Source organism: Tenrec ecaudatus, chromosome 3 (genome assembly GCF_050624435.1).
Source record: "Tenrec ecaudatus isolate mTenEca1 chromosome 3, mTenEca1.hap1, whole genome shotgun sequence".
Lineage (NCBI taxonomy): Eukaryota > Metazoa > Chordata > Mammalia > Afrosoricida > Tenrecidae > Tenrec > Tenrec ecaudatus.
Window position 1 is genome coordinate 208,779,745 of NC_134532.1, and position 261,954 is coordinate 209,041,698.

The following is a 261,954-nucleotide window of genomic DNA, read 5'->3' on the forward strand; positions in this document are numbered from 1 at the left end:
GCCATTGCTGCCCGCGCCCTGCGGGACGCGGAGTCCGTCTCCCCGGCAACAGCAGCCTGTGCCGGCGCCCAACGAACCCCGGCCGTCGGCTTTCTCACCTCCCGCCCTGGCACCGCGAACTGGCCAGCCCAGACTCTGCCAGCTTCTCCGTCGCCTAGGGAGCGGCACCGCCCAGCCAACACCACTTCCGGCCTAACGCTCGTTCCCACGGAAACGCCACTTCCTTCCGGGGAAGAGTCAAGTAGGCCCTCTGAGCATGCGTGCGCCAGTCCCGCGGTTCGTTAAACGCGGACTCAAGACTCGTTCTCGTCGTAGTCTCGCGGTATTTGGTCCGCCCATAGGCATGAGTGCAGTATGGCGGTCACCGTGTCTGGCCACCGTGAGGCGCTCCAAGGCCGTCGTACGGAAACGGAGGCGGTCTGGCCTCAGGTAAGGAAAGCAGCGGGTCCCCGCTGATCCGCGCCAGATCTGGCGCTGCGCCAGTGAAGAACACTTAACAAGAGCCCCAGCAGTCCCTCCCACAGCGGACAATTCTGTCACGGGAGGGCGCCAAAGAGGGGCCCTGGTGGCTTAGTGCCTCCCCCTGCCTTGGGCTGCGATCTGAAGGATGGGCTGTTGAGAGCCACCTGTGGGCTCCAGCAAGAGAACAATCGTCAAGAGGGCGCAGCAAGGGACAGTATTCCGTTTTGTTGCCCAGAGTCTGAACCAACTCAATGGTTCCTAATAATAGCATGGTTTTTATTTACCAACCCACATTTCTTAATAACCACGTCAGTGCAAATATGTGTGTGCTTGTTACAGATACGAAATATTTTCCAGGCTGATAGATACAATGCTTGTTTCTTTTTTAATTTAAGGTCAAAATTTAATTTCCATTCTAAAACTTCATGCAGCCTTGTGAACATTTCTTTTCCTCTGGCGTTTGCTTGGTTGGTGTGTGAATTTACACAGACCAGCTTTTAAACTGTTTCTCTTCCACCTGGGCTTGTTCAAACTATATTTTAATTAATAATTATATCACATGATGCAGTTAAACTGTATGAAAATTTCAGTATGAACCCTCACTTTCACTCTACCCTATGGAAGCGTAGGTCAAAAGTACTATTTATAAATATAAGTTAAATTTAAGGCCGAGAAGAAAGTTCACAAGTTAATGACATCCCCTTTTTGAGGGGGTTGGTGGGGGAGAAAGGAATATTAACTTAATTACACTTGACTTATTAAAGTTAAATTTATAATTTTTAAGTACAAAGTATAGGAACCTTTATTAAACAAAATCATGAAAATATGAAGCTACTGCTTCTTAATATATCTCCATCTTGATTTGTACATTTCCGAAGGTCATGTTTCTAATTCTACAAGCCTTTCCCTAGGAGCCATGGTAGCGGAGGAGTTAGTCATTGCACTACTAATTCCACGGTCAGCAGTTCAAACCATCAGCCCCTCCAAGGGTAAGGGACAAGACTCTTTAAGTCCATGAAGAACAATAGTCTCTGAAACCCACAGGGTCAGTTCTACTTGGGTCAGAACTGACTCCAAAGCAGTGAATTTGTTTTCTGCGTTAACCCTTTGTGTTAGGGTTCTCTAGAGAGATAAAACCAGATTGCTGATAATTTTATAGATAGATAACACAAGAAATGAACTGTTAAATTATGTACAGATAAATCGATATATAATACAAGAAATGAACAGTTAAATTATAAAGCAGTACAAATGGCTCAGTGCGACTCACTCCCGTGAGAGTTGTGAGACACTAGCAGTCCTTCAAGTCTTGAGAGCCACTAGGTAGTCCTCTGTAGGGAGAGAGAGAGCTAGGCTATCCCAGCACAGGCAGCAAACAGCAAGGCAGGTCACCAACCATCAGCCAAGTCACCAACTGTCAGTCCTCAGCTCTGGAGATGCAAATTTCATTAGAGTGGTCTTAAAGGGACCTCAATGTACATCAACACAGTCCACAGGCTAGGCGTCCCACAGGGAGTGTGCCCTTTAAATTGAGGAAAAGACCAAGCAAGGCAGCTGCACACTGGTCCAATGATTAAAGAGTGGGAGACAAAGGCGAGGCTCAAGGAGCCATTTATTTCTCCGCCCTTCAATTAATACCACTTGTGTTTATCGGCTTGGCTAGCACAATAAACTATCTCACCTTTCCTCTAGGAAGCCCTGGTGGCATAGTGGGTTCTGCCTTGGGCTGCTTCCCACACGGTCAGCAATTCAAAGCTATCAGCCACTCTTTGGAATAAAAGAATTTACTCCCATTAATATTGACTGTCTCAGAAACACTCAGAGGCAGTTCTACTCTATCCTCTTGCGTTGCCCTGTGTCAGTATCAACTTGATGGCAGTGAGCTTGCTTCTTTGGATTCTTTTAACCCTTCGCCAAAGAGTTGTGTGTTGTTTGATGCCACGTGAAAACAGCAGTGTTGACAGACTTGAGGGATGCAAATACTGCTACTTTACAATGTTCCTTGACTTTTTAAGTGGGGGAAGGAAGTCTGAAGAGGCAAGGTCAGGGCTGCAGGCTAGGTGGGGGTAAAGCTGCCCAATGAATTTGTGTTGGACAGGGTTCTCTAGAGAGACAAACCAGATTGCTAGTAATTATATATCTATTTATATAGATATATAATACAAGAAATGAACCGTTTAATTATATACTGATAGATAATACAAGAAATTATCAGTTAAATTATAAAGCAGTGAGACACTAGCAGTCCTTTAAGGCTTGAGAGCCGCCAGTTGCCAGTCCCCTTCTGTAGAGAGAGCTGGGCTATATATATATACAGGCAGCAAAAAGCAAGGCAGGTCCCCAACTGTCGGTCCCCAGCTCCAGAGATGGACACTCCAATCGTGTGAGCTTAAAGGGACCTCAACTTACAGCAACACAGTCCACAGGCTAGGCATCTCACAGGTAGTGTACCCTTTAAACTGAGGCACAGAACAACCAAGGCGAGGCTCACCAAGCCATTTATCCCTCGGCCCTTCAGTTAATCCTACTTGTGTTTATCGGCCAGGCTGGCACAATAAACTATCGCAGAATTTCTCATAGGGCAGCCCTAGCTATCCTCAAAGAACATCACAATGTTGTGATTGTGGGGAGGAGGGGAATTCCTTGACATACTGCCTTGACTTTTTCCTCACTGGTGTGGTTTTCCTTGCCTGAAATGTCTGCTCTAGAACTGATGGTGATTACACAACTCATTTTAAAAGTGACTTAACCATGGCCTGGGGTGGAAAGACAATAAGGAAAACCCTTGGATTGACCCGGTGGCTATAACCGTGAACTCAGGCACGGGAACATTGTGAGGATGGCGCTGGACTGGGCAGTGTTTCTTTCTTCTGTGCATCGGGTCACGAAGGGTTGGAACTGACTCAGTGGCACCTAACAATGACAATAACAGATCCCCTCTGTGGTAGTCCAGTTTGACTAGAGAAACAAATTCATAGAGCCTTAGAGGTGTATAAGAAAGAGCTTTATCTAAAACAGCAATTGTATATTGAGAAAACATTCCAGGCCAGTCCAGATCAAGTTCATAAGTCCGATATTAGTTCATATGTCCAATACCAGTATATAAATTCCTCTTCAGATTCACGCAACACATGCAATGACACCAAGTGCAGGAAGATCACAGGTCAGTGAGTGGAAAGTCTGGTGGATCCAGTGGTGGTGGAAGTATCTCAGTGCTGGCATGGGTCTCTATGTGGCTCCTCCAGCTTCAGGGCTCTGGTTCCACCTGTATAGCTCCATGTGGTTTGTCATCAGGAAAATGAAGCAGAGTATGTGGGTGTGGCCTCCAGTGAATTGTTTATCTCTATAGCACCTCCAAATAAGGTCATCAGGCTGCAGGCTGATTGACAAGCTAAACTTGACCCCTTCACTCTTAATAGTCTCAAATTGACACCAGATTATGGAATTACCGCATCCTCCGAAGTCCCTAGGTTGATCAGGCCCTGCTATGAATATTTTAAATCCAAGATTTGTCCCAAGTTATAATTTGCTCTGTAAGATCATTCTTCATTTAGCTTCAATTTTGCTTAAAAACAGAAAGATCAGCTTGTTCAGAACCTTTTTTTTAAATCAAAAGGCACTCTAATGAGGCAAAGATGTTGCATTGAGAATTTGTCTGCAGCTACCCACTTGTCGTGGAGACGCATTTCAACCAGTTCATGGGTGAATGGGACCCTAATTTCAACACTTTTTCACTTATTCTGCCATAGCATACCCTACATCAATCTAGAACAAAATCAAAAGTAAAACCTACATGTCTATTCCAATTCATGGAAATCCCAAGTGTATCAAAGCAGAACGGTACTTACCAGGGTTTTCAATGGCTGATGTTTCAGAAATAGATCTCCTGGCTTTTTCCCCAAGAAACCACTAAGTGAACAAAAACCACCATTCTTTCACGGTCTCTTAACTGTTAGTGTCTCCAAGAGTCTTAGTCCTCTGCAGTTAACCAGTTTTACTTAGTTGTTATCCTTTCAGTTTTTATGCAATACAAACAAATGGAAATATGTGTTTCGTTCCACTGCTCATTTGGGAATGTTTTTCCTTATCCTGTGTTTGGCTCTGCATGCAAAAAAAGAAATGTTCGGTAGATTTCTCTTTCTTGGTATTCAATTAAACTTTTTTTCTTAAAGAAGGCAAGCATTCCATTCTTGAAGAACTGATTTCATGTACCTTACACTCTATAGACACTTGTTTTATTTCCAGTCATTAGGTATTAGAAACAATGTTTCCAAGAATATATGTCATTTCCAAAATATCCAGTTTAACTGTCAAGTGCTCAGGACAAAATAGCAAGATCAAATGGGAAATGTTTTTGTCCAGGGAATAAGTACTGATATCACCCAACATAGAATGGACTACTTCATGCTGCCATCAGCAGAGAATGGGAGATAATGCATTTCTGGAACACAGATTTGGAAAGAACAGGAATAGGATTTGGGAGAATGTTTTTTGATAGACAAGGGAATTTATAAATCTAGAAATGTGTGGAAATATGAATAAAAATGATAAAGGATTTATGAAAAATAAATTGCTGAGTAATAAAAACATTTGAAATGCAGTGTTGAATTGGTAAAAAAAATTTTGGTGGTTGTTAGTCAAGTTGAATAGAATCTTGTTTTGAATCATTTTGTTGGGGGCTGATACAAGTCTTATCACAATCCATACGTACATCCATTTTGTCAAGCACACGTGTACATTTGTTGCCATTGTCATTCTCAAAACATTTTCTACTTGAGCCCTTGGTATCAACTCATTTTTCCCCTCCCTCCCCCACTCTGCCTCCCGCACGAACCCTTGATAATTTAAAAATTACTATTTTTTCATGTCTTACACTGTCCAATGTCTCCCTTCACCCACTTTTCTGTTGTCCATCCTCCAGGGAGGGGGTTATATGTAGATCGTTGTGTTCGGTTCTGCCTTCCTCCCCCACCATCTGCTTAACTGCCGTATTGATCCTGAGGGATTTATTTGTCCTGGATTCCATTTCCAGCTCTTATCTGTACCAGTGTACACTAGGTTCCATCGGTGCTATACTGCACTCTGACTGGCTTGTCTCCTCCCCGAGGCCCTTCTGTAAGAGGATATCCAGTTGCCTACACATGGGATTGGGGACTGCACTCAACAGCCCCCATCATTCAGTATATCAGTTTTTGTTCTTTGATGCTTGATACCTGCTCCCATTGACACCCCATGATCACACAGGCTAGTGTGCTTCTTCAATGTGGGCTTTGTTTCTTCACAGGTAGATGGCTGCTTGTTTATCTTCAAGCCTTAAAGATGCCAGACACTTTATCATTTGATAACCGGGTACCATCAGCTTTCTTCACATTTGCTTATGCACCCACTTTGCCTTCCATGAGCATGCCAGGAAGGTAAGCATCATGGAATGCCAGTTTAATAAAACAAAGTATTGTTGCATTTAAGGAGTACTTGAGTACAGGCCCAATGTCCATCTGCTACTTTAATACTAAACCTATAAACATATGCATATATATTTATTCCCCCATTGTCATATATATTCACATACATGTCTGTATTTAGACCTCTACAAATGCCCTTTCTCTGCTTAATCTTTTCAACTGCTCTCATTTCAATGACAAAATGCCAGGAGCCCAATGTTAGTTGACAGATTCCTTGCTCATTTGGTCTCCCAATTTTCCCCTTACTACTTTTATAGGACTTATGAAGGGCCTGCTACAAGCTCATAGGAAAATTCCATTACCTTTCCATTCCACTTTTCTATAAATTTCTGGAAGACCCTTCCTAGTATCCTTAAAAGTATGACAGGTGTTGCCTCTTCTAACAAGACCATGCCCATTATGGAATGGCCTGTATTTTGTACACTTCTGTTTCCAAAATATCTAGAATTGTTCCTGGCTATTGAAGGAGAGGTATTGAGTTTTTATTTGGTTACCATAGAATGACACCCTGATTTTGTTAAGTACAGCAAAAAAAATTATCATACATGATGCTAGCTTTAGATAGAACATAGAAAATATCACAAAATTAAAAGCTAGAAATTCAAAAGCAAGACTTTGATTTTGGCTAATGCGAGGGGTGCACTGGCCTGTTTAGCAGTTCGTGCCAGTCTGGAATACAGGAGGATAAAGCTACCCGCATCTCTGCTGCCCCAACCAACCCACTGCTTTCCTTTGCTTTTAACTGAGTCAGCACTGACAACCCTAGTTCACACAAAGTCGTGGTTGTGAATGGTAACAAGAGCAGGATACTCTTACTGCTTAACAGTGGAAAGGCTTCTTTGATCTTGATCCAAAATGCTGATAAATGTACAGTCTCATAATCATTCTTCAACGTGTATGAAGAACCAAGCTGTAGTAGCTCTTGCTCTTCATCTGGCACCAAGCCCAACTCAACTATTGATTCAGGGTTTGGAAAAGCAAATGGGTCTTTCACCCAAAAGTTTGCCCTCAGTGTTTCTAACTTCTCTTCTGGGAAGAGGCGGTTCAAAGTGTGAGACAAACAAGTGAGGTGCAACAGCATCTCTACTTTGATTCCCTTTAAGCTATCTTCCTCAATGCTGTTCTCTTCAATGTGCTGCAAAAATTTGGGGAACATGTAGTACGCTGGACGACTGCTCTTCAGCCTTCCTTGCCACAACGAGAGTGTCTTGCGGAATCCTTGGATCCATTTAATGTGTTCAAATATGTCACTGTTTTTCCCTTGTAGCTTTAAACTCAGTTCATTAAGAATGTCAAAAATGTCCGCTAAATACGCCAGTTTTGTTACCCAAATATCATCGTGGAACATTGCTGCCAAAGGAGATCTTCTCTCACTGAGAAGCACGTGAATCTCATGCCTGAGTTCATAGACTCTGCTCAGAATCTTCCCTTGTGACAACCAACGAGCTCGGGTGTGGTAGAGTAAGTGGGTGTGATGAGTCCCAATCTCTGAGCAAAACGCTTCCACAAGCCGGCTATTCAGCGGGCTGCTTTTGATAAAATTGACAATGTCCACTGCATTTTTCAGGACTCCGGTGAGATTCTGCGGCATATCCTTGGACACAAACGCCTCCCAGTGTATAAAACAATGGTGCCACGGTGCACGATTGTTAGTAACTTCGAGCAAGTCCTTAATTACACTGCTGTGCCTTCCAGTGATGTAAGCTGTCCCGTCGCTTGTGATGCCTTTGCAGTGTTTCCACTTTAACTTATACCGGCCTACGATGTGGCTTTCTAATTCTGCAAAAACATCGAAACCGTTTAGGTGGGAGGCCAAATTCACACAGCACAAGAAGTCCTCCATGAAGTCATCCTGCCAGGCGTACCTGACGTACACCAGCAGTACGGGGCAGGTCGCACCGTCAGTACTCTCGTCAAGCTGAAGCGCAAAGTCTACTCCAGACTGCAAGCGAGCCATCAGCCTCGCTTCCAAATGGTCGGCAAGAGCGCAGATCCGATGGGATATGCTGCCATCGCTGGGTATTGCTTTCAAGGTCTCAGCTGACTTTTCGTCTAAAATTGTTAGCACCATGTCCAGGCATGCTGGAAGAATAATCTTTTCCGCAGATGTGTGGGCTATCCTCTCTTTTGCCACCCGATAGGCCAACAAATAGGACGACAGTAAAGCTTTCTCACTGACAGCGGGGCAGCTGAGAAACTGTGCCTGTCGACTGGCGTCTTCCTTCTCTAACGCTTTCTCACTGACAGGAGCGGGGCAGCTAAGAAACTGTGCCGGGAGCCTGGCATCTTTCTTCTTTCCCTCAAAGTACTCAAGAGGCTTATCAACCAGGTCGGGGTGCTGAGTTTCGAGGTGTCTCTTTAATTTGGAAGGCTTTAGACTTTCATTGGCAAGGACGTGATTGCAAATAACACACTGGGGTCGGTCATTTTCAAAGGGCTTTTCACATTTGATGAAACCGTATTTCAGATAGTCCTCGTTGTAACGTCTTGAGATTACTCTTCTCTTTTTGATAGGTGGGTCACACCAACTGGAAGTCTGCTGACGTGGGGCACTGTTACTCTGCGTATTGTCACTCGTTGCACTGGCGGCTCCAGCGTGGGCACTTGTACATGCTTCTGCATCCTTCATATTCCACTTTCTTTCAATGATGAAATGATTCATTGTAAGACTGTTATAAGTGATCCAAAGTGGAAAACAGGGAGCCTAGGAATACCCTTCCCCAAAGATGCCCTCAGAGTTCGGAGCTGAATCTCAGCTGATAATCCTCAGACTTCAGTCACGTAAGTCTTGGTAACAGATTACAACACAAACTAAGCTACTCTTATGAAAGCCAACAAAGCACCAGTGAGCCAAGGACTGGAAAACCACATCTCTGCCAATATGCACATCTCCATTATGTCCCTTCCACCAAATACCTTCCTCGCACACTGAAATTGGCATCAGTATTCTTGCAATGTGCACAGTGCAAGCAACGAATCCAAGGCACCCTCAGTTTTCGCTTGTAAAAAGTTCACTGAGACTCAAAGAAGCAACTTCCTGACCTAGTGATGAGCTACATTCCCAAGGTGCCGAGGGCTGAGGAAGAGTCGCGTGATGCACTCTGCTGTCGGGTGCCTTGCGTATGACTGCTTGGTGACCACGGACACTGGCTCCTCTGCTCTCCTGTGAACTGGTGCAGAACTTTCTGGAAGTGCTACGGATAGCTTGGAGGTTTACAGCGCATTCATTATGCTGTTAAGAGAACAAATTATGGCCTGATGTGCCGAGGCTTCAGTGGTGTTGTCCACGGCTACATCAACTCTCAGGATGGGCCTGATGGTTGTTTTTAAGGGACTTTCCTGACCTGGAATAAGAACAAACACATGACATGAAGACACTACAACAGAGAATAATATTCCTGTCAGCTACAGAAACCTAGAGGATATTCGAGGTTAACAGTTCTTCATATCGTATACAGGCTTAGAGCTATTCCAGTAAGGTAGTTCCCATCTAATAAGATCAGTGAATAGAAAGATGGTGTCATCAGAAGTTGTAAAACATACTAACGAAACCAAACCGGGCAGGCCATGGAGGAGTCAAACCCAGTTGCCACATACATACACTTCCTTTTCAATTTGTCCAGCTGGTGTACTGGGTTACACGATGAGCTGCCAATGCCAGGGCAGCAATTCAAAACCACCAGCAGTTCCAAGGGAGAAACATGAGTCTTTCTACCCCTGTGAAAAATTGGTCTTGGAAGCCAACAGGGCCAGTTCTTCCATGTCCTATACGCTAACTAAAGTCAGAATAGACTTCATGGCAGTGTGACCTTAAAAGTAAGAGGATCCCTGATAAGCACATAAATCCTGTGGGTGTTTTGAAATTTTAATTTGTACGAATTAAATTTATTTTATATATAACTAAGTATTTGCAAACATGAATTCTTTTAGGAAGTCAGATGGAGTGAAAGGACATTGGAAAAGGAGAAGATCCACTAAAAAAGTGGAACACCCTCACGGAAATGGACTGACAACAGGGCTGTAACAGTAGTTCAGCCACAGCAACTGTGAGGCTGGCAGTGGACCAGGCAGCTTTTTATTGTTGGTGCCCGGAGTCACAAAAGCGCAATCATCCTGAGCTAAAGTTTAAAAAAAATCCCATTTGTTTAAAAGCAAAACAAAACACTTGCATTACTTGCTTAGTGAGGGGGTCCTCCAATAACTTGAGATTATATTCTCAGTTCATATGTACAATTCTGGTGGTTTTCCACTACTACCATTGAAATTACTTTTTGAACAGTTAGCTTTTGTGATAGCTTGGTGTCAACTTGGCTGGACCTGGATACTCAGTAGTGGACAGTGACTTCCCTATAGTGTGATCTAACACACTGCAACGACTCCACGATGGGATCTAGGGAAACACAATGTGGCTAGCACTGTGGAGGAATGCAGCTCCCTGGACCAGGCCACAGCTTTGATACAACTGGAAGATGCCATGGGAGTGTGGCCTGCTCTTTTTGAACAGACTCTTGGAGGAAGATGATCACGGCTACTGGTCTAGATCCTGCATCTGGTTCACTGACCTCAAGCCAAAGTGCATGGCAATGTAGTGGCCAACTGTTGACGTTAGCACTCATTGAGTTTTGTATCCATCAGTCCGCATGGTCTTCATGTTCTTGAGGCGTTGGCCCCTGTAGTTATACATACAAGGCCGGAGAAGCCTCCAGCTTACTCTGACCCAAGGAGTTCAACCAGGCCACAACCTGCCACTTCTGGAACTGTGAGCTATTCTTGATATGAATATATATACATATCTGAATATATGTGTGTGTATATATGTATATATAAAATACATGTATGTATGCACACACACAGTGCTCTTGCTTCTCTAGAAATCGCAGCCTAACTTAATTTGTATCGAGAGTAGCTCTACAGAAACAAAATTGTAAGGATGAGTTTTTGATATTGGGTCTCAAGTCTCATTAGGTCTCAAGGCAGTCATGGAGAATCCTTTTCAAATGCTGATTTCGGCAAAAATCCTGTAGCATACGGACACTTGCTAAAATCATGGGCAGCAATTATACTTTATATATTTAGTGTTTTGGGTAATGGTGACAACTCTTGTTAAAGTAACATATTCAAGGACAGACTTCCAATAAAATCAAAGCAACTTCTGAAGGATCTCTTGAAGTCTGATGGCTCCTCGCCTTCTAGAAACTTACCCTGTTGGTCTCTTTTACATGAGTTGTCACAAGCAAGGAACCTGGAGATCTAAAATAGGGCACTGTTGGCTGGTTAGACAAGAAAGCTGAAGATAATATTGTGAGAGTGATACAGGGAACTATTGTGAAAGCAAGCTATTTACAGTTTAGCATTGGAAACCTGTTGCGTCTTACATTTAAGTATGGATGACATACTTCTTTAAGACTTAAAGTTTTAAAGGACACTGGAGAGCAATACTGGTGGAATGCGGATTCTGTGAGAGGGTACTGAGATGGCAGCAGCAGGACTTTTCTAAGAACTGCTGCAAAAGGACAAGTACAATATGAGTCCACTAAGGTAAGGTTAAAAACAAAAAAAACAAGGCATAGGTTAAAAGCTACGATACACATATATCACTGGGGTGCGGTCCAACAACTATGGCAGGGGCAAACCCGAATCCAGGGATCCTTAAGGCAGCCAACTAAGTAAGAGGGGGAAAGAAAGGCGGATGGGGGAGAGAGCAACGTGGATGAGGGCAGGGGCGGGGAGCAGGGCACTAACCCACCCAAGAGGAGGGTATTGTTTATATCTCCACAACGGAGGGAGAGACCAGTCATCAATCTGATGTGCCAAGACGTGAATACAACATACCGACATATACCAGCAAACCAATAGAGAGGTCTGCAGGACCAGCCCCAATCCCAACTATGTAGATACCACCACCCCCTCAGAAAAATGGATTTCAGAGGCCAGCACTGGGTTACAGCTTGGAGAGAGGGGCATGTTGGATTAAAGCACATGGGAGAAACGAAAAGGGATCAAGTGGGAGGAGAGGATATCCTGGCCCACTAAGCCCCAAGGATGATATTCCTGCTCAGAGCAGACATTGCACAGAGAGGACCATACAGCCAGCCCCACCACGAAACACTACGCCCCTCACTAAACCATATAGCTGCGGGGGACAACAATGGAGACACAGTGCAGGAAAATGCACAATCTGACCCATCACAGTGGGGCAAAACACTGGGGCCATGCAACATAGCAAGGGGAGAAAAGTGATGAAACCCCCGGGGAATACCAAAAATAGACTTTGGGGGCAGAGTGTGGCACCCGTCAGACTCGACTAGAAAAAACTCGTGAAGGCCAACAAACAGACCTTGAACTACGTACAGGCTTTTCCATTTCTGTCAGTGGCTTTCTTTTTGTGATTGTCACTTTCGTTTGGGTTTTTTTTTGTTTTATTTTATTGGTTTTGACTTCATTATTTCACTTGGCTTTGCTTTGTTTTTGCACTTATTAATGTGTCTGCACATCTATCTAGATAAGATAGGCAGGATAAATAATTTGGAGAAGAAAAGAATGGGACTAATGGTTCCAGAGGAATACAGGAGAAGGGTAGGTGGGAGAAAGGAAGGGGGCGGCAGGGGGAAACCAACCCAGAGACAAGGGAACAAGTAAACTAAAATCAATTGAAAGAAGGGCATAGAATCCTTAATGGGGCTTAATCAAGGGCAATTCGCAGCGAGGAATTACTAAACCCCAATGAAAGCCAAACATAATGGTGGGACAAGAGGAAAGTAAAAGGAAATAGAGGAAAGAACCAGAAGGCAAGGACATTTATAGAGGTCTAAATTGTGTGTGTGTGTGTGTGTGTATGTATGTATATATATATGTAACACTAGGGGAACAGAACTACATACTCATATCAATATGTTAAGAAGCAAGGTTTGCAAATGGACATTGGGCCTTGACTCAAGTACTCCCTCAATAGAACACTTTGTTTCTAACACTCTGGCATTCTGTGATGGACACCTTGCCGACACAATCACTGAAGACAAAATAGGTGCATAAGCAAATGGGGTGAAGAAAGCTGATGATGCCCAGCTATCAAAAGATATAGTGTCTGGGGTCTTAAAAGCTTGAAGATAAACAAGTGGCCACCTAGCTCAAAAGCAAAAAAGCCCACATGGAAGAAGCACACCAGCCTGTGTGATCATGAGGTGTCGATGGGATCAGGCATCTAAGACCCAGAACAAAATCATGCCCAATATGAATGGCACGGGGGCCATGGAGTGTACCCAACGCCCATCTGTAAATAATTGGACATCCCCTCAAAGAGAAGTCAAGGGGAAGAGATGAGCCAGTCAGAGTAAAGTCTAGCAATGATGAAACACAACTTTCCTCTAATTCTTTAATGCTTCCTTCCCCCCACTATCATGACCTCAATTCAACCTTACAAATTGGATGAGTCTAGAACATGCACACAGCTACAGATATGAGCCCGCAACACGGAATCCAGGACAGATAAACCCCAGGGCCAACAATGAGAGTAGAGATACCAGGAGGAAAGGGGGAGGGGGGAAGAAGAGATGGGGAATGCATCACAAGCTATAACCCCCCTCCCAGGTGGATGAATAACAGAAAAGTGGGTGATGGGGCAATGGAGGACACTGTAAGATATGGAAACAATAATCTAGAACTTATCAATGGTTCCTGAAGGAGGGTGGGTGGGGCAGGGAGGGACGAAACGGGGAGCTGATATAAGGGGCTCACGTGGGAAAAGAATACTTTCAAAATGATGATGGCAGCATATGTGTAAATGTGCTTGACACCCTGGAGGAATGTATGGATTGTGTTAAGAGATGTAAGAGCCCCCATAAAAGGGGGTGGGATGAACCAAGGCTGGACAACGCTGAATTGTTCCTATGCAATTAGGCACATTTTTTCATTTTCTTCTGAAATAATACATGTCATAATTATTTCAGTTCTTTTAATACATGTTATAGTATTTTAGGAGCCCAGTTGCCAACCCAAACATCAGCAGTTTGGACATACCACCCTCTCCAAAGATTATGTGTCATTCTGCACCCTTAAGAGTACAGTTTTGGAAACAATATGGGAGAGTTCTCCTCTGTCCTATAGAATTGCTATCAGAATCGACTTACTGCCAATAAGCAGTGGGGTTGATATGAGGAAGACTTACAAATAAGAGCAGAGGCTAGGGCTTGATTAACTGGATGGTGAGAAATTTCGTGCTGTCTGGCACTCCCTTTGCCTTCCTAAGCCATTTGAAACCCTATCCAGCCTTCAGTGATCTAGCTCAAATGCTACAGCAGCGAACATTTCAGTCCCTACAACTGATCAGGCTGTAAAGTAAGAGGACTACCTAGAGGCATACTCCTATCATACCCATTCAGTTGCTACAAAGCATGGACTAGGAGCACAGCGCTGGTAAGTCCTAGCAACAATGAGTACACAAGCAAGCTGCAGACAGATGATGCGTTGCCAGTTGTTAAAATCATGCAAAACAGCACTACACAAGTAACTACAGATAAAACAAAAGGGTGCGTGGGAGAGTGCTGTCCTTGAGTGAATGTGTACCAGAAGGGGGCAGGGATGAGGTAGCAGAGACAAAGAAAGGGCTTCAACTACTTATGAAATGGTTTATTTCTCCAGTTCAGAGGGGAGTACACGTGGATTCTAGTTTTGTTTCTACTTCTTACCCAAAATGGCCCTTTCTTTTAAAACAACAAGGCTCTATGTGGCATGATTGCTTCCTGGAGACCTTTAAAATCGCTCATAAAACCAAATTCACTGGCACGGAATGAAACGGGTTTCCCAAGTTATCCTACACGCAGAGGAGAACTGTCCCCATGGGGTTTCCGAATGTGTAGGGACGCACACGGCCACATCTTCCTTTGGTGAGCAGCAGGCGCCAAGCGCAAAACTCTGGGTTCCAAGCTGCGCGCTTAACCACGGCGCCACCAGGTTCCGTGTCCCCTAACCCCGAGCTCACAGCGCACTCCCCGTGGCTTCAGGCACCACCGTCACACAGTGTTCAGTAGCACACTCGGCCTTACTCGGGTGAATTCGATCGCACTCCGGTATCAGGAGAATCTCTGCGGGTCGTTCTCCGCCTGACCCCCGTGCCCACCGGAGAACCTCTCCTCCCACATCGCCATTGCTGCCCGCGCCCTGCGGGACGCGGAGTCCGTCTCCCCGGCAACAGCAGCCTGTGCCGGCGCCCAACGAACCCCGGCCGTCGGCTTTCTCACCTCCCGCCCTGGCACCGCGAACTGGCCAGCCCAGACTCTGCCAGCTTCTCCGTCGCCTAGGGAGCGGCACCGCCCAGCCAACACCACTTCCGGCCTAACGCTCGTTCCCACGGAAACGCCACTTCCTTCCGGGGAAGAGCCAAGTAGGCCCTCTGAGCATGCGTGCGCCAGTCCCGCGGTTCGTTAAACGCGGACTCAAGACTCGTTCTCGTCGTAGTCTCGCGGTATTTGGTCCGCCCATAGGCAAGAGTGCAGTATGGCGGTCACCGTGTCTGGCCACCGTGAGGCGCTCCAAGGCCGTCGTACGGAAACGGAGGCGGTCTGGCCTCAGGTAAGGAAAGCAGCGGGTCCCCGCTGATCCGCGCCAGATCTGGCGCTGCGCCAGTGAAGAACACTTAACAAGAGCCCCAGCAGTCCCTCCCACAGCGGACAATTCTGTCACGGGAGGGCGCCAAAGAGGGGCCCTGGTGGCTTAGTGCCTCCCCCTGCCTTGGGCTGCGATCTGAAGGATGGGCTGTTGAGAGCCACCTGTGGGCTCCAGCAAGAGAACAATCGTCAAGAGGGCGCAGCAAGGGACAGTATTCCGTTTTGTTGCCCAGAGTCTGAACCAACTCAATGGTTCCTAATAATAGCATGGTTTTTATTTACCAACCCACATTTCTTAATAACCACGTCAGTGCAAATATGTGTGTGCTTGTTACAGATACAAAATATTTTCCAGGCTGATATGTATTGAATATTGAATGCTTTTTTTTTTTTTAAATTTAAGGTCAAAAGTTAGTTTCCATTCTAAGACTTATACAGCCTTTTCATCAATTCTTTTCCTCTGGTGTTTGCTTGGTTGACCTGTGAGTTTACACAGACCAGCTTTTAAACTGTTTCTCTTCCACCTGGGCTTGTTCAAACTGTATTTTAATTAATAATTATATCACTTGATGCAGTTAAACTATGAAAATTTCAGTATGAACCCTCACTTTCACTCTAGCCCTACCCCATGGGAGCGTAGGTCAAAAGTACTATTTGTAAGTTAAATTTAAGGCAAGGAGGAAAGTTCAGACATTCATGACAACTGATTTTGGGGGCGGGGGACTGGGAGTGTGCCCCAAATGAGTAATATTAACTTAAGTCAACTTATTAAATAGATAATTTTAAGTACAAATTGTAGGAAACTTTATTAAACAAAATTATGAAAATATGAAGCCATTGTTTCTCAACAGATCTCCATCTTGATTTGTACATTTCTGAAGGTCATGTTTCTAATTCTCCAAGCCTTTCCCTAGGAGCCATGGTAGCGGAGGAGTTAGTCATTGCACTACTAATTCCATGGTCAGCAGTTCAAACTACCAGCCCCTTCGAGGGGAAGGGACAAGACTCTTTAAGTCTATGAAGAACTGCAGTCTCTGAAACCCACAGGGTCAGTTCTACTGGGTCAGAACTGACTCCAAGGCAGTGAATTTGTTTTTTAAGTTAACCCTTCCTCTAGGAAGCCCTGGTGGCATAGTGGGTTATGCCTTGGGCTGCTTCCCACATGGTCAGCAATTCAAAGCTATCAGCCACTCTTTGGAATAAAAGAATTTATTCCCATTAATATTGACGGTCTCAGAAACACTCAGAGGCAGTTCTACTCTATCCTCTTGCGTTGTCCTGTGTCAGAATCAACTTGATGGCAGTGAGCTTGCTTCTTTGGATTCTTTTGGTTAACCCTTCGCCAAAGAGTTGTGTGTTGTTTGATGCCACGTGAAAACAGCAGTGTTGACAGCCTTGAGGAATGCAAATACTGCTACTTTACAATGTTCCTTGACTTTTTAGGTCGGGGAGGGAAGTCTGAAGAGGCAAGGTCAGGGTTGCAGGCTAGGTGGGGGTAAAGCTGCCCAATGAAGTTCTCATAGGCCAGCCCTAGCTATCCTCAAAGAATAAGTACACATGTTGTGATGGGGTGGGGGAGAGAAACGTCTTGACATACTCCCTTGGCTTTTTCCGCACTGACATGGTTTCCTTGCCTGAAATGTCTGCTCTAGAACTGACGGTGATTACACAACTCATTTTAAAAGTGAGTTAACCATGGCCCGGGATGGAAAGACAATAAGGAAAGCCCTCAAAGCCCTTGGATTGACCCGATGGCTACAACCGTGAACTCAAGCACAGGAACATTGAGAGGATGGCGCTGGACTGGGCAGTGTTTGCTTCTTCTGTGCATAGGGTCACAAAGGGTTGGAACTGACTCAGTGGCACCTAACAACGACAATAACAGATCCCCTCTGTGGTAGTCCGGTTTGACTAGAGAAACAAATTCATAGAGGCTTAGAGGTGTATAAGAAAGAGTTTTATCTAAAAGAGCAATTGTATATTGAGAAAACATTCCAGGCCAGTCCAGATCAAGTTCCTAATCCAATATTAGACCATATGTCCAATATCAGTCTATAAATTCTTCTTCAGACTCACGCAACACATGCATTGACATCAAATGCAGGAAGATCACAGACCAGTGGGTGGAAAGTCTTGTGGATCCAGTGGTGGTAGAACACCTCAGTGCTAGCAGGGGTATCTACGTGCCTCCTACAGCTTCAGGATACTGACATCAAAGTAGCTCCATCAGGCTCATTGTCAGTAAGGTCTCCCCGGGAGTGAGTATATCTGGCATCCAGTGAGCTATTTATCTCCATGGTGCCTCCAACTGAGGTCATTAAGCTGCAACCTGATTGACAGGTGAAACTCCACCCCTTCACAAATTGATACCAGGTCATGTAACACCAGATTATTGTGCCAGGTTGGCACAATAAACCTCCTATTACAGGTTGGCTGGGGTGGAATTTGGGGTTTGATTCGTGATTTGAACTCTTGACTACAGAGCTGATATCTGAAATGTAAACAACCCCCCTTCTACACCTTATTCGGTTTTTTAAAAATGTGTTTTAATCAGGAAAGTTGTGCATCAGTGTTGTATCTTTTCACCATACTTATTCATGCTGTAGGTTGAGCAGATAATCCAAGAACCTGGACTATGTGAAGAAGAGCGTGGGACCTGGCTTGGAGGAGATTCGTTAACAATCCATGATACGCAGATGACACAGTTTTGCTTGCTGCCCATCAGAAGACTTCGAGCATTTAGCTGATCAAAGACGGCACCCTTCACTATGAATTCCGCCTCAACCTACAGAAAACCCTAGTTTTCGCAACTGGACCAGCAAGCACTATCGTAAGAGGAAAAGATTAGAGCTGTCAAGGATTTCATTTTATTTGGATCCACGAGCAATGCTCACAGAAGCAGCGCTCAAGAAATCAAGCAATGCATTATGACCTTAGGCACATGTGCTGTAAAAGACCTCTTTAGAGGGTTAAAAAGACAAGATGTCACTTTGAGACCTAAAGGGCGCTTGCCTCAAGCTGCAGCATTTTCCACTTCCTCACATACATGCATATACATTTCTGCTTATACGTGTATATCTATTTCCTCAAACCCATGGAACTAACTAGTCAACATTCCACCATTTCAGGAAGTAGCATATGACCAAGAACCAATGGTGCTGAATGCATGAGCCAAAAATGAGGTTCCAGCAATAGAGTGCCTATTGAAATATTTCAGCAAGCTGAAAAAGCACTGGAAACCCTCAGTCATTTATGCCAGGAAATTTGGAAGAGAGCTACCTGGCCAACTGACTGGAAGAGATCCATAGTCGTGCCTATTCCAAAGAAAGGTGACGCAACAGAATGCTCAAACTATAAAATGATATCATTGATATCACACACAAGTAAGATTTTGCTCAAGATCATCCTATTACAGCTGTAGCAGCACATTGACAGGGAACTGCCAGAAGTTCGGGCAGGATTCAGAAGAGGACATGGAACAAAGTGTTATCGTTGCTGATGTCACATGGATCTTGAGTCAAAGCAGAGAATACCAGAAAGATGTTTGCTTGTGTTTTATTGAGTATACAAAGGCATTTGACTCTGTAGGTCATAATAAACTGTAGCTAACCTTGAGAAATAATGGGAATTCTAGAACAGTTCATTGGGCTCATGAGTTGAGGCAGATGTAAAAACAGGAAAAGTGTGCGTCAGGGTTGAATCCTCTCACCATACTTGTTCAGTTTGTATGCTTATCATATCATCAGAGAATCTGAATTCTGCGCGAAGAAGAGTGTGGCATCAGGACTGGAGGAAGGCTTATTAACAACCTGCAGCAAAAGCATTTGTAGTGTTTCATTCTTCTGTGCATCTGGGCACTCCGGGTCAGAACTGACTTGATGGCACCTTACAACAACAACATACATGCAAAACCTGGGTGCTGAATTAAGGAATGCCAGAAAAGAATTGACGAGTTTGAATTATGATGTAGGCAAACAATATTAAACATATACTTATAGACTGCTCAAAGAGCATCTAAATATGTGTTGGAAGAAGTACAAGCGGAAGCTCCTTAGTGGTAAGGAGGCCAAGACTTTGTTTTGAATACTTTGGACATGCCATCAGGAGGGACCAGTCCCTGCAAAAGGTCAACATGCTTGGCCAGGTAAAGTGAAAAAGAAGACCATTGTTGAGATAGGTGGCTGCAGAAAATGGACTCAAACTTAGCAACCATTGGGAGTCTGGCACTGGACTGAGAGTGTTCTGGTCTATTAGACTTAGAGTCAACCACACCTAGCAATTGCTTGCATATTGTATGTTGTTTCGTATGTTGCCATAGAGGTAAAGGGTTTGTGCCAGATCATGCCACTGCTCGGTGAATAAGCTTAGAATACAACCTGAGTAGCCTGACATGTGCTCAGATTCAAGTGCTCTTTGACGCTTTACAAAATACGTTTGGAAACAAATGGCATCTCATATTGTTATGATTGGGACTCTAACAGTGGCCTGGAAAAGCCATTGCCATTGGTCGCAGTTCTGTACTGATGCGATTTGCTACATACCCATTAAGCTGTACTATTCTTTCACTTGTAGTTTCTATTTAAACGACTATGTAATACCAGTGAATGGGAAAGCTCTACCTATGCGTAAAGCCCCAATCTAGCAAGTGTGGGGGAAACCAGCCCCTCACAACTATATCACGGGTCCAAGAGGTGCAATTGTACAGTTATGATATTTAAAGATTATAGTGAAGTCATAGAGAATAAGAGAGATAGAAAAGATGGTAAAATAAAGGAGTCAGACACATTTCATGGTAGCATGCTCACCTCCTGGAAGGTCATGATCTCACCAGCCAGGTCCTCGCACAGTGTGGGCAGACGAGAGGGGAGAAGAGTGAAAGAGGGATTTGTTTCTAACCGAGACATATATCTTATGGTGGCATGCAAGCCCTCTGATTACAGGGAAAGACATACGTCACAGGAAGGGCTTTTACTATAGACCATACAGTAATGGAAGGGGAGTGCTCTAAGGGTATACATGCAATAGGAAGTGGAGGGATTGGGGGTACCCATGTGACAAAATGGGTGGATCCTAGATTCAGGACAACAGCCTAACTTTGGCTATCACTGAGCAGGTTTGACCAGTCTCTGCCTCTCCATCGAAACAATTACTGTCCTTATCAGTAGGGTGTGTGCCACCTGAGGTGGACCTGAATAGTCTGATTGCTCTGGATGGCTGATTCCCTCAGGGAGAATGGCTTGACAATCATTTACCATTTGCTGCATTAATACTACAGCGTCTAACAGAGCGCAGTTTTATTTTTAAAAGGGAGGGAGAGGATGAAAAAAAGACGGAGACAAAAACTTACTTTCAAAATCAGAAAAGTCAAATCAGCCTAGAGATCTGCATTACATGAACAAGAAAAGTACATGGCCTTGAGAATGTGCTTCATACATCTCTCTCAATAGGCCCTTGAAGCAATTAGTCCGAAATTGGACCACAAGGGCAGTGAGTCAACTTCCTCTTGCTCCAGCCTGAGGGTGAACGAAGAGTGTGTTACGCGGTCTTGTTTATTCACTCAGTCAAGATCCAGTTTCCTTTGGAGGGGCCAGAACATCCAGGCATGTAGACTGCAGCCATCGGATTACAGCGACAGTTAATCCTATCCCCGTTGAGAACCCACATTACTTCATCCATGTCAACATTTTTGTGTGGCTGTTTCAGACTGGGAGCCAGATAGATCCATCCTAAAATGTGTGTTCTTTTCCTCAGACAAACTTTAGCTCTGCTCAAGTGACTAACCATTCATTTTATACCACATGTTTAAAATCACGTCTTGCTTGGGGGTGGAGTGTCTGGATGGACGGTTCCCCCATGGCTCCTCCTCCAAGCCAGGCTTTCTTTGATTCTTCCCTCCTCTCATCAGTACCTCCCTTCATGTTCCAGGAGCTCCGTGAGCTGTAGGCCCAGATCTCGGACACATCCGTGGTGCTGTCCATGGACAACAGCCGCTCCCTGGCCATGGATGGCATCATCGCTGAGGTCAAGGCCCAGTATGCGGAGTTCACCAACCGCAGACGGGTCAAACTTGAGAGTGTGTACCAGATCAAATATGAGGAGCTGCAGGTGCAGGCTGGGAAGCATGGGGATGATCTTCATCGGGCCAAGATGGAGATCTCGGAGATGAAGAGGAGCATCAATCAGATCCAGGCTGAGATGGAGGGGCTCAAAGGCCAGAGTGTCCCTGGAGGCCGCCATCGCGGACACTGAGCAACATGGAGAGATGGCCATTAAGGACGCCAGCAACAAGCTGAGGCCGCCCGGCATTGGGCCAAGCAGGACAGGAAGCAGCAGCTATGAGAGAACAGGAGCTGATGAAGATCGAGCTGGCCCTGGACATCAAAATCACCACCTACTGCAAGCTGTGGAGGGCGAGGAGAGCCAGCTGGAGTTTGGGGTGCAGAACATGAGCATCCACACGAAGACCACCAGTGGCTTCTCCGGTGGGCTGACCTCGAGCTATGGAGGCCTCAGGAGCCCTGGCCTCAGCTATAACCTGAGCTCCATGCAGTCCAGCCTCAGCCCAAGCGGAGGCTCCAGCTCCTTCTCCCACGCCAGCTCCACCATGACCGTGGTGGTGAAGAAGATCGAGACCCAGGACGGGAAGCTGGTGTCCAAGTCTTCCAATGCCCTGTCCAAGTGAATGGCCTCTGTGACCCCTCACAGCTAGGCAGGGGCACCAAGGGAACAGGAGACCAGAGGATTGGCCCAGTCCTCAGCCCACCCTGTGGGAATCGACATCTTAGGGAGGCATACCCCCTTTGCCCATGACCTAATGAAAGCCAATGGTCTTTTGTAAAATAAAGCATGGCAACTTATGTACAAATATACCCAATACAAACAGATGTCTGGATTATTATAAGAGCTGCAAGAGCCTACAATGAAATGATCTTTAAAATAATCAAGCCTCCCCCCCCCAAAAAAAATCACGTTTTGAGGATCTAGCATCTGAGAATATAAAGCCCTAATCTATTGGGAAGGAGCCTAGATGGCACATAGATCTTAAAGTGCTCGATTTCTAACCAAAAGGTCAGCAGTTTGAATCTACCAATGACTCTATAGGAGAAAAGAGGTGACAGCCTTGGAAACCCCACAGGACAGTTCTACTCTGTCCTATAGGGTGACTGGGTCAGAATCAACTGAATGACAGTGGACAGGCTGCTAAACAATGGAATTTAGAGTATTGAGAGAGAGAAACAAGAGCTTGGATTACATACCTTGGACATTGGCTGGGGGACTCTAGGGGTTGGAGAATTTTAGCTATATCTGGTACACTTATAGGGTGGGCCCTTCAAGTTTGGCCAGATTCCTAAGAATGGGTGGAGCTGAGCCAAACTGAAGCCTTGCTGTGGGAATGATGGCAGAATTGTGAGCATCATAGTAGTGCAACTCATGGTCTTAGAAGCCTAACTGGGAGTTAGAGCACTCAAGTAAACACATTCTTTGGAGTGACATCATTCAACATGGGGCTGAAGCAGCACTTCTCTGGACCCCCTAGTACAAGATGCCCCAAAGGAGAGAGCCAGTCACAGTACAACGAACGGACAGATAAGAAGTCTGAATTCAGGAAACCAGCTGTAGGGGAAGTTCTTCTCTCTGTGTCAGCTCTAGGAGAAGATTTTTTTCATCAATTTTCCCCTGGGACCAAGAGAGTCAAAACGCAAGGACCAAAAGGCATGTTCTATGCCCAGGTTTTCTTTCTTGGTGGTCCTGAAGTCTCTCGGATCTCTGCTGGCTTGTTTAAGGCCTTTTATATCTGAAAAGAAATGGACTCGAGATAGTACCCCATCGAGCAGATTGCATCCTGCCTCATTAGCTTGTTGCGGTTAGATGCCCAGGAGTGATTCAGATCACAGCACCCATGTATTACAGCAGGAAACCCTGCCCGCTCCTGAGCCGCCCTCACGCGCATCGCTGTTTGAGCCCATCCTGGTAGCCACGGTGGCAATCCCTCTCGTTGAGGGCCTTCCTCTTTTTTTGCTGCCCCTCCACGTTACCAAGCAGGATGTCCTCCAGGCACTGGTCTCTCCCAATGGCATGTGAGACAAAGGCTCCTCCTCTTTACCTCCATGCGACACTCTGCACGTACTTTGTCCAAGACTGATCTGTTTGTCCTTTTGACAGTCCATGGTACTTTCAATATTCTTCACCGACACCATAGTTCAAATGCATTGATTGTTCTTCACTCTTCCTTATTCAGTGTCCAGCTTTCACACGCAATTGCTTCCCATCCTGCCTTACTGATGTCACAGAGGTGAGGATTTATCGTATGTAGGAAAATGACATCATATCCCCAAATTGATGAGAGTTACTTGATCCCGAAATTCGCTGCCTAGCTAAGTTGCCACACATTTTGAGGGGACACAGTTTAAGCCACAGCAAGGGGTACTATAGAAATTACTAAGTTCTGCTTCCTTCCAAAGCACCTTATTTATTAAGTGTTTGTGGAGGGGGCAGGGGGGCGGTTAGGAGAGGAATGTTCATGCCAATAGAAAGAGAATATAATAGACTCAGTATTATTAAGTGATACACGACATGAGGCGTCCCACTGAATGTCAAGAATACTTAAGCTCTATTCAGTAGGATTCACTTAAATTAAAGGAGCGTATGTTGCCAGCTCTGTGTTTCAGGGAGCTATTTCTAAGTGTGTGATTTGGCACAGGACTGGAATAAGGAGTAGCAGACATCAAGGAAATTCCCTAGGTTGTGCAAAGTTAGTGCGCTAGGCTGCTAACCTAAAGGCTGAAGTCCACCTACAAGAGCCTCAGAAGAATGGCCTGGTGATGCACTTTTGAAAATCCATGTGGACAGCAGTTCATGTTAGGCCTTTCGGGCCACCAAGAGTCAGGATCAGCTGACTTATCAGTCAGTAAAGAAGAGGGCATGGATTGGAGATGTACAGGATTACGTATCTTATTAGCTGTTAAGGCCATGGAAAGTGAAAACTTCATTAACTTCTAAATTTCTAGAGGCAACATCGTTAGTGTGTTTAAGGAATCAGGTTCTACGACTAGGACTTGCATCTTGGCTGTACTATTTATTATTGCGATAAACCAAACAACAACAAACAAACTCATTGTCATTGATTCTTCTCCAATCACAGTGACTCTGCAGGACAAAGCGGAACTACCCCCAAATGGTTTCCAAGAAATCTTTACGGAAGCAGATGACCATTTCTTTCTTCCACAGAGTGGCTGGTGGGTCCAAACCACTGATCTTTTGTTTAGCTGTGAGCTAAATCTAGCTCTAGAGTCACGATGAGTTAAAATGGACTCGATGGCAGTGAGTGAGCGAGATGTGCTTCTGATTAAGGTTGTCCCATGTCCATAGGTGGAGGAGCATTGTAAGGGGTGGGACAAGTTCAGGGCCCCTTAGCATCTCAGCTCTGTGGCTGAAGGCCTGCCTCCTGCACTCACACTATCACTAAAATGCAGTTGACCCCTCAGATATTATTTCCCACCTGTCATTTTAATCCAGTTGAGAGCAAGCACGTAGACAAGCACTTAGAAGCAGTGCGTCCTATGGGCGGCTGTGTATGCTGCCCCATCCCCTGGAGCTCTTTCAAGGATAAAGCTCCTACCAATCTCCAGGATCGGGACTGTGTGTAACAGAACCTCTGGGCACGATGCTGCGCGAGAGGAGAAAACCAGACAGACCAAGGGTTCGTCGCCTACAGCACTCTACTTGCCAACTGCTACTTTTCATCGCTATCTACATTTCAGCTGTTGTTGTTTTTAGGTTGTTGTGGTTCGAGTCGCTTCCAACTCACAGTGACCTGATGTACAACAGAATGAGACATTGCCAGGTCCTGGGCCATCCTCGTTGTTGCTATGCTTGAACCCATTGTTGCATTCAAGGTCAATCCATCGCCTTGGAGGTCGTTTTTGATGCCCCTCTACTAACCAAGCATGATATCCTTTTCCAGAGACTGGTCTATCCTGACAACATGGCCAAATAACGTGAGAAGAAGTATTTCTTCCAAGACAAATGTGCTTCTTTTGGCAGTCCATGGTACATTCAATATTCTTTACCAGCACCACAATTGAAATACTGTTCACCTAGGTCCTGGAATTCATTTCAATGACCACACAGAACTAACAGACAATGCTCAAAATTTGGAGGTTTATCATGGAAGTGAACAGATTACAATTCATATGAGAAATGTTCAGGGTATGGGTTACCACGTAATTCTATCATGAATCCAAAACAGTTAGTCCTTATAACATGGCCCTGCCCTGTACTCACCTTTATGAAGATAAGGATCACTGAAGATAAGGGTGCTACTGCAAAGTGTAGGGGGAAAGCAGATGGTGCCCGGCCATCCATTGGAATAGTGTCTGGGTTCTTTAAAGGCTTGTAATCAAAGAAGCAGCCATCTAAGTGAGGCGTTCAGTCCACACGGAAAAAGTACCCCATTCTGTGTGATACAAATATCACAATAACAAAATCCAAATGTGATGAAGGGAAAAGTATCAGAACTTCAATTGTGAGCACCCAGTTTATAGAGGGCTATGTAGGATGGTGGGGGAACCCAAACCCATTTACAAAATCCATGGTGAAACAGATTAGTGTAATATTGGTTATGGTGAATTGAACCACGGATACTTGATCAGTTGACTGCTCTCTTGACCCAGCCTGAATCTACTCGATGCTCAAATATTTCTTGATTGTTCCAAGAAAGAAATTTCTTTTCTGGCTTTTAAAATATTGTTAGTGGTTTTTTTCTTTCTTACTCTATTTTAACTTTTTTACTTTATATTATTATTGTTTTCGTCTCTCTGTTTTGTTTGTATTGTTTCTGTTAGGTCTCCCAGTTTAGGAAGCACAGAAGGAGTGGATGCACAGAGACAGTAACTGATGCAATGGTTTATGGGGAAGGAGGAGGAATGGGGAGGGGAGGGGAATCAGGGAGCAATCAGTCGATATGGGAGGGGGAGGGAGCATTAGGGTTGATTGTGATGATGTACATATAACTCTTTTTAGAAGCAGTTTAATGATGGAAGTGTATGATATGTGAATATTATATCAAGAAAACTACTAAAAAGGGGGTCAAGGGGGAAAGAAACAAACCAAACTTGACTAATGTTTACCATGTGTGAAGGAGGAAAAGTTTTTGCTTAGGGGGCATTGGTTTATGTTAATGGTGGTGGAATCATTTGGAAAGGGATAACCATAATGGATGTACACAACTGTTTACAAAAGAAAGACGTGTTCAGGATATATTTGTTTAGTCAGGACGTGTTACAAATTCTTTCAGGGCTGCTAACAAATGCCTAAATGGTGTATCACTCTGCCGTCAGCCTCAATCTGAAGGCTCTCAGCTTTACCTCTCTTTGTCAGCAAATGCAGCTCCCTAAATCCAGTGATACCGCATTCCATAAGCCAGCCTCCTGTCCAAGCCCTCCACTTCCCTTGCTCTGTGAGCTGGAAGGATCACCACTCCGTTTCATGTAACACGTCTCCGCTCAGTCAGTCCCACTGTACTGTGCGGTCTGTGCTGTCTCCCCAGTAACATGGGAGTTACTAGGGAGTTCGTCTCCTGAGAACCCAGGAGCTCCGAGAGGATTAACTCTGCTGAACAAGAACCAGATTCTCAAGCTCGGGCTTCTAACATTGCTGTTTGACCCATAGCCCTTCCCAATGAGCTACTAGGTTTGTTTTCTGAAGTAAACATATGCCGTACAGTAGGTGGTGTTGTTGTTTTGATTGTTGTTTTAAGTAAATTTTTATTTTGAGAACACTTTAGGTTAACAGAAAAACTGCAGAAAGCACAGACATCAGCTGCCTGAGACTGTTTTATAGCGTTAAAGGACAAAGGTGTCATTTTGAGGGCTAATGTGCACCTGGCCTGAGTCATGGTAGCTTCAAGCACCTCACTTGCCCTTGAACTCTGGCATTGGGCTAGCCAGAATGTTCCTTCGAACCGAGGAGGGTGAAATTTGTTTCACTAACTTAGGGACATGTGACCAGGAGGGACAGTCCCTGGAAGGGGACGCGCTGCTTGGGGAAGGAGAGAGTCAGAGAAAGAGGAAGACCTCAATGGGATGGGCGGACACAGGGCTCAAACGGAGCCAGGACTGTGAGGATGGCACAGGACCAGGTGGTGTTTTGTTCTGTTATGCTCGGGGTCGCTGCCAGTCAGAACTGAGTGGGTGGCACCTAGCACCAACATGCTTTCTGCCTTTGAATCTGAGGATGGTCAAGATTTTCTGAGAGTTGCCCTTTACACCCGGGGTTTTCTTTTGTTTTGGGACTGTGTTTTGAGCTGATGGCGATTTTGCTTGCTTGCTTGCTTGTTTTTCTGTTTTAATGCCAGGGCTAGGGAGGAAGGAAGCAGAACAAGAACTTCCCTAAACCCCTTTCCTCCCTGCAGACAGAATGAAGCCATCACCTGCCAGATTGCCTCACGATGATGAATGCCAGCCAGCCTGGTGAGTTACAGGAAACTTGTCATCCTTTACTCTTCCAGAAACTGGTGGTGCTTTGCCCTAGCAGCAGGAAGCAAACAGCTGAGTCAAGTTGTCTGTGAGCATAACCACCCTGCCCTCAGGCCCTGTACCCTGTACCTCTCTCCATCTCTGCAAGTCAACCCATAATAGAGCCTTTGATTGGTGGCTACAGACCTGGTGTTGGCTTGGCAGTGTTTCACAGTAACAAGAAAGATAGCAGCGAGACATTAGTAGGACATGGGAGACACTTCTCTGTCTCGAACTTTCACGAAGAAACACTGCAGACTATCTACATATGTTGGATCTCCAGCATTGTAAGGAAGGAAACCATGGTCTTGGCATCAGCTCAGCTCTAAGAGGGAATCAGGGCAATGGGGCAGGTGTGTTCCTTGTGACATAGCCCCCATTCTTCTCAAGGAAAAGGACTGGATATCTGGGGGTCCCGGGGGCTGACAGCTGAGTCTCCACCAAGACCCTAGTACATATTATTTTCCTTCCCCAGTTTGTATTGTGCTTCAGGTGAGAGTATGCAGAGCAAATAATGCCTGTTGGATGTCCCTGTGGTTGTTAGGTGCTATCAAGTGGGGCCCAACTCACACCATGGTATGTTCATTGGCATCCTCTGCATGTGAAAGTTGGACGTTGAGTAAGTGTGCTCGCAGGGACAAACCAGTAACACTCACCTATGTTCAAGAAAGAAAGCGATAGCAAGCAGAAACTTTATATCGAGAAGGTGCCCCAGTGGAATCTAGCTCAAGTGGACAGTCCAAGGCCAGGCAGGCCCTCTTCAGACTCGTGAAGCTGCAGGCTGCTGACGCAGACAGGTGAAGCTGGACCCGGGGAGATTCCAGGCCAGAGAGGGCAGAGTCACTCGTGCAGTGTCCCAAGGTCTGTGGAACTATGCTGGGGCCGGGCAGCTCTCAGGGTTGGGTGGCCCACACAGGAGGCAGACACAGAGTCCCAGTGAAGTCCCACAGGAGGAAGTTGAAGTGGCAGAGAGGAATTGTCCCTGTTTGATCTCTCTCCTTAAATATAAACAAACAGTTAGGACATAATCCAGACATATACAATCCAATCGTTCTGTCATATCAAGAAGTGTTGTACAATCTTTACCACATCAGTTTTAAAACATTTTCTTCCTTCTTGTACCCCTTGATATCAGGTCTCAATTTATCCACCCCACTCTGCTGTCCACCCCCTGAAACTCTTAATCTAATTATTTTTTCTAGTTATTATTTTTATAGACTCACCCACCCTGGGTTTCATATGCCTAAAAACACAGCAAAATACATACATTAGAGAGAGTCAAGAAATCTGCCAAAGAAAACAAAATACAACAGAGATAACCCCCAATTTGAAAGAAAACAAAATATTAAAAACCAGAGCAAATTCAAGATGTGTCAAAGGGGAGATCAAATGATAAGGCTTAAAATTCAAATCATATTTTCCATTTTTAATCTGCTATAAGCGTCTCTGTAGTACTCTCTGATAACCAAATTAGCCCATCCCTCGATTATAGTCAAAGGAAAATCATGGGGCCTCATTCTATGGGTTTACCCTACAAATGTATTTTGGGCATCCACTGTCACCCATTAGCTTCTGCAAACCAGAATTTCATAATTAAAGCTCTGATACCATTCCCTCCTTCTGATTTAGTTTTTTTTTTTTTTTTTTTTTTTACAGTCTTTGGGTTACGCAGGCTGGTGTGCTTCGTCCATGGAGGCTGAGCTGACGCCTCACTTAGATGGGTGGTCGTTTGAAAACAAGCCTTTAAGACCCCAGGTGCTATTCTTTTTTTAATTTAAATCATTTTATTGGAGGCTCCTACAGCTCTTATAACAATCCATACATCAGTTGTATCAAGCATATTTGTACATATATTGCCATCATTTTCTAAACATTTACTTTCTATTTGAGCCCTTGGTATCAATTCCTCTTTTTCCCTTCCCTCCATCCCCCCACCCTTGTGACCCCTTGATAAATCATTATTGCTTTCACATCTTACATGAAGCAATGTCTCCCTTCACCCATGTTTCTGTTGCTCAGTCTCCTGGGTGGGGGAGGGAGTTATGCGTCATAATCATTGCAATCGGTTCCCCCTTCCTACTCCCTTTTGACCCATTTTATTTTAATTTTTAAAATCATTTTATTGGGGGCTTGTACAACTCTAATCACAATCCATCCATACATCCCTTGTGTCAAGCACATTTGTACATTTGTTGCCCTCATCATTCTCAAAACATTTGCTTTCTGCTTGAGCCCTTGGTATCAGCTCCTCATTTTCCCCTTCCCTCTCCACTCCCCTTCCCTCATGAACCAGTCATAAATTATAAATTATTTTTATTTTGTCATATCTTACCCACTCCCTTCACCCACTTTTCTGTTGTCCGTCCCCCAGGGAGGAGGTTATATGTTCCCCCTTTCCACCCCGCCCTCCCTGCACCCTCCCAGTATGGCCACTCTCAGCACTGGTCCTGAAGGGATCATCTGCCCTGGATTCCCTGTGTTTCCAGTTCCTATCTGTACCAGTGTACAACCTCTGGTCCAGCTGGATTTGTAAGGTGGAACTGGAATCATGATAGTGGGGGAGGGGAGGAAGCATTAAAGAACTAGAAGAAAGTTGTATGTTTCATCGTTGCTACACTGCACCCAGATGCTATTCTTTGTGATACCACATCTTGCTGTAGCACCCCACCCATATCATCTGTGTTTCCTTCTGGGGGAACTTACTGTACAGGGCCAAGCATAAGAACTAGTTATTTCTAGATTGAAACTAAGATGCAGTGCAAGCCTCAAATCCACTCCTACATTTATGTTTTCCATCTGCCTCTGGTTTACCTTAGAGATACCTTTGCCATTTATGGTAGAGAATTTTATCGATCATCTCCCTGGAGCAAAAGGTCTTTCTGTTTATGGTGTCTTTTTATGGTAATGTATTTAAAACACAACTGAGAAGGGAAGGTTAAACAAGTGTAGGTTAACTACAAATCCAATACATGCATTATTGGCTTGCACAGATGAAGTTCTTAAGTGACAGACACTATACAAACAATGGGAGTTGGTGGTCAGGCAAAACTTACTGTAATATTCCAGGACAATGCCAGGCCCAGGTCTGCCGGATTAATAATATCTTAACACAGCAAGTTGGGCATTGAAGTAATTAGTGCATGTGAGTCCGCCTGCTAACAGTTCCCTACTCTTGGTACAGCTGTCTTCTGCTTCTTCTCACATCACGTCGTTTCGGCCTTAATTCTGTGAGCTACAGGTGCGTTTGAAATAGAGCCCATTTTAGCATGTGGGGTTTCCACATCACATCCCTTTTGTATGGCTGCAGGAGTAGGCTATGCACTTCAAAAAGCCAGGGTCCAATGTCCCAGTATTCTGTGGCACATGGTCTGCATCCCGAGGGGTTGTACAGGAACTTGGCCCAATGGGCCCTATTAGCAGGATAGTACCAGGCATATTCTCCCCTTGGAGTCCATCGATCTTGCTTTTTTTTTTAAAATAGTTTTATTAGGTGCTCATACACCTCTTATCACAATCCATCCATACATCAATTGTGTAAAGCACATTTGTATATTCATTGCCCTCATCATTCTCAAAACATTTGCTCTCCACTTAAGCCCCTGTCATCAGATCCTAATTTTTTCCTCTCTCTCCCTGCTCCCCCTTCCCTCATGAACCCTTGATAATTTATAAATTATTATTTTGTCATATCTTTTCCTGTCCGACGTCTCCCTTCACCCACTTTTCTATTGTCCGTCCCCCAGGGAGGAGGTCACATGTACATTCTTGTAATCTGGGCCCGCTTTCCAACCCACCCTCCTTCTACCCTCCCAGTATCACCACTCACACCTCAGGTCCTGAAGGGACCATCTGCCCTGGATTCCCTGTGTTTCCAGTTCCTATCTGTACCAGTGTACATCCTCTGGTCTAGCCAGACTTGCAAGGTAGACTTGGGATCATGATAGTGGGGGGCAGTGGGGAGGAAGCATTTAGGAACTAGAGGAAAGTTGTATGTTTCATCATTGCTACATTGCACCCTGACTGGCTCATCTCTTCCCCAAGACATCTTATGTAAGGGGATGTCCAGTGCTGCCTCCCATTTTCATCACCTCCTTGGAACCCACCCTAACTAACTCCCTCAATAAGGAAGACTGAAGAAGAATCGATGTGTTTGAATATTGATGCTGCAGAATACTGAAAGCATTATGGACTGTCAAAAGAACAAACAGATCTGTCTGAAGAAGTACAGCCCGAATGTTTCCTAGAGGCTAGGATGGTGAAACTTCATCTCATGCACTTTGGACATGTTGTCAGGAGAGACCTGGCCCCAGAGAAGGACATCATGTGCCTTCAGAAAAAGTAATGGTGCTTAAAAAAAAAATAAAGGTCCTTATCCTCTCAGCCACGTGGTCCCTTAGCCTCTGAGTTGTGGAGTGGGCTGGGTAGCCCACCTGTCTGCCTCATGGTCTCAGCACTGTGACCTCCGCTGACTCACTTCTGAGAGGGATCTCCCGCATGCTCTGCGGGTGGCTCTTCTTTCTTGATTGTCCTGGAATTCTATATTCCTGCTTCTGCTAGGGTTTGTTTTTTTAAACCCCAAACTGACCAACCCCCGCATTAGAGTCCTCTGCATCTTATTTGTCTGCTCTCACTCAGTCACTGGATGGGAGTTACAAAGACTGGACGGAACAGCCAGACCATGCGATTTCACGTCACCATAGTCAGCAGTTCAAACCCACCAACTGCTCTGTGGGAGAGAGATGAGACAATCAATGGAAAAGGACATTATAATATAATGTCAGGGAGTGAAAAGCACTGCGAGATAAATAAATCCAATGGCATACTTAATGTAACCTTTTGATTTATGTAGTTTTTTTGTTTAGTTTTTGGGGTTTTTTTTTTACCGCTAAGCACATCATGTGGTTTAAGCTGCCATCATCTGGAACAAGGACTAGAATTAACAGGAGGGTAAAGAATGACCACTTGCCTTAAGTTCCTTCTGGAAGGGGGTTGTTGCTTTCAGGTGCTTTGAGTCAGTTCTGACTCTTTGCAATTGTATTTACAATAGAAAGAAACCCTGCACCACTTTCAAAATCAAATTGTTGCTATGATTGAGCCCATTGTTGAAACCACCGTGGCCATCTGTTTCACAGAGGGCCTTCCTTTCCACTGACCCTCTGCTTTACCCAGCATGATGTCCTTCTCCACGTCTCTCCTGACACTGGTCCAAAGTAAGGGAGACAAAATCTCACCATCCCGCGTCTAAGGAAGAGTCCGGCTGTGGTAGTTACACAATTTCATGTCAACTTGATAAATAAGATTGAAGGTGTGGAGTCTGGCCTGTCAATCAGGTCACGTCTGATTGCTCCCTCTTTCTCGGGTGGGGGGGGTGTCTCTGTCTCTCTGTCTCTCTGGTTCACCTTCCTTCTGACACCACCTGAAGCCACGCTGATGGCAGCCAGAGCCCTGGAGATGGAGCCACTGCCACTGGATCCACACGACTTAGTACACATCAGCCTGTGATCTTCCTGCATTTGGCATCATTGCAAGTTCTGTGTGGGTCTGAGAGGACTGTATGGACTAGTCTCAGACTTATGGGCTTGATCTGGACTTAGCTGGGGTGTTTTCCCAATATATACTTGCTCTTTGATATAAAGGTCTTTCTTACACACATATGAATGTCTCTGGATTTGTTTCTCTAGTCAACCCTGTCTAACACATTGGCTACACTTCTTCCAAGACAGATTTGTTTATTCTTCTGGCAGTCCATGAAATATTCAATATCCTACTCTAGCACTAGCATTTAAATGCAAGAATTCTCCATCGGTCTTCCTTATTCCTGTCCAGCTTTTGCACACACATGAGGTGATTGAAAATACCAGGGCTTGGGGCAGGCTACCCTTACTCCTTAAAGTGCTATCTTTGCTTTCTAACACCTTAAAGAGAGACCGCTTGCCACAGATTTGCCCAATGCAGTAAATAATTTCAGTTCTTGACAGTTGCTTCCATGAGCCTTTTCAATTAGGAAGGACTCTTCACAGTTGCGCTTGCATGCAGGTTGCTCGCAGGCCCTCAGACCCTCTGTCCCATCATGCCTTGAGGCCTCTGCCCAGATGTGGCAAACATTACAATGCTCTTAGTTACACCAATAAGTACTTCAAGGACCCTACTCTGCCAGGAGGCCTCCTGCCTGAAGGTTCTCAACTTTCTCTCCAAGGATTAGAAAGCCTAGCATATAGGAGTGTATGCATGTACATATATAATTATATTTGCAGAGATATGTATTTGGAGGTCTGGTCACATAGTAGGTTATGCATTGAGGTGCTAACCACAAGGTCGGCTGTTCAAACCCACCAGCTGCTCCGTGGGAGAACGATGAAGTGGTCTGCGCCTGAAAAGACGGAAAGTATCAGAAACTCGACAGGCCAGTCCTCCTCCGTGCTGTGGGGTCACTGTGAGCCAGAACTGACTTAAGGGCAGTGAGTTTGGTGGTTTCTGGATTTCTGTTTTATTTATGCTCGTAGGTACTGCGTATCTACGATAAAACATGTAAGAGGGCATAGTGATGCTACTTCCTAGACATGTCCAAATACTTCATGGGCTTGCTTTACTGAAGGCTCAGAGCCATAGTCTCGTGGGACAACTAGGTCCATTGACATAACTGAATTCATCAAGCTGGTGCTCTATACCCTAGTTCAGTAAGTGTGTCTGGGTCTTAAAAGCTTGCGAGTGGCCATCTAAGACACAACTCTTTAGTCTTTTCTCATATGGAGCAAAGGAGAATGACGAAAACCACAGATTCCAGGAAGAAATTAGCGCACAAGACCAAGGGCCTACCCAAACCACAGCCTCTTCTATCCTGATACCAGGAGAATGGACTAGATGGTGCCTGGCTAGCACCACTCACTTCTTGAATAGGGACACAACAGAAGGTCCTGATCAGAACAGGAGAAAACTATAGAACAAAACTCAAATACTTTAAGCAGCAAAACCAGATTTACCAGACTGATGGAGACCAGAGGAACCCCTTGAGAAGATCAAAGATGGCCCTTTCACCTGGAACCGAAGTCCCTGCTGGAGGTCGCTTTTCAGCAAATTGGCCTATAAAACTGAACAGTACCACCAGGAAGAATGCGTGCCTCCAAGCAGTCAACTATACAAGACTACACCATCACTATTGCCGCTCTGAAGGGCAGAAAACTGGATGGGTGGACACAAGGCAGGGGTGCGGAGGAGAGGAGGAGGAGGCGGAGGAAGAGGAGGAGAAGACTGGCACACTTCAAAGGCTATATCCAATGCTATGAGCAATCTATGTATAAGTTGCTAAGTGAGAATCTAACGTTCTGTATTGACTTTCCCATAAAACAATTAAAATACGCGTTGTTGTTAGGTCGTTCGAGTTGGTTCTGATTCATAGCAACCTTGTACACAACAGAACCACACACTGTCTTACACCATCCTCATAATTGTTTCTGGGTTTGAGCCCTCTTATGCAGCTATCATGTCAGCCCATCTTCCTCTTTCCTACTGCCCCTCCACTTTACCCAGCATGACGTCCTTCTGCAAGGACTGGTCTCTCCTGACAACTTATCCAAAGTACATGGGAGTTATAGCTCTGATTTTTATTCACTAGCTCTACCATAAGTCAATTACTTCCTCGAAGGGCTATTTTTCTTCACAATCCAGGTTGTGGGGCGGGGGAATAGGGTAACTTCTCATGTGAGGATTTGAGGTGTGAGAAGATCCATCACAGAGTGGGCCTCGCCATGTGACGTCATCTCACGGGAGAATCCTGGTCCAGCCAGCCAAGTTGACCTAAACGAATTATCACGGTATCTATGTTAGGTAGCAAGATAGGGGGTTGTTCCTCTCCATGCCTAGGGGGCCCCGACAGGAAGTTGGAGGCGGATAAGGCCAAAGAGCATGTACCAATTCAGGCCTGAGTTGGGGGTGGGCGGGGTAAGGGAGGAGCGGGTAGGAGGGGAAGGGTCAACCAGTACCACTGATTACGGCTCCCAGTGGAAGGCCTTTAAAACCTGGAACCTGAGGACCACAGCCCTCTTTTCCAGCTGCTCCTCCACCTTCTGCTCTGCTGCCTGTGCTGAGGTCTCTCTCTCTCTCTCTCTCTCTCTCTCTCTCTCTCTCTCTCTCTCTCTCTCTGGCTTCAGGCCACCACTTGTGTGGGTGAGTGCAGTTCTATGTTCAGTTAACTGCTGTAAAACCAGAAACTTCTTTCCTTTATAAAAACCCACTTGGAACACTAACTTTGGTAGAGAAAAAGTTGAGTTTGCTTTTTTGACTACAAAAACTTGGGGAAAAACAAACAAATTAACCACAATCTCACCATCAACTATTGTTTGCATTTTTATATTCTTTTTACAGTCCCCCTTAAAGTCTTTATAAAATATAACTGTCATCAGATTATTTGTAATATACTGATTTCTGTTCATCACATGCACATGTTATCATAAAACTTTTCCCTTGTGAAATGGCCTGTGCACATCATTAAAAAATATTAATTGGTTGTATTCCTGATCTTAAAAGCAAAATATGATGGGCTGAAAAAAAAAAGCAGAACAAATTGCAAAAGAAACAAAAAAATGCCCATATTTACTGGTCCAAGGGAGACAGGAGGAATCCCGACTAATGACTACTGCCCTAAGAAAACCTAACAACAATGAGATAGGTCTGTAAATCCCACCAAATGAATGACTGGGGTCGGGGGAGATTATTCAGAGAGGGCATGTGTAACACTAATAGGGACCATTGTTCGGTATTGGTTACCACCTTCTCACTATGAGGATGAGTCATCTTTGAAGCAGGCGCAGAGAGAGAAAGCCCAGGACCATGGGCAGAAGAGCACATTAGAGATCTCTGTGTGCAGCGGTGGAGGCTGAGGCCAGCAGACCATGAGACAGAATGGAGAAGCAGCGCCCGGACGATGAAACTGCGAGGAAGAGCAGCGGCCTGGCTGGCTTGCATGGCCCATGGAGACAGAGAGGCTGAGGACTGGGCAGAGACTTGGCTGTATCCTTAATGATTGTATATTTAGCATTTTCTGATTCTGGTTGGTGGTAACCTGTTAGCTTCCCTAATAAATTTTCTTCCCCTTGAGTATTGTTTGGAAATTCTGTGTGGTCATTGCAACAAATTGTCGAACCTATCATGAAAGTGCCATGAGAGAACAACTGGGGTCAGGTTAGGTAATGGAGGTCAGAGGGTGGAGGCATAGCTGACCTTTGCCTTGTGGCAACAGGGAAGCCAGAGGAGGTCAGATATGGCCCCCAGGTGATTTATTGCGATATAGTTTTCAATCACTGATTTTTCAGAATTAGTTCGTCAGGCCTTTTTTGAAGACATATCTTGGTAGACTTGAACCTTTTACCTTTTGGTGAACAGCCAAGGACCTGCACAGTTCGTACCACTCAGGGATTCCTAATGGAATCCAGAGGACCGTAATCTAATAGGAGTAGGGTTGGTACATCAGAGCCACCAAGACAGAGAAAGGAGAGCCATGTGCCCAAAATTGTTTGGGACTACCAGAAGCTGGGAGACACAAGAGAAGGGTCAAACCTTGCATAGCCTTCAGAGGAGCACGGCCCTTCGGGCACCCTGGGTCTTGACCTTTAGGTTCCAGAAGCGTGAGCCAACAATGCTCTGTTGTTTTGAGCCACCCACACTCTGTGACGCTGTGTGACAGAAACCATTATCCCCGGGAATCAAGAAATCAATATACCATTATGTCCCTGAATCAAGAAAGTACCATACCATTATACCCTCGAGTCAAGCTGCCTGCCGCAGCACCTACAGACTGGCTCTTTCACCGACCGAACCAAACTCCCTGTCATCACATCAATATCGACAATTTGTGCCCCCACAGGACAGGGTAGAACTGCCCTTGTGTGTTTCTGGGAACCACTGGTGGTTTTGAACTGCTGACCTTGCAGCTCGCAGGCCAACTTGTAATCACTATGCCATCAGGCTTCTTTTTACTGACTGCCATAGGTAATACTGGTAAGTGGGTTAGGCCTGTGATTTCAAATGGGCTGCAAACCACAAGGTCCACAGTTCAAACCCATCAGAGGCTCTGAGGGAAAAAAGACAGGGCTTTCTACTCCTGAAAAAAGTTAGTCTTGGAAACTCAGAGGGGCAGTTCTGTCCTGTCCTGGAGGGCTGCTAGGAGTGAGCACCAGCTCGAAGGTGGTGAGTGTTTCATTTGTTGTTTTTGCCATTTCAGCGTTCTTTCATCTGTTTTTATAGCTGACTCCTCTTGGGAAAGCGCTGTGCCTCCGAGTTGATGTTCTCACCAGTCATGCATTCCAGGGCACTCAAAAACAAGCGTTGGCCATCCCCCAGAGAGAAAGTTATATGTAGATCCTTGTAATTGGTTCCCCCTTTCCACCCCACCTTCGTTCCACCCTCCCAGTATTGCCACTCTCAGCACATATCCTGAGGGGTTCATCTGTCCTGGACTCCCTGTGTTTCCAGTTCCTATCTGTACCAGTGTACATCCTCTGGGAGACGTCAGACAGTGTAAGCTATGACAAAATAATAATTTATAAATTATCAAGGGTTCATGAGGGAGTGGGGAGCAGGGAGGGAGTGGGGAAATGAGGAGCTGATACCTAGGGCTCAAGTAGGAAGAAAATGTTTTGAGAATGATGATGGCAACAAATGTACACATGTGCTTGACAATGGATGGATGGATGGATTGTGATACGTGCTGTATGAGCCCCCAATAAAAGATTTTTAAAAATTTGAGAAAAAGGAAGTTAAAAAAAAAAACAAGAGTTGGGAAATACTGTAAGAGAAGCTTAGTGCCACCGTTTACCTGTGCCACTAGGGAGTGATTTGGCCCCTACCGTTTTCGGTAGCTTGTAAGCTTTCAGAAAGATGAGTGCAGAACAGCGAGAAGTCTAGTCATCAGCGTCATGTCAAGATCTCTATGCTGAGTGTTCTCTGCTTGCTCCATGTGACTTGTACAGTTTCCTCTGGTGGTCGGTGTCTACAGTGGTCTGTTGGAATCAGTCAGCTCCCACCCAACAGAAGGGATGGTATAGAAAAGTCATTAACCCAAGGACCTGGGCCTCAATACCAGTTGCTAACCTGCTGGTGTTGCAGTAACTTTGAAAGATACCATAGTGATCAATGACTTCCTTCAAAGGCCAAGGTTCAATTTAAATCACTCATTTAGTCTGGCCGATCAGATGATTAATTGCTACAATACTCAGCATATGGGGCTATTGTTAACAGCTCATTTGAAGGGCAAAGTGACCCACAGGGCTTATTTTTTATTACTTTACGACGTCCATTTTGTCATCTTAAACACACGTCCTGAAGTGGCCCGAGTTCAAAGTGGCTGTTCATCTGACCATACAGCTTCAAATTCTGGGTTCCCACGAAATTCTGCATGTTGGTTTGACTGGTTTTGTAATTATTCGAAGTTAAAAACAAGCTCAATCTAGTTTTATGGTAGGGAAAGGCACAGGCAATGAAAGTGAGTGAAAATGGAGGGAATTACAGAAAGCCACACCGATGGTTCTGTCTTTATTCAGTAGGAGGAGCCCTGGTGGCACAGTGGTTACATGTGGGGCCGGGATCTGCTAGGTCAGCAGTCCGAAAGCACTAACTGCGCCTCTGGAGAGGGATGGGGCTTTCTACTCCTGTAAAGTTATCCTCTGGTAAACTCACAGGGGCAGGTTCCACCCTGCTCCTATGAGTTTGGTTTTGGTTTGATTTATTCAATATGTATGTTGAGTACTCACTGCGTACTTGTGGAAGAAAAATGAGGCCATCGGCTCTGATGAAAGTATACAATCCTAGCAAGCCAGAAAGCAGTCCTCTAGGGTCGCTGAGTGGGCATCCCCCCACCCACAGCAGTGGGCTTGGTGTAGGATTTTAACTATGCCCTGAACACTGTGCTACATGCTGGGGACAAGACAAAGCGTGTGTCCTCTCATGAGCTTATGCTTCCGCGTAACTGGTTCCTTTGCAGGTCTCGCTCTACATCCCCAGGGGGCTGGGGTGACAGGTCGACGTGAAGAAAAGGAATAGGAGGCCCACAAGGACATGCCTTCTGAAGGATATATATATATTATAACATTATACATATTTATGTCAGCCACAAAGCCATAGAGGAAGAGCAGAGAAATAGGGAGAGGACACAGAGAGCTTGCAAGGGATTGTGTCCCTGAGGAAATGGGTACAGGAACCCTAACTCCAGTATCTATAAATACCAGGCAGTTTGAAGTTAGGGACTTTCTTCTGTCTGTCAATGACGTCCTAACAATGGAGGGTGGTTTGATGGCTGTAATTCTTAATAATTTTTTCCCTTCCTTCTTTCCCTCCCTCCCTCCCTCCTTTCTTACATGTCTGTCTGTGGCACTGCGGTTTCTTTGGTGCTGTTGTGATCAGTGATGGGATTCAAATAATTTAACAACCGGCTCACTGCTCTAATGACCGTTTTAAGTATAAAAAAGATACAGCAAAAGGTAGTTTATCTTTTTAAACAGTTACTACTTAAATAAGAACAATCAAAGAAGTATACAAAGCTAGATTGTTGTTTTAAAATAGTAATGAAAAATGGTAAATACTATCTAACCCCCCCAAATGCATCATTATTTAAGATAGTTCCATATGGCTTCTTGATTGGCATCCTCACTTGCAATATTCCTGAATTTCATCCAAGTGTCATTGGCTACGTGGTTTTTCCCTAACCATGTTTCCATGGTAGGAGTAGGAGCCATTCCTTCCTTTAGCGGTAGGCCAATTAGGCAAGAGGCATTGCGTCTGATATATTAGAAACAGGTGACTTCTCTTCCCTGAACATATTACACAACATCTTAGAAAACCCCCTTCCCGCTTCTGCTGAACTCACAGCAATGGTTCTGACAGTATTTTTAGCTCTTTGAGCCCTTTCAGGAATTGCATAATTTACTCCTAAGAGCTCATGGGAACTTGGAGTCCGAACACAAAGCCAAAACGAATGGCAGCGTGTCACCCTCTGGTTGTTCGGCACTTTTTCTCTTCTACGTTTGTTTCCTGAAGTAACAAATGCAAGGGAATAAAAAAATGTAGTATTTCATCAAAAGTATGACAAGTTTTATGAAATGAATGGCACATGAAATAAATCGCATAGTTTCGTTTATTTTTTCTATACCTATGGACGGACATGCTGCTTCACAGATGAAAATTAAAAAACAGTAAGGGAAGTAAATTTTCACATTGGGGGCTGCTGAACTGGTATGAACTGGCTAATTCCCACAACTGAAGCTGTGCTGGGGTCTATCAACAGCCAGCTGTTTCTTGACTTTTTACAATGATGGTTCATGCAATATTTGTCCTATGGGAGATGGACTTATTTCACTAGGCATAATGTCCTCCAGGTTCATTCAAGCTCCGTGGTGTTTCCAAGATTCATTGTTACTCTTCCACGCTGCATAGCATTCCACTGTGTCTGTACCATAGTTTGCTTTATCCATTCTCCCATTGATGCATATTTAGGCTGTCTCCATACTTTTTCTTTTTTTAACTATTGTCAACAGTATTGCTATGAACAGTAGCTCCCTGCCATTGAGTCAATTCCTACTCTCATTGACCCTCAAGGACAGAGTAGAACTGTCCTGTGGTTTTACAAGACTGTAACTCTTTACTGGAGTAGAAAACCTATCTTTCTCCCAAGACTGAACATGGGTGTGCATGTATCTATTTTTGTGTTGTTCCGAGTTCTCTAGGACGTAGAACAAGTAGTGAGGTTGCTGGGACAGGTGGTATTTCCTTTCCCAACCTTTAAAGGAAACACCAGGCTGTTTCCTCAGTGGTTTGCACCACTGTGGAGTCCCACCTGTGGGGTCTGAAGCGTCCAGTCTCTGTACTCTCCCAGCAGTTGCTGGTCTCTGTAGTTTTCAGCTTGGCTATTAATGGGGTGAGAGGATAGCTCATGGCTGATTGGAATGTCTCGAGTGACTAATGATCTCATTGCGTTTCTTCACGCTTGTTGGTCCTCTGAATGTCTCCTTGGGTGTAATGTCTGTTCACATTCTTTGCCAATTTTCATTTGGATTAGTTGTCTTTTAGTTGTTTGAATCTTAAACTTTTTTTTTAGCCAGTTTAGAAATTAGCCCCTTATTTGATATGTCATTGCTGACAGTCTTTCTAAGTCTGTGGATTCTCCTGTTACTCTTTTAGTGATATATATTGATGTACATGAGCGTATATATAAATTGATGTACATAAAATTTTTAGAGGTTCTGGTCATGTAGTTGGAAGAAGTACAGCCACTGCTCCTCAGCAGCAAGGATGACATGACTTTAGCTCCTGAACTATGGACATATTGTCAGGAGAAACCAGTCCCTGGAGAAGGATATCCTGGTTGTTAAAGTGGAGGAGCAGTGAAAAAGAGGAAGACCCTTGACAAGATGAATTTACAGTGGCTGCAACAATGGACTCAAGATGCCAAGAGTTGTAAGAACGGCACAGTATTTCATTCTGTGGCACACAGGTGTGCTATGAGTTGGAACTGACTTGATGGCACCTAACAACAGAGCCCTGATGGCATAGTGGGTTAAGGACTGGTCTGCTAATAACAGGACTGGTGGTTCAAACCTACTAGCCACTCCATGGGAGATAGCGGTCTGCTCCCATAAAAATGTATAGCTCTGGAAATCCACAGAAGTTCTGTGCTATAGTTACTAAGAATTGGAATTGCCTCTATGGCAGTGATTTTTGGTTTTTGTTGGATAATTTTTTTTCTTAACAGCAAGTTTGTCTTCTGATATTTGTATATTTGCAATTATACTTGATAGTGAATTTATACCATGTATAAATTTTGAAGGTTCTTGATATGGCTCTCTTGTACCCCATCTCTGCAACTACCACAACCTAATTGGGTGGGAGGCAAACGGAACATGCGTCATCACACTAACAGAGGGGACTGGTGGGGCATGTGTCACATTAATGGAAGGGATTGGCCAGTTTTCATTACCAACCCCCTGGCTATAAGGACGAGAGGAATCTGCGAAGCAGTAGCAGAGAGCAGACTTTGGAAGAGTATGTCCAAGTTCTTTGTCTCAAGTTGGGGAGGCTGCCGAGACCAGCTGCATCAGTCAGACTGTGGCACAGAGACTTCTCATCTGGCCTGAGACTATGGGACTGCAGGACAGAGTGAAATGGCTGGCTTCCTGGCCCAATGGAGGGAAAGGCTGAGGGCTCGTGCGGCTGAAAGGCTAAGAACCAGAGAGAGATTTGCTGCTGGCTGAGGAGACCGATGACTGCATCTTTGCTGATCCTGACTTGTGGTAATGTATTAACTTCCCAATAACCCCCACTAACTAGAGTGTTGTCTGTGAGTCCTGTGTGGTGACTGCAATGAAGCAGTGACCCTAGAAGAGATATAGTGGTGTGGGACGAACAGCTGCTGTCAGACCAGGTCAAGGATGGGCTGTGGAGACATGTGATTCTTGTCTCGTGACAGCAGGGAAGGCATAGGTCAGATAGATCCACCTCCACTGTTCATTGCAGCTATCTCTGAGAGGCCCAAGCCGCCAACCTGTGCGTTACCAGCAGGGTGCCTTAGTGGTTTGTACCACCAAGGGATTCTGAGACAAGGAACAGGGTATCGAGGGCCTTCTGTTATCCTTTTGTTTTCGAGTTATCCGACTTCTTCAGGACAGACACCTTTCCATCTCTCATAACTATCACAGTGCCTCGGAGAGGACACTATTGCCACCACCTAGGTCATATGGCAAGATTATTCGCTAGGGGACCCGGGCAACCAGCAGAATGCCTTCTTCTAGATGTAGGTTCCACAGTGGTAAGGTGAGGACAACAAAACCACTTCACAGACCTGTTTGACTGAACAAGAATAGTTAACAGGCAGAGCTTACTGGTGCCGTCCTTATTCTGAACATTGTCTTAATCCTGCAAACCCGTCGTTATTGTCTCAATTTATACACGAGGACCCCGAGACACGGAGAAGTTATGTGGCCCTGTCATACAACTTGCTGGGTGCCCCGAGTCAGTGCTGACTCGTAGGGACTCCATGTCCAACAGAAAAGCCCGCCCCACCCTGTGCCATCCTCACCCACTGCTGCAGCTACTGTGTCCAACTCTCTACTGGGGGCCGACCTCTTTTCACTGCCCTTCTCCTTGACCAAGTGTGAAGTCCTTTTCCAGGGTCTGGTCTCTCCTGTCAACTCATCCAGAGCCAGCGAGACCAACTCTCGCCTGCCCCTCTGCCCCTTGCCTCTAGGGAGCATTCTGGCTGTATTTTCCTCTAAGCCAGATTTGTTTGTTCTTCTGGCAGTCCATGGAATGCTTAATAATTCAACGGCACAATTTCTCTTTGGGTATATCTTATTCATTGCCTTTGCACGGATAAAAGGCGATTGAAAATACTATGGGGTGGGTCAGGTGCACTTTAGTCCTCAAAGTGACATTTGAGCAAAGATAATATAAAAGTAGTAACTGACAAGAAAGACCAGGCCCGTCTCTTCCTGAGTTTGTCCTGTTCTTCCAAAACACAAGTTGACTGCCAGCAAGTCCACACCACAAGCCTAAGCTGTCCCGGGAAGTTTCCAAGACTGTAACTCCGTATAGGAAAAGCAAGCCCGACCTTCTCCGGCCCTCCGTTTACTGCGCAATAAACAGCACACAGTAAGCTGAGAAGTAAACCGCTCTACTGGCCGGACGCGCTCCCACATCCCTCGCACCAGAGCATGTGTTGAGTGTTTACTGACTGACCCTCAAGCCCTCCTGGGACTGTGCCAGAGATACACAGGGGCGAGAGGCTGGGGCACAGCATGTCTGGTTCCTGTCTTCGTTAATCAAGTAACAGTCTTCCCGGATTCTCACCTTCGATGGTTTCTTGACTTCTCTTTCAGGTCAACAGACCTCCGAACAACTAACCAGGGTTGAGCAGGCGCCCGCCGCAGCCAAGTGACCTTTCTCTCCGCAGTAACTTCATTAACCTTTCCTTAGCCCGGGCCTTAAGGAAAGGAACTTGGACTTAGGTACCTCTGGGCTGGAACCTTCCGAGATAAGCCCCTTCTCCAACCTCCAAGACCCATGTGACCTGCTCCTGACCCCGCGTTCCAGTGCTGGAGGTGCATTCCCGCGCCCAGATCCCCAGGAGACTCGGTTGCGCGGCAGGGGCTTTGGCGGTTCCCCGGGGTCCTCGGGCCCGCCGGGCGTTGCCGGGAACGTCACTGGCACCCCTGAGACCAGGCCCGCCGATGGGGTCGCCGGTGGCACCGTGCTCCGGGTGCGTGGCTAGTTCCCGGGGCTGCCTCCTGGGAGTGGAGAGCGGGGAAGCCCAGTGACACCCAGGGCACCGGCACGGCTCCCGCCGCAACGCCGCGGCCATTGTACTCAGCTCCCTGGCCCGCAAGCCCCGTGGGCAGGGCGAGCGCGGGAAGACGCGCCGCCCCCCTGACAGCACCCCCAGGGAGCGCTGGGGAACAGGCGGAGCAGAGGCAAGGGTGCGCTGCGAACCCCCGGAGGATAGGAGCGGAGCCCGCGCGCGCGGGCGGGAGGGCGGGGAGACGGCGACTTGGCCAGCGCGCCGGGTCACGTGGGCCGCGCCACCGCATGGCGGCGGCCGCGCGTCCCCGCGTTTCTGCCGGCCGGGGCGCGCGCGCCGACGGGGCGGGCGCATGCGCAGGGGCGCGCGCCGCATCTGCCCCGCGGCGAGGGTGTCTATGGAGAGGCGGAGGCCGCGGCTGCCCAGGCGGAGGCTGAGGCAGCAGCCGCGGCGATGGCGCCCTTCCCCGAAGAGGTGGACGTCTTCACCGCCCCGCACTGGCGGATGAAGCAGCTGGTGGGGCTCTACTGCGACAAGGTAACGGGGTGCTGCGCACTCGCGCCCCGGGCGGCGCGGAGGAGGAGCCGGTCCCTCGGCGGCCTGGCCTGCGCGGCGCCCGCAGCCCCCGGGGCCGCCCGCGCTGCCTGCGCCGCTGACAGCGACGAGCCTGGGCCGCCCGCCGCCGCCGCGGGCCTCCGGGAGTCGGGCCGCGCTGGAGGCCGAGCCCTCGGGACCGGCGGCGCCCCTGCCCGCCGTGTCCTCCCGCCCGCCGGCCGCGGCCCCGCGCCCTGCCCCACCAGGAGAGCCAGCCCCCTTCCCTGGGCACCCCGAGCTGCGGGGGGCACCCCGCGCCCCGCCTCCAGCCCGTTCCGGGGTGCTCGGAGGCTTTGCAGACCCCCACCCCTCCTCCTTCCGAACCCTCCGCCGATTCCGGCATCCCCAGCCCCCTAAGCCCGTCGCGATCTTCCCGCGCTCTCACGGGTCAGCCTGGGGAGAAAACCTGTGTTTTGTGGCTTCAGAGCCTGTAGGAAGCCTTCCCAAGATGAATTTATGAGCCCTGCTTTCCGGGCATCTGCGATGGCCCCGGGGCAGCCCCTGGAGAGTGTCTGTAGGGGCAGCGCCCCGGGTGAGACCCTTTATGGGCGCCCATACAAAGCTGCGGGGGCGAAAGTTGTTCGGACTTTGAGAAGCTCCTTTGGCAGCGTGGCGGGGCCCGGGCCCAGCGGCCGGAGCAGTCTCGCGCTGGGGCCCTGGCCGTTTTGCACGTAATGGGAAAACGACATTACAATGCCACACGTGTGCCCAGTTCGTGTTGGGAAGGACCCATAGACAGCCGGGGAGCTGGGCAGGCCTGTGTTCCAGGTCGGTAGGAACCCCTAAAAAGCAGTTGAACGACTGTTATGTAAGTACAAACTGGTTTTTCCGAAATTCTATGCCTTTAAGCAGAACCACTATGGACACCTCCCCACCAAAAAAAATGTAAAAGAAAAAGAGGTACCTTAGCCCCTGGAGGTGGCAGGGTGGTGCCTGCTGTTCAATGTAAACCCCCACCCCCAATGTAAAGCTGCAACTGAAGCCCCTGAGGGCGAGTTGCCAATCTCACACAGCACACACACCAACTACTCCATTTTGAAAATAAAAAAAATTACCCGATGCAGATGTGGGTGGAAACAGCAGGACTGTCTGGGACAGCAGGTCTCACCCAACCATGGCTGCCCCTTAGAATCACCCAGGAAGCTGTTAACATCCTTGGGCCCAGCGCCCTGGCACTAGGCTGCCTGAGGATGGGACCCCATGAGCAAGTGTCTTTCAAGGCTCTCTCTCCAGCTGAGCCAAGTGTCTGTGGAAGCCACACCAGAGAGAGCTACTCCCCAGCCCAGGGAGCATTGCTGAGCAGGGAGGTGCAGGCCTGGCTTGTTGGACTTAACTGTTGGGTCCTGTTTTCATGCCCTCTCCAGTCAGAGTTGAGTGCATTCTGACAGCACTCTTTAATTGCAGGGAAGAAGAAATGGGTGGGGTGTGTCTTCTCTTTATCTTAGATCAGGGAGAACTTGTTAAGGGGCTGCTTGAATGTGACCTTCATCAGATTTTCAGATGATGGTGACCTTAAGGAAGAGCTGTAAGAACCACAACTTGAGATTAATCACAATTTAAGCACTGGACTCACTGCCATCTCATCCTTTATGACCCAGAACTGCCCCTGTGGGTTCCTGAGGCCGTAAACCTTTACAGGCATAGAAAGCTTTATCTTTCACCCTGGGGCTGCTGGTGGGCTCAAACATCTGACCTTATTTTGCAGTTTTGGAGAAGCAGAGCACTATTTTGGTGGATCTTTGGGGCTTGAGAACACTTGAACAGCTTTAGAAAATGGGGTTGCTGGGAAAACTACAAGACAGAAAAACAATGTCGGAATCAAAGTTCCATTTGTTAAGTCATCTCTCGTGGCGACACATTTTAAGGAAACGCTTTCAGTTTGAAATTGCACAAGTCAAAGTGATCACCGATTTGAAGTTAATTTGTATAGTTAATGAGATCACTATTAGGAAGATAAAAAGCTCAATCTTCCTGAACTGATCACAAGGTGATTAAAATAAGGGGGGGGGCAATGCCAACCTAGGAGTTTGAACCCTGCGTTTCTTTCTGACAGCCATTGGAAATCTCTCCTAGAGCAAGAGAGAAAATTGAGTATTTATTTTATGGCCGAATGTTTTTAAGGAATAAGAGAATGACTACCTGGCCTGCTTGGTTTTTTTGTTTGTATTCAGATATCATCTTACATCTTGTAAGTGTTGGACTGTTAACTACAAGGCTGGCAGTTCAAACTCACCAGCTGCGATGAGGTAGAAAGAGGAGGCTGTCGGTTTCTGTAGATTGACAGCTTCACAAACCGTCTATAGGGTCACTGTGAGTAAGAATTGACTTGATGGCAGTAGGTTTGTTTTTGGTTTTATGCTTTTGTTTCTATGGGCCACGGGTACACACCCCAATGCAACAGTCAAACTTTACTAGACTAGAATGACCTTGTTTACACTCCAACGAGGAAGGTGCAGCCAACATGCTCCTTCGAGGCAAGGCTGGCGAGACACATGTACTTTGGATGTGTTCTTAGAGACTAGCCCCTGGAGAAGGACATGATGCTTGGTAGAGGGGCGGTGGGAAAGAGGAAGGCGCTCGACTAGATGGATTGACACAGTGGCTACAAATGATGGGCTTAATCATAGGAACAACTGTGAGGATGGCGCGGGACTGGGCATTGTTTCATTCTGTTGTGCACAGGGTCGCTGTGCATTGGAACTGACTGGCACCACCACCAACAGGAAGGTACCGAGTTTGTTATTCCACCGTCTCCTAAAATGGACCTGGGCTGCTCAGCGATTTTGAAAGTCGGTGTTAATCTCAATGTCCAGTATTTCTAAGCACGCTGTATTTTACAAGTACCCAAGTCACTTAAATATATTTAGATGAGCTTAGAGAGAGCAGCGCAGTACTATTCTGTTGCCTGAGGCCGTGTTTAAAACTGCTTTGTAATACTTAATTTAAAGCGTGGCTCCTGGACTACCTCCCAACATCTATCAGGGTTCTAACCGCTGTATCTGGACAGCAGTCTTTGAGGCAGGTAAGGGCAGTATGTTTCTGTTTTATGGCTGGGAGCTGGTGGGCCCAGGAGACATCATCAAGGCCAAGGCTGTTACAGGAGCAGGCAGTAGATAGATTGAGCTAGAAAGCCAAGTCAGGGTTATGACCCCTCACCTATGTTGGGTAGCTTGAAGCTATGAGAGGTTGTGAACGGGTTATTTGGGGGAGTGGTCTGTGACTAGATCTTTCTACCCCCTCCACCTTCCACACATGGGTGGTTTCATTGAAAACTTGTATAGTGTGTTTTTCCTATTCACCCCTGCTCCTCAGAAGATGAGGTGGTGACAGTTTTGCACACGGGCCCATCTGTGCTGGGATGGATCGGTGAGAGGGGTGTCTGGTGGTGGGCCCAGCACCACTGAATGAAACGCTACCTGATTGGTCACAGTCTGCCTCTTGGATGGTCGTTTGTGGATCGGGCCACGGTGAGGGTGAGCCAGCGGGCTTTATTGGCCCCATGTTCAGAGGTAGGCCTCCAGGCCTATCTTCCTGGTTCACCTTTACTGTGGCATTTCCTCTGAAACATGCTGAGTAAGTGTCACTCAGCAGCCTGTGTGGACACACACCGGCTGGGGGGGTGGGGGCGCGGCAGACAGGTGAGGGTCACTGGCTGGGACTCCATCCCAGCTCTCCAGCCTAGAAGGTGAGATTTCTCCCATGGGACCACTGCTGACCCCAGGTGGGGTGTGTGTGGCCCAAGCAAAAGAAGGCAGGCTGGCTGCTCTCTACAAGTGTGTCAGGAGAAGTGTGTCGGGGTGGCGTGGCTGGGCTCCCAAGCACAAAGTGGGAGGGGTAGTTTAGGATCTCCAGAGCGACAGAATTCCTGCGTGGGGGCTCGGCTCTGCTCTGCTCAGGCTCAGAGCGCCCTGCTCTTTACCTCTGCAGAAACCAAAGTGTGTTTTATGACTCAAAATCTGGGAGGGACATAGACTCAGAAAAAGAAAGGTCTAATTTTAGGGGAATTCATTTTGTTTCCAATCATTTCTTTGTACCCTCGTGGAAAGACTACTGAAGTGGGAGCCGAGAGAGGGAGGAGAACGGGGAATTGGGTTTGAACTAGCTGCTGACATTTTTTCTTGTAATCCTCCCTGGAGCCCAGGGAGGCAAGTTGGATCCCTGATTTAAGACGAGGAAGCAGGCTTAGTGGTTAAGTACCTTGCCCAACTCACTCAGCCTGTAATTAGAAGGCGAGAGCTGTGCTCTCATTTCAGGGTGGTGGCTTGTCTTCCTTCTTCAGCCCATGTTTCGCTGTTCTCCCAGGGCCGGACCTGCTGGGTACGAGGAGTAGGCGGAACAGCTAGCTTTCCAGGGGCGCTGGTGACGGCAGGCTCCCAGGTGCAGTGAAAGCATGGCCGGCCGAAGAGGCGCCAATTCAAAGCCCCTTTCCAGTCCTAATATTTGTGTTTTCGTCAGACTAGGGATCCTATCAGTCTTTGGCCAAAAGGTCAGATCGCTGTCCCTGAAGTGGCGTGCAGTTTTGGGGGCATTGGCTGGGAGTGAGGCTGAAACAATTTAGGCGGCAGGGTGTCTCAGAGACAGACACCTCCCCACCCCGTCCCCCTACCCAACCGATGGTTACTGAGCCGATTCCTACTCCTAGCTAGGGTATCCCAGCCAGTAAATCTGCATGGGAGCAGGCAGCCTCCTCTTTCTCCCAAGGAGCAGCTGGTGGGTGTGAACTGACGCACAGTGACCCTAGACCGGAGGCTGTAGAATCTAGATCTTTACAGGAGCAGCCAACCTCGTCTTTCTCATGTGGAGTGGCTGGTGGGTGTGAACTGGTGACCCTCAGGGTTAGCAGGCCCATGCTTGATCCAACGTGCCACCAGGGCACCTTCTCTGAGACAAAAGTCCATTTTGAGTTTTTCAAATCTCAGACGTTACCATTCTGCTGTTGACTGAGTCTGTATCCTGTTCCTCGTAGACGTTGCCACGGCAGCAGAGCTGATAGGTCCTTTAGGAAACTTGATGCCTTACTCTGTTCTTGGCTGTCAAGTCATGGTGACCGAAAGGGGAGAGTAGGCCCACTGCGTAGTGTGTCCTCGGCAGGAATCTTTACGCTAGGCCACCTGGTGGTGCAGTGGGTCTCAGCTGATTTACGGCAAGGTCCGAGGTTCTACTCTGCCAGCCTCTCCATGGGAGCAAGATGAAACCAGCTTCTAGGAAAACCCACATAGTTTTCGGGCCCTTGGTGCAGTGGGGTCACGGTGGGTCTGAATTGGCTCAGAGCAGTGTGCATTGTTGCTGGGAGCTCACTGCCAGGGCTTTTCTGTTCTTGCTGTGCAGTGGGTGGATCACCCAGTGCCTCACCATTGAGTCCCAGAGCAGCTTACTTACTTAGATTGTTCACACAGTGCCCTAGGACCCATGAGTGGACCATGAGATCCGTTAAGTGGGTCAGAGCAGCCTGGCACAGTACGAATGGGCGGGAACCACGGGTTAGAGGGGCAGTTTCCCAGAATGTGGCCCCAGGTGCATGTTTGCAAGGCTGGATCGCTGTGCATTTCATGCTGAAGGTCATGGTCCAGAAAGATTGAGACACCCGGTTTTGGAGCAGGGCTGCTGACCTTTGGGAGGACCTGGTGGTGCTGCTGTGGGCCTGTCCGGAGCATCCTCGGCCATGTTGCCCAATCCTTGCCCTTAACCCCCTAGATATCTTTGCCTGTGACCTCCAAAGTATCCTCTGGACCTTGCCAAATGTCTCCTGCTGTGTGTGTGTGTGTGTGTGTGTGTGTGTGTGTGTGTGTGTGTGAGAGAGAGAGAGAGAGAGACTATCTGAGAGAGGAAAAGTTGTGTGTATGAGAGCAGGAAAGTGAATGTGTTTGAGAGTGTGTGTGTGATATGAGAAAGTGTGTGTGTGTGTGTGTGTGTGTGAGAGAGAGAGAGAGAGAGAGAGAGAGAGAGAGAGAGAGAGAGAGAGAGAGAGAGAGAGAGAGAGAGAGAGAGAAAGGGCGGGGGAAAGTGAGTATGTGTAGGGGGTGTGGGGGTGGGCGGCAGGTGACATGACTCCTGGATTAGGAAAGGTAGTTTGGTGATTGGGACAGAATTGTTTGTGAAAAGAACACAAGTATTAGAGTAATAGAGATTTATTGTTTGAGGTGATTTGGTGTTATTTCATTTCTTCAAGCCTCATTTTTCTCATCTATAAAGCAGGGATAATGATAATCCCCATTTTATAGGATTTTAAAGATATAAACCATCTCTAGCCACCCCACACCCCTGGTATAGGTGCACAACGTTGGCACCTGCAAGTGCTATGCATTTGTTTTTGTTTGTTTAAAACAGCTGTTTTCAACCTGTGAGTTGCGACCCCTTTGGGGGTCGAATGAAGCTTTCATAGGGGCTGCCTATGACCATGGAAAAACATATTTCCAATGGTCTTAGGAACCAAGACACTGCTCTTCTGTCCGTCTCCAGGCAGATCCACCCACATGCAGATAATGCTGATCTGGTGAGAAAGAAGCTATCTCAACCTTCACACTGACAGTCCCTTTTTACGAATACTGTCGCAAAATGTAGCAATATAGTTTACTGTTTTATATTAAGACTGTTACCCATGCTACACCATGCTTCAAGATAAAATTTCATTTGTCATTAGAAATAAATATTTCACAATATATAATTACATATTGTTTTTGTGATTCATCACTATGCTTTAATTATGTTCAATTTGCAGCAATGAAAATAACATCCTGCATATCAGATGTTTACATTACAATTCATGACAGTAGCAAAATTGCAGTTATGAAGTAGTAACAAAAATTATTTTATGGTTAGGGGTCAGCACAACCTGAGGAACTGTATTAAAAGGTCTTGGCATTAGGAAGGTTGAGAACCACTGTTTCAGAACTATTCCTACCAGTGGTCAGATGGGTAAGGAATCTGGGGGGTTTCTCTCTGTCTTGTCAATAATCACATTTATATATCTGAAAATCTTTGCTGAGGGAAACACAGTATTTACAGACCAGAGGAAGAAACGAGTAGACAAGGAGCCCGGGTGGCACAGTGGGCTTCCCCACCAGCTGCCCCTTGGGAAAAGGATGTGGCGGCCTGCTGCCCAGAATCCTACTCTGCCTTCTGGGGTCACCTTGAGTCTGAATAGACTAGACAGCCTAGGTTTTGCTTTGCTTTTTGTTAGTTCTTTGAGAGACTTTTCAGAGTTAAATTACATGTGGTGTTTTAACCAATCCTACTGAATCGCCTGCCTTCTCCGTACCAGGGTAAAAGCCATTGTTCTCAAGTGGAGAGAGACTGAATTGGCTGGCGTCTTTCGCTGTGGGCTAAAGCCAGTAAAGGTGCCAGTGCAGTCTAAGCAGGGCTGAGGCCTGAAGGGGCCCAGGTGGCAGCCATACAGGCTCAAAGTTCTTGTCTGGGTCTGACCATGTGGGTTCTTTCTGTGCCATGAGGCATGCTGGTTGTCCTGGGCGGCAGTCATGCTTGTAGACAGTGCCTCATGGGGTGTTTCTCAGCCCAGACCAGTGTTTCTGACCCCATTCCAGAGTAACCAGGGTTTGGCCCCACCTTGCTCTGGTGGGCCCTCATTAACATACCCTCTATTAGCAAACAAGGTCATCTTTTCAGGTACAGGGCAGGACTTCATACTTACTGGGAAGGTGGTTATACTCCATCCCTTATATGTTCTTTGCATTTGATTACTCCATCTTCACAAGCAGTCTATGAGGGGGTATTCTCAATCCGCTGCCATTGAATCTGCGCAGATCATGTTGTGAGGTGTAGGCGATTGATTCAGACTCCGAGAGCACCTACGGACGACAAAACGAAACACACCCGCTCCTACGCCATCCTCACAATTGTGCGTATGTGTGGTGGGCCCATTGTCGCAGCCATGGTGTCAATCCATCTCATCCAGAGCCTTCCCATTTCTTGCTGCCCTTCCACTTTACCAAGCATGGTATTCTTCACAGACACGTCTTTCCTGATAGCATGTCCAGAGAAGGTGAGATAAAGTGCCCATCCGCACTTCCCGGAAGCATTCTGGCTATATTTCAGGTCATGGTGACTCTGTATAGAGTGTCCATGGCTGTAAATCTTTACAGGAGCAGACAGCCCCATCTTTCTCCCTAGGATCAGCTGGTGGATTTGAACCACCTACCTTGCAGTTGTTAGGTGCCATCAAGTAGGTTCTGACTCAGCGATCCTGCGTACAACTGAGCAAGCACTGCCCGGTCCTGCTCGATTCTCACAGTTGTCTTTATGGTTGAAGCGTTATTGCAGCCACTGTGTCAGTCTGTCTTGTTGAAGGTCGCCCTCTTTGTTGCTGCCCTTCTACTTTACCAAGCTTCGTGCCCTAGGGGCTGGTCTCTCCTGATAATATGTCCAGAGTACATGAAATTAGCAATCACCTTTGCTTCTCAGAAACAATCTGATGGTACATCTTCCAAGACCAGTGTTTGAGGGTCAGTTTTTGGTGGTTTCCAGTATTCTCTTACCAGCACCGTAATTCAGATGCATTGATTTTCTTAGGTCCTAACTCAGTGCCCAACTTTCATATGCATATGAGGTGATTGAAGGTACTGTGGCTTGGGTCAGGCGCACCTTAGTCCTCAAAGTAACCTCCTTGGTTTTCAACACTCTACAGAGGTGTTGTGCAGCAGATTTATTGAATGCATTGCATTATTTGATCTCTTTTTTTTTATTGCTGCTCCCTGAGCATTGACTGTGGATCCAAGCAAGATAATAGCCTTGACAACTTCAATCTTTTCAATGCTTATCCTGATGTTACCTTTATTTTGAGTTGTAATCCATACTGAAAGCTGTAGTCCTTGATCTTTATCAGCAAGCAAGACAGTATCATCTTCGTTTTGAAGGTGTTACTAAGCCTTCATTCCTGATGCCGCATTACCTTCATGCTCAGCTTTTCAGCAGTCCAGTATTTACCTGACAGTGTCCTTTGATCTTAGTTAATATTAGCCCGATTTAAAAACAAACATTCCACTGCTGATGCGCAATTGTGACTCATAGAAACTCCATGTCGGGCATTCACATAGCCTCGTCTTTCTTCCAAGAACCAGCTGGTGTTTTTGAGCTGGTGACCTTATGGTTAGCAGTCCATTGCTCACCCACAGCCAGTGCCACCAGGCCTCCGGATCCCTTGTTACAGCAGAAGAAATGGAAGTACAGACATTGCGTGACGTGCCCCAGAGATGGACTCACACTCCAGAGTCGGTGCTTACCCACAGTGGACTGACTGTGTGAGGAAGGGGTTTGTACTGTTGACCTTGTTGTTGTCAGCCCAGCGCACAACCCACCACCGCGTGGGGGCTCCTGGTGGTCAACTTGGCCTAATCTTCGGTGGGCAGGATTTCCTACTCTGTTACAAATGTCCGTGGAGCTCCCTGCCTGTCTGCTGAGATGTTTGCTTAACTTACCTGAGAGCATTATTGTTATTTTTTGCCATCTTTTGGATTATTTTACAACGTAGAGCCTTACACAGTGACGGGACCCCAGAGATTAGCCGCGGATGGGTCTTGTCCTACTCATGTGTCTGTGTCTGATTTTTCATGAAGAATGGGGTTTGGGCATGTGGATCCTGCCTGCATTTTCTGGGCGGCACAAGAGCCATCCCCTTGGCCATCAATCAGCACCACAAACCCCACTCCTCCGCCACTTCTTTATTAGGGCCCCATCTACACTGCTGCCCACTGAAGCCAAGACCACACCAAAACCACACCCATTGCAGCAAGCCTGTGATGCCCATTGGACCAGTTCCCTGGGGTTTCCGGCACACTAAATCCGTGTGGGAGTAGACAGCCTCATCATTCTCCCACAGAGCCTCTGCTGGCTTTGAACTGCTGGCCTTGTGGTTAGCAGTGTGGTTTAACCCAGAGCAACACCAGGGCTCCTTTACAATGGGAGCCTCTTCAGTTAGTCCCATGAGGTGTAACGAATGAAAGAGTCTTGCTTTAGGAGTTTATGTGTCATCCCTCCTGATGCTGTCTCCAGACTATGGGATCTTGCTGAGACCAGGCAAAAGTCTGACACCATAGACACTGCTCCAATTCAGAAACCCCAGCTCGGGCTTTATGAGGCAAGTCTGGGAAGTCTGAAGAAGCCTTGGTGGCGTGGTGGGTTACAAGCTGGGCTGATAACTTAAGGTCAGCAGGTCGAGCCCTCCTGCTGAAAGATAAGGCTTTCTACTCCTGTCAAGAATTAGTCTCAGAAACCCACAGTGGCAGTTCTGCCCTGTCCTATAATCTCTGAGTTGAAATCAGCGCGATGGCAGTGAGTTTGAGATGGGATCTAGTGCTTGTGTCCCACCTTGCATCTTTTATAGATCAATTGCATTTAGCCTAACCGGTTCTTTTCTCTCTAAATGAAATTTTAAATGGCCTTAATCCATGGTCCAGGCCTTTCTCCAGCGTGCCTCTGGACTGCCCCTGACCTAACCAGGTTCTCCAGGAGAAGCATGAGGTGGACGTGCATGGGGAGCCCCCCCCCCCCACCCTGGTGCCTGGCATGCACCATGATCAGCATCCTCAGCTAGGTCTCTGCCCAACTATGTGGTCTGGTCCTTCTTCAACACTGTGTTTCTGAACATATTTTGCCTGGGTTTCATGGTGTTCGCCTACTCGGTGAAGTCTAGGGACCCAAAAATGGGGGGTTGACGTTATGGGGGCCCAGAGCTATGCGTCCACTGCCAAGTGCCCGAGCATCTGTGCTCTGGTGTTCAGCTTCCTCATCTTTCTGGGGCTAATCATGGTCATGGTCATACCAGTCAGCATGTCAGGGTTACCATACCCTCCTCCAGGCTACTGACTGAGACCCTTTCCTGTGGCCAGGCCTTCTGTTCTGGGTCCCCAGCCAGCCCTGTGTCTGGCCTGTTTTCGGTTGTTTGCTCACGTGGACCTGACAATAAACCATCTCCGTAAAGTGTCCAAAAAAAAAGGTGCTGATAAAATAGTCTATCGAATAGGTGTCATGTAGAGTGTTTGACTCTTGCTTGTTGGTCAGAAATACAATCTTGGACTTTAATTTGAATCAGGTTTCTTGATCCCATGCATACTTTAAATATGTGTTTTATTTGCCACTGAGGATAGAAGCCAAAAATGACATTAGAGATCATTTTTCCTTTTGAAGAAAATGACAGCGATGCTAGTAGTTTTTTTTTAAATTTTGTCCTGGGGGTGTGCCGTCCAGGAGCCACTGGCGTCCCCACCTCACCTAGTGTACGTCCACACTCAGCCTTTCACCCTCCAGCTCAGAGCGACCTGCCATCAGTGAGTCGGTGCAACTGGGCTCCCGGGCATCTCGTGGCCATAGGCATACTGGGAAGCAGGTCCCCAGACTTGCTCTGAGGTGCCCTCCGACAGGCCTCAGAATCCCCACTTTCTGATGAGCAGCCATGTGTACCATCCACGGGTTCGAGGGGTGGGGGAACATTTCCTTAAATTTACCCCACCACTGTTTCTGAACAGCTCAGACTCACCTTGGTGCGTACTAGAAGTTTTAACCATCCACAGGAGACTATATTTTAAATTTCTTTTACATGTTAAAAACAGTGCTGTAACAATTTGGACCAAAGGGAAAAGATTTTGTCCCACTATCCTATACAGCTATTTGGCTGCTATTTTGTCGCACTGTCCTTAGACAATTATTTTGGTGTTCAGTGCCATCGAGTCGGGTAGGACCCGTAACAGAGTGAAGCACTACAAGTTCTGGGCTGTCCTCAAAAGTACTCCTTTGTCTGAGCCCAGTTTTGGGGAATTCACTCTGTCAATTAATCTCACTGAAGGCCTTTTTCTTTTTCTCTGCCTTTCTACCAAGCATGATGTTCTCCAGGGACTGGTCTCTCCTGACAATAAGTCCAAAGTCTGTGAGACGAATTCTTGCTATCCGTGTCTCTAAAGAGCACTCTGGCTGTACTTTTTCCAAAACAGACTTGCTTATTCTTTTTTTTTTTCCAATGAACAATTTCCACTTTATTTCCTTTCAGGGTTTTCTTCAGCTTCTAATCTTTACATAGGCTTTGGAGGAGGTCGTGGGGCAGCACCTGCAGGTCTAAATCGAGGTGGCGGGGTTCGGTCCTTCCGGGCTTCGCGTGACCGGTTCCGGACCACCTTGCTGTGGATGGCACAACTCACACAGTAATGCAGCTTCACGTACAGCTTGGGAAGCACGTGTGCGTCGAAGACACTCGCTTCGGAGATGTCTCTGACGGCCGCGGCCTCCACTATGTTTCTTATGACGAACTTCTTAGTGGCCTTGTCTTTGGGCCGCAGCGGGCGCAGTTCGTGCAGCGGATGGGCTGCACATGGCCGCGGCCCTTCTTGGCACAGCCGTTGTTATGCCTTTTCTTTGTCATCTCGGAAGCGAGGACGCGAGAGAGAAAAAAGCCAGACTTGCTTATTCTTTAGCAGTTCATGGCACTTTCAATATTCTGCTCCAGCACCACAATTCAGATTTACTGATTCTTCTTTGGTCTTTATCCAGATTTCACGTGCATACGAAGCAAAGGGAAAATACCATGGTTTGGGTCAGGTACACCACAGTCCTCAAGGTAGCACCCTTGCTTTTCTCTACTCGAAAGAGGTCTTGTGCAGCAGATTTGTGGGAAAGCAGCTCGTCGTCTTATCTTTTGATTGCTGCTTCCACGAGCATTGGTTGTGGGGAAAAAGCCAGGCAAAATCCTTGACAACTTCAAACTTTTCTCCATTTATTGTCATGTTGCCTTTTGGTCCATATTTAATCTTCATCAGCAAGGGCTTCAAGATCCTTCAGCAAGCAAGGTGATGTCGTCTGCACATTTCGGGTTCCTAAGCCTTCTCCAAGCCTGATGGCAGTCTTCTTCATATAAGCCAGCTTCTCAGTATTTGCTCAGCATGCGGACTGAATAAGTGTGGTGAGAGGATAATACAACCCTGAGGCACACCTTTCCTGATCTTATACATGCAGTGTTCCCTTGTTCTGTTGGCACAGCTACCCCTGGATCCACGTACACGTTCCTCAGGGACAGTGTTCTGGAATTCCCCTTCTTCCCAAGGTGATCCACAGTTTATTGTGGTCCACACAGCTGAATGCCTTGACATAGTCAATGAACCATGAGTAAATCTCTCTGCTTTGAATCAAGATCCATCTGACATCAGCAATGGTGTCCCTTGCACCATGTCCGCTTCTGAATCCGGCCTGAACTCTTGCAGTTCCCTTGGCAATTGAGTGTACTGCTGCAACCATTGTTGGCTGATTGTGAGCAAAACTATTTTAGATGTCTCTCTTCCTCCATGGTGTGTTTGTCCATTGAGTGTGTGTGTGTGTGTGTGTGTGTGTGTGTGTGTTTGCAGTCGTCACGTGCTCTCACGTTAATTTCAACCCCACGTGATAGAGTAGGACTGTCCCACAGAGCTTTCCTGCCCTGTCTGTGGCTAGGAGGCAGGAGTGATGCCGTGACTGTGAATTTGGTTTGGTTTTGGACTCTTCGGGGAAGGAGATTGATTGCCAGGTGTTTTCTCTGGTGGAGAATCCGAGTGGGGGTGGGGTGCTGTTAGTGGGCCTGGCGCCCCCACCCCCATGCACTCCTTTAGTATTCATCCAGAGGACTGGAGAGTTGACTTTTGGGCTGGCTAGGTCTCAACCCCAGTGGTTTGCTCTTCATCCATTTCTGTCTCAAGCGTCCGTGTTTCCGAATGCAAAGGAACAAGCTTCTTGGTTCGGGGAGTTCCTACTGAAGCCCATGGTTGAGGTTTCCACCCCAGTTAGAGTGACTGTCTTGGAAACCCACCAGGGCAGCTCTGCCCTACCCTGCCCTGCCCTGCCCTGCCCTGTACAGTGTTCTGAGTCAGACGGAGCCCGCTCCTTTGAGTGCTTCCCTTCGCTGCCTGCAGGGCAGAGCCAGAGGGGTTTCGCTGTCCCGAGACAGCTGGAGGAATCCTACGAGCTATTCCTTCATGGTGCTCTCCTGTCTTTTACCATCCTCCCGCAGCTTTCCAAAACCAACTTCTCCAACAACAACGACTTCCGCGCCCTCCTGCAGTCCCTGTCGGCGACTTTCAAGGAATTCAAGATGCACGAGCAGATCGAGAACGAGTACATCATCGGGCTGCTGCAGCAGCGCAGCCAGACCGTGTACAACGTGCACTCCGACAACAAGCTCTCGGAGATGCTGAGCCTCTTCGAGAAGGGGCTGAAGAACGTTAAGGTGGGTTGGGGAAACGCTGAGGCAACATCCCAGTGTCTGCCCTCTTCAAGAACTGTCAGCCCTGCACAGTACCCCGTGTCCCCTCTCCATTCCTGCGTCATGAAAGCCCCTCCCTGAATTGTGGCCTTGCTTTTAATGAGTTGCCGTTTTAATGATCACAAGTCAGTAAGTGATTCTGAAAACACGTGCGCAAAGGAAAGCTGTCTGTGGGTGCAGTGATTAGTGACTGAGTCAAATGTTGCCCAGAATGAGTGGATGTCTTCATTAATTTATTTAGAACCGAGTGCCAGCTCTCATGTGGAGTTTGTTTTCCTCTATCGTTGGGAGTAAACGGGTTGTTCAGCAGGATTGTTTTAAGTTGTGTTGTATAAAATTGAAGGTTTCTTTCCCTCTTTAAGTGTAGTTTGGGATGTAGAGAAAAAGGAGAGTTACTCATTGTGCTGCTAACTACAAGGTCAGCAGTTCAACCCCCCCGGTGGCTTCTCAGGAGGAAGATGAGACTTGCTGCTGCCATCAAGATGTACAGCCTTCGACACCCACAGGGGAAGGTTCTACTCTGTCGCGTAGGGTTTCTGTGAGTTGGAAGGAACTCAAGAGCAGTGAGTTTTTCATTGGTTACACATTAAAACCAAGAAACACCATCGCTAGCAAGCCGGTTCTGACTCACTGACCCCTCGGGCAGAGTGGAAGTGTCCCACACCCTGCAACCTGCATGGAGTCAAACCGTCGTCTTCTCGCCGTGGCACCTCTGGGGTTTGCACTGTCAGCCTTGCACTTAGCAGCCAGCACCTGGTTGTGGCACCACCAGGCTCCTTGGAGGATTCCCTTGATGTTCTTGCAGGGCCTCTGATGATGTCGCCCAGCTAAGATGGATAGGTTAGAGTGACGTAAAGATTAGAGTTCAGTAGACAGTTACAACACGTCCATGCTAGTTTTAGACTGTTGTGGAAAGTTGAAAAATCTTTGCGTCTCTTGTTAAGGAATTTCAGTGTTTCCAGTTTTAAGAGTGAGCCCTGGTGGTGGAGTGGCTGCTCGTTGGGCTGCTAAGGGCAGTAGTTCGGACTGCCAGCCGCTCCACGGGAGAAAGAGGCTTGCTGCTCCCTTAAAGAGTCTCCGTCTCGGAAACAAACGGGCGGTGCTACCCTGTCCCGTAGGGTCCCGAGAGGCAGAGAGGACTGGACAGCAGTGGGTGTGTTTCTTCTTTATTCCTGGGCACTAATGGAGCCCTCTGGCCTGTTTGCCAACCTGTTTTATTCCAGAGATCCTTAGGCTGTGTTTTAAGCTGACTAATGGAGAAATAGGTACAGTCTAGATAATGGAGCCTAACTTTTGTTAAAAGTACAAACCTTGTTTTGTGTGTGTTTTGTTTCCAGAATGAATACGAGCAGTTAAATTATGCAAAGCAGCTGAAAGAGAGACTGGAGGCCTTTACCCGAGATTTCCTTCCTCACATGAAAGAGGAAGAGGAGGTGAGCCTCATGCCTCTCTCCCTGGTGATGTTGAGCAGCGCAAGCGATGGTGCCGGCCTGGCCTTCATTGTTGCTGCCAGCAGCCGAATGCAGCCCCTTCTGTCTGGCAGCAGCCAGATGTCTCAGAAGATGGGCAGTCCCCAGGGCCTGCACCCACTTGCAGACCAGTGGCGTTTTGCTTTAGCTACATCTGCCTGGATGATGGAGATAAGTTCCTTGTTCATTTTGGGGAGGAGAAAAAGCTACATTTTATTCTCACAACATTTTTCATTGAATGAATGATTTAATTTATTTGCTCAACAAATACTATATATACTCGTGTATCAGCTGAGCTTTTCAGCGCGTTTTTAATGCAGTTTTTGTGGTAAAACTAGGTGCCTTGGCTGATATTCGGGTCAGCTTATATATACGGTACTTGTATTTTTATTATGTAGCTGGCACCATGTCATGCTCATAACTTTTTATGTCCCCCTAAGGTCTTTCCATGGAGCCCTGGTGGCATAGTTGGTTATACATTGGGTTGCTAATCACAAGGTTAGCAGTTTGGATCCACCGGCTGCTCCACAAGAGAGAGAGAAGGCTTTCTGTTCTGTGAAGACAGACAACAGTGGAGGTCCACAGGGGCAGCTCTGCTCTATCCTGCAGTGTCACTAGGAGTCAGAATCGATTCAGTGCAGTAAGAGTGCCTTCACAGGAGCTCTGGTGGCACTGTTGGGCAGCATTGAATTGTTCACTAGGTTGGCAGTTCAAGCCCAGCAGCTACTGTGAAGGAGAAAGATGAGGCTGCCCTCTCCTGTAAAGATGTACAGCCTCTGAACCCTCATACAGGGGTCTGTGAATCGGAATGACTCACAGTGATTCACTGTGAATCAGAATCAACTTGGTGGCAGGGGGCTTGGGACTGTCTTCAGAATTTTTAGAAGACACAGCTGTTTAATATTTTCAAGGTAAATATACAGAATTTTTCGTATTGTTTTCTGTGTAGTGGATTTTCATAAAATTCTCAGGCCGTGCTTGTGGTTCAGAAGGCCGGCAGTTCAGACCCACCAGCTGCCCCTCGGGAGAAAGAGGCCACTGCCTGCTTCTGCTTCCACAGATTGCAGTCATTGTCCTCGAGCAGATGTTGACTCATCATGACCGTATGGCACAGGATAGAAGGCCCTGCAGATTTCTGATTGTAACGCTCTTTTTTTTCTTACACAGAAATTCATGTTTTAATAGAACTCTAAATTTTCAATACCAAACAGGTCTAGAAAAGGCAGATATAAAAACTGAATTTGGTGTTAGCTCTGCAATCTTCCAGATACATTTGTAAAATGCAGGTTGTATTTCATTTTTTTAAAAATCATTTTATTGGGGACTCGTACAACTCATCACAATCCATCCATCCATCCATTGTGTGTCAGGCACATTTGTACATTTGTTACCCTCATCATTCTCAAAACATTTGCTTTTAACTTGAGCCCTTGGTATCAGCTCCTCATTTTCTCCCCTTCCTCCCCGCTCACCCCTCTCTCATGAATCCTTGATAATTTATAAATTATTATTATTTTGAATGCTGTAACTCTTTAGAGAAGTAGAAAGCTCCATCTTTCTCCCGAGGAGAAAGTGGCTGGTGGTTTTGAACTGCTGACCTGGCAGTTAACAGCCCAATGCTGAAGTACTCGGCTGTCAGGGCTCCTCTGTACAGATTTACAGCCTGGAAATTGGTGGTGCAGTTCCACTCCGTTCTGCAGGATCATGGTCAGTCGGCAGTGACTGGGGTTTTTCGCTTGGGTTTAGAGTTGCCAGCCTGTTCCCTGGCATTCAATTCACAAGCAAAACCCTCCCAGATTCTGCTTTCTCCTCAGTGGGGTGAATAGCAGAGTTAAGGGGGTCGGGAGTGTTCTCTGGGAAACCAGGTACTTTTGTCCAGCCCTAAGTCAGTTCCTAGTGTTTAAAAAAATCAGCCTAGTATTTACAAAACCAAACCCCAACTAAAAAAGCAGCAGCCTGCTTCTGAGCCCTTTCTAGACCAGTTAAGGCACAATTGAATCAGCTGGGAGACGTTTGCCTGGTATTTTTTTAAGGCTCCTCAAGCCATTACAATATGCAGCCAGGGCTGGGGAACACTCCCTCCCCCTGCTCCCCTCAGTTACCGGAGCAGTGTTTTCCTAACCTGTCATGAATGGGAAAGTTAAAAGATTACTTGGCACTCCCTGATAAAAGTCTGATCCTGTAAATTGGCATTTATTTCACAGAAAAGCATCTCTAAAGAGGGATCTTAGCACTCCGTAGAATAATGGTTTGTGGCAACATCTCCAAAATCCAGAAACAACATCGGATAGTTCAGGGTCTGGGTAGAATGCTGGCGTGCTGTGGTGGTGGTTAGGCACGGGACTGCCAACCACATGGTCAGTGGTTCAAACCCATTGGCCACTCAGAGGGAAAAAGATGAAACTTTCTGCTCCTATAGATTTATAGCCTTACAAACCCCATGTAACCTCAAACTAAAAGCCTACTCCCATTGAGTCCATTCTGACTCATAGCAACCCTGTAGGACGGAGTAGAACTGCCCCTCTGGGTTTCCAAGGCCCTAAATCTGTATAGTCATAGATAGCCTCCTTTTTCCTGTGGAGCTTCAGGTGGGTTCCAACTAGTGACCTTGTGGCTATGAACTCAATGTAGCCCGCTATGCCACTAGCTAGCCCTATATGTTAGGGTGGCTAACAGTTGGAATTGACTTGGTGGTAATGGATTTTGGTTTGTTGCATTTGCTTGCTTCCATTCTTAATTAACATAGAGATCCTGTGTGGGTAGAGTTAATTATTGTAATTCCCTAAGACTCTTAATGGCTCTAAATGTTCAGCAATCAGAACATGGCTCAGAGTGCCTGATGGATGATGTGCAGGAACACTCATCCATTCCTGCTGCTTCTGCTCTGTGTCCTACTTGACTTCATACCTGGAGAAGCCCTGGAAAGGTATAATTTTGGTGGTAGTCTTCACTACAGATTTCCTTTTTCTTTTTGCTGTAATCAACAGAAATTTATTCTCTGAGAATTTAGGAGGCCAGAAGTCCACGTTGAGGGTGCCAGCGGAGGGGAAGGCCTCCTATCTCAGTCAACCTTGGGAGAAGGTCCTTGCCATTAGTCCTTCCCCGGGTTTAGGAGTTTCTCAGCACTGGGGTCCTGGCACCAAGAACGTGCTGAGATTCTGGCTCTTTTATTCTGGGTGGAAGCAGGTCCATCCACTCATGGCCCCAAATTTTTAAGGGCAGTTAACTCAGCGACAATAGCAGTCATTTTCGCTCCTTTGGAATACTCATTTCTCGGGTGACGACTGGGCATTTGAGTAAGAGACCTTGTGGAGCAAGTACAGACACCTCCTGAGGCTCTTGCGATGTCGTGTGTCCTGTAGGTCTTCCAGCCCATGTTAATGGAATATTTTACGTATGAAGAGCTGAAGGACATCAAGAAGAAGGTGATCGCCCAGCACTGTTCTCACAAGGACACGGCTGAGCTCCTGAGAGGCCTCAGTCTGTGGAACCATGCTGAGGAACGCCAGAAGGTTTTCAAGTATTCTGTGGAGGAGAAGGCGGACAAAGGTGAGACTCACGGAGTTCAGTCACGAGCAGTTTGTTTCTCCAAGGCCTGCCTTTCTGCTCTTGGAAAGACCCGCAGCGGCAGCTCTTCTCCGTCCTATCCTGCAGGGTGCCTGTCGTCGGAGTGCCCCTGAGGGCAGCAGGCTTGGCTTGGCTTGGCAGGGTTCGGTTGCATTTTGGTGATTGATGGTGCCTGGAAGTTTTGTATGGAGAGAGAATGTACGTCAGCCTGGTACTGTGACCAGTGAAAGCCACTTCTTCTCAAGAATGAATTTGATCGAGGCGTTGGCTTCTGTGTTAGAGTGTAGTAGGGATGATGGCCTCAGTTTAGGAGCCCCGGTGGTGCAGTAGGCAATGCTTTGAACTGGTAACCACAGGGCGGGAGTTCAAATCTACCACACTCTGCCTTGGAGATGGATGAGGCTGTCTGCTCCCATAAAGATTTCCAGCCTCAGCAATCAGCAGTAGCAGTTCTGCGCTTTCCTGTTTGGGTTGCTGTGAGGTGTGAGCTGGAATCGACTTCATGGTAGAGTGCAGGTTGATGATCATTTAAAGGAGAATTATGGGGCTGTGGTTAAAGTGCTCGCTTACTAAAAAAAAAAAGCAGGCAGTTTCATGCCCCCCGCCTCTGCAGTGGAGAAGTATGTGGAAGACTGTTTCCGCTGTGCCTTTCAGGGTTGCTGACAGTCGGAATCGAGATGGCGCTCTGGTTGAGGAGCCATCTCTCGTGTGTGGGCCAAGGAGCCCTGGTGGCAGGGTGGTTCCATGCTTCGCTGCTACTCAGCCGCTGAGAACCACCAGCCTCTCTGTGGGGGAAGCAACTCAGCGATCTGATCCCTTACAGATTTCCCTTTCCGAGAAACTCCTGTGATCTGATCCCTTACAGATTCCCCTTTCCGAGAAACTCCTGTGATCTGATCCCTTACAGATTCCTCTTTCGGGGAAACTCCTGTGATCTGATCCCTTACAGATTCCCCTTTCTAGGAAACTCCTGTGTGGGGTCTTTCTGGTCTGTCCCACAGGGTTGCTGAGAGTCAGCGTCTGCTGTGGGCGGAAAACTGCAATAACGTACTTGGGTCCCATGCAGTGTAATGTTGGCCAGTCTGAGTCCCCACAGGAAGAGGCCTCAGAGTCTGTGGAAGGATCCTGGTATCTGGATCCCAATATTTCACGGGCTTTTTTGAAGCTCTTTGTAAGTAGCATTTTTCTAGTTTCTTCCAGTGGTTTGAGCTTAACTGGCTTTTTTTTCCTTTCCTTTGGTGTCCCAATTTGCTGCTGCTCATGCTTTTAAAATTTTTACTATGGCGACATATATGCAAATCAACCCAGGACCATCAAGTAGATTCCAACCCATAGGGGCCTTCAATAAGGTGTCCCAGATTATAGAGCTTTACGGAAAGCCTCGTTCTCCTGCTGAGTGACTAGTGGGTTTGAACTCCCGACCTTATAGTTAGCAGCACAAGACTTTCCACAACGGCACTAGGAGCCCTAGTGTAACAGCAGTAATGCTCATAGTCCCGCCTCCATCCTCTCCCGCTTAGGTCCACTCGGACCAGGGAAGAGATTGAAGGAGGTGGAGCTCTTCTGGGTCTAGTTACGTTGAGAGCATGAAGGGGAAGTGAAGTAATGTCTGCTCGCTCTTTTTTCTCAATCGATAGCTTCCGCATTAATTCTCTTGCTTATCTTTCACAACCTGGCCTGTCTTTTAACACTTACCCAAAGAAACAGGGCTTTCCTTGGGCTAGGAAAACCCTCTTCTCCTTCCAGCTGGACCTCAGCACTGGCCTTTCTGTTAACGAAGTACCCTAGATTTTTCCTTTTCTTTCCCAACTGCTTCGTTTTTCTCATTTTCTTTACCTACGAATTTAGGTGAGATGCATGTTGAAACATAAATGGGTTTGCACATGAAGCTGTAATTAAACCCATAACGCTGGCGTGCCTCCCTCTGAAAGCAGCCTGTCCTGAAAACACCCAGCTCAGGCTTGTTGTATCTGGTCTACTTGTTAATTATGGCATGTGGCTTGAAAGCAGCATTCCCCTCAGTACATGCAGTTTTCCCACTCCTTCAAAGCTAGATTATGTGTAAAACACAGGCCACTTGACAGGGAGTGGGCTCCGGGCACGCGGTTGTCACATTTTGGCATTTCGGCTGTGCTGAGGGCTGCCCACGCCCTCATGTTTTACCTTCACTCCTGTAGCACCTTTTTCGCATTTTTCTTGCTGCTAAGTTGCCACCCTAATGATACGTTTTAGGAAATGGTGCATTCAACAGGCTGCTTCCTCTAGAAGTGGACACAAGATCACTTATGAATGTGTGGTGCAGGTGATGGCGGTGGTTGGCCTTTGAGTTGACTCTGACGGCCAGTGGCCCCTCGGACAGAGTCGCTCTGCCCTATGGTACATCATACGCTGTCACGCTTCAGGGACAGACTACCAGGCCTTAGCCCCCATGGGTTCAAACTGCGACCACCTCACTGTGAGCACTCAGGGCCCCATGGTGACTGTGCCAGCCACTGGGCAGCTTAAATGATGTCGTCGTCTCAGCTGGCACAGAAATGGTGTGTGTCGGGTTGGGGTTCAGATACATGGCTCCTGTGTGCGTGTGACAATCCACATGTGCCCACTGGCTCCGGGCAGCAGTCAGCTGGGCGAGTGGGTGAGGTCTGAGGGTCATTAGGATGCCCGGGACCCTGGGAGCCTGGCTGACTCCCCACATGCTGACTGAGAGCTGTACAACCTGTTTGGTTCCTCTGTCCAGTGATGCTACTCACCTACAAAGTAAGTATTGTTTGAGTCCCTCTGGGGGCTCCGTAAGCGGAAGTCATTCCTTGTTCATGACTAGCTCCCCTGCTCAAGTCCAGTCTGGGTCAGGATGGTTTAACGCGGTGCGGTCCTCTCCACGCTCCCACCCCCATGGGACCGCTCCTCTGCGCTGCTGCCGGGCCACGTCCTGTCGGCAGGGAGTCGTCGGCTCCAGGCACGGGGCTTTCTCTGTAGAAATAACAATTGCCCTGTCTTAGCATGCCTTCCGCTCAGCACTTTTGTCCTCTTTCCTTCCAGAAGCGGAAGTCTTGGGGCGCGCCACGAGCATAAGCCATCTTCCCCCCGAGGTGATGCTGGCCGTCTTCAGCTTCCTCAGTCCTCGGGAGCTGTGCCGCTGCAGCCAGGTCAGCACCAAGTGGGCCCAGCTGGCTAAGACAGGCTCGCTGTGGAGACATCTCTACCCTGTCCACTGGGCCAGAGGTGGGTACGAGTGCTGGAAGCGTGTTTCCAAAAAGACATCCCTCGGCGCATGCTGTTGAGTCTTCACGGGTTTTGACAGGTCGGGTCAGAGTAGGGAAGGCAGATTTTATAGTTAGTATGTACTTGGGATGGGTTTTTGAAAAAGTGAGCAGTAGGAGGTATTTGTGGGTGAGTCCCACGATATCTTGATCTCATTTGGAGTAATGAGGGAAAACTGTTTGGGGTGGGAATGCAAAGGAAACTGGCCCAGTCATGGTAGTTGCTGGGGACCCGCATGGGGCATGGGGCGTGGGTGCTCCTCCTGTGGAAACTCCTGCTTCTGAATGTGTTTGGCGTTTCCCACAGAGAGGAATGAAAACCCCAGCCCATGGCCGGGGGGGCAGCCATAAAGGACGAGCTCCTCGAGTGCGGGAAGAACACAGTGGGTCGTGTTGATACCATTAGAAAGCTTGGCACTGCTGTGCCCCTGCTTGGCCATAGTTAACCATCAGTGTGAGTCGAGCTCTTGTCTGTGCTGTTGGGGACACCTTACTGAGTCGCGGGGGCGGGAGTGGGGGGAGGAGTGCATCGTTTTGCTTGCGAGCCCTTGAGACTTTGCTTTTCCTGAGGATGCCGTGTGTGTGTGCGTGCGAGCAGCCGTGGGCTCCATGCAGCGGCACAGCGAACGTCAGTGTTTGCAGGTGACCGGGAGCCCCCGCGGCAAAGTGTTAGGAGCTGGGCTACACTCTGCAGGGTCGACATTTCGAAACACACCCGTTCCTGAGAAAGATAGGAAAAGACTTAGACCCTTTCAGAAACCCACAGGGGCAGGCAGTTCTCCTCCGACCTGTTCGGTTTGTTAGGAGCTGGCACCGACTCGCTGGCAGTGAGGCTTTTGTTTTTGATCAACCTCTAGACTGCATTGGACCTTTCTGATGGGTTTCTATTTGTGATTTTGACGTGGAATTAGAGATCTCGTATGAAGATGTAGAGGTAGATATGGATGTTAGTTAGACACGATATTTTTTTCACTATAATTGACAGCATTTTCAAACTAAGTTTCAGTTACATATTTTCTACTTTTCGGGGTGGGTGTGTACACTTAAAGATCAGATCCAGATGATTGCAATAGTTATGTCTGTGAGGACAATCCAGACTCTTAGGGTAGGATAAACAAATATTAAATGAAAAGTCAAATAAGGGAAATAGGAAAGACCAGCTACTTCTCGCGCATCTGTATGCTTTTCATTAAGAACCAGTGCGTAATTAGATGCTCTTTCATGTAACACCAGTTTGGTAATGCTGGGCTACACTTTGGTGACATTAACCAGGTCTTACCCATGCCCTTGAACCTTCAACCTTGAGCCACCTTGGGGATTAGAGGTGTGAATTCATCTCATGTGGAACAGCTGGTGATTTCAAACTGCTCATCTTAAAATTAGCCCAGTGCGTAACCACCACACACATCACCAGCGCTTATAATGGTTCTTCTTAATTTCTGTGAATGTTGGTCCTTGTTTTCAGTGGTTCTCAGCCAGGATCAATTTGTACTTCCCAGGGAATATTTGGAACTATCTGGGAGTACTTTGGGGTTGTCACAACTCAGGGAGGAGCGAGGTGTTCCTTGTGGGTTGTTCTGCTGTCTAGTGAGAAGAGGCCGAGGTTGCGGCTGAACACACAGGACAGCCAGACCACAGAGGTGTCTAAGTCACAGTGGGGAAACTGACTGTAGGTGGCCTGTAGGCATTCCCGTTGTTTGGACTTTGTGATGATGTCACTGAATTGTTTGTTTGCCAGGACCTCTCCGTGTCGGATTTACTTTACCTACTCTTTCCCTTTAATGTGTGTGGGGTGTCCCCCTCACACACACCCCCACCCCCCTGTCCGCAACAAACCGCTGAACTGGTTGCTTTGTCGCAGCGAGGACAGCCCTGCTGCCTTTGTTTACTAGCCGTTGTCCTAGTGGGGGCGCTGCGGGGGCGTTGTGGAGCCATGGTAGCAGAAATACAGGTTAGGGCATTTCCAGTTCTTTTGCTTCTCAGGCTACTGAGTCATCAAGCTGTATCAGTCAGAGGTCAATTAAAAACCGTTTTGAATGAAGGGTGGAAGCACAGGTGCGTAGCAGACTGTAATATTTGCACCTTTTCTGGCATAACTTTGAGGAGGAGGACTTACCTGGGATAAAGTGGGCGGTTGCTGAATTAATTAGTGTCTTACCTTGAACCCACATCGTTGCAGTTCCTTCCAGTGTGGGTGAAGTTGAGCCCTATGCCGTTCACGTGTGATTTTTTTTCCCGTCACCACAATTGAGGATTTCTAGAAAGAGCTGGCCCATTGCCAGGGCCTAAGTATTTTCCTTGTATTGGGTTTTTGCAAAGGTCAGCTTTGGTCGTGGCGGTCAGTCTCACTTTGTTCCCCTCGTCTGTGCTTGCTGCGCAGGGGACTGGTACAGCGGTCCGGCCACGGAGCTGGACACGGAGCCGGATGAGGAGTGGGTGCGGAGCAGGCAGGACGAAAGCCGTGCGTTCCAGGAGTGGGATGAAGACGCCGATGTGGACGAGTCTGGTGAGCCAGGCCTGGGCTAACGGGGCTCCCCGGTGTTTCCACAGCTGACCACTCATAATTGTCCATTGTTCAGACTGCTTATGTATTTTAGGTTTTCTAAAGAAGCTGGTGTTTTCAAGCCTACTTCTTTTATAAGTTTAAAGGGATCATGTAGATTGGAAGTTAACCATGCATAGGGCTTCCCATTGGCTTGTACATTAACATACTTTTAAAAATCAGAAATTGGCATTATACAAATGTAGTGCCTTCCCGTTGAGCACCGCTGTGGTGTCTGACCTGTGACCGCCATTGAGTCAGGTGTCTTACCACTCACCGCCATTATGGTGTTTAGCGGTTGGTCACTGCCTCTGATCAGCTGAAGAATTTTTGCTTTGCAGATTTTGCTTCTTTTTCCATATCAGCTTTTCTTTCCTTTTTAAAGACAGTTTTACCGGCTTGTTTCACGTATCATCCACTTCAGCAGTTCCGTCCTTTAGCGAGCTGTGCAGTCATGGCAGTCGTTTCAGAACATCTCCCCGTGCTTGCTGTTAGCTCCCACTGCCGCGCCGCGCCGTGCCCCCAGGCAGTAGTTCATCTAGTTCCTGGCTCCACAGACTGACCTACCCTGGATGTCGTATACCGAAAATCATACAAACAAAATAACCCCTACAACAGCGACAAAACAGAGAAAAGCCTCGATTGAAAAGAAATAAAATATTAAAAACAAACTACTTCTAAGTGGGTCAAAAAGGAGGTCAGATACTACGGAGTTACATTTTAACCTAGCTATATACGCCATGATAGACTTGTCATTGCTCTGGGTATGGTAGCAAGGTGAGTCACGTTCCTGGTCTGTGGTCAGTAGGAATTTTCTAGACTTAATCCATGGGGGGCCCTGCAAATGGAATTTGGGCTTTCACTGTCATCCGTTACCATTTGCCAATCGGGTGTTCAGTATGAAAGTTCTGGTCCTGTCGCCTCCTTCAGATTTGGATTTTATTATTTGCAACCCTTGGATGACCACAGGACGGTGTTGTTTTAAGACCCCGGATTGCTGGGCACCGTCCGATTTCTTTACCACACCTTGCTATGGCACCTTTATCTTCAGTGATCTCTTCCATACTAGCCCTTTGAAAAGTGAGGCAGGTTTTTAAAAATCTTCACATCAGTTCAACATCATTCAGATGTGCCCCTCAGGAGGCAGCTTGAAACCATGGAAGAGATCTGGTTCTTCATTTGTACACTGTCCTGTTCTTTGCCTCACAAGGATTTTTTTAGTTTTTAAGAGTTAAGAGAAAGGGATTTTAACTGAGGAAAGCCATAGATGGAGAACTGTGGGAGAATTCAGGGTGAGCAAGACTATACTCCTGGCCGTAGGGAACCTCAGGCTCAAGCAGCAAAGAATCTTGAACACATGCTTTTTAATTCAAGGTGGTTTGATACTGCTGAGTTGGTTCCCACTTAGAGTGACCCTCTGTCCAGCAGAAGAAACACTGCCCTGTCCTGCACCCTGTCCTCACCGTCATTGCTGTTTGAGCCCCGTGGCCACAGCCACAGTCAGTCCAGCTCCTTGAGAGCCTTCCTCTTTGTCGCCGGCCTTTTACTAGCCGTCATGTCCTTCCTGAGAGTCTGGTCTCTCCTGGTAATGTGTGTAGAGCACACGAGACAAGTTCTTGTTTCTAAGGAGCATCCTGGCTGTACTTTTTCTAAGACAAATTTGTTCCTTCTTCTGTCACCTCATCATATGAATCGTATTTTTCACCAACATCCTATTTCAAATACATCACTTCTTCTGTGGTCTTCCGTATTCGTTGGACAGCTTTCCCACGCATGTGAGGCTATGAGAAATGCAGGCTTAGAGGAGCTGCAGGGAACTTGGGTGAAGGAGGAAGGCATGTGCACATTCCATTGTAGAGCAGAATTCCTAGAAGGTGATGCAGTAGTGATAACTTTGCAGATGAAACAGTGCTCTCTCGGAAACCCAACTAGAGAGCTTTATCTGGAAAGCTGCCCACTTTAAGAAAAACTGATAGGACAAAAGAAGTAAACATTTGGAAAGTAAGGACTGTGAGTGCAAAGGTAATTATTCAGCAGGTGGTGCAGTTCATTTTTCTGAAATGCAGATGTCGTCTCTTGGCACCGTGTGGCAAGTTTGGAAGTGATGATAACATCAGGAACAAGTCCGTTCTGGCTGGATGTGTTGATGGGTGTGGTCATCCTCACCGTGTGCCTTTCGAGCTCTTAGCTTGTGTCAGCTCCTGTGCCCGGCCTGAAGGCTGTGGCGGCAAACAAAGAAGTCAGAGATCCCTGCGCTGCCCTCTGGGTCACCAGGAGTCAAGAGTTGACACTGATCGGCAGGGTTTGGCTTTTGATCTTGGTATGAAATTATTTTTATCATTTTATCACAGTTAGGTTTGGTGTGCTAAAGTGTCAGCTGAGGATTTTTGCTTCTTGACTCATGAGAAACCCTGGTTCCTTTTCTGTACCATCTTTGTCTGGTGTTGGTCTCAGAAATAGTCGTGTCCTCAAAGAAGTGGTGGGGGGGGCGTCTCCCCTTTTATTTTCTGGATGTGCCCAGAAGACTCCTTGTACAAGGAAATCTTAAGAGTATTAAAAAAGGATTGTTGGCAACTACTTTGAATGATTTTTAAAATCCACTGTGGGCCAAACAAGAAAGAAATTAAAGCTTGGTGAGGGGAGGCAAATGGTAGGCATAAGTAAAGTATATTCTGTATTTGATGGCAACGTGGAATGGGTGGGGGCCGGGGCGTGGTGCTGTGCTAAGAAAGGGCCCCGAGAGAGGGAGGGGGTGGAAGTGGTAAGTGGAGTCACCAGAAAAGCTCTCCCTTCTGCATGTGAGATTTCCGCAGAGTCCTGAAGGCGGGTGCTCGCCTTAGGGGAGATCTGATTTTTCTCTTTTAGGAAAAGGATTCGTGATAACCCATGTTGAGAGTTGGCAAATGGCAGGAAAAGATGGTGGAACTTTTCGATGCCCCCTCCCAATATTTGGCTCCACACTCGAAGATAGGCCGTTGTGTCTTCATGCTGGGACGGAGAAGTTAGGCTGTGGCAGTGTAGCCTTTGTGCGGAGTTGGTTCAGTTGCTCCTGGTGTCAGACTCAGGCCTTTTCGGTTCAGCCCCCTTTCCTAATTTTGTGGAGAAGCCATTGTTGCACATTCCTCACTGCTGGCGAGCCCATGCCAGCTCATCAAACTCAGTGCCATCGATCGAGACGATTCCAGCTCAGAGCGACCCTGTAGGACAGGGTAGAGCTGTCCTGTGGCCCCATCTGTCTGCCTGCTGCTGTGCCCTGTGAGGAGGTTCCGAGGCTCTCGGTCTCACCCCATCTTGCTTCACGGAGCAGCTGCCTGGTGCAGTGCTTAACCCACAGTGCCCCGGGGCTCTGCTCGCTACATCTGTATTTCACAGACTGTACACTAACCCGTGCACTTGAAGTAGAGAGGCCACAGAAACAGTTGTGACTCTCAGTAACCCCAGAGAGTTTTCCCAGGCTGGGACAGTCTTCAGATTAAGGAACCTTGGGGACCTAGTGGTTACACACTGGGCTGTGATCCACAGTGTCAACAGTTCAAAACCAGCAGCCGCTCCACTTGAGAAAGACAGGGCTTTCTACTCCTTTAAAGAGTGACAGTCCCGGAAACTCACGGGGGCATTTCTGCCCTGTCCCACAGGGTAGCTTTGAGTCGTTACTGACTCGATGGCATTCAGTTTTGGTTTTGGTGATGGTCTTTGGATAAAGTTGCCTGGCCTGCTTCCCAGGCTACTGTGGGTGGGTTTGAACTACCAACCTCACAATTAGGAGTCAAGAACTTAAGAATTTTGTTCCGCCTAAGACTTCTCGGAGATTAAATTTTTATTTCTCTACATTATTCATAAGTGTATGTGTCTGAGGGAACGAGCAACTAAGGCAGTCTCTGTAACCATGGAACCGGTAGTGACAGGCTTCGTCTTGAGTCCCTGACTTCCATTCCTGTGTCATTTATACTCCGTCTTGTTTTAAAGGAGATGTCCCTAGTCCCTTCTGTTAGATAAGTCAACCAATTTCCTATGTAGAGCCAGTGAAAGTCGGGCTTCTGCTAAGTGGAACAGCCATGGGCCCCCAAGGAAAACCACGCCATTCGTACGCTAGCTGAGTCTTTGTAGGGTCTTCAGTGTGGTGCTTGGATTTTTGTTCCCAGTGGTGGTTACGGTACAGTAACGGGTTGAGAGGTGAACGTCCACACTTTGTAGAAGTGTAAAGTGAAATTGAAAGCCAGGCTCATTGCCAGATTCTTAACAAGTCTTTGCTTGATTCACTAGGCTTAAGACCCCATTTAGTTCCATGTCCGATCCTTTCTAGCTCCGTGCCCCTTTGAGTCAGGTACAACAACTGCTGGGATTTATTTTGCTGTGGCTCCTCTTCTGATGTCATACATTCTCCCGAGGAAATTCTGCCTGTTATTTCAGTATTCAGAGTTTATTTATTCTTTAACCAGAGTGATCTTAGCTGCCTGGACGTAGACTCCTTTTACTTTGTGTCCCTCCCTCCACTTACTTTGACGTGAAAATCACCTTCCACACGGACCACCCACCCCTCATGTTCATTGCAAACCTGCCTTTCGGTGTTCCGACTTCATTTTGCAGAGGAGTCCGCAGAGGAACCGACCGCCATCAGCATCGCCCAAATGGAAAAACGCTTGCTCCATGGCTTAATCCATAATGTTCTACCATATGTCGGCTCTTCGGTAAAAACCCTCGTATTAGCGTACAGCTCGGCAGTGTCCAGCAAAATGGTACGTACCAACCAGCACCAGTGCTGCTGCTTGGGTTTGGAAGAACATTCTATAGCAGCTATTTACTGTAGGCCCTCCTGTGGGGAGGCGCTTACTGCTAACTCCGGTGCTCTGAGTTTTGGTCCTCGCGGCCTTCGTGGCACTGTGGAGCCCTTGCCCCTGTTCAGAGAGACCCACAGGAAGACTAGGCAAGGGCTAGCGCTTTACCCCGTGCGGCAGGTGTTTGGCCAGGAAGTGAAGTGCAGCGCGCAGAGTGCATGGTGAGAGACAGTCGCGTATAAGAGTAATGTGTGTGCGTGCCTCCCTGTCCTGGAGTCTCGCTGGCGATCCCTTAGACAGGGAAATGTCCAGATCCACCTCACAAAGACTGAGTGTGACTCCCAGGTGTGTGCACCCAGCGCCGAGGTTGGAGGAGTGCGGGATGGTCCCCTGCCCTACCAGGCACCGTTTCCCCGACCCGCGCTGCGGGTCCTCACCGTGGCTCTCTCTCTTCTAGGTCAGACAGATCTTAGAGCTCTGCCCCAACCTGGAGCACCTGGACCTCACCCAGACTGGCATCTCCGATTCTGCCTTTGACAGGTGCGTGACCCCGGGCACCGGCGGGGTGCCATGCAGTTCCTTTCCAACCAATGGCACGGGAACCTCCCTGCTCTGTTGTACTTAGCAAACTCAGCCCACTGCCTTCGAGTTGATTCCAAGTGAGAGCAACCCTCCACTGGGGTTCCAAAACTGTCCATCTCCTTAGGAGCCGAGCGTCTCCCTGCCAGTGGCTGGTGGATTTGAACTGCTGACCTTGCAGTTACCCAGAAGCCCCTCAGGTGTTTTTGTCTCTTGTTCTTTGGCACCAGCTGATCTAAAATTCCCCTCTTGTGCCCCCCTCGTGTCTTTGGGCCAGATCTAGGCTGTTGAGCCTTGCAGAGCAGCCTTGCAAACTGGCCCTGAGCATGGATGAGACTTCCGGGGCCAGCAGGTCTCTGAGAGCTGCGTGGCCCAGCTCCCTCCGATTTCCTCACAGACACTCTGGAAACGCGCTGCATTCGTCAAGCTACGCTCTCCTCGGTGTTTTCTTGCATGCTCTCAGCGCCCTCTTGGCCAACCCAGCCCCTCTTCCGCTCCATCAGCACCTGCACCAGCACCTTCTCCCTGGCACAGAGGCAGAGTGGCATGCCATCCTCTGGCTCAGGCGCCCACTCCTCTGCTCATTCCTGCCCAAAGCTGTCTCTTCTCCTCTGTGGTGGACGCTTCTCCTTTCCTGGTGACTTCTCTGGGTAATAACACTTAAAACAATAACTCACTCTCCCTTCTTAGCCTTCTCTCGACTCCTCCTCCCCTCTGCTGGGTTAGCACTTTCTTACTACTCTCTCTCTGGCACACGACCGCAGTCACCCGGGAAATACTGGAGTGGTTCCCTTAGATGTGAACGTTTTCTTTGTGCTCTCTGACTACATAGATAGAGCCTTGGAAGACTCCCCACAGTCAGTGACTACCTTGTCACCTCTCTCTTACAGCTGGTCTTGGCTGGGCTGCTGCCAGAGCCTGCGGCACCTGGATCTGTCTGGCTGTGAGAAGATCACAGATGTGGCTTTGGAGAAGATCTCGCGAGCACTTGGGATTCTGACATCTCATCAGAGTGGCCTTTTGAAAACATCTAAAAACAAGACGGCTTCAACTACGTGGAAGAACAGAGACATTGCCTCACAGTCCACAATTACTAACAAAGGCATCGAAGAAGAAATCAATAACGAGCAGCCCTGGAAGGAGCCGGTGTCTTCTGACCGCTTAAGCTCGCCTTACGTGTGGATGCTAGATGCCGAAGACTTGGCTGATATTGAAGATGCGGTGGAATGGAGGCACAGAAACATCGAGAGCCTTTGCGTCATGGAGACGGCCCCTAACTTTAGCTGCCCCACCTCTGGGTGTTACAGTAAGGACATCATCGGACTAAGGACTAGTGTCTGCTGGCAGCAGCATTGCGCTTCTCCCACCTTTGCCTACTGTGGCCATTCCTTCTGCTGTACGGGCACCGCCCTAAGAACTATGCCCCCACTCCCAGAGCCCTCTGCGCTCTGCAGGAAAGCCCCCAGGACTAGACTGCCCACAGCACAAGACTTCATTTACTCTGGGAGTGAAAAGCCAGAGCCAGAGACTGCACGTGTCCTTCTGTTTCTCAGTCTGTCTGGATGTTACCAGATTACAGACCATGGTCTCAGGTAAGCAGTCACTGGCAGAGAGTGAGGAGATGACTTTGCTCTTGTCTTCAGACGGGAAGTTACTGTTTTACTGCTGAGAGCGGTTCCTTTTGGTTGATATGTTTCACCATATAACGTCTAACACAAGGAGCTTCCATTTCAGCCCTTCTGATCCTGTGTGGAACGTGAAAGCGTGTACATTCAGGTGTCCCGTGAATATTCCGCAGAAGCCTGCCCCACACTTTCTGAGTTGTTCTAGTGGGTGGAACGATGGAGAAGACATCGGCCAAGCTGAGCAGAAAGTACACTGCGTATTATTTGCGTAGCAGTCTCATATTAAGTACCATTTTTGATCATGGTAGAAAGGTGGAAGTTTTATGTTGGGTGAACTCTCTGTTCTAACCTGTCTGACATGAGTTGCGAGGTGTCTGAGAGACTCTGGCATCTAACAGCAGTAACTCCTCAGCCTATCACAGAACAGAAGAGGAAGCCCACCATTGATGCTCCGTGGCTCTCAGAGGTCATAACTACTGCATGTGGTTAATGTTGAGAACAAACAAAGACAAAAATGACGTAAAACATGCCAACCACTGCCACTTAATGAAACCTACCAAGGTTTTACTGTCATTTTGGCAGATTTTTCATTTTATTTTGAGCTAGATGTCTATGTGTGTTCATATGAAGCATGTCTTGCAAGTAAGACATGGTGAAATATTTATACAAAGCCAGTTACGTGAGAGGAGAACCAGTCTTAAGCCACACCAAGTCGGCCTGGCTCAGTGTCAGTTTTATAGTTTGCCACTCTCCTGTCATTTGAGACTCGCAGTGTGACCTTACATAGGAGAGGACGTAGCAGGTCAATACTTCACAATTACAGGTGGCACTACAGAACAGGGAGCGAGACTGCCATTGGGATACACACACTGTTAGATATAAGGGCCTACAAGATTGGCCAAAGGCCTTCTGACCAAGACAGGGCCAAATGACTATGAGACTCCTTGTGCCATCTCCAGGAGCCCTGGTTGTGTAGTGGTTATGCATTTTGCTGAGCTCCCCATGGTCAGCAGTTCAACACCACCGGTTGCACCAAGGGAAAAAGACTGGATTATGTACTCCCGTAAACAGTTACAACCGCAGAACCCATCCCCAGCGTGTCTCTATGAATCAGCATTGACTGGATGGCAGTGAGTTTGTTTTTTGCTTCAGTGCAGTGACCTCCACCTAGGACACGCCTAGGCAAGCCCACAGGAGAGACTGTCCTTCCCTGGACTGCCTAGAGAGGGATCAAGGCATTCATTCTCCCTGAGGGCACGCTATCTGCTTCCTTGATCAGAAAGCATTCAATACAGGCTGAGCCTGGGGGGGGGGGGGCTCTGCAGATGGCCTTTGGGCTGTCACTGCCGTCCACATCCTTCTGCAGACTGAGGTGTGTGGGATTCAAGCTCTAATACAGTCTAGAGTTGCTGTGAGTCTGACCACAGGCCAATTTCATCATGTTTTTTCAACCAACCCTGAACTGATTCGAATTCTGCACAATTAATGAGATCCTCCAGGCCTCACGTTACCAGTGAGTTGGTTCTGATCCTTTGCACATGACCCTATAAGACTGAGCAGAACAGCCCGATAAGGTTTCCAAGCAGACTTCCTCATCTTCCTCTGACCCGACAGATTGCAGATTTGAACTGATGACCTTCCGGTTAGCAGTTAGCACCTGAGCATTTTGAGGGCAGTCACAGTTTTGATGCACATAATTAAGAGTGTCTTTCATTTTCATTACGTGAGAAAGCATGCTGGAAGTCCTTGTTTTCACAGTCCTGAAAGCACTGGAGGAGGGGCGGGGGATGCTTTTTCTAAAAGCAGAATTTAGAAGCCTTCATTTGAATACCAGAGTACCACCTCCTACTCTCAAGGCAGAGTGTTCACTTTCCATGGAATCTGAAGGGAAGCATAGAAGTCAGGTCTAGTTCAGTGAGCCCTCCAGGTGTGATTTATTACACTCAATGAACAGTTAGTTCTTGACACTATTAACCCTTTAAGAAATAGCTAGGAGTGGAGATGTTCTCAAAGCTCCGGTGGAATAGACGCAAGGTCTTATTTTGGCTCTTGTGGGTTTTTGTTTTAAGTTTTATTCGGCTTTGTCCTAATATTAAATAAGGGCATTTGATGATCCGTTCCACAGCAGCTAACACCAGGCCAGGGGCTGTTTGTGGAGCAGACCATCAGATGCCAAGACCCAGAGTAGACCAGAAAGCAAGAGCTTGCTCAGCATATCTTAAAGTGAAATAATTCAAGAAAAAGATTCAAACCTTGAGTTGCAATCTTGAAAGATTCTGTGGGCAAAATAGTGAGCGATGCAGGAAGCATCAGGAGAAGATGGAAACAATGCAGTCACTGTGCCAGAAAGAACTAGTCGACACCCCGCCACTTGAGGAGGCAGCATGTGAGCCAGAACCAGCAGTGCTGAAGGAAGAAACTCAGATTGCACTGAATGTGTTAGCCCAAACAAGGCTCCAGGAATTGATGGACTACCCATTGAAATGTTTCACCAAGCAGATGGAACACTGGAAGCACTCACCTCTGTGCAAGGAAATTTGTAAGACAGCTACTTGGTGAACTGGTTGGACGAGATCCGTATTTGTACCCATTCCAAAAAATGGTGACCCAACAGGATGCTTAAATTACAGAAGAGTGTCATTAACTTTGCTGAAGATCATGTAACGGCTGCAGCAGTACACTGCCAGGGACTTGCCAGAAGGTCTGGTCAGATTCAGACGAGGACATGGAACAAGGGGATATATCTTTACTGATGTCAGATGGATCTTAGCAGAAAGCAGAGAATACCAGAAAGGTGTTTGTTTATCAGTGTTTTATTGTCATGCCAAAGCATCCAGCTGGGTGGACCATAATAAACTGGATAACCTTGAGAAGAGTGGGGATTCCAGAACACTCATTGTGCTCATGAGGAACTTGTACCTAGATCAAGAGACGGTTGTTCCCCTTTCTTGCTGCATTTTGTTTGGCGATTAATCTCTCAAGCAGCTGTCTTAATTCAGAGCAATGCCTCTTCCATACAGAAAGAAATATCACTTAGGCCAGCGGTTCTCAACCTGTGGGTCGTGACCCCTTGGGGGGATGGGGGTGTTGAACGACCCTTTCACAGGAGTCGCCTGATTTGTAACAGTAGCAAAATTACAGTTCTGAAGTAGCAACAAAAATAATTTTATGGTTGGGCTGGTCTCCACAGCATGAACTGAATGAAAGGGTTGCGGCACCAGGAAGATTGAGAACCACTGACTTAAGCCCAGCCACCCAGCCCTACTACCCTCTCCCCCCACCAAAAAAAGCCCTTCAGAATCTTGTTCCCCTGCTGAGCCACGACCTTACCTGCTAAGAAGATAACCTCAACAGCACGAAGGGACAGATGGAGAGACAAGAAGTTGACTTGAGCCTGTGGCTGGTCACAAACCTTAATTATGCATGATCTTCCCCTGGTCTAGATGCTACTTCACAAGGCAGCATGTTTTGTTCTTTTAGAAATTACATCCCTAGTCTTGTCCTCATGAGACAAGATTCCATGTGTCCTTCGTGCAGTTGATATTTGCTATTGCTTTTGGTGACCTGATGTATCCAGGCTCTCATAAGGTCTCTGCCCAGAGGCAAGGCCAGCTATGTATTCACAGAATTTACTCAGCAGTGTGGTTTGAGGTATTCCTGATCAGTTTTGCTTTTTTTGTTTGATTCCCAAAGTTTAATATCGAGAATTTTTTTGGAATTCCCCTCACAAAGTTTGTGCCCCATCTAGAAATGTATCTTTCCATTTATTAGAATGTTAAATTCCTGAGTAAGCATTTCTTCTTTTCTTCATGTAAGTTTTATGTACAGCTGTGTTATCGGTCTCTTCCCCCCTCCCCCCATGGTTGCATATAACAAGATACATAGAAAAACATTTTTATTTATGATGAAATAGATGCTATATATCACCTAGCTCAGGATTCAACACTGCATGATAGATGCCGTTGTCAAATTAAAGATACACTTTTCTTATTTATGTACAGAAGTTCCCCGTGGACTTCGTGAAGTAAATTATAAAGAACCGCTCACCACAACCCCCTTTTCCCTAAAGAGGGGCTCCTGACAGCTAATGACAGGAAAGGGCAGCAAACCAAAGTGTCATGGTAAAGATGCCCAGACGGGTCACCCCACACACCTCTCTCCTCGCAGAGGAAAACAGGGCCCATCTAAATCTATAGTTACATTAGATCCGTGACTCTCAACCTTTCTCATGCCGCCACCCTTTCATACTGTTCCTCTCCTTGTGGTGACCACCCCCACCGTAAACTTATTTTCGTTGCTCTTTGTAAGTGTAATTTTGCTACTGTTATGAATCGGCAACCCTTGTGAAAAGGGGGGTCGCGCCCCACAGGTTGAGAACCTACTGCTTGGATGGACATAGGTGGCACCTAGTCATGTGTCACCGCTTACAGCATCACTTGACATGTCATCAGAAGTCAGCTGTGTTGCTGTTAGAGACTTTCTATCTCTATGTTTTTCTAGTTGCTCATCCTTTTTGCATCCCAGCAGTATTTATTTTTGGTGTAAGGAAGAGATTGATACACAATAGCAATTGAATATTGAGAAAACATCCCAACCCAGTCCAGTCGATATTAGCCCATATGTCCGATACCAATGTATAAAGTCCTCTTCAGACTCACGAAACACATGCAATGATGCTGAATGCAGGATGATCACAGGCCAGTGGGTAGAAAGTCTTTAGATTCAGTGTCATTGGAAACATCTCAGCACTGGCAGGGGTCTCTGCATCAGGGTGTGTCCATGTGTCTTGTCAGCTGCTGTGTCTCCCAGGGAGTGGCAGAGAAAGAAGTGTCTCCTTCCTCTAAGGAGGAAGTACGGGATTTCCCAGAATTCTCAGGAGAAGGCCATGCCCACACAGAAGCCTCATTGGCTATGACCCAATTGACAGAGTAGACTCCAGCCCTTTACTCTTATTCTCAAATTGACAATTAAATAACTACCACAGACCACCCCATTGTCAATTTGACACTTTCACATAACTTTGTAACTATATGTAGTTTTCAAACAATAATGAAATCATATCTGTACCTAACAGCACAGAACTAAACTGCATACAATTCAACACGTGCCAACCTCATTTAAACATAACATTCTATAAATGAACAAAACAAAAATATCCTATGCCTAACCATTGCAGTTAGTAACACCTACAACTTAATCCTATAAATATACTCCCCTACCTATGAAAGTTTGTAAGCCAACCACTTCATGTCTTTATCCCCCCAATTTGGGGTATCCAATTTCTATACTGCCTATTTACATCAACCCAGTGCTCTGAGGAAACAATCGTATTTTTCGACGTGAAGAATCTTCATTTCAGTTGGAATCTTGTGAAATCCAAATCCATAAACGAAGTTAAATCAGGATAGGTCATCCGTAAAGTCAGCAGCAATATGTAACAGTCTAGTCTCAAAAATCTCCCCATCTGGTCGGGTTCTGGTCAACTCAATGTGGGCTGCCTCTCTTAGTCTCAGGAGGGTGTCCATTGGCTGCCTTGCCATAGACCATGGCCCCATCACAAATTCTCAACAACCCTAGCCCCGTGTGCTAGGTCATGAACTTCAGATCTATCAGCCCACTCTCTTCCTCTAGTTCCTGTAAACCAGGTCCACGTGTGTCCGTGGCCAGACTCAATCCATCTCTCTTGTTGCTGCTTTGCTCCCACATCCACTCAATGAGTGGATCCAGGTGGTCACCTAGCAAGCATTTCAGTCTGCCCACAGGCTTCCTTTAACATTCAGTCCTAGAGAGGAGTTTTCTTCATGGTTTTTTTCCAGCTTCTGACAAAACCACTGGAGTTCAAACTTCAAATCCAGAGTTCCTTTTTTAAAAAAAGAATCTTCAATCTGTCAAGCTTGTCCCTAAGCACAACTCTTGGAATGCAAATGTCCTGAGTACTGCAAAGTGCTGGGTGGGGTTTCTCTTTTCAGAGCCTTCTCTGCAGGTGTGTCCTAAACCCATCTAATGATCCAATTCTAATGGCCGACGACAAGTGGGATTACAAACTCTACTTTCATACTTCCCCAAATTACATCTATACATCCTTATAGCTATAATAATAAGCATAAGAAATCAGCATCAAAACATAGAATCTTATACTAAACTCAATTTTTTAAACAGTCAAGTTCAATCATTTAGCTTATCTAAATCCATATCTAAACTACTCTGTTTACACAAAAATATGGGATTAGGTCTCTTGAGAGTATCAAGCCAGAGTCGGGCTTTCTGCCAGCCATTTTGACCTGTCAACCATATTCTCTAACCAGCATGGTCTTTGAGAAATTCAAATGGCGATTTCTAACGCCGAGCTCAAAATATACCTTGACAATATTCATTTTTATTATTTCACACAGGAATAACCAAAGATTACAACCAAACAAAATATTCAAAACTGTAACTTCCCATATTCTTTCTAGAAAACAACTCAGTAAACTGCAAGGATATATTTGACTTCTGGCTAGAAGAAACACTACCATGAGGGAAGAGGTCAAACAAACATCCACTCTCCATTTTTATGGCTTTTTTTCTCCAGTACCCCGCTCCCAAGGTACCATATTGTGTTAGTCTAGGTACACTAGAGAAATCCATGGACACACATAAGTGTATAAGGAAGAGGTTTATGTACAATAGCAATTGGATATTGAGAGAACATCCCAACCCAGTCCAGTCGAAGGTCATACGTCCCATATTAGCCCATATGTCTGATACCAATCTATAAAGTCCTCTTCAGACTCGAAACACATGCAATGATGCCGAATGCAGGACGATCACAGGCCAGTGGATAGAAAGTCATTGGATCCAGTGTCATTGGAAACATCTCAGCACTGGCAGGGTTCTCTGCATCAGGGTGGATCCATGTGTCTTGTCAGCTGCTATGTCTCCCACGGAGTCTCGCAAAGGTATTTTTTAATTATGTGTGTTTGTGGGACCAGCCATCTCATTGAATATTACTAATTGTTGATAATTTCTTGGTTTAATTCTTTTATAATTCATTAGTATAAAATTAGACCACTCACAGATAAATAAAAAGAAAACAAATTCACTGCTATTGAGTGGATCCCGACTCCTAGCCACCCTGTAGGACAAGGTAGAACTGCCCCCTGTGGATTGTTGAGGCTGTAACTTTACTGGAGTAGAAAACCTCATTTTTCTCATAAGGAGTGGTTGGTGGTTTCAAACTGCCAACCTTGAAGATTGCACCCCAAGTGTGCTTGGCTTCAAATCAGGAAAAGTGTGTGACAGGGTTGTATGCTCTCCTCATACTTATTCAGTCTGTATGCTGAACACATCATCAGGGGAAACTCAAAACTCACTGCTACAGAGTCACTACCAACTCATCAGGACCCTAAACGTCAGGGTAGATCTGTCCCTGTAGGTTTCTGAGGGTAGTAGAAAGCCTTGCCTTTCTGAGAGCTGTTGGTGGCTTCGAACTGCCACCCTTGCATATCGAAGCACTCTCATCTTTCTCCCTTGGTAGGTTTGAACTACTGACCTTGCAATTAACATTTCCATCCGTACCAACCAGCACGACCAGGGCTGCTTATGTATTGTTAATGATTTGCTTAAATATTCTCTGCCTGATTGAAGGCAGCTACTAACTAAAAGTTTTGTCCTTCAACCCCTTAGTTGTTCCTTGGGGAAAAGATGAGCCTATTATTGCTCTTGTAACAATTTCAGTCTTGGAAGCCCTAAGGAGCAGCTCTGCCCTGTCTTCTAGGCTTACAGTGAAAATGCACTTGATGCTAGTCGGGTTTTGTGGTTAATGCTTGGCTGCATGTTTTAGATTCCACCGCACTGGTCCCTCTGTTTACAGTCTCAGTTGTCGTCTTGATCGCCTTTCTTGGATCGTCCAGTCAAGTTCAATACTTCTTCCTCTCAGAACTGAGGCGCCACCATACTCTTGACCGTCATGCGTGTGTCCTTTTGTCAGATGCGTTGAGCATGTTGAACGGGTTTCAGCAGAGCTTCTAGACTTGAGAACAGACAATGAAGAAGGAGTCGACTGTCCACTTGTGAGCAAAGGCCACAGGTGACCTTATGGATTGGAGCAGGACACAGGGTTTTATCTTGCTTGCATCTGCAGTCAGTGCTCACAGAAGTGGCAGTCAAGATCTCAGTGTATTGCCGTGAGGGGATCTGCTGCACAAGATCTCCTCATGGTGTTGAAGGACAAAGGTGCCACTTTGATCACTAAGGTCCTGGTGTTTTCCTTTGCCTCATTGGCGTTTGAAAGTTGGACATTGAAATAAGGACGACAGAAGAAGAGCCAATTCATTTGAATTATGATACTGGTGGAGAATTTTGAATGTACCACGGACTGCCAAAAGAACAAACGCATCTGGGTTGGCCAAAGTACAGCCAGAATGCTCCTTGGAAGGGAGACTGGCAAGACGTCATGTGAGGTCCTTTGGACGTGTTGTCAGGAGAGACCTGCCCATGGAGAAGGGCAGTGGGAGAAGAAGATGCTTGATCCGATGGGTTGACTCGGTGGCTCCAGCAGCGGGCTCCGGTATGGCAGCTGTGAGGATGGCGCAGGACCAGGCGGTGGTTCGCCGTGTTGTTCCCAGGGTTGCTGTGAGTTGGAAGTGACTTGATGGCATCTGCCAACCAACACCATGTTCTTACAAAGAGTGGCCGACAATGCTGCTGCTGATCACAAGGTCAGAGGTTCAAACCCACCAGCCATTCCAGCGGAGCAAGCTGCTGCCTACGCTCCAGGATTCATGCTGTCGAGAGCCCTGATTAGGTTTGCCAGGGTTCTGCATTAACTGATGGTAGACAACTTTCCCAGGCTCCTGAATGTCTGGAGGGAAAAAGCAGAAAGACTTTCTGAGGTAAATGTGTTTCTCCCTAAGCATGCGGCCAGCTGTTAGTTTAAGTGCTCATGGCAAAGGGACAGGTATGTGCAGCGGTGACCCTAGGCTGCATCCGTCTCCCACAGAGGACACGTTCTGATTGTCCGCTCGCATCTTCTCTTGCAGGGTGTTGACTCTGGGTGGAGGGCTGCCGCGCTTGGAGCACCTGAACCTCTCGGGCTGCCTGACGGTGACGGGCGCCGGCCTGCAGGACTTGGTCGCAGTGTGCCCTTCCCTGAACGATGAATACTTCTACTACTGTGACAACATTAACGGTAATGCCGCTCAGCACCGGACACCTCACAGTTGTCCACCCCGAGTTATTTTTCACAGTTCTGCTAATCCTCAGGCTTCCATGTTGGTTTCTAGATTTCCAGTTACTAAGCAGTCTTGAGAAATCACATTTCCCTTAATTAGTTTCCTCAATGGTAGGTTTTTCTTGCAGGAAGCTATTTCAGATAGGTGCATCTCACCAGGTCTTTGAGGCCTGTATTGATAGTTCAGTTCTTCAGAAGCAGACTGACATGCAAGTTCTCGAAAGACTGTCATGCTGAGGAAATCTTGGCTCTCCTCCAGGAGGGTGTGTTTACTACTCATTACCCACTTGGACCGTTGAGTGTCAGACTCCCTGACTCCCTAACTGCTCCTCCCTGTGAGGGTGCGGGGTCTTTCCTCCTCGGACAGTGAGCCACATGCAGTAGAAAGCAGAGACTGGCAGCAACCTGGCCTCTCGGGGCTTCTGGGTCTTGTGTCTGACCTCCCCGCACCCTGAGGCTTGCCTGGAGGTGCAGATGCATGCTTTTCAACACAGGGTTTCCTGGCATCTCATCTCTCTGGAGCCTGATTCTGGAACCTACTTGGAAAGGTTATCAGGGAATGTTCCCTGATTGTGTGTACTTCTGACTACTCATTGGGCTGCTGACCACAAGGGCAGCAATGCGAAACCACGAGCTGCACCAGAGGAGCAAGATGAGCCTGTCTGTTCTTGTAAAGATTTACCAGGATACTTACCGAGGATATTTATCCAGGTCGCCGGGTGTTTTTTTGTTTTTTTTTTACTTCAAAATAAGATATGTGCAGTGTGCATAGGAATTTGTTCGTAGTTTTTTTTTAAAACTGTCGTCTAGCCCTCCAACGGGTCTGAGGGATAGTGAACTGGCCCGTTTAAAAAGTTGGAGGACCCCTGATTTATAGTCTTGGAAACCCACAGTGCCGTTCTACTCTGTCCTGTAGGGTCCCTATGACTTGTAATTGACTCTCTGGCAGTGAGTTTGAGTTTTTTGGATCCCTGTCCTACCAGTGGCCTGGTGGAGATGCTTTCTGAGCTCACCACTACACTTTGGAAATCTAGTCACGGGACACCGAAGTGCTCAGGCGCACAAACAGCAGGCAGCCCAGCCTGCAGTGTTTGGGACAGGGAAGCGTGCTCCCGGGTGGCCTTGACACATGCACACCTGCCTTTGTACACCACACACTGTTTTCTTGAGAGATGGCAGGCTGAGCCCCGAGTCCCTCGGAGCATGCGTACGGCAGGAGCTGGGGAGACGGGTGAACCCTTGTCCCTTGCTCAGCCACACACCGCGAGGCAGGGCCATTGTAGACGATCAGGTCTTCCTTGAAATAGGAACGGGGAGAGACGGACTTGCAGCACGTTCCCCCCCCCCCCCCCCCGTCTCTCTGTCTCTCTATGTATTAAATTGCTGGAACTATGAGAGTGGGATGAACTGAAAACCCTTCAACACTTTTGGGCTCTTCTACCATGGTAGAGTGCCTTGAACCTTGACTGGTTTTGCTTATGTAAATATTAGTGTTTCATTGCTAAGTACTTACGAGCTGATGCATTCCTTTAGTGAATATATGATTTTTATATGAACGGTTAGCAATCTAACTGAAGGATTTGAAAGGAAGCTGCCAGTGCTTGTAATCCAGAGTCCAGGCTCCCTTTAAAGCTTAAAGCAGAACTGGGGTGGGGGAGTAGGAGATGGCCTTTAACGTTCGCCGAGTCCCTCGTCATCCCATCTGTTCCAGCGTCCCAGGCAGTGAGACTCTGATACAGTCTCTTCCTTAAGAGGACGTGGGGACCACCCAGAAAGTGGGAGGATAAAGTGCCATTGGCGTAGCTGGTCAGGCCAGATGGCCCTTCTCAGTCTAGAACCCTTCAGTACAACTCAGCTTGTTCAGTCAGTAGCCGCTGCCCTCCCGACCCCGTTTTAGGGTTTTTGGTATCCTTCCTGAAAATAGCTAATGTGTTTTCTATGTGAGCGAAGAAGCACCCTTCACGGACAAATGGCACTCCACAAAGGGGAGCGAGACAGGTCTGCAGTTAGCCAGCCGGTTGTTCCCAAGAGACCCCGCTGCCCCTGGGCACTCGCGGGCCCTGGAAGAGAAGAAACATGAATCGTCAGACACGGAACACGTGGCCACTGTGAGCAAGACACCAATGGGAGAAGGAAGTCCCATTCCACTGAATGGTGCTTCATGACACTTCCGTTTGTTGTTTGGCTGGTTAACTTAGGCTTGGATATCAACCTAAGCTTCAGTGTGCCAGACCCCTTCACTGTAGCATTGAACACATTCCCTGCCCCATCACGAAGCCTCCGATGGAGTTGCCCGGGCTTGGCAGGCGAAGCACATTGAACAGGGGCAGCCCCTAAAAGTTCTTGAGTTAGCTCGTAGTACTGGAGGGGCCCATCTCGGGTGGTTCCCCCCTCACTTTCTAATTTCAGTTAAAGAGAAGTCCCAGGTAAGTGAAGGTAAGTGCCGAGCTGTAGCCTCCGTCATTAGCACCCAGGCCCTGTGGATTGCGCAGCCTTACAAAGTCAATTAAATGAGCACGGGCACTGTGCGGTTCCTTTACACGCAGCTGTCGAAAACAGCAGCACTTACGAAGGTCTTCGTTATGTAACGTGCACGTCAAGACGGTTTTTCATGATCATGCACTTTGTTATTTCCCCCCCCTGCTGTTCTTTAGTGTGGGGTGAGATTTCCTCCAGTGTTCCAACTGCCTGGGATCTCACGCTGCACCAAGAGGGACCTTTGCTGGTGGGGTGCCCAGTATTGCAGGACAGTCCCTCTCCGACTACAGTATAACTGTCCCCTCGCCATGCATGACGGCACAGCACCCGGCTTGTGTTTCTGCTGTCAATCTCTTCTCCATCCTCCACCGTGCTCTGTGTGAGCCTTGCCCACAGTGTACCATCCCGAGGCTAGCTAATCTCCCTCACAGTTGCAGTGTGAGCCCATCTTATCTGAGGCTCCGTGGTTATCTTCGCTTGCATTACTCCCAGTCCTCCCCCTTCAACAGCCCTTCCCCTTCCGGGGTTATGAGGAGCGGACGAGATCTCCGCTATGGCTGTGTGGATGGTGGGCTTGTAGTTCTGAGCCAGTTGGTATTCACAGTTTTGGTGAGGTACCCGTGGTCTCTGGGTAGAGTCGACTTTGAATTTGAGGATCCTGATTATAGTATCCCCCCTCTCTTCAATCCCACACGCTTGGAATCCCGTTAAGACGTTGAGTTACTGTAGTACATATGAATGCCAGAAAGTTTGTGAGAGAACGCAGTGAAAAAAATAGTGTCTTTCAGTGAACGTTTGGTAGTGCCCTGTCCTTGAGGGAAGGGCTGGGGTGTGTTTTAGATGATTTGAACAAGAGCTTTGTTTCAGATAAATAAGGAGAGGCTGGCAGGCAGCAGGATTGGGTAGCTTTCCCCTAATGTCGCCATCTCCCGTTGCTGTCAGTGTTCTGCCTCCACAGCAGGTTTTTCGTTTGTTAGCCATTCCACCATCTCTGAGAGTTCGCGCGGCACAGAGCCAGGGCGGAGACCAGGGCCACCGGCCTCCTGGATCAGTTGTGGCTCCTCTATGAGGGAACAGTTGCCCCCTGGGTCTCCAAGGCTGCCAGCCTTTCAAGAAGTGGAGAGGGCGGTGGGGGGAACTGCCACCAGGACCTCTGTTTGGTCTGTGCCACGGAAGCTAGTGCCAGGCAGCAGCTTCACTTTACACGCAGGTAAAAATAAAACCGTGAGTGAGCGCATTTCCACAGAGGTTTCCTGCCACCCCCGCCCCAACTTAAAGATTCACATGTTGCCATTCCAGAAAGGCATATATGGACTGGTTGTATGCCGTAAGAACTTTGCCCTCTCCATTGTACCTTTATTGGGTTAGAGATGTAAGGAAAGGCGTTCCTGGAAGTGTCATATCTGTTCGGCGCGGGCTAATCGCCCTGCCTTGCAGTTGCTCCTGTAAACACCCGACGGGCAGTTGAGTGTGCTAGCTTCCGGAAGCAAAGCCAGCCATCAGTCCAGTGTGTGGCTGGTCCCTTGGACTCCACTTGTATATTCCACCATCTGATTGTGTCCGATGTACTTTTATCTTCATTTCATATTATCCTGAGATGTCCCCGTGGCATTATTACTCTAATTATTGTTCACGATTCTAATTGCGAAGTAGGAACTCATTAGTTGCCGTTGGTGCACTTTTGACCCATACCTGCGCTGTGCGCAGCAGAACCAAACTCCGTGAGTGGTGGGGGCGACATTGTCTGCAGAGGCTGCACTGTTGGAACCGGCTTTGTGCACGTTTGTTTTCACGTGTACGCACAGGGTTGCCGGGAGCCCGCACCGCCTCCTCCACGGCTGTGGCTCGGGTTAGGAGCACGCCACTCATCTAGAGTGGTCCATGTTTTATGTGTGCCGTGGATGAGACTCTGCTTTCTGTATTTCCCAACTGAACGATGTCCCCTAGCGTCAGTAATTCCTCTATAAGTGGATTTTAATTTTCATTGTGTCTTAGGTGTATTTATTTGTTTAATCGCTCACTATATTCTTAATTTTGGGTAATAACCTCCTCTAACCCTAATGTTTAATTTCTTCTGGTTACAAATGTGAAGTGAAACTTTGGCAGGCATGCTGAACCGGTGTCTAATTGTGGTTTGATTTTTTTACTGTAATGCCTATTGTAATGGCTCAATGAATTCTCTAGCCAGTCTGCTATTATGCTGGGGCGGTTGTGGCCCTTGTGGTAATTCTTATAAGGATATTCAAGTTACAGCAAATCTACTGAAGTTAGCCAGGCAATGTTATTTCCGTTTTAGGTGTTTTGGGGTTTTGTTTTCTTCTGTAAACTGTCAGAATTATCTAAAAATATTTGCTTTCTCTCCTCCTTGGAACCATGGTGGATGTATTAGTTAAAAGTCAGGCTGCCATGGAAGCTCTCTGAGTGTGAACCTTCCCTAAATGTGAGCTTTTACTTCTATGAGATAGATTGTTAGATAGATAAATAGATAGATAGATAGATAGATAGATAGATAGATAGATAGATAGATAGATAGATAGATAGAGCTGGTTTTAAAAAAAAGAAAGAGAAGGAAAGCAGTCCAGTGTGTCTGTCTGTCTAGCAGGAGTCAGTGTTCCGCGGCGGCTGAGAAATGCCTCCTTTCACCTGTCTCTGTTTCTGCGCAGGTCCTCACGCGGACACGGCCAGTGGATGCCAGAACTTGCAGTGTGGTTTCCGAGCCTGCTGCCGCTCTGGCGAGTGACTGCCTCCTGCCCTCTGTCTACTTCACTTAGCTGAGCAGGCTTCCTCTCATGCACTTTACTCACCGCACACGGCTCCCGATAACCAGCGGTCCGCCCCTCACCACCCCAGAAATCTCAGTTCACCGGGGAACACCCCGCAACGTTGCTCCTCTCGAAAGCCCTGTTTTTGTTGTTGGAGGGGGTGGGTGGTTTGTTTTGTTTTGTTTTTCTGCCATCTCACCAGCTTCCTGTTCAAGGGAGAGGAAATGCCCTGAAAGAAGGCCTGTCGCCCACGGGCCGGCCATGGCTCTGAGGGGCCGGGGGTTCTCGCCCCAGAGAGCGCTGTGCCCAGCAAGCCCTGCTGAGTTCTCAGAGGGCCATTCTTTGAAGTTTTCTTTGCCACGACTGCACGTTTTGGGAACTCATCCCAGTCGCCAGGTTTCCTTCCCTTGAGAGTTCTCAGAGCGCCGTGGCAGACACCCCCGTTCAGGTTCTCTAGGATCCCAGGACAGCCTGGGGCCCCGTGCCGGCTCGGCAGGCAGCCGCCAAGCACCAGCGTGTTCCTGTTGGTTTTCCTCAGGGACCCCGGGTCCCCGCCACCGCCCCTAAACTGTCAAATTAGGGATGGCCTTTTTTCAGAGTTCCACAGTCATCTGAAGACATGTACAAATAAAAATTACTTTGAGGACTTTACCAGATAACACCCGTGTTTTGGTTCAATTCTTGTAAATCACGATTCAGGCTTCCATGAGCGGAAAACACAGCCTTGTCTCCCACTCGCCTGCGAAATCTCGACCCTGACAAATAAACAGTTTTGGAGACACACCTCAATGTGTTGAGCTGGGCTTATGTTTTTCTCTAATTAACTGTGTGCCCATCAGAATCGGGATCTGGAAGCCGCTCTCCTTCGCTCTGGGAGGAGCTCTTGGCAATGGAGGCAGGCCCTCAGAAAGCTGCAGCTGGGGTCCAGGTTGCTCAACCCAGCCAAGACCCGCGAGGGACGTGCCATCTGCTTTTTACAAATACTTGGAGGCCATGAGAGGAGGGCACCTCACAGTCCATGAGGGGAGCGGACACAAAGGAGCTAGAACAACAGGTAGACCTGTTTCCGCTCTTTTTACTGTATTTCATAAAAACTTTCCGTGTTATTGACAGCTCCCATTGCATGCTGTTCAGTAGTCTAAACGTACCGAAATGAGTTGTGCAGTCGTCACTGCAATCAATTTTAGGATATTTGGCTCGTCCTTGTTCTCATTATTAGCGCCCCTCCCCTGCCATAACCCCAAGAAGCAACAATCCAGTTACTGTCTACAGAGGTGCCTACCCTAGATTTCATATAAAGAAAAACAAGCAATAACAGAAACTATAGCAAATGGCCATGGAGTGGAATCTGACTGGGTAGAACTGCCCTGGGGCAGGGTTGGGGGGGGGGGGAGCGTTCTGCGGCTTCACTCTTCACAGGAGTAGACAGTCTTCTCTTTGTCCCCGAGAGTGGCCCGTGGGTTCCAGCCACTGGCCCGGTGGTGAGCAGCTCAGTGTGTAGCCTGTTAGACCACCTGGTTTCTCTTCTGTCACTCAAAACCCTTGCCACTGAGTCAGTACTGATTCAGATCCTTAGGACAGAGGAGAACTACCCCCGTGGGTTTCCGTGATGTCTTAGTCTGCATAGACTAGAGAAACAAATTCATTGAGACACGTGTGTATAGGAGAGTTTTATATAAAGGGTAATTGTACATTAAGAAAGTATCCCAACCCAGCCCAAGGCTATATGTCTGATACCAATCTATAAAGCCTTTGTCAGACTCACGAGGCACATGCAATGATGCCAAATGCAGGGCGATCACAGGCCAGTGGGCGGGAATTCGTGTGAATCCAGTGGCAGTGTAAGCATCTCAGCGCTGGCGGGTCTCCTCCAGCACCCAGGGCTTCATCCGGGTACATCCATGTGGCTTCTCAGGGATGTCTGGCAGGGAGCCAGCCCTATCAGTAGAGTCTCCCAGGGTCAAGAGAAGTGTCTCCTGCCTCCAAGCAGGACAACCAGATTTCCCAGAATTCTCTGGAGAAGGCTATGCCCACACAGAGGCCTCCTTGGTTATATCTTGATTGACCAGCTAGACTCCACCCCTTTCGTCTAAGTCCTCAAATTGACAAATGGTTATATAAATACCACAACATGACTAAAACCGAAAAGGAAGTAGAACGCCATTGACATTAGTATTGGTGAAATAAAGCGTGGTTTCTTGTCTCTGCAGCAAGACGGCCGTGTGCATGGCCCTCTTGCCTTTGGACAGCCGCCACGACACCCACCTCCTCTGTTAGCCGCTGGCCGCAGTCCGAGGAGCTCCTGGGATCCTTTCCTTCAGAGAGTGGCAGGAGACCATCTGTAGGGGATGTTTTCCTGTGCAAGCTTGACCATTCTGTAGTTACTAGGGGTTTATTGCCCTTTGTGTTCTCTGTGACCCCGGGTGGTGCAGTGAGGAAGCGCTGGGCTGCTGAATTCACGGAGTTCATCCATTGGTGACTGAGAAGAAAGGCCGGTGATCCCCTTTCAACCCAGCCACAAACCGCTTCCCAGAGCAGTTTTAACCTCATGCCCGTGAGCTGGATGGGGTGCACCTCATGGCAGCTGGCTTTGGTGTAAAGATTGAATAAAGCTCATGCTAAGCGTCTGCATCAGGGGTTTTTTCATGCAAACAGTGGGTCTCCACCTGGGGTGAGATCCATTGGCCCCAGGCTTGGCCGCATCTGAATGGTGACGGGACAGCCACCAAGAGAGGCAGAGCTTGTAATCCCCAGGTCAGGTGGGCATTAAATGATGCTTCAAAACGTGGGTTACATTTTCCTCTTTTTTTTTTAACATCTTACCCATTAATAGACGAATTACTTTGAAGCCGTTCATTTCCCAAAGGAGTCCAATTAAACAGAACTTGACAAGAGATTTCAGTCAGTCAGCAGAATGTCACGTGGAAATTCATTGTTTCCAGCAGTGGGCTGGGAACCGCTAGTTCAGCAGTTTGAACCCACCAGCAGCTCCGAGGGGGAAACTGAGGCTTCCTGCTCCTGAAAAGATCTACTACCTCGGAAACCCAGAGGGCAGGTTCACGCTCCCCTGTAGGGGCACCCTGAGTTGGAATTGACTCAATGGGACTGAGTTTGGTTTTGGTTTCTCTCATCCCCCACAGACTGGGGGGTCATCTGCATTTAACTTATCAGTGGCCATCGTTTCTTCGGAAAGGCATAGTTGGCCTCTCACGAAACTCCAGCACACTTGCCCTAAATCGGGGTTGGGGTTGGTGGTTGAGCTCATGGAGTTGCTCGGACTTCATCCTGAGAACATTGCACACTTCCGCGCAGGCCCTCTACTGCCGGCATACAGCTTTGTTCTGGGCAGGGTTCTAAGTGCGTCACACGTCCAGGCAGGTTCCATCGCTGCGAGGGTGCTGTTAGACCTTGGCCGATGAGAGCATTTCTAACTTACGTAAGGGGGAAAGGAACTTGGCCGCAGCTACCCAGTGAGTCAGTGGCAGAAGTAGGCCTCCAGAGTTCACTCTTAACCAGTCTGCGGGGGCGGGTGCCCTGTGGGCAGTGGAATAATGGGTTTCGTGCTGGGCTGCCAATCGCAAGATCAGCAGTGCAACGCCACCCGGAGCTCCGCAGGAGAATGCTGAGTCTTGCTGTTCCCACCGAGGTCCATCCCGTCTGGGAAACCTGGAATCTGCCCTGTAGCGTCGCTGTGAAAAGGCACAGACTGGGTATCAGTTGAGGCGGTTTTTTGTTTGGTCTACATTGGTATTGTTTCAGGGAAAAAGACCTCATCCAAATAAAATTTACAGAGAACTCAAGTCTTAAATAGGATAAAGAAGGATACATCTTTGAGAGGCCACAGTGGTGTTCCATTGCTGTTCAGACTCATGATAAAGCATGAAAACAGGATGTTTACAACATTGTGATGGGGGACTGCAGAAAGCAGGAAAGGGACCGTGACTGGGCTGGGCTCATGCAATACTCTAGTTTGAAAGATTGGCTGAGGACCGCCCCGGCACCCAAGTAGCATATGAGTCATAACCATACGGCGCTCAGACACAAACCCACTGGCATCAAGTCCATCCTGACTCGGCGACCCCAGAGGACAAAGTAGAACTAGCCCCGTGGATTTCCAAGGCTGTAATCGAGTGGAGAGCCTCAAACTGCACACCAAACTTACTGCTGTCCGCTCCTTTCCAACACCGCAACCCTACAGGGCCCTGGTGGCACAAGTGGTTACGTGTTGGGATGTTAACCACAAGGTCTGCAGTTCAAACCCACCAGCGATCCGGGGGAAAGATGAGGTTTTGTACTCCTGTAAAGAGTTAGTCTCCATCACAAGATTGGATATGTAGCCTCCATCACCACCCCCTTCTAAGGGGACGAGTAAGGGAGACAATGGGCGACAATACGAAATAATAATTATATAATTGATAAAGATTTCACAAGTGAGGGGAAAAAGAACTTATACCAAGGGCTGAAGTCGAAAATGTTTGGGAAATGATGGCAACATATGTACAACTATGCTTGATACAATTGACGTATGGAATGTTAGAAGAGCTGTAAGAGTCCCCAGTAAAATGATTTTTTAAAAAGTTGCAGTCTCAGCACGGCACAGGGGCAATTCTACCCTGTCCTGTAGGGTCGCTGTGAGCCATCCTCCAGCTGCCCAATTCCATCAGAGGCACACCTCGTTAGCTGCTGAGGCCAAGACAGCCCCTCCCTGGGAGTGGTCGGAATGCACTGGGAAACTTGGAGCCAGGGCAGGCTGTTTTTACATGATGGCTGCTGGACAGAATTTTTCTTTTTTTGACATGAACTTGTTTGTCACTGAAAACTCCCAAGTCCATTTCGAATTTACTTTTCTCCCCCGCCCCCCCATTTTTTAGAAGCCTCTTAGACCACCATGTGGGTTCCAAGGATAAGGAATCTGGAGGGTTTTTCTTTTTTTAAAGAGATCATATATGAGGAGTATCCCCCACAAAAAACACAGACTTTTTTTTTCAAAGCTATATATTTAATTAAAGAAAACCAAACATTACCTTCAAAGTTTTCTCCATTACACTTAATTTGTCAAATCTGTGATCCATTCTTGGAAACACTTTCAAACTTATCTGTTTGGATGGCTGACAGCACCTCCGTTTTTTTTCTTCACCTCTTCTGTGTCATCAAATCACTGTCCTTTCATGTTGTCTTTATTCTCAGAAACAAAAAGAAGTTGTACAGAGCAAGATCAGTTGAGTAAAGTGTATGGGGCAAGAGAAGCATGCTGTTGGGGCCCAAAACCGGTGCACTGAGAAGGCTGCGAGAACCGGTGCATTGTCGTGGTGGCAAAATCAGTCCAGCTGTCATAAATCAGGCCTTTTTTGTCCCACACTCTTATGTAATCTTTTCAGAACCTCTAACTGAAAAGCCTAACAGTTTCCCCTGGTGGGACAAACTCCAAATGCACTACAAGATGACATTTTCTTCCATCTGGGAAGTTCATGGATGTCCAGAATGAGGTCATTTCACTTCTTTTGAAATGAGAAAACCACTCGTACACTTGCATTTTCCCCATAGCTGTCCTTGTAAGCCCTGTTCAACATCGCAAGTTTCTGCAGCATTTTTCCTGAGTAGGAAACAAAACTTCACAGCTGCATGCTACTCTCGTAAAATCGGCCATCACAAAAAACGAGGTTCGAGCAAAAGTGCATTTACGAAAAAATTCACTGACCAGAGAGAACCTTCCCAGGTGACGCCACTGGGTGCACTAAGAGAGTTGCTCGATGCTCATCTTGCTGGGGAAAATGCATACTACACTCTGCCCAGCGGAATTCTGGTTTCTTTGGGGCACCCCCTCGTACATTTACACAGCCCATGTCAAGAAGTGAAATCAAAACTGCGGTAGCCTATGAAACCCTCCTACATGTGGCTCTTGTTCTCCCTCTATTGGGGAGATAAGATGAAAGTTGTCAGATAATCTGGCCGTGGTACTTGGAGCCCCTTAGTCCCTCTCTACAGAAAAACTTCTGAAGTTGCTGAAGGCGTAGAGCAGCCTCCGTTCCAGAGGGCCGCTCTGAGAATGTGCAATTGCTGGGGTCCCTGAAGAACAAGGACGAAAGCAGTGGGCTCTGTTCTGCCCTGGCAGGAAAGTGCAGAGGTACCAGCCGGTCTGCTCGGGACCCTAGTGGTGATCGAGCGCATAGCACCCTCGCCATCTCCAGATGATCAACTCTGCTCCCCTCAGCATAACTGGGGAGACGCTGAAAAGGAACTTGGCCACTGAGCCCGGGGACTGGGAGGACCCTGGCTCACTCATTGCCCATCCACTGGGTCCGTGATCAGAAAGGATTCCTTGGAGGCGGAATATGTGGCGACGGAGAGTGGATTTAGGGCTCCCCCAAACGTAGTGCTCGATTTAAGCTTGCATTCGGTGTCTTAGTATCTGTTATGACTGAGAGACCAGACGGCCCCTGAAGAGTTCCTAGTGGAGGGATCAGAGGCCTGTGAACCAACACTGTAATCCGAAAGAGGGAGACAGAGAAGAAGCAAAAGGTGAGAGTCCTTCCATCGTAATTTTTGTTTTAAGTGAGGCTGCCTGCCTAACATCAGCATCGGTGGTTCTCAACTGAAGGCAAGGTGCCCTACGGAGGACAGCTGGCAACATGTTTAGTGGTCATACGTGGGGTGGTGGTGGGCAACTGCCTCATAACCAGCCTACAGGGCCCAAGCCAGCACTCTTCAGGAAAAACTTAAGGGCCAGAAATGTTGTTGATACCACTGTTGAGAAATTCTGTTTTACTCATTTCTGTTCTGTGATCTAAGCCATGGTATTTCCCATTGGCATCTGCATGTGAAATTGGACATTGATAGGACCGGGGAGGGATCGATGGCAGTTGAATTGTGCTGTAGAAGGTGGAAAGCACCATGGACTGACCGCTCAAAGGACACACTGGTAACTCTTAGAAGAAGCACGGCCAGAGTGCCCTTTAGAGGCAAGGATGGCGAGACGTCGATGGACTTGGGACATGTCGGGAGAGACGGGTCCCCCGCGAAGGCTGTCATGCTTGGTAAAGGAAAGGAACAGCAAAATAGAGGAAGGCCCTCGATGAGCTGGATTGGCACGGTGTCTGCAGTGGTAAGACTCAATCATGGGAACAACTGTGAGGCTGCGGAAGGACCAGGTGGTGTTTCCTTCTGTTGTGGCGAGGTTGCTGTGGGTTGGAACCGGCTCAATGGCACCAGCAACACCATTCTGTGTGCATTTTTCCGTGTCCGCCCATATAGCTAATCCCTTTGAATGGCTGCATAGAATATTAGCATCTCTTAGTTCTTGTTTTTACTACTACCCTTTTGATGGATAGTTAAATATGTTCTTTTTCTTTTTCAAAATGTTTTAACCTTTAAAAATTCATTTTATTGGGAACTCTTACAGGTATCATTAACATTCTATGGGTCAAGCAGTATTGTACAACTGCTTCCATAGTCAGTTTCAAAACATTTTCTTTCTCTTTCTGCTTGAACTCCTAATACCATCTCGCCTTTATTCCCCTCCCTCTCCCACCCTACCCCCGAGGAAACCTCCCCCCCTGCCTATGTTAGCTCGTTTTTTTCCCCCATATCTTACATATTCTTTTTTTTAAATGTTATTGCTTTAATGGACAAGCAAGTGTGTGTGTTGGAAGAGTCCAACCAGCATGTTCCTTAAAGGTAAACATGGTGAGACTTAGTCCTATATACTTGGGGCATGTTGTCAGGACATCGTGCTTCGTAAAGCAGAGGAGCGGCGAAACAGAGGAAGCTCCACAACAAGATGATTGGCACAGTGGCTGCAACAGTGGGCTCACGCACAGGAACAATTGCGAGGCTGGTGCAGGACCCGGCAGTGCTGGTCTGTTGTGCATACAGGGTCGCTGTGGGTTGGAACCTAACAACATTGCTTCATTGGGTTTGCGTGCATGTGGACATGTGCATGTGCGTGCTTATTCAATCTTTCTACAGGATAACGTCTTCAGAGGTCTTCTCAGCTAAAAATGGAAGTTTGCTATTGCAAAGCTGCTGCCCGTGCCACCAGAAGGCTGTGCTGGCTCTTAAAACGTAGGAGGTGAGGCTTAAAAAAATGAGAAAATTCCATTCTGTTTATTCCATACCCCCACCCAAAAACTTCTGGAAGCCCCTGCTGTCGTTGTTAGTCTATGGTCAAGCAGAGAAGGAGCAGGGTATTTCCGGCAGAGGTTATGCAGGGACGGACCCACAGACACGCAGCTGAGAATTAAGAGGAATGAGCCCAGACCTGCGTTGAATTCAGCCTCCCAGTGGCAGGCAGGGAGGCTACTGAATAAAGCACTCAATTTCACGCCGACTGAAAAATAGACATTTATTTCATGATTTTCAAATAATAATTTCTTTGTGGTGTCATTAATAGAATTTTCCAAAGATACCTCCTGCCTTGATGGCAGTTTTCACATGATATAGACGGTACAATGAGAAACCTCACCTGTTGCGTATCAGGGAGGCGATGTAGATCCAGACAGACAGAACATTTTTGGGATATGGGTGGATATATACAGCTAAAGCAAATTCAACATTAGGGACGTCAATATTGTGCACGCCGGTACTGTACACAGCTTCAATTACAGGCTTCACTTCGGAGTAGGGCATGTGAAGGGGGAATCCAGAGAACTGGAGGGAGGCAACGAGAGAACATTTGCGGTCAGGCCTGAAGTGCAAAGTTTCACTGTCCCCCCCCACCCCCTCCCCCCACACACACTCATGTAAATACATCCCATTTAAAACACAGTAGTAAACCTTTTCCCTGGATCCTGGACTCATGATTCAAATTTCCTACTCAACTGTAGCAATACAGAGAGGGCAGAAGGTTGAAGCTCCCTGCTGTCATGTTGTCCTGACCCAAGGCCACTCGACAGGACAGGGAGGAAGCTCCCATAGGGTTTCCACCGCTGCCTGTCTTGAAAGCAGTGGACAGCCACTGCTTTCTCTCACGGAGCTGCCACCTTCCAGTTAGCAGCCAGCACATCACCTGCTGTACCACCCCCCTAGGACACCTCGTCATTGGTGTCCTCAGCGAGTCAGTCCCAACCCACAGCGGCCTTCGGCACGACCTAAGAACTCACTGCCGGGAGTGGGGGTGAACACTAGAACACTAGGTGGTTTATTCATGGGGGCAAAAGACAGAAAGAAAATGTTCTGAAATCAATTGTGGTAAAGATTGTGCAATTCCGGATCTGATCGAACTATTGAATTGTGTAATATGTAGATTAATTGCCAATAAAACTTAAAAAAAGGAAACCAACCACTGCCTAGGACACTTGAAAGGAGGTTTGAACGGCCCTTTTGCTTTGGTTCCAAGCACATTGATGTCTTGTTTGGGACACCCTCCACTGTCCCCTTCCTTTCCTGGCAACCTCTAGTCTGCATGGTGACCCACGTGCTTCCAGCGACACAGGGCATGCTAATCACTTCATGCCATTCCCCTGGCCACGATGACCTGGTACAGGCCATGCGGCCACCGTGGGCCTCAGGGAAAGGCGTGCTCAGGAAGGCAGTCTCCTGCACTGGGCAGCAGCTGGGCAGACGGAGCCCCGGGCCAGCGGAGGAGTCATCCATCCTCACCCTGTAGTCTCCCAGCTGCTTCTGCAGCTCGGCTCTGTGGCCGTCTTCCACGGCTTCTCCTTGGCTTCTCTCCAACAGAGGCAGGAAGTGCCGCAGCGTGGAGGTGCAGTACCGGTTCCACCGAGTCAGATGGCGTCGCCTCCAGTCCATGATCTGCTCTCGTAGTATTTTTTCGATTCTGTTCATTAAACAACAACAACAGTAATAATGCCAGAAGACTGGACTCGGCCTGTAAGAAAAGCCTCAGTTTGTACAGAATGGGGTTGCTGTAACTTCATTGCGCCCCATAGGCGTACTCAGTCCCCATCTGTCCTGGGTACAGGTGTTTCCTTGCCTGGGCGGAGGCATTCTACTGTGTGGAGCATCACAAACTACGGAAAACCTTGGGAAGAATGGGTCTTCATATAGTCCAGCTTCTCAGATTACTTAATAGGCAAACAGATTGAAAAAGGGTGGTGAGAAGATACGACCCTGACGCACACCTATCATACACCACAGTATCCCCTCTCTCTGTCCCAAAGACTGCCGCTCGGCCAGCGAACAGGCTCTGCGTGAGCAGTTACGGAGTCTGGCCTCTCCCTGCTCAACGGGCACGGGAGCCGTTTCCCTCCAAGTTCACCCAGATCACCAAGTACCTCCCCAGTGGGAGCGCGGAGCCCTGGTGGTGTAGTGAGTAGGCACTGGGCTGCGGACTGAAAGGTGAGCAGTTCGAAACCTCCAGCTGCTCTTTGGGAGAAAGAAGGGGCTTTCTACTCCCGTAAAGTGTTCCCATTTCAGAAGTCCACAGGAGCAGTGCTAGTCTGTCCTATGGAGCCGCTACCGACCTGGTGGTTAGCAGCCCAACACGGTTAAGGCCCCCAGAGCCCCTTTGGAATTGCCAGAGATAACGCCTAAGTAGGGGCTGCCTTTCATCTTGGGTGGCCGGGCACTCCACGCGCCGTGACGCGGTAGAACAGGCTCGGGAATCAGACGGCGCTGGCTGGGCTCAGAAGCCTTCGCTGGCACTTCAACTCTCTAAGCCTCCACTTGCACACGCGGGGAACCAGGAGCCTAAGCGAGACATTTCACAGGGTTCCAAGCGTTGCAGGGACTCACAATGACCCCGACCACTTTTCCCGTGAATTAAGTGCTGAATTAGCCACACTTCTATCACCCACCTCGTTAGGGATCGAACTCTGTGCAGTCCCCTCACCACCCAAACTCCAGAGGTGCGCTTAAATCCTTAACCTTGGTGCTCCCAGTTTACAATCCCATCTGGGGAGAGGCTGCCTTGCTTGTGTTAACAAGGCAAGTGTAGTGTCGGGTATGTCTTGAGTCCATCTCTTTTGAGAGAGTTGTTGTTAGGTGCTTTGGAGTTGGGTGCCTACCCATACGACCCCGTGCACCACAGAACAAAACCCCGCCTGATCCTGTGCCGCCCTCACCACTGTTCCTGTGCGTGTGCCCAGTGTTGCAGCCTGTGTCAGTCCATCTCGAGGGCCTTCCTCTTCTGTCCACCCCCCACCCCCACTTTACCAAGCAGGGTGTCCTTCTCCAGGGACTGGTCTCTCTGACAACAAGGAAGAAGTCTCCCCATCCTACCTCTAAGGAACCTTTGGCCACACTTCTTCCCAGGCAGATTTGTTTTGAGATAGAAAAGCGGTGAAACCGTGGATCAGAGGCAAGGTGCCCAGCCTGCTGTCAGCTGGAGCCCTCTAAAGAACCTGGAAGCAGACGCGGAAGAGACAAGGGCCTTCCTCCAGGGCCCACACCGGGTGAAGGAAAGCCTTCCCCTCGAACCAGCACCTGGAATTTGGACGCCTGCCCTGGTAAACTAAGAACACAAGTTTGTTGGTGAGAGCCACTGAGTTGTGTTTCTGGGATAGCTACACGCTCTGCCGACGTAAGCTGCGGATTAGCAGGGTCTGGATGAGGCTTGCAATAACGCCCCATGGGCCTCTTCTGAGGGCGGGTCCAGGGAAACTTCTGGCGATTGGAGTCGCCTCTTGTTTTGCCTACACAGTGCTGCCCCAGATGCCTCCTCTGAGCCCTGCGGTTTAGAGGTGACTTAGAGGTGATGTCTGCACTGGGAATCAGTCCACACGAATGGCCGTTTACTTGCCCAAAGTACTTCACATTGATCCAGGCTGGGAGGCCTTTCAAGTTCGGGTTTCCGTTCCTCGGGATGGATTACTGTAGATTTAAGGATATTCAGTTACCTGTCCTGGAGCTCAGCTGCAGCCGCCTTGTCTGTGCTCTGGTACACCAGCTCTTCGGGCTGCGAAAGAAAAATTCAGAAGTTCTAGCAACCGGGCCAGGACATGGTAAGAGAGTAAGACTGGCTTCCTGGGTAGCCAGGACTCATCTGGACTCAAACACCGCAAGTAAAGGATGCTTCATCCCCCTGCTCCGGAGTCCATGGCGACTCATAGCGGCCCCGTGGGGACAGGTAGAACTGCCCCCGTGAGTGTCCAAGACTGTAATCCTTTCTGAGAATAGAAAGTCCCATCTCCCTCCCACAGAGCACTGGGTGGTTTCGAACTGCTGCCCTTGCAGTTAGTAGTCCATCACAGAAGCATGCCATGCCATGATTCACTGGCCATTGTTGAGTGCTTCCTGAGGTGGTGGGGTGAGCTCCTTCCTTTGTTGGAGCTAAAGGTGTGGGCCACTTACTGGAAGGAACCTGGGTGGTCCACTTATCTATTTATTTTTCTTGTATGAGCACATCTGTTATTTATTTATGTAAAGAGCGTTTTATCGGGGGCTCTGAGAGCTCTTACAACAATCCATACATCAACTATATCGAGCATATTTGTACTTATGTTGCCATCGTTCTTTTCTAAACATTTACTTTCTGTTAGAGCCCTTGGTATCAGCTCCTGTTTTTACCCTCCCCCAGCCCACCCCCGTGAGCCCTTGACAAATGATAAATTCTTATTGTTTTCACATCTTACGAGTTGGGCTGCTAACCGCAAGGCTAGCAGTTCGGAACCACCACCCACTTTGAGGGAGAAAGAAGCCGCTTTCTACTCCCATCACCAGTTGGCACTTCTACCCGGTCCAATCCCGGTGGGACAGGCAGCCCTGGTGACCGTACGTGGCGGACTCGATGGCAGGGGGTTTGGATGTGCTGCTCACATCCACGGTCTGTTCTGTGAAATATGGCCTCATGGGATCTGCCAACACCGGATGGAACCCTCCTGGGGCCCAGCTTCCAGGCTCACTGGCTGCCACCGCTGCTGCACAGGAGGAAGCCAGAGGAACGGACGGAGCCAGAGCAAGAGGAAGCACGTGGGCAGGGGTTTGAACCACTGACCTTTCAGTTAGCAACCGCGTACATAACCATTTGTACCATAAGGACCAGAAAATTGATAGCCAGGTTACCCAGGCTCATGCTCTCAAATGACACCTTCTATTTGCTAATGAAAGAATTATACCTGAACACTGGAAAGGCCAGGATATGGATGGCTTCTTGAAAAGAAAGGCTTCCAAAGCTTGGGTTTGGTGACGTCAAAGTTTATCCTTAGAGGGGAGTCATAGCGTTGAATATTGAACCAAATCTGAAAGGGAGAAGATGAGTATATAAGTTAGCAGGAGGCCTGTGGGCAGGGGTGCATGGAAATTTCTACATGTAGACCAAGAGCAGAGTGTGGGTGAAGGCACATAAAACAGGAGGAAACACCCCAGGCAACCTGCGGATCGACAGTGCACAGTAGAACTGCTGCAGCCAGGGACCACCCCTGGGAGAGACACCCAGCTGGGAACAGCAGCTCCCTCTTAGCCCAGCCACAGACCCAGGGGAGTACAGGGGGGAAGCCATTCCCCCTGGGCTTGGAGAATGTGTATATATACATCTTTACAGAGGCAGTAACTGGCTGATGTAAATGCTACAGGGCAAACCAGGTGGGGGGAGAAATGCAGTGTTAGGGTGGGCAGGCAAGTTCACATCGATCGTGAGCTGGAGATAGAGCTTTGGGGATATCAATCTATAGGTGGCATTTGTAGGGAGGAAGGACAGACTGGAAAGAGGTGTTAGTGAGCCCCCAGGACTTCTAATGTTAAGAATTTGGAGGAAAACAGGGAAAAGTAGCAAAAGAGATGGAGAAGGGGCAGCCAATGAGGCAGGAGTCCTTACTGACTTGGAATCCAAATCAAATTAAGAAGGCAAAGTGCTTAAGAACTTCTATCTGGCCAAAGTGTAGGACAAAGGCAGAAAAATGGTGGAAAACAGCTCTGTGGGGGCAAAAAACAGCAGTGAGGTCGGATTGCGTAGGACTCTGAAATCCTAGGTGAGCTGGTTCTGGTTAATTCTACGTGAGGTGAGTTGTTACAGATCAGAGCACAATGAAAGATGGGCATCAAAAGGCATTTTAGCAGTCAGCAGTGTGTTAAAATGTGAACTGGATTAGAAAAGATGCTGTACTTGACCATTATTTTTATACAAACACTTCATTTATTTTCGTTTGATATTCTATACAATAGAATAGAACAACCAAGCTAGAAGAGAGGTGAATGAAATCAAACACGTGTTGGATTAAAGGATCATGAACTGAAATGGTACATAGTAAAAAAGAACTATAAAAATATATGCAACAAGTTATTGTATATCCTGAACACTAAGTGAATTTTCACCCTGTCCCCCATTATTATCCATCACAAATGTGACAGCTGAATGCTACAATGAACAAAATCATTATTTCTATTCCCTGTTGAATGATCTAATTTAAATCCAATGCAATGAAGTACAAGGGGGTACCTCTGCATAAAAGAAAAAACAAAAACAACCTCTGGTGCTCATTTGTTTTTTTTTTATGTGAGAGGGATAGTGCATTTGGAGTTCATTCCACTAGGTCAGACTGCTAATTAAGTTTTCTATTTAGAGGTTCTGAAAAGATTGCATAACAGTGTGCCAAAAAAAGGCCTGATTGTGGCAGATGGAGGACTTATTTTGCCACCATGACAACGCATTTGCTCACACAGTCATCTCAGTCACCAGTTTTTGGCAAAAAACAGCATGGCTTCTCTTGCCCCATGCACCTGGCTCACTTGACCTCATGCTATGTGATTTCTTCTTATTTCCGTGAATTAAGAGGGACGTGAAACACGAAAAGATAGCGACTTGATGTAGAAGAGGTGAAGAAAAAACCGAGGGAGGTGTTGTCAGCCATCCAGACATGAGTTTGAAAAATGTTTCCAAGAATGGAATTGCAGATTTGACAAATGTATTAAGTGAAATGGAGAATACTTTGAAGATGATACGGTTGTTTTATCAAAAAATTACACAGCTTTGAAAAAAAATCCAATGTTGGGGGGGGCACCCCATATACTTAATACAACAGCTATCTTTCTAAAATAATTATGTTTAATCAGTCAGTATTTGTAGATCAGAAACCTTTCAAGTTAACAGTGATACTGAGATCTATATAATTTAACACTCTAAGTTCGTGAAATAAGGAAAAACAGATACCTTTTTAAATAATGGCTTAATATTTGGAGTTGAGAATTCATAATAAGGCAGGTGTGAGGTCTGAGTGGCACAGATCGGGAAGCCTGGAGGTAGAATCTATACAACTTTTTTATTTATAAATATGAATGAAAGGAGGAGGAGATAAAGGATAGGGGAACTTACGGAAAATTCTGGGGTCTGAATCAGAATACTTAGAAGTTGGAAACTAGGAGGAGGGTCTGAATTTTGGAGACAAAGGGGGAATGATTTGGGTTTGAGATTCTAAGAAGGTTCCGAGTTGTATAGCCACCAGCTCGCAACTGGAGACTCACAGATGCTGGAACTAGTGACTAAATTATGATTTCTCTCTCAAGCTAAGCTCAAAACTCACTGTCATTGAGTTGAGGCTGACTCACAGGACAGGGTAGAATTGCCCCTGTGGGTTTCCGAGATAGTAACTCTCCAGAAGTAGAAAGCCTCATCTTTTTCCCAGGCAACAGCTGGTGGTTTCAAACTGATGATCTTGTGGTTAGCAGCCCAATAGGTAACCACTGTTGCTATCAGGGCTCTTGAAGTAAGGTAGAGAAAGATAGACGTGGTCCTGAAATACAGAATCTTCAAGTGTACCTATTTTTAAGGGTTGAGAAAGCATTACCGGCTATTGGAGAGAAAGGCACACCACATATTCCTTTATCAGTCAACCACAGAGAAGAAAGTGTTTTTTGTTTTTATTTCAAAAAGGGATCAGTGGTGTGTGTCAGGTGCCACAGAAGAGGAGTGGAGGATGAGAAATGAGAGAAAACCATTGAGTTTGTTCCCAAGCCAGTGACCTTTCCTAGCATTTTATTCCAGTCGGGAGGTCAGGGATCACGAGCTCGTCGTTGACTCAAGGCCTGAGTGTGCCAAGCCCACGGAGGCCACAGGGGTGACGAGTAATTGAAGCATCTCAGACAGAGAAGAAGAGGTCATCGTAATGATGGATGCTGCTGGGTTGGGAGAAGCACCTTTCAGAAGAGGCAGCAATGGTCTACACAAGAGTGGGCGCAATGGGGGGGCTCCAGGTGTTGGAGTGGCACTGGGAATGCGCACACGGTGGGAGAGGGGAGAGCCAGGGAAAAGGAGACCCAGCTTGCAAAGCGGACGAAGAGAAGAAAGACTGACCAAAGAGGTCGTGGGGCACAGGGGAGGACAGTTAAGATTACAGAGTGAGAAATTCTACGCGAAGCAGTGAGGCTTGGAGAATGTTTAAAGGAGCGGCCCCAGGGAGGAAATGCCTCTGTCCGCCATTTTCTTCCAAGAAGACAAAACGAGAGGCGTTCTTCCTCCACAAACTTGGGCCTTTTGAGAATTTCTGCACTGTCCAGTCGTTTTAGAATACGGAAGACCGAAGGAGGATGGATGCATCTGAATGTTGGTGCTGGTGAAGAATAACTAAAGTATTACAAGAACTGCCAAAAGAACAGCCAGACCTGCCTCGGAAGAAGTGCAGCCAGAATGCTCCTTCGAAGCAGGGATGGCCAGGCTTCGTCTCCTGTCTTTTGGGCATGCTATCAGGAGTGACCGGTCCCCGGAGAAGGACAGCATGCTTGGTGGACTTGGAGGGTCAGTGAAAAAGAGGAAGGTCTTCAAAAGCATGGATTGACACCGTGGGTGTGAAAACGGGCTGGCTCAAACATAAGATCAATGATGAGGATTATGAAGGCGCGGGACATGGTGGCGTTTCATTCTGTTGTTTGTGTGTACGGTCGCTCAGGCGATGGCACCGCACAACAGCAAGCAGCAACACAGCCCTTGTTTTGAGAGCCACTATCATTTCCAGAGACTGGGACCTCTTCAAGGGCTTTCCAAAGCCTGTTGAACCTGCTTGATCATTGAGGATCTGAAAATGGATTTCTAAACAAGGCTGGAGCGTTGCCAAGGATTTCTGATTATGATAATGACTTTGATGAAAAATAATAATTAACATGAGAATTGGGCTCCCTATTGCTCTTTGTTGCATTGGTAATTAAAGCAGTCGGCATTCAACCATGGCTCTCGCTAGAACCACATGAAACAAGTCTTGGGCAGAGAGGGAGGGGAAAACAATGTGCACCAGACTTCCTAGTTTGATTAGAGATCAGTGGACCTTCTGTGACTTGGTCCTGAGACACACTCTGAACCCAGAACTGAACCCTTTCCCAGGTATCAACTTTCAACCGAACACTAGATGGCCCCATACAGTGACCAATATGAACAGGGAACTTTCTCATCAGTGCCGTCAGTCACAGGAGACCAAAGAGGCAGCATCATTGTCACCAGTGGACTCTGACTCATGGCAACCCTAGAGGACAGGGTAGAACTGCCCTGTGGGATTCCAAAACTGTAACTCTCCACAGGAGTAGAAAGCCCCATCTTTCTCCCAGGGAGCAGCTGGTGGTTTCGAATGCTTGGCCTTGCAATGTAGCAGCCCAACATGTTACCACTATGCCACTAGGCAGAAAAAGGGGAAGGAAAGAAGGATTAGTGGAAATGGGGAGCCATGAGGAGATTTCATTCAATGTCATGAAATAAAAGGTTTATAAATTGTTGGATCGAAGAACCACATGGTCTGTCAGCTCACCCAAACTACCGTAAGAACAAAAGTACTCAAGTTGTTGACATTTTTGAAAGACCTAGAAAGAACAGGTACTTCTCTGGGTGCTTGGCATCAATTCCCTCTAATTTTATCAGCAACCCTAAAGAGTAGATCAGAGGTCTTCAATGATGGACGCTATGGATGCACATTTCTGAGACATGGAGAGGGATGGCTCGGTCTAATTATTTCTCTTTGATTTTAAAGTTCTTTCCTTGTGTGCATTTCTGTTGTTAGGTCCTGTCGACTGTGTGCACATAGAACTATGTGAACAGATTAAAGCACAAGCAAATGCACATGCAAATGGTTTTACTGATGCATCAGAAAAGCTCAGAGAAGCCTGAAATAATGGAGATTTTAAAAACCTTCCAGGCAGCTGACGATTGGAGAGTTATTACTCTCTCATCTCATTTAGTTCTCACAAGGTGTGTTAGTCTGGGTTGACTAGAGAAACAAATCCAGAGACACTCATGTGTATAAGAAAGTACTTTATATACAAGAACAATTGTATATTGAGAAAATACCCTAGCCCAGTCCAGATCAAGTTCATAAGTCTGATATTATCCCATATGTCTGACACCAATCTATAAATGCCTCTTCAGATTCATGAAACACATGCAATGATACCAAATGCAGGAAGATCACAGGCCAGTGGGTGGAAAGTCTTATGGATCCAGTGGTGGTGTAAGCATCTCAGCGCTGACATGTGTCTCCATGTGGTTTCTCCAGCTCCAGGGCTATAGTGTCATAGCTCCATGTGTCTTGTCGTCAGGAATACCAAACAGGGAGTCTAAGTATCCTGCCTCCAGCGAGCTATTTAGCTCCATGGCGCCTCCAAATGAGATCGACAAGCAGCGACCTGATTGACAGGCTAAACTCCACCTCTTCCCTCTTGGTGGTCTCAAATTGGCACCAGATTATGTAACTGCCACACAACGACGTTATAAAGCAGTGGTTAGTGCGACCTCTATCTTACCCATGAAGATCCCCTGTGAGACTCAGACTCTTTCCAAACTCACAGAACTAGTAAATGATGAGGCTGGGTCTTCAACTCAGTCAGTCTGATCTCCTAACTCATGTTTTTCACCATTATTTACACTGCACCCATCACTTCTCAATTGAAGTGTAAGGATAGCAACAAGGATGGCCTCAGAACAAACTCACTGCCACCCAGCCCCTGGTGACTCATTTTGCGGGGAGAGAAGGCACTATGCTACAGCCGAACTAAGAGACTGGAAATAAATCCATTTGAGAAAAGTAGGTCTATGGCAGAGCAAGGGCCAGCGGTGCTGATTTATCTGTGCGAGTCTGAATGAGGTTCGGAGACGAACCATGAGAAACCCAAAGGCAAAGTCACCTCACGTTGACTCTGGGGAACATGCTGCATTCCCACCACAAGCCCCCTGGCGGGACGAAGAGGCTGTGCAGTGGTGCGGGCTTTCTTGATATGGGGTTCCCTTCCCAAATGGGAGGATCATGCACTAGCTGGCGTTTCTCTTTATAAGCTTATAATTAAGTTTATAATCCTGATAAACACCCAGGATTATGAGAACTGGGAAACGTGTGTTCTCAGTTTTACAAGGACAGCAGAATGACACCACAAAAACAACCAAAAGTTCCTTCATTTTAAAGCCTGGTCTTCTGCCCAAACTTCCAACCAAGGAAGAATTCAACTCTAAGAGTCAATTAAATCACTATAGACATTCCTTCATCTGCCAAACATTTTTCTCTCCCCAGCCTCTCAAATGCAATAAAATGTCTTCATTTTTGATAAGCAGCTCCATCCCCAGTCTCTGGAGAGACACACACACACACACACACACACACACACACACACACGTCACTCAGTGCAGCCATTGCATCTGGTTCCGGGGATCTCATAAGGGTTGGGCCCAAACCGATGGCAAGGTTCTCTTTCTCTTCATTCATAAGATTCCCCTGTTCGTGGAGGGTCACTCTCTTCAGATGCGCCCCGAGTACTGGACGCTTTCACAGGGAGCTGTGGTCTCAGCGCTTCCCGAAAGGTTTCCAATTGCTCCTCGGGGTCCATGGTTTTAGCAGATTCTATAACCTTAGGGTAGGCATCATGTGCAATGAGGGGGGTTGGCCAATCCTTGAAGTACAGTTTAGGCACGCCAGTGATAATCCTGATGTCTTCATACACGTCCCCAGAAATACCTGCTGTCTCGCCATCTCTGTCCAAAGTCATTTTGACATCACCAGTTAGGTCACTGGATCCTGATACTCAGCGTTGCCCTTCAGAATGAAGACCTCTGGATTCATTTTCCCTGCGGCACACACCCACCACCCTGGGTCGCTTGGTGAACTTGGCTTTGCAGAGCACTGTGCGGTCATAGCTGCACACCTTTGGGACATGCTTCAAGGCGGGTTTACAGTCCCTTGGGACGGCTCACGAGTACTCAAACCACAGCCTGCACATTTCACTCCCTGAGCAATGAGACCCCACATGAAGTTGGCACAACCAGACTGGAACTCTGGAAGAGTAGAAAATCTCTTTCTCCCGAGGAGGGGCTGGTGATTTTGAACTCTTGACCTTGCAGCTAGCAGCCAACCTGAGATTATAAACTGGGTGGGATTTGTGATTCTCTTTTCAGAAAACAAGAAAGAAAGAAAATAAATAGGAAAGACCCCAGTCTTCCCATGTGATAATTTGACTCATTTCCTTCTCTGCGAGTTCACATGGTTTGCTATATGGTGGCCGAGAACGCCAGAGACGGAACCAGGCCACAGAACCAGATGTTCCAGCCCTCCAGCATGAGCTGTCATATTCTTTAACTTTCTTCAGCTGTTCTGCAGTTCAGGTGACTGATTCAAGCAACGAGTTTACAGGCAGATCCTGGTGATGGCCCGGCTTCAGTTTCAGCCCAGGAAAACAGAATATAGCCATTAAAAAGAGCCTCACAAGGCTGCGGTTCCCGGCGCAAATAAAGTTCTGTTGATATTAGACTGTAGTCAGTGTGCAGTAAGTCGCTCACTGCCATAGAGTCGATACCAACTAAGAGTGACCCTCTAGGACAGGGTAAAACTGTCCCTGTGAGTTTCCAAGACGGTAACTCTTTATGGGAGTGGAAATCCCCGTCTTCCTCTAACATAGCAACTGGCGGCTTTGAACTGCTGACCCTGAAGTTAGCAGCCCAACTTGTAACCACTATGCCACCAGTGACTAGTTACAGGGTGGAAAAGTTTGAGCTCTCGAGAGAAGGACAAAACAGAGCACAGAGACACGAACTGAGCACGTGTGCTTGGAAAAATGGCGCCCACAGCACTCACTTGACTCGCTGGCCACACATCTTTGATCTGTGAAAAACGGTATTATCTGAGCAACACAACAGAGCAATGAGCAACTAAACGCAGCCTGCCTGTATTTAGGAAAATTCTGCCACTGTACTTACCACCGTGGCCAGACAGAGCTGCCCATTTACATATTGATAGTGCATTAAAAAAAAGAGATTCTTTAACTCAGTATGGCTAATTTAAATAAAATTTAAAAATCCCAGCGAGCAATAGTCAAAACAGAACTATGAAGAAGAGCCAATGGAAATACTCACATTATCAGGTCCAATTAAGCAGCCTACACTTTTTAAGGGGCAGAATGTATCGAATTGTCCATAGAAATGTCCACTGCAGGGATTCCATATCAAATAACGACTCTGCTCTTGAGTGAGCACATAGGCAGTCGGACCCTGAGGGAAAGCAAACACTCACTGAAAACACTTCCGGTAGGATTATGCAATCAAGCTCTGCGTGACACAGGACTTCAAAAGCCCGAGCTAGACCTTTCCTGTAGCGTCCGTCTCACCTTGGAGACTCGTCCCCTTGTTGTGCTGACCGAGTAAAGATAGGGGTCATGTTAGCCAATCAACCTTATTTCAATCAGGCTGCTGGTTTAGGTACAGGGAGCAACGCGCTTTCTGTTGGGACAGTTGATTGCTATTTAAACATCTGAATCGCCACCCACTGTCCTCGAGTAGATTCCCATTGATAGCCACCTAGACAGGGTGTCCCAGAGTGTAACACTTTACAGAAGCAGGGATCCTCAGGTTTCTCCCAAGGAATGGCTGGGGTGTGAACCCCGATCTTGTGGTTAGCAGCTCAATGCCGACTCTACGGGGCTGCCACTGCTTCTAGGACTCTAAGCCAAACATTTACAGTCGAAGGACTTTTTATAACACTGCATCTGCACCGAGGAAGGTTTGAAAGGGCACACACCGAACAGGTCACGGTGATGACACCTGAGAAGGGGAGGCTGGGGCCTAAGAGGGGAGTGCTTCTGTCTCAATGGATTCACGTGTTGTGTAGGGTCCTGAGCAATTCATTTGCAAGGGGCAATTCATGACTGCCCGCGTAAAATTCTGTTGGATGCGCACAATGGTTTCCTTTGGAAGGCAGGACCGGCATGTTTATCCTAGCTTCCTTAGAAAGCTTCGGGCTGTGAGGTGACTTGCTCAGGATCGCACAGCTAACGAGGAATGAGGTGCACTGCCTTGAGCCTTGAGCTCTTCCTAGCTCAGAGTTCTTCCCCTGCATCGGGATATCTGGGATACATGATGGCAAAAGAGTCAGCATATGGCCAGAATATTCCTTCATGAACTAATTGTCTAAACTCACTGCCTTCGAGTTGACTGGGACTCGTAACTACCCTACAGGACAGGGTAGAACCAGCCCTGTGGACTTCTGAAACTGTAACGTTTTATGGGAGTAGAAAGCCTCCTCTGTCGCCCTTGGAGCCACTGGTGGTTTCAAACTGGTGACCTTGAGGTTAGCAACCCAACATGTAACCACTATGCCACCAGGGCTTAGCTGTTCAATACCTGAGGATGTCTCGAGTTTTGTGGTCATTTTTCAAAACACTCTTTGGATGAGCTGATGCCATGCCTGTGACTTTTCTAATCTTTTGCCCAATATGCTCAACATCTCTGGATATTTGAGCTCAGCAAACAAGCGTTGCCACTAAGTCTCTAAGTCAATACCAACAACGTGGGAACATGAAAACACAGCTGCGAATACGCTTTTCTTCCCTCCTGTGGTTATATGTCTTGATCTGTGCCTGGTAGACAGATGGCAGATGCCTCTAGAAACAGGCATGAACTTGGAGCTCTGGCCTTATCAGACTTTTTTTGACTCCCCTCCACTCTTCAGCTGAGCAGCCCTGGTTGCTCAGTGGTTAGTCACTGGACTGCTCACCTCAAGGCTAGCTGTTTGAAACCACCGGCTGCTCATAAGAGAACGATGCGGCTTTCTACTCCCGTAAAGAGTTGTCCCAGATGGCGTTCAGCCAGAATGCTCCTTAGGCGCAAGGATGGCGAGGCTTTACCTTACACATAAAAGCATCCAAATCCTGGTGCTGAGTTCTGTCACCAACCGTCTCATGATCCCTCAGGGGCCAGCCTCTCTGCCTGTGAGAGCAGGCTTAGGACATCTGTCTAGCAGCTCAAAGGTTCACTGTGAAAGGAACGTAACCGGGCCAATTCGGAACATGACCCTTCTCTGAATGCCACCTCAGTAGACTCACCTCGGGAATAGCACTGCCCATGATGAGCCAGGCCTTCTTGCCCAGGGACAGGAAATAGTTACACAGCAGTGCCGCATGCTCCTCTTCATCTCCTGCCAGGAGATCGAGAAATTGCTGACCGAGAGAAAACAGTCGTGTTAGGATGGCTGATGGCGCTCGCCTAGATGGGCTGTGCAGAATTTTAACGAGCCCTGTCTAGAACAAGCACCCCAAAGAGCGAAAGGGCGAGGCCTACTCTTCAACTTTCCTCAGAAGCTCATGCCACCTGGACAGCTCAGCACAACAAGACAACCGAACCACCTGTGCTGGTGGTCATCGGGGTTTCCTGGACACGGATGGCATAGATTTCCAAAATCAGTAATGGGCTGCGAGTAGGGTTGGGCAATGTCCGACGTTTTACTTGTTATGCAAATGTCTGGATGGCAGCTCACGGTGTGATAAGCGTGCCTTGTGTTAAACGTGTCTCTATCGCATACATGCATGAGCTCCAGGCATCCTAGAGCAGCCCTTGGGGGAGGGACTCTTGTTTTCCCATTCTAGAGAGGCTGACGTGGTGGCGACACAGGTAGGGGAAGTCATACTTGGCCCACGGTTATCGAATCGATTCTACACGACCACAACCCTGTAAGATAGAGTAGGGGCCCTGGTAGGGACGTGCATTACACATTGGGTTGCTAGGATGTTAGGCCTGAGAAATCATCCAGACCAGCTAACAGCACACACCTCACCCAAGAGAAGCGGTTCCGGCCACCATGTTAGTGGGGAGTTGGTGGAATGTTTGACCAGTAGGGCCAGAGAACAGGGTGATGCTTGTTCAAATGGCCCCAGGTAGGAAAATGCTCACACACCCTGGGTTTAGAGCAGCGGTTCTCAAGCTGTAGGTCACGACCCCTTTGGGGGTCGAACAACCCTTTCACAGGGGTCACCTAAGACCATCGGAAAACACATATGTCCAAAGGTCTTCGGAATGGAGACACCGCTCCTCTATTTGTCTCCAGGCAGAGACGCCACACACGAGTACCAGGCGTGAAGACTGTTACTCATGCTACACCATGCTTCAAAACAAAATTTCATTTATTTGTAATTAGAAATAAATATTTCACATTGTATAATGACATTGTTTTGTGATTAATCACTATGCTCTAATTATATCCAATTTATAACAATGAAAATACATCCTGCCTATCAGATATTTGCATGACGATTCATAACAGTAGCAAAATATCAGTGATGAAGTAGCAATGAGAATAATTTTATGGTTGGGGAGGGGGGATCACCACCACATGAAGCACTGTATGAAAGGGGCACGACATTGGGAAGGTTGAGACCCACTGGTTTAGAGGGTTTCGGAAACTGTAAACACTCATGGGAGCAGGCAGTTAATTGTTCTCCAATGGACTAGCTGCTGGCTCGAACCTGGAACCTTATGAGCCCAACGCCTAACTCACACCGCCATCAGGGCTCCGCTCCAAAGTACACCAGGGAATAAACGATCTGAAGTGTACTTAAAGAGCTCAGCACCTGCTTATGAGGGAGTGACCAAAAGTCAATTAGGCTTTCTGCTAGCTGAGCACCCAGGCAGCAGAGAGTCCCCGCTGACAAAGGTTAGCTTCACACTGCCCACGCTCCCACAGGAAGTTCCATGAAGGGAGAGACCCATTTATTTTGCTTACAGCCAGAACTTGGTACTTCTGCTTATGATCTTGCCCTGTACCTAGTGTGAATGACCTTGATGACTAAGAAATGTACCAAAACTTGTCGGACTCCATAGGATTGCCTGTTGAGCTCCTTTGTAGTCTTTCCATTTTTAGGACGTGTGCCTTCCCGCGCATTGTGAAGGGATAAATGGAGTCCTATAAGAAGCACGTAAATGGAGGGCTATACAAGCTCCTTTCAAGCCCTGGTGACACAATGGTTCCGTGCCAGCCTGCTAACCCCAAGGTTAGTAGTTCGGATCCACCAGCCTTCCTCAGAGGCGCAAAAATGAGGCGTTCTAATCCTGGTGAATTACAGTCTTGGAAACCTATAGGGATTTCCTCTCCTATAGGGTTGTTTAGAGTCAGAATTGACTTCATGACAACGAGTGAGTTTATACACTCTCCAAATATAATAAAGTTGTCATTTTAATGCTTTAACAAGGAAACCTACCTACATCAAGTGACTAGCTATAAAAAAAAAAATCAATCCTTTCATGAATAAAACTGAGCTGTTGTTCAAAGAGCTTTGTGGGTGCTATTGGGGAAGCGGTGGCCTGCTAACTGCAAAGTCAGAGGTTCAAGCCCACCAGTTACTCCTGGAGAGAAATATGAGGCTGCCTGCTCCTTTAAAGATGCACAGTCTCAGAAATCTTATATAGAAATAGGGTGGCTATAAATTGGAACCAGCTTCTTGGCAGGGCATTTGGTTTGGGATTATTGTTGCTAAGGCAACAGTTAGAGGATAAGTCAGCAATGAGACATCTCATGTGTTATTTTTCATTCTTCTTTTTTTTTTTTTACTGTGAATAACGAAAAGAATAAATCAAAGGTCTGATGCTGGGAAAACCCAACCCCAAACCCAAATCCAGCCCACTGCCTCTTAGAGCCAACTCCCAAGGCGTAGTGCCCTGGAGGACAGGGCTGGAGAGCCACATCTTTTTCCCACAGGGGAGCCGTGGGTTGGGTTCAAGTCATTGACCTTTTGGTTAGCAGTCCACTGCTTACCCACGGTGCCCCACCCCAGGCCTCCCTAGGGAGAATTAAGCCAGGAAGGTGTGTGTGTGGGGGGGTGAATCCCTCAGTGTTTAGTCCATCCTATGAAACAGATGCTAAAGAGATCTTCGGGATGCCAAATGAATATTGTAAATCAGCATGGCGTAAGCCACGCAGGGCAGAGAGAGCGGAGTCGTCCCAGCTACTCCATGTGGGAGGAAGGGCAGTGAGCCACTTACATCGGATGTGCTCCACAGGTCACAGACCCCAGCAAAGGAGACCGTGTCCGGCAAGAACGGAATCAGGGACACATAGCGAGCCACCAGCTCCTGGACAAACAAACAAACAAAAAGCATCTTGATTTCTGGCAACAAAATACACTACCCCCCCCACACATTCACCTGCATGAAAGGAAACGGAAAACTACTACCAAGGGTTAGGCCAGTCTTCACTTATTGCGCCCTCGCCAAACAATCTATGAGGGAGCTCATGGTGACCCATGCCATTCTCTCTCTCTTTGTGTGTGTGGCAATTTAAAAACCTTTATTAGATCACCAGCCGCTAGTTTTCGTAGGCTTTTGAAAGTGATGGCAGGCACGTAGGTCACCAGTGCGTAGAGCTCGTTTGGCGTCTCTTCATCCTCATTTCGTTTCCTGGACAACCGCACACGGAGACGGTCCAGGACATTCCTGTGTCCCAGACAGCTCTGTGGAGCCTGGTGAGGATTCGGACATCTGGTGTCCCCGTCTCCCTCATGGCAAACTGTCGCATCTCCTGGAGCGCCCGAGGGACACGCTTCTTGAAGCCCCCGCCATGGATGCGCTTGTGAATGCGGATGGTGTCCTCTCCGGTCACGACCTCGTTGATAGCCGAATGGCTCTTCTTCTCACCGCCCTTCTTTGCTGGAGCCATAGTGCCCGGACCCGGCTGAAAGGAAGCATTCCTTTTTTTTTTAATGGTTATGTTTTTTATTTTATTGCTACTTTAGCAATGAAAATCAAGTGTGAGAAGCCCAAAGAGCATGCAGTGTCATGGAGCTCTCTATGATGGAGGTCCCCCTTGGAGGTTGACAACGGCTTATCCTATAGGGAAGGCAAGACACACACGCAAAGATCTTACATGCTGGATCATGGATAGCACGGGCCACGTGAGATTTATACACCAATGGGAAGTTTACAAACAAAGATGATGGACCATGGGCTACTTCTGCCCTCAGCCAGAGAATACGGAGAAGACATCAGAAAATTCCTAAAAGCTCCGCAAACACGTTTACAACACGAAGCCTATCACATTCAGACAACACTCAAGCAATGTTGCAATTTGCTCCCGGGAGGACGCCCCCCATTCGATGCTGTTCGCACACATCCTTTCTCCTGCTGGACAGTGTCCTTCGAGGGGAGAGCATCGTTTTCTTCACTTGTGACTTGTCACGCTTCTCCTCTGCGGACAAACCTGGCTCGTCGCTCAACTTATCTGAAGGTTTGAAGGTCCGCTAAAGGACATCCCCTGGGTTGACACAGGATCCCACTCGGGGCGAGGTTAGTGTTCATGACCCTTTTCTTACGGAGGAAAAACTAAAGCATGCGGCTTCATAATCCTTCTACGGACAGAATGGCCCTTATCGTGGACTGCCAAAAGAACAAACAAACCTGTCTTGGAAAAAGTACAGCCAGAGCGCTTCTTGGAGACAAGGATGGCGAGACATCCTGTCACGCGCTTCAGACATCTTGCCAGGTGACATCAGTCCCCGGAGAAGGACATGGTGCTTGGTAAAGCAGAGGGGCAGCAGAATAGCGGAAGGCCCTCCACCAGATGGATGGACGCAGTGGCTGCAGCAACGGGCTCAAGCACAGGAACATTGTGAGGATGGCGCAGGACTGGGCAGCGTTTCTGTCTCCTGTGCATAGGGTGGCTATGGGTCAGAACCTACTCAATGTCACCTGGCAACAACAACAACAAAGATAGAGAGCCTCAAGGAGATGGCTGGACACACGGGGGCTGCAAAAACGGGCCCAAACCGAGCAATGATTGTGAGCATGGCAGTGCTTTTGCTCTGCTGCGCACAGGGTTGATATGCGTCGGAACCACGTGAGGGCACCCACCAACCACGAAGGAAGAGTGAGCCCATAGGAAGGCCAAGGGCACAGGTGCAGAGAAACTGGCTCTGGAGTCTAGGCACCCAAACAGCCACTCTCTCTCAAGGTCATCTGAAGATTTAAAGGTGAGCAGAAGCTTTCGTCATAAGAAGTCCAGCACAGTATCTAGATGTGAGCCAGGCAAAAGAAGGTCAGCGATGACCACAAAAACCGCATCTGCGTGGCAATGGCCAGACAGAACCGCCAAGTATCTGTGATAGATTCAAAAGGCAAACCGCAAACAGGTAAAATATACCTGCGAAACTCCTTTCTGAATCGCGTCAGGTGTGGAGACCAAGTTTATGTTCTCTTATAAAAACAACTCCTGAAGCTTTTGTTTTTGTCTCTTCTCGACCATCCTTGGTGAAAACTGATCCAGTCTCCTCTGGAAGTGCTGAGAAGAAATCGGATGTAGACCGAGGGTTTTGTTTGTGGGAAAACTTTTCAATGTCAGCTTCCATTTGCTCAGCATATGGATTGTCTGAGGACAGTGAAAGGGCATCACACCATTCGTGAATTTGAGCCAGTCACGACCCCCTGGATGTGTTTTGAAAACTGCTTCTTGGTCTATGAGCAGCGTCTGTCCAGTGCCATGTGCAGGTTGTTAGGGCCCACCCAGATGAATGCCTTTACACAGCCAACGAAACACAGGGAAACACTTTTCTGAAGTCTCTGCTTTCAGCATAGGTCCACTTGGCATCCGCAATGATACCTCATATTACGCATCCTCTTTAGAATCCAGCCATTCCACTTTGGTGTTTTTCTGTTTATGGGCTCTCCATATTTGGTAATTTGTAGGTAGATTGGTAGATCAATAGATAAATGACTGCTATTGAGTTGATGCCAACTTATGTACATCAGAATGAAATGTACCTACACCTGTACCATCCTCTTCATAGCTGCACGTTCATGTCCATTGTACAGTCAGTGTGTCCATCCATATCACGAAGGGTCTTCCTCACTCTCGCTGACCCTCTGCTCCATTCAGAGGTTCCCCCCTGACCATGCGGTCAGAGGAAGCCGGTCAGACAATCTCTTATGTTTTTTTTTGGTGTGTGATACAAATTCGGATTTCTAAGATATTTTTATTTTGGTGCGTGATGAAAATATACCTAATGAGATAGTTAAAGTTTATTTTGCCACCCTGGCCAATAAACACATGTGGAGTTAATTGAAGGGAGGGTTAAATGGCTCAGTGAGCTGCGTCTTTCTAGTTTTCGGGTCTCTTGCTTTGTGATGGTCGGACCAGGGTGCAGCTGCTTTAGCCAGTTCCCTGCTTCAGCTGGCAAGGCTCACTTCCTGTAAGACATCCCCAAGGAGAAGCCGCATGGACCTACCCCGATGCAGCCCTGGGTGCTGGAGCAGCCGTGTGGAGTGTGGAGATCCCTGCCAGCACTGAGATGCTCACACATTCACTGATTTGGCTTTCTTCCTGCAGTCAGCATCATAGTGTGTGTTTTGTGAGATGGAGGAGGACTTTGTGGATTGGTGTTGGACATATGAGTTAATGGGTTAATGTTGGACTTGTGGGCTTGGGCAGCACTGGGTTGGGATGTTTTCTTGATGTGCACTTACACTTTATATAAAACTCTCTCTTATACATGAGTTTCTGTGGATTTGTTTATCTAAAGTACCCAGACTAACACACCTAACAAAAAACATCTGCCATCACAGTAATTCCACACAGACAATCCGGTCACAGTGATCATGTTCTTCAAGTTCCGCAACCACACAGACAATCCTTTCCCTCATCATTCCCCGGCACCCAACGCTCCCCAGGCAAAAGCTTTCTCTTGCCCCGTCCCACTCACCCTTGCTAACCAGTGAGATTAATCTTTGGCTCTTAGCCAGTTGCTATGCTATTTTAGTGAAATCATATAATGTTTGTCCTTTTATGTCCTTTTGCACAGCATAATGTTTTCAAGCTTCACCTGTGATGAGGCATGCATCCCGACTACATTTCCATCACGTGTCTATACCATGTTCTAGTTCTCCCTCCACCAACTGATGGGTATTTTGGCTGTTTGCCTTTGGGGGCTACTCTCCAATGGGCCACAGGGAACACCAGCGTGCAGGCTTCTACGTGCAGTCAGGCCGCCACTCCCCGTGGCTATAGACTTGGGCGTGGGCAGGCCGACTGCATGGTAGTTCTGTGTTTAACCTTTCAAGGATTGTCATGCTGTTTTCCACCATGGCTGTACCATTTCACATTCCCATGGATCCGGGTCCAAGTTTCTTTCTTTCTTATTAATTAAAGATCATTTTATTGGGGCTCTTACAGACCTTATAGCAACCCATACATCAGTTGTATCAAGCCTATTTGTACCTATGTGGCCATCATCATTTTCTAAACGAAACTGACACCAAGGGCTCAAATAGAAAGGTTCAAGTTTCGTGACCATCTCACCAACACCTGTTGTTTTCTGCGTTGCGTTTTCTGTCATTAGAGGTATCTCACTGTGGTTTTGAGGCGGTTGGTCCTTCACTTCCTGACGATGCAGGTCATTGGTGTTTTAAGTCACACGGACTATGGCAAGGCAGATGATAATACGTTGGCCATTTTAAAACATTTCTTAGCAGGCAGCTGGACAGCTCGCCTGGGAAAGACTTACCGCAGTTGCCTGGGGACTGTTGGGGTGGACGTCGAGGATTTCTGGAGGTGGGTTTAAAGGCTTGAGGTAACGTGTGATGAACACGGTTTTCCCACTTATGTCAACGACGGTCGTAAGGCACTGACGGTTTGGAAACTTTAAGGCACATTCAGCTTGAAACTTCTCGGCTGCTTGGAGCAATTTCTCATCCTCCTGAGAATCAAACTACAGAAAAGAAAGTCACCATGGAGTTTATGCGGGGTTACAGGGTGCACAAGCAGACACGTTCTAATTTCACATGAATTCAAGGTGGGGTATAGAAAGTACAGAATAAACAGGACCTTACACAACCATCATTTCCTCATGCCTTCACAGCTATGTAATGATAATTATAATTTAACAATTAGGCTGAGGCCTTAGATACTTGATCTATAGCCAAGATGTTTCCAAGAAAATGTTCAATCAACAAGTAGCAGTTCAGAAACTACCAGAGTAACCAAAAAGCCTATAAAATATAAAAAGAACCCATACAAATTAAATGGTGATGGAGGAGGCCAACCAACATCTTGCCTGTTTTCATGCTGGTGTTATTGGGACTCAGAAATATGACATTTCAAATGTAAAAATCTAAGCAACTCATAGTAAAGGAAAGGCAGATATAGAGCTAGGCATGGATGTGTTATGAAGTCTCTAACCTACCGGCAATGGAACGAGTAAGAGATCAAAGGAAAGAGGCTCAGTGTGTAATAATGATTCCAAGCCATTCTCTGATCCAAGATGAGGTAGGAGTTCTCTATTTTTTTTTTTAACAATAATAACTGAAAGCATGTGAAACAGAATACATTTCATTTGCCTTTAGCACCTGTTCCGGAAGGAGCCCTGACAGTGTAGCTGGGCTGTGCATTGGGCTGCCTTTCTAAATGTGGTTGTCAGTTCAAAACCAGCAGCTACTCTGTGGGAGCAAGATGAGGCTTTCGACTCCTGTAAAGATTCACGGTCTCTGAGACCCACAGGGGCAGCTCCACTCTGGCCTATTGGGTCACAGAGTCCCCAGCGACTCAATGGCAGTGAGGTTTAACTTAGCCCGGGTTCTCGGCATTTTCCTGGCCTCCCCTTCAAGTCAGTGCTAGAAATTAGTAATGACGATAGGACCGACGTAGACATTTTCATACGCTGACAAGGGCTTCATGTGTCCCGGATGCTTCTGGCTTCACCTAGACACGTATGCACGTTGGCCTGCACTTCAGATTGCCGAGAGAAGCTCAGCATGTTCTGAGAAGTCATTGTTATAGGCTGTGCTTGGAAAACACAATTCTTTGAGGAGGAAAATTCACACATCTGAGCACCTCCACAGTCAGACTTGCTCTTGACGTTAGTACTTAATGCTGACAGATGAGGGGGTATCCCCCAAAATGGAATCCCCCACCCAGACTATATGTGTAAATTTTTAGTTAATGATTTCTTTTTAAGTTTTATTTTATTGGTGGCTCTTGCAACTCTTATCACAATCCATACATCTATCCATTGTGTCGAGCACATTTGTACATTTTTTGCCATGATCATTCTCAAAACATTTTCTTTCTACTTTAGCTCTGGTATCAGTTCCTCATTTTTTCCCTCCCCCCTTCTCAAATTATAATAGCTAATTATAAATATATTAAATGTATTTACAATTTATAATTTTTTCATGTCTTACACTGTTCAATGTCTCCCTTCACCCACTTTTCTGTTGCCTGTCCTCCAGGGAGAGAATTATTTGTAGATCATTGTGATCGGTTTCCCCTTTCTAGTCCACCTTCCCCTTCCCCTCCTGGTATTGCTATTCTTATTATTGGCCCTCAGGGGTTTATATGTCCTGGATTCCCTGTGTTTCCAGTTCCTATCTGTACCAGCGTACATCCTCTGGTCTAGCCAGATTTGTAAAGTAGAACTGGGATCATGATAGTGGTGGGGAGGAAGCATTGAAGACTAGCAGAAAGTTACTTGTTTCGTCGTTGCTACACTGCACTCTGACTGACTTGTCTCCTCCCCACAACCCTTCTGTAAGGGGATGTCCAGATAAGAGCTGGAAACACAAGGAATCCAGGACAGATGAACCCCTCAGGACCAGTGGTGAGAGTGGTGATACCGGGAGGGTAGAGGGGAGATGGGGTAGAAAGGGGGAACCGATGAAAAGGATCTACATATAACCCCCTCCCTGGGGAATGGACAACAAAAAAGTGGGTGAAGGGAGATCTCAGACAGTGTCAGACATGACAAAATAATAATAATTTATTAATTATCAAGGGTTTGTAGTGGGGATGAGTGGGAAGGGAGGGGAAAAACTGAGGCACTGATACCAAGGGCTCAAGTAGAAAGCAAATGTTTCAAGAATGATGATGGCAACAAATGTTCAAATGTGCTTGACACAATGGATGCATGTATGGATTGTGATAAGAGTTGTACGAGCCCCAATAAAATGATTAAAAATTTTCTTGACTGCTGTACCTCAAGAAGCTGCAGTAGTGGTTTCAGAGCTTAGGAAGAATAGAGGTACCTGGAGAAGCCCCTTGATAGTCCTGTGAGGTGTCTGCTCGACACCAGCATCATCCTCATGGAAGCATTGGATTGCTAACCTAAAGGCTAATGGTTCAAACCCACCAGGAACTCTGAGGAAAAAAATTTAGGTTGTGTGCTCCTGTAAAGACTTACAGCCTCGGAAGCTGTGCAGGATCGTTAGGAGCCCACTCAGTAGGTTTGTTTTGGTCGATGGCAGTGGGTTTGGTTTTATTCATCATGATGCCAAGACCCAGTGGATGTCCAACAGGTGTCATAATGTGTTATGACAAACGAATACATCAGTGAGAAAGGGGCACAGGCGGCGTTGGTGTGGGTGGATCACAGCCTCCTCGTGTAGACTTGCAAGCTAACAACAACTATAATTTCAGAACAGATAATTATTGTGAACGAAGGGCGGCATGAATAATATCACCGGGTTGGTTCCTCCCTCTCACTTTGAAGCCCTTCATTTACTCATTCATCCAATGATTTGGGGGGGAACGTGTGCTGAGATCCCGGAAGGTTCTAGGCACTCGGGGGTGGGCTGACTGTACGAGACGACCCCACCCTGCACTCCTAATCTAGAGCGGCATGCTAATAAGTAACGAGGCAGATGCAATACTTGACGAGCCCCAAGGAGAGGCATCTAAGACTAGGTTCAGGGAGAACAACCAACATTTCCAGCCAGTACTAACTATTGGCCTTCCAAGTGGAACAAGGCATCCCTAAATGTTTCCCACCAATTGGGCACGGATGTTCTGTTCTGTGTCTTAGCTTCTTGAGGGGAGGACTTCTTGTGAACTCCTTCTTGCCCCTTGCTGCTCATGGTCAGCATTGGTTGTGCGTCTATGACTTCATTCGGAGCTCAAATGCCCAGCTACCACGTCAGTCACTCACTGCCATTGAGTTGATTCCAACTTGTTCCCAAGGCTGCAGACCTAACGGGAGCAGGAAGCCTTATCTGTCTTCCACGGAGCAGCTGGTGGCTTCAAATCTGACCTTTGGGGAACCAGCCCAAGGCGTGCTCTGTGCCACATTGCATGCCGCCTAATAAAGTGAAAATGGAATAGAAGAAACAGCGATCTGAGATGTACCCACAAAGAGCCAAATACTGAAAGAACTTAGTGAATTTATAATGGAAGAAGTTAGGTGTAACTGGCAAAGCCACAGTTTGATGCAGCACATAATTCAGAAGATTCATAGTTGACTCAATCCTTTGACCTCTAGATTAATGCATATATGTACACACACACACACACACACACACACACAATGTCCCCATTCTCCCTTTGAATGGCTGTACTTGGCCAGTATCACTGCCTAGACATAACTTCTCCAGCTACACTACTCTCTCTGTTACAAAGGTGATGGGTGATGGGTTCATGGACTTGGAGTTAGAGTAGGTGATGTCCAGAACAATAGCATCTTAGATTCAGAGCTAAACACACTTGCTACTGGTCCCCTGGGGACAGAAGAGAGGGTGGAAGGGAGGCAGGTTTCCGGAAGCAGTGAGTTTACGTTTATGGCGGTGGCAATTGGCAGTGGAGGTCAGTAGTAGTTGCACAACAGAGTGAAAGTCATTTACAGCTACTGATGTCACTCAGGTGGACACATGAGATCACTCACTTGGCCAATGCTGTGCTGTATATGAAAGAGCTTCAAAAAATCCTGGGAAAATTCTACTATGTTTCCATTTCTTTTCCCCCACCTCCCCCAAGAGCTCTTTGAAGCCCTCTTATATGTATTTTCACAGTGATGATAATAATAATAAGACAAAGCTTGACAAACTCATGGACTACAGACATCTTCTATTGGTTGTTGGCCCAGGGGGCACATACGCCAGGACCAGCATCCTCCACAAACACTGCTGAAAGCCTAGCACAGACAAAGCGAGGTACTGAGAAACACAAGGCGTGGTGGTACCTTTTTAAGCACGACACCCATCTATCAGAAGCAAGAAGGAAAAGAGAAAAGACGTGAAAGAGGGATACTTCATTCGCAGAAACAATACAGTTTCAAAAGCCTGTTTTTACCACAATGCCCTCGAGTAGGGGATGTGAAAACAAACATTTGGGGGGTTGCTCATGATGTTTGGAAAATTCGATTAGGAAATCAGAGCTGCAGAAACCCACTGCTGTCATGTTGACTCCGGCTTGCAGCCGCCCACTAGGAGAGGGCAGACCCCGTAGAACAAACTGCCTGCTGGGTTTCCCAGCCGGCCAACTTTCAGGGAGCCGATCGCCAGTCACCCGTGTCTCCTGTGCTGCTGGAACTGCCGAAACCCTGGTTAGCAGCTGAGTGTCTAACTACCCACAGCACCACCAGGCTTCCAAAAACAAAAAATCACACGGAATGGTTGACAGGAAAGCTGGGGTGCTGGGGGAGGGCCGACTTGAATTCCTCCCTAATCCTGGAAATTGCTTTATGTGGAAGAAGAGTTCTGAGCTCTGCTCCCTTTGATTTGGGGATGCGAGCACCTCGCTCCTGAGTGATCGCCAGGGCAGCCTGGGGCTTAGCACTGAGTGACGGTCTGTCCCTCTGTTTGGGGGTCTCAAGGTCCTGGCAGCATCAGACTGCTCCCCAGAGCTCAGAGGTGTCCGAGAGATGCTTCTCTACAGCCACCAGGGGGCAGTGAGCTGCCACCTAACACTGCTGCTTCAGGGCAGGAAAGGCAAAGTTTGAGGCCCAGAGGCCTCTGGGAAGTCCGGAGGCCAGGTCAGTGCTGAAGGCAGGTATGGAGAAGCCGCCAGACCACCCCTGGTCCTCAGTCCTGCAGCCCCAATCGGGGGCAGCTTTCCAGGGCTTCGGGGAACTGACTGCTCTTCCTTCTGCTCCAAGGGCACCAAAGGACCCAAACCACCCCAGCCTGCGACCCATTTCTGAGTCAACGCCCTAGGTTTGTGTTCTCTTCTCCAGTTTACACACACAGGGAAAAACGAGACAAGGCACTAACATAAACACATTCCAAATATTCTGAACCACCCCCTCACTCTCATTTGAACTACGGCTTCTTTGCGGGATCCAACTTGGGATGCGGTTGAGTAGGTCGCGTCTCCAGCAGCCCTTCCTGTCTGGCGGTAAATGCGTGCCTAATGCTTACAACTCAAACGAAGACAGAAGCGCAGGCCCGATGCGCCTTTCTTTGTCATTTCCTCACGAGTTTGATTTACAACGGCCACACGACCGCCTCGCCGTGGCCGCCCATGCTGTCTCTCTGAATCGTTTTAACCCGAGAGCATCTGGGTACGAAAAGCTCTAGGAGGGCAGGGGGTTTGACCTGCTGCAGCTCCAGAGCCCAGTGACTGAGACATGGAATTACACGGAGACAGTCCATAAGACATCTGCAGACCGCCTTAGATGGCGTGTCAGACCATCACTGGACTTGTGCATGAATTATCATTGTGATTGTTTGTTAGCTCTGTCCTTTGTCTGCCTGACGGAGTCCCCCCACCCCACCTACCCCGACTAACTGACGTTCATTTTCTTCATCTGTCAAATGAAGATCTCCCCCTGCAGACAACCATTCTCTTCAGAGATGGAGAACATGTGTCAAATGTGTGATCCAGGGCTTCAGACAGAGGGAGCGTGATAGTACAGATGGGTCACTGTCATTTAAGTCTGTGGAAGGCGTGAAGAAGCTCGTGGTAAAATGGGCATGCAAGGAGAATGGCATTTTTCCACTTTTTTCTGACCCCTCAAATCAATATAATCAATTGACCCAGCGGCTGAGACATTGAGCTCACACAGAAGGCGGCACAAGGCCGGGCAGGGCTTCCTTCCTTTGTACCGTCGCTCTGACCCCGAACTGACTCGATGACACCTAACGACAAGCACATATCAAGAAGAGGTCAAGGCCAAGATGGTCTCCCCCATGGATTGAGGGCAGTAGGCAAAATAACGTCCCAGTGGCTTCCACTGAAGCAGCAGTTTCCACCAATGAAGGAGGTGGTTCATAACAAACGGAAGTTCTGGAAACTTCTTTTCCCTAGTGCAGTTTCAAGGGAGAGGACATGTGCATGGCTTTGCTTCTGCCTGCAGGCACTGGAATGAGGGGAGGTGACCCCCGGTGGTCACGGAGCCTGATGAGAGCACACCAGGGACGTGAGGTCAGGCCTGGGTGCACACACACGTCCGCATGCGTGCCAGCAAATGTCAAGACACACGGGAGAGCTACTCCGCTCATGTGTCATTCATTTCCTTCACTTCGAGAAACTTCTAAAGGCAGAGCACGTTCACATTTGCCTGGCTTTGCCTGAACGTCTGTGCTGCTGATTGACCTCATTCCTGGCTCAGCCGACGTGCAGACCCACACAGCTATCCTCCCACCACCATTCTGTTCAAACGACACGAGTCGAAGATGAACCAGGAAGCCAGGAAACTTCTGCTGGTGCAAAGCAGTCAAAGTGGCCAGGATCAGCGCCTACTGCGCCTGGCCTAGCGCTTCACCAACACGCACGCGTTTCCCAATCACCAGCAGCAGTACCTTTTCTCGGACAGACTCTCCGGGAACCAGCTGAGGCTCAATGGTGATGAACAGGGTGATGTAGGAGCCTTCACTGAGGCTTTGGATGGAATCAAAGCCCCGCTCCAGACCCGTGCTCCGCTCCTTGCTGTAGCCCAGGAGGACAGGGGGGCTGTCTATTTTAAATGTCCCATCAATCTGTGAGGGAAACAGGACTTGGTTAACATGCTGGTTAACAGCACAAGTTCAAAGACAGTATCAAGGCCCTGCTGTCTGTTGAGTGAAAAACCAACCAACCAAGCTGCTCAGATTGGCATTCAAGGACGGCCCTCTCTTTCTAGCCTTGTCTCATTTCCAGCAACTGCAGCCAGAAAGGCATTTCAGGCATTCTCAGGCATTCTTTTCTTTTCCAACTGAGACTGGAAAAGGCTGCCTGTGTTCCAATCTTGGGTGAAACTCCCCATACTTGGGTGACTTTGTTGAACATATCTTTGCTCCCTGTTTTTCGTGCATTCAATACGAAGGTCTCAGGAAGACTAAGAGCAATCGCTCAATGGAATGGGCCACCGACGGTCTTCATGGTCTTTGAGTCACTCCCCCCCATGAGTGTCACTTCGAGGAGTTCCCCCTTTGTGCCGCCTTCTTCATGAGGCCTTTGAAAGAATGACTTCATTGGCAAATGCCGCGTCAACTGTAGATGGACAACAAGAAAGCTTTCTCAATTTGGCCTAGCTAGGCATTCAGCACCAGAGGGAAGACAGGGGTGTTCTCCGTCACCTAGCCAGAAGGGAAGAGCAGGGGCTTCATCCAGTGTTTGCTCGACCTTTCTAAGAACTTTGCGCACACCTGTTCTCAGGGTGCAAGGTTCACCCCTGCAGAGAAAGCAGGACAAATGGATAGACACCACGTTGGATTCCCCAGCACGCAAGGGAAGCATGGTTCTACCTGTGTTTCCTTACGAATCTTTAGTAAGGAACAACTACGCATCTTTTTGCCGCCTCAAAGCTTTTGCTTGAGTCTGGTGGGCACCCGTCTCTCTCCCAACCCCATAGGACGTCTCACCAGGCCAAAGCCTCTGTTAAATGTTTTAGCGCTCCATAGGCACGGTACCCAAGGGCTTCCTTGCTCTCACGGACTCATCTGCAGTGACAGCTTCACGCACCTGCCCCGTTTCCTGGAGAATTCAGCCCTGGACAGAGCAAGTCCACATTCTCATGGCATTCTGGCTTGCAATGCTTACCCGTGCTTGGAAATATATGGTGCTGAATGGAATTTTCACACACCCCAGCCAGTGCCTCTCAATGCGGGTGTGGATGTCTCTTCCTCTTTCACGGTCATCCTAATGTGGGGACAGGGCAGATGGGAAGTAGTCATGGTTTAAGAGTGGAAGGCATTTGGTTGATTTCGCAGTAGGATTTCAGCTGAAAGCATGGGGTCTTAGATTCCCCAAACCCAATCCAACCCAACCCAACCCAATCCAGTGCTGTCCAGCCAATCCTGACTCATAGTCACCTTATAGGACTGAGGAGAATGGCCCCACAGGCTTCCAAGGCTGTGCGTCTGTACCCAAGAAGACTCCCATGGAGCTGCTGGTGACCTTGTGGTTAGCAGCCAAATGCTTACCTCACTAGGTAATCAGGGCCCTTGAACTTAGGTTCAAACCGAACCAGACACTCTGCATTGCATTGATTCTGACTCATAGCGGCCCTCTGTGAGGTTTCAGACGGCCACATCTTTCTCTCATGCAGTGCCTGGTGGCTTTGAACCAGTGACCTTGTGGTTAGCAGTCCTGTGTTTACCAGCTAGCACTACCAGGGTTCCTTGGACTTAGGTTAGGTTCAGTCACTTAAGAAGCTTTGTAATTCTAGGAAACGTCACTTAACCTCTCGGAACTTCAGTTTCCTCATCAAGAAACTGGTGAGGGGAAAAACAAAACAAAACAAAACAACAACAACAACAAAGAAACTGGCGAGGGAGTAACCTGCGTCAGAGGGTTGTTGTACAGGTACAACAGAACAGAGCAGGTGCCCCTGTATGAATCAGCCAGCTCCATCTCTCCCCCACTCTCCCTGTGTCTGTAGGGAATGCTCCTAACATGCCCAACAGGTCAAAGAAGGAAAACATGTTTGCGCTTCATAGCATGGGTTCCCAAATCTCCCAAACCAAACCCACTGCCTTTCACTTGATTTTGACTCACAGACACCCTCTTTATGGGTGCAGACAGCTTCTTCTTTCTCTCACAGAGCGCCTGGTGGTCTTGAACCATGGACCTGATGATTAGTAGCTGAACAGGGAACCCACTATGCCCCCAGGGCTCTCCTCTGTGGAGATGCAAATGAATACATCCTCCTTTGAACGTACCTCTAAGACATCGTACAGCACCTCGTCGAAAACATTGATGAATACGTCGTCTTTCACGGACTGCAGGCTGGCCGTGCTGTAGTCCCCGTTGGGGGCTCTGTGAAGTAACGCGGGACTGGGTTAGCACTGAACCGCCAACATGGAATGGAGGAACGTTCGGTACTGAAATATATATTTTTAAAGAGGCCCAAACGATGAGCACAGCTGGGCAGATTAAAAGTGGTGCTTCTGTTTTAAGACTTTCATATCCCAAAATGGAACTGAACGGGCACTGGCTGGAGACTCCATAAAGAGAGAAAGCTAACCCTCCATGGCCTGGCGTTCCTGATGGGTCTCACGGCTCCCCTTGGGAAGCTTTGCAAAGAACCAGCCTGCTGGGGCTGAGCTGGCGGGGAGTGGGGATGGGAGGTGGACGGCTGCAGGGCCCCAGCTGACCACAGTGCTGGAATGTGACTTCCTTGGCAATGGGGCCCAGAAGGTACTTCTCCAACAAGACCGACCACCCAGTGAGAAGTGTCCTGTTGCCATACAGCTGGACATATGGCCTCTCCCTGCCACCCTCTTTCCCCGTAGATAAGTAAAGAAAGAACAGTCCTCTCCACACACTGGCTCCAGCGTCTGCGTCAGTGACGGCCTGCATGCACCGCTCGTCCTCCCAAGCCTTCTCCGTCTGAGCTCTCATTCTGTTTTGTCTCTAATCTGCTCTTAGCAACCTTATAGGACAGAGTAGAGCATCCTCTTTGGGTTTCCAAGGCTGCAAATCTCGATGGGAGGATAAAGACTCATCTTTGCCCTGAGAGAAGCTGGTGGGTTCAAACTGATGACCTTGTGGCTCCCAGGCCAACCCAGAACCCACGACGCCACCAGGACTCCCAAATCCTCTGACCCCACCCCCAATGAAAATACCAACATATGTTAATGAGGGAAGAAGTGCCCAGTGTGGGAACCAGGGGCGCCATGTTTGTGTAAAGCGTGCAGAGTTGGGGAGACGAGGAAGAGAGGAAACACAGGAGGAGGCTGGGGGTCGACGGAGTGAGAGGTTTGGGGCTGTAAGAGCCTGGAGAGCTATGGACTGTCCCAACGATGAGTCTAAGTTTGAAGGTTTAGAGGTACATCTAACCCCCCACCCCAACCTTTTATTCCCCTTGAATGAAGTCAATTGTGGTACAAGAGAACAAATGAATGGGACTTGGCCTCAGGACACCTGGTCCTGTTCCTCGTCACTCGCCGCACTTCCTCTTACCTGTGCCACTTCTCTCTGAGCCTCTGTGCCCACCCCGTGGCTCCGGAGCAGCCCATCCCTCTGGGCAGAGGGCAGGTGCCTACCTGAAGGGCAGTTCAAGTTCTTCATTCCAGCTGGGGTTTGGTCCTTCAGCCGTGGTTGTGTGGCAAATTGTTCGTTGAAAAGAAACTTCGACAAACGGACGGACCAAAACCTTAAAATCCAGAGCGTGTTGTCAGAGCCTCTAACAGTGAGTCGGATGACTTAGCAGAGGCAGAACATGTTTCCTACAGAAAACGTTTCCATGGACAACGAAGCGATCAACAGAAGGGGAAGGGTGTACATGGGCAGCAACTCAAAGTGGAAGGGTAGAGATTCCGAGCTGGGGTTCAGGGTTTGGGTGTTTCACCTGGCCCAGTGGGTAGTCTGCAACATGGCTTGGGCTGTGAGCAGTCGGCGAAGTAACATGCTTCTCGCTGAAAGTCCTTGAAGACCTAGAAGGCTGCTGGAATTTGCTAGAAGGAGAAATGTATGAAAGGAAATCAGTATGGTACCCAGCTACCATGGCTGGCTGCATTGAAAAGGGTCACAGTCGTAGGTCCTGGAGACAGTGGGAGAACATTTGTAATGAAACTCGACACCATGAAGGGGACCAGGCCTCCTGGTTCAAAAGGGACTGATAGAACCCGAGAGCCTGTGGTCCTCCGTTACCTAATTCAGGTCTGGAATGGAACTCACTGCTGTGGCTCAGCCAAAGAATAGCTAGGCCTGTGAGGTGCGTGGAATAGTGACAGCAGGGTGGTCCCCACTCCCTACAGCCATCAGCCACTTCAGATTAGAAGGCGGCATTTGTCCAAGACTGAAGCTCCAAAGGCTCAGGGAGGCACATCAAAGGGGATGAATGGAGACAGTAAACTCAGAGGACAAGTGGGAAGGATTCTGTTACAGTGTGAGCCTTGCGGTCAATGTCACAAAATATTTGACTGGGAAACCAATTTGTTCTGTCAACTTACATCCAAATCACAAGAAAAGGTTCATTTAAAAACAAACACACAAAGCATCTCAAACCAAGGACAGGGAGACAACAGCAAAGGAAAACAAATGACAGGAAGAGTCTACTTGTCTACTAGGTGGAAGGTTTCCCCCAAAGTTGCATGGTCTCTGGTGGCTTTGGCTAACACTCTTGTTACACATATTGGCTCAGAGGGCTTGCCATACGGTCTCCTCCAGGCAACCAGTGATTGCGTAGAACCTCCCAACTCCTGGCCCAGGTCTATTTGTCTGACTGTGGACAAAGGAAGAAGTCCCCTTCTCTCTCCTCCCTCGATGGGAACCGGTCCTTCTTGCCATAAATGAGAACCTCAGCCTGCAGCCCAGCCTGGCCCCTCTCCACCCAGCTCCGACCTTCTGCTGCTTGGATCTGAAACTTTCATTTTTCTCTCCCTTGATCCTGAGCTCCAGAGTTGAGGCAAGGGAGTCTCCTTTGGGCCTGCCAAGGTCACTGGCAAAGGGAGGCTCAGTGCCCCCTGCTTGGGTTGAATTCAGTGGGGTTTCCCCCTGGGCTCTCATCTGAGTGGTTACATGTATGTTTCTTTTGAATTAAATTATGGTTGAAATTTCATAAGACATACACCTACTCACACAGCCCAATACGAGTAATTCAATAATAGTGATGATATTCTTCCAGCTGTGAAACCTTTCTCATGACCCTTTCCAAATCATCCTACCGCTGTTAGGACAAACGCCATGTCTGACAGTAAGCTGCTATCTGAAAGACGGGGGCTTGCTGATGGAATGGGCTATACATTGGGCTGCTAACTGCAAGGTCAGCAGTTCGAAATCACCAGCTGCTTCCAGGGAGAAAAACACAGCTTTCTACTTCCATAAAGAGGTACAGCCGCAGATTTCCACCAGGACAATTCTATCTTGTCCCATAAAGTCGCTTTGATTCAGGATCAACTTGTTGGCAGTGAGTTTGGGTTTTTTCATTCTTAAAGGACACCAGGAAGGTCACCCTCTCATCATAACTGTCTATTTGCCTCTCAGTACGGAACTGTATGATTCACCATGTTTGAGTCTACATTCATTCCAGGGGAAATGGGTCTTTTCTACCAGGCTGTCTCAGCCGTCTACAGCATAGAGTATTAGGCCGATCACGAGACAATCTAAGTGATGCATTTAATATAACAGGTGTCAGAGAAACCCCTTTCTCATTGGAAAACCATCGACCATATTGTCAAGCAAACATGTGTTAAGTCTCTACTTATTGTTATGACCTGAGGCTGCACAGACAGGTAAGACGACACTTCTGCTCAGTCTATACTGGATAGCCAACCTGTACACAAACAATAGCAATCTGGTGGGCTAGAATTGCGATGCGACATGTTTGCTGGAGACAGAATGGATGCATAAGGAAATGTGAAGAAAGCTCATGGTGTCCGGTTATCAAAAGATATAGCATATGAGGTCTTAAAGGCTTGGAGATAAATAAGCGGCCATTTAGCTGAGAAGCAACAAAGCCCACATGGATGAAGCACACCAGCCTGTGTGATTATGAGGTGTCATGGGATCAGGTATCAGGCATCAAAGACCCAGAAAAAAAATCATATCAATGTGAATGAGGGAGAGTATGGAGTGGAGGCAATTGGACATCCCCTTATAGAAGGGTCACAAGGAAGAGACGAGCAGATCAGGGTGAAGTATAGCACTGAAGAAACCTACAAGTTCCTTCTATTATTTAATGCTCCCCCCAAACTTCATGACCTCAATTCTACAGAAAAGAGTCCAAAACACAGAGAATCCAGGACAGATAAACCCCCCAGGACCTATAATGAGAGTTAGAGATACCAGTAGGGGAAGGGGAAGGTGTGGGGAGAAAGAGGGGACTGATCTACATATAACCCCTTCCTAAGGGGTGGGCAACAGAAAAGTGGGTGAGGGGAGACAGCAGTTGGTGTAAGACATCGGAGGGGGGGTGAATTATAAATGATCACGTATTCAAGAGGGAGGGGGTATAGGGAAGGGGGAAATGAGCTGATATCCAGGGCTCAAGTAGAAATAAAATGTTTTGAAAATGATGATGGCAACATATGTACACATGTACTTGACACAATGTTTGTATGTATGGATTGTGATAAGAGTTGTATGATCCCCCAATAAAATGATATAGTTAAAAAAAGAACAGCAGATGAGTGTGGGCTAAGAGAACACCGCAGGGGAGGATGCCTGTCCCTTTTGGCCAGATGCAGGGGTGGAGAGTGAAGAGTTGGGCAGACTTAATGCAAGGGCATTGAGAGCTGCCTTCACGAGTCTGCACCAACATGTATAAAACACAGGATCAGCTTTGCTTTCTTCTGTGAAACAAACTTGGTTCGATACTGGACTGCTACTACTGGTAGGTTGAACTCACCATAAAATACCTTGGAAGAGGGGTCTAATGACCTACTTCTGAAAGGGCACAGCTTGGAACACTTTATGGATCCGTTGGACTCTGGCAGACCTGTGGGTGCCATGAGTTGGAATGAACTTGACAGTGACAAACAACAAATATTATTTGGGTAAAAGGCATCGTTGTTTTTAGGTACCGCTGAGTCGTGCTGACTTCAAGGCACGCCATGCACCATGGCATGAAATGCTGTCCATTTCTAGGCCATCCTCACCTTCACTGCTGTCATCTATCCATTTTTTTGAGCATCTTCCTCTTTGTCGCTAAACCTCTCATTTACCTTGTTGAGTGTCTTCCTGCGTGTCATGGAATAGCTATTTTACCAAGTATGATGTCCATCTCCAGGGATTAGTTCTTCCACATAACATGTCCAAAATACATGAGACAAAGTCTTACCATCCTCATTTATAGGGAACGTTCTGGTTGAACGTTCTTTTCCGGAGTCAGGAACCTTTGATAGAGAGATCTGGGAAAAGGTAGCCATTAATTTTTGTTTTGGCTCTCGCCGACTTGTTTTCATGTTCTTCAGCTCCAACTTGAGCTTGCGTATAAGCAATTGGTGGCCTGTTCTACAGTTGGCGCCTGGTCTTGTTCTGACCGACGGTATTGAGTTTCCCCATCATCTCTTTCCACAAATGCAGGCCATCTGATTCCTGTGGATTCCACCTGGCAAGGTCCACGTGTGTAGACCCCATTCATGCTGTTGACAAAAAAGCTTAACTGGGGAAGCATTGGGGATAGTTGATGACGACCAGATATTTTGAGAGAATTAGTAAAGAGAGCCAAGGCAAAACAATGCGGCGAGAATCAAGAGAAAGGGAGAAGGGAGAGTGGAAGGGACAAGGGAGGGAAGAAGGTGCCTAAAGCCTGAGCTGGTTTTCTATATCAGACCTCACTGAAAGACGCACTCCCTTTGTATTTGTCTTCTCGTCTGTAAATAGGGGTAGTAGTGGCTGTGAGAGAGAAAGGAAATAATATACGTGAAAGTGTCCAGCATCGTACCCGGAATACAGTGCATAATTGATAGTTTCCTCTATTATACCAGGAAGGCCAACGCAAAAAAAACCCAAGTTTGAATTCTTGGTCCTTCCTTCTCTGTTCTCCGGGGGAATAGACCTTTCTTACCTGTGGCTAAGGTGTCCCCCTTTCCCAGTACAGAGAACCACCGGAGTCAGAAGAGAGATTTCTGAATGGATAAAAGGGAAGTTACAAATGTGTGCTCATCACACTCATGGTTCAGAACCCAGGTAAAACCCCTCACTCTCCCTTCTCTGAGAACCGTTCTCTGCCTTCAGGGTTGGTTCTTGTGACCCTCCCTGTCTGCTCATGGATCCACGCCAAGCCCAAGTTAGGACCTTCAGCCTCTCAGCTGAGAAGATGATGCTTGGCTGGTGCGACCCTGCTGGCCAGACCACTGGCATGGCATGGGGACAGATGAAGCAAACTCAAGAGGAGGAACCAAGTGAGAGAAACAGGGAAGCCTCAGAGATGCTGTCTAAACCCCTCCAGTCTCTCTGAGCACTCTGCTCCTTGAGTTTTAGGAGCTCGTCTCAAGAAATTCCCATCTCCTTGGCTTGAAGTTGGCTGAGTTGGGTCTAAATCTTGTAACCAGGGGTCTTTGACTGGGAGTGGCTCTCAGCAAGGTGAGCCTCCTCCCCTGAGAACACCACCCTAGGTACCGCTCATGTTTAGTGGGCCGGGCTGAGTCCTCCTGGCTCTGCCCAGTGGGCACTCACCTGGCCAAGGGCTTCCTCACGGGGATGTCATAGGCCCGGATGATGTTCACCAGCAGCTTGATGTCCCCATCGGACAGGTTCTGGGCTGTGACCTTCTTCCGCCCCTTTCTTCGAGGTCTCAGGGGTCGCTTTTGTTCTGCCAGTTTGAAAAGGCTTAGGCCCAAAATGCTAACAGAATGGGGACAAAGGAGGAGTTAGTCTCCGAGGAAAGGCCAGCAGAGCCAAAGTCCGCCCTCGCAGCCCGGACCCATTCCTTCTGAGGCCCCCTGGCTCCTAAAGACCCCATCGGACAGAGCAGAACTGGTCCACAGGCTCCGAAGGAGTCAATCTTTAGAGAAATGAACAATTTCATGTCCCTCCTTGCCCGCCCCCTTGGCCGCCCCGCCCCGCCCTCATCATGACACGGAAGACTCTGCTGCTGGGTCTGGCTGGCACCTGTCTCTCTTCCAACCCCCAAGCACCGACAGAATCGAAGCTTCTTTTCAAATACACTGTCCCTGATGGGGATGGAGTCACCATTAAGCCACATAAGCACAGGTTTACTTGCGCTTACTCACTAATCTATAGTGAGCATTTTCACGTATATCTCCGGCCTATCCACAACGCAGTGAAGTCCATGGGAAATTGTCCATTACAGACTAGTAAACAAACAGCAGAGCAGTAAGTAAGCACCAGTAAGCGCATGCTTACCTGGCTTGTTGGGGGACTCTGTACCTGCTCTCCTCACCTTCCATGAGCTGACACCCATAATGCTCTCTGAAAGCAACAGTTGGTGGCTCATGGGAGAAAGGCCCAGAGAGCAAGTAATGAGGTTCTGCCCGGTGACTAAACGGTGACTGAGAAGGGATGTGGCCTGGCCAGCGGTCACCAGTGGCCGTGCCAATATCAGCTGTGCCCTGCCTTCAGCAGAAGGAACTAGCTGGCCCCTGCTGAGGCCAGACACCCCTCCCTCACCCAGGGAATAGAGTCAGCTGAGGGCAGGGTGGCCCTGAGAGTCTGGAGGAATCCCCAGGGACCTCCTGGAGTTGTGGTCCCATAAGTTCTCCAGGGCCCCACGGAGAGCAGGAGCAGCGACATCCCAAACCACCTTCTGGGCGACAGCTAGGAGCTTTGTGTGGAGTATCCGCACTCCTTACAGGCTCAGCTGTAGCCCCCGCGTCCAGACCAAGAAACCGGGCTCTCTGAGAGACGGCACGTTGGCTGAAGGCCCCTAGTCATCGGGAAGGGAGCCGGGTCAACCTCAGGCGACTCAACCCTCAGGACCCATGTTATCAACCATTCTGGCAGTACCGACGCCAGCCTGCGGGCTCTCAGCAGGAAACCCTTCCTGGGGGGGGGGTCACACGACACATCCCTTCCTCCTCCCAGCTGGCCCCACCCATGATTCCGGGAGCATCCCCGCTGGGGCCCGGAGGACCGCTGATTACAGAAACACATCTTAGTTCAAAGCCACAGCAAATGAAAATGAACAGAAGAAAGAACATACCCAGAGCCTTCAGAACTTAATGCAGAAAGTAAAGCGAGGGGGGGGGGGGGACAAAACAAAAGAAGGAAAGGGAGAAAAGAAAAGGAAAAACAGTGTGAACAAAATCATCGTCTAGGCTGCGTGTAATTTTCATAACAGAAAAAGGAGAGCATTCAGGAGCTCGACTCTGGCCTTGGGGCCAAGATGGTGGTTTCGCAGGAATGCCCGTGCTGGTGAGGGAGGGACGCAAGTGTGGCAACAGTGGGGCCCTGCTATGGAACCACAATCGTTTGTTGCCTTCCCACCCTGGATTGCCTTTCTAGGACACCAAGAGAGTTACTCCCGGAAATGGTCACAAAGTTGTGGACGTCACACAGAAGACACACACACACACACACACAGATACAGACGCACATACATAGACACACACACATAGACTCGCAGGCAGATACACACATACACGGACACACACACACAGACACACAGATGCAGACAGACACATCCACATATACAGACACACACACACAGACACATACACACATCCACATATACAGACACACAGATGCAGACAGACACATACACACAGACACAAACACACATAGACGCACATATAGACACACATACCGATATAGACCCACACACGTAGACATACAGACGCAGACAGACACACAGATGCAGACAGACACATCCACATATACAGAGACACACACCTAGACACACAGATGCAGACAGACACACACACACAGACACAAACACACATAGATGCACATATAGACACATGCCGATATAGACCCACACACGTAGACACACAGATGCAGACAGACACATACATAGACAGAAACACACGTACACACAGCCACAGCCACACACACCAGACACGACACACAAACAGACACACACACCCCTGGCTGTCTTCCTCATGGACATTGTGCTGGAATCAGGCCAGCCCCTTCCGCCCGCCCGCCCCTAGAATCTCAGCGGGCAATCTGTGGGCCACCCCTCTAGTGCTGTGTGCCAGGTGCCAGGGGAGCAGGGGAGGCCAGGCCCCAGGATCCTGAGAGCAGGGAGGCCATGTGCAGGGCCAGGCAGCTTGCCCGGAACGAGATGGAGCCTGAGGCTGGCGGGGCCTCCAGGGATGCAGTGACCTGTGATGTGGGTTCTACTGGGATGTGCTGGCCTCCGTTTGAGGATAATCTTTTCTAACCGAACCCAGAAACCAGTGTACGATGATGCTAAGCAGGCTTTGCCCAGGTCTCCAGCATCATGCTGGGCCCCATGCACACTGTGCAATGAGACCAAACTTACAGTGATTGGACCTGAGGCGTATGGGGCCTTGGTGGATCATCAAGTCGAATTCGACTCGTGAAGACCCTGTAGGACAGAGTAGAGCTGCCCCTGGCAGTGCTGTGGGCTGGGGTCTTTACAGAAGCAGGTCGCCGGGGTTTCCCTCCCACACAGCCACTGGGGTGGGGGCTTGAACTGCCGACCCTCCAGTTGGCAGCCGAGCATGTAACCACTGCGCCAGCAGGGCTCCTTAGCTTTTCTGGGACATCATGCAAATGCCCCATTTTAATCCGGGAGATAAATTGTTTGCTTGTTTTTACCTGATGTTGGGCACCTCCTCTTCTACTATCAAGTCAGAAAGAAGGAAGTGGTGTTTTGCAATCTGGAAGCGGTTTACCACCGATTCTCTTATCTGGGGAAAGAAACCCTTGTGAATGAACATGATGCTTGTACCTCAACTTCAGTGTCACCCCCCCCCTCCCCTGAAACCACCCCTTCCTGCTACCTTCTCTCTGGCCTCACTCAACTGCAAGCTCCCTGCAGGCAGGGCTCCATCTGTTTGACTGACTACTACACTCTCAGGAGGAGCTGGCTCCACTCTGCCGAGTGAAATAACTGACCATCAGAATAGAAAAGGCCTGGTCTCAAAGCACACACAGCCCAGAGGGGGTGGCCAACTTCTCCCTCTCCCTCTCCTTCTGCTCAGACTCACCCGCTGCTCAAGTATTATTTTCTTTCTAACAGTCTTGTAGGTCTATCATTCTTAAACTATACCATTTAGTGGTTTAAACATATTAATAAGAGTTGTGCAGTCATCAACCCAATTGATTTTAGAACATTTCTTTCTTTCCTGTATCCATTGTTACAGCTCACCATTTCCTCCCAACCTCCCCTATCATATCCCTAAGAAACCATCAATCCAGTTACTGCCTCGATAGATTTACCTCTGCTGGATTTCACAGACAGAAAGAAAATAGGAGAACAAACACACAAACAAGCAAAACCCAGGAACAATAACAAAATAAAACAGAGAAAAAGCTCAATCCAAAAGAAAGCTGATTCTGATCACATGGCCCTGCTTGATATTCACCTTCATGAAAGGATCACTGAAGATCAGGGTGCTACAGCAAAGTGTGGTCAAGAGAGCAGATGGTGCCCGGCTATCAGGTGAAATCGTGTCTGGGGCCTTAAAAGCCTTGTATTAAAATAAGCAGCCATCTAAGCGGGGAGTTAACTAAGTCTATACAGAAGAAGCACACCAGCTTGTGTGATCTGCAGATGATAACACCAAAATTAAAATATGATGAAGGGAAAAGTATCAGAGCTAAAAATGTGAACACCCAGTTTGTGGAAGGCTGTGGGGGACAGTGGGAGAGTAAGACGCATCTGCAGAGCATCTAGTCAGATTAAGCTGCTGGCAGGCCCCCTCTGGCCCCAGGCAAAGGTCCGGAACAGCCTTACTGTCACACATAGTAATCCTGGTGATGCGGGATCAAACTTGACACTTGGTCAGTTGACCTCACTCTGGACTCATCCTGTATTTGTTCTAGGTGCAAGGATCTCTTGCTTGTTCCATGACAAAAATTCCTTCCCTGACTTTAATATATATATAATTAAATACTTGTGTTGGGGGCTCTTACATCTCTTATCACAATCCATACATTCATCCAGTGTGTCAAGCACATTTGCATGTATGCTGCCATCGTTATTTTCAAAGCATTCTCTTCCCACTTGAGCCCCTGATAGCAGCTTGACATTTCTTCCTCCTCCATCCCCACCTGCCCTCCCTCCCAAACTCTTGATAAGTTATAGATTATTATTTTCATATCTGGCTTTTAAAATATTGATGGAGGTCTTTTCCTTCTTGCTCATTGTTGGTATTTTTATCTTTATTTTATTTTTAATTGTTTTATTAGGGGCTCGTACAACTCTTATCACAATCCATAAATACATCTATTGTGTAAAGCACATTTCTATATTCATTGGCCATCATTCTCTAAACATTTGCTCTCCACTTAAGGCCCTGGCATCAGGTCCTCATTTTTCCCCTCCTTCATGAACCCTTGATAATTTATAAATTATTATTTTGTCATATCTTTCCCTGTCCGACGTCTCCCCTTACCCACTTTTCTGTTGTCTGTTCCCCAGGGAGGAGGTCACATGTAGATCCTTGTAATCGGTTCCCTTTCCAACCCACTCTCCCTTTACCTCTCACACCATTGGTCCTGAAGGAATCATTCACCCTAGATTCCCTGTTTCCAGTTCCCATCTGTACCAGTGTACATCCTCTAGTCTAGCCAGACTTGCAAGGTAGAATTGGGATCATGATAGTGGGGGGAGGGGGAAGCATTTAGGAACTGGAGGAAAGTTGTATTTTTCATCGTTGCTACATTATGCCCTGACTGGCTCATCTCCCCCCCAGTTATTTTTATCCTTAAGTTATTGTTTTACCCTTACCACCTCATTTAGTTTTTGGTCTTTATTGGTTCTGCTGGATTTACCAGTGCATGAAGCACAGGAGTGGGTGGATAGAGAACATCACTGATGCAAGGATTTGTAGGGGATGCAGGGAGGGGAGAGGGTAGCTGTGAAGAGTTAGGGGATTTCGGGAGTAAACAGTGAAGGTAGGAGGGGGAATGTGATTACAGAAGTCATTTTAAAGGTGATTTAACCATGGGGGCTGGGGGTGGTGTGTGTGGAGGAGAAAGAAGATGTTCTGAAACTGATCGACATGTTCTGAAATTCAATCTTGACATGATTGAACCATTGAACTATACGATGTGAATTATGTGCCAATAAAACTGGGGGGGGGGGAATTAAAAAAACAAAGCAGAACATATTCTAAACTAGAATAAATTTAAAATGGGTCCGGAGGGATACCAAGTGATAAAGTTTACATTTTAACCTACCCAGCTCTGCAATAATCCACTTTCCATTGCACTCTGACCGAAAGCAGGCTTTTCACATCCCTAGTCTCTCTTTGGTCACAGGGGATTCTCTAGAGGCTTAACAACCATGGGGAACCTGCAAATGGATTTTGGGCTTTCACTGTCATCTACAGCCTCTGCAAACTGGTGCTCAAATGTCAGCTCTGATACTGTTCCCTCCTCCACTCTTAGATTTTATTATTTACAATCCTTAGATCACACAGGTTGATGCGCTGCTTCTGTGTGAACTTAGCGGATGCCTCGCTGAGAAGAGTACTTCTTTTAAGACCAACCTTGAAGACCCCAGATGCTAGTCTTTCTGATAGCCAGGCACCATCTGATTTCATCACCACACTTTGCTATCGTACCCATATCTTCAGCGATCCCTTCATGAGGGCAATATTGAGTTTCCTAATTATCTTGGAAAGGCAATCAGGTTTTGCTTTTTAGTAGACGAGCTGCACGGGGACAGGGTCCTGTCATTATTGTCGCCCAGCTTACAAGTTCAGGTCATTAAAGGAAGGTCAAATGAAAGAAACAAGTGAAACAAAGGAGACTTCAGCTTTTAATTTTCTAGAGTCTAAGGACAGGCATGTGGTTTAAAAACGTCTGTGTTTTGTTTTCTGATTACAAAGGTTCTGTAATGCAAACATTCCAACACTGGAAAAGTAATGACTGAGAAATAGAATTCTCTGTGATCTAACTCCAATTAAGAAAATGACTACTAGTAATCTAGGGCACATTCTGGTCGTTTGACATATTTCATAGGTGAAGACTGAGTTTAATAAATTACGTATTTATCTTTATGAGCCAGTAAATTGAGAGAGATCAAAGGACTTATTTCAGGTCAACTGGATACTTATAAGATTAAGAAAACCCCTAGTTTGGGGAGCTGTCTGTTTTCCCCAGTAAAGGATATTTCAAAGTATTTTTCTCACCTGCTGGAGGTACTTGGCTACAACGGCCCGATGGGTATCTATATGGTCCTTGGTTTCAATGACATTTCTGTTTTGTAACCGTTTCTCATAGTCCTGAAATGGAAATACAGGAATCACTTCGTGACTTATACAGTCCTCTCAGATACCTTCCTTAAGATTAGAGAATTATTTATCGCACTTGGTTTGAGTCATATAGGATAGTTCTATCAGGAGGGCTGGTGGTGCTGAGGGTTAGCTGTTGGTCTGCTAACCACAAGGTCAATGGTGCAAACCAACCAGGCACCCTGCTGGAGAAAGATGAGGCCGTTGGTTCCCATGGAGATTTTGTTGTCAGATGTAGTCAAGTTGATCCTGACTCCAAGCCACCTTGTGAACCACAGAACAAAACACTACCCAGCCTCGCTCCATCCTCATGATTATTCTCTCTTAGAGCCAAATTGTTGCAGCCACTGTGTCAACTCATCTCGTTCAGGGTCTTTTTTTGGATGCCTCCCTACCAAGCAAGGTGTCCTTCCCCAGGGACTGGTCTTCTCCTGACAATGTGTCCTAAGTACATGAAGACTTATAGCCCCGGAACCCTGGTGAGTAGTTCTACTCAGTTCTACAGGATCACTGTGAGTCGAATGGCCATGGTGATGGCATGGTATTGTGATTGTGGATGTTCCTCCCCTCTTCCTCCTAACCTTTGGCGCCATATTGATCTCTGACACAGTCACCATTCTGACTCATGCTTTTTCAGGAAAAGATAAAGGCTACAGATGGAAACCAGGCTTGCATTTTTTCAAGACAATGAGCTCATGAAGCCACCTCACCAAGGCCTCTGCTTGAATTTTGCCTCTTCTAATTTAAGTAAATGGAAGCAGGATTGAAGTTGTCAAGGATTTATCGTCCTTGGATCCATGATCAGTGCTCATGGGAGCAGCAGTCAGGGGGTCAAAAGATGCACTGCATTGGGCACATCTGCTGCACAGACCTCTTTAGAGTGTGGAAAAGCAAGGGGATGACTTTGAGGGCTAAGGTGCACCTGACCAAAGCCATGGTATTCACGATTGCCTCCTGTGCATGTCACAGTTGTACATTGAAGAAAGAAGACGGAAGAAGATTTGATTTGAATTGCGATGCTGGAGGAGAATATTGAAAGGACCACGGACTGCCAAAAGAACTAACAAATCTATCTAAGAAGAAGCACAGTCAGAGTGAGATGGTGAGACTTTGTCTTAGTACTTTGGCCATGTCGTCAGGAGAGACAGTCCCTGGAGAAGGACACCATGCTTGGTACAGCAGAGGGGCAGCGAGAGAGAGGAAGGGCCTCGAGGAGACGGACGGGCACCGTGGCTGCAATTGTGAGGCTGGCTCAGGACCAGCAGTTTTTCCTTCTGCTCTATCTGCTGACCTGATGACACCTAACAGCAACGATTTAGTACATCAATGACGAAAAGAGGAAGAAGCGCCTGCTGTCTCGCGGGCCACCAGTGGAGAGGAGAGCAATGGTTGCTTTAGGCTTGATCTGCTCATTGGTCTACCCTCCACCCCTCCGCCCTCCAATTATTTTTTTGTCCACACAATTCCATGTGGCTCCCAGCTGGCTCCTATGTTGTCCTTTCAGCCCCATCTCAGTTCACAAGCTGATACGCAGATAATGCAGCTACCCCAGGCCAGGGAACTCAGAACTGCCCGCCAAGAGTTCCATCTTTCCCCATTGGCCAAAGCTTTAACCACTGCACCTCCCGGGCACCTTCCACCTGCCCCATGGAGGTTCCCATCTTGCCCATCGAGCTTCTCCTGAGGTACTTGGCACTGGTTCTGAACAAAGTGGTTAGTAAATCCTGACTGGTGAAAATGGGATGGAATACTGGCTCCCTGCCATCAAGTCGATCCCCACTCCAGAGTAGAACTGGCCCTTTGGGTTTCTAAGGCTATCCATTATTACAGGTAGGTGTGGGGGGACCCTCATTTTTCTCCCTTGGAACAACTACTGGGTTCAAACTGCTGACTTTGTGGTTAACAACCCAATGCATAATTCACTATACAACCAAGGGTCCTCTTTATATATAAAGGAGGGCTTTAAAAAGTTGTTGAATTCGTCCATGAACTTTTGAAAGCATATATAAATATATATTTCTTTAAAAGCAATTTCTTACCTGGAACACCCTTTCCTTAATTTCTCGGTCATATGCTGGAATTTGCTGATAATTTCGGAACTCTGGAACCTCTTGACTCCTAAGCTGTAGGAGCCTAAATCTCTTGGATCGATTCAATTCCACATCGGAAACAAAGTTAAATTCCTGTTGCAGCTGTTCTAGTCGGAAGAAACCTGGGACATAGGATTCACCACTGGTCGCGACCTACAAAAACCAGAAACCACACAGTTTTGGGCAGCAGGCAGGCAGGCTCCCCAGAGGAAGAGTGACTCCTCACTTCTGTGGCAGGAAGTGAACAGTTTCCCATCTACACCCCGGATACATCCCATATCTCAGGTCAGCTGCACCAAGTCTAGTCAATATACAGCAATAAAAGGTGGACACCATTTGCTATAGTTTATTGTGCCAGCCTGGCTGATAAACACAAGTAGGATTAACTGAAGGGCAGAGGAATAAATGGCTCGGTGAGCCTCACCTTGGTTGTTCTGTGCCTCAGTTTAAAGGGGGATGCCTAGCCTGTGGACTGTGTCGCTGTAAGTTGAGGTCCCTTTAAGCCCACACGATTGGAATGTTCATCTCTGGAGTTGCGGACTGACAGTTGATGACAGTTGGGGACCTGCCTTGCTGTTTGCTGCCTGGGTATATGTAGCCCAGCTCTCTCTACAGAAGGGGACTGGCACCTGGCAGCTCTCAAAACTCGAAGGACTGCTAGTGTCTCACTGCTTTAAAATTTAACTGTTAATTTCTTGTATTATCTATCTGTATATTATTTAACGGTTTATTTCTTGAATTATATATCTATCTTTATAAATATATTTAGATATAATTATTAGCAATCTGGTTTGTCTCTCTAGAGAACCCTGTCCAATACACCGTTAGATTGGCTGTTGTTGTTAGGTGTTGTGGAGATGCCTCTGAATCATAGTGACCTCACGTGAGGGAGTAGAAGCGCTCTATGGGTGGCATAGTGGGCTATGCATTGGGCTGCTAACAACGAGGTCCGAAGTTCGAAACCACCAGGCCCTCCGAGGGAGAAAGATGGGGCGTTCTACTCTTGTAAAGAGTTACAGCTTGGAAAGCCACAGGGGCCGTTCTTCTCTGTCTGTAAGGTCGCTGTGAGTTGGGATCGACTCGATGGCAGTGAGTTTATGGGGGAAGGATGACGATTCTTTCTCTTGTGGTGCCGCTGGGTGGGCTCGACCCGACAGCCTCTCAGTTAGCAGCTGAGCATCGACGATTCCTTGTCCTAATCATTTAGTAGCATGAAAAAGTGCCACAAATAATTTTAAAAATTCATTCTCTAAAGCATGGTTTTAGTGTCCCTGCTTCAAGTGGTGTAGTGAGTAGGCTATGTGTTGGGCTGCCAACCACACGGTCAGCAGTTCAACTGTACCAGCTGCTCCATGGAAGAAAGGTGAGGCCGTCTCCTCCTGTTAAGACGTACAGCCATGGAAATTCTAGCCGTTCTGCTCTGTCTCCAGTGTCACTATGAGTCAAAATGAACTTGATGGCACCTGGTTGGATTGTTGGTTTGGTTTCCCGAATACCACTGCCCAGAGTGACCCTGGAGGGCAGAGCAGAAGTGAGACAGAGAGCTTCTGAGACAGAGTAGACCGCCTCATATTTCGCTCGTGCAGCAGTTGATGGCTTTAAACTCTCAACCTCTTGGTTAGAAGCTAAATGCTTAACTCAATGGGCCACCAGGGCCTCCCTAGGTGGTGTTGTCATAAATTCACACGCTGAAAACCAAGAGATATCCACGAGACCCCCAGTGTATCCCAAGATGTCCACTGGGATATGATTACCCATGGACCAGATGCATCTAAAAGCCAATAAATGCCTGGCTGTTTCAATATAGGTATTTGTGCCCATATAGGTAAAGGGAGGCCCTGGATTCTGCTGGTGGCTGGTTCTCCTGTCTCTGACTATTATCTTGCCGTCTTGGTTTCGGGGGAAACTGAGTCACAGGTGGGTCAGGGTGCCATGACTGCCACTGTCTCTGCTCATGGCACAGAAAAGGGAAGCACTGGTTGGGTGTACAGGAGCTTTAGCTGGGCTTTTTCCCAGATGTGACTGTCTCCTGCAGATGAATAGCCACCAGGGAGCAGAGACCTGCTGGGGACCCTGTGACGGGAGAGGGGGCCTGCTGTGAATATCTCATAAGGCGGGACAAGAAAGGGAGTCCTGGAGGCATGATGGTCACACATTGGGCTGCTGACCTCAAAATCGATGGACACAGTGGCTGCATCAATGGGTTCAAGTATGGGAACAATCTTAAGGTTTGCACAGGACAGGGCCGTGTTTCCTTCTGTTATGCACAGGGTTGCTATGGGTCGGAACTGACTCTATGGCACCTCAAAACAACATAGTAAGAAGCAACATGTTGGAAGAAGAGTTTAAAACGCCACCGACATCCGGTTGACTCCAGTTCACCGTGACCCTGTAGGGCAGAATGGAACTGCCTACTAGGGTTCTCGAGGCTGTTTGTAAGCTGTAAGGAAGCAGACAGCCTCATCATTCCCCAGAAGAGTGGCTGCTGGGTTTGAATTACTGACCTTTCGATGAACTCATGACACAACCAGGGCTCCTTATAAAGACAGAAGTCAGACCCAACCCAAAACTTATCTTACAAAGAAGGACAAAGAGAAGACAGTTTTCACATGGGTGAGCTCACAGACATTAACCACACATGGTCATCCGAATGGGTTGGTATGGTCAACTTAGGGGACATCTGCTTGTTATGTTAATTATGTTCTTGTAGAATTATGAACAGTTGCATTTGATACCATGAAAAACCCTCTACTGACCCGCATTCATATGGTGGCTGAAAGAAGGATTTTGAATGTTACGGTAGAAAACCAACCACTTAGGTGGCAACCCCTTAAAGGAAACCCGAAGGGAGAACCAAAGTAGGCATCAAACAAGGAAAAGCCTTTCTAAAGGGCCCCCATCAGAACTTTAAGCATCCCTGGCAGTGCAGGGGTCAGGTCCTTGGCCGCTGCCTGGAAGGTCAGTGGTTTGAACCCACCAGTCGCTCCTCAGAAGAACGATGTGGCAGACCGTTTACATAAAGATTTGTAGGCTCGGAATCCCTCTGAGGCAGTTCGACTCGGTCCTACAGGGTCGCTGCGAGTCAGAAGGGATTGGCTGGCAGTAGTTTGGTTTCTTAGAGCTCAAGGTGTGGTGGTACCAACGTCCTTTCTGAATCAGAGCACCTGGGACGGAAGTCCTTCCTAGCTGCGTGACTTGGAGCGAATTATTCTGCATCTCTGAGCTCAGTCGACCCTCCCTGGAACTGGGACGGGGAGCCCTGGTGGTGCAGTGGATTGAGTGCTGGGTTGCTCACTGAAATATTCACACTTTCCAGACACACCAATAAAGAAATGAGGCAGCCTGATTCCATCAAGATATATAGTTCGCAGACACCCTGAGGAGAAGCTCTACGCAATATTTTTTCTTTTTGACATCACGGCAGTAGGTTGGAATTGGGGGTTTTATAAAGGTCAGAGTAACAACATCAACAATAATCAAAACTCTCACAGCTGATGAGTCGACTCAGACTCACCCCAACCCTACAGGACAGGGTCGAACTGCCCCTGTGGATTTCCAAGCTTGTACATCTTGATGGGAGCAGAAAAATCCATCTTTGACTCTTGGAGCAGCTGGTGGTTTCAAAACGACTGACCTTGTGATTAGCAGCCCAATGCCTAACTCCACCACCAGGAGTTCTGTAGTTACAATAATAAGTCAGACTCATTGAAGATAAGGGTGCTGCAGCAAAGTGTGGGCAGATGGTGCCTGGCTGCCCATTGGAATCGTGTCTGGGGTCTTAAAGGCTTATATTCAAGCAAACACCCGTCTAGGTCAGGCGTCAGCTAAGACAAAAATCCAAATATCATGAAGGGAAAAGTATCAGAGCTTAATTTGTGAACACCCAATTAGTAGAAGGCTACGGAGGGCAGTTGGAACCGCAAACCCACCTGCAGAGTATCTCGTCAGAATAAGCCTCTGGCAGGTCCCCTCTGGCCACAGGAGAGGGACTCAAAGAGTTTTACTATCAGACATAGATTACTGTAAACTTGCTTATGGTGGATCAAACTACCAAATAAGATGATACTTGATCAGTTGACCTCCCTCTTGACCCAACCTGAATTTGTTCTAGGCTAAAATATTTCTCTCTGTTCCGTGACAGATATTTCTTTAAAAATATTCCTGGTGGTCTTTTCTTTCTCTTTATAGTATTATTATTTTTCTTATTTGCATTTCATTTTATTTCTGTCTTTTATTTTTTCTGTTGAGTTTCTCAGTTTATGAAGCACAGACAAGTGGACGCACAGAGACAGTGACTGATGCAATGGTTGATAAGGATGGGGGTGGACAGAGGGGAACTGGAGGGCAAACAATGAAGGCAGGAGAAGGGAGCAGACACTAGGACTGATTTAACTATGGGAGTGTGAGATAGGTGAATTTTTTATCAAGAAAACTACTTTAAAAAAAAAGAAATAAACAAAACTTGGCCAATGGCTACCATGGGTGAAGGAGGGAGTTTTTTCTTAGGGGGAATTGCTCTGATGTTCGTGGTGGTGGAATAATTGGGAAAAGGATATCGATAATGGTTGCAGAACACAGAGTGTAATCAATGACACTGAATTGTGCAGGTAGAAGTTGTTGAATTGCAGAACGTTTTGTTGTGTCTGTTGTTGCCACGATTAAAAAAATGACTACATTAGTCACAATGAGGACCAGGAAGAAGAAACTCTTCTAAGATTGATTGTGGTATTGATTGTGTAACTCCTCTGGAAATGATTGAACTATTGAATTGTATGATATGTGAAGGGTCAATAAAACTGTTAAACAAACAAAGAGTTAACATTGCTTGCATATCTACTGAGGCCCTGGCTAAGTCTCTCTTTGTCTCCTTCATTTGCTTCCAACAGCACAAGGAGGACAGCAGTGAGGTTCAGAGGCAGGGAGCACTTGCCCTGGCTACACAGCCAGGTAAGTGGCAGGTACCTGAAAGATGCAGGAGAGAGGGAGTCACCCCCAGTCTAGAAATAGAGTGTGCACCGGAAGCACGCCACCTTACCGAGATCAACTGCATCAATGGGGCATTATTGGGGTCGTTCGGGTCGAGCTTGGACTCGGCCGCCCACTTGGCCAGCTTCTTCATGTCTGTCAGTCCTGATGTGCCAATAGATGAGATGGCATCTGCTCTCTTCAACGCACTGAAAGACAAGTGATTCCGCAAGGCTGACTTCACCTCAGAGCACCGTGAGAGAGATCCACCCTATTGAGTGTGTGGGGGCTGTTACGTTCTGAGAGTAAAATCACCTTTACCTGGTGATTGCTATAAAGAAATGAAGGAAGCACGTATGTCAACCAAGCTCAGGGCAGCAGCTGTCCAGAAATCAAATGACGCATGGCATTGGGCGACTCGGCCGCCGGAGACCTCTTTAACGTGTTCAAAAGCAAACACGTCCCTTTGAGGACTAAGGCGGGCCTGCCCCAAGCCGCGGTCTTTCCCATCACCCCCTCTGCAGGAGAACGTTGAGGACCAAATGGGAATTGATGCCTTTGAGTGATGGTGTTGGTAGAGAATATTGCACAGAACACAAACTGCCCAAAGAACAAACAAATCTATGATGGAAGAAGTGAGGCCAGGGTGTTTAGAAGCGAGGGTCAGAAGCGAGACTGCATCTCATGCACTTTGGATATGTTATCGGGAGGGGTCAGTCCTGAGCAGACATCATACTTAGTAAAGTGGAGGGGCAGGGACCAGAGAAAGACGCTCAGCGAGACTGACTGACACAGTGGCTACAACAAGGGCCTCAATTATCACATCAACAGGGAGGATGGCGGGGTGGGGGTGGGGGGTGCACGCAGTGTTTTGTTCTGTTGTGTACAGGGTATCTATGAGTCAGGCTTGACTTAATGGCATTTAACGACGACAACAACAACAACGTGGAAGGAAGGTCATGTGGTCCATCACTGTGCCCTGGTGGCATAGTGGTTATGAGTTGAGCTGCCAACAGCCTGGTCAGTGGTTCGAAACCACCACCCGCTCCGTGGAAGAAAGATGGGGCTTTCTACCCCCATAAAGAGTTTTTTAGTGAGTCAAAATCGACTCGATGGCACCTAACAAGGACAGACACAACAATGCAAGGCAGGCACATGGGGTCCATCTCGAGAGCTCTGCCAATGGACACAAAGGTTCCAGGAGTCCCCGGAGGAGTGGGCTGGCCATCTGGTAGAGAAAGGCCCTGAGCTGCTTCCTGAGCTCAGCAGCTGCAGGCCACTTGTAGCTAAGGCGAAAATCAGAGAAACATAAACACTTCTAAACAACAAGCACTGGCCTTGAACGAGACGAGTTCCAGGCTGCCAGCCGTGTCAGCACGGCGGCCTTGGGTTGTGAGAATGGCCCATCCTGGCTGATGACTCACACTGCGCCCCACCCCCTCGTCTAAGGGCTGGGCCTGCAACCCTCCAGAAGGCTTTCAGCACACGTTTCAAGTGAAATGAAGGCCACGTGTAAGCACAAAGCCACGTGCTGGCGCCGTTGGACACAGGCTGTGCAGCTCAGCACAGGGGTCACTGCAGGCTGGGGGCACAGGGGTGGAGCAGGCAGAAGGGGCGCACAAGAAACCCAACATCTGCTTTCCACTGGTTGGAAATTAGGGTCCGTGACTTGAAACGTGTGCTGGGTGATCAGGAGACCTGATCTTAGAGAGGGGCTGACTGGGGCGTAAAGGCAAAATGATGTGAACACATGGGTCACAGAACCGAATCAGGCCACCTGATCCGGGTCCAGACTGTCTGCACTGGCCTCAGCCACAGACACAGGGTGTGGGGCAGCCCAGGGTAAGGTGTGCAGGCCTAGCACGCCTGCTTCTGTCCCGAGCTACAGGAAAGAGGCCGGGGAGGGAGTTGCACGCAGCTCTCAGTAACCAGCGGCCAGCAAATTGATTCTGACCCCTGACGCCCCCTTCTGTGCAAGAGCAGAACTGCGTGCTGTGTGGTTTCCAACGGCTGCCTCTTCAAAGCAGGTGGTCAGGCCTTTGGCAAGGATTCGAATCACCAGTCTTCTGGTGAGCAGCTGAGCGCGTGAGCTAGGAGCAGCACCCAGGAAGCCTCTCTCTCTCTCCTTAGCAACACATCTTTAATGAGGGTGACATTGACAAAGGAGGGCGCTATCACTGACTGACTCATTGCGATGTCCCGTGGGTTTCCGAGACGGCAACTGTTTGCGGGAGGAGAGAGCCCACAAGGGGGCTTCAACTAGTTCACGGGAACATAAATGGAATGAAAACATCATGGAGTATTTCCGTGAACTTTTTGAAGTCACCCCTCTGCCCTGCCCCCCACCTATCACTAAATGCTGTGCACTTCCCCTGGATATAGAGCGGGCAAATGAAAACTTCATAGAAATGAATAATAATATAATATAATATAATACTTCCTCGAGTGAGCAGGAAGAGTCTAGGAGCCAAAGTGCTTTTCAGAACGCCTGGCCTGGGATGGCCCGACCATTGTTAGGTAATGGATATTGAAGCATTCACTTTGGGAACCATGGAGAGCTCTGGGACGCTTTGCAATTGCCTTGGGACATGGTAAGCGTTTATACCGCAGCCCTGGCGATGGAGTGGTCACACGGGCTGCTAACTGGCAAGGGGAGCGGTTGAAACCACCAGCCACCGTGAGGGAGTCCGATGGGGCTCTCTACTCCCATGAAGCATTACAGCCTTAGAAACCCCCAGGGCCAGTTCTACCCCATCCCACAGGGTGGCTACGAGTCTGCATTGACTCCAGGGAAGTGAGGTTGCTTTTCTGGTTTGGGGCACCTTTAAAACACGCATGAGCATTGCCCGTTAATTTACCAGCTGCCTCTTACCTCCGAACCCCGATGTTCTGCTGTGACAGTGGGGGGATTAAAGGGATGCCGTTTTCTCCAAGAGCCCAGGCCACACAGTTGGATACTTTCCCTGAGGTCATGAGGGTCAGTTGGTTACCGCCGTCAGCTTCGAAGGAGATAGGCACTCCTATGGAGACACCAGCGGAAAGAGGATGCTGTTGAGGAGGAAGCAGGAAGCAGGAAGCAGATAGCGGTTGAATGTAACGGGCTGTGGGTGGGGTGGGGAATCCGGAAAGCTTACTCCAAGCCAATATCTTGGAACTTCTTCAGTAACGGTGCTCAGATCGAGCCACCCTGCTCGGTCTCTAGCAGCAGATCATCAAAGTCACTCAGGAGTTGGACTATCTGTGTGCATGGCATGGCTTTGCCGCTGAGGCTTACGTGGCAATATAATGATGAACTCAGCAGCTGGCAAGAGTTGGAGAAGTTATCCAACTTTGCTGAGTCTTAGTTTCTTTAAGTGTGCCATTGGGGGTAAAAACAGCACCCTCTTTAAGGATCGTTGGGAAGCCTCACTCATTCATTCCATCATCCATTTGCCAAATACTTGTTTGGGCTCCTAGTCTGGGTCAGAGACCATTGTTGGCACTGGAGAGCGTGTCAAGAAAAGAAACAAGACTGGTAGGAACCCCTTTTCTTGTGGAGCTTCTAGCCAAGTGGTGATCAAGAAGAGAAATAGAAGTGGACAGAATGTTAGCAAGAGGGATGCACATTAAGGAGACACACAAATTCGGGGTTGCGTGTGAGAGATGAGTAACCAGGCTGGTTCATCTTTAGCAATCAGAGAACCAAGGGTCAAATACTTACTAAGTAGCTAAGACACCAGTTGACAGCACGGATGACAATGGGTCGAGCTCAGGCCCCTGTGTATGGAATGTGAGAACTGGCTGGATTAAGAAAGGGGGACCAGAGATGAAAGCTGCTCTGGAGGGGAGCAGTTCACATGGGATCAGGTGTCTGTCTTAGTCCTCTCTCTAGAGGCCATCTGGGGCTGGTTCCGAATCAGGGCTTTATACTGATCTGCCAGTTACCAGGAAGAACCCGTATGGTGCCTGGAATTTTGAAAACCTTTCTCAGAGAGGTAGAGAAACTTGTTTCTTAGGTGGATGGAGAGGGGCGAGCACAGAAGGGAAACAAGAGAAAACTTTTGAAGAAAGGCCTGAAGAAAGTGAGAGGGTGAGATATACAGATATCTTGGGGAAGAGCATTCTGGGCAGAAAGAACAGGGGCAAATGCCCTAATGTGTACTGCTCTTGGAACGAGGAATAGTCAGTTAAATAAGTTGATATCTGCATAGCACTGAGATGGTACCTGACAAATAATGAGGCTTAACAAATATTCCCTGTCAGAAAGCTTGAGTAAGCTCAGTAAAACCTCATTGATTTGGCCTCTACTGATTGGAAATTAATGATAAGAAATCTCTGGTCAGTCTGCTTAATCAACTAAGCCAGTGGTTCTCAATCGTCCTAATGCTGCAAGCCGTTAATACAGTTCCTCATGTTGTGGTGACCCCCAAGCATAAAATTATTTTTGCTGCTACTTCATAACTATAATTTTGCTACTGCTATGAATTGGCATGTAAATATCTGATATGCAGGATGTATTTTCATTGATACAAATTGAACATAATTAACGCATAGTGATTAATCACAAAACAATATGTAATTACATCTTGTGAAATATTTAGTTGTAATTACAAGTAAATGAAATTTTGTCTCGAAGCATGGTGTAGCATGGGTAATAGTCTTCACACCAGGTACTCACATGTGGTGTACACGCATGTGGGCGGACCCACCTGGAGATGGATAGAGGAGCGGTGTCTCGGTTCCTAAGACCATCAGAAATACTGTATGTGTTTTCCGATGGTCTTAGGCGACCCCTGTTAAAGGGTTGTTCAACCCCCAAAGGGGTTGCGACCCATATGTTGAGAACCGCTGAGCTAAGGGAACAAAGTACTCAGAAGCACTAAATACAGCAACATCCCGCTCTGGATCTCCAGTTCATCTTGTAAGCAGCAGGATTACACCACGACTGCACTCAGCATCTTTGTGCTTTTCCACACACTTCCCTTCGTGTGGAATATTTCATCTTCATCTTCAAGACGACGCTACAGGCCATTAGAGGAGCTGTGCAGGGCCCCATTGCATGAGTGAGGAAGATGAACGAGTCACGTGGCTACAGGACATCTAGGCTCACACAGCTGGTCAGTATCAGAGCTGGCACCCAACCTTGACCCCACATGTCCAAGTTCATGACGGGACTTTTGCCTTACAGAATTCTTGCAGCTAAAGTTCCTGGTATGCGCTCCTGTGAAAGTCACCAGACTCATGAAGAAATGCACCAGCATGAGCAAGAGGTGGCGGATCAGACAAAAACAACAACAAAACAGAATTTGGAAGGATCAGATATAAAATATATAATACATGTTGAACGTGTTTAAATAATACCTAAGCTTAAAAAAAATGGTGAGGATGCTCTCAGTCCTAAGCAGACCATTTGAAAAATGATCTATGGAAGTGAAATATAACAATTGAAATTGGAAACTCAAAATATTGGTTTCAGTGACTAGGCACAGCCAAAGAGAGAATTCATGACTTGGAAAATAAATTTAAGGTCATTACTGTGGCAGTGAGAGAAAAAAGATAAGTATTTAAAAATAATAATAATTTATAAATTATCAAGGGTTCATGAGGCGGGGAACGGGGAGGGAGGGGGAGAAATGAGGAGCTGAAGTCAAGGGCTTAAGGGGAGAGCAAATGTTTGAGAATGATGAGGGCAATGAATGTATAAATGTACAAATGTGCTTTACATAATTGATGTATGTATGGGTTGTGATAAGAGTTGTGAGCCCCCAACAAAATGATTTAAAAAAAGAGAGATAAGTATTTTAAAGAAACATTAATAAACATGGAACGCAGACGGAGAAGTCCATCAGTTATCTAATTAGAATTATAGAAGGGGGTAACACAAAGAATATTATTTAGTAATCTTCCTATTGGTTATTTATTTTTTTAAACTTTCACTATTATAAATAACACTTCCATGTACACATTTAATGCACAGATCTCTGCCGTATTTTGAATTATTATCTTAGAAAAGAATCCTAGAAGTGGAGTTAAGGGCTTGATGAACGTTTTAAGGGGTTTTAATTCACATTGCCAAGCCATTTTATAATTAAATAGTTATATACATTTACCTGAGCACCGATCGTTTATAAAAGTGACTTTGCTAAAACTATATAGATATATTGTTCTCATTTGCCCTTCTGATGAAAGTCTTATTAACGTCTAAGAAGTGGGCAACAATAAAATAGACATGTTCAATTGTGACAGTCAAGGTGTGCTACATTGGAGATACTTGGCTTCCATACCACTTCCGACTCCCTCGTGGTCCAGTGTCACTTGCTGATCGCTGCTAAACTCAGCTTCTTCCAGGGGCGCCCTTCCCGTGACAACTGTGGTTTCAGGGATAGGCAGGAACACTTCGGCTAGCAAGGTGGGACCACTGTGTCCAACTGTCTCATAGACCTGAAACCAGAAACGACAAAATCAAGATGGCCATCCAGTGAGCTCTCGTTTCCTAACCACACGGCTTGTAGGAGCGCCGCTCACGGTTGCTGCCCAGAGGACCCATCTCAGCTGGGAGCATCTCAGGCTGGACCACATAGAGGAGGAAATGCGGTCTGGAATCCCTGGAGAGATGTACCAAACGGTCTACTTGAGTGCCCTGCTAAGTGGTAGACTAGAGTGCTTACAGGCATGGCGTTTCTCCTACTGCCTTTGAACTCGGAGCAGCTAACAAACCATCCATCTGAGGTCCCGGTTGTCGAGGGTCCCTATGGTCTCACCTGTTCCACTTGATGACAGTGCTGTCAGAAAGCAAATTGATCCAGGCAAACGAGGAAGCCCATTCTGCAGGTAGCTTGTGTCCACGATTCAAATGTGCTCTTTAGGGAATCTCGAAGTTTCTTCCTGAAGACCTTTTCCCTCTCAGACTTTCTCCTGAGATGAATTGGTTAGACTAGTTCAGGCGGCTCTAATCACAACCACTGACTGTAGTACGGCACACCATGAGGCTGAGGCCCACGGTTCGGGTACCCAGAGCACCAGTAGACTCCTCTGCTCCCCTGCATCATGTTCTTGGCTCGCCTCACCTTCAGGCTAGGAAGACAGCCAAGCAGCCTACGACCCTTTGGCGTCTTTCCTAGGTTTTCTTCCATCTCGCCATGAAATCTCCCTTATTTGATAAACACTTCTCTAAAAATGCTAATTTCACCTCTTTATTTCTGCTACTTTACATATATACATGCTTCTTCTTAGGCCATAGAGTCCCTGGTGATCAATATTTTCCGCTCAAGGTGGGATTCTTAAGATGTACACGACATTGCAGATCCTCTCCACCCAGCCTTGCTTACAGGGCTTGCGGTCTGGGTGCTTTTCCCAGAGGGCACCTGTGCTGAGGTCTCTTGCAGGGAAATGAACTCGTGATGAGCGAACATCCTGTGCCCTCATTTACCTGGTCTCTGTCAGCTCATATTGACAAGAGAGGTGGCTGAGACTGTAACTCTTTACCAGACTAGAAAGCCTCATCTTTCTCCTGCAGGGCTGCTAGTGGTTTTGAACACCCAACCTGGGAATTAACAGCCCAATGAGTAACACACTAAGGCACCAGGGCCTTAAATTTTTTTTAACTATTTAGTTAGTTAGTTTTAATTCGTTTTTGTAAAAAAGTTCATTGGCACACGGCATAGAATTGTATAGTTCAATTATATCAAGAAGAGTTGTACAATCATGGTCATAATCAACTTTAGAACAATTTTTCTTTCTTGTACTCATTGTTATTAGCTACCCATTTCTACACAACCTCCACTGCCATCCCCCCACCCCGAAACCATTAATCCACGGACTGTTTCTATAGATTGACCTATGCTGGATTTTTTTTTTTAAGTTCACAATGATCTTTTAATTTTTTTATTTTTTTACATTTTATTAGGGGCTCATACAACTCTTATCACAATCCATACATATACATACATCAATTGTATAAAGCACATCTGCACATTCCCTACCCCAATCACTCTCAAAGCATTTGCTCTCCACTTAAGCCCTTTGCATCAGGTCCTCTTTTTTTCCCCCCTCCCTCCCTGCTCGTCCCCACAATGATCTTTTAATTAAAAAAATTCAGATAACATCATGCATCATGGAGGCATTTCTTTCTTTTTTTTAACCTAGATACATTTTCTTTCTTTAAAAAATCATTTTCCCAGGGGCTTAAGTGGAGAGCAAATGTTTTGAGAATGATAGGGTAATGAATGTACAAATGTGATGGGGCCTCATACAACTCTTATCACAATCCAACCATCCATCCATTGGGTCAAGCACACTTGCACATTTGTTGCTACTGTCATTCTCAAAACCCTTGGTATCAGCTCCTCCTTTTCCTCCCTCCCTCCTCACCCCCATCAGGGCTCCTTCTGAACATTGGGTGGCACTGACATAAACAGATGCTCTGAAACAGAGTTTTCTTATGTTCCTACAATTGTAGTAATTTGTGAACCTTCCCTAACTCAAGACTAGCATTTCGAGGGATGCTTTCCAAAAAGCACAGCACCTAGAGACTGGAAACAACAATACCTTCTAAATTAACTTCATCTGGAACCTCCATTCCATCATTAACAAATGACACCATTACGCCATCGTGATATATGATTTCATCAGTTGTTAGGTCCCTATAGATAGCTTAAGAACTTAGCCAAGATTCCTGTAATCAGCAATTGAAAAAAACAAAATCAAACAGATTACGCTGCTACCCAGCTCTCGACACAGTGATAGCCTCAAAGGGCTCAGCAACGCACCGTGCAAAACCAGGCAGGGTTTTGTTCCGTGTGCACAGGGTCGCTAAGAATCAGAACTGATTGGACGGCACCCAACAAGCTCTGTGGGCCAAGCTAAACTGCCTTTGGGCATATTCTTTGAAGAATGATGGCGCTTGTGAGTCGGCACTGGACTGCTGATGGCAAGGTTGGTGGTTTAAGGCCACCGGCTGATCTTCGGGAGAAAGAGGAGGCTCTCTAGTCCTGTAAAAGTGTAAACCCGAAATAGAGCTCCTAGGAGCCAGAATGGAGCCAATGGCCATGGGTTTGCTTTTCATCTGATTTGAAAAGTTCACTTTGTAATGTCTCAGGCAACTACTCTTCTCTCTGAAATGTTGTCAGGAGAGACCAGTCCCTGGAGAGGAACATCGCGCTTGGGAAAATAAGGGGCATTAAAAGAAAGAGGAGACGTTTGACGAGATGGATGGACACGGTGGCTGTACTGCTAGGATCAAGTATGAACAATGGTGAGGACGGCGCAGGGCTGAGGGGTGTTTTGCTGTGATGTTCTTGGGGTGACCATGAGTTGGAACTGATTCCATGTCACCTAGCAACAGCTCCACTCTTCTTTTATTACTCTACCAGCCTCATTCGTTTGACTGTCATATCCCCAGCCAGCTCATGATTAAGGCGGTTAAACAGAAGGCAGTGCAGGACACTTCTGATTATTTTGCTTTATACTTGGAATGAACGTGGTGGTAGAAGAAGGCAGAAGCCCAAGGGATATTCTTCCAGAATTAGTCAGGACAATCGAGGCCCAGGGGTGAGCTTTACAAACCGCAGAGCAACTCTGTCCCACAGAGTTTTCATCGGTGGTAATTTTTATGCATGCGAATTCTGGTGCTGGCTGCTAACTGCAAGGTCTGAAGTTCAAAGCTTTCAGCCACTCCTTGGGAGAAAAATGAGGTTTTCCACTCCAGTAAAAGTTTACAATCTGTGAAACCCACAAAGGCAGTTCTACCCTCTGCCTATAGGGTAATCATGTGTCAGAATCAACTTGAATGCAGAGAGAGAGAGAGAGAGAGAGAGAGAGAGAGAGAGAGAGAGAGAGAGAGCGCATCTGTGTGCACTGGATTATGTACCCTATGGATTTTTACTGGAATTATAACCTCTAAACCTGTGGCTGTAATCTCATTTGGGATTCAGGTCTTTGTTGTTGCTGTTATGTTCACAAGGCCAGAACAGAGTATTGTGTTTTAATACTAAAGGCTTTTGAGGAGAAATCAGAAATGGGGTAAGACAGATTGTCAAAGAACCGAGGACCCTCGGATTACAAAAACAGAAACATTGATTTATCCCAGCTTTCCTCTGTTGGAACTTTCTGGATTCCAAAGTCTAGCTTCCCGAACTATGAGAAAAGGAATGTCTGTTTGTGAAAGCCCCACTCGTGTGGTCTTCCTGTTGCTGCAGCACTCAGAAACTAAGATAACCATCCTTTACTTTTAAGCAATACTGATTTTCCTGCTCTGACTCATATTGGCAAGTTTACATTTAGCTGCAAAATAAGTTTCTTTCCATTTTCAGAATCCATAGACATGGTTTTAAAGCTACACAAGGGGTTTTAGAAAATGATAAGAGTGACTGAACTAAGCCCAGGTCTAAACGTTCATGACAAGCCTTCTTCCTTGACCTGTGGCTACGTTATGACAAAGGAATTTGGGTTGAACTTTGATGTCCTGTGCTTTGTAACCACAGATCCGTCCCTAATCCAATACCCTTGTCTCTGCCCATCAGAAACGAATAGCTGAAGATGGGGTTGCCTTTGGCAAAATCCCAGTCTCAGGCAGTACCTAGAGTGCTTAGTGCCCAACTTTCCTTGGTCCCTGCCCAAGTTCTTGTCACCCCCACTCTCCTCCAACATTTTGCCTTCACTTCTCTTCCACCTTCAAAAGTCCCTACGGGTTTAGCTGTCTCACACCTCCCTTTACCAGTTTGAGAAAGATTTTGAATACGAAGTTCTAGACAGGGATGGTATTCACGGTGTTGAACACTATGACAGGCGAAGAATACAGTGCGGTGGGGGTAGGGGGGCCTTCAAAAGGTTCATAGAAAGACCTCCTTATTGTTCAGATTCTGCCGATCCAAGAACTTTTTGAAGACCCCATGGCAAAGGCACTGACCCCTCAGAACAAGGCAGTCACCATGGGAACAGGCCCCAAAGGCGTGAGCCTGGCGTGGCCTCGTTCACCAACGGGCCTGTGTGGGCAGGGTGGCAATTCTGAGGCCAAGGGGACCAGCAGTTTCCCCATCAGGACTCACTGCCATCGAGCCGATTCTAACTCACAGCGACCCTGCAGGACAGAATAGACATGCCCCGCGGGTTTCTGAGGCTGTAACTCTTTATGGGGATGGGAAAGATGGACTCATCTTTCTCCCCCGGGCAAGTTGGTGGTTTCACCTGCTGACCTTGTGGTTGGCAACCCGGTGCAGAACGCACTGTGCCGTCAGGGCCCCCTCCAATCACCACAGAAGTATGTAAACATTTTAACGACACCTGTGAGGGTAGGGCGGGGCACTGTTTCATTTTGTTGGGCATAAGGTCACTATGGGCATCGGAACCGGCACGATGGCAGCCCATAACAACAAATGATGCCGACAGGCTTGCTACTGGCTTCCTGCAGTCGTGTGTTGAGAAGGATTCTGAATTTATGACCCCAGCTCAGTAGGGGGTACAGAGTGTGACAGACTCGTGATTTCTGGCAAGGGGGTGGGTAGGCATGGGAGGTTTCTGGCGTGGGTTGGGGGTGGGAAAGGGGGTGTGTGTCACATAGTCCTAACAGTAGATCATGGTGTACTCACATCCTGATAGGGGATTATATTAGTATCATACGAGCAGATTCATCAAGAACTATCAAGACACTACTAGATCACTGATGGTGGGCTCTAGCCCAGTGGGGAGAGAGATTTTGGAGGGCAGGGGTCCCTTTGCTCCCATCACAGCCAGCTGCACGGTGGCTTAAGTGACCTCTGTGTGGCGTTGGCATCACACGAGGCCTCGGGGAACTGTGTAGTCTGGCTTTGTGGTTCTGGTTGGAGTCTGTGGGGAATGACTTGCCTTTCTTGCTTTCTTTTGGAAGCCACTGTGTAAAGTACCTTTTTATTGAAATGACTTAAGTAAAGGGGAATTGAACTGGTTTCCAGGAAAATAAGTGAAGTACGGCCTGACATGTTTAAGATTTGTATGACTTGAGTGTAATTGGTGGTGGTGGAATTCTTACTCGTAATTACGTGACTAGTGATAATTGAAATGCTTGACCAGGATGCACTGTTGAACCAGGAGAGTGTTTGCAGAAGAGATAAATTGTTCCACTGTATCATCGCCACCCAAAGCGTGACAACTCCCCAGATCAGGAATCAACCTCAGGAAGGAGACACGGTATTTATTAACCGATAACCTGTGGTATAGTCGTTACACATTGAGCTACTAGCTGCATGGTCAGCAGTTCGAAACCACAAGCTGCTCTCAGGGAGAAAGATGAGGCTTTCCACTCCTGTCAAGAGTTCGTCTCAGAACCCCTACAGGGGCAGTTCTATTCTACCCTATAGGATTACTATGAATCGGAATTGACTCCATGGTGCTGAAAGGAGGCCCCATAATTTCCTGCTGCAGAATCATCCCATCTTTTCTTCAACTATGGAGACAATTCTTTGGTGTCCTGGATCTGCTTGGTCTCCTTCTGAATATCATAATCAATAAAACTCCCACTCGTGTTCCTGCATCTAGCTTATGAATTGACTTCAGCCCAAATATTACGCTGGGGTTCACAGTGAACAAACAGAAACAAACAAGCCCGTTGCCTCTGAGGGGACTCAGCCTACTGGGCATCCTTGGGTCATAGAGGAGAGCTGAGTCCCACTGGGTCTTTTGTTTGTTGTTTGGCTTTTGGGTGGAATCTTTTCTGGAAACAGGTTGCCAGGCTCTCCTCCAGGGCACTGTTGGGTGGGTTTGAAACACCAGCCTTTCCGACAGAAGATATGAGCACATCTTTGGCGTCACCTCAAGGACACTGCATTTGTCTCCTGTGGGACACACCTGAGACTCTTCTGCCACCCCATCTGTGGGCACAGGTCTCCAGACTCCATCCTAGCAACCTCTACAGCGGGAGAGGGAGTGACAGATTCCCTTCCACTAAGACTCTGAAAACAGGCCAACCAATAAGGAAGAGGCTGGACTCCTGTCCCCTTCGGGAGCAGTCAGAGCACAGGCGTAACCAGGGATGCTTCAAAGCCATCTCACGTCTGGAACGACCGGGAAGTTGGCTATAACGACACGGTGTACCTGAAGTGTTAGACTCTCTGGCCAGTTGAATATTTGCAGGTTGAAAATCTGTCCAAAGTGAACTCGGAAGTCTGCCCCTAAGGGCCGGCTGACCGTCCTGGACACCTCCTTGTTGTTGAAGAGCACCTTCACGTGTACCGTGCGCCTCTTCACGTCCTCCCGTCTTAAGACCTCCACCCTGCAGGGGGGACAAGGGCACAGGGGACAAGCATCTGCTTACTGACGACGTCTGGAGTCTTGACAAGGGAGTTCACAACAAGTGTGGTTAGTCCTCACTGCTAACCCCTGTGACCAGGACAGTCACAGCGCCTACTGGGTGCAGCAGATCAAAACAGCATGGCATGGGCCAGCCCCAAGGTCACACGGGGTTTATTGGAGAACTCTGATCCCTTGTTTGTTTTGTTTTTCGACAGTTTTATTGACATTTTTAAAAGGTTTTATTGACGTGTTTCACTGGCTGCATCATCGGACACATCTGCAGCACAAGCCCTCCTTAAAGTGTTGAAAAGCTAAGACTTACTTTGAGGACTAAGGAGTGCTTGATCCAAGCCAAGGAATTGTCAATTGCCTCAAGACAGACCTTTCTACTCCAGTAAAGACTTACTGTTTTGGAAACCCAGAGGGACAGGTCTATTCTGTCTTATATGATTGCCATGTGTCAGCATCGGCTCAATGGCATTTATTTGATTTATTTTTTTCATACACATTGGAAAGTTGGACATCAAATAAGGAAGAACCAAAAAGAATCAGTGCATTTGAATGGTGGTGCTGGGGAAGAATATTGCAAGGATTATGGGCTGCCAAAAGAACATACAAATCTCTCTTGGAAACAGGGCAGCTGGAATGCTCCTTAGAGGCAAGGATGGCGAGACTTGGTCTCATGCACTTTGGGCACATGTTTTCAGGAGAGACCAGTCCCTGGAGACGACATCATGCTTGCAAAAGTAGCAAGGCAGCAAGAAAAAGGGCAAGGTCACCTTCTGGGCATGATTTCTGAAGACAAAATGGGTGCATCAGCTAATGTGGTGAAGACAGCTACAAGATATAGCATCGGGGGTCTTTAAGGCTTGAAGTTAAACAAGTGGCCACCTTGCAGGGAAGCACACGAGAGAAGCACACCAACCTGTGCGATCATGAGGTATTGGTGGGATTAGGAATCAGGCATCAGGAGACCCAAAACAAACAACCATTTTGAAGTGAACAAGGGAACTAGGAATGGAGACCCAAAGCCCATGTGTAGACAATTGGACATCCCCTCACAGAAGCATCACAGGAAGGGATGAGCCAGTCAGAGTGCAATATAGCACCAACAAAACACACAGCATCCCTCTAGTTCTTTAATGCTCCCCACTACCATGAGCCCAGTTCTATTTTACAAATCCGGCTAGACCAGAGTATGCACACTAGTACACACAGAATCCAGGACAGATAAACCCCTCAGGACCAATAATGAGAGTAGAGATACCATGAGGGTAAGGAGAAGGTGGGGGGAGAAGGGGAAGAAAGGGAGAACCAATCACAATAATTGACTTACAAATCCCCCCTCCCCCAGGGATACGAGCAATAGAAACGTAGGTGAAGGGAGACAGCAAACGGTGTAAAATACGAAAATAAAAATAAATTATAATTTATTAAGGGTTCAGGAGGGTAGGAGGGTGGGGAGGGAGGGGCAAAAAGGGGAGCTGATACCCAGGGCTTAAGTAGAAAGAAAATGTTTTGGAAATGATGATAACAACTTATGTACAAATGTGCTTGCTACAACTGATGTATGGATTGTTATACGAGCTGTAAGAGCCCCCAATAAAATGATTTATTAAAAAAAAAAGCAAGGCCGTTGATGAGATGGATTGACACAGTGGTTGTAACAATGGGCTCAAATATAGGAAGAATTGTGAGGGTGGCCCCGGACCTGCTGGTATTTCAACACTGATATAAAATTCAAATATCATACAATTCAATAATTCAATCATACTAAAAAGAGTGGTGCAAGCATGATCACATATCTAATTGGACCAGTGAGGGAAAAGCCAGGAAGTTGTGTCAAGGCCTTCCCAAGCCCCCCCTACACACACACACACAAACACACACACACACCTGCTCATTCTTCAAGGGTGGCAAGGGCTGTTGTAAGAGGATTTCATTGGGACATCTTACACCATCCACCCTCCAGTCCCGATCTTGCCTCCTCAGGCTTCTACTGTTCCCCAAACTCAAAGGACATTGAAAAGGAACCCAATTTGAGTCCCCAGAGGATGCCAAGCTGTCATTTTCAATGTGGTGTAACCCTAAAATACAGAATTCTTCTGGGAAGGGTTAGTGAGCTGGAGACATCGCCTTCAGAAGTAGCTGTACCAGATGGAGGATGGGCGGAGAAGCAATAGCATTGCAGGTTTTAAATTTTGGACCAAGATTTCTATAATTTGGTAGCAGTTATTTTTCACTTACACGGTACATCCTTTTGTATGTGCGTGCACATGTATGTGTACATGTGAGTTGCCATCCTTGTTCATGGTAAAGGGTATCCGCTCACCTGGGACACTGGTCGTTGGGGGTTATGCTCCCTGCCAGGCTCAGTTCGGGGACCAAGGTGGGTTCCCCTGGCCGCCTTCGGCTCTGGGCTGCCCTCTCCCTCACCCGAAGCTCAACGGTGGCCCGGTCAGGGAGCTCCGGAGGGGTGGGCTTCACAGGCTCCTCCCCAGGCTCTGGCTCTTCCCCAGGGCCCTGCTCCTCCACCTCCTCATCGGGGTGTTCTTCCACTTGCTTTTTCTTTTTCTTCTTGGCTCTCTGTTGGGTAAGAGGCAACAGGATGTCAAACAGGACCATTGAACATTAGATTCGGAGCACAGTCTGCAGAACCAGATAGACCTGCATCCCCGGCTTGGCCCCAACCAGCTGTGTGCATGCAGACAGGTCTCTAGGCCACTGGGCCTCTGTGTGCCTCAGTTTTCTCATCGATACAATGGGGACAATGACAGGAGTCTCCTCCCAGGGAGACTGAAATGAGGCGGTGCCTATAAAACAGTGAGGATCGCGCTTGTTCTCTTGAGTCAAACAAAACAAAACAAAACTAAACAACATTAGGGAGTCATATGCCTTCAATGTTGGCGTGGAAGTCAGGCTTGAGACTAGAACTGGTATTATAGGTTGTGCAGATCAAGCACTTGTGACTTGCGGATTCAGTTTTACGGGGCCATGTGTATACATTTTCAGAGGAAAATCCAGAAGTCTAGGATCACTACTCTGTATTCAGTGAGATCTCAAGCAAAAGAGTTAGCTTGCCATCTCATAGGTGTGATAGAAACGGTTAAATCTTTAGGCTGCTAAGTCAGAAGTCCGAGGCTCATACCCACACGTGGGCATCCTAGAAGAAAGGCCTGTGGGGATCTAATTCAGAAAATTGAGCCATTGGAAACCGTTTACAGCACATTCTATGCCGGCACAGGTGGGTGGCCATGAGCTGACAATTGATGGCAGGCGGTGATTCACATGGGAAATGGCTATTATGAACACTAGTTCATTCATTCAAATGGGGCAGAGTATCCCCATCTAACCATTGAAGGTCAAAGCTGGCTCTCTTATCAACCAGCCTCAATCCATTCTTCCTGTCCTCTCCTGAGAGACGGCAGAAAGGGAGGAAGAGCAAAGCTAATGGGAGACCCCAAGGACGAGCTCTGTTTCCCTCCTCCTGCCTCGTGGGGCCCAGGGCCTTGCCGCACCCAAGGCCACCTGCATTCAGGGCTGAGCTGCTGAGTGCGCACCTGGGCTTTCTTCCAGGCTTTCCAGTGCTGCTGGGCCGCTCTGTACTCGTCCGTCTTCTGCTCATACTCTTCCAACTGCTCCTCCAGCACGTCACTGATCTCTGCTTGGATCTCTGCTTCGTGGGCTTCCTCCTCCATCTCCTGGTTGACCTTTTCCCTTTCAAATGGTACACAGCCCCCTGATTAGCACACAGTTGGTGCGCGAGCTGGGCTCTGATTCTCATCTCTTCATCTCTAGGTACCAATACTACTGTGAGTGACCTCATCCATGTCGTAGGCTAACGCCCGCCCCACTAGTGAACCACGGAGTCAGTTCAGACTCATAGTGACCCCCACAGGGCAGGGCAGAACAGAACAGGGTTCTTCATAGGGTCTCCAAGACAGTAACTCTTTATTGGGGAGCAAATAGTCTCATTCATCTTTCTCCCATGGAGAAGCTGTTGGGTTTGAACAGCCAACCATGTGGTTAGCAGACCAATATTTAAACTATGTACCATAAGATTCTGCAGCATGCGGACACAAACTGAAATCCACAGCCACAGAGTCAATTCTGACTCATGGTGGCTCCTCATAGGGCAGGGTAGAACTGCCCCTGTGGGCCTCTGAAATGGTAACTCTTTACATGGGTAGAAAGCCTTATTTTTCTCGCAAGGAGTGGCTAGTGGTTTTGAACTGCTGACCTGAGGCTAGCAGGCCAACATGTAATACACAGTGCTGCTAAATTCTCCATCAACCCTGGTACAAATGTCATTCCATTAATCCTTCAAACCTCCAAAGATAAGGTGACCAGACGTCCCGCTTTTGGCGGGGCAGTCCTGATTTTTGGAAAGAATGCATGACAAGCTAGGGTATATGGTTTTCGGCTGCCATGTGGCTATTTCACCACGATATGAGTTTTATCAATGGTGTCCTGATGGTGTCTGCTTTACCAATGTTAAAATCTGGTCACCTTATTCAAAGACCTACTTCATTGCATTGCTTCTGGGTACAGGAAACCATCTCTTTCGTAACTAGGCCATATTACAGCTACTATACTCATTTTGAAATTATTTTTTAAACGGCATCTATGCTTCTGTTTTTTTTTCTCTCGTGAACTCTAGCCCCATAGAGCAATGTTTTAAAAACACATACTTTCTCAGAACCAGCTTTAAGGGTGTGTTTGTAAACCTCTGGAACTCTCGAAGGGATTTCATCTCCTTCCACACTCTGATGATGGTCTTAAGCAACGTTCGATCTTTTTCTTGTTCCATGTCACGCAGTTTTCTTGTCTGCCTACAGACATTAAATAAGAGTGCAGATTAAAGTCACTTAGCTTTGTTTGTTTCCAATAAACAACGTGCAAACAGCTTCCACAATGAACTGCTAGCCCAAAGGTTGTCAGGTCAGGTCAACCCACAGACTCCTTGGAGAAAGTCTTGGCGATTTTCTTCCCCAAATCAGCCATTGCACACCCGACAGGGCACCGTTCTGCTGTGACACTCTGCGGTGCCTATGAGTTACTCATTGGCAAATGTTTCTGGCAAAGAAACAAAAAAGCAACTAATAGGAGTGCTAAATGAACAAATCCTCTGGGCCCAAGTTGACTCAGACACAGAGTTACCCCATAGGACAGAGCAGAACTGCTTCATAGGGTTTAGGAGATTATAAATCTTTATATGGAAGCAGGCAGTCTCAACTTTCTCCCAAGCTGAAGCTGGTAGGTTCTACCACCAACCTTGCAGTTAGTAACAAAACAATTAAACCCACTGTGCCATCAGGGGTCTTAATGCTGTGGCTAGTTGCCTTTTGAGTCAATTCTTAGAGAAATGCTGTGTGCAACAGAACTCTGCTCTGCCCTGCATTCTCCTCATGATTGTTGATCTATTTCAGCTCACGTTGTCGCTCTGTCTTCTGCAGGGGCTTCTTTTTCCACTGACCCTCTATTCCCCTGATGTCCTCTTCCAAGGACTGGTCTCTCTAGAGCACATCTAACTTCAACAATGATAACCCCTTGTTCCACATCCTCTTCTGAATCCAGCTTGGACACCAGGCAACCACTTTTGAATCATCTTCAGCGCAATTTTACTTGCATGGGGGTATGAATGATATTGCTTGATATTTCCTGCATTTTCTTGAGCCACCTTTCTTTGGGATGGACATACATTGGGATCTCTTCCAGTCTGTTGGCCTGAGAGCTGTCTCCCAAATTTCTTGGTATAGACAAGTGAGTGTGCCCAGCACTTCATCAGTTTGTCGAAACTTTTCATTTGTCAATTCCTGTGCCGTGTAGTGGGTCATGTGTTGGGCTGCAATCTGCACAGTCAACACTTCGAAGCCACCGGAAGCTTTCTTCATCGATGATATACTGGTCATAGTCACAACTCATCTGATCTTTGGTCATTAGATCCAATCTGGGCAAACAGATCCAACCTGTGTTTGAAGTCTCTAAATTCAAGTGGGCGATACTCAAGGTCATCTTTTGGCACACGTGAACTTGCTTCAGTTTCGTTAGCTTCAACCAGAGTTTTCCATGAGTAATTGATATCCGATGACGTAGTCAGTTTGTTTCCTGTGCCCCCCGGCTGATGAGATCCAGAGCTACAGTTGCCATCTATGTTGTGTAAAGGTCTTTGCAATGAAGGAGTCCTTGGAGCTGCAAGAGTCTAACATGTGGTCTCCAGCCTCATTTCAATGCCACAGACCATGCTTTCCAACTACTGATCGAATAAGTCTCCAATTATGAGAAATTCAATTTGATAGCGACAATAGTTGCAATTGGGCACTAGATAACCAAAGACCAGGGCAAACTAAAGACAGGAGGCACCACTGGCTTCTGTGAAGTTTACTTGATGCTGTTCTCTCGAGAAGACTCAGCTTCAAACTGAAATACTTTTGAAATTTTTTTATAAAGCTAGGCATCCTGAAACAATTAGCAACATTTGATGCTATAAAAATAAGGGTCTCCTGGGGCCAGGGCGTGGTGCCCCAACAGACTGGACTGGAAAACGCTCCTAAGGGCCAGCAAACGATCCCTGAACGAATTACAAGCTTTTCTCTTGTGAACTGTTTTGTTCTGTTCTTTGTCAGTGGTTTGTTTTTGTTGTTTTGTTGTCTGGTTGTATACTGTTGCTTTGTTTTCCTCTGTCTTGTTTTCGTGCATGTTAGTGTCTCCACAGGTCTGTCTGGATAGGACAGGCTGGATGAACTATCTGGAGGAAAAACAACGGGACCGACAGTTCCGGGGAGACTTGGGGTGGGGGGGTAAGGGGGGTAAGGAAGTGGTGTTAACAAACCCAGGGACAAGGGAAAAACATGGGACCCCAAATGGTAGAGAAGGGGGAGTGGCAGGTCTGATGGGGAATGATCAAGGGTAAGGTTGCTTAGAGAAGAGATATACTCTAGCCCAGGTGGCGACAAAGCATGGTAGTAGGGCAGGAGGAAAGTCAAGGGAGATGGAGGAAAGAGCTAGGAGTCAAAGGGCATTCATGGAGGTCTAGACAAAGACATGTACATGCAAATATATATAGGAGGATAGGGAAATAGATCTATGTGTCTATATTTATAGGTCAAGTATTAAGGTGGCGGAAGGACCTTGGGCCTCTACTCAAACACTCCCTCAATGCATGAATACCTTCTTGTATTAAATTGGAACTCTATGATGCTCACTCTCCCGACACAACGGCTGGAGCCAAAGTGGGTGAATAAGTAAATGTGGTGAAGAAAGCTGATGGTGCCCGGCTATCAAAAGAGATAGTGACTGGGGTCTTAAAGGCTTGAAGATAAACAAGCGGCCATCTAGCTCAGAAGCAACAAAGTCCACATGGAAGAACACACCAGTCTGTGTGATCAAGTGGTCCCAAAGGGATCAGTTACCAGGCATCAAAGAACAAAAAATCATATCATTGACTACACACCTCCATGATAGGATCGCTGAAGACAAATGGGTGTATAAGCAAATGTGGTGAAGAAAGCTGATGGTGCCCGGCTATCAAAAGAGATAGTGACTGGGGTCTTAAAGGCTTGAAGGTGAACAAGCGGCCATCTAGCTCAGAAGAAAATAAGCCCACATGGAAGAAGCACACCGGCCAGTGCGATCACGAGGTGCCAAGGGACCAGGTATAAGGCATCATGCAAAAAAAAAAAGATATAAGTGTGTGTATGTATGTGTATATATGTGTATATGTATATATGTATATGTATATATATATCATATTAAATGAAGGGGGAAGTGCAGAGTGGAGACCCAAGGCCCAAGTGTCAGCCAATAGAGATCCCCTCATAGAGGGGTTTAGGAGAGGAGATGGGTTAATTAGGGTGTGATGTAGTACCGATGAAGAACACAGCTTTCCCCCAGATCCTGGATGCTTCCTCCCCCCAACTACCATGATCCGAATTCTACCTTGCAGGGCTGGATAGGACAGAGGCTGTACACTGGTACATATGAGGGCTGGAGGTACAGGGAATCCAGGGTGGATGATACCTTCAGGACCAAGGGTGTGAGGGACGATGCTGGGAGAGTGGAGGGTGAGTGGGTTGGAAAGGGGGAACTGATTACAAGGATCCACATGTGACCTCTTCCCTGGGAGAGGGACAGCAGAGAAGGGGGAAGGGAGACTCCGGATAGGGCAAGATATGACAAAATAACGATGTATAAATTACCAAGGGCACATGAGGGAGTGGGGAAAGGGGAGGGAGGGGAAAAAAAAAGAGGACCTGATGCAAGGGGCTTAAGTGGAGAGCAAATGCCTTAAGAATGATTGGGGCAGGGAATGTATGGATGTGCTTTATACAATTGATGTATGTATATGTATGGATGGTGATAAGAGTTGTATGAGCCCCAATAAATTGCTAAAAAAATTAAAATAAGGGTCTCCATGGAAACAGTCCTCATGGCCTAAATTATTCTGAGTTTAGGAGGGCATCCTGCCCTTTCCCCCCAAACATGTTAATGTAGGCCAGTATCATTAGCTTTTGCTTGCTGTTGCTGGAACATTCTTCTAATCATGGATAGATTATAAAAAGGAAAGTAAATATTTAAACTCCTTGATTTATTGATTCCCATTCTAGGGATTTATTCCAGTTAAATACTCACCCCAGTAGTCACAGAGATGCATTTATAAGAATTTTCATTACAGCCCAATTTAAATAATAAATATCTAGTTTACACAAATGTCTGGCAATAGGAGATTGCACAAGAGTGAGACATTTACGTAATGCCAGTCTTTAATCAATGAGATGACCCTAGTTGTAGTCTATCGGATAGCCCGGCAGGTTGCAGATGGCATCAACAGTGTGAGTGCTTTAAAAAAGAATACACGCGCAAAATTGGTGCGTATGCAGATGTTGAGAAAAAACTATAGGAGAATTACAAAAGGGCTGTTCACCACGGCTCCCTTTGGGGGGATGTTTTATGTCTTGTATGAAGGAGCTTCAGAAAGTTCTTGGGAAAATGCAATGAAAAGATAATGAAATTTTCCTACAATCCACCCCCCCGTCCGTATTTAAATATTTTTTGATTTTTAAAAATGTGAACCTTGGGTTTCAATTTTGAATTTTAAAATTGTATATGATTCAAAGAAACATGAAAGGCCAGAGACGGTCTGTGACTATTTTTTCCCTCCTTTTTAAAAATATCAGAATGCTATTGCTACAATAAAAGCCCGCAACCACTCTACTCCCTCCCTCCCTTCCCCTGAAGGAAATCGCTCTGTGTCTTTTCTGGTCACATTTGCCATCCAGGTGTGCACCCGAGACCAGCAGGACATTGCGCCAGGCGTAATTTAGGGTTCACAAGCTTTATCATCTCTTTACAAATTGCTTTCTGAGAAAATGAACATTGTTTCTCCATATAACGTAGCTTCCAGATTAGCTGGTTTGGAACAAACTGATCCATCGAATTCATTTTAACTATGGTATAGCCATGCATTGTAGGACTCTACCCAGATGTATTTGTCCTGTCACTAAATTGCTCTGAGTTTCTTTTGCAAGTGAGGCTGTGAGCATCTGGCACACGTCTCTGCATGCACAGCACATCTAGGCCCTTAGAGCCTATGTATCAGAATTGAAATCGCCAGGGCCAAGGTTGTTGGCTGTAGCATCTTTGCTTACACCAGCAAAGCATGAGGGTCATCAGTCTCCACAGGCCCACGACCCCCTCGGATTACTGAAATTCCAACTTTTTGTCAATATGATAGCTGTACCACATTGCTTCATTTGGCACATATATTCAGTACATTCTGAAAAGCAACCTGGAAAAATAAGCCCTAAACAAGTACACATCTACTCTCAAAAAACACACCCCAAACATTGCCATCGAGTTGACCCAACTCAAAGCAACCATACAGGGTAGATATGCCCCCTGTGGGTTTCTGAGACTGAAATTTTTTACAAAAGTAGAAAGCCTCCTCTTTCTCCCTTGGAGCAGCTGGTGGATTCAAACTACTGACTTTAAAGTTATCAGTTCAACTTCTAGCCAGTATACCTCCAGGGCTCCTCTAATAGGAAAGAAACAAAACAAAACAAAGCCAAGCAGAACAACAACAACACAAAACCAACTCAGTGGTTCTGATAAAAAGTTGTACTCACCGTATTTCTGCTTTATACTCCCTGATGGCCTTTTGGGCCATGTCAGGAGACTTAGGAGGTTTGGCTGGATGAAACCCAGTCTGAACAGCATTTCTCAGTGCTTGGAGCTTAACAGGGTAGAGAAACACATTTGGAATTAGAACTCTACACTGAAGTGCAAATAAAGCGACTGCATCTTTGGTGCAGTGAACTACGTGGCCCTTCTAGCCATTGCCCTGCTCTTTCCCACTAAACAATTGGAACTATCCAGCCGAGGTACTTGTTTCCCACCAGGGAGATTGGACAGCTTGCTACTAATGTGCATAAGGTGCATGCACCTTTGCAGAGCTATGTCCAATTACATAAGGCATATGCAACCTTAACAAGGGGATTGGCTAGTTTTGCCATCCGGTTAGGCTAAAAAGGAGCCTTGAGGTGGAAATGGGGCTCTGACTACCACCAGGAAGAAGAGACAGGATCATAACATGTCCTTTGGACCCTGGGTCTCTCTGCTGGGAACCTCCTAGACGCAAGATAAAGAGAACTGTAAAACTGAAGCTAGGATGAGACACTAAGAAGCAGCGGCAGAGGCAGCAGAACCAGGAGTCTGGACACAAGTGTAGTGGTGGGCTTCCTAGCCCAAGGAGGGAGAGGGAGTTGAGCGTCTTCAGGCAGGAGGCTCACTGACAGAGTGGGGTGCCTCCGGGTGCTTGCTGGAAATAGGCTATAAGCTACACAGAGCCAGAGAGCTCAGGGCCTTAGGCTGAAGCTTCTGGGGAGATGACTTCAGACACTCATTGACAGGGCTAATGAGCTTGTAACATTTGCTGGAGCCTGACAGTGGTCAGGCCAGCCCAAGAGGCCTGAGAGAAGTCTGCCTGTGGACAGAACTGTAAAGAGGCTATGTAACCTGTTACTTCCCTAATACGCTCCGTAATTACAAGAACTGTGATTCCTGCGGGGCCATTGCCATGGCTGGTGTCAGAACTGGCACATAGGTAGGAGAGCAGAGGCATGTCTGACTTCCACCTTGTAAGCATCAGCCTTGGGCTGTTGATCTTGATTCTCCTTCTGCCTTAGGAAGTTAGAGGGGGTCAGATGCCTGACACACCATTCTTATCAGACTCCTCTACCACTCACCCAGCAGGCTCCAGGCTTTCTCCCAGATGAATCTGGAGAGACAACTGTTTCTTTCATTCTTCAACAAAATTGGGAAATAAAGAAATGTTTATCTGATGTTCTGAGGTCCAGAAAAATCAAGCTAGCTGCCCAGAACAAAATTACTTTTTTTTGCAAGTATCTCAGAAACAAGTTTTCTTTCCAGACAAAGGGATTTCCCTAAGTCCCAGCTCTGCCACGACCTTGCTGTGATGGAACGCCACCACCCAAACAGACAAATAAAAGGTGAGGCAGTAGAGTCTGATCTCACTTGGGCATTATTAAGGTTTGCAAGGCAGAGCATGGGGTGAAAATTGCCTGCATTCAAATGAGTCCTGAAGATTCCCTGGATAAAACTGTCATATTGGAAATTAGCCCAATATGGATGCTCCCTTCTTTGACTGAGAACCAGTTGAAGCACGGACTTGTGTTTAGGTCCCTGACTGTGGAAAACTAAGTGCGAACATGAGAATATCAGAGATTCCCATCAGAACTGAGAGACTCCCAAGGCATGAATGGTCGCTAGGATCTGAGATTATTGCCACCATCAGTCACCTCAAATGTTACATCCCGTACCCAGTTTGATGGTGAAATGGTTTGCCCTGGTTTTTGTTTTTTTTTTTCATAAATCTTTCCCTTTGAATCAAGTGGGTGCCACGGAGTTTGCACACATTAAGTGTGCACCATTAAAGGTATTCCTTTTGCAGGTAGGTGAGAAAATATGTCATGCATCCAAGACAGAAGGATCATGGGACCAAAGGGAACGGGTATTTTCCTGCAGGAAAGTATCTTCTTTGTTTGGGCTTTCCAGAAGAACCAGTCTGGTCAAAATAAAAGCAGAAGAGCTCAAACGTACCTTGTCATTAAGAAAATTCGCCTTGTTTCTCTGACGCCTTGCAAGGTACTGGTCATATAACTGGGCCAGCCTGGATGCCAACACGTGCTCTCGGCTAAAGCAGGGATGATGCGTGAATATTAGTCCTGAGATGTCAATGTCCAATTGGAAATTGCCAGACGAGTCTCCAGCCCCAATCATCTGCTGACTGCAGCTGACGTATTTTACCGCCTGCCAAAGAGAGCAGAGGGAGTTGGGATACCGTCAAAGTACACCTTCCTCAGTGATGTTCTAGCCCAATGGTGCTCAACCTGTGGGTCATTCGACCTCACCCGAATCACCACAGTAGCAAAGTGACAGTTATAAGTAGCAACAACAATAATGTTATGGTTGGGGGGTCACCACCACATGAGGAACTGTATTAAAGGGTCGCGGTATTAGGAAGGTTGAGAACCACTGGTCTAACGTACCATGGTAAACAGACATCAAGTCCAGCCTGTCCACCTGGTCACCAGGTGCCAGATGGCATCGTCCCAGGCCCTGGGGCCTGCTCTTTCCTGACCCCTTGACACGTGACATGAAGGACAAAAGCAGAACAGAAACTACTGGGCCCTGTTTCCCTGCCTTTGGGGTTTCATTTCTGTCTTAGGTCACAGTTGCAATTGCCATACGGATGGTCCTGTTGCTTGAAATTTTAGGGATCATAGTGGATGACTTTGGAATTCTTCGAATGAAAGAAATACAAATTTTGGTCCAAACTAGCTTTTTTTTAAAGAAAAAAATCATCGCTATTTCTCAATGGTATGTAAAAATTTAAAGCATGCAGAGCAGTGGTTCTCAACCTTCCTAATGCCATGACCCTTTAATACAGTTCCTCAAGTTGTGGTGAGCCCCCCCGACCATAAAATTATTTTCGTTGCTACTTTATAACTGTAATTTTGCTACTGTTATGAATCAGGCGACCCCGTGAAAGGGTAGCTCAATTTCCAAAGGGGTCGCGACCCACAGGTTGAGAACGGCGGGTATAGAGGAATTTTAATTTTGTTGGCAGTAAAAAAAGGAAGATTTTTCTACTGAACCATGACTCAGGCTGGCACCTCACTTTCCTGGGATGGAAAGGAGTTAGTATGAAAACAAAGGAGGCAGTATAGCCAACCCGGTTGAATAGGAAAAAGAGAGGGGAGATTTCAAACGGGAATGCGTGATTTCGTTGAGGTCCAATCTGTCAGTTGAATCTCTCTGTCTCTCTCCCTTTCTCCTTCAGTCTCCCTTCACACTTAAGACACTGCCCATCGATCATTGCTGCCTTTGAGTGGACAGTCTTTGAGGTTGGGAAGCCCAAAGGAAGGAGCTCTGGTGGCGCAGAGGTTAAGTGCTCGGCTGCTCACTGGAAGGTGAGAGGTGCGAACACACCAGTTGCTCATGGGAGACATGCGGCTGCCTGCTTCCATAAAGATTACGGCCTGGGAACCATATGGTGAAGTTCTACTCTGTCCTGTACGGCAACAACGAGTCAGCCTTGACTAGAAAGCAACGTATTTGTCTTGGAGCCCAAAGGCGAAGGAGAGGCCTGTGATTGTCCTCTGAGTTTCTATCGTCATTGACTGGCTGGCAGGGACTCTGGATGGAGGCCGGATGAGGTCGTGGCAACAAGACCTTTGATCCTTCCCTTTGGCCGTGATGCAACCTTGAAGCCAACGATGTTATTTAGAGAATTAGGACATTAGGTCACCCAAGCCTGCTATTATAATTATGAGGGTAAATGGCAATTGCAAAGCCTCTAGTCTGAACTGAAGACCTATCCTTCACACATTATGGGTGATATGTCCAGGAATCTTTTCACATAATTCTTTTGCATGGAATCTTGTACAAATGCGGAAGGTGGGCCACCTACCTTAGATTCTTGCCTTGAGTGAACCTCTAACACACAGTAGGGTCTTGGGCAAGTCCACATTCATCTCTGAGTCGCTATTCCTTCATGGATAGAATGGGGTGTCCTATGTGTGCAAATGTTGAATGCCCTTGGCTGCCAATCAGAAGGGTGGAAATTCAAGTCTACCCAAGGGACCTGGAGATCTACTTCTGAAAAAAGTAATCATTGACAGCCCTAAGGAGACAGTTCTAATCGGACACACAGTTGCAGTGATTTGAAACCATTCACTGGTAACTGAAGAAAAACAAAAACACAAACAACAAGGACACGGGCAGTTGAGGGTTAAGTCTCCATTAGCTTTGAGCAGATCACGAGGCATCATAGAAAGCACTTGACTCACTTCATTTTATGTATTCAATAAAGGTCAAGCCATGTCTACAATGTGGTGGGTCCCTGTCCTCAGCCAGCCATCAGGTTAGCGGGAAAGGCAACTCTGGGACCTGGTCCTTCAAACCGAAATGGAAATGACAAGGATGGAGAAGTGGAGAGGAAGTGATTGAGACCCAAAGCATGATTTCCAACATTGAAATCCTGCCCAAATCTTCCCCGTCCAACTGAAGAACAGACGAGGGGAAAGGAGGGAAGAGTTTTAAGTCCACAGTGTGTGCATCCACGGACACATGTATAGAAACATATTTACATTTGTTCTATAATGTGGTCTGCTACTCAGCTATGATCAGTCCATGGAATTGCTTCCAACTGTGGCCTCTGCTGTTGGGTGCCATCAAGTCAATTCTGACATAGCGACCTCATGTGACGACAAAGTGGAACTGCACTCCAGGGTTTTCAGGAAGCCGATGGTCAAGTCTCGCTCCCTCGGAGCTGTTGAGTGGGTTCAAACCACCACCCTTTGGGTTGGCAGCCAAGTGGTTAAATGTTGTATCACCAGAGCGCACCATCCCCCACCACCACTTTCTTTTTTTTTTTTTACATTCACAATATAACATATATACCCCAGGGCTTCCAAAAATTCATTGGAAAGAAGGAATTGAAAGATAGTGGAATTCTCCCATGAACCTTTTGAGGACCTCCATATATATTTGCTAGTTTTTACAGGTCTTCATTTACAAAAGATAAGTATTTTGGGTTGTTGTGAAGATTAGTAGACTATTAATGTATATTAATTAATGTATATTAATGTATATTAATTAATGTATATTAATGTATAGTAGACTATTAATGTATATTTCATTTGGGGCCCCAGTATAGTATGTACTGCATTTATATGAACAAAGTAAACACATTTTCTCTTATAAAACAATAACATTCAATCCATCTTCGATGTAAAGACCAACAGATGCCACTTGGAGGATTAAGGTGAGGCAGACCCAGGCCAACGTCATTTCAATTGCCTCAGGATGCATGTGAAAGTTAGACACTGAATAAGGAAGACCAAGGAAGAACTGATGAAATGTGAACACTATTGAACACACCATGGGCTGCCAGAAGAACAAACACATCTGTCTTCGAAGAAGTACAACCAGATGCTCCTTCGAGTTGAGGATGGTGAGACTTCATCCCCTAGACTTTGGACACGTTGTCAGGAGAGATCAGTCCCTGGAAAAGGGCATCGTGATTGGCAGAGTAGAGAATCTGTGAAACGGAGGAAGACCCTCGACAAGATGGATCGGCACTGTGGCTGCAACCCAGGGCTCCAACGTAAGAAGACTTTTGAGGTCGGTGCAGGACCAAGCAGTGTTGTTGTGTTGTGCATACGAGTGTCGCCATGAATCAGAGCTGACTTGACGGCACCTGACAGCATGTTTGCACACATCATATTCCACCGATCGTGTGAATGTGGTGAGAGTCCTACACAGCTCCGTAGACGTTAGTTCTGATCACGAATCTCCTCACTCTGCACACTGGATCAGTGTAAAAATAAAGCTCATTTTTTTCTTCTCTCTGGTGTGTGTAAAGGAGCCCAGTGGTAAGAGGCACTGTGTTAGAGGGTTTTAATCTGCACGTGGCCACCATGTGCCTCAGGAACACACGGATGGACTAGGTTAATTGAACACTTTTCTCTTCACAAAGATAGCCACAAATCACCATGAAACCACAGACTGTTGGGAACATTCCTCGTTGATTGCTTTGTGCCTGCAGGTTCTTGCCTTGCCTGTTCCAGTCTGGCTCTGCGGTGATGAGATCACTCGGGGTGTGATTTCAAGCCTTGTCTTGTTCTTCTCTCGGCCTGAGTAAGGAAGGATGGTAGCATGCTTGCAATGTAGACCAGGGCACTTGCACTTTGTGTTTTCTTCCCAGAGCTGTATCAGCTTATGTTTCAAACATTGCTGGGGGGCTCTGTCTGGGACTTAGCTCCACCAAGTATAAAAGGCTTCCAGGACTTGCTGGAAACCTGTTGGGTTGTTGTTGTTGTAAGGTGCCATTGAGTTGGTTCTGACCCATAGTGACCCTATGCACAACAGAACGAAACACTGCAGGGTCCTGGGCCATCCTCACAACTGTTTGTATGCCTGAGTCCATTGATGAAGCCACTGTGTGAATCCATCTTTTGTGCTGCCCCTCCACTTTACCTAGCATGATGTCCTTCTCCAGGGACTGGTCCTTCTTGACAACATGTCCAAAGTATGGGAGACAAAGCCTTGCCATTTCTGCTTCTAAGGAGCACTTTGCCTGTGCTTCTTCCAAGACAGATAGGTTTGTCCATTTAGCAGTCCATGGTACTTCCCGCATTCTTCTCCAGCCCCTCCATTCAAATGCACCCATTCCTCTTTGGTCTTCCTTATTCAATGCCCAACTTTGCCGCACAGATGAGACAACTGAAAATGCCCTGGCTTGAGTCAGGCGCACCTTAGTCCTCAGAGTGGCATCCTTGTTTTCTGATATTCTACAGAGGTCTTCTGCAGCAGATTTACGCAGTGCAGCCTGTCTTTGGATCCCTTGACTGCTGCTGCTATGAACTGTTGAGGAGATGGCTCAGAAGAACCCACCTTTCTTCCCACGTGAGAACAGGAACGCCCGGGCCCTGGCATTTCTTTTGGTCACGCCTCTTTTCCTCCTCTACAGGCTAAGGACGATCGTGAACACAATAGGGATAGCTTTCCCTATAGCTTTCCCGGGGTACAGTTTTATCTCTGAGAGTGATTTGATTCCTGAGTCTTCGGGTGAAAACTGGAAACCCACGCAAGCTGAGATGAGGTGTCTGGACTGGAAGCTGGTGGTGACTTAGCAGGGCCAGCGGCACATGCCCAAAGGAGACCAAGATGGAAAAGTACAGACAGTCGCTGATGGGACAGGAATACAACTCTCTACATGGGTGCTGGGAAAACAACAGTCACAGAGCCTGAGTGTGCCTGAGGACCAGAGAGAGACGTGACGAAGGTGGGGCTTTGTTGTGGACAAAAGCGTGTATCCTTCGTGTTTTCTGATCCTGACTTGTGGTCACCTGTTAACTTCCCTCATGAAATCCCATCCATGTGAGTACTGTCTGTCAGTTCCATGTAGTCAGCACAAGGACTTATCGAACCCAGAGTGGGAGGAGGGAAAGGTTGACGTCAGAACAGGGTCAAAGAAGGATGGACGGTAGAGACTTGTCTGACTTCTGCCTGGTGGCGATGGGCTTTGGGTTTGTGTGGAGTTGGATTCTCCTTGTCGTTGGGTAGCCGGAGGAGGTCAGATGTGGCCTCCGCAACACTGCAGCCGCAGTTGACCTGATATGACCGTGAGCAATACAAACGGCTAAGTGCTTGCCTGTCAACCCAAAGGCTGTTGGTTTGAGTCCACCTAGAGACAACTCAGAAGCCTGAATGGTATCGCGGACTAAGGGTTGAACTGCTAACGAGTTGGTGGTTCAAACCTGCAAGTTGCTCCATAGAAGGAAGATGAGGTTTCGACTCCCATAAAGGTTGACAGTCTTGAAAACCCACAGAGACTAGAGGGGTGAGTTTGTTTGGTTTTGGGTTTTGGTGACACTGGCTTAGATGTTGGGCTGCAAAGCCAATGGTTCAAACCCATCAGTTGCTCTGTGAGAAGAAGATGAGACCATTTGCTCCAGTAAAGACTTACAGGTTTAGAAAACCCATGAGCTTCAGAATTGACTCAATGTCAGAGGGCAGAGGCAACTTGGAAGAAAGGCCTGGAGATCTACTTCTGAACAATCAGCCACTGAAAACCCCGTGGAGCATACCTCCATGCTGAGACACATGGGGTTACACAAGTTGGAATGGACTTGAGGTAAATGACTTGGTTTGCTCTGATCTGGACAGACAAATAATGACACTGCTACTTACACAATGTCCTGTCAACGTGAAGACAGAGAATGGAAGCGCTGGGGTTTAGCCTGTTAGTCAGGTCAGTCTCATGGCACCTCCTGGTGGGCATGGACTTCTCACAGGAAGATCCCGGGAGCTTCCTCTCTCTCTGCTTCACATTTCTGGTGGCGAGCCATGTGGCTGAGACCTGCCAGAGCCCTGGAGATGCACCCGCTGCCATTGGATCCACAAGACTTTGCACCCATCGGCCTGTGACCTTCCTGCATTTTGCGTCATTGCATGCTGCTGTATGAGTCTGAAGAGGGACTTCTGGACTAGCACTAGACTTCTGGACTTGACCTGGACTAGGCTGGGATGTTTGCTTGATATATAATTACTACTTGATATAAAGCTCTCTCTCGTACATATATGAGTGTCTCTGGATTTGTTGCTCTAATCAACCTGTCCTACCACAGACACTGACTGTGCCATTCCTGGCTAGGAAAACTTTTTCACATGTAAGAAGGGATTAGACAAGCCAAGGTAGGTTCTCACTGCCATCGAGTCGATTCCAGCTGCCATCGAGCCTTTATGGGAGCAAACAGCCTCATCTTTCGCCAGTGGAGTGGCTGATGGTTTCAAACTGCTGACCTTGCTGTTAGTACCCTACAAGCCCCCAGGATGCCTCAAGGTAGTGAATTTAAAAAAACAAACCGCAGGATATCCAAATAGAATGCCACTCATTCAAGGCTTCCAAGGATGCAAAAGAAAAATAAAATTGTTTTCAAGCAGTTCTAGATGTTCAAATTGGGGGAGGGGATTACCTTTTTGTATAACATTTCCAGTTCAGTCTTAGTATCCTGCTCCTGTTTTAACACTGGTGATCTTGTGGGAAATGGCTTGATGGGGTTGGGCAGGGCCAGGATCCTGCCATCGTCGCCGAACCATCCTCTCCCCTGCAAGCCAACCAGTGGAAAGGGCAAGATAATTTTTAGTTGTAGAGAAAGTACTTTACCAAATAAGCAACATATTGAGAAAATATACGCAGACAACACATGTAAAACTTGCCACAACTCTGTGCCAGCACACACATTTCAGATACCTTCCTCCTGGTGCAACTTTCAACGCCTGTTTCCATTAGCATTCAGGATGCCATGAACATTCCTCACGATTGATTTAAGATGTAGTCCCTTCCCACATTCTCCATGCCACCACCCCAGGCAAAGGAAAACTTAAGGAAAAGCTTAAACGAGTCCTCAAGAAAAAGCACAATTCCTAATTTCTAAAGGAAAAGCCGGAGGAGAAAAATTGGAAATGCCAAACAAATGTGGAGCCTTCCCTCTTTTTGCTACTGTGAACAGTGCTGCAATGAACACGAATGTGCAGGAATCTATGTGGGTCCTGGTTCTTATTGCTCTCGGATAGATGCCAAGTAGAATTGCTGGTTGTAAGGCATTTCTGTTCCTAAGGTTTTGAGGCAGTACCGTACTAATTTCCATAGTGGCCATAGTGTTTTATGGTCCCACCAGTTGTGTGTGAATCTGGTCTCCCCAGACCCTCACCATCATTTGTTGTCAATGGTTTCTCTGAGTTTTGCTTTTCATGCTTGATTGCGGTGAGTTTCGATTTGCCTCTCTCTCGTGGCTAATGAGCATGAGCAGTTTTTCCATCTGTTTGCTGCTTGAATCTGTTCTTGGTGATATGTCTGTTCATGTCCTCTGCCCACTGAGAAAATGGGACTCTCTTTCCCTTGTTGAGGTGTTAAAGATTGCTGGAAGTTTTAAAGATTATTCCAACCATTTTCCTGTCAAAGACTTTTTTCCATATGGAATCGTGTCATCTGAAAATAGAGTTTTTACTTCTTTGCCAATTTGGATGATTTACATTTCCCTTTCTTGCCTTATAGCTCTGGCTAAGAGTTCAGCAACATTTTGAATCGAAATGGAGATGATGGACATCTTTATCTGGTTCCTATTCACAAGGAGGATGTTTTCCATTTCTCTCTGTTGAAAATAATGTTAGCTGTTGTTTTTTTATACACGTTCTTTATTATATTGAAGAATTTCCATTCCATTCCCATTTTGTGAGTTTTTACCCAGAATGGCCGTTGGATTTTGTGAAATGCTATTTTTTGTTGTTGCATCAATTGATATGATCATGTGTTTCTTTTCCTTGGCTCTATTTTTGTGATAGATTACATCAATCATTTTCCTATTGTTGAGTCATCCTTGTATAGCTGGTATGAATCTCACTTGGTCATGATGCGTTATTGTTATGATAATGGTGACTTATTGTTGGGTTCTATTGGCTAGTGTTCTGTTGAGAAAATGTGCATTTATGGTCCTGAGGGATCTAGGTCCATAGTTTTGTTTTTCACTGAAGTGTCTGCCTGGTTACAGTCTCAGTGTTACATTACCTTTATAAAATGAATTTGGAATTCTCCCCATTGTTTTTTATACTTTGGTATAGTTTGAGTAAAATGGTGTCTCTGGTAGAATTCACCAGTGAAACTCTCAGGGCCTTGGACTTTCGCTGTTGTTGATAGTTTGTTAATGACTTGATCAATTACTTATTTTTTTTTACTGGTTTGTTAAGGCTTTCGATTACAGGCCACGTTAGTTTAGGGTGGCAGTGACTTTCTACAATGTCCATTTCTTGTAGGTTTTCTCTGGCGTGTGGGTCCGAGTATCTGTTATTAGTCTTCCCATTTCAGTCCGTTTGGGGGGTGATGCCCCATTTGCAGTTTCTTCTTTTCCTTTGTTAGAGTTGCCGGTGGTTTGTTGATTTTATGAATCCGTTCAAAGCACCAACTTATTGTCTTGTCGAGTCTTTCTATTGTTTTTTTTTTTATTTTCCCCATATGTTTGAAATGAACGTGTAGTCCGGAAAGAGTCCAAGTCCACTTCAGTTTTGCTCTCCCTCCTTTTATAGCCACTCCGATCATTCTTGAGATCTGAGGGGAGGGATCTGAAGGGATTTTAAAGCTGTGAGCCTTCACCCACTCTTTTTAAATCAGTTTATTTTTGTTTTTAAACAAGCACAGTCTATAGCGTTGCACAGCCCATCTCGACACATGAAATCTGTAACGATATTCCCTTAACCCCCTCCATAAACGTGGCTCTATGTTTTATTCTTCCTCCTCCCCTCTATAATTCCCTATCCCTCCTCTCTCCCCACCCGCATCTCCATCGCTGGCCTCCTCAGAGTCTTCAAAGTCTTATCTTTTGGTGTCAATACAAGTTTTCTTTTTCTTTGTGTTTTTCCTTATAATAATGACATTGTTTAATAGTTACCTTTATAGGAGTGACTAAATTTGATAAACATAATGTTCTCTAGTTTTGCCCAGGTCTTGCAGTGTTTAAGAGCGTTATCAATACATAATATTCGATTGTGTGAATGTCCCAGAGTTTGCCTACCCATTCCTCTATAATTGTCTTGGGTTGTCTCCGTGTTTTTGCTATTATAGAAATTCCTGCAGGGAACATAAATGTGTCTCTGTGCCTTCCTATTACTTTTCTGTCTTCAGTTTCATGTATTTCTACTCCCATCTTTAGATAACGGAATTATTTCCATGAACTCTTCGAAGGTCTCTTGGAGTACCTTGATTACAAATTTCCATCATTTGGGGGAGATACTTGATGTGGTAGGAGAAGGTCTGGTCTAGTTCACACCAAGTGGCTGTGAGCAGTTGTGAGGTTGTGTTGTTTCAGATGCATTTATGCTTATTGAAATTTATACTTATTTCTGTTAAGGCCCAAAGAAAGCACTTCCTACACACACTCTCAAGAGGAAAAGGGGAGGAACGAGCACAGGGGCTGCCCCATTGGGAAAAGAACACTTACAGGCTCCTGTGTCAGCAACCTGTTCTCTGCGATGTTCTGGCTTGTGCGGGGCACCTCTGGTCTCGCCCCTGTGTAAAGGCCTTCATCTTCCAGGCATCTGGGCTGCACATTCTCAGGAAGCTTTTTGTATGTTGGAACTAGATAAGTCAAGGCAAGAAACATTAGTGTCAATCTAAGCTGGGGTTTGACAAATCAAATCCACCACCGGAGGTTTATGTTCTTGACAACTCCCAACTTTTCTAATTACTGTCTAGAAGCAGAACAGAGAGAGAGAGGAATGCATTTTCCTACAATATCATCTTGTAGGTTCATACAGTTAAGGGAAAAACCAATTTTGATGATTAGATTTTATGAAGAAGAGTGTTGGAACAGGATGACAGGAAGGCTTATTAACAAGTTGCCATAAACAACATCATGACAAGCGGAGACAATATTGCAGTGGTAAAGGATGTCATCTTGCCGAGATCCATGGCCAGTGCTCATGGATGCAGCCATCAAGATCAAATGAAACTTTGCATTAGGCAAATCTGCTGCACAGACTTTTATTAAAGTGTCGAAAAGCAAGGAGGTTGCGTTGAGGACTAAAGGTGCATTTGCCGGAAGCCATGGTATTTTCCATCACCTCACATGCATGTGAAAGCTGGACAGTAAATAAGGAAGACTGAAGAACATTAAAAATATCAAGGACTGTCGAAAGGAAAAACTAACATGCCTTGGAAGAAGTATGGCTAGAGAGCTCCTGAGAGGCAAGGGTGGCAAGAGTTGTCTCATGGACTTTGGACGTGTTATTAGGAGAGACCAGTTCCTGGAGAAGGACATCAGGCCTGGTACAGCAGAGGCAGAGAAAAAGAGGAAAGCTCTTAATGAGATGGACTGACAGAGGCTCCAACATAGCAACAATTATGAAGATGGTGCAAGATTGGGCAGTGTTTCAATCTGTTGTACCCATGGTTGCTATGAATTATAACAACAACAACATCAATGTTTGTTGATTGAATATTTTTCCCTATGCTTCATTTGTTTTCTACAACTCATGCATCTGTTTATTGGACCCTGGGAACTTGCATGTTGCTATGATGTAGTTTGACAGCTAACAAAAACTCAACACTCACTACTACTCAGTCCTTTCTGATTCATAGTGACCCTATGTGGCAGAAGAGAACTGCTTCTGCGGGTTTCCAAGAACGTAAATCTTTATGGGAGTTGAAAGTTTTGTCTTTCTCTCTTGGAGCAGCTTGTGGTGTTGAACGACTAGCTTGTGATTAGCAGCCAATGCATAACCCAATATGCCACAAGGGCTCTTCCATTGTGAGTTAGGCCACCTGTATTTCCAATTAAAGCAGTCATCCATGAGCAACAGTTCTCAGTGGTGCCTCCTGACAGAGCAGGGAGAAAGGTTTGGTGATTGACTTTCAAAATTAACCAATGAACCCTTATGGATCACACGAAATCATTGTCCAACATAGTGCCCAGAATTGAGCCCCTTAGGTTGGAAGACATAGTGACTTCAATAGTTAACTGGAGGATAACAATGATCATAAAGATGTCACAGGTGGCAACCAGGCGACATTTTTTTCTGTTGGGCACAGAGCCACCATGAGTTGGAGATGCCTCAATGGTAACAAACAACCATTTTTGCTTTGACGGTGTCATGACGACCAAATCCCATTAAAAACTGGAATCACTTATGGCACTGGGCTGTGGTAGTCACCTAATCTGGTGTCAATGTAAGGATGAAGGGTGTAGGGGTGGAGTCTAGGCTGTCAATCCGGAGATAGCCAATGAGGCTTTTGTGGGCATGGCCTTCTCCTGAGAATTCTGGGAAATCTGGTACTTTCTCCTTGGAGGTGGAAGATACCCCTCTCTCTTGGTTCACTCCCTTGGAGACTCTCTACTGACAAGGCTGACTTTCCTGTGAGGCATCCCTGAGGAGATGCCAAATGGACGTACCCTGATGCGGCCCTGGGAACTGGAATGGCCATGTGGAGACCCCCGCCTGTGCTGAGATGCTTCTACCACCAAAGACTTTCTACCCACTGGCCTGTGATCTTCTGCATTTGGCATCATTGCATGCATTTCGTGAGTCTGAAGAGAACTTTATAGATTGTTGCTGGACATAGGGGCTAATATCAGACTTATGACCTTGGACTGGATTGGGTTGGGGTGCTTTCTCAATGTTCAATTCGTCTAGTATATAAATGCCTTTCTTATACACATATGTGTGTCCATGGATTTGTTTCTCTAGTGTACCCAGACTAACACATGGGGTTCCTTATCTATTATCCAGACATCCTCTAAATGAAGTTGATAAAGCCAAGGAGACAATGAAAAGGGGGGAGGACCTGCCAGCCGACTGGGTGTGAACAGGATCTCTTTTTCCATCTGCACCCGAGCATGGACACTTTCATAGTCTGCAGGTCTGACTGCCACGAAGTCTGCAGCCGTGTGGTCCAAGCCCAGCAGGAAGGCCTCGGCGTCTTTACCACTGAGCAGCTCCTCGTCATCCTGGGTGTGTACAAATTACACGGACACATCAGATCAAGCTTCAGGGTTTGCCTCGAGAAACAACTCGCAATATTAAATTCCTCAAACTGCATATGTCCCGCAACCAAGCTAGCGTTTCCTTTGATGTTTTCCATGAAAGCCTAAACCTCTGTGACCTTTGATCTTGGTGTGTCGAGTTTCTTGGACAGTGGTGTTGCTCTACGCCCAGAAGATAGGCCTAAGGAGAGGTGCTAAGCAGAGCAGTCGATTCCTAACAGATCTGGCCTCCTCCGAGGGTGCTTACTTTGGACATTGGTTTTTAGAACATTACGTCACAAGCTATGATGGAGATTATCATTCCACCAACCTGAAGCAAAAACGCCAGGCACAGAGGTGATGAGTCTGTACCCTCGGTCCATCTGACTGGGTTTGAATCCCAGCTCCATCTCTGTGGGGGGAGGTCAGATGCTCACAGGCATCCTTCCTGAGGGCTATCAGTTGCCACTCTGCAGGGGGCCCCACTCCCTGCTGTTAAGGACAATGGACGCCTGCAGTCATCTATTTGGTTCCAGTAGGTGGGGTTTACACCCTACTGATAACGGTTACTATGGAGATCTAGAGAATAGGTCAAAGTTAAGCCGCCATCCTAAACCTAGGATCCGCCCATCTTGTCACATGTATACGCCCAATCCCTCCTCTTCCTAAGGCGTGTATGTCCCTAGACAACTCCTCCTCATTACTGTATTACCTATAGCACAGTCCCTTCCTGTGATGTATGTCCTCACCTGTAATTTAGGGGGCTTGCATGTCCAAAGAGAATATAAAAAGCCTGGGCTAGCATTCAATCTCTCTCTCTCCCTCCACGTGGACCATCAAGTAGGGCAGAGGTGAGCATGCTACTATGAATCGTGTCTGACTCCATTTATTTCAATACTTCTATCTCTTATGCTCTCTATAACTTTACTATGATCTTTACTTATTGTCACTGTACAATTGAGCCTACTGGATCCGTAATGATGTGTTAGGGGCTGGCTTCCCCTGACACATCTCTTACTGTAAATAAATCAGATTTGGTATTCTCTGCTTTCCACCGAGATACATCTGACATCAGCAAAAAGATAGCCTTGTTCCATGACCTCTTTTGAATGCAGCTGACATTTCTGGCTGTTTCCTGTCTGTGTATTGCTACATCTGGTTTTGAATTTCCTTCAGCAAAAATTTCACTTGCTTGTGATATTGATAAACATATATGAGTGATGGGATTTGTTATGCAACTACAGATAATTTATGCAAGAGGGGAAAGAAAAAACATTTTAGGGTCTTTAGTATTAAAAAAAGACTCAGAGAATTAAGGGATTCACCACCCCACCACCATCAAAAACCAAAGGAAACCCAAAGCTTTTCAAAGGATCTTGACCTTTGTGGTAGGTACAAGAGGATGGCCAAGAGATACGTATGTGCCATTTCCGGCAGATGCACAGTGTGATCTGGGTTCCGTCAGTGCTTTCGTGCAGGGCTCAGTTTCCAAGTCCCTCTAGGACCCAGGTCCAACGGCCATTGCTAGTTTTAAGGACTGAAGGTATCCTGCAAACGTGAAGGTGGACGGTGAGGACTTCTCCCGGCGTGGACCAGTTCTGGGTAGAATTGTGGCAAGTCCCAGGTTCACTGCGAGGGCCTGGATGCCGGAAGCAAGTAGAAGCCTAAAGGAAGACTTAGTCTTTTTAATTTCAGGACCTCCGGAAACACTTTCTAATAGAAATAGGCATTGCATGTGGAAATTACTGAAACCTAAGCTAAACCCTTTCGAAGTCCTTTTAATCATTTTTTGTGTGTGTCTTTTACAAATCATTTGACCTCGGGAAGAATGACAAGGTAACAGATGCCCAAGTCTCCATAAACCTAGGTAAGCAAATTCTTTTCTGGCAGACATCTTTTAAGAAAGAGAGTCTACGCTAAACACTGATCAATATCTCGCGGGCATGTTCAGGAATGTCTTGGTATGTTTTCCTTTCATGTCATGCAAACCATCCACAATTCCGGAATCCGAGCTGTACCCTGGGTGTGGGGTTGGAAAGAGAAAGCTCTTTGCTTGTAAGGCAGTAGGGGCAGAGAGGGACGCTTCATTTGGCCCATCCACGTGAAATGAATATTAATCTTTGTGTGGGTTCTCACCGGAAACTTCCGCAAGCGACTGCGCTCCCTTTTGGTTTGTGGTGGAGAGAAAACCAGACAGATTTAATCAAGGTCAATGTAGCCCAAGGAGTTGCTGAGTGGTGCAGTGGGTTAAGCGCTGGGCGACTAAGTGAAAAGTTGGTGGTTCTAACCCACCACGAGGCACCTTAGAAGGAAGGTTGGTGATCTGCTTCCAAAAGGTGGCAACCTGGAAAACCACAGGGAACCGTTCAACTGGGCAACACACGGAGCGTTGGTGCTAGGAGTCTAATTCAGGGGGAGTGTTGTTTTAACTCCCCACGCTGTGAGGCCAACTCACAAGTTTCAGAAAAGTCTCAAACCCCGACTGTTTTCCACTAAGATTGCTCGAGCTGTTTGTTGCACCTGACGGTGGGCAGTGTGTCCGCAGCCACTTTTGTCACGGCTGCGGTGCTGGCGAAGAGCACTGAAAACCCCATGGACTGCTAACAGGACAAACCCATCTGTCTCGGAAGAAACACGGTCAGAGTGCTCCTTGGAGGCAAGGATGGCGAGACTTTGTCTCACAGACTTTGGCCATGTGGCCAGGAGAGACCAGTCCCTGGAGAAGGACCTCAGGTTTGCTGAAGGTCAGGGTCGGCGCGGCACAGGAAGGTCCACACGGTGCTGGCGTGACCCAGTGGCTGCCACAACGGACTCAAGCACAGGAACGATCGTGAGGGGCATGCGGTCCTGGGCATGTTGTCACTCTGAGTCGGAATGGCCTTGATGGCCCCACAACAACGAAAACAAGAGGACATCACGGTCATGCTGCCTCACTGTCTGCCTGCCCCACCGTAATGAGTATCAAACCACAAAAGCACATCTGCTGCCCTGGAGTCGATTGCAGTTCACGGTGACCCCATGAATCGGAGACGGAGACCGCTCCATGGGGGTTTCTTGGTTGTCATCGATGGTCAGACCACCCTTTTGTGTTGTCACTTGGCAGGTTTCAGTTGGGTTCATTGTCAGTGTTTGTTATAGTCAAAGGCTGACGAGCCAGTTCCGAGGCTGATGCTGATTGATAATAGTATATAACAGAATGAAGTACTACCCGGTCCTGCACCATCCTCACAATTGTTACGTTTCAGCCCGTGGTTGCAGCCACTGTTGCCACTCCATCTCCTTCAGGGTCTTCCTCTCTTTCACAGACTCTCTACCCATGGATGCCATTCTCGTGTGGTTGCTCCCTCTTTGTCACCTGTCCTAACTACGTGAGATGAAGTCTCCCCAATCTCCCTTCTAAGGAGCATCCTGGCAGTGAAAGGTTCCAGTTATGTCTGCACATTTGAAATCTGGACTGTGCAAGTTTGTTCGGTTTTTGTCAGCCAGCAACCCCTCCTCACTACCTGCCCGAGGCCAAATACCGTTTTGTTGATGCCTTCTTGCTCAGGGGGTTCTTCTTCCTCTCCCTCCTCTTCCTCCTGATTAGCTTCTTCTCTAGGTTTGGCTTTTGGTTTCTCCTCTGGCTCCGGATCAAAGTTGAAAGTGAAGAAATTATAGGCCTCTTCTGCAGAAGGGAAGCCAGGTGGGACCTAGGGAGAAAAGAGCAGGGGCAACGTTAGGTTGTAGAAACTGACCGGCTACTGGGTAACTATAGAAGCAGAAGACCCAGGAAGGAAGACAAAGATGGGCTTACTCCTACAGACTGGCTAAGCTGCAGTGAACCAGTACACATGGAGTGTTCACCACTGATTAAAAGTATGCACAAGTAAGCCCGTGTCTACCTTGTGAACTCGGTAGCTTATCCCTGCCAGGAATGGTCATTTTGAGAAGAGGATTTGACTCTGTGGGCAGGTGCTATGGAGCTGGGAGAGCGAAAGATGCCAGTCATACTTAGAAACAGAATCTTCAATGTGGTAGAGAAAATAAAGGTGAAACTCTTCATTACAGATCAGTAAGTAAGCACAAGAAAACCCGTGCTTACCTTGTTTATTGGGTACCCTAACATTGGCCAGCTTGTTGATAGTGGGCCGAGACATATTGTAGGCATCTGGCAAGTGTTATTTTTGAAGGTACAAAAATTATTGGCAATGAACTTTCAAACTTGCAGTCACCAAACGGTGCCTACTTGAACAAGGAACTTGAGATACACACATACAATATACATTCTCTATATAATGGACATCAGTAAAAATTATTGAGGAAAGATGATTAAAATTAGTAAAGTGGATGATTATAAAGAATGGACTTTTTTTGAGCAGCCAATGCTGAGATGGTTTTATTTAATTATGAACAAGTCAGAATCTGCTCACCTTCGAAACCCAATCCAAAACAACAACAAATCAATGACCATCTTCTTGCTTTTGAGTCTTTCTTCGTGATTTCGTCCCTCCTTTCTTTCCCAGTGCAATCAGAGGTGGGCCGTCTCATGATGAACACGCCCTGCTTCCTCCCCAAACCTGAGAAACTCTAACCTGTCTAGCTAGCTGCTAGGTTTCTGGAAGCACAAACCACTTCTGTCTTTTGCCTTGCATACACCATCGCACCAGGATGCCAGTTATGTATCTAACCATCGCTGATTGGCTATTTTTGAGAAGGGGAGGGGCAGGAGAAGGAAGAAGAGGAAGGGAGAGTGACAGGTGGAGGGACAAGGTTCGAGAAAGGGAGAGGGGCATGCTTTTGAAAGAGATTCTCACCGGGGGTTTAGACTTGACTTTCCGCGCAGATTCACGGAACTTGGCTCTTGCATAACCTTGGGTGTCATCTTGTGGAGTCCTCAACACCTCTTTACCTGGCTATATATTTTTAGGGGGCGGGAAAAAGATAAGCTATTTAAATTGAGAAACTGAGAATATTCTAACATGGGCTAACCTTCAAAAATCAAACAAGCATAAAGTATCCTTTTACAATTGATAAAGCCCAAACCAAAGCAGTTGTCACTGAGTTGATTCCAACTCACGGTAGCCCTTGAGGGCATAGAAGAACTCCCTCCCCCCCGGGCTAGGATCCCCAAGACTGTAAGTCTTTATGGTAGGCTATGGCCTCATCTTCCTCCCATGGAGCAGCTGGTAGGTTTGAACCACCGACCTTCAGGTTACCAGTGTAGCACTAACAACTGCATCACCAGAACATCTTCAACTTACAACTCAATGCTGACTGTCCAGTTCACACAGGGTCATTTCTAAGTAGTCTATGAAGAAATGCATCAGTAATGCTTCATTGTACACTTGGCCCTCTTAAGTCCAGAGATGACCCTACAGGCACAAGGCTTGGGCTTTTGCTGAGTCCCTGCACTTTCATCCCTCCCCCCTGGCAAGTGAAGCCCTCAGTCTATGCTTGCTGACTGTGACTGTTTGTCTCTCCACTAGCCAGTCCCTGGGTGGGGCAAGCAACTACTGAAAGGTTGAGGATGAGGGGAGAAACAGATGGATGGGCATGTGTTTACTACAAAGATAAAGAAGCAATGGAAATCAAACAACAAAACTGCAGTAAGTTCAGCCTCCTATATCGGTCAGACTGTCCAAGACTCCACTAAGTCTAGAACTCTTGAGAAGTGGGGCTAAATGTTCTCATAATCCCATTGTCTCTCACACTATTTTCTTTCTGTCTGCCTCAGAATCCCTGTACTCCACGAAGGAGACTAATGGGCATTTAAAAGCATGCAAAATAAACCAAGGAGTCTGCCCGTGAAAACATGAGCCCAGGCAGGAACTCCAAAACTAGTAATTATGGAAATAAAATCAAACTCAAACTCACTGCCATCAAGTCTTAGCAATACTCTAGGACAGGGTCGAACAGGTTCTGTGAACTTTCTGACTGGTAACAGGTTCTGGGAGTAGAAAGCCCTGTCTTTCTCCCTAGGAGCTGCTGGTGGGTTTGAACTGTCGACCTTATGGATCTCAGCCCAATTAAACTCAGGTGCTAAAAGATATTTCTATGGAGGATTCTGAGTTTATTCTGTTGGTGTCTCCTTTTGTGTGTGGGCATGTGCTCGGTGGAGAAGTTATTCAGGGAACAGTAGAATTTCATTTTCCTTGCAAGGTGGATGGCTTGATGGCACCCTTAATGGCTGTGCAGCAAGCAAGCTTGCACTGTAATTGATTCCGAATTCTAACAAAAAAATTACAAGCAGATTATGCTAGTACACTTAAGGCCATTAAGGGAGCCCTGGTGGCACAGTGGATTAGGAGGGGAGCTGCTGACCACAAGGTCAGCAGTTTGAGACCACACGCTTCTCCAAGGGAGAAAGATGAGGCTTTCTACCTCTGTGAAGCGTTTCAACTTGGAAACCCACAGAGCAGTTCTGCTCTGTCTTACAGGGTCGTGGTGAGTAGGAATCCACTTGGTGGCAGTGATTTTGGGCGTTTGGTCACACCGAGGGTGGGGGAGGTATTTGACTGCTCACCCTGAGGCCAGTGGTTTCTTCAGCTGGCCACATACATGGAACTAATGCACCGAGAGTGCTGCTGGGACAATCGAATGCGACAATATGACAAAATGAGTTGGCAAAGTCCCTGGCCCAGAGCTCTGCTTTATGAATAGTAGCTACTGTAGGAATAGAGCCCCAAGTGGTGGCAGTGCTATGCGCTGGATGAGTAACCCCCAGGTTGGTGGTGGGAACCCACCAGCTGCAGCACCATGGAAGAAAGGCCTGGCAATCAGCTTCTCTAAAGATTCCAGCCAAGAAAACCCAACGGAGTGGTTCTACTTCGTCACACGTAGGCTTACCATGCATGGGTGTCTGCTCAGCAATAAGGCGTGTGGGTTCTGGGTTGATCACAACAATGAATAAATATTTTAACACCTTCTTTGCACAGAGCACTGTTCTCAAACATTTGTGAGACCATTTCCTATCCTGCTTTGCTGTCTTGGGATGAGGACAAAGGATATGCTGCCTACTTTGCTCACCTCCGTGCCAAATTCCGTCTCCAATTCTTTCTCACTGGGACTTGGCAAGCGCCTGGCTCTCGACGTGGGGATTTCCTGCAGCAAAGCACTTTCTGCTTTGGACTGAAAAATAAATAAATAAATAAATGATTGCTCTGGGCTATCACGTGCTGTGGAAACTTCACTGGTGTTCTCAGTAGAAAACAATCGGCGAATAAGACTCCCTCTAGTTCTTGAATGGATCAGAGCAACCCAACATCAGATTCTCCAGAAGCACGACCTTCACCGGTGCCAAGGGGAAATATGATGCAGACATCATAAACACGGAGGGTGGATTGAATGGCATTCAAACAGAGCGAGCCAGCCCGGACCTGGAGAACAAGAAAATCAACACTGAACACGGTAGCCGGGCCGCGCCGCTCACCCTTGCTGCTTGTAATTTCTCCCTCATACGCTCCCTCATGGAAAATTCAGCAAAGCCTGTTCTGGAAGCTGCAGGAATTGGAGGTAAACCTAAAAAAACAAAAGTAAAAACATAGAAAGACCCATTATTTAAAAAATAATATTAGTGAAAAGGCACAGATTACATCAAGCATGTAAACCAAGAACGTGTGATTTTCTTTTGCAAAGTGAGGACATCTCCTAAACCAGTACAGCAGAACGTCGACAGCCAAACTTCTGCATCTTAAGGACCCATCTTGACTTCTTTGAGAGCCACAGGGACCCCTCCTTCCATCCATCTCTATCACATCGACTTAGTAAACGCACTGCCGTCGAGTTGACTTTAACTCATATATGAGTTGATTTTTAACTCATATAGCGACCATATAGGACCGAGTAGAACTGACCCAGTAGGCCACAAGGGCTCCTTAATGAAGACTAAAACCAGTGACAGCAGACTTGTTTAAGGTATAGAAACACTTACCAGGGCAATGATCGTTGGGAAGAAACTCTAAAATTTGTTGATTTGAGAAACATACATGTGAGGTGAATGGATGGCCATGAGTTTGGGGCTGTAGGGTTTGACTTTTAACAGAGCCCCAGTGGCATAGAGGTTATGTGTTGGGCTGCTAACCACAAGGTCAGCGGGTCTAAGTAGCCAACCAGACCTTGGTAGAAAGATGAGACTTTCTACTCCCGTGAAGAGTTACAGTCTTAGAAACCCACGGGCAGTTCTCCTCTGCCCTATAAAGTTGCTATGAGTTGCAAGCAACTTGACAGCAGTGGGCAAGTGCTAGCTTCTCATCAGAGAGATCTATTCTATAGCCCTGGGCTCTCTCTCGATATTAGAGGCCCTCCCGTGGGTTTTAGCTTGCGGCGACCCCATTTATAACACAACAAAACTCAACAGTGCCTGCTCCTGCACCATCTTCACGGCTCACGCTTTGTTTGAATCCATTTCAGGGGAAGGGCGATGTGTATTTTCAGTGCCTTTCAATTCAGGGGTTCATCTTCTAGGACGATAGCTGGCAGTATTCTGCTGTGCAGCATAGAGTTTTCACTGGCTAAAGCAAACTGGCTGCACTTTCTCCCTACTCTGTCTCAGCATAGAAGCTCCACTTCCAGCATCATCCCCTCGTGCAAGCTCCAGAGAACGACAAACTGGTCTGTATCCTTGTTGTTAGGTGTCACCGCGTCTGTTCCTACTCGCAGCGGCCCCGTGGATAACAGAAGGAAACACTGCCCAGTCTTGCACCGTCATCAACATTGTTCTTATGTTGGAACCCATTGTTCTAGTCACTCTGTCCGTCCATATCGTTGTGGACTTTCCTCGTTTGTGCTGCCCCTCCACTTTACCAAGCATGATGTGATTCTCCAGGGACTGGTTTCTCCTGACAACATGTCCAAAGTATGGGAGATGACGTCTAGCCATCATTGCCCCTGAGGGGCACTCTGGCTGCACTTCCCCCAAGACAGATGTGTTTGTTTCTGTGGAAGTCCACGGCCATTTCAACTTTCCTCAGCAGCACCGCAACGCACACATGGATTCTTATTCGATCTTCCGATTCAATGTCAAACTTTCACATGCAGATGAGGCAACTGAAAAGTCCACGGCTTGGGCCAGGCACACTTTAATCCTCAAGGCAACATCCTCGTTTTTCAACATATAAAGAGGCCTTGTACAGAACACTGACCAGATGCAACGAGTCATTTGATCACTTCTTGACTGCTGATGCCATGAGCACGGATTATGGATCTGAACAAGACCAAATCCTTAACCACTTCCATCTTTTCTCCCTTTATCATGATGTTACCCATTGGTCCAGTTGTGAGGATTTTGGCTACTTTACATTGGGTTGTAATCTATACATACCAAAGGCTGTAATTCTTTTTTTTTTTTTTAAGGCTGTAATCCTTGATCTTCATCAGCAAGTGCTTCGAGTCCTCCTCACGTCTAGCAAGCCAGGTCGTGCCACCTGCAAAGCATATGCTGTGGATAAGCCTGCCTCCACTTCTGGTGATGCATTCTTCTCCACCTAATCCAGCTTCTCTGATTATTTGCTCAGGCACAAGAACTAATAAACTAATTGACATGAGAACTGATAAACAAAAGAATTTACTCTATTGTGCATGAGAACTAATGGCAATGAAATACTTTTGTTTTTATTTCAGTAAGATATGGCAAAACAGTGGTTTTTCAAATAAACTGCAAGGAATACTAAGACAATTCACATAAAACATTCCCCAACCCCAACCCCATCCCATTCCTGCTACAAATCTGCTGTCTATTACTCCATCACGTTGCTGAGCAGCTATGGCTGGTTCCGTTTTCCTTCTCTGGGGATGAGCACTGACTTGTCAACCCTGAGGAAGGGTGGGATTTCATATTCAGAAAATAGCTCTTGGATGCACCTAACCCGATTGTGCAGAGATCACGTTTCTGCAGCACGAGAGGCAGAGTGAATCTGAACATCTTTTTTTTTTTAATTATTAAGAGATGTGGCCTGGGGACAGTCAACCTTAGGGACAGGGAGAGCTTTTCAGGATATACTAGTCAAGGGAAAGGGTCCACAAAGCCAAGGGAGTGAAACGCAGATGACCTTGACAATGTGCTGCTTTCAATGAGCAGCAGGAAGGGGACTTGGGCTCCGTCATGTTGTCTTCAGTCCCTGAGAACCCATGAACCCCTGCGTGCTTGCAAATCGCCTTCAGATCTTCACGCTCCAGGTTCTTTCTCTTAATCATCTGCGAGCAGGTCACCGGGATTTCCTCTCATGGAACTGTTGAGTGGGTTTGAACCACCAACCTTTTGCTGAAACATGATGCTACATGTCTAACTTTGTTATTCGATGTTTTTGATTTGCTGATCCAACTCGTGGTGACCTTATAGATGACGTAACAAAACACTGCCTAGCCTCGACCATCCTCACGGTCGTTCCTATGTTTGAGGGCCTGTCTCACCTCATGGGGTCTTCCTCTTTTTCACTGAACCTTGACTATTTCAAGGGACTGGTCCCTCCTGAGAACATGTGTGAAGCATGTGTGGGGAACCATCCTCGCTTCTAAGAAGGATGCCAGGAGAAAGAACAAATCAAATCATGAAAGAACTACTAAATTGGATACCCAAAATTGGGGGATGAAGGCATGAAATGGTTGGCTTACAAACTTTCATAGGTGGGGGAAACATATTCACAGCATTAAGGTGTAGGTGTTACTTAGTTGCAATTGTGAGGCTCAAGAATTATGCACAGCTCCCAAATTGGTAAGGGGTGGATTGAGTTAATTAAAGCTTATTGTGCCAATCTGGCTGATAAACACATGTGGGGTTAATTGAAGGGCAGAGGGATAAATGGCTCGGTGACCCTTGCCTTTCTGGTTCTTGGGTCTCTTGCTCTGTGATGGTCGGACCAGGGTGCAGCTGCCTTAGCCAGTTCCCTGCTTCAGCTGGCAAGGCTGACTTCCTGCAAGCCATCCCTGAGGAGAAACCGCATGATCCTACCCCGATGCAGACCTGGGTGCTGGAGAAGCTGTATGGAAGCCCCTGCCAGTGCTGAGATGCTTACATGTTCACTGATTCACCTTTCCTCCTGCAGTCAGTGTCATAGTGTGTGTTTTGTGAGATGGAGGACTTTGTGGATTGGTGTCGGACATATGGGTTAATGTTGGACTTGTGGGCTTGGGCAGCAGTGGGTTGGGATGTTTTCTTGATGTGCACTTAACCTTTATATAAAACTCTCTCCTATACATGCGTTTCTGTGGATTTGTTTCTCTAGAGTACCCAGACTGACACAAGTACCGCCCAAGCGCTCCTTAGAATTGAAGATAAAGCTTTCACACCTTTTAGTTATTCATTCATCAGGACATTGGGGGATGTTTTTCACTTTGGGGCTATTGTAAGTAATGCGGCTAGAAATATCTATGTATGACTTTGGGGATGAATATGTATTTTCCTTGTCATTGGGTATCTAAGCAGGAGGGTCACCGTTTAGTCATATGGCTCATGTGTGATATTCTGTTTAACTTCTGGAGGAACCGCCAAAGTGAATTCTAAAGCAGTTATGCCATGTTACATTCCCACCCTTAATAAATTTCTCCACAGTTTTCTAATATCAGTTATTGTCTTTTAAAAACGCTAGTCATCCGGTTGTCTTTGCTGTCTGCCATGGAGTCCATTCTGACTCTTGGTGACCCTGCATGACAGAGCAGGACTGCTTCACAGGATTTTCTAGGTGAGCATCTAGACATAGCGGGTTTCACACTGGGCACCTAGCCATAAGACTGGCATTCCAAACCACCTGCTCCTCTTCATGAGGAAGTTAAGATTTTTCTACTCTCATAAAGATTTATAATCTCTGACATACAATGGATGGATGGATGGCTTGTGATAAGAGTTGTACGAGCCCCCAATAAAAATTTATATATATATATTATAAAAGATTATATATATAATATATTTATAATCTCATAAACCCACAAAAAACAGTTCTGCTCTGTCCTATGGGAGTCACTGTGAGTCAGAGTCCTCTCGACATCAGTGAGTTTTGAGAGAATCTTCATGGAAGCAGATTGCTCCTTCCCTTGAAGCTGCCAGTAGGGTTTGAGCTGCCCAAACCCCACCCCTCTACCAGGAAGGTCCCACTGGGTGAAAAGTAGTACAGGTAGCCCCCAACTAACAACACGGTTCTATTCTGATGACTCCATCCTAAGCCAGTTCTGAGGTAAGTTGAGCATTTCAATAAAAATGTATGATTAACATCATCTTTTATTATCAGTATCTTCATTGATCCTAACGTTGTCTTTAGCAGTTGGACGTATTCCCTATCAATGTACAGATTTATCTCAATACAGAAATGCAATCAAAGAACGCATAAATCATTAACGTTTACTCTGACGATGAAGAGTAGTTGGACAACCCTGGCATTCTTCAGTTGTGGTGAGAATGTCACTTTTGGAAGCTTCTGGATCACCTGGGTTATTGTTGGGGCTTAGGTGGCATTTCTAGTCAGAAATGTAGTGAGTCTTGGCTGCATGGTTCTTTCTTTTTCCTCATATACTTTACGATAACATCTCACAGCTTCCTGCATCTGCCAACCAGCCTTAGCAAACCATTAGCATTTGTGTCCATGTCTAGGAAAAAAGTCCAGCTGATCCTCTCCCGGGAGAAAGACTGGGCTTTCTCCTCCTGTAAACAGCTACTGTCTCCGACACCCAACCACAGGGAGTCGCTGTGTCAGTACTGACTCAGCAGTGAGTTAGAAGGTCTTCTCATGGTCAAATATTCTTTCCTTCTTCTTCCTCACGATTCCTTTCTTCTTCAGCATTTCTTTCCTCCTCAAGACCCACGAAGTTCTGCCAATTTCCCTTCTTCACGATCTGTAAGCTCTTCCACTGGTGACATCAAGTTCAAAATCCAGCGTCCTTGCCACAAGGGCGATTTTCCCATTCTTCTCATCCACCTTCTTCTCCAAACCCAATGCCTGGGGTGCATTCACATGCACATAAGCATCGCTTAATGTGCTAGGCTGCTAACCATAGGTTGGTAGTTTGAGCCTAGCAGCCGCTAGATGGGTGACATTTGTGGCCTTCTGATTCTGTGACGATATAGCCATGGTAACGCTACGGGGCAGTCTTAGGAAGAAACGCATTCTGTAGGGTCAGTATGACGCAGAGTGAGGAGCAACTAATGATGTTGCCTATCTTTTCATGTGCTTGATGGTCATTTGCATATCTTCTGGGAGACATGTCTGTTCAAACTGCTCCCCAACTTTCTTATTACGCTATTAGTCTTTGAATTTTAAGCATTCTTTTCATATTCTGGGGGCGAGAGCCTTAGCAGATACAATTTGAAAGTACCTTTTCCCATTTGTGGGTTGTCTTTCCACTTACTTGATGTGGAGATTAAAATTTGGGACCGATGAGTGCACAGGTAGAATTTAAACCCTTGTGCCTGGATGAGATAAACACAAGAATAAATATTGGTAGGAAGGGCAGGGAGCAGACACAGACTGGTACACTGGAACAATTAGAGGTCAGAGGGTGAGGAAGAACTGGAAAGGGGAATAGGGAGGTACAGTCAATGAGATAGGAATAAAACCAGGATCCTGGATCCTGGAAGCAAAGCCAAGAAGAGGAAGTGCTAGGCTACATCAAAGGCTGCTGAAAAAGCAAGTGCGATAATGTTGTGCACTAAATCGTGTCCCTCAAAAGATATATTGCCGTCCTAACCTCCATTACTGTGACTGTGACCTTATTTGGGAATAGGGTCTTTGCTTATGCAATCAAGTTCAGACGAGGGCACACTGGATTCGAGTAGATCCGAAATCCAACATGACTGGTTTCCTTCTAACAGGAGACAAGACACCGATACTACCAGGGAAGGAGATGATGATGCATGAAGAGACTGGAGTAACAGTGTTGCAAGCCAAGAAACACCAAGGATTTCCCGTAATCAGCAGTCTCTAGATGAGGCAAAATAGGATTCTTCCCTAGTGTCTTCAGAGGGGGCATGGCCAGGCCAACACCTTGACTTCAGCCTGTGCAAGAAAAATACTCCGGGGTTTTCATCCACTTTCTTTTCGGTAATTGGTTAGCATAAGTCTAGAAAACAAATACAGATAAAGACTAAGTTCTGCGGGAAGTATTCAATGTGTATTTCATTGGTGACCTTCGTAAGAGCGGATTTGATGGAGTGGTGGGATGCGCACTAGACTGGCGAGAGTTCAGGAAAAGGAGATGAAAATGGAGACAAATAACCTTTTTAAAAAGATCATTTTATTGGGGCTCATACAACTCTTATCACCATCCATCCATTATACATCAATTGTGTAAAGCACATTTGTACATTCGTTACCCTCATCATTCTCAAAACATTTGCTCTCCACCTAAGCCCCTGGCATCAGCTCCTCATTTTTTCCCTTCCCTTCCCTCTCTCCCCTCCCTCATGAACCCTTCATAATTTATAAATCATTATTTTGTCATATCTTACACTGTCCGACGTCTCCCTTGACCCACTTTTCTGTTGGGTGACAAAGAACTCTTATGGACAGAGAACTCGTAAGGAGTTTTGGTTAGCGCTGTTGTAAGAGAAATATCACAGGGAGCGGCTTGAATAAACAAATTTACTTTCTCACATTCTCAGAGGCTAGATGTCTGACTCCAGGGTGTTGGTTCTAAGAGAAATCTCTCCCTGTCAGCTCTGGGGAATATCTGGGTCTCATTCAGCCTCAGTTCTTTGGGGATCCTCATGTGGTGTTCATCTTCTCTGATCTCTTTATTCCTCAAAACCCATTAGCTTGAGATACAGCCTACATTGATATGCAGTATCAATGACATACATTGATACACAATACACTGACATACAACATAGCTTGAGATACAGCTTACACTGATATACAATACAGCCTACATTGATATGCAATGAACAGAACGAAGAAATGCCTCTGTCCCACTGAGATCGTATCCACTCAGTGCAGAGATGAGGAGGAAGGCCCTGGTAGAACAGATGGTTTAAGTCCTCAATCACTAGCGGTGCCTCAGAAGACAAGCCTGGTGACCTGTCTCTGAGAGGTCGCAACTTGGAGGAGCGGTCCTACTCTGGATGGAAAGGCATCCGCATGAGTAAGAAACGACTCAACGGAGCTGACATAAGCAGGGGTTAGGATTCCAACACCTATTTTTGGAGCACATCATTCAATCCCCGACTGAGGGTTCTGTTTGGAATGAGGTCAGGCAAATGGAGCCACGGGTAGAGGTGGTGGAGGGCCTGACTCCAGTAATAACTGTTGTTGTTCATTGCCATTGAGTCGGTTCCACTGCTTAGTGACAGTATGCCCAACAGAAGGAAACGCTGCCTAGTGCTCACAGTTGTCCTTGTGTCTGAGCCCACTATGGTAGCCACCATGTCAATGCACATCATTGAGGGTCTTCCTCTTTTTCACTGCCCCCCAACTTCACCACTCATGATGTCCTTCTCTCCTGACAAGGTGTCCAGAGCAGATGAGAAGGAGTCTCATCATCCTTGCGTCTAAGGAGCAGCCTTCCTTTACATCTTCCAATACAGATGAGCTTGTTCTTTCGGCAGTCCATGGTACTTACAATATTCTTCGCCAGAACAATAATCCAAATGTATTGATTCTTCTTCGGTTTTCCTTACTCAACGTACAACTTTTACATGCATATGAGGTGATTGAGAACACCCTGGCTTGGTCAGGCCACCTTAGTCCTCCAAGCAATATCCTTGCTTTTCAACATTTTAAAGAAGTCAGGCACGGCAGATTTACCCAATGTAATGTATCCTTTGAGCTCTTGACTGGTGCTTCTATGAACATTGATTGGAGATCCAAGCAAGACTAAATCCTTGACAACTTCAGTCTTTAAGAATGAAAGGTCACTTTTATTTATTAACTTCATACTTTATTCCAGCCACCCTGAACCTGGTGAGCTAGTGCGGTAGTTGCTCATGGCTAGAGGTGGAGTCAAACCTGTCAATCAAATGGTAGCTTGATGATACCTCCTTGGGGGTGTTGTCTTTTATATAAGAGTGAAGGACTCTGGGAACTGCTCTCTAGGACTTTGTCTTCTTGCTTACTGGGGCTCTGTGTCTGCCTCTAGGGGCAGTCCCCTGTGTACCCCCCAACCCTGGGAGCAGTTGATGCTCTTCCATGCTCCCACTGACCTTGGATCAACACAACTTGGCACCCACTTAGCCTGTGATCTTCTTGCTTCACATTTCTGCATCACCTGCCCGTGGCTACGTGAGTCTGAGGAGGGATTTATGGACTAGGATCGGATTCATGGACTGGGATGCCTTGAATAATTTTTTAATGTTTTTTGCTATAAAGCTCTTTGTTTAACACTGCAGTCTTGCTTCGTGAACTTGACTTCCCTTTGCTTCCTCTTGCGTATCCACTGTTGAGAATGTCCTTCCTCTTCTCCAGCTGCCCAGCTCTGCGTAGTTCCCAGACCCAGTTCCCTTGGGCAGGGCTTCTCTGCTCTCTCCTCCAGTGCTCTGTAACCTTGGTTTCCTGGGCTAGCCTCCCAGGGTCCTGATGACTCGCCTAAAGTAAACGATCCATTTCCTTCCATTTGTATCCTATTTCACTGGGCTCTGAACTTTCTTCGGGACCATTACTGACTGAGAAATTGGCTCCAAAATGACACTCTCATCAGAGAAACTAACACGAGGGAATGGAAAGCAGATGTTTGTCATGAAGAGCTGTGTGTCCATAAGAAACTACTTAACGTTTGACAGCTGCTCCCTGAAGAGAAGGAGCGGGATGGATCGTGGGCGAACGTGTGCAGTGCCTTCTAATGTCTCTTTCCCTTGGAACGGTGTATGCTCAGGGAAATGCTCTGTATGGCATGCCAGGACAGAATCTATGTTTTAATAGCGCATTAGAAGATGTGTTTTTCACTGCATGCATCTGGGCTGCTGTTCCACAGGAAAAAGGCATCTCTTGGCATGTGCTTTGTGTAGGGCAAGTGGAAGGTCTCCAGATACAAGTGACCTCGGACAATACTGGGAGCCCAACAGGAGTGCTGCAGCATGGTTGGGGGGCAGGAGGTAGACTGGTAGAAGGGAAGGGCTAGCCAGAACAAAGAGAGGTCTGGAGGTTGGGGAAGAATCAAAGGGCTGGATGGAGGAGAGCAGCATGATGCGGCGGGTTGCGGGTATTAACATGCTTGAGCCAGGTCACAGTCTTGTGTACCAAGCAGAGATACCAATCTGAGGCATTTGCTCAGTTACCATTGTTTTCACATACTTTGTGTTGAGGACCACCTGGGGGCTAGTACTCTGCTGAGAAGAGCGGAACGTTAGCCTTTGCACCCCAAGAACAGGAGGGACGCTGTACATCATTGAACGGTTGCCTTCCAGTCAGTTCTGATTCATGGGGATTGTAGGTCCTACAGGGTTTTCTTGGGTGTAATCTTTTCCCCAAATTCTAATTGCCTTTTGCTTTTGGTAGCAACAGACACAGTCAAACATACATCTCTTCCACACATGCTACATGTACCGTTTTTCCTACTTGTCTGTCAGTTTGTTGGACTCTGGTGGTTGAATGTTGCTGAAAGCTATAACACCAGTATTTCAAGTTCCAGGAGGGTCATTCATGATAAAGAGGTTTCAGCAGTGTCTCCAGACTATGAAGAGACCACCAATAGATACAACAGACTGTCAGCTTCTGAGGGATGAGCTACTGAATGAAGAGCACAGAACATGGTCAGGTACAGTGCTGGCAGGTGAGCCCCTCAGGCTAGAAGGCACTGTAGCTACAACTGGGAAGAGCCGCCTCCTCAAAGTAGCGTGCGCCTGAATGACATTGGCGGAGCAAAGCTTGGAAACCTTTGCCTGCTAATTGAGCACAGCTCAAGGTGAGAAGAAACAATGGCAAACATCCGTTAAAAATCTGAATGTGAAAAACATGAAGTTTGAATCAGGGACACTGGAAGTTGTCAAATATGAAATGGAAATGCATAAAGATGTGTTCTGGGCATTAGTGAGCTGAAATGAACAGATAGTGACCATTTTGAACTGGTCACTCGTATGGCTTACTGAGCTGGGAATACTAAATTCAAGAGAACTGGTGTCACATTTATCATCAGAAAGGACATTTTAAGATCGATCGATCTAGAAGTGGAAGATAATATCGAAACCCCTAGAAAGGTCTTTCTTACCTTTAAGGATATATCTACATATCTCTAAGGGTGAATAGCAGGATAATATACGGGTGTATAGAAGACTCAATGCATTTGAATTAAGAATATTGAAAGTACCATGGGTTGCCAAAAGAACAAACAAATCTGTCTCAGAAGAAGTATGCTCAGAACGCTCCTTAGAGGCAAGGATGGTGAGACTTTGTCTCATACACTGTGGGCATGTTGTCAGGAGAGACCAGTCCCTAAAGAAGGACACCATGCGTGCTGGAGTGTGCTGCAATGGACACGATGTACATGTCCCTCTTGGGCCCTTTTTGACACAGACAGATTCTGATGGGCAACTTGGGCCCACAGACATGTCCCTGCTGGTGGGGATCAGGCTAAGACTCTCCTCGGAGCAGCATTTCGGTCAGTCTCCTCAGCCCAGTCCTCCTTCCTTCCCTCCACCCTCTCAGGACTCAGACTGGCACTGTGGCAATTTCACAGCATATTGACTTGACCTTGCTGTCCTAGCAGCTATGGTTGGCCCAGCCCCAACACCTGAATCGGAGTTCTCCCTGGTTGGGAGGATAGCAAAGGCTGCCATTAACCTTGGACCTGGCAGTTCCAACATCACTGTCTTCATGATGCTTCATGAGACCAGAGCCTATTTTTTGCCCCCATGTCAATGGTACTCATGTCTGACCTCATCTCTCTTCTTCCAGCCTCAGTTCCTCACAGGCACTCTCAACTTGCCCACCAGGATGGCCATTAAACCCTAAATCCCCAGCATGCCCCTGACCCACCTTTCCATTTCACTGCTCACCGTATACCTCATTCCCATAGCAAACCCATCATTTTCCATCCCCTACATGCACTCTATAAACATGTTCACGTCTTTCCAGGTTCTGGAATGCTCACCCCCAACACTCCTCCGTGGTCACTCCTACTCCCCCATCAAGACCCACTTCCTCTGTCTCCTCTGCTGTGGCCCTTTCCTGCCCATCACTGGCAGACACTCCTCGTCAGGCTCTTTCGAGCCCTCATCATTCTTTGTAACGTGTCTCCTACTCCGCTGTGTGTCCACATGATGAATGATGTCTGCTTCCTCCTGATCCACTATCTTGAGGCTCACTTCCTGCTGGTTTAACCTCTCATTTTCACCATGGTAATTGCATGATGTGATGCCAACTATACACTCCTGGCTAGGGGTAGAATTAATCCTGTCAACCAATTGGTCGCTTGATGGCACCTCGTTGAGGATGTAGTTTGTTGGAGGACAGTGAGGGGCTCTGGGAACTGCCTCTCTCTTTGCTTCTCTGCCTTCCTGCCTGCTGGAACTCTGCCTGCCCCCATGTGGGCCACCTGGCCGGACCCCGAGAGCTGTCGGTGCCCTGCTAGGTTTCCACCACCCTTGGGTTCAGGTGACTAGTCTGCGATCTTTCTGCATGCTGTATGACCTTTCTGCAACATCACCTACAGCTATGTGAGTTGGAAGCGGGACTTACTTATGCACTAGCATTGAACTGATATACTGGAGTTGGACTGGGCTGAGAAGCCTTCTTGTTCTAGAAATCCTTCTTGATTTAAAGCTCTTTCTTATAAATGATGAGTATCACTGGTTTGTTTCTTCAGACAACCCAGCCTAACAACCCACTGATCCTTGCTCATGCAGACGTTTTATCCATAGGGCGCATGCTTTCTCGACCTTGTGCTCAGTTGCTAACTCAAAGCTCGGTGTTCTGGACTCACCTTGTGGCTCAGTGGAAGAAAGATCTACTGATCTGCTTCTGTAAAGGTTACCCCCAGGAGAGCCCCAGGAAGCAGTTCTACTCTGTAACACACTGCTTGCCACGAGCCAACACTGATTGGATGACAATAGGCTTCAGCGTGTCTCGGAGGCCTAGTCAACTACAGCTTTCAGTCTACCCAGGGCGGCCCACACACCTGGTGGCCGTGGCTTTGCACAGCCAGGCAAGGCTGTGCTTCTTATGAACTCCACATCTTCTTGTTCTCCACATCAGAAATAGTGAAGCTTTTCTTCTTCTTGAATTAATGGATAGATTTGATCTCTTATCTCACTCTCAAACCCACAGTTGCGATACACTTGGCAAATGTTTTCTAATATTCAAAATACTTACGTAGCCATATATTCATGTGATCTATCCAATTGCCCCATGGGGATACGAGGCCAACATTCCCGTCACTTTAGATATAAAGAGGTAATCTACTTGTCGTCACACTACAGCGCATTTATGACCAGATGGGGTACCATTCTCCTCTTTGATTGTAAAGCCAACTACTTACTCAATAGTTACCTTCAATGTCTATAATTCTGAGCAGTTAGCAAAAGAAATGTTCTGTTTCTTGCTAATTTGTAACAGCCCTCAGTAACCATACTCTTGTTAGTTTGCAGGGGCAGAACTTTGAATCAACTCACTTTCCAAAGCCCTCGGACTCTCAACGGTTAGCTTTATTTGTTTCATGAACTTTGGACTTAGCATCAGTCCCTGTGGCCAGAAATTGTGCTTGCTAACCGAGAGGGTCAGTGAAAAAAAAAGAAGACGACCTTCATTGAGCTGCATTAACACTGTGATTGTAGTTCATGGCTCAAACGGAGCAGCAATTGTGCGGATGGCACAGGACAGGGCAGTGTTGCTTCATTCTGTTGTGTGTAGGGTCGTAGGGTCATTATGCTGTCCAGCATCTAACCACAAGCTGATTCCCCATCTGCCACAGTGAACCCATGTAGCAGTTGTGTAACTCTTGAATAACACATGGAGACTCTAGCAATGCCCTTCTCTCCTCTAATCCATTTTTTTTCATGAAAAGCAACAAACAAAGGATCATGATTTTTTTCCTCCTACAATAAGTAGCTAATTGACAGGGAGACGGTAGATGGTGTAAAATATGAAAATAAAAGTAATTTATAAATTATCAAGGGTTCATGAAGGTGGTGGAGGGAAGGAAAAAATGAGGAGCCAATACCAAGGGCTCAAGTAGAAAGAAAATATTTTGAAAATGTTGATGCCAACCTATGTACAAATGTGCTCCATACAATTGATGTATGGATTGTTATAAGAGCTGTAAGAGCCCCCCGATAAAATGCTTTATCTATTTAAATAAACTTTACCATTTTGCACTTATAAAAGTTAATTGACATTTTTCATATTATAGGTGTGTTAGGCTGACTAGAAACTAGAGAAACAAATCCAGTGACACTCACATATGTATCAGAGAGAGCTTTATCTGACGCTACCAAAAGTATTGCATCTGGGGTCTTAAAGGCTTGAAGATAAACAAGTGGCCATCTAGCTCAGAAGCAACAAAGCCCACATGGAAGAAGTACACCAGCCTGTGTGATCATGAGGTGTCAAAGGGATCAGGTATCAGGCATCAAAGAACAAAAAAAAAATCATATCATTGTGAAAGAGAGGGAGTGCAGAATGGGGACCCAAAGCCCATCTGTAGGCAACTGGACATCCCCTTACAGAGGGTTATGGGGAGGAGATGAAACATACAACTTTCCTCTAGTTCTTTAATGCTTCCTTTCTCCCCACCCTCACCCCCCACTATCTTGATCTCAATTCCACCTTACAAATCCGGCTAGACCAGAGAATGTACACTGGTACAGATAGGAACTGGAAACACAGGGAATCCAGGACAGATGAATCCCTCAGGACTAGTGGTGAGAGTGGCGATACCGGGAGGGTGGAGGGAAGGTGGAGTAGAAAGAGGGAACCAATCACAAGAACCTACATATAACCCTTTCCCTGGGGGACGGGCAACAGAAAAGTAGGTGAAGGGCGATGTCGGACAGTGTAAGACATGACAAAATAATAATTCATAAATTATCAAGGATTCGTGGGGGGGGCAGGGATGGAGGGGGGAATGAGAAGCTGATACCAAGGGCTCAAGTAGAAAGCAAAATTTTTGAGAATGATGATGGCAACAAATGTACAAATGTGTTTGACACAATGGATGTATTTATGGATTGTGATAAGAGTTGTATGAGCCAATAAAATGATTTAAAAAGAGAGAGAGCTTTATATCAAGAAGTAATTATATATCAAGAAAACATCCCAGCCCAGTCCAACTCGAGTTCATAAATCTGACTCTAGTCTGTAAGTCCCCCTCCAGACTCACACAGTAGCATGCAATGCTGCAGAATGCAGGATTATTACAGGCTCCATGGTTGCAAAAACGGCAAGGATTCAAAGTCGGTGGAAACACAGCAGGGCTCAGTCAACTCCCAGGGTGGTCAGCCAGCAGGCAGGTGAAGGCAGAGAGAGGGGGAGGTTTCCCGGCCCCTCCTTATGAGAAGGCCACACCCCCAAGGAGGCACCATCAGGCCACAACCTGATTGAGAGGTTGGGTACCACCTACACTTTTACATATCTTCAAGTTGACATAAAATTATCTAACTATCACAACAAGACAGGAACAATCGTAGAAAAAGAACCCCGATCCTTGGAAGGAGGAGGGTCAATTTGTGGTAATGACTGTCTATTTTCTTTTGTAGATTTTGTTTTCCTTGTTCAGGGCCATCAAGTCAATTCTGATTCAATGTGACCCTATGTTCCACAACACACACAACACAAACATTTCCTGGTCCTGCACCGGCCTCATAATCATTGCTCTATCTGAGACCACTGTTATAACCACTGTGTCAATCCATCTCATCCTCTTTTTAGACGGTCCTCTACCTTACCAAGGATGATTTTTTTTTTTAAGGATGATGTTCTTTGGGGAAGATTGGACCCTCTTGGTAGCATGCCCAAAATATGTGAGACCAAGTCTTGTCATCTTTGCTTCTAAGGAGCATTCTGGCTCTACTTTTTTTTAATCACATAAAAGAAAGATTCTATTTAATTGACATTGTATCAAAACATAAAACTAATACCAGTAGCTATAAGTTACAAAGAAACATATTTAATTCAGTGTAAGCAAGAAATTTCTAACAAAAGTTGACCATAATGGGATGGGTTGACTTGCTTTCTCTCTCTCTAGGTATTCAGACAGAAATTATATACCCATTTGTCATGTATTCCTTTTTCCCCAATCATTTTATTGGGGGCTCGTCCAACTCTTATCACAATCTATATATGTATAAAGCACATTGGTACACATCATGTATCAAGCACATTTGTACATTTGTTGCCATCATCATTCTCAAAACATTTGCTTTCTACTTAAGCCCTTGGTATCAGCTCATTTTTAAAAAATCACTTTATTAGGGGCTCATACAACTCCTATCACAATCCAGACATACATCAACTGTGTAAAGCACATTTGCCCATTCATTGCCCTCATCATTCTCAAAACATTTGCTCTCCACCCAAACCCCTGGCATCAGGTCCTCTTTTTTCCCCCTCCCTCCCCACTCCTTCATGAACCCTTGATAATTTATAAATTATTATTTCATCATATCTTGCTCTGTCCCACGTCTCCCTTCCCCTACTTTTCTGTTGTCCGTCCCCCAGGGAGGTTACATGTAGATCCTTGAAATAGGTTCCCCCTTTCCAACCCACTCTCCCTCTACCCTCCCAGTATTGCCACTCACACCACTGCTCCTGGAGAGGATCATCCCCTCTGACTTCCCTGTGTTTCCTGTTCCCATCTGTACCAGTGTACATCCTCTGGTTTAGTCAGACTTGCAAGGTAGGACTCAGATCATGACAGTGTGTGTGTGTGTGTGTGTGTGTGTGTGTGTGTGTGGAGGGGGGGGAGGGGCAGGGAGGAAGCATTTAGGGACTAGAGGAAAGTTGTATTTTTCATCGTTGCTACATCGCACCCTGACTGTCTCGTCTCCTCCCCAAGACCCTTCTGTAAGGGGATGTCCAGTGACCTACAAATGGGCTTTGGGTCTCCATTCCGCACTCCCTGCTCATTCACTATGGTAAGATTTTTTTTGTTCTCATGACGCCTGCTACCTGATTCCTTGACACCTTGTGATCACACATCTGGCTCTACTTCTTCCAAGACAAATATGCTTGTTCTTTTGGAAGTCCACTTTCTTTTTTAAAAAAATAGCTTTATTGGGGTCTTGTGTAACTCTTATCACAATCCATCCATCCATCCATCGTGTCAGGCACATTTGTATATTTGTTGCCCTCATCATTCTCAAAACATTTGCTTTCCACTTGAGCCCTTGGTATCAGCTCCTCATTCCCCCCCCCCATTGAACCCTTGATAATTTATAAATTATTATTATTTTGTTATGTCTAAATTTCAATATTCTTCTCCAACACCACGATTCAAATTCATTAATTCTTCTTGGTCTTCCTTCTTCATCCTTTTACATTTTGATATGTTATGTACCACATACAGTGCTACCGTGTGTAACGTGCTGATTGGTAGTGGATTTGTTCCTGCTGTAAATCGGGGACTACCCATACTTCTGAAAACGAGTCAATGAAAACCGTATGGGTTACACAGAATTATTCAATATAGTGGTGGAAGATGGGCACGTGGGATCAGAAGGGAGTCAAATGCACCGTGGCTGGAGTAATGGACTGAAATGAACGGACAATCGTGGACTTGGCACAAGTCTGAGCAATGTCTGACTTCTTTCTGTTGTGTTCTGGATCTTTATGAGCTGAAGTCAATCTGGCAGCAACTGACAAGGTTTACAGCTGGTATTGTTACATAAGCTTGTCTAAGGACAAAGGTCCTGTCTTCCAGACAAACAGTAATCAAGAAAATTACCCATAAGTTGGAGTATTTTGGAATGGAGGCATGCTATGCATATGTTATGAATTGAATTTTGCCCCCTGCCCGCCCAAATGCATATTCACTTGGCTAAGCCATGCTTCTCAATACCATGTACTCATCTATTTTGTGATCCGATGTCATTCTCCTGTGTATGGTGAATCCTCATCCTTATGATGCTAATGTCACCATTTGTCAGTTTCTCATACCCTGGTAGCTTGTGTGTTGTGATGCTGGAAGCTATGTCACTGATATGTTCAAATACCAGCAGCGTCACTCAAAATGAACAGGTTTCAGCAGAACTTCCAGACTAAGGTCAGAGTAAGAAGAAGGAATTGGCTGACCATGTTGGATACCCTATGGAAGCATTGAAACATTGTCAGATACTGAAAACCACACGAAGAGCAGCAGACCATTGTCAGAGATAGTGCCAGAAGATGGGCCCTCACGTCAGAAGGACTGAGAACGAGCTGTCCTCTCAAAGTACTGTTGGCTCTAATGACATAGATGGAGCAAAGCCTGTGGGAGGAACGCTTTCAGGACCTTCATTTGCTGGTGGAGCATGACTCCTAATAAGAAGAAACAGCTACAATAGCTATTAATAATTGGAAGTTGGAAAGTATGAAGTATGAATCTAGGAAGGTTAGAAGTCATCAGAAAAAAAAAGACTTCATAAAGATCGATATCCTAGGTGTTAGTAAGCTTCAATGGACAGGTATTGCTCTAAAGATCAGGTAATCAGGTGGCTTACTATGCTGAAAATGACAGATCCAAGAGGAATGGCAGAGCATTCTTCATCAAAATGGATATTTAAGGTCTATCCTGAAGTACAATGCTGTCTACGATAGGAAAATATTGATTCGCATACAAAGAAATTTGAGTCAATACAACGATTATTCAAATGTAAGCACCAACCATTAAAGCTGGTGATAAAGACATTGAGACATTTACCAAGAACTTCAGTCTGAAATTGATCAAAGATGCACTCAAGATGCGTTGATAATGCCAAATGGAATGCGAAAGTTGGAAGCAATATGTGGAAAATATAGTCTTGTTGACTGAAACAAAGCTGGAGATCACATGATAAGAGTTGTGCAAGACCAAGACTTCTTCACTACAAATACTGTTTTCCAACAACACAAGAGGCCACTATGCTCAGGGACTTCTCCAGTTGCAATAAACAAAAACCAAATTGACTACATCTGTGGGATGAGACAATGGAAAAGCTCAATATCAGCAATTAAAAGGAGGCCAAGGGCCAACAGTGGGACTGACTATCAATCGTTCCTATGCAAGTTTCAGTTGAAGCTGACAAATTTTAAAACAAGTCTACCATTGCCAAAATATGACCTTGAGACTATGTTACCTTAGTTCCAAGACCATCTGAGACCATATTTGATGCATTAAATAACGCAGCAGTACTAATGACGAGACCTGATGAGTTGTGGGAGGACATGAAGAGCATCATTCATGAAAAAGCAAAAGGATATTAAAAAGACAGGAAATAAAGAAAAGATCAAAGTGGATGTCAGGAGAGACTCTGAAACTGGCTCTTAGTCATAAAGCAGCTAAGGCGAATGGAAGAAATAATAAAGTCAAAGAGTTGAACTGAAAATTTCAAAGGGAAGCTAGAGAAGACGAAGTCAAATACATAAAACGTGCAAAGACCTAGAGTTAGAAAACCAAAAAGAAAGAATCCACTCAGCATATCTTATACCGAATAAACTCGAGAAAGAACTTGAATTACAATATTGAAAGATACTACGGGCAAAATATTGGGTGATGCAGGAAGCATCCAAGGAAGATGGAAAGAATCCACAGAGTCACTGCACCAGAAAGAACTAACTGACAGTCCACCATCTCAGGAAGTAGCATATGAGCAAGAACCAATGGTACTGAAGGAAAAGTTCAAGCTGTCCTGGAAAGATTAGCCAAAAACAAGGCTCCAGAATTGATGGAATACCGATTGACACGTTTCAACAAGCCAGTGGAACACTGGAAGCATTCATTCATCTACCCAAGGAAATTTGGAGACAGCTTCTTGGCCAACTGACTGGAAGAGAGTCATATTTGTGCCCATTCCAAATGGTGACCCAACAGAATGGTTCCATTGTAGAACAATATCATCTATATCACATGCAAGTAGAAAGCCCAGCCCAAAGTGTTGCAGCAGGACATTGACAGGGAGCTGACAGAGGTCCAGACAAGATTCAGAAGAGGATGTGAAACAAGTGATATCGTCGTTGATGACAGATAGGTATTGGCTAAAAGCGGAGACTATCAGAGAGATGTTTATTTGTGTTTCATTGACGATGCAAAAGCATTTGACTCTGTGGACATAAACTATGGATAGTCTTGAGACAAATGAGCATTTCAGAGCACTTCATTGCGCTCTGGGGGAACCTGTACATGGATCACGAGGTAGTTGCAGGAACAGAAAAAGGAAACACCACGTTTTAAAAATCAGGAAAGGTGTGTGTCAGGGTTGTAGACCTCTCATTATTCTTAATCAGTGTGTATGCTGGGCCAATCATCAGGGAGGCTGGATTATATAAAGAAGAGTGTGACATCAGGCGCGGAGGAGGACCTGCGAAATGCAGATTGGGGTAGTTACATAATTTCGCCCACCTGAAGATATATAAAAGTGTAGTGGTGGTGTCCACGCTGCCAATCAGGTCACAGCCTGATGGCACCTCCTTGTGAGTATGGCCTTCTCAGAAAGAGGGCTCAGGGAACCTCCCCTTCTCTCTCTCTGCCTTCACTCTCCTGCTTGCTGGCCACCAGAGAGCTGCCTCGTTTCCACTGACGACAGATCCACCCGACTTTGCACCCATCAGCCTGTGATCTTTCTGCATTCGGCATCATTGCGTGTGGCTGCGGGCGTCTGAGGAGGAACTTACGAACTAGTATAGGGCTTACAGACTGGGCTGGGGTGTTTTCTTAATGTATAATTACTTCTTGATATAAAGTTCGTTCTTACACATATATGAGTGTCACTGGATTTGTTTCTCTAATCAACCTGGCCTAACACCCAGATGGCACAACCTTGCTTGCTGAAAGTGAGAAGAACTTGAAGCACTTGCTGGTGAAGGTCAAGGATTACAGGTATGGATCATGACCCAATGCCAAGAAGACCCAAATCCTCATAAGCAGATCAATAGGTAATGTCATGACAAATGGGGAAATGTTCGAAGTTGTCAAGGATTTAATCTTGCTTGGGTCCATATCATTGCTCATGGAAGCAGGAATTGAGAGATGAACCAACACATTGCACTGGGTAAACTTGCTAGGCAAGACCTCTCTAAAAGTGTTGAAACGAGGAATGCTCTTTTGAGGGCTAAGTTGTGCCTGACCCACCGTGGCCTTTTCATATGCACGTGTAAGTTGGGCATTGAACAAGAAAGAGTGATGAGAAATAGATGCATTTGAATTATGGTCCTGGAGAAGAATCTTCAAAGCATCACGAACGGCCAAAGGAACAAACAAACCTGTTTTGGAAGAAGTACAGCCAGGATGCTCATTAGAAGCATGGGTGGCTACACTTCATCTCGAGGGATTTGGACATGTTCTCGGGAGAGATCAGTCCCTGGAAAAAGACAGCACGCTTCATGAAGTAGAGGGCAGGGAAAGCAGGAAAGGCTCTGGACGAGATGGGTCGGCCCACTGGCTGCCACCATGGGCTCAAACATCAGAACAATTGTGAGGACGGTTAGGGTTGTGTGAGATTTCTTTTCCTGTTGTACATCAGTTGCTGTGAGTCAGAAAGGACTTGGTGGCACCTCGCAACTGCAGGGTGTTAATGAAGCAGCATCACAGGCAGTTATGTGAACGATGCAGGTTGCAATGTACAGGCTGAAGCTGTTTCCTGAGTCCCTCTCTTTTCTGATTTTTAAAGGCATTAAACTAGCAAGCAGAGAGGAAGGGGACCTTAGCACCTACCATCAAGAAAGAAGGGCTGGCCGTGGGGTGAGTCATTTAGACCCACGTTCCCTCTGTTGGGAACTTCCTAGACCAGGGCAAGATGGCTGCCAAGACACAAGAAGATCTCCCAGGTATGCCCGGGCCACAGATACTGAAAGGAGACCAGGACTTCCCCCCAGAGGCAGCGGTGGGAGAAAGCCTTCCCCTAGATCTGGCGCCCTGAATTTAGATAGTAACATCTTAACCTGTGAGAGAATACATCTCTGATCGTCCATCCCCTTAGGTATTTCTGGGATTGCCGCACTAGGTACCAAAGACACCACATGTGAAAAACAATTTCACCAAAGTCCTCATACTCCTCACTGATGGGTTCACAGACCAGAAGAAAGCCCCAAGCTCACTTCCCCAAGCGATTCTGACGCAGAGACCTCTTGGCAAGTAGTCTTGGGGTTTCTGAGGCCCTCTCGTTACCAGATCAGACAGCCTCTCCTTTCTCCGGAGAAACGGCTGCTGGGTTCTAACCACTAAGCTTAGGCCTAGGGGCTTAATGGGCAACACACTACAAACGCACAACTCAAACTCCTGGCCATAGTGTCAGTTCTGACCCACAGCGACCCTACAGGCCAGGGCAGAACTGCCCCTGTGGGTTTTCGAGTTGTAATTCTTAATGGGAGTAGAAAGCATATCTTTCTCCCAAGGAGCAGCTGGTGGTTTTCAACCGCTGACCTTGGGGTTGAAAGCACAATGGCGTCCCACCTGAATTGGACTGAAAGCCACTTACTCCGTGGGCCTCGCCGGGCTGTCAAGCTCAGGAGTTGGGTCTCTGGCTCTTCCTGCATGGACTCCGGCTGGATCTCATCGTGGGATTGTCCGGACACCATCTCCTCGGGACCAGCTGGTGGAGGCTGTGGGTAGGGGGAGGGTTCGAGATTTGGGATGCTGGTGCTTCACCTCAGGAGTCAGACGCTCGGACTCTCAGAATGGCATGAGTGTGGTCCCTGCACTGGCTCATGGCCCATGTCCCGGGGAAGGGACCCTAAGCCTGTGTGTGTCTTGGAGCTTCCTCAAGATATCAAGGACCCACGGAATCCCAAACAGAACACAGGTATCTTCACTTTCCCTGTGTCAAAAGTGTAGCGCTCTGCAGATAGGTCGGGGGGGTGTCAGGACCAGCAAGTAGCATGTTCACAATCAATCAGTGAGTCCCAAACTCCCAATAGTTTGCAAACACTCCCTATCATGTCCCTGAATAATTCGGGGCACAGCACCCCCAGGAGCAGCTTCTGGTCACTTCCCCAAGCCCTCAGAGGAAGGCCTATCTGCCTGTGCTGGCAGAGAAGGCCGTGAGTGGTGGAAAAGCGTTAATCCACTCAGCAATGAACTGATGTGCCTCAGAAGAAAGGCATGGCGATCTACTTCTGTGAAACCAAAGCACAACAAACTAACAAGCAGCTATTGGAACCCACTCAATGGCCACTGTGTTTTCAGTGGAGTGCTGGGGGCCAGGCAAAACCGAAAAACAGCCCCCCTGCCCTCGGGATGAGTCCAGCTCAGACAGCTCTGACTCACAGTGACCCCTGGGATAACAAAAGGAGAGAGCGCTGGGCCTACGCCACCCTGCCAATTGTTCTTATGCCCGAGCCCATGGTGGCAGCCACTGCGTCAATCCATCTCCTCCAGGGTCTTGCTCTTCTTGTTTAATGCCCCACTACCATACCAAGCAGGATGTCCTTCTCCAGGGACTGGTCTCTCCTGACAGCATGTCCAAAGAACGTGAGTCAAAGTCTCACCATTTGTGCCTTAGGAGCATCCTAGTGGAATCTTTATAGGAGCAGACAGCCTGGTCTTTCTCCCGAGGATCTGTCAGCTGCATCCAAACCCATGGCATTGCAGTTAACAATCCAACATGAAGGAGGCAGGTAAACCTCATGAATGGCAGCAGGCATGCCTCCCAGTGCCGATGCACTAGGGCGTTTGCAGCAAGTGGCTGAACTTCGTTGGCGATCAGTTTCTCCTCTACAACAAAGCTTCTGAAAGCAAGGCTTTAAGGGAATGTGGGCGTCTAAAAAATCTGGCCACAGTAAAGGTTTTCTGAACTCATAGCACCCCCAAATTAACTCAAAATCCCAAAGCGTCGGGCATCTGCGATGTTGCTGGAAGTGAGTCCCTGCGCTACAAATCTCTTCAGCTAAAAGGGGTCTCCGTGGGAAAAGTTCAAGAAGCCCTACGCTACAAAAGGGCAATAAAAACCTTCCAAGGACTGGGATGCTTCTCTGAATCAGGCGTCTTGCAGGACACAGAGATTCCGACTGGGCAGATTTTTGCACAGAGAAGGCATGAGTTGTGAAAACCACGGTAAATAACTAGTCTGGGGTAGGGTGCTCTGGGGGCATCTTCTTGAAAAGAAAATACTCCAGGTGACTGAATTGTTGCCAGGCCTTAAGAAACCCTGCTCTGGGTGTAACTAAGCACTGAACAAAGATGCTTTCCAATGTGCAATCAAGTTTTGTGTGCTGGGAAGATGGCCAAGAAACGCTCTTGGATGCTGAGCGTCTGAGCGCATTCTCTTCTCCATCTCTGCCCTTTCTCCTGTTCAGCCTGAGCTCCACACCCACCCTCACCAATTCCCCCACTTCATGGGTCAGGATAGACTCCCGCACTTGGCCCTCTCTATCAGTGCCGGCCTGTCAGCCCAGACCGCTGCTTATCCTGAAGGAAGCGGAGCTAGTGCTTTGGCTCAACCCTCCGCACTGGCCACCCAGTCCGCGGAGCACTTCCCTGCCCCTGGGTCCTGCCCTGGCCACGTGGCACCTATACCCAGCATCCCTCCTGCTCATTCCACTGCCTCCATACCAGCCAGTGTTGGGAAAAGAGCTTACTTACACCAAGGGAGCGTTCTCTCAGGTCCCTTCCCCACCGCCCTATCACGTGTCTGCAGGCTCAAGATGGCGCGCCCTCCCTTCCCCTTTCCTCTCCTCCTGGCATTAGGATTGCTCCCAGCGCCCACCCCTGTCTTCCCTGCCTCCCTTCTCAGAACAGAACAGCTCCTGACCCACGAACGCATCCACCTGCACGAAGGTTTACCTTGCACGGGATGGGATGCTGCCCGGGCCACTCCGCGGAGAGGTGGGGAGGAAGTGTTGCAGACTAGAGCCCGGGAATTTTGACTGGAGTTGGAGAACTAAGGGATGCCCAGGATGTGTAGTCAGTCCTGCACTGCCATCTACTGCCAGGCTTAGTTACGGCGGCAGTGACAAGCCAGGAAACCCTCCAGTCATTTCCAGATGTGCTGGTGACAACTCCGGACCTTGCTGCCAGCATCATCTACCACCAGCCTCACAGAGGATCTGGGCGGTGCTCCCTAAGCCTGCCCATGGCTGGGTTTCCCAAAGTCGAGCACCAGGCCTTTCTTCGGAGGTGCATTTAGGTTCACTCCAAACTCTAACCTTTCACTCAGCATCCGATTGGTAATCTTTGGCACCATCCAAGATCTCCTGAGGACGATCTGTAAGCTCCCAAACCAGACTGCGGACCAACCACCTGCACCTCCGGTGTGTATGTGCAGGTGGGTGCAGGCAGGTGGTGAGGAGCCGGGATGCGCTTTTTGCCAGGCCTTACCTGCTGCTTTCTTTTCTGCCTTTGGCCCTTGGGTCTCTTCTTCTTTCTTTCCTCGGGGGCATGCTCCTCTTGGTCTAGGAGCTCCTTTGGGGAAACGCACAAAAGAAAGAGTTGGCACTTGGCAGGAGGAATTCGGAAAGGAGCCCTGGTGGGGGTAGTGGTTGCACATTGGGCTACAACGAACCAGAAGGTCAGCAGTTCACGTACCACCAGGCGCTCCATGGGAGAAAGACGGGGCTTTCTGTTCCTGTAAGTAGTTTTAGTCTCAGAAACTCACAGGGGTATTTATTTCTACCCTTTATGGGTCACCAATGAGTCAACATCACCTTGATAGCAGTGAGTTTGTTTGTGAATCACGGGAGAAAGAGCGGGCTGATTTTCATAATACTGAAATTACCCTCATCAACTTGTCCCTGATCTTTCCTCCACTGAGGCTCAGTATGAGTTCAGGGGTTTAAACGATAGAAATCCACTGCCATAGAGTCTGTTTTGACTCACAGTGACCCTCGAGCACAAGGCAGGGTCGCTGTGCATTGAAATCAACTCCATGGCAAAGGGTTTCCCAGACTTTACAGACATAGGTGCCCTATCTTCCTCTCATCCTGGAGCCACCCATCCTGGAGACAGCTTAACCAAGATGACGTCAGAGTTTCGTCACCCCAGGTTTTAGTTCATGCTCAAAACGAGTGTTGAGTGTCGGGACCCTTCCTGTGTCGCTGGTCCTGGGAACACCGAGGTGAATGTAAACTATGGCACATTGGAGGCTTGATTTAATGTAGGGGATGGAAGAATGTGCGACTCTCTCTGGACAGATGGTCTGATTACAAAGACAGACCACATCACAGGAGACCAAGATATGGACACTTGGGTGTTTTGTGGACGATGGGTGTGGTTGAGCCCATCTCAAATCAAAGCCATGCCCTTCAATGGAGTAAAATTGCCCCCACGGGGTCTCTTAGCTACAATCTTTACCAGCCCTGGTGGTGCTCTCAGGTGAGCATTGGACTGCTAACTAAAAGGTCGGAGGTTCAAACCCACCAGTCACTGTAAGGGAGAACAATGAGGCTGTCTGCTCTCAGGAAGATTTACGAAGCTTTTGAAGGCCCATTTGGAGTCACTATGAGTCGGAATTCACTCAATGGCAGTGTGTTTAGTTCTTCTGGGATCTTTATGGGGCAGATAGCGTACTTCTGGGTGGAGCTGAATGTTCCCTCTTGTGGCTCACCTCCAAGTATGGTCCCTATTTGCCCCTCTCAGGGACGTCAGTCCAGTGAGTTACAGTGCAGCTCTCGGCTCCCTGTAGCTAGATGCTTTGTTTCATTTTTTTTGCCCATAAGTCAGAAATTTTAGGACTCTATAAGGCTGAATAGGCTCCAAAGTTTTTTTCTTATTTATAATTTTATTTTATTTTTTCAAAACCATTTTATTGGGAGTGAATACATATATCATTCTATAGTTCAATCACATCAAGCATTATTGTACAATTGCTACCACAATCAGTTTCAAAACACTTTCTTCCTTCTTGAACTCCTTGGTATCAGCTCCTCTTTCCCCATCCCTCACGGTACCCCCCAGGGACCCTTACTCTGCTTGTTATCTTTATAGGTTCATAGGAAGGTTTTTTATTAGCCATTAGAACTGATGGTGATGATGTATAGACAGCTCTTTTAAAACGTGATTTAACTATGGAAGTGTATGATATGTGAATAAAAAACTACTACAAGAAAGAAAAGGAACAAAACTTGACTGATGTTTACCGTGAATGAAGGAGGAAGGGTTCTGCTTAGGCGGCATTGAGTTTATTGTTAATGGTGGTAGAATCATTTGGAAAAGGATAGCAATAATGCTTTTACAACGCAGAGATTGTAATCAATGGTACTGAATTATACACGTAGACACTGAATTGGAGACATTTTGTGTATATGTTTGACAGAATTTTTTTTAAGCTATATGAATAGCAATGAGTGTAAGGAAGAAGAAAAGGTTCTAAAATTGCTTGTGGTAACAATTGTACAGTTCTTCCTGATATGATTGAAATGTTGAATTGTATGACATATGGATGAAATGCCAATAAAACTGTTAAAATGTTTAATCATCCATGATATTCTAAACAATTGCCTTCCTTCTGAGTTTCTTTAGAAACCAGTGTGTTTCAGGCAGAGCTGAACCCAGGAGTCGATGGTAAACAAGAATTGCTTTGTCAACATTGGTGACAAAACAGTTCTAGGACATTCATGTTGAGCAGAAGGCCCTGTAGTTCCCACAGCATCCACTGCATCTTCACCATACGCCTCACACAGTGGTCTCTGTTCTCAGTAGGAGCAGCACATGCTTGTTGGTAACTTAGCATCCTAAGCTACCTGCATGCATGACCTGCACACACATAACATAAACCAGACACATCCCAGAGCACCCCCCGCAGACAAACACTTACCTCTGTAATAATCTTCACTTTTTCTTCCTTGGGATTCATTTCTACGGTGATGTGTCTCTGAGGACAAAGAACAGAGAAAGAGGTCAGATGAGTTTGAAACCAACGAGGCATCTTTATTCCTGGCTCTTGTTAAATAGGCAGCCAATCTTGATTTCGAGTGAAATGTTTGAGCTCAGGAGGCTTTCCATTCACAAGGGATCTGCTCTTGGGGACCTCAGGACGGGTGGAAACAAGTCCAACCACAAGAGCAAGATGCCCACCTCCCTCCCCATACGCCTGGCTTTACTTGACAAGAAGCGGGAGCATGGGACACTCGTGGAGTTGGATAACATTGGCTGCATCCCCGCTCTCGGCTCCTCCTCTCTGATCAGGGATAGTGCTGGTGGCTGGTGGTAAGATTCTCATCTCCCTTGCAGGAGACCTGGGTTCCATTCCCAGTCAATGCGCCTCAGATGGAGTCACGAACTATCTTGGAAGTTGCTGAACAGATTTCAGGGGAGACTAAGAAAGGCAAGGAAAAAGGACCTGGAAATCTATGCATGAAAACCAGCTATCGAAAAACCTATTGACAATTTGTGGGCCAGGGTGTGGCACCTCAGTGGACTTAACTGGAAAACACTCATAAAGGTCAACGGACAGACCTGGAACTGTTTGAGTACCTTTTTTTGCTGGTTTTTTTTTTGAGTTGTTGTTTTCTTTTGCTTTTATGTTTTGCTTCGCTTTGTTTTTTGCGCACAATATTGTCTCTGCATGTCTATCTGGACAATATAGGCGGGATGAACAATCCAGAGGAGAGAACAGTGGGAACAATGGTTCCAGGGGGACACGGAAGATGGGAAGGTGGGGAAAAGGAAAGGGGTTGCCAAAAAACCCAGGGACAAGGGAAGAACAAGTGATCTAAAATAAAGGGCGAGGAGGGCTGGGGGTGGTGGTCATGATCAAGGGCAACGAAGCTGAGAGGAATTACCAAAACCCAAACAAAGGCTGAGCATGATAGTGGGCCAAGGGGAAAGTTAAAGGAAATAGAGGAAAGAACTGGGAGGCAAAGGACATGTATAGAGGTCAAAATACAGGGATGTATGTATGTAAGTATATTTATATATAATGATTGGTGATAGTTCCATGTACATATACTTATTTATAAAATGTTATGGCAGCACATGGACCTTGGGCCTCCACTGAAGTACTTCCTCAATGCAAGAACATTTTGTTCTACTAACCTGTCATCGCTGAAGACAAAATGGGTGCATAAGCAAATGTGGTGAAGAAAGCTGATGGTGCCTGGCTATCAAAAGATATAGCATGTGGGGTCTTAAAGGCTTGAAGGTAAATAAGCAGCCATCTAGCTCAGAAACAACAAAGCCCACATGGAAGAAGCACATCAGCCTGTGTGATCACAAGGTGCCGAAGGGATCAGTTATCAGACATCAAAGAACAAAAATCATATCATTGCATGATCACCTCCATGATACAATCGCTGAAGACAAATGGGTGCATAAGCAAAAGTGGCAAAGAAAGCTGACGGTGCCCTACTATCAAAAGATATAGTGCTTGGGGTCTTAAAGGCTTAAAGATAAACAAGCATCCATCTAGCTGTAAAGCAACAGAGTCCACATGGAAGAAGCACACCAGCCTGTGTGATCATGAGGTATAGCTGGGATCAGGTATCAGGCCTCAAAGACCCCAAACAAAACAAAACAGAAAAAAATAATATCAATGTGAATGAGGGGGAGGGAAGAGTGGAGACCCAAAGTCCATCAGTAGTTGATTGGATATCCCCTGTCAGAAGGGCCACAAGGAAGAAAGGAGCCAGTCAGGGTGCAGTATAGTGCCGACTAAACACACAACTTTCCTCTAATCCTTTAATGCTCTCCCCCCCCCCCACTATCCTGACCCCAATTCTACCTTACAAATCTGGCTAGACCAGAGGATGTACACTGGTACAGATAAGAGCTCACAACACAGGGAATCCAGGAAAGATAAACCCTTCAAGACCAATAATGTGAGTAGCGATACTAGGAGGGGAAGGGAAGGGGGAAGGGAAGTAAGGGGGAGCCGATTACAAGGATCTCCATGTGACCTCCTCCCAGGGGGACGGACAACAGAAAAGCGGGTGAAGGGAGACAGCAGTGGGTGTACGACATGAGAAAGATATATAAATTATCAAGGTTTCATGGGGGAGGGGGAGGGGGGAAGAAGGAAAAAAAATGAGGAACTGATACCAAGTGCTCAGGGTGAAAGAAAAGGTTTTGAAAATGATGAGGGCAACATATGTACAGATGTGCTTGACACAAAGGATATATGTATGGATTGTGATAAGAGGTGGATGAGGTTTGAATAAAATGATCTAAAAAAAAGAAGAAAAACCGTATGGACACCCTCAACCCTAAAGAAAACCCAAAGAATACCACCGTCTGCCCCTGCCACTGGTCACAAGGCCAGGGTGGCATTTCGTCCCATCCTGGGTGGGATGACCATGAGTCATGGATCAACTCAACGACAGCTAACAAGAACAATAACCTGTCCCTTCCAACCCGCGCCCTTCCCTTGCCTCCTCATTCTCCCACCAGGCCTCGTTTCTCATTTCCCCAAGTAGAAAGATAAGACCAGAGAGGGCCTCCAAATCTCTTGCCTGCCCATCCACCTGTCTCACTTGTCCATCTCATTCTTGGCTTCCCTGTGCTTCTGTGAACCACTGCAGCATGGATCTGGGCCAGATCCTCTGCTCACTCATGAGCTCTCTCCCCTCCCCTCCTTGGGGAAAGTTCTTCCATGACCAGGATCCTTATGTATTCCTGCTCTACTGTCTCACTCCCGGAAAGTTCTTCCATGACCAGGATCCTTATGTATTCCTGCTCTACTGTCTCACTCCCATCCGTGTAAAAAGCGCTGCAATTGTCCCTTCCTTTAAAGAAAGACCTCCCTTGACTTCATTTCTCTCTTTTAACCATAGCTTTTGATCCTTTACAGGAAAGCTTCTCTAAACACCCCCCTCCCCACCTCCGATATTTTCTTTGGGTTCACCATTTCCTCTTCTTATTGGGATCTCCAATGACCTTATCATTGCCACACCTAACGAGGCATCATTCTTCAATTTGTTGGACCCTTTGCGTAGAGCACTTGGTCCCTCCTTCCTTAAAACACTTGCTTCACTTGGCATCCTGGTTTTCTCCTACCCACTGGTTGCTCCTTCTCCAACTCCTTACTGGGTTCTTCCCATCTCCTGGCACCATGTGGGTATGTTGGGGTTCAGCTCTGATGGTGCGCATCTCCTGGAAGCACTCATCCTGTCCTTGTCTTAGGACACTGCCGGCATGCTGGTGCTCCCCAAATTCACATCCCGGACCTTGCCTTCTCTGCAGAATTCCAGACTACTCAACTATCCCCGGCCTGATGGATATCTTCAACTCGGCTTGTTGATGGTGGTATCAGTGTCAGTGGCCTTTCTCTTCAACAGAAAGAGATCTTGCCCGGTTCTGTGCCATCCTCACAATCATGTTACTCTCATGGGTGTCAGTGGCTGGTTTTCAGATGTAGATTGATAGGCTCTTTCTCTTGGTCTGTTTTAATCTGAAATAGGTATTGAAACCTGCCCACCATGGGTGACACTGATGGCATTTGAAATTCTGGTAGCATAGACCTCCACTAAATTCACTGCCTTAGAGTTGATTTTGACTTACAAACACATCACCTGCTTTAGAATGTCTCCCTATTGGCAACATTAAAATAGGATCCATGGTTTATTGCAGGCTTTATTATCATAAAATTTTTGAAGTCTTTATTATAGTTTGGGTAAGGAATTCGGGCTCAACAATTTATACACATTTTGTTTCATGACATCAATGACAATCTCCTCAGTGTGACGACACTCTTCCACTGCCTCGGTGTATTCCCTTTTCCATTTGTCCTTCCTTGTCGCCTCTTCTTACCTTCTGAGTGTTGGTCTTGGGCAAATGCTACCCTTTTGATCTTGTGTGGTTGATTGCAATATGGAGTATGGCCCTTCCTGATGTCTAGGCCTGTCTATTGTTTGGCCCTCAACAGGTTGGGTTGATGCAGTAGCTGCAACAATGGGCTCGGGCATAGGAGCAATTGTTAGGATGATTCAGGACTGTTGTGTAGTGCAGAGAGGTCTTGTGGGTCTCTGTGGGTCCAAATGAACTTGATGGCACTTAATAACAATAATATTATTTGGCTGGAAGGGGATCCCAGGGGTTGATTCAGCTCTAGGCTAGAAGGATATCTCAGGGTTACAGTCTCAGGAATTCCACCAGTCTCTAACCAACCATTAAATCTGGTCTTTTAAAAATGATTTAAGAATTTTTCCTACATTTGTACCCTTTTCTGTCCAGGGCCTGTTAGTGTGACCCTGATCAGAGAGGTAGTTGGGAACCATTTAGTTCTTCCAATCTCAGGCAAGTGGAGGCTATGTTTTACATGACCTTCATTCAATCAGTGATAAATTATGTAAGATGCAGAGAAAAAAGAACAAAGGTACCTGGAAGGGGGAGCCATGAAGGCTGCTAAAGACAACACAAGATCCATCTAGTATACAACTATGGGTCTCCATGCATCTGGAACAAAAGTGGAAGAAGGAAACCAAAAGCCCAAAGAAGAAATTAGTTTATAGGAATACTCATCTGCACACACCATGACCTTGCCCACATTGAGACCAGAAGCACTAGATGGTGCCCGGCTAGCACTGATCAGAGGTGCCATAGAGTGCCCTAGATCGACTTCGAGAAAAATGTAAAACAAAACACAAATTCCTGAAAGAGTCAGATTTACTGGACTAATAGAGACTGGAGAACTTCCCCCACCCCCCATCTAGACTATCACCCTTGGAACTCAAACAACTACCAGTGGTCAACTATCAGTCAAAACACAGAGCAGCTAAAAAATGTGATGCAACCAATGAGATTCTGTGTTCCTCTAAACCAGTGGTTCTCAACTTTCCTCATGCCGTGACCCTTTAATACAGTTCCTCATGTGGTGACCCCCCTCAACCATAAAGTCATTTTTGTTACTACTGCATAACTTTAATTTTGCTACTGTTATGAATTGGGCAACCCCTGTGAATGGGTCGTTTGACCCCAAAGGGGTCGTGACCCACAGGTTGAGAACAGCTGCACTAGAGGATATTTGGGAAAATCTTAAAGACAGATTTCCTTACCTGTAAAAGTGAGATAACAGTTCCTACCTTGCATGATGCTTATTTTGCAAGGGTTAAGGCCTAAGAATCTGTGCAGGCTGTTGAACTACAGTGACCTGTATATTCTTGTGATGCTGGTAGCCCTGACACTGTTATTTCAATTGCTAGCAGGGTCTCCCATGGTGGACAGGTCTCATCGGAGCTTCCAGATGCACATAGACTAGGAAGAAGAACCTGACAATCTGCTTTAAAAAAATTGGTCAGTGAAAACCTTACACACAGCCATGGAACATTGTCCAATATACTGCTGGAAGATGAGTCTTTTGGATTGGCAGGCGCTCAACAATACTACCGAGGAAGAGCTTCCTCCTCAGAGTGGAGTTGATACTAATGATGGATGGAGTAAAGCTTGCGGGACCTTCCTTTGGGAATGTGGCATGACTCAACATGAGAAGCAGCAGCTGCAAGTACCCATTAAGGCTCAGAACATAGGATGTATAAATGTACGACTATTGGTAAGCTTTAAGAAAAGATGATGGAAGAGGGGGGAGGCAGAAGGAAAGAGGGGAGAAGGATATGTTTTCGGGGCCGAAGGTGAGTCATGAGGAAGACCTTGGTGACAGTAAAACTAGTTGCCATGGAGGTAATTTTGACTCAGTTATGTGCACAGAGGAGAAGGATGTTCATAGGGTGTCCAGTGGCCTAGATCATTGAGTAGATGGCCATAGCTTTCTTCTGAGGTGCCATGGGTGGATTTGAACCTCCAACCTTTTGGTTAACACCACCCAGGGCCTCCTTGGGGATGTTAAAGAGCTCCGATATCATTTTCCCTGACTTACCTTCAATCTCTTGGCTTCACTCTCCCTTCCTCCCAATCTCTGGCCAGGCTCAGGGCAGCTCCCTTTCTGTTTTCCTGCATCTGTTTGATGTTTCTGAAACTTTCTCCTGTGCTGGCAGCTCTGAGCATGTCCTCTCTGTCTGCAGCAATGGGCATGCTCTGTCTCATGGTGTTAGGGCTGGAGCCTGGATTCCTGCCAACACATCTTCTCTGAATTCATTTTCCAATTCTGTCAGTTATCCCGGCCACAGTTCCCCTCAGAATAGGGCTAGTGACAAGTAGCTTTATGGAATCATTTAAGCAGCTTGAAGCAATAGATACTGCCTTGGAAGAGTGCATATAAATAGCATGTTTGAACTGTGCTGTGTACATGACCAGTGCATTCACTTGATAAACTCGATCCTCCCAACCCTTCCTGAGATGTAGCCCTGCTGCACTCAAGTACTGTAGCTCTTCTCATAAATCACTCAGGGCACGGCCTCACTGCACGGTTATTATCTGTTTATAGGCGTGTCTTCTCCAACAAGCTCTGAGCCTCTGAGTAATCTAATTGGTTTCGTATAGTCTGAATTTAAGCACATTGTTGATTCTAGGTTTGCATGAATGGTTCTTTCAATGAGTTGTAAGAGAGATGTCTATCTCTCTGTCTATCTACCTACCTAACAACCTATCATTTGCCTAAGTACCTACTTACCTACCAACCATCTACTTGTCTGTCTATTTTTTATCTGTCTATCTTTCACTTGTCTATGTATCTACCTACCACCATCTATTTGTATCTATCTATCTATCTATCTATCTATCTATCTATCTATCTATCATCTACCTACCTACCTACCTCCATATCATTTGTCTATGTACCTATATCCCACCAACTACTTGTCTGTCTATCTACCTATCCATCATCTATCACTTAACTATTTACCTATCACTTAGGTATCTATATATCTATCATCTATTTATCTACCTATCAATCTCTCATCTATAAATGTGGATTTTATTCTGGGCCTGAATTTAAAAAGGGGCTTCTGAATGTTCCTGGAAAACTGGAATGAAGAGATAGTAAGAATTTTCCATAAGCCTTGTGAAGGAAGCCCCCTCGTTCTTGTAGAGGCGGTTTTGTGGACATCTAGTAACCTAATCTTTCTCCATGAGTCTTTGATTAGCTTCTTCTAGCATTGCTTGGCAATGCAGAGGAGCAGTCTGTTGCCATGGCAGTCCATGAAACTCTAGCCCTAGCCCTGGGGTCGGTGACCCTTTTGGTATTTACCCAATCAATCTGAGCCCACCACCAGGCCCAGAAAACCTCTGGCATGCAGCAAGTGTTTCCTGGGGACTGGCCTGCCCCAGGATGGCATGTACATTCCCATAAAGGCCCGGGAAGCCTCGGGGCTGCTTGTAAGGTGCCTGCAAACCAGGCACCAGCCAGCAGCTCCATTCAAAGCAGTTCCAATCATGCCTGGCAGTCTTATTCCACAAACAAACACAAGATCAACTGTCAGCATGGGTCCCTCTAACCTGACCATCCATTAACTCCACCAGCCAGCAAGCACCCCTCCCCCCCTCTTCCCTGGGGAAGAGGCTGAGCTCCACACCCAGGAACACAAACCAGGAAACCCGGCTTGGCTGCAGCCCCAGCCCTGCGGGAACGATTTACCTTAGACACTTCACAAAAGGCGCTTGGCCTATCTGCTTTCTGGATGAGAGGAGAGAGGAGAGGGATCAGTCTAGCTGGTGAAATCTTCTAAGCCGATCCGGTGCAGGGAGGCCAAGTGTGCAGCAAGCCCTGGGCCACTCCCAGGGAAGCGGCAGCCAGGGCTCCTCTCCAGCAGAAACACCCCCTTAGCAACCCGTTCCCAAGGACAGGCACTCCAGGTGGCATTTCCTTTTTTCCCTTTAAAGTGACAGGTTACTTCTTAACCTGGAATGAACACACTCTTCGTGTGCAGAGGGAGCAGAGCTTAGAGGAGAAGGACAAAGAGAAACCAACCAAGGGGGGAGGAGCTGGGCAGAAATGAGGTCAAGTTTTAGAGCACAAACACCCTCTCCTCCCCAGACAGGACTTCACGGGGACTGGGACTCCTGGTTAAAGACAGATGAGACGATGCGCAGGGTGGAACAATTTACAAACACCAGAGGTCACCGCTCCACAGCTGGGGGGAGATTTTTGCTGGTCAGCTGCACGGGCTCTTCCAGGGTGCTTAGGACATCCACAGATGTTTCACGGAGCGTTGGGTGGTTCATCTCTGAGGACTTTCTGAATCTCACTAACTGTTCTGCCAGGGGGCGTACAGGGTGGGTTCGAAGAAGGTGATGAAAACAGGAGGTAGCACTGGACATCCCCTTACAGAAGGGTCTCCGGAAGAGATGAGCCAGTCAGGGTGCAATATAGCAATGATGAAACATACAACTTTCCTCTAGTTCCTAAATGCTTCCCTCCTCCCACCCCACAACTATCATGATCCCAATTCTACCTTGCAAGTCTGGCTAGACCAGAGGATGTACACTGGTACAGATAGGAACTGGAAACACGAGGGAGTCCAGGACTGATGATCCCTTCAGGACCAGTGGTGTGAGTGGCGATACTGGGAGAGTAGGGGGAGGGTGGGTGGGAAAGGGGGAACTGATTGCAAGGATCTACATATAACCTCCTCCCTGGGGGACACGCAACAGAAAAGTGGGTGAAGGGAGATGTCAGACAGTGTAAGGTATGATGAAATAATAATTTATAAATTATCAAGGGTTCATGAGGGAGGGAGGGGAAAAACAAAGACCTGATGCCAGGGGCTTAAGTGGAGAGCAAATGTTTTGAGAATGATGACGGCAATGAATGTACAGATGTGCTTTACACAATTGATGTATGGATGGATTGTGATAAGAGTTGTATGAGCCCCTAATAAAACGATTAAAAAAAGAAAATGGGAGGCAGGGCAAAGCACATGGGGGATGGATGGAGGGATGGCTGAAGCGAGAGAGAGAGAGAGAGAGAGAGAGAGAGAGAGAGAGAGAGAGAGAGAGAGAGAGAGATGTGAAGCAGGGAGTGGGGGTCATGAGCTTCCATGAAACCCACAGATCCGTAGGATTTGGAGCACAGGATGCCAGGAAGATGTTCCCCCAGATCAGATGTGACCCCAGATCAGCAACGGGAGCAAAGAATAGACACAAAGCCCCTGAGGTGCCCCCAAATAGACTTCAGGTTAGGAAGGGCAGTTCCCGGAATTTGTCCAGCACCAGGGGGGAGATAAGTCAGGAAGGTCAGTGGACAGACCTGGAATTATGCATGGTTTTTGAAAAAAAATTATTGGGGATTTGCACAATTCTCATCACAATCCATACATCCAGCCAACCTCTGTCCACCCTCCCGGTATCGCCACTCTCACCACTGGTCCTGAAGTGTTCATCTGTCCTGGATTCCCTGTGTTTCCAGTTCCTATCTGTACTAGTGTACATCCTCTGGTCTAGCCGGATGTGTAAGGTAGAATTGGGATCATGATAGTAGGGGGGAGGAAGCATTAAAGAACCAGAGGAAAGTTGTATGTTTCCTCGTTGCCACCCTACACCCTGACTGGCTCGTCTCCTCCCCCAAACCCTTCTGTAAGGGGATGTCCAATTGTCTAGTGATGGGCTTTGGGTCCCCACTCTGCACTCCCCCTCATTCACAATGAAATGATTCTTTGTTCTTTAATACCTGATCCCTTCTGCACCTCAAGATCACATAGGCTGGTATGCTTCTTTCATGTGGGTTTTATTGCTTTTGAGCTAAATGGCTGTTTGTTTATTTTCGGGCCTTTAAGACCCCAGATGCTATCTCTTTTAATAGCTGGGCACCATCAACTTTCTTCACCACATTTGCTTATGCACCCATTTTTCTTCTGAGATCGTGTCAGGAAGGTGAGCATCATGGAATACAAGTTTAATAGAGCAAATTGTTCTTGCATTGAGGGAGTACTTGAGTGGAGGCCCAATGTGATATGCTTTTTTTAAGATAGTTATTATTATCTTTTTTGTTTCCTTTCTGTTTCTCTTCTCATTCAATCTTTTCTTTGTTTTCTGTGATTGTTGGTTTGCCTACTTATATAAGATAGGCATGGGAAGCAAGCTCGAGGAGAAAGCAATGGGACTGAAACTTCCAGAGGAACTTGGCGGGGAAAAGAAGCAGAGGAAGGGAGTGGTGAGGAAACAACACCATGGACAAGGGAAAAACTAGGGAATTAAAATCAACAACAAGGAAGATGTAAAGATTCTGGGGTGTCAGAGGAATAGAAACTGACCTGAGAGGAATTGCTAAAGTGGTGCAATAAGGGAAAGTGTGATGGTGGGGCAGGAGGAAGGTAAAAGGAAACAGAGGAAAGATCTAGAAAGCAAAGCTATGGATAGAGGGATAAGCATAGATGTGTACATGTAATGTAATATGTAAATACATTAATTCATAAATATAGAGTACACATATATTTATGTGCACTGAGGTAGTAGATGGGCTTTGCGCCTCTGTTCAAGCCCTCCCTCAAAGCAAGAACACTTTGATCTAACAAGCTGGCATCCTGTGATGCTCACCCTCCTGGCACAATCGCTGAAAACAAAATTGGTGCATAAGCAAATGTGGAGAAGATGGTGCCCAGCTATCAAAAGATATAGCATCTAGGGTCTTAAAGGCTTGAAGTTAAACAAGTGGCCACTTAGCAGAGGAGCAACAAGTCCACATGGAAGAAGCATACCAGCCTGTGCGATTATGAGGTGTTGACAGGAGCGGGTAACAGGCATCAGAAGGTCTTAGGCATGCAAACAAACAAACAAGCCATATTGTTGAGAATGAGGGGTGGGGGTGGAGCAGAGATCCAAAACCCATCTGTAGAGAATGGGACATCCCCTCACAAAAGGGTCACAAGGAAGGGAGCAGTCAACCAGGGTGCAGTAAAGCGCCAATGAAACACACAATACTCCCTGAGGCTTCCTCACCCCTACTCTCATGAGCCCAGTGCTGCCTTTCACTGCAGGCTAGGCCAGAGCATGTGCATAGGTACAGACATCAACGCTCACAACACACAGAATCCAGGAACAGGAATCAGAGTAGAGACACCAAGGCGGTATGGAGAAGGTGGGGAGAGGCGGGGAGGAAGGGGAACTGAACACAATGATGGTCACATACCCCCTCCCCAGGAGGACAAACAACAGAAACAGTGGGGGAAGGGAGACAGCGATCAGTGTAAGATATGAAAATAATAATAATTTATAATTTATCAAGGGGTCATGAGGGTGGGGCGGGAAGGGAGGGAAAAAGAGGAGCTGATACCTCCGGCTCATTTCTAAATGTTTAGAAAATAACGATGACAATATATGTACAAATATGCTTGATACAACTGATGCATGGATTTAAAAAATCATTTTATTGGGGGCTCATACAACCTTATCACAATCCATCCAGACATCAATTGTGCATGCATTGTTATAAGAGCTCTAAGAGCCCCCAGGAAAATAATCTTTAAAAAAGAAGAAGAAGAATGGGCTCGAGCCTCCCGGTGATTGAGGATGGCGCAGGATCAGGCACGGTCTGGGTCAGTTCTACAAGGACAGGGTCGCTCTAGTGGGAATCAGTCCAAAGCACGTATCAACAACAAAATGTTCCCATTATTCTTCCTAATAATAACCAATGGGCTTAACTAGAACAACGGTAAGGATGGTGCAGGGCCAGGCGGTGTTTCGATGTGTTGTACACAGGATCACTATTGGCTGGAACGAACTCGAAAGCACCTAACATCAACCACAATAATGAACGGTCTATGCTCTATCATGGTATGCCACCACCATATCCTCCACCTCACCCCCACTCCAGCTTTTAACATGCCATCAAGAATGGGCCAAATTCCTATTGTTATTGTTGGAACCACAAAGTCAGCAGTTCGAAAGCACCAATCTTTCTGTGGGAAACAGATGGGCTGTCTACTCCCATAAAGAGTACTGAGTCTCTGAAACTCACAGGGCAGTTCTACATCGATCATTATGATCTGCTCCCCCTTCGTCCCCCCCTTCCCCCACCCTCATGGTATTGCTACTCTCATTACTGGTCCTGAGGGGTTTAGCTGCCCTGGATTCTGTGTGTTGAGAGTTCTTATCTGTACGAACGTACATGCTCCGGTCTAGCCAGATTTGTAAGGTAAAACTAGGGCCACGATAGTGGGCTGGGGGTGGGGGGTGGGAGGAAGCACTAAAGAACTAGAGGAATGTTGTGTTTCATGGGTGCTATGCTGCACCCTGGCTGCCTGGTCCCTTCCTTGTGACCCTTCTGTGAGGAAATGTCCAGATGGGCTTCGGGTCTCCACTCTGCCCTCCCTCATTCACAGAGACAGGATTTTTTTGCTCTGGGTCTTTAATACCTGAAAGCAGGCGCATTTCTTATGGTTCTCCGTGTCCCGCTCTGTAGCGGGAGATCAGGAGCCCTGTTGGTGTACTAGTTACGAGTAACAGCAAGGTCAGCAGTTCCAAACCACCAGCTACTCCGCGGGGAAAAGACAGGGCTTTCTACTCCCTTAGTTACAGTCTCCATTCTCAGGGGCCGTTCCGGCCTGTCCCATAGGGGTGCTAGGAGTCGCCATCGACTGGATGGCAGTGACCTTGGTTTTTGGAGCATGAAATCGGCAGAGAAGGACAATCTTGAAACCTTCTGGAACATTTTCTTAGATTTTACAAAAATCTTACAAAATGCAGTCTCTCTCAGAGTAGTTACCATCGTTGGCCGCTAGGGGTCAGTCATTTAAAAAGTAAACTCCCGGGCCAGCCAAGTAGATCTTGAAGCAAAAGCGAAATGACTGTCTTCTTACTGCTTCGGGAGAAACGTTCCCAAAGAAATAGCTTTCCCTTTGACTTATGACAGCCTGCGTCTTGACATTTCGGAACTCTCTCTGGCTAGCACTCCCGGCAGAGTTTACTAGCACTCTTCGTGTGAGACACGGGGTGCACAGAGCACTAGCTCTGCTTGTGGAAGCACTTGGTTTGTGACAGAAGGAAAGAGAAACTGAAAGTGACCTTCTGGCGAACCAGCCCCCGGGCATTTCCCGTCTGCTCCTGCCCAGTCAGTAAATCTCTAAGAATCAAGGGGAAAATGGACTGTCAGACCAGCACTTACCCTTTCTCGGTTGTGTTCCTGTCACTTTGCTCCACTGGCTCATAAGGATAGCTTTGACCTATCTCTGTCTTGCAGTGACCCTTCTGATAGAAGAAACCCAAACCGAAGCCACTGCCATCAAATACATGCACTGCCATCGAGTCAAGTCTGACTTAGAGTGACCTTATAGTAAGAGTGCATGGTGTAAAATCAGGAAAGGTGTCCAATAGGGTTGTAGCTTCTCACCATAGTTATTCAGTCTGTATGCTGAACTGATCACCAGAGAAGCTGGCTCATATGAAGAAGAATGCAGCATCGGGATTGGAGGAAGGCTTATGAACTACCATGCTTGCTGAAAGTGAGGAGGAATCGAAGCTCTTCCTGATGAAGAACGAGGCTCACAGGCTTCGGTACAGATTACAACTTAATGGAAAGCAGATCAGCATTCTCACAACTGGACTCATAGGTAACATGATGAAAAAAAGTGGAGAAAAGGTTGAAGAATTTTGTCTTGCTTGAGTTGAAAGATGAGCTGCATTAGGTAAATCTGCTGCACAAGAGTTCTGTAGAGGATTGCAAAACAAGGATGTTACTTTTAGGACTAGGGTGTTCCTGACCCAAGCCATGGAATTTCCGACTGCCTCATAAGCACGTGAAAAAGTTGGAAAAGTTGACTAAGGACTGAAGCATTTGATTTGTGGTGCTGGTAAGGAATACTGGAAGTTCCACGGACTGCTAACAGCACAGACACATCTGTCTTGTATAGCAGGGTGTTCCTTAGAGGCAAGAATGCCAAGATTTGGTTTCACCTCTTGTCAGGAGAGACCAGTCCCTGGAGAAGGACATCATGCTTGGTAAAGTACAGGGGCAGCGAAAAGAGGATGCCCTCCAGGAGATGGACAGACACATTGGCTGCAACAATGGGCTCAAGCCTAAGAACAATTGTGAGGATGGCTCGGGACTTTGGTTGTGCATTGATGGGGTTGCTGTGGGTCCGAACCAACTTGACAGCACCTGACAATAACAACATAGGATCGAGTGGAGCTTCCCTTTGGGTTTCAGAGGCTGTACATCCTCACGGGAGTAGACAGCCTCATATTTCTCCCAAGGAGCAGCTGGTGGGTTCAAATGCCCGTAACACCAAGTACAGCTATGCTGTGTGTGAAGTCTTGGGCTAGGGTTGAGGCAAGAGTAGGGTTCAGGGTAACTTTGATGAGGTAGGCCTGGGGATTGAAGTCAACCATAATTCTCCTCCACATAGTGTTGGTTTAAGAAGTTGAAATCAAATGAAAATGAATATTGAGCCCTGAAAATACAAAATGAAACAAATGAAAATACCATTTCAGAAGAATGTCACAGAGAGGTGTATTTCTTGCTTTAGCCAGTGTTGCGAAAGGGGTGCAAAAACTTAGAATTTTTTTTTTTCATACTAGGCAGTGCTCCTGCGTGATCCCCTCTCTGCTTCAACGGACCCTACTCTCATCACGTTGGTTCTTCACTCCCACAAGGAAAGCCAGACATATGAAGGATCCACAACCATTTCTCCAACAGTAATAGTGTTGTTGTTGTTAGGTGCCACCGAATTGGTTCCGACCCACAAAGTTTCTCTGTACAACAGAACAAAACACTGCCTGGTCCTGCAGTGTCCTCACAATTGCTGTCGCTTTTGAGCCCCGTGTTGCAGCCACCATGTCAGTCCATCCCGTTGAGGGATCTTCCTCTTGCTGGGTACCCTTCTACTTTACCAAGCACGACGTCCTTCTCCAGGGACTGGTCCCTCTGGAAACGTGTTCAAAGGATACGAGCTGGAATCTTGCCATCCTTGCTTTTAAGGCAGATTTGCTTGTCCTTTTGTCAGTTGAACAGATAATTGGAACAAGCAAGTTGAACAGAGCAAGTAGGTGATAACAGTGGCGTGGTTTGATAATGGATTTCCGAATGGTCAGAGCCATCAGAAGCCTTTGGAAAAGAGCCACTTAGTGTGTTTGCCAGGAGCCCTGATGGCTTAATGGGTTGCTGAGCTGGGCTGCTAAACACAAGGTCAGCAGTTCAAAATGACAAGCTCCGCCACGAACAAAACCCAAAGCAAACACACTGCCATCGAGTTGATGCTGACTTGCTCATAGCAACCCTACAGGACAGGGTGAGACTGCAGCTGTGAGTTTCCAAGACTGTAGCTCTGGATGGGAGTAGAAAGCCCCGTTTTTCTCTCTTGGAGTGGCGGGAAGTTTTGAAGATGAGGCTTTGTAGGGCCATCACGAGTTAGAATGGACTCAATGGCATTGAGTTTGGTTCTCATCCTGCACACACATCTCACCAAGTATCAGAATCAAGTCCCTGGCTTGACTGAGTTAGCCTATGTTCGTCAATTTAGTGACTCCACAAATATTTATTCAGCATAGGTTTCTTTTTTTGATGGTTATTCATTTTTTAGTATAAAGCAGTATTTATTATAGCTTTTATTAGCAAAAGTATATTTTATTAATATGAAATATTTGTTTGCTTGTTTTTAAATCATTTTATTGGGGGTTCATACAACTCTTATGACCATCCATCCATCCATCCATTGTGTCAAGCACATTTGGAAATTTGTTGCCATCATCATTCTCAAAACATTTTCTTTCTACTTGAGCACTTGGTAACAGCTCCTCATTTTCCTCCCTTCCTCCCCCTCCCTCCCTCATGGACCCTTCATAATTTACAAATTATTATTATTTTTCATGTCTAACACTGTCTGATGTCTCCCTTCACCCATTTTCTGTTGTCCCCTAGGTGGAAGGTTATATATAGATAATCGTGATTGGTTCCCTCTTTCTCCCCCACCTACACCTTACCTTCCTGATATCACTGCACTCATTGTTGGTCCTGAGGGGTTTATCTGTTCTGGATTCCCTGTGTTTCCAGCTCTGATCTGTACCAGTGTACATCCTCTGGTCTAGCCAGATTTGTAGAGTAGAATTGGGATCATCATAGTGGCGGGCAGGAAGCATTAAAGAACTAGAGGAAAGTTGTATATTTCATTGGTGCTATACTGCACGCTGACTGGCTCATCTCCTTCCTGTGACCCTTCTGTAAGGAGATGTTCAGTTGCCTACAGATGAGCTTCGGGTCTCTACTCCACACTCCCCCTCATTCACAATGATATAATTTTTGATCTTTGATGCCCAATACCTGATTATATCGACACCTCATGATCACACAGGCTGGTGTGTTTCTTCCATGTGGACTTTGTTGCTTCTCAACTAGATGGCTGCTTGTTTATCTTCAAGTCTTAAAATCCCAGAGGCTATATCTTTTGATAGCCGGGCACCATCAACTTTCTTCACATTTGCTTATGCACGCGCTTTGTCTTCAGCGATCATGTCAGGAATTATTCAGCAAATATTTCATGCTGGGCACTGGTTCTGGTAGTGGAGATGCAGTGCTGGACCAAACAGACCCCTGGCCCCAGTCACGGCAGTGCTACTGATTTGCAGGTAGACGGTGCCTCTCTTGTATCCCTGGAGCTTTCCCTATTTAGGGTGCTGTGGTAGATTTCCAACTCCCTGGTCTTCATTTCTGTGTCTGAAGCCTCTTTCTTGAATCTTAAGAACTCATTCTGCCCAAGTCCCCATTGTATCTCTGGGAACTTCCCCCAACCAGTGAGTCTCGGGATTGGTCCCTTCCACGCTCCAGAGTCCTCACTCTAGGCAGCGTGTCCTCTTGCCGTGTGCTCTGTGTTACTGCAGGAGCCTCCCTTTGCAGGAAGCTCCTGCGGAAGCTTGATTAGTCACACACTTGCTGCCCGCATCTCCCTCAGCACTTCTTAGTACCCTGTTGGTGTTTCCTGCACCAGCATGCCTACCCTTCACTTCTTACTACCCTGTTGGTGTTTTCTGCACCAGCATGACTACCCTCACATCTCGGCCTCAGAGGAAGCTCTTGGAGGGATTCTGCTGAAATAGTAGCCTTTTGCATATATTATCCTTTTTGGTCTTGAACAGGCCTGACAACCAGCTCTGATGGAGCCTGCCCTGCCTAAATGCTTTGGTAGGGAATGACCCAAACCCAGCCAAATCCTGCCAGAGTGCTGATGGGATTTGCCCAGGACAGGGGTTGGGAAAGCTGTGGATCTGTTGGTACATTCATGTGACTCTGAGGTAAAATCATAAAGGGTATTCTTCAGATAATGGTGATTTCACTTGTTTGTGAAAATATATGCATGGCTCTCGAATCATTTTCAAATGGTTGTGAGGGACAGGATTGGTTCTTCCATCTCAAATGTTTGCCTGATCTATGCAATCCTGTATTTATTCTAGTAGGTAGTTCCAGTTTTAACCGGCTGGACCAACAGAGGGGGTCCTGACTCAGTGGTCAGTTGGCAGACAGGGGCCAGTGGAGTGCTTACATCCTTATTCTGGGCAATTGGGGTGGGAAATAGAGAATGGGGCAGTAGCCGAGCAGAGCAAACCACAATAAAGATTTTGGGATCAAGAGTTGGGCAATGAGAGGTCAAGAGGGATTGCAATCACATGAAAGCAGGATTCATGGAATAATAATAATAAAAAAAGATATACAGGTTGTTAAGAAGCTGGCAAGCTGTGTGAGAAACTCCTGGACACAGCTGGGAAACTAGGGCAGTTGGAGCCAGAGTAGGGACCTACTGAGTCCGGTGGGGGGCCATTTGAGAGCCATGGGCGCCTTCTGTGAGTTTGTAAAGGACAGCCGTTCAATTTTATTTTGAAAGACAGGTTGTGAAGCTCTGCACCACTTCACTGTTGAGAACTGCCATGTAATAGAAGAAATGCCAGGCCCTAACTAAAAGGGGAGGGAATGCCGTCGGGTCATTTCATTCACATTGACTTAATCTCATGGGTGGACGATGCCTGCTGATTGCTGCCGAGAACATGTTTTTTATAGGGATTCCCAGGCCGCCTCTGGGCATCATGGGAAATGATGTGAAGATGGCTCTGCCATGTCTGCCACAAGATCCCAGGAAGAGGAGCAAGCACCTCTGTGTCATCAGTGACCTCGGGTGGAAACAAAGGCCTACCAAACATAGATGACTTGTTCAAGAGACACAGAAGGCTCATCGCTGGATTGCTGGGAGGAGAATTGAGGCACAGAGTCCCCAGGTCGAACAAGTGGCTAAATGCTGAGCTGCTCACCCAAGGGCTGGTTGCTCAACACCCTGAAGGATCACAGAAGCAAGATCCGGAGATGTCTTTCTGACGGTCTCACACACAGGAAAACCCTATGGAGTCACCTGTCACTTAAAAAAAAAAAATCCACCTTGACTGCCTGTCCCGATGACTGGGTTGCCCAGGAAGTGTTTTTGCCGGAGAGAAGAAGCATCAGCAGCTTCCTGGGAGTAGGCCCACGGCTTGCGCCACACTTGACCTTCGGCATACAGCCCCCACCCCCTTCCAGGCCCCAAGACAGCAGATAGGCAAAGTGCCTTTTGTGACGTCTCTAAGGTCAATCACTTCTCTTTGATCTGTGCATCACCGCAGATGCGGTTTGTTTTTTTCCCCTGAAATACACTTGTCTCATTTGAGAGTGTCTTAAAAAATAAAAAGTCCAAGCACAACCATGACTTCCAAGAGGGTGCGTTGGAACTGTTACATTCAAGGTGGAGCAAGCAGCTCAGAAGATTATGGAAACGATTCTCTTCACTTCTGAGGAGCCATGATAGATTTTCTTGAAGGACACAGGGCGGGTTTACACAGGGGGTTTACTATGAAGAAGTTTTAAGAAAATTGAAAGCTGCATCGGTGAGAAAAGGGCCAGGAAAACTGGTCCAAGAAGTTACTCTTCATCAGGATAATGCATCTTCTTCAACTTCAAGATCGGATATCAAGGAATGGCTTACCCAACCACGCTTTAGACTCCTTTTTGTTCTCCAAACCCAAAGAACATTGAGAAGGAACTCAATTTGAGGCAGCAGAGGATGTCAAATGGACTTTTGAGGTGGTATATCCCAAAAGAAACTAGAATATTTTTCAAAGCTGTGTATTTAATTAAAAACCAAAGCAAACCAAAACAACCTCATCACCTTCACAGTCCCCTCCGTTGCACTTAACGCAGTGGTCAAGTCTATGATTCCCTTCTTGGGATCATTTTCACTCATCTGTCTGGATGGCTGACAGCACCTCCCTAGTTTTTTCCGTCACCTCTTCTACGTCATCAAATCGCTGTCTTTTCATGTCCCTCTTCATTCAAAGAAACAAAAAGAAGTCCCATGGGGTGAGGTCAGGTGAGTCTTTTGCATGGGGCAAGAGAGGCATGCTGTCAGCCCAGCAAAAAAAAAACAAAAACAAACGAACACCAAACTGGTGCACCGAGATGGCTGTGTGAGCAGGTGCATTGTCCTGAGGGCAAATCCAGTCCCCCATCTGCCAGAAATCGCATTTTTAGTGGCACACTGCCATGCAATCTTTATAGAAACTCTAAATAGAAGGTTTGTCTAACAGTCTGGCCTGGTGGAATGAACTCTGAATGCACTAGAAGCCGACATTTTTATCCATTTGGGAAGCTGCCAGATATCCAGAATGAAGTTTGTCATCCATCAACATTTCACCTTTTGTGAAAAGAGAAAGGCACTCATACACTTGAGTTTTCCCATAGCACTGTCCTTGTCAGCTGTGTTCAACATCACAACAGTTTCTGTGGTATTTTTCTGGAGCAGGAAACAAAATTTTACAGCTGCGGGCTACCTTCTCTTTTCTTTCTGTGACTATCACAAAAAATTAGGTTTGAATAAAACTGCTTTTATGAAAAAATTCACTGTGACCAGAGAGAACCTTCCCAGGTGACACCACTGGGTGCACTAACTCAGAGAGAGTTGTTGCTCCTTGCTCACCTAGTGGGGAAAAATGCATAATACAAAAACTCTGCTCCACCCAGTGCAATTCGTTTTTTTTGGGGGGATACCTGCTCATATACTGAAGGCTCTCAACAAGATGTATTGACACAGTGGCTGCAACCATGGGCTCAAACATAAGAATGATTGTGAGGATGGTGCAGGGCTGAGCAGTGCTTCCTTCTGCTAAACACAGGGTCGCTATGAGTTGGAACCAACTTGAGGACACCTCACCACAAGAAACCTGAGGATTGTGCAATTCTTTGTGGTAGGGAGATGGAAACGCCATTTTCAGAAGCATATAGACCGAGGCGAAGGGTATGATGAGATGCACTAACTTTCTATTTCACTTTTTCTTTAATAAATAGTTCTAGGATTTTGCAGTAATACTTTTTGTCTTCCTCTTGTATGCACACACCACATTTTATTTATCCAGTTATATGTTGATTGGCCATTTAGGTTGTTTCCAGCTTCGGGTTCTTGTTAATAGTGCGGTGCAAACACGGGTGTACAGCCTCTGTTTGAATTTCTGCTTGGATATAAATGTAGGCAGTATTTCACTCTGTTGTGCCGAGGGGTTGCTATGGGTTGGACCAGACTCAGTGGCATCCAACAAAAACCAACATGGTAGCTCTACTTTGAGCCTCTGCAGGAACTTCAACCCTCTTTTCATTCTCCCAGTTGCCATATTCTTGCCCACATTTGCTTCCCTTCCCTCCCCCTCTTCCTTTTCTCTCTCTCACTCTGTCGCTCTTTCTTCTTACTCATTCTGGTGGAGATTTTGATGTGCATCTCGTCAATGGCTAAGGATAATGGGCATGTATCCATGCATTTGGTGACCATGTGAGTTTCCTCTTTGGTGAAATATCTACTCTAAGTCCTCCGACCATGTTGTAATTGGGTCATTTGACTTCTGACTACGTTGTTAAATTTTTGTTTATATGATAGTTATATATCTTTGTTGGGTCTGTGGTTTCCAAAAATATTCTCTTTGTCATTAGCATGTCTCGTCACTTTTTTGGGGGAGTAAAGTCTTTTGATAAACAAGTTTTCCATTTTTTCCTGAGGTTTCATTGATTTATTCTGTCTTTTGCGGTTTTGTTAGTTTATTAGATCATCCATTGTTGAAAGCTGCCCCTGGCTGTTCTTCTAAGAATTTTATGACTTTAGTTTGCACATTTAGATCTTAATCCATTTTGAATTGATATTTGTCTATGCTGTGATGCTTGGATTCTGTTCTATTTTTATGCATGTGAAAATCCAATTTTTCATTACCATTATGAAGTCTTAAAAAGCAACAATGTCATTTTGGGGACTAACATGCACCTGACCCGAACTATGATATCTTTTCACTCACCTCTGAAAGTTGGAAAATGGCTAAGGTAGACCAAAGAAGAATTGATGCATTTGGATTTTGGTGTTGGTGAAAAATATTGAAAGCCCCATGGACTGCCAGAAGAATAAATTGATCTGCTTCAGCCTTCTTATACTCCTTATATAAAGGATGGCAAAACTTTGTCACGTGCACTTTGGTTGTATTATCAGGAGAGACCAGTCTCTGGAATAGGACATCGTGCTTAGAAGCGGCACAAGGAAAAAGAGTAAAACCCTCAAGGAGATGGATCGACACAGTGGCTTCAACAATAGGCTCAAATATAAAATCCGTTGTGAAAATGGTGCAGAGCCAGGCAGTGTTGTGTTCCATTGTACAGATAGTTGTGATGAGTGCAAATCAACCTGATGGCATGTAACAATAGCAACAAGAGCAAAAACCTTTAGTAAATAGAGTCTTATTTTCCTATAGAATGGACTTAGCATTCTTATTAAAAATCAATTGATCACAGATGTGTGGTTTAATTATGCACTCTGAATTCTATTGCACTGGCCTAGGTGTTCATGGTTATACAAGGACCAGGCTATTTTGATCCTTGTAGTTGTATTTATCAGCCCCACACCCCACGGAGTCATTTCTGAATCACAGAGACCCTATAGGACAGAACAGAACTGCTCTTAGGGTTTTCAAGTCTGTAAAATATTTTTATGGGTGTAGACAGCCTCATCTTTCTCCCTCAGAGCGGCTGGCATCTCGCTTTAGTCCCTTGGGGTCAGAGGAGACCCTGGGAATTATTTCTATCTCTTTCAATGTCTGAATACCCACTCTGTGACATAAAGCGGGTTCATCTTAAAGAATGCTGCCGGTGTTTACCAGGTTCCTTTTGGGTGGAGTGTTGTACATGGCTGTTAAATCTTGTTTGTTTGTAGTGTCACTTAAGTCCTCTGTTTCTTCATCTCCAGGCCTTTAAATAGGAGCCCAGGTGGCACAGTGGGTTACGCATCAGACTGTGAACTGCCAGGTTGGCAGTTCAAAACCACCAGCTGATCTCTGGGAGAAAGATGAGGCTTTCTGCTCTTGTGACATTTACAACCTTGGAAACCCTCAGGGACAGTTCCACTCCATCCTGTAGGGTCGCTCGGAGTTGGAATCAGCTCAAGGCCAGGGAGTTCAGTTTGGAGTTGATGGGTGGGTTTTCAGAGGTAGGTCATCTGAACTTCCTTCTTGCGTGTCTTGGTGGGCTCACCACTGCAACTTTTTAGTTAACAGAAGAGCTTGTTAACTGTTTCCTACACCCAGATGTTTCTCATGTAACTTTGGCCTTGAAAGCTATTTATGGAAGCTAAGACTCCCTTCTTATAGGGATTAGGTACTACTAACATATGGGAAATTAAGTGACCAGACCTGAACAAGTTCACTTGAGTTCACAGTATGTATTTGTGGCCTTGCCAGATTTCGCTAATAAAAATAGAGAGCACCCAGTTAAATGCTTGGGATGTCAGTTATTTTGTTCTTGATTGTGTTCTTGCTGTTAATTGTGGTTCACAAGACCCTGTGCATCATGGAGCAGAATCACTCTGCAGGATTTCTGGGCTATAATCTTCACGGAGGCAGATTGCCAGGCCTGTTTCTTTGGTGGGTGGTAGTTTTGAACCATCAATCTTTTGGTTATCTGCTGAGTGCAAACCATTTGTGCTACCCCGGGGTCTTGGAGACATCCTGATGCCAAAGAATGATTTACCGTATGCTCAGAAATGCAAGTTTGATGGCGCAACCTATGATTGATCATACAAGCATAATGGGGAGTGGAGAGGGTAATGACATCTTTTGTGTTTGTCTTGCTGTACCGAAGCACAGGGATCCTGCACCTGCTCCTTGCATGGACTAGATCCAAGTTATTATTGTCTGTCAATAGATGGACAGATTGGAGGGCCTGGAAGATGCGTTTTAATTTTAGTTCTGAGTGCAACTAAGTCGGGCTTCGTCTGTAAATTAAGAAAAAAATCTGCAACTGCAGGGATGTGAAGTGCACCTGTGCTGGGAGAGATCCCAGCGATTCCAGCTTCTCTCCTTCTTCCAACCGAGGTTGCATCTCACAAGCAATGTGTAAACAGTTGTGCTTTTGTAAGGTGTGAGCATCTTCGCAAGTCCCTAAGAGTTTAAGAGTTTTCTACTGCCAGAGCTCTTGGGTCGTTTCTTGGAATTCTGACTGGGCTGGAAAGTCTTTAATTCAGTAAAGCCTGCCACCCCCACGATGGCACTGGAGTGGAGCCCGAGTCCCATCTTCTCCAGCTTGCTGCTCAGAATGTCTTCACCATCTGACCAACGCACTGATGCTGATGACCTCATCCGACGGCCAACCCATTGGCTTCATAGTTCTGGCCTAATAAAAATGCAGTCAAATGGTGCCAATTCAAGACTCATTTCCTTCCCTGTTCAAATTAGGATGGGGCGGAAAAAATATATCCTTTGGAAATATAATAAAGGGCTCCTAGTGTAACCATCCAGAAGCTGATCTTTCAAAAAGTTACAATGGAAAATAAGTTGAGCATGTATATTTTAAAAGGAAAACATATTGAAAACATGCCTATTGTACTTATTTTTATCTAGACGTTTTCTATGGGCATAGGAGGACACATTTTAAAAAAACCAGAATGACTGAAAATACTGTTTAATCATCTTCTTTGCTCCCTTACCATTTCATGAACATCTAAGGGTGTCATCATATTGTGTCAATAAAGTCTCATTTTTAATGACATATATATTCCATTAGTTGACTGCATCACAGCTGAAAAGACCCAAGAGCTCTGATTGTAGAAAAAAATCATAAACTTAGGGATTGCCAAGGTGCTCACACCTTACGAAAGTACAATCTTTTACACATGGCTTGTGAAATGCAACCTTGGTTGAAAAAAAGACTGTCTTTGTGCACCATGTCATTCAGGCTCTGATGGCCCCTAGGCTTACTGGGTTTGGCCAGTGAGGTCCTGGTAGATGGCTGTTGAATAGAAAGAGAGTGTGGTTTGGGGATATACTCTTTCAGTGTAGTTTGGGGACATATTCCCCCTTGTTTGCTTGCGGTTCTGGGCTCATTTATAGGCCTACCTCCTCTAGAGTGGTCTCTCTTCTAAGTCTCCAGTTCTCCCCCCGCCAAGGTTTGGGTAGCAATGGGATCCTGCTGTTGTTGCTCATTGGCTCAGTTGATCTAGCTAATCCCCAATTAACAGATATTTAGATTTTTACCCCCTGCCCCAATTTTTCCTGCTAAGAAATTTACCACAACGTTCTTTCTGTCATTAAACATTTGCACACATTATTCTGATGTCGGAGACTTCAGATTTTAGACAAAACAAGAAAGAAAGAAACACTTTGGAGACGTTATAGGGCAGCGGTTCTCAACCTGTGGGTCACGACCCCTTTGGGAGTCGAAAGACCGTTTTGCAGGGGTCTCCCGATTCATAAAAATAGCAAAATTACAGTTATGAAGTAGCAATGAAAAAATTTTTATGGTTGTGGGGCGGCGGGCGTCACCACAACATGAGGAACTGTATTAAAGGGCCGTGGCATTAGGAAGGTTGAGAACCACTGCTATAGGGGGATTGGGATGAAGGCATATCTTCTTGGTCTTTCTTGTGAGTCTGCCAAGATGGGATTTCTCACCAGGGGCAGATATCTGGCCTTAAGTGATGACCAACCATATGGATAAGTCTGTTAAACAACAACAACAACAACAACAAAAGAGTCAATTGAGCAAGGGCTGCTGGCAAACAGGTCAACAGGTAGCTGTGTGGGCTGGGTAGATTTTTCATGGGAGATCTTCATGTTACTATGAAAAACTTGCAGACAAATATTTCTCAAGTAGGGGTCGCCTTCCTCCCCAGAGGTCTGGAGGCATTTTTTGGTCTTAACTGAAGAGGGTATCCTATTTTCTCTAATAAGGTACAGGTCTGGGATGTTGCTAACCATCCTGCAGATCAAAGGACAGCCCGTTTCTCCGGTGGTGGTGGTAGTAGTAGTAGTAGAAGAAGAAGAAACCCACCCAAACCAAGCTCATTGACATTGAGTGAACTGGCAATTCATAGTGACCCTGTAGTACAAGGTAGAATGCCTCAGTGAGTTTCCTAGACTGCAACTGGGAAGCGAGCAGAACACCTCATCTTTACCAGAGGAGTGCCTGATGCTTATGATCCTGATTTTGTGGATGGAGCCCCGTGGGTAACCACTCCACCTCTGGGCACCTGGCTAACAAGAAAGGGTGAGTTAACTGGATCTTTGGGAGACCAGGGCACAACATTTAAATAATCCTCATTGCAAATTTTGTACCTGTTAAAAAAAATTCCACCCCCTCTCCTCCCTCCCCCCTTAGAAAAGACTCTTCAGTGACTCAGCACATTTGGCCTGTCTTGAACTTGAGCTGCAAAGACTCTGAGGGGCACCTGAGTCCTGCTGGAAAGTGTGTTCCCTGATCTTTGTAGGAAACATCTTGATACAACTGTGTATTTGTGTTGTGCGTGTGAGAATATGACAGACAGAGGTGTGGGGGGAAGTAGGAGGAAGAAAAGAGGGCAGGAGAGGGTGGGGGAGAGAATGTTTGTGTGTGTGTATATGTGTGTGTGTGCGCGCGCACGCGTGTGAATGCATGTTTGATAGGAAAAAAAATAGAAAGGGAGGAAGACTTGGCTCAGGCGCCGTGGGGCGCAGCTTTATTCCTTGTGCTGAGCAAGGATGCTGAGCAGAGACACATCTGCTCCTGCCAGTCGTGCGGCGACAGGTTTATCTCCAGCTGAGGCAGGAGGAAAAAGATGCTTCCCAGCATCACAGGAAGAAACATCAAGAGACTGGCCATCCTTTCCCAATTGCTCAATCCCTGTCTGTGACATCGTCTCTTCAGAAGTGCTTTTGACCGCAGTAACTCGAGCGATTTGAAGGAATCCCTGGGCAGCAGTGAGTTCATGTCCACAGAGGGGGGAGGAGCTCCGAAAAGCGGGGTGTGCATGCCTGCACAACTGGAAGGACACAGCCAAAGCATCGTACAAATGGAAATGGCTGAATCAGGGTTTGATTTGCTGGACAGTCTCAAGAGCCACCACGACAAAATTAAGCAGAAACAAAAAAAACCGTGTGGAGGACAGTTGTGTCCTACACACACAGGGTCACCATGAAGAATCCATTCAACAACAACTAAAACAAGCAGTCTTGAGTGGCAGGGACATGTGTGTGCAGAGTGAGGTGTACTGAGAGGATGTGGTGTTGGAAGCAGCTGGCAGGTTCAGGTCTCTGAGCCTCAGCACACACAGAACTTAAGGGGTAAAGCAGCATTTAACTCACGGTGAACTGGAAAGTGGCGTGGCTAGAATCTTGAGACCCTTTGTGGGTGCAAGTTGAAGACGGAAGATGAGAGGAGGCGCTATGGCAAGACCTAGGTCCCCAAGATGGGAAGAACCTGATTTCAAGCTCCCATGCCATTTTCTTGTGAATTGAACACTTCCACTTCCTGAAGACTCCTTGTACTATTCACAGCTCTCTAAGTGTCCCCACTGCCCTTCTCAAGACAGGGCACCCCTTCATTGCAAGAGCTGCATAAAGTTCTTGAGAAGATGCCGAAAGCACGGGGAAGAAAGAGGAAAGGCCAACTGCTTGCTTCCCACGATGGGCTCAGGCTCCTGACACTTCCTTCCTCTGTCTGTGTGCACCATGCCATTCAGGATGTGGGGGCCCTGGGTTTACTGAGTTTGTCCAGTGAGGCCTGGTAGACGGCTGGCTGTTGAGAAGAAAGAGAGTGTGGTTTGGGGATATCCTCAATCAGCCTCCTCCTTGTTTGCTCATGGTTCTGGGCTCATCTCTAGGCCTAACTACTCTACAGTGGTCTCTGTGGAAGCCATTCCTTCTCCCCCTCCCCCTCTCAGGCTTTGGGGTAGCAATAGGGTCTACTGTTGCTGAGTATTGGCTCCCTTGACATCCCCCAAATTAGAAAGCCTGGTCCTTTCTAATCTTGTCTGTACCTCTAAACACAGTCCTTCCATTACATTCTCCTTGGTGAAATCTCCAAGAGTGTGTGTTGGCGCTGGGTGGCCCCTGCCCAAGAGTGAAGAACCCACAGAGACCTTGATAGGTGGCTTCCAGAGCCTTTACTCTCTTTCTGCGTCAGGATTAAGCAACGTCCCATCACAAGGGCTCCTACATGTCTGTACCCAAGCTCCTCTCTCTAGGGAGGATGGAAGTGGGAGACGCTGTGACTAACTACTCGATGTTAGCCTATATGCCATTCACGGGACCGCTGCTGGAAGACGGAGTAGCGTATCATGTTGAAGGGGCCCAGCTTGGTACCAGCGATTAAGGAGTAAATTGTCACCGTCATTCAACCTGTCACCATCCAATTGACAGTCATGGCAACCAGTGTGTCGGAGCACAGCTGCGCTCTGCGGGACCGTAGGGGAGGATGCTTGTCAGCAGCACGTTGCCAGTCTTCCGTCACGGGCCTGTCCAGGTGGACGCGGGCCTCCGGGCTGTCAGTTAGCAGCTGGTGCAACACCCAGGGATCCTTTTGTTCTCATCAGGCAGTGATTTAGGATTCCACAATCAAACAAATACTGAAAACACAAAGACAGCAATGGATGGATGACCTAAGTGAGCCATCTCATCTCTCTTTTAACTGATTTTGTTCCACTGACCAATGGACGACCCGGAATCACTGACCCTTTATTCCTTTGGTAGAGACACCGTTTCCCATTCTTTTTGGTAAGTTTCAAAGATAAATGCATATGCTGTTGTCTAATCTGCCAGGAGGACGAAGCCCTGGTGGCATTGTGGTTTCACATTGGGCTTCAAATCACAAAGTCAGTAGTTTGAAACCATCAGCAACTCCACGAGAGAAAGGGGAAGCTTTGTCATCCTGTAAAGAGTCACAGTCTTGGAAACCATGGGGTTGGGCAGTTTAGTCCTGACCTATAGTATAGGGTCACTATGGAATCCACTATATGGCAGTAACTTTGGTTTTTTGATTTTGAATTTCCCCAAATCCAAACAAGTCGAATTTACTGCCATAGAGTCCACTCTGACTTACAGTGGCCTTATAGTTTAAGGCATATGTATATAAATCAGTGCTTTTTACCTTTGCAAAAGATAAGATAATCTCTCCTTATGCTGTATTCTCTGTTTTCTTATTAAGAGATCATTTTACTGGGGGCTCTTACAGTTTTTATAACAATCCCTACTTCAATTGTATCAAGCAGATTTGTACACATGTTGCCATCATTATTTTATAGACATTTACTTTCTACTCAGTCCTTGGTACCAGCTCCTCTTTTCTCCCCCCCCCAGTCTTGTGCCCCTTGATAATTTTATAAATTATTATTATTTTCATATCTTACACGAACTGCTGTCTAACTTCCCCCATTGTTTCTGTTGTTCATTCCCCTGGAGAAGGGGAGGTGGTAATGTGTCAATTATTGTGATCAGTTCCCTCTTCCGCTCCTCCTTTCCCCATCTTGCTCTCACTCTCCTGGTATATCGCTACTTCCATTCCTGTTTCTGGATTCGTGTGTCGGGAGCTCTTTTCTCTTATTTGTACCTGTGCACATGCTCTGGCCTAGCCCACAGTGAAGGCAGGACTGGGGTCATGATAGTGGTGTGTGTGTGTGTGTGTGTGTGTGTGTGTGTGTGTGTGTGTGAGCCTCAAGGGACCAGAGGAATATTGTGTGTTTCATATTATATATATATTAACATTTTATTAGGGGATCATACAACTCTTATCACAATCCATACATACATCAATTGTATAAAGCACATCTGTACATTCTTTGCCCTAATCATTTTCAGAGCATTTGCTCTCCACTTAAGCCCTTTGCATCAGGTCCTCCTTTTCCCCCTCCCTCTATGCTCCCCCCTCCCTCATGAGCCCTTGATAATTTATAAATTATTATTTTGTCATATCTTTCCCCTTTTCTGTTGTCCATTCCCCAGGGAGGAGGTCACATGTAGATCCTTGTAATCGGTTCCCCCTTTCCAACCCACTCACCCTCTACTCTCCCAGTATCGCCCCTCACACCCCTGGTCCTGAAGGTATCATCCACCCTGGATTTCCTTTTTCTCCAGCTCCTATATGCAACAGTGTACAACCTCTGCTCTATCCAGACTTACAAGGCAGAATTCAGATCATGGTAGTAGGGGCGGGGAGAGGAAGCATTTAGGAACTGGAGGAAAGCTGTATTCTTCATCCGTGCTACGTCGCACCCTGACTGACTCATCTCCTCCCCTAGACCTCTCTGTGAGGGGATCTCCAGTGGCTGACAAATGGGCTTTGGGTCTCCACTCTGCACTTCCCCCTTCATTCACTATGGTAAGATTTTTTTTTGATGATGCCTTATACCTGATCCCTTTGACACCTCGTAGTCACACAGGCTGGTGTGCTTCTTCCATGTGGGCTTTGTTGCTTCTGAGCTAGATGGCCGCTTGTTCACCTTCAAGCTTTTAAGACCCCAGACACTATCTCTTTTGATAGCTGGGCACCATCAGCTTTCTTCGACACATTTGCTGATGCACCCATTTGTCCTCGGCGATCTATCATGGAGGTGTGCAGCCAATGATATGATTTTTTGTTCTTTGATGCCTGATAACGGACCCCTTCAGAACCACGTGCTTCATTGGTGCTTCACTGCACCCTGGTTGACTCGTCCCTTCCTTGCGATCCTTCTGTGAGAGGTTGCCCCATTGGCCACATTCTCTGTAGATGAGACTCAGATAGTCTCTCATGAGAAGTTTTGTTTGGTCTGCAGGATGAGACATTTCTAGAGGTCAGGCTCATAGAATACAATGGCAGTTAAATTTGACTATGACCAAAATTAGAGAATCTCAATGGCAAATAACATGACAGCAGCATATTTCTTCTGCATCATGCAGATAAAACGAATGTGGCGTTGATGTTATGTAGCGTCTACCAAAGTCACCTGCTCTTTTGACATCAACTACTATCCTATTTTCAGGCATTCCATTGGGTAAAGTTATGACACAAGATTACTTTAACATGTTGAAAGGTAAGGATATTAATTTGAAGACTAGGGAGTGCCTAATTCAAGCCACAGTGTCTTCAATTGCCTCACGTGCATAAGCAAGTTAGACACTGAATGAGAAGAGATGAGGAAGAATACATGTTTTTGGATGATGATGCTGGTGAAGAACAGGAAAGGACCATGGACTGCCTAAAGGACCAACCAATCTTCCTCCGAAGAAGTTGAGAAGAGTTCTCCTTAGAGGCAAAGACGGGGAGACTTCATTTTACAGACTTTGGACATATTGTCAGGAGACCTGTCCCTAGAGAAGGACATCATGCTGGGTACAGGGTCAGTGAAAAAAGAAGAAGGCCTGCCTTCCCGGACATGATGGACACAGTGGCTGCACCATTGGGCTCACACATAGGAACATTGTGAGGATGGCGCTGGACTGGGCAATGCTTCTCTCTGTGGCACACAAGGCCAGGATGAGTCAGAGCCAACTTGATGGCACCGAACAACAGCAACATGACTTAAGGTGGATTCCCTGGGCAGTGTGAATGGTTCCTTGCTTGGCTGGAAGTTCAAATCCACCCAGAGGCTCTTCCAAAGAAAATCAGTAACCTATTTCAAAGCAACAGCCATTGAAAACCTTGCGGTTGGAGCAATCAGTTTCATGAGACTAAAAGGGCAGCGTCTGCCCACCAAAAAGCTCCGAAGGTCGGCAGGGAATGGACAGAAGGAGGGGAAAGCTTAAGCACAGGGATGAAATGAGATGAGGAATCAGGGGTTGCAATCAATGTGCTGGAACCAAACATGCATGAATCATTGAATAGCAAATCAACTTTGCTGCTCCGCAAACTGTCACACAGATCACAAGAAAGAAAGAAAGAGAAAGAGAGAGAGACAGAGACAGAGAGAGGTAACAAAAGCAACAACAACAAAAACAACAACAACAACAAGCCCTGTTGTTGTTGTTAGGTGCCATTGATTTAGCTCTGACCCATAGCAACCCTATGCACCACAGAAGGAAACACTGCCCGGTCCTGCACCATCTTGAGCCCATTGAGGCAGCCACCGTGTCCATCCCTCTCCTTGAGGCCCTTCCTCTTTTTTACTGTCCCCTCCACTTTACCAAACATGATGTCCTTTTCCAGGGACTGGTCTCTCATGACTATGTATCCAAAGCATGTAAGATGATATCTTGCTATCCTTGCCTCTAAGGAGCACTATGCCCTTACTTCCTTCCAGACAGATCCATCTGTCCTTTCAGCAGTCCATGGTACTCTCAATATTCTTCACTGGCATCACAGTTCAAATGCAAGAAGCACCCTATGGAGTATAATTCTAATTTCACATACATGGGTCTCCATGACCTGGAGTTAGTTCAATAGCAACTGTTCTTCCCCCACTCCCTTTCTTTTACTAGTTGGGGATTTAAATGGGACTGGTGGCTCTGCTGCCTAAGCATTGGACCGCTAACCTGAAGGTTAGTGGTTCAAACCCCCCAGCCACTCAGGTGGAGAAAGATGATCTGACTCCTGGACAGATTTGTAGCTTCAGAAACCCAAGGGTGGGGGGAAGTTCTATTCTGTCCTATATAGTGATTATCCGTCAGAACCAACCCAGCAGTCCTGGGGGCTGCTCTGTTTCTAGCTCGAGACGGGTCAAGTGACAGGAGCCAGTCAGTGAGGGAGGGAGGCTCATAACTCGAATTGGACTCACTGGGATTACTGAGAGAGGTCATTTCTTCTGTCCCTGATGTGGCTGCAAAATAAACACCTGGAGCTGCTGGCGGCCATCTTTGTTGCAAATCGAAGGGCCCGTCTGAAGTGTGAGGACGGCTCTGCGAAATGAGCTCGAGAGGTGAGGTAAGAAGGCCTAATTCTGGTGGCAAAGATTGAGCTCCGGAGCTTGTTGGAGATTTTTCTGCTATTTTAACAAGTTTCCTTTTCCTTGAGCCAGTTGGAGTTTTGACAGCTGCAATTCACCATGTGTTGACTCACGCACAGAGTGATCAGAGGCTTTTCTGCCTCAACCCCTCGTTCCACTTCCATGTGTAGAAATCAGGATGCAAAGGAGCCAGTGGTTTATGAATTTGTCACCTTTTCATCGAGCACATGCTATGGCAAGCACTATGTCCCAGGTGATCAAGATGGGACCCAATTCCCAACCCTCCTTAAAATTGGTGGCAGTGACTGATGGCGTAACACCATGATGGGTGCAGGCACCGCCCTTGAGGTGTAGATGGGAAGGGTTGTAGAAGAGGCAAAGGTTGCATTGCTGATAAACAAAGGGATAATAAACCTTATAATCTTTTAAATCCATTTTCACCCCAAAGGCCTTGACACCCCCTTATAGACCTCAATAAGGAAACAAGCCCCACAAAGTCTCAAGGAGGATCATGAGAGGCCTCTGAGGAGAGAGAAAAGAACAAGTGAATGAAAGAACTAAAATTAAAAAGAAAAAAATTAAAAATAGAAAAAGTCTGCTTTCTTAAGATGTTCACTATTGCTTGGATAAGCAAACAAATGTAAAACAAAAAAAGTCTGAACAATACCCTAACGGAGCAATTGCAATACAAGTACAGCCTAAGGAGAAGATGCAACATGGCTGTGAAGGTCTATGCTGGAAAGATCTATGGTGCCTCCTACATTTACCTCATGCTTACCCTCTCTAGCCCTGTTTGCTCATCTGTAAGTGGGAACATAATTGAGCCTGTTTTTAAAAATCATTTTATTGGTAGCTCTTTCTTATAATTTTGAGCTATGCTCTAAATTGAGCCTATTTTATAGAATTGTTGGGAGGCCCACATAAGCTACTATGTGTGAAGCACTTAAGACAATGTCTTGCAAGGGTTCACTATTCCTACCGTGCCTGCACACTAGTGTCCACAGGCTCAGGAAGGCCCACTTATGAAGCCTTGTAAGTCCAGCAGCAGAGGAGGTTTATGGTTGATGATACTGAATGCTTCCTGTATCATTCAATATTTGGCCATACTTCCCAAAGGAAGTGACTGTTAAGCTGAGCCTTGAGAGTTGAGCTAGCCTGTCAGACAAAGGCAGCGAGGGCAATGCGTGTAAATGAAGCCGAGCATACAAAGATTCTGCTAGAGCAAAGTGTCCGTGAGAGCACCGGATCCCAGAGCAACCATTATTGTAGACTTGTCTGTAGTGAGTTTTGGAGATGGGAAAGAAGTGAGCAGAGGCTCTACCCCAGAGGTCTAGTGTGCTGCACTGAAGGGTGTTTGTATGACTAATTGGAAGGATCCCAACTGCGCCAAGTGACCCCACTCAAAAAGGACTGAGGCCACAACACAGCATTTAATGGCTACCATAACAGGCAAGTCCACAGGAAGAGCTTGTGTACATATGTGTAGATCAGGATGACTCCAAGCCAAAAGGTTCTCGCTTTCTTTCTCTCTTCTTGCTGCATCTGTGGATGGCCTGTCCTTGGACTGTGTTTTGCCTTGTATGATGTAGGCCAGAGGATTATGGGCCTAAGTACAATGGTAATGAATGAGATGCTCTTCTATAGTAGCGCCTGCAACGTCTCATTGGCATTGGCTGGGTCACCTGAACCAAAGATTCTCGAGAGTGGATTTCTGTGCTGTGTGTTAGGCGAGGTTCTTTAGAGAAGCAAAGCCAGTGAGGCGTGTATTTGTTATATATATAGATTCATATCAAGAAATGGCTCACACAGTTGTAGAAGTAGAAGCCTATTTGTTTCAAGTTTATGGGTCAGATGGAGGGTGAAGGGTTCTTTTGACTCTTACAGGTTTTAATGAACAGGAAGCTAGAAGGTGAAGCAGGAAGACCACAGACTGGTGGAAACAGAGCTGAATAAATCTGAGATGATCTGAATAGATCCAAGGTTGGCAGTCTGCTGATGGCTCCTGGCGTTGGCAGGCGATATAATGAGAGGTCCCTAAGCCAGATGCAAGATCCAAATCCAGTAGAAGTGAGCTAGTTTCCATACACTGTCAATTTATACTAAGAGTAGGCCATACCCCAATTAAAGGATCCCTTGATCATATCAAGGCTGTGACCAAATTAAAGAGGCCTATTCTCCAGAAGGGAGCTCTGGTGGAGTAGTGGTTATACTTTGGCCTGTCAACTGCACAGTCAGCAGTTTAAAACTACCAGCCACTCCTTGGGAGAAAGATGGGGCTTTCGATGCCCATAAAGGGTAAAAGTCTTAGGAACTCACAGGGGTAGTTCTAGCCTGTCCTATAGGGTCACTATGATGTACTCACGGTCATGTTTAGGCTTGCTTTCATTTTCTTCAACTTCAACCTGAACTTACATATGAGCAATTGATGATCAGTTCCACAGGCAGCCCCTGGCCTGGTTTTAGCTGCTGATATTGAGCTTCTCCATCTTGTCCTCCCACAGATGTAGTCAATTTGATTTATGAGTATTCCATTTAGAGAAACCTACATCTAAAAAGATATTTGTGATGAAGTCATTGGTTTTGCATAATTTTCACCATTCCCAAGAAAGGTGACTTGACAGAATGCTCCAATGATAGAGCAGTATTATTGGTATCCCACACAGGGTAAACTTCTGCAGATCATTCAACAATGGTTGCATCAGTACATTGACAGGGAGTTGCCAGAGGGTCAGGCCAGATACCTGAGAGGCACAAGGGATACCATTGCTGACCTAGGATGAATCTTAGCTGAAACCAGAGAAAACCAGAAAGATGTTCACTTGTGCTTCATTGACAATGCAAAGACCTATGTAGTAGTTTGATGATTTTATGTCAACATGAAAATGTATGGAAGCACAGGGGTGCAATCCCGAAAGTGTAAGGGTGCAATCCAACCTGTTAATCACGTTACAGCCTGATAATTCCTCCTTGGGAGTGTTGCCTTCAAGGGGGTGGGGTGGGGGAGGACTGGGAACTTCCCTCTCTTTCTACCTCGTTGCTTTTCTGTTTGCTGGGATTCTTCCCCTGATCCTGAAAGCTGCCAGGGCCCTGCCATGTTTACACCCACCTTGGATCCATGTGACTCTGTACCCAGCAGCCTGTGATGTTCTTGCCGTCTGTATTGCCTTTCTCATCACTGCATGTGGCTATGTGAGTTGGAAGAGGGACTAGTAACTGACTTAAAGACTTGAGTTGGACTGGACTGGGTTGCCTTCTTGATATATAATTATTTCTTGATATAAAGCTCTTTCTAATACTGAGATGAGTCTCTCATCTCTCTTGATAACCTGGCCTAGCACAGCATGCTATTGTGTGGATAATAACAAACTATGGATATGCTGGAGAAGAATGGGAATTCCAGAACATTTCACTGTGCTCCTGCAGAAACTTGTACATAGATCAAGAGGCAGTTGTGGGAACAGGACAAGGGGATCATGAATGATTTAAAATCAAGAAAGGTGTGGGTCAGGGTTGTATCCTTTCACCATATTCATTCACTCTGTATGCTGAGCAATCAGAGCAATTGGCTTATATGAAGAAGAGCATGGCATCGGGATTGGAGGAAGGCTTACTAACGACCTGCGACATGCATATGACACAACTTTGCTTGCTGAGAGTGAGGAGGACTTGAAATACTTGCTGATGAAGAGGAAGGATTGCATCCTTCACTGTGGATTATGACTCAGTGTGAAGAAGACCAGAATTATCAAACTGGAGCAATAGGTCAGATCATGATGAATGGAAGAAAGATTAAAGTTGTCAAGGATTTCATCTTGATTATAGCACAATCAATGCTTATGGAAGCAGCCATCAAGAGATCAAAGGTAAATTGCTTCAGTGAAGCATCCAAGAGTTTTTGGGAGAATGTTGTTGTTGTTATTGTTAGGTGCCGTCAAGTGAGTTCTGACTCATATCGACCCCATGCACAGTAGAACAGAACACTGCCTAGCTCGGCATTACCCCCACAACCAGTCTTATGCTTCAACCCATTACTGTAGCCCTGTCAGAATCCATCTTGTTGAGGGCCTTCCTCATTTTCCTTGCCCCTCTACTTTCCCAAGCATGACGTCCTCCTCCAGAGACTGCTCTCTCTTGATAGCATGTCCAAAGTACGTGAGACAATGTCTCAGTGTCCTGGCTTCTAAAGAGCACACTAGTTGTTCTTCCTCCAAGACAGGTTTGTTTGTCCTTTGACAGCCCATAGTACTCTCAATATTCTTCACCAGCACGATAGTTCAAGTGCATTGAGTTTTCTTCACTTTTACTTCCTCAATGTCCAATCTCAGCATGCCCGAGAGGTAATGGAAAATTCCATGGCTTTCGTCAGGCGTGCCTTAGTCTTCAAAGTAACATCCTTGCTTTTCCACCCTTTAAAGAGGTCTTGTGTAGCAGATTTACCTAATCCAATGAGTTCTTTAATCTCTTGACTGCTACTTCCATGAGCATTTATTGTGGATACAAGCATGCTAGTACCACTGGTACTACCACTTGTCTGTCAGTCTGTCATACTGCGATGACTTGTGTGTTGCTGAGATGCTGGAAGATCTATCCAAGACCTACGAAGTTCCTGAGAAACAATGGATGGCCCTTACGTGTGAGGAAGCTCTATGGACGGATCACTGTCCCGGGAACCATTAATCTAAAGGAGTCAGGAGAACA

The 261,954-nt window shown here is 46.8% G+C and overlaps 2 protein-coding genes, 1 long non-coding RNA gene and 4 pseudogenes across 4 annotated transcripts; 3 read left to right on the top strand and 4 right to left on the bottom strand.

Annotated features, from left to right (window-relative positions):
* The first annotated feature begins 338 nt into the window (after positions 1-338).
* On the top strand, positions 339-10,588 carry LOC142442974 (uncharacterized). The gene is made up of 3 exons (XR_012783495.1): positions 339-429; positions 5,747-5,876; positions 9,855-10,588. It is a non-coding gene; the product is annotated as an uncharacterized LOC142442974 (long non-coding RNA).
* A 10,854-nt stretch (positions 10,589-21,442) lies between these two features.
* LOC142442512 (keratin, type II cytoskeletal 8 pseudogene) lies at positions 21,443-23,997 on the top strand (annotated as a pseudogene).
* Positions 23,998-45,686: 21,689 nt separating this feature from the next.
* FBXL5 (F-box and leucine rich repeat protein 5) lies at positions 45,687-93,191 on the top strand. Its single transcript, XM_075544513.1, has 11 exons — positions 45,687-45,856; positions 59,892-60,107; positions 61,481-61,576; positions 64,975-65,161; positions 68,219-68,401; positions 70,820-70,945; positions 75,569-75,717; positions 76,214-76,296; positions 77,226-77,927; positions 86,981-87,129; positions 92,313-93,191. Exons 1-11 carry the CDS (start codon positions 45,773-45,775, stop codon positions 92,387-92,389), a joined length of 2,052 nt encoding a protein of 683 aa, XP_075400628.1. The 5' UTR covers positions 45,687-45,772; the 3' UTR covers positions 92,390-93,191.
* On the bottom strand, positions 57,892-58,302 carry LOC142443739 (small ribosomal subunit protein eS26 pseudogene; annotated as a pseudogene).
* Positions 93,192-100,738: 7,547 nt separating the features above from the next.
* On the bottom strand, positions 100,739-233,083 carry CC2D2A (coiled-coil and C2 domain containing 2A). 2 transcript variants are annotated; one of them, XM_075544514.1, is made up of 37 exons: positions 232,761-233,083; positions 225,114-225,170; positions 222,680-222,763; positions 219,843-219,966; positions 197,778-197,866; positions 197,375-197,476; positions 195,163-195,261; positions 193,891-194,058; positions 190,192-190,354; positions 187,850-187,986; positions 184,832-184,963; positions 177,888-178,097; positions 175,895-176,001; positions 170,462-170,602; positions 169,331-169,487; positions 168,103-168,356; positions 165,573-165,750; positions 158,792-158,948; positions 155,401-155,548; positions 152,599-152,737; positions 147,513-147,716; positions 145,372-145,464; positions 141,827-141,918; positions 138,758-138,925; positions 133,986-134,091; positions 133,681-133,790; positions 132,355-132,451; positions 131,234-131,332; positions 130,015-130,191; positions 123,015-123,218; positions 118,507-118,596; positions 115,578-115,691; positions 113,614-113,748; positions 105,425-105,547; positions 104,207-104,265; positions 102,009-102,186; positions 100,739-101,057 (listed from the first exon to the last, which is right to left on the bottom strand). In XM_075544514.1, the coding sequence occupies exons 2-37, from the start codon at positions 225,150-225,152 to the stop codon at positions 100,869-100,871; spliced, it is 4,866 nt and encodes a 1,621-aa protein (XP_075400629.1). In that variant the 5' UTR covers positions 225,153-225,170; positions 232,761-233,083; the 3' UTR covers positions 100,739-100,868. The 2 variants fall into 2 exon arrangements, with proteins under 2 accessions (XP_075400629.1, XP_075400630.1); XM_075544515.1 differs by lacking the exons at positions 222,680-222,763; positions 225,114-225,170; positions 232,761-233,083 and adding an exon at positions 222,146-222,247.
* Positions 111,739-113,355, bottom strand: LOC142443105 (N-chimaerin pseudogene; annotated as a pseudogene).
* On the bottom strand, positions 118,755-119,180 carry LOC142443106 (large ribosomal subunit protein eL31-like; annotated as a pseudogene).
* Positions 233,084-261,954: the final 28,871 nt, after the last annotated feature.

Bases quoted from the DNA above. Each gene is read 5' to 3' on its own strand.
- FBXL5 (XM_075544513.1), top strand. From the start codon at position 45,773: ATGGCGCCCTTCCCCGAAGAGGTGGACGTCTTCACCGCCCCGCACTGG. The intron at 68,402-70,819 runs GTGGGTACGAGT...CTTGCTGCGCAG, and splicing joins CCCTGTCCACTGGGCCAGAG to GGGACTGGTACAGCGGTCCG. The intron at 87,130-92,312 runs GTAATGCCGCTC...GTTTCTGCGCAG, and splicing joins CTACTGTGACAACATTAACG to GTCCTCACGCGGACACGGCC.
- CC2D2A (XM_075544514.1), bottom strand. From the start codon at position 225,152: ATGAATCCCAAGGAAGAAAAAGTGAAGATTATTACAGAG. The intron at 147,717-152,598 runs GTAAGGTGGCGT...TGGTTTTTGTAG, and splicing joins CATTGATGCAGTTGATCTCG to GTCGCGACCAGTGGTGAATC. The intron at 113,749-115,577 runs GTGAGTCTACTG...GCTTTCCCTCAG, and splicing joins TGGGCAGTGCTATTCCCGAG to GGTCCGACTGCCTATGTGCT.